The 288,358-nt window shown below is 39.2% G+C and overlaps 1 protein-coding gene and 1 non-coding gene across 2 annotated transcripts; both read left to right on the top strand.

Annotated features, from left to right (window-relative positions):
- The first annotated feature begins 94,929 nt into the window (after nt 1-94,929).
- On the top strand, nt 94,930-210,037 carry NEBL (nebulette). Its single transcript, XM_052651053.1, has 28 exons — nt 94,930-95,010; nt 95,100-95,171; nt 103,750-103,854; nt 106,035-106,145; nt 112,425-112,535; nt 124,739-124,840; nt 125,761-125,862; nt 138,340-138,453; nt 140,162-140,263; nt 144,047-144,151; nt 146,022-146,129; nt 148,731-148,841; nt 151,507-151,617; nt 155,744-155,854; nt 162,176-162,286; nt 162,454-162,564; nt 167,534-167,638; nt 169,539-169,631; nt 172,660-172,752; nt 175,804-175,896; nt 177,601-177,693; nt 179,363-179,455; nt 180,659-180,763; nt 181,739-181,910; nt 183,285-183,377; nt 184,597-184,746; nt 208,118-208,224; nt 209,861-210,037. Exons 1-28 carry the CDS (start codon nt 94,930-94,932, stop codon nt 210,035-210,037), a joined length of 3,042 nt encoding a protein of 1,013 aa, XP_052507013.1.
- TRNAC-ACA (transfer RNA cysteine (anticodon ACA)) lies at nt 205,126-205,197 on the top strand. The gene has a single exon. It is a non-coding gene; the product is annotated as a tRNA-Cys (tRNA).
- Nucleotides 210,038-288,358: the final 78,321 nt, after the last annotated feature.

Raw genomic sequence — 288,358 nt, 5'->3', positions numbered from 1 at the left:
ACTTATATGAAGAGTACATCATGTGAAATGCCAGGCTGGATGAATCACAAGCTGGAATCAGGACTATGGGGAGAAATATCAATAACCTCAGATATGAGGTTACCCTAATGACAGAAAGCGAAGAGGAACTAAAGAGCCTCTTGATGAAGGTGAAAGAGGAGGGTGAAAAAGCTGGCTTAAAACTCAACATTCAAAAAACAAAGATCATGGCATCCAGTCCCATCACTTCATGGCAGATAGATGGGGAAACAGTGGAAACAGTTAAGGATTTTATTTTCTTGGGCTCCAAAATCACTGCAGACAGAGACTGCTGCCGTGAAATTAAAAGGTGCTTGCTCCTTGGGAGAAAAGGTATGACAGACCTAGACATCATATTCAAAAGCAGAGACATCACTTGGCTGACAAATGTCTGTATAGTCAAGGCTATGGTTTTTCCAGTAGTCATGTACAGATGTGAGAGTTGGACCATAATCAAACCAGTCCATCCTAAAGTAAATCAATCCTGAATATTCATTGAAGGACTGATGCTGAAGTTAAAGCTCTAGTACTTTGGCCATCTGATGGGAACAGCCAACTCATTGGAAAAGACCCTGATGCTGGGAAGGATTGAGGGCAGGGGGGAAAAGGGAGAAAGGAGGATGAGATGGTAGGATCGCTTCACAGAATCAATGGACATGAGTTTGAGCAAACTCTGGGAGATAGTGAAGGACAGGGAAGCCTGGCATGCTGTAGTCCATGGAATTACAAAGAGTCAGATACAACTTAACAACTGAACAACAACAGACTTCTATAGGAAGGAAATACCTTAATCGTGTCCGACTCTTTGCGACCCCGTGGACTGTAGCCCACCAGGCTCCTTCGTCCATGGGATTCTCCAGGCTAGAGTAAGGAGTGGGTTGCCATTTCCTTCTCCAAAATGGCTTGGTATTACCTAATAATTCTAAAGCTCTGGGCCCTGATGATGCAGTTCAGTGGTACATGAACTGATTTTGCATTGTTCCATGGAAGAGTCCTCTAAAAATCTCAAACTCCCAAGGCTCATGATAACTGTGAATGGCCCATGGATGCCATGTTAGACTTGGCTGGGTTACGAGCCAGAGGGAGCTGTGGTTCCTGCTGGCAGGGATTAATGGTGTAGAGGAAGCTGGCCATGGAAAGGGCAGTGCTTCCTTCTTAAGAATAAAAATGGAAGAGTGTGTGTGTGTGTGTGTGTTTGATATACTGTAAAGGAAAAAGAATTAGTACCACAAAGAGTAAGTGGGTTGAGACAGCAGGAAGAATTGCTGCGCACAGCATCTAGCTCATAGCTAGCCTTATCTACTCAGAGATAATTATTTTCAAACCGAGCAGCATTTGCGGAGATAGCTCCCGAACAGCTGTGTCAGCTTTAGGATGTGTGAAAACGGCTCAAGAATAAACCATAAAAGTAGGTTGTGGAAATTAAAAAAGAATTCAAGGATGTTTTGATAGGTAGAGGTTATTAGCAACAGTTTACAAAAATATAGAACAGGAAACTTGGGAATTCATTTCGTCTCCCCGGCATCTTCCTATTTATCTTCCTGATAGATTTGTCTTCCTCGGTTACCATAGCGCTGCTCATTGGTATTCCTCAGCAATGCGGTGCTGCTGCGAGTCCCTTCGTAATTGCACTGAACTCGAGAATCTTCACTTTTTAGGCCTTGCCTGAGCTGAGGGTCCCTTTTGCTTCTGTGTGGCAGCTTTAACCTTGCACCGAAACGACAGTGACTGTCCTGCTCCTTTTGTCTCGCTGGCAGGATGGTCAAGCAGCCACCTTCACTCTGATGCAATTACTAATACATTTCCTTCTCAAGAAGGCGGTGCTCATTTTCCCCACCCCTGGGGACTATAAACATCATCTCTTCTGATATCTGTGCTGCAGGCTGGTCAGCCCAGGGCTCCTCTTTCGTTACTGAGCATTTTTTGGGAGGGAATAAGCATTTCTTTTCAGGAATGTTTTCCTTTTGCATTTCCCTGACTTTCAGCCTTTGTTTCAAAGGTGAGGGTTTTCCAGCACCCTCAAGTTTTTCCAACCCAAGATGTGTGGGTGCTTGGCTTTAGGAGAGGTGTTTGTAATAAAGCACCACTTGCTAATTACTACTACGAGTTTGGCTTCTTAGATTATGAGCAGTGAAACTGATTATCTTGTAGTCTGAATTTTGAAGGCAAAAAGCCACTGAATTAGGGACTTCTTGGTGGTCCAGTAGCTCGGATTCCTCGCTCCTAATTCAGAGGCTGCAGGTTTTATCCCTGGTCAGTGAACTAGATCCCACATGCTGCAACTAAGAGTTCACATGCTGCAATGAAAGATCCTGAGTGCCATAAAGATCAGGATCCTACGTACCTCAACTAAGACCTGGCACAGACGAAATAAATAAATAAATATTTAAAAAAGACCCTGAATTAGTTATGCTTGATCATCTTCCTATTAATTGCCACAGTGATTGTCAGCACTTTAATTAATGTATATTATAGATGCAATTACTCTTTTTGGATCTTATGGATTAAGTTCAATGAAAGATCCTTCGGGAGATGTGTTAGCCATACCTTGCCTCTAGCTCCTCTTGCATGGAGTCAGTTTCAAGTTCAAATACATTTTGTCTGATAAATTGACTGCACGTGGAAGAACTAAAGAGAGCAATTAGGTATGACATCAAATAAATGACTCAGTGACAAAGTATATTCCATTTAGGTCAGCACAGTTCAAAATGTGAGAAAACATGATTTAACTGGCTGGGCTGAAAGACAGTTTAAATTACCGTACAAGAAGAATCACTTTGCCTTCTGAGGTTTGGTAATTGGAGATATGTAATATTTATTGTGTTTGCTGGGAGACGATTCTGTTGTGAGATGGGTGCAGTTGTTTCTGTGGGTATTGTTTAATATGACAATGTGCTGGCCCAATCTTTATGCATAATGTGTGTTGCTTTTGGCCACAGTGAGGGCAGTGAGTGAGTGATGTGACGCTGAAGCCTGGTAAACCATGATAAGCGAGTATAGTTTGCTCCTTAGAGAGCTAATGAGGGTGGCAGTGCCCTGAGTAGGGAGGGGATGACTTCAGCAGTTAACTGCAGTGTTTTCCTCCATCCTTCACCTCTCCCTTTCAGAACTGTATGCGCACACCTTTCCATGTGATGTTGTAGGGGCTTCCATTCGAGGAGGCACCATTGCCCCGTTGATGTTGGGCATGACCGTGTACTTAGCAGACATGATGCCTGCAGAGATCTCAGATGTGCTTCTGTGGTTGGTTTGGCCTCTGGTGCTCTTGCCTCCACTATGAGAAGAATGTGTTCTGGATGGCTGCCGGCCTAAGGGGATCATGGGGGCACGTGGAACAGAAGCAGCACCCCTTGGAGCCAAACGGATTGAGACATGAAGACCTGTGAGCAAGAAAAATAAATGCTTAGGATTGTAAGCCACTGACTTTCGGGCGAGTTCATTATGAACCATAATTTTGGAGACAGCTAGAAAATAAATCCCTGCCTTTATAAGAATTTCATTTGGGTTAACAAGCTCCTTTTACGTTAAGATCCTCATTTTCACACCCTTCATAGGGTGTGGGTTAACATCATTCGTGATTTAGTGGTGTCCTTTGGCTACCATGCAGTGATGTCCTTTGCTGGTTAGATTTCGTGACCAGAGGTTACATGAGTATAAACTGTTAGCTGGTCAATTGTGTCCAACTCTTTGTGACCCCATGAGCTGTAGCCTGCTGGCCATTCTGTCCATGGGATTTCCCAGGCAAGAATACTGGAGTGGGTAGCCATTCCCTTCTCCAGGACATCTTCATGACCCAGGGATCAAACCTGGGTCTCCTGCATTGCAGGCAGATTCTTTACCATCTGAGCCACCAGGGAAGCTTATATATTAATCTAATTAGACACACCTAGTTAATTATGTTTTGGGGGACTTTACGTATTTTAGAGCTTTATGTTGGCTTTTTGACGGCTTTAAAGAGGAAATTTAAAAAACCAAAAAATTTTGCTGTAAAAGACTTTTTAGTTACATATAATTAGTTTCACTATAGTTCGGGAGACAATAAGTTTAGTAGACCATATTAGGTGGTTCAAAGATGGTGAGGACAGGGGAGAGAGGCCCGGAGACTAAGCTGACAGGGTCAGTGCTCCCAGAGTGAACCATGACTGTGTCAGCAGGGACCCGGGTATGTCTGGTGATGCGAACTCACAGCTTCTGCTGCCTTCATGGGCTACTGGACCCTCAAACCTCTGCTACTAATGTCCCTGCTGCCCTGAGCCTGGGAACCTTTGTCATCACCCTTTTCAGAAAGAAGATTCTGCTTCCTCAAGTTCTTTTCTTCATCAAAGGCTCTTATGTGTACATCTGGTTGGTGGTGCCTAGATTGTAAGCCTGTATCCTAGCTGCACGGGAGCCTGAGGAAGTGAGTTTATAGCTTCTTCCTTAGGAAAGCAAGACTTACAATGTGGAAAAATACCGAAACTTAGGTGGGTTGTTCAGAAGATACCACACAGTCATAAAGCTTGAAAAAAGTCTATATAAATCTGTGCTGTTTTAAAACAAACCTTTATTACTAGTAATTAGTATAGTAATTTTTAAAAGGTGAAAATAAATGTAGTTTATCCAGGTTTTTTATAAAGTGATCATTAATATAAAGTAAAACTTCAAAGAACCTCTGACCTTATAGATATATATTTCTCAACTGGGTACTTTCTACAAAATATCCCAGGAAGTCAGATATCAAGTAAAAAAAGTTTTACATCAAAATCTCATTGATTTAAATTCTACTTACTCAAAATTTGTGATAATCAATTTGACTAAATTGGTTTATTAGTTTCACAACATGGCAGTGTTTGTAACACTAAGTTAAAAATATTCTCAAAACTTTGGAAACATCTATTTATGTACAATTCTACTTACTTTAACATTCTTCTTTTTCACTAAGCTAGGTAGCATTGTTTGATTTCCATTAGGGCTTGGCAGTCTTGAATCTACCTTTAAAAATCTGCTATCTAAACTCTTCATTAAGTCAGAGATTCAATTCCCCATTTAGTAATGGGAATGAATTCTAGAACATTTCATTGGCTTCAGAGAAAATTGTTAGATGAACCTGTGAGGAAATATCCACATCTCTCTATATGCCTTGGATGTTAATTTATAGCCCTGTGTCCCTCTTGGGAAAAGCTGTCACATGTAAGACTGTGTTAGGATGCTAATTTGTTCTATGGAGCAGTGTGTATTTGCTGGACAGGATGCTTCGGATGTGCCAACTATAGCACCCAGGTGTGTGGCAGGGAGCGTGGAATGGGGGAAGAAGAGAAAGCTGTTTGAAGAAGTCCAGCAGAATGTGAAGAGGATGGAGCAGTCAGACTGGCAATTAGAACACCAGAGAGGAGATGAGTAACCTGCGGGAGGATTAGGCACTAACAGAGTAAAACGAGCCAGAGATTAGTGAGCAAATCACACAGGGAGTGAGACAGGAAGAAGACTGTCATTCTCTGGGCTGGCTGAGCTCCATTTGGTGAGTCATTTTGATTTGTATAAATTCTTTATCTACCTAGACTCAGTACTCTGAGTTTTCTTTGGCTTGAAGACCAGTATCTTATCGTTTGGGCTGCTATAACTGATAGCACAGGATGGGTGGCTTACATAGCACATGTTGGTTTCTTGCAGTTATGGAGGCCAGGATGGCTCAGACCAAGGTGCTGGCAGATAGTGTGTCTGGAGAGCACATGCTTCCTGGTTCATAGAGGGTCGTCTTCTCAATCTGTCTTCACATGATGGACAGAGAGCTGGCTCTCCACTCCCTTTTTTATAAAAAAATAAGGAAACATAAGCTTTAAATGACACAATAGAACAGATAGGTAATACTTATAGGACATTCTATCTGAAAGCAGCAGAATACTTTCTTCTCAAGTGCACATGGAACATTCTCCAGGATAGACCACATCTTGGGTCACAAATCAAGCCTTGGAAAACTTAAGAAAATTGATATTGTATCAAGCATCTTTTCTGACCACAGTGTTATAGGATCAGAAATCAGTTACAGGAAGAAAACTGTAAAAGACACAAATACAATGTGGCTAAACAGTGCTCTGCTAAATAACTAAGTGATCATTGCAGAAATTAAAGAGGACATAAGAGGATGAGATGGCTGGATGGCATCACCGACTCGGTGGACATGAGTTTGAGTGAAATCCAGGAGTTGGTGATGGACAGGGAGGCCTGGAGTGCTGCAGTTCATGGGGTCACAAAGAGTCGGACACGACTGAGTGACTGAACTGAACTGAAGAGTCTCGATGGTGTGGTGGAAGGAAAGTTTGTGTAGAATGGGATCATGACTGAGTAAGAGGAGAGAAATAGGAGTTGTGAGCTTCTACTGAGCGACTTCACTTCACTTCACGACTATTTGAGGATTGCTGCTATAAAAGGAGCAGAAACCCAGGGTTCTAAGGTATACAGTGTATTTGTAGGCCGTGGTTCAATAGAAAGAAAATTTGATGATGGAGGGGCAAAGAGCAAAGTTCCTGACTGAGCAAGAAGGGATGAGTGCATGAGTTGGGGGGGGTTGCCTTATCTAGGAGTCAGCACAGTTAATCCTGCTGTATGAGAGAGAAGGCAGAGTCCTGTGAGCACAGATACAGAAAAGTTAATAAGATTTTTGTTGGGAAATAGAGAAAATGAAGTTTTCTTCTGATTAGTTCCATTTCCGCAGTGAAATAAAAGTAATCAACAGAGAATAACTGGCCCAGGGACCAAGAAATCGTCAATGGAATAAAACAAGGCTCCCAGTGGGCAGGGGGCGGGTATAGAATATTGTAGAAGAGTTCAGAAATAGTTTTTCTGAATAGTGAAAAAGTGATGAACTTGGGACAGCTTGTAAGGTCGCCAGACAGAGCTGAGGGTCCAGTCGAAATGATCAGATATTAAACTGCATGCAGACAGCACAGTTGTGTGTTTTCCTCTACCACACTGGGCCTTTTGTATGCAACACGGAGTAGCCAAAGAGTTGGGTTTTTACCAGGGATGGGTTTTGCCAGAAGAGTACATCAAAGGACGAGAGGGGAAAGATACTTGAGGGTAATTGCTGGGAAGAGATTGTAATGATGAGCTATAGAATCTGAGATTTATGTAGAAGGTATGAAGACATGGAGAGTGATGGACAGTAAGCAGTAGGTAGGGTCAGAAGATTGGAAGTCCTGATGAGGTTAGAGAATTGTTGGAGTTAAAGTAATGAGAAGAGTGACTTCAAAAGTAAATGGTGCTGTGATTGATTGGCAGGCTTGAAACAGACTTTGGAGGTGGCACAGCTCTTGGCATCATGCTCCAGGCTTTGGTTATGGGAGTGGGAGGATGAGATGAGTGGAGGACAGAGAAGAGTTGGTCAAAGAGAGAGGAGCCAGGATGTTGAATGCATTGCATGGGTGATGCTGAGGCCCCTTAAGAATGTTGACAGAGTGGATGTAGAGGGTGGCATAGTGAGTCAGTGGTTAAATGAGGTGATATGTTGGTGTGATGGCTGTAGAAAGGGTGGCGTGGGGTGTCATCCAGCACCATGTACCCTAAAAGAGCTGAGAAGGAGAGAGGAGTAAAAGCCGGGAAGCAGCGATGAGCAGTAATAGGGCCACTCACCCCAGCTTTGTGGGGCCTGGGAGAAAGTATTGCCATCACTTGAGGAGCTTCATGGAAAACCACATCCAAAGGAAATAGCCAGGGATTGGCTAGAATTAATCCTACAGCTATCATGAGGAAGTCGTGATCTTCTGTATGGCCACACTAATACCAATCCTGTGGATAGTATATGTATAATTGCAGCAGCACAGTATAGTATACCTTAGAAAAAGTAGATTGGGGGGCTTCTCTGGTGGTGCAATGGTTAAGATTCTGTGCTTCTAATGCAAGGAATGTAGGTTCGATCCCTGGTTGGGGAACTAAGATTCCATGTGCTGTGGGGCGTGGCCAAAAAGAAAAAAGTGGATTGATTTTTATCCATTTAATCAATGTTTAGTCCAACCAATCCTTTAAAAATGTAGTACCAGGAATAAACTTTTAAATTAAAAATGAATACTGTTGCTTTGGGCTGGCTAACATAGGACTCCAAGATAGTAAGTTGATAGTGTCTTTTGCTTGGGCGGGGGGTGGGGGTGGGTTGTTAATAACTCCCCATAATCAAATGAGCTAAAAAGAAGTTCTTTTAAATACAAAGCAGATGCTTGGATTTATTCTCCTGCTTTCTTCATTTTAATGTTTGGAAAAAGTATTATTTCCCCTTTTCATTCTCATGCCTTTCATTTTTAAATTTTCAAATAAGTTTTGACTCAGATATATCATAGAAATTAATACTCAAGAGAAAACAAGGTTCTAGGTCATTGATCTAAACATATGTAATGAAATTATGAAACTTTGACTTACTCATTATGATTCAATGCTAGTTTACTTCAAAACTTAGAGATCATGTATGTGTGTATCTGTGTTTTGCTATATTAATTAGAGAACCACAGAATTTATTTTTGAAGGAGATTTTATATATCATTTAATTTAATCTTTCTTAAGCCATCGTTTAGGCTAATTAAACTATTGCAATGCCAGCGCACTTGGAAAGATGACTGGTCTTGGGCTGCCTCTAATCCTTATATTGAGTTGCCTCTGTTAGGATCTAAATCAAAAGTACTTTGGAAATTGTGAAAAGAGAATAGTTATTGAATCATGTTCAGCTTAATTATTTTGCTCAGGTCAATGTAATATGTGAATTTCCATTACTGTTAGCCCTATTTTAAAGTTTTTATTTGTTTTTGAGTAGGCTCATCTGGTTATTATAACAACTGAATTAAGTGAACTGTTGGGTTGCTTTGCATTAGTTATATATATGATATGTGAGTCAGTAGATATGCTATTGGCTGTTGTTGTTTAGTTGCTAAGTCATGTCTGACTCTTTGTGACCCCATGGACTGTAGCCTGCCGGGCTCCTCCTATCCATGGGATTTCCCAGGCAAGAATACTGGAGATGGTTGCCATTTCCTCCTCCAGGGAATCTTCCCAACCCAGGGATCAAACCTGTGTCTCCTGCATTGCAGGCAGATTCTGTACCACTGAGCCACCTGGGAAGCTCTTAGGATATATTATGCATATATATATATGTATGTATGTATGTATGTATGTGTATTATATGTATTATATAGATAACCCATATTTATATATGTGGATTGCTTTGCATAAATAACATATGTGATTATCTGGTTATATTTTACTTATTTGGAGAAAGCACCTATACATAACTACATATATATTGGAGCTTTGCAGGAGTACAGTCAATTTCAATGTATGATTTCTCCGATTCCTTTTAGCCTTTCACTTGCTTTGTAGAGCAAGGTCAGCTCTCCTTGCTTGGAGTGCCACTGGGTCCAGAATATACCATTACCCTCTACCTGAAGGGATGTGCATTTGTACTTTTAATATATTGTACAAGTAATTTTATAGCAGTAATAATGGAAAAAATTCTGAAACCACCCAGAGGTAATCTGATCTATCAACATTTTTATTTCCCCTCTAGTCTTTTTGTATATGGATGCATGCTTTAAAAAATCCCCACAGTTTAGTCATAGCTTACATGTATCTCTACTCAGCACTGATCTCCACCCTGAATATTGTATGTTTAGCAGAGATGAGTGCTTGTAATTATGGAAAATGGTTTTTGGTTTTGTGTTTTGTCAAATATAACAGTTTTTCCCGTACTATGGGTATTCCTGACTAACCGAAATAGCAGCAGGGCTCAAGGAGAAATTTTGAAGTTCATCTGATGTTTAATTGGCACTTTAGTTTGAGACTTCATTGTAATAGAGTTGATCCATGTCCTGGTATTTTATGTGGGGATAATCTGCGAGCTGCAGTCCATGGGTTAGCAAAGAGCTGGACACGAGTTAACTACTGAGCCACAGCAATCTTATTTGAATGTCACAGAGCCCAATTAAAAAAAAATCTTTTGAGCACAATTTTCACTGGGTGAAGGCACCATCCTTCCTTGATCACCTTGCCCATGGGGATGCCAAGATCTAGGGGAGATTGATGACATTATAGAAATGGGGGGCATTTTCCTTAGAGCATAAAATCAGGGTAAGAAAGGCTGCATTGGACCAGAGCTCAGCAATGCACGGGAGGAGATTTTCCAGGGCTTCTTGTAAACTTTAGATGACAGGAGTGAGCCTGGCTAATAGAGCCCTCAGTTCTCTTTTCTTCTTCAAGAAAAGTTGCATTTAAAGTTTGACAGGGTAAAAATTTTTGATTGTCAAAACCTAATGAAACAAAAGATGTCCTTCTTGGTCAAGTTGAAAATTTTTAACAGTTTGCCACTTCCCTAGAAGTAATAGTTTTAGTTCAAAATTTTATTTTGTTCTATATGAAAAACACAAATAACATTCCATTCCACTAGATTATTTAGTTTTGTCTTTTGGACCCTGTCAAACAAAATGACAACTACATTGTTCAGATAGCTTGCAAACAAATAATTTTGTTATTAAGTTGAAATAACATCACGATAATTTGATTTAAAATGATGGTGGAAGTCACTGTAGCTTTCACAAGTTTGCTATTAGATTTTTACTATGTGTTCTTTGTGTACCTGTTTTTAATATAACCTTTACTTATTTTTTGTTTTTTTTAGAAGTTTGTGGAGCTTTTTTTAAACTTCTGGTTGTATTTTTAAATGTTTGCCTGGAAAGCGTCAATAGAAGGTGCTTTTTTTCTTCTTTATCGGTTTTGACTAAAATTTAATTGGGTGAACTGTTTAATATTTTTAGTTTTTGATAAATGACATAGATTTACAAAATAAATAAATAAAGGTAAATTACTTTCTCTTTAAGAAAGTAATTGCTGTAAAAGAATTTTAAATACCAGCTCCCTGAGGCATTTAAAACAGGACTTGATTAACTAAAGTATAACTTACAGTTAACCATAAGAAAACACTATTTCTTAGCATTTGCTATGTTTAGGCAATTTTTCCTTGGCTGTGTGTATCATGTGTTGCATTTTTCTGGAGCCTCTCATAGCAGAGGTAAGTGCATATGTCTCATTAGTTTGTGGTGGGGCTGCCCAGTTGGCCCGTTCAGTTTATTAATGGGGCCAAGTTTCGGGTTCTATCCCTGGACAAGCCAATTACTGTAATTTCTCTCTACCCTGTACACATTAGATTGCACTAGTTATCACTGGATGCCTGTGAAGACTTAGGAACAGATATTTTGGGCACAACTCTTTGCAATTTGAGAACAACTGTTATGTTTATTGCTATAGAGAACTGGAGTGATTAAGGAAAGAGGTATTTTTCCAAGTTCAGTGTTCTGGTTAGCCAAAGGTTAATCAGAAAACTCCCTTTACTTCACTGATGAGTTTTGAAAAGAATCCTAAAATATATTGAAATGAAGCATGGTTGACGTTTGGTGCACACTTTTGCATTAAAATGGAAGCATATTCATTTTATTTTTGTTTGGTGCTTATTATAAGCTGTCTCAGGATAACCATTCTCACCATCTTTCATGGTTAATTCTCTAGATGGTTTTATAGAATGGAGGCACAAATGCTTACTTGCTACAAGACCTACTGGGATCATCTATTTAATTTTCTCACCTTACAAGTGAAGAGAGACAATTCTCAGGGAACCTGCTAGGGTCACAAAGCTTGTTAGGCCCCACTCCAAGTTTAGAATCCAGGTACCTTCACCAGCTTGACCCACTCCCCACTGCACTGTTCCCAGGGTGTGGGGCTTCCTACTACCCAGGTATCAGCTTCCAGCCTTAGCATTTTCCTTGTTCTTTACTTAGGTTATGGTTGGCCCTCTGTATCTGTGGGTTTGCATTTGTGGATAGAGGGCTGACTGTAAAGGACTTGAGCATCTGTGAATTTGGGAATCTGCAAGGGGTCCTGGAGCCAATCCCCCTCGGATACCCAGGTATGACTGTATAGGTAGAAACATTCTAGTGAGTACTCTGAGTTCCTAAACTGTGAACCTTCCAAAGTTTATTGTTAGTCTGCTTAGATCCATGTAAAGCTTGATATTCTTATTCACTTAAGACATAATTGACCCAGTATGAGAATTTATCTGTTATTCTTTTTAATTAATTAAATTTTTGCCACACTGCAAGGCATGCAGGACCTTAGTTTCCTAACCAGGGATCAAACCTGTGTCCCCTGCAATGGAAGTGTGGAATCTTAACCACCTGACTACCAGGGAAATCCCAAGAATTTAGTTTATCTTTATTTGGAGATTTCTAAACAAAACTGTGATTGAAAAAAGAAAATATCAAAATGGCTAAAAAGAAGAAAAGATAGGAAAGATTTTGGGGAGGAGGAGATAGTGAGAACTTTCGAATACTGATTATGTGCTGAGTAATTCAAAAGGTTATAAGTGAAATGCTTGCCACTTCCTGTTCTTAGGTTTTTAAGAATTCTGCATAATGGAGAAAACACCTTTCAACAGACACAGTGGGTGTACACAGCTAAATGACAATTACACTGTTTTCAATCATTTTGTGGAATTACCTCCTCTTCAGAAAATTGTTTTAAAAAACATTTTAGTTACATATTGTTTGCTCTGAAGTATGGTTTTTGCCAGCATCTCAAATGGTGACATCCCCCCAGCCAGTTCTGGAGTACAGAATTCTTGCTCAAGTTAACTGTACTGTACTAACTGCAGTCACTTGGGGGAAAGGGCCTCCCATCTCAGGAGTTGTTAAAAAATATTAGACAGTGTTTTATGACTTTTTTGTTTCTTTAGCTTTGGATTCCCAAACCACATGCAGGTGATTTGCAGGTATCTGCTGTTTAGGATTACCAGAACCACTTTTCTGTTGGTGTGTATAATTGAGCTTTAATCACAAACAGCTGTGTTAAGTCAGCTCAACCAATGAAAGATAGTGAGAGGAAAGTAATCTGGAAGGCTCTAAACCCTCTTAGAAATTTTATCTACTAGCAAAATGTATATGAGCATATTAATTAGGACTTTTTTTCCTTGCAAGTGCCAGAAAACTCAGTCCAACCTGGCATTATTATTTTTGGCTCAGATGCTGCAAGAGCCCAGGGGTGAAACTGGCTTTAGGGCAGGGCTTCCTAGAGGGGCTCAGAGGGTTTCACTGGGGCCCAGTTTCTCTCCATCTCTCAGTCCGGTGTCTTCTGTGACAGCTCCATTTTCAGACTGGCTCATATGTGGCTGAAAGACAGCTGCCATGCCTTTAACCTACCTCTCTGTAGGTACAAGTTCAATGACAGAAAGGTCCCTACCAACGAGCTCACTCTCTCTCTGGTCCTGGTTGGATATTGTATCCATGGTTGAAAAATCACTGAGATGGGGGGTGCACTACACTGTCTGGCCATTTCCAAGTTACATAATCCACCTCTGGAGAGAGCTGGAGAAAACTGGGTTCTCAAAAGAAAGGAAAGGTGTTATACCAAAAGAAGGGGTGATGGGTGGTGGGTGGTCAGGGAATAACAAAGAGTGACCACAATATAGGTGTTCATTTGTGTTTTCCACTCCATAAGGTAATCATTATGTGATTCTGCGTTTATTATGGTATGTCATAGAACCTTTCATTTCATAATACTAGGAAAGGAGTGAAAGAAACCAATTTTCTCTATCTGTGAAGCCAGTATTAAAATGCCTTTTGTGGAGGGGGCTGGTATTAGTATTCGAAGCCACTTTGGGCAGACTGTCCCGCTGATAGGACCTGTCCCTGAACTGATAAGTTTGTTTTTGAGTGTCGTGTGTTCTCTAGCCCATTTTTCTCCCAACACATGAGGTCTCAGGTTGTACCCATGTGGTAAGACAGTAAATGGAATCACCTGTGTGTTAAAGTTAGGGGATCCACAGGATTTCAGAGAGTTAGGGGACTTCAGTGGATTGTACGAACAGTTCTGACCAGACTTGGGGAAATAGGACATTCTTGCCTGTTGGAAGGGAGAAATGATAAATCTAAAATACGCTCCATCTGTTAAGATGAAGGCGGGAGGAGAAGGGGACAACAGAGGATGAGATGGTTGGATGGCATCACTGACTCAATGGACATGAGTTTGAGCAAACTCCAGGAGATGATAAAGGACAGGGAAGCCTGGTGTGCTGCAGTCCAGGGGGTTCCAAAGAGTTGGACATGACTGAGTGAGTGGACAACAACCTAAGATTATTAAAAAAAAAAAGTGGTCCTTAAATAGATGCCAGCTCTTGCTGACAAAAGCAGCCAGAATAGTTGTTTCCTGCAGCAGGACTTGCTAAGCCTCTGACCAAAGCCATTTCTAGGTTTCAGGGTGTTGTTAGCAGTGCATAGATCCTTGTCCTCAAGGTGGGCGACGCTCTCTGCTGACAGTGGGCCTCGCTGATGGATTGCTGAGTTTACCAGTGAGGGCCCTGGTTAATGGTGCTCACCTCCCTGCTGCCCGCAATGGCCATGCCATCCATGCTACGTACCTATAGCCTTGACGAATGTGCTGTAGATCTTAGTGCATCTGCCTGTTTCCGTTTCTGCTTTCTTCTTCAGTTTTTTCCCCTGCTTTCTCAAGCCCTCAATTTTTTCCTTCTTTTTCCTGGTTCTCTCTTTTCTGGGCTTAGTGATCACTAGAGCTGGACAGAGATAACACTAAGCCTGTTCACAGATGACCTTTAGCTCTTATGGCCATTACCAGTCCCAACACTGTACATTGCTGTATTTTTTGTTAATGCCGTAGGTTTTATCACTTGTAAACAAAGCAAGTCTATCTTGGCTCATAATCCTAACATCACACATACATCTCCAATACTCCCTTTATCACAGAGATTTCCCATGTGAAATCAAGCCTGAGTTTTTGTTATAGTAATTGATTGAGAGTATTTATTGGTGACAGATTATGAGATAAATATGCAAAGTATGGACCCTTCTTATCAATAATAGAAATAGTGACATCATATCTCCCTTTATCGTTGCCATGATGACTTTATTTCTCAGTGAAAGAGAAATTACTATAAGGCCAGATTTGAAAAGATAGCTCAAGCAGTGCAGTAAAGAAATTTGCTTCTTTCTCCTTTAAAATTGTTTTGACTGGCATCTGTATTTTATTTTAATTTTTTGTCAGAGTTTCAAAGTATATAATTTTTGATGATAGTAAAATATAGCAGTCCCCTCTGTATATCTTTATACTTCTAATTCCTTCTCTTCAGAGACAGCCACTTGTAAGCCTTTGTTTTCCTTTGTAGCATCTGTCTATTTTATGCATATATTGCTATTTGTAAGCTTAATTTTTTTTTTTAGACATTATCTATTGATTTTTCAGTATGGAAGAAGATTTATTCTTTAAACTACCCCCTCCCATGCACCCAATATAGTTATGTCACATTTTTTGGATATTCAGAAACCTTTGTTTGCAGGCATACCTCAGAGATACTGTGGGTTGGGTGCCATGATAATATGGCAACAAAGTGAGCCACATGAATTTTTGGTTTCCTAGTGCATGTAAAAGTTATGTTAACACTATGCTGAAGTGTGCAGTAGCATCGTGGCTAAAAATATGTAGATACCTTAATTAAGAAATACTTTTTTGCTAAAGAGTGCTAACCGTCACTGAGCCTTCAGTGAGCTGTAATAGTAACATCAAGGATCATTGATCACAGATCACCCTAATAAATGTGAAAATGATGAAAAAGTTTGAAATGTTGCAAGAATTAGCAAAATGTGCCACAGAGATACAAAATGAACAAATACTGTTGGAAAAGTGGTGCTCATAGTCTTGTTGAAGTAGGGTTGCTACAAATCTCCAATTTGTAAAAAAAAAAAAAGAGAATAGTGATGTCTGTGAAGTGCAGTAAAGCAAAGGACAATAATATGAGTGTAATTAGATTATTTATTGTTCCTGGCTGAGCCAGTGAATGTACTATGATTATACTTTCTTGAAAACCATTTTTCTTTTTTCCTAGAGTAGCTAATTTCTTTTATATGTCCACAGTCTGATAGTTTTAAAAGTTCTTTCACTAGATCTGCATGCATTCAGTAATCCATCGATTCTGTAATCTATTTCTTGAGACATTCCTCCTGGAGCTTTTTGTCCCCGACTCTAATCTGAACTGCTTTTTCTCTGGGTTCATTGAATAGCTCTGCCCTGGGATTCTCCTTCACCGTTACTCTTGGCTTTCCCTTTGCCTTTAAAAAAAACCCTTGGATCCCATGTCATATTTCTCAGTTTACTCCCTCATTTTGGTAGAACACATCCTTCAGTAGCTTTTTGAGAAAAGGTATGTGGTTGATAAGTTTTGAGTCCTTATATGTCTAGAATCAGACTTCCCTGGTGGCTCAGACGGTAAAGCGTCTGTCTACAATGTGGGAGACCTGGGTTCGATCCCTGGGTTGGGAAGATCTGCTGGAGAAGGAAATGGCAATCCACTCCAGTACTATTGCCTGGAAAATCCCATGGACAGAGGAGCCTTGTAGGCCCCAGTCCATGGGGTCACAAAGAGTCAGACACGACTGAGTGACTTCACTTTCACATGTCTAGAAGCACCCTACCCTCACACTTGGTCGATAGTTTGGCTGCTGCTGCTGCTGCTGCTGCTGCTGCTGCTAAGTTGCTTCAGTCGTGTCCGACTCTGTGCGACCCCATAGACAGCAGCCCACCAGGCTCCCCCGTCCCTGGGATTCTCCAGGCAAGAACGCTGGAGTGGGTTGCCTTTTCCTTCTCCGATGCTGAAAGTGAAAAGTGAAAGTGAAGTCACTCAGTTGTGTCCGACTCTTCGCGACCCTGTGGACTGCAGTCTACCAGGCTCCTCCATCCATGGGATTTTCCAGGCAAGAGTACTGGAGTGGGGTGCCATTGCCTTCTCCGATAGTTTGGCTGAGACTACTTCAATACTTTTCTCTTTTTATTATTTTTTTATTTTTATTTTTTTTACTTTACAATACTCTATTGGTTTTGCCATAATTGACATGAATCCACCAGGTGTACACGTGTTCCCAATCCTGAACCCCCCTCCCACCACCCTCCCCTGTCATCTCTCTGGGTCATCCCAGTGCACCAGCCCCAAGCATCCTGTATCCTGTATCGAACCTAGACTAGTGATTCGTTTCTTACATGATAGTATACATGTTTCAATGCCATTCTCCCAAATCATCCCACCCTCTCCCTCTCCCACAGAGTCCAAAAGTCTGTTCTATACATCTGTGTCTCTTTTGCTGTCTTGCATACAGGGTTATCATTACCATCTTTCTAAATTCCATATATATGTGTTAGTATACTGTATTGGTGTTTTTCTTTCTGGCTTACTTCACTCTGTATAATCGGCTCCGGTTTCATCCACCTCATTAGAACTGATTCAAATGTATTCTTTTTAATGGCTGAGTAATACTCCATTGTGTATATGTACCACAGCTTTCTTATCCATTTGTCTGCTGATGGACATCTAGATTGCTTCCATGTCCTGACTATTATAAACAGTGCTGCGATGAACATTGGGGTACATGTGTCTCTTTCAATTCTGGTTTCCTCAGTGTGTATGCCCAGCAGTAGGATCTGGTGAGTTGTGTGTGTGTGTGTGTGTGTGTGTGTGTGTGTATGAAATCATTTTTGTTAAGAGTTTTAAAGGCATTTCTCTATTAATTTCTATATTAAAAAAGAAATTTACATAATATCTAAAGCACAGATTTTCTTTTTATCTGTTTTGCCTTTATGATGATATGAAATAGGCTGGAATGAATGTTCTAGCAGTTTTGTATTTACTTACTTGAATTTGTTGTTGAATTTAGTTGGACACGACTTAGTGACTGAGGCTTCCCTGGTGGCTTCCCTGGTGGCTCAGATGGTAAAGCAGCTGCCTACAGTGTGGGAGACCCGGGTTTGATCCCTGGGTTGGGAAGTTACCCTGGAGAAGGAAATGGCAACCCACTCCAGTACTCTTGCCTGGAAAATTCCATGGACTGAGAGGCTCCTCAGAACCTGGTAGGCTACAGTCCATGGGGTCGCAAAGAGTCGGACACAACTGAGCGACTTCACTTCACTTTAGTGACTGAACAACAACAAACCTGATGTTAATAAGCTGAATATTCTTCATTTAGAAAAGTAAAAGGATTTGGTGTCCTGGTTATTTAATCCTGGATGAGCCTTTTCTGGGACAGGGATTAAAAGGCTTCAGACCAAGGCCATGGTTAGGAGGGTGGGGTATTAATGGTTGAATGAATTTAAATCTAATCCCAGCTAAAATTTTAATTTTCTCTTTTCAGGTAAAAAATAATCCTGTTGATTTTCCTTCAGTATTTGGTTTTCAAATGTCACTAAAGGAATGATAGTTTCATAGCTTGACTTCAGGTTTTCTTAAATAAGAAACACCAAGATTTAGTCTCATTTGCATCTCCATAAGAATCATATTTTAAATAAACACCCGAGTGCATCCTATATGTTTTAGATTGACTGTTACTGCTTACTGAATATTCACATATCCATCATATTTTTGTCAAGTTTATCCTGTGACATTCTGTGGATAATACCAGGCATGTAATGATCCATAGAAATTTCAGTTGTGCAGAATTTGTCTAAATATTTTATGGATTTTTATTGCTTTCATGCTTATCTTCCCCATTTCTTTTTTAAAAAATAAATAGTAGTGGTGAAAGTATGGAGAGAAGTGGGTTGCATTTGAGATACTGATGAGGGAAAATCACTAGCATTTGAGACTGGGAGTTGGGTAGGATGAGATGAAGGGAAAGAAATGAGAGGAAACTGGAGACCTGGAAAGCAGCTTGTTAATTTCACCTAGAAATGTCCAGAGTGACTCACAGATAGACTCACAGATCAAGTAATCCGATATTGATAAGATGTATATTCTTCCTTTAGAAAAGTAAAAGGATTTGGTGTTCTGATTAGAGTATTTAATCCTGCATGAGCCTTTCCTGGGCCTGGGATTTCAGTCGAGGGAGTTGTTTAGGAAGCTGGAATATTTATGATCAGGTGAATTTAAATCTGATTTCAGTGTGTGTCCTTTACCTGGGGAATTGTCTCTCTAATTACATATATACTTTTTCATATTTACATCCTTAATTTCTTCTGCAGTGTTTTCCAGAAGTATTAGGAGCCTAGAACATTTAAGTGAAGAAAACAGAGTTTTTTTAAAGGCTTTTTTTGTTTCAGGGCCATGATTTAAAATTAATTTTTTAAGGTGAAACATTACCTCAAAATATTTTATCCTTTTTTGGCAACAATTATTTTCCCTGTGTGTTCCTGAGCAAATACTAGAGATGAGCATTTGGCTTGAGTTACAGACAAAACCAGGGATGTATCTATTGGTGCTTGCATTGTCTCCTGAATTAAGACATAGTACCTAACAACCTGACAATGTATTAGAGAAATGGTGGTTGGCAGGGGACTTTCAAAAGTACCGTTCTATGCTTTTGTTCCAATTGCCTTTTAAGTTAAATGCTAGTTGGAGCGGACAGACACCACTCTTTTCACAATTTCTTTTCACCCCCAGTGAGAGGCCTTTTGGTTGTTTCAGTCTCGGCAGAAGAATGAGAGCTGCAACTGGGTTTGGTGGAGTCAAACCCACCACCACTCTTTGTCTGGGTCTGGCTTCTCCTCCCCTTTCTGTGGGCTCCTGGGCCAGGATGTCTGTAGGGACTCCCTCCTCTCCTGCAATCACAGCTTTGCAGTTCTTTGTGTGAGCTGTTATCAGTTTCAGTGGATATGGTTTGTTACCTCTATTTGTACTATAACTAGAAATTTGATAAGGTTATGTGCCTGTCAAATGATTTAGATGTCAGGTGCAGATGCAGCAAAGCAATTTTGACAAGTCAAACATTGTTGCAAAGAAGGGGGTTGAGGATGACCTGCTGATAGAAGAAAGTAAAACCTCTCCTGGCCTCAGTTTCTTTCTCTTTTAACTCTAGGTCAGTACTCTAACCTCTTTAATTTGTCCCTTCTTAAGTGAATGTGACATGGTGACTTCCAGCTTCTATCTAAAGGGCAGTGAAACGGAGGCCTGCCTTTGGAAGGTGGATGCTGGCATTTAGGGAGATTTGACTTTGGGTATTCCGATAAAAACATCTGGGTCTGGAAACTTTATCTTTAACTGAAGCTGAGATTAAGGTCTTAGAAGACAAGGTTTATTAATGCCAGTGTCTGTTCACATATACGTATTACAGAGAGCCTGGTATTTTTAGTATGCAGTGACCCTTTCTTTTTGGTGGAGGTAAGGGCCCTGTGCTTTGCAGTACGTTTATCGTCCTGTGTTCTGCAGTTCAGGCCATGATTTGATGGGTTTGCTCACTGATTTGTCATACTGTCTTTTTGGCCACTTGATGCAGAGAGCCGACTCATTGGAAAAGACCCTGTTGCTGGGAAAGATTGAAGGAGAAAGGAGAAAGGGGCAGCAGAGGATGAGATGTTAGATAGCATCACCAGCTCAGTGGATGTGAATTTGAGCAAACTCCGGGAGATAGTGCAGGACAGGGGCGGGAGCTTGGCATGCTGCAGTCCTGGGGTCGCAGGGAATCGGACATGACTTAGTGACTGAACAGCAACGACTGTTGGATGAAGAGTCGACTGAGCCTAGGATTAATAGGTTTAAGTTACTTAGGCCTTTCTGTGTTTTACTTCTTTTGATTAAATAACTGTCTCTGAGTGATCCCAATATCTAAATCTCTTTACTGCCTGCATTGTAGCTTTGCCTTGGTATCTACCTCAGCAGAAAAAAATTCTCCATTTTGCCAGAGGCATGTGGACAATAGTTATCCCCTTAAAGGTGAATATGATCAAGAGAGGCTGCTGGAGTTATAGGCATACTTCCAGTATTTTGCCACTTGGTTTTGTGAAGTTGTGGAATGAATGTAAGCATTCAAGTGTAACTCGTCTTGACAAGGGTTTCATTATGCTCTGCAAGCACAATTCAAAGAAATAATGAATTTATATTCAGAGTAGTTTTGTTTGAGTTTATTTAAAGAAATGAAACACACACAATCCCTATAATAGCTCTTGCTACTGAAGTATTGATGGTGCTGACAAAGAGAAAACTCAGACCAGATGGTTTCCAAACAGTGGAACCACCTGGCTCCCTGGCAATGCCAACTTATTCCTGTTTCTCAGATAGCTGCACTCTCCCGGACTGTGAAATAAGTGAGACGTTCATGGGCTCAGGCAGAACAACATTCCAAAATTAGAATTATTAAGAGATGTTAAAACACTTATCCATATCAACTCAAACAGGCTGTTCTCTTCCATTTATATTTTTTTCCCTTTCTCACTGTAACTTGAAAACCCACATTACAAAGGAAAAATGCTATTTCTTCTTGAGATGTTCGTTCTGGAGGGACAAGAAAGACTCTTTGTCCTTCTTTTAAAAAGATAGTACTTATTTACCGGTGGTGTGGCATGCCGGCTCTTAGGTCCTTGAATAGGGATTGAACACATGCCCCTTGCAGTTGAAGCATGGAATCTTAACCACTGGACCACAAGGGAAGTTCTCCTTTGTCCTTCTGAGAAATGGACTCAGCCAAACTCCAGTAGTGTTTTTTGACCAAAGAGGAGACTTTTAGATCAGCAAGGGAAGAATAGGATTATACCTATAGCATCATAAAATGATACTTAGTCATGAAACTTCATAGGAATATAACCAAGATAATATATTAATTGATGTGCAGACATGCAGTAACTTTTTAAATGATCACCTTTAAGTTAAATTTTGGAATTTTCTTCAGTTACTTAGTATCTGATTTTTTGTATTGGGAATTAGAGTGAATTTAAAAGTGAAAGTATTGAATCATCTACACACGTTTCTAAGTTGATGCTTAATAAGGTCATCATGTTAAAGTTTCATCTTGAAGTGGTTACCTTAGTTTTTTACTCACTCATTTGATGAATACTTACCAAACATCTAACTGATGGTGTTTGTAACCATTAAAGATTCAGATTCCCTGGAGAAGGCTATGGCAACCCACTCCAGTATTCTTGCCTGGAGGATTCCATGGACAGAGGAACCTGGTGGGCTACAGTCCATAGGGTCACAGAGGGGGACATGTCTGAGTGACTAACACAGACATACAGACACACACACACACTGCCTATTGTATGTAACATGCAAGATAATTTAAAAATTAAGATATTTACACTGTTGTTTAAAATCTAGTCTTTTTAAAGAAATAATGATTATTTTCATCAAAATTGTTTCAATCTAAGTGAAGATCTTTAAAGTTTTCAAAGTATTCGAATTACTATCTTGTGGTGTGATAGGGAAAGAAGAGCAAAGGCTTCCGAGACAACAGATGTGGGTTTGGATCCTGACTGCAGCTCACCAGAATGTGATGTTAGGCTTGTGTCTTTTTTTATAATTGGAGAAGAATTGTTTTACAATGTTGCATTGGTTTCTGCCATACAGTGATGCGAATCAGTCATAATTATATATATATATATATCCTCCTCCTGAGCCCCTCTCCCCTCTCCCATCCCACTCTTCTAGGTCATCACAAAGCTCCAGGCTGGGGTCCCTGTGTTATATAGCAGCTTCCCACTAGCTGTCTGTTTTACACATGATAGTATATATATGTGGTTTGTGTCTTCGTCTCTAACTTAGTTTCTTGTGTTAGGTTGGGTTCTGGGCTTCACGAAACGGAAAACGCAACTCTCATTCACTTGAACAAAGTGATGATTTCTTTTGAAGATGTTAGAGTATACAGATCCATGGGCAAGAATGTGCCTGTTTGAGCTTTAGGAACAGTGTGGATCAGGACTCAAATGCCACCAGGCTGGGATTCTCTTTTGGCAGATGGGATATATCTGCCCCTCTGGGTTCTGGTGGTGGCAAACGTGGCTGTTGATAGTTCCAAGGCTTATGTACCTTAGAGTTTTACTTGCCAGAGGGAGAGACTGATTCTACACTTTGGGTCCCAAGACTGCAAACCTCTGAAACATATGGACTTGGACTAGCTTGGGCCAGATGATGGGCTGCCTTTGGGACGATCCTCGGTTGGTTAAGGAAGTGTGTCCTATAGGGAAATGACAGTTCTTGAGAAGAACTGCATGGGTGGATGAGGCCTGGGACTATTACCCAGAAGAAGGAGGTTGTGGGTAGACCCAAGCAATAATGTCCTCTACATCTCTCATACGTACAGAATGGTACAAAGATATCTCTTTGCAGAGTGCTTTTGAAGATGAAGCAGGATGGTCTGTCAGACGCCTAATATAATGTCTGATACCTTATACAATAGCTCTTTAATAAGTCATAGCTGCTATTCCATAGCAGGGAGGCAGGAAGCCAGCATTTCTCAAAACTGATGCCTGTAATCAGTGTGAAGCTCTCACTCTTAACTAAGAAGCATAAGAAGCCATAATTCTTCACTTCGTTCTTCAGCACCACTCGGCTGTTTATTTCTCATAGCTTCTTCCCTGTGGAAGACTTGAATTAGGACTATATTTCTAGTTGTATTATCAGTATGTTAATAACCTGCAAACATTTCTAGGAAATTTATGTTTTAAATAAAATTCTGTATTAAGGATTTAATCTGATAATTATTATTTGTTTATTCAGACTGCTGATGGAGATGAGTGGAGGTAGGGATTCAACCAGTGACGGTCAGGACTTGTATATTGGCCTGAGTGTCCTGAACCTCACCTATGAGATATAAGTTTGTTTTCATACAGAAATGTAGTTACCGAGCAAGTGACATTTGCAGAAATAATTGGTGTCCCCCCCCACCCCAGTAAACCTCTACCATACCACACACAAAGAAAAAGCCTCGCTGAGATCCATGGGTTTTTCTGGGTAGCAAAAACGGTCTATCTTTGAAGCTATTCTCAGTGTCATTTGTGTGCATAGTAAGTATATGATGTATTTAGATTTATTCTTCTTTTGCATTCTTTTTTCCTTTGTTTTTGCTGTGTTATAGTTTATATTTTCCTTTTCTCCCCAGTTTTGTAGAAGTGGAAGAAGCATGTTTTCTTTTAGAAAAACAGTTAATGTTGCCTGGTGGATAATGCCACTGCAGGTGTGGGAGGGTTGTTAAGGCCAATTTTAATGACATTATCAATCTGTTAGGAAGCAGGAACATGTAAGAAAGTGGGGGGGGGGGGGGATCATCTGTCACTTTCGTCAGCTGTGACTCTGAGATTAAGAACAGGTTATTTTCACTTTCAGAACTGTTTTGTGTTAGTTTCAGCTGTCTTTGTTTACATTTTCTTGGTTCCTGTTTTTATCCTTATTTCATTACTTTACTGTAGTTTGAAGGTAGCTTTCTTTTCTGAATGACCAATTTGCTAATTACCTTTATCCTAACTGGAAATTGCCCCAGCTTCTAATATTTTATAAATCAGAATATGCACACAGGAATGTTCCCTATTGTAACTTATTATTCTTTCCTTAATTTAACCTTGCATGATATTGTCTGGTTCAAAATAATTTGAATAAAATTCTACTCTGTGTGTGAATTAGACTGTTTATATTAAAAAAAATCATAATCATGTAATGGGATGAGACTAGCTCTCTCTAAAGGATTAATAGTTAAGAGAACACGTGTCCAGAAATCAAAATTCAAAAATTGTCTGTATTATTATATGTTATTTAAAACGTAACAGGGAAACATAAATCAGCAAGAGTCAGACTCTGTGAGTCAATTACTCTTCAGGACTAAATCAGGTATTAGAATATTAATTGTTTTTTGCTTCTTTAGTACCTGAATAGTTAATTGGATGGTACTTTAGTTTCCTGGAAAAGTTAATCATCATCGCCAAATACTTAATGTCCTCCCCAGAGTAATCCACAACTCATAGACAGAGTTTGGTAGATTAGTTACATTTCTCTATTGTGAGATTCTTGCTGAAACATGCATTTTGTGTATATATTTTGCACACTAGTTTTCTCTGTCAATGTAGATATGATTTTTTGGTTTGAACCAATAGTCCCATCACTACAGGCATACCTCTTTTTATTGTGCCTTTTTTTTTTCTACTGCATTTTGCAGATACTGAGTTTTTTACAGATTGAAGGTTTGTGGCAACCCCATGTCAAGCAAGTGTGTTGACACCATTTTTTTTCTGAGAGAATTTGCTCAGCTTCATGTCTCCATGTCACACTTTGGTAACTCTCACAATATTTCAGACATTTCCATTATTGTATTTGTTATGATGATAAGTAATTAGTAATGTTTGATGTTACTATTGCAACTCACTGAAGGCTCAGAGGATGGGTTAGCAATTTTTGTACCAATAAAGTACTGCTCAGCTGGTAGAGAATCTGCCAGTAGTGCGAGAGACCAGGGTTCTATCCCTGGGTCGGGAAGATCTCCTGGAGAAGGAAATGGCAACCCACTCTGGTATCCTTGCCTGGAAAATCCCATAGACAGAGCCTGGTGGGCTGCAGTCCATGGAGTCACAAAGAATCGGGCATGACTGAGCGACTAACACACACTATTTTAAATTAAAGTATGAATATCGTTTTTGTAGACATAATGCTACTGCATGTTTACTAGACTACAGTGGAGTGTAAACATGACTTCTGTGTTCATGGGGCTCGCCTTATGGTGGTACTTGCTTTATAGCAGCAATCTGGAACGGACCCACAGTGTCCCCAAGGTCCGCCTGCACCACAGCTCTGGCAACAGCCTTCCTCCCTGGCCTGGCCCTCAGTAATGGAACATTCAGATAATTGTTTCCTTCAAAAGAAATTCCTGAAAACACATTTTGGGTGAAAAACAGGAACTGTAAAAAACTTTACTTGGGGTGATAATTTTTGTCCCTTTTATGGCACCGCAGGTTCCAGTACAGATAATGAATTGGCTAAAATTTTAATTTATGCAAATATTCTGGCACCCTAAGAAATATTCAATGACTTCCACTTTCCTCTTTGCTTGTTTATAGGACATCGTTTGTATTAATATGTATCTTCAGCTGGATTTTTTCATTTTGGCATATTTTTCATTGTCTGATGAATTGAAAGACAATGTCGGGAGATGCCAGAGAGAGACTTCTGCCTCCTGTTAGCTCTGTTACCTCCTCAAACTCCCTTCCTTCAGCAATAAAAATGAGCACTAAATTGTGTCCCGGCTAGGATTTATCTGAAGATGATATAGACAGATAAAGCATATTTTCATTTCTATTTATTTATTCACATTCTATTTTGATCTTCAAAAGACTGAAGCAGCCCTCAGGTACAGGTGACATGGTGCCGGGCCCATGCAGTAGGAAGCGTTCTCTAGATACTAAGGTGCTGTGAGTTAACATGAACTTATGGGAATTGAGTGCTGCGCTCTCCTTACACATGACCTGCCAGCCTTCCCACCCTGGCTTTGCTCATGTGACGTATAAACACTTAGTGCAGTGCCTGGATGTAATGGAGAGTTAGTAGATGGCACGCATTATTATGATCATCTTAGTTAATTCTCACAAACGTGTTGTCAGTGTTGTACTACAATTATGCTTATTTTTGCACTTGGGGAAACTGAGGCTTAGAGAGGTTAAGTAACCTGTTTAAGGTCACACAACTATTAAGAAGTGGAGTTTGTAAAAATTCTAACCTGGGCTATTAACCTCTAAGCTACCCGTTAGTGTCTTAGGGGTGATTTTAAATTTTTTTAGCTTACTGAGAAATTAATTAAGATGTGCTTTTATTATGTATTCAGAGTATTTATTTAGAATAAACTTTAGACTTTAGTGATTTTAAGGTACATGAACGTGAACGTGAAGTCAGTCAGTCGTGTCCGACTCTTTGCGACCCCATAGACTGTAGCCTACCAGGCTCAAAACTGATGAAGTTGGGTTGTGAATATACTTAGAATACTGACAAATCTGTAATTATTTAGTAAGTACCTCTGCACATAGAGTGGAAAGCTAATTGAAGGCTTAGAGATCTATGAAAATTATTTTTAATGCCTTTTAATTATGTTTAAAAAGGTAATTAAAATTTTAATTCTATTTAATTAACCATAAATTTACAAATTATGAGATTAATTTATAAGAAAGCAAATTCACTTTTGAGCTTATTTGACTTAACATTTGTTAAAATTAACTTCACCATAAAAAAAAGGCCTTAATCAGATTTTCCTTTGTAGTTGTTTTATTCCCAACTAGCATTGCAAGATTAGCCAATTTTCTGCATTTTAAACATTAAAAATACAAAACTGGATAGTAATCAATCATGAAATAGTTATTAAGCTTTTAATATATGCTTAGCACCAAGCAGAATGTGATGAGATAGAAAGAAGCATATGGTACACATTCTCCAGTACTTTGAAATCTACTGAACTATACAAGATGGTACATAATTGAGTGAATTTTGCAGATCAAACTAAGAATTTTGCATGTAGTTGGAAAATGACATGATCCTCCCCAGCCTCCCCTGGAAGAAAAGTAAAGTAGCCATCATGGCATGAAAGATCATAAAACTGGTCATTGATTTTATTGTATCAGATGGAGACTTTAGAATGTGTGAGATTAAGAGCAGAATAATATGAATCAGTCATATATATGCCTGTAGATTTTAGTCTTCTGTTAAACCTTTTTGGACAAGGTAAGCTGCTTTAAAGGTAAATAATATTCTCCCTTTGCTTCCTCTTCTGCCCCTGGATTTTTCTTAGCCCTCTGGTCTGTTGTGATTCAGCAAGAATCCTCTTGTACTGCTACCATTGCTCATTAATCCACATTTGGAATCCTGTTAATCCTCTCTCAAGTTCTCTTTTCCTGCCTTTTTGCTTCATTTAAGTATTTGCCAACATAGTAAAACAACTTCATTAAGATGAAGAAACTTAGAAAGACTAACTTTCTGCCTATAATGGCCACTGACTAGGTCACTGGCCACTTAACGGAAAACCCAAGCCTTGTCTGTAAGCTAACTTTAAGTATCAGCTGATTCCTGGCTCTGAGATTCTTTTTCTGTTTTCTTGCTCATGATTTTTCTTTATCCTCTGGTAAATTCAGCTTCCCCATCCATCCGAGGCTTTAAAACTCTATCCCTGCGTTCTTTGAAAATACTTTTATTGTAAAATGTTTGATCAGTACAAAAGAATATATGGAGCATCCATGTAAGTTTTACATCTTGATAATAAAAGGATTGCACATGGATCTACCTTCCAACTGAAGAACTTGAATGTCACGTGAACAGTGAAGCTCCCAGGGCATCCTTCCATGATCAGGTCTCTTCACAGCTCTTCTGGATGTTATACATATTGAATCTCTTCCCCCATTTACTTACCACCATATGTGTGTATTCCTGGCTTGTTTTCTCCTTCACCAAAATGTTTCTGAGATTCAGCCATACGGATCCATGTATCTGTAGCTCATTTATTTTTACTCCTGGATAATATTATATTTTATGAATATACGATAATTTATTCATCTTCTGTGGATGGATATTTAGGTTGTTTGCATATTTTTTTTTTGGATAATACAAATGTTATATTGAACATGTTGGTCTATATTCCTAGCTGCTCTTGGGCAAGGGTTCCTTTAGAGAGAAACATACTTGTGGGTAGACCTGTTGAACTGTAGGACGTGCCCATCTTTAAGATCTCACTTAATCTCCTTTTGGTTTGTCATTCAACATTTTACCAGTCTCTGGTTCACTGGGCTTTTTTTCCATCAGAAATGACTGTCTGCTTCAGAATGACCTTTTTCCTTAGTCATTTTCATTTTCTTCATTTATTTACATTTGTTATAAGATTAATAATTATGGCATTGGGGGAGAGAACTTATATCTCAGAATTAGCAAATAATTCAGTTGACAGCTCTGTTCATTGTTTTGATTTTTACGTTTTCCTTTTCAGTCATTGTGAACCTTTTTCTTAAGCTTTGCCAAACCGCCCTGGTTTCCAGGCTCTCTGTGTCTGAACTTGTGAGTGTTACTTACTGATGACTCCAAACACAAAATATCACTGAGCATGCACATGTTGGCAGAAACCATCATACATAAGCAATAAAGGTCATTTTTGAAATTTATTAAGAAGGAGTAAACTAATATTTGCTAATGACCTAGTAATGGCATGTCCCTGCTTGATGTTTCCATGTTATTTATGTTAACCCTCCAAACACTATGTAGCATGTTACTTTTTTTCCCCTTTTCTTTTTCCATTTTATAGCAGAAGTTGAAGAGTGTTAGAGAAACTGAACAAATTATAAAAGATCACAGGACAGAATTAGGGTTTAAATTTAGGTCTTTTGGGTCTTGATTTAGGGTTCTGATCTATAATACAGGAAGAGAAATGTGTGTGTATATGTGTGTGTACATATTCATTTACATGTGTATGTAACATGTCAATTGTAGTAGCATTCAGTATTTGAAATAGATTTTAAAGATACTTCTGAAGAAAAATATGGCAATTCACATTGCCCACTGGGTATATTTCTTGAATTTGATTTTTAAAAATGTAATATAATTAGTTTATTTTAAAAAATTGGAGTGTAGTTGCTCCACAATGTTGTGTTAGTTTCTGCTGCACAACAACATGGATCATTTGAGTTTAAGAATGCATTTTCAACATGTGTTTATTTAGTCTTGAAGGGATCAGCATATGGGAAACAAACTGCATCGCCTCCCAGGCACTGTGTGTCCTTTCGCTGAACTCAGCAGTGTCTGGACTCTGTACTCCCTCTTCCTGGGTCCTTCCTGCTATTTCTGACAAGAGATGCATTTCACCTGGCTAGGTCTCCCAAGGAGGCCAGCTTCTCAGGCTGGGTCCCAGGAAGTCTCCCTGACATCTGTGGTCCTGGAACATTTCTCTAATAGTGGACAACTGGGGAGGGAGGGGGGTGGTTCCCAGGTGGCTCAGTGGTAAAGAATCTGCCTGCCAAGCAGGAGATGTGGGTTCAGCCCCTGGGTTGGAAAGACCCCTTGGAGGAGGAAATGACAACCCACTCCAGTATTCTTGCCTGGAAGATCCCATGGACAGAGGAGCCTGGTGGGCTACAATCCATGGGGTCACAAAGAGTAGGACATGAACATGCATGTATGAGGAGAGAGGACCAAAATTTCCTGCCTTCCTGCTGGTCTCCTGCCTCTGTTTTGCTCACTTCAGTGGGCTAACGCGGCGGCCAGAAAGAGCCTGGTAAAGCATCAGCCCAGCGTGTTGCTGGTCACATACAGCCTTCACCTCCTTCTGATCTTACTTCAGCGTCACCTTCTCACTGAGGGCTTCCCTGACTGCTCTCTTTAAAAGGGCAGCATTCCTGACCCTTCTCACCTCACTTCCTGCTTTCTCTCTCTCTCAGCACTTGCCACTCATGTACCATCTATTCAAATTATAGAAGTCTCATGTCTTTTCTTTCTCTTCCACTGTAACGTAAGCTCCACAAGGCAGAGGTCAGTTACTGTTTTCTTTGCTGTGTTGTTCGCACCCCTGGAACTGTACGTGGCTCATAGTAGCTGCTCAGTAAGTATTTGTTGAATGAACAAAAGATTAAATATGTAAATATTTGAGGAGGACATTCCAGAGAATGACATTCCTAGAATAATTCACCATTGTTTCTTATAGAATCGTTATAAAATACTTTTTAACAGGATCGAGGATGAGCGACCAGAGATGATAATTTTTAATCCAATGCTGAAGGAAAGAAAAGGGACAGGGCAGGAGTTTGTAATAGCAACTGATATGAGGTTCACTGAATACTTGCTGAGTTCATGTTGAGTGAGTTAATTTATAGGAGTGCTGGGATGGACTGAATGTTTTTATTCTCCCAAAGTTCATGTTTAAACCTAATCCCCAGTGTGATGCTGTTAGGAAGTGGAGCCTTTGGGAGATGATTAGGTCATGAAGGTGAAGCCTCGTAAATGAGTTTGGTGTCCTTATGGAAGAGACCCCAGAGAGCTCCTTCGTCCCCCACTCTGTGTGAGACCGCAGTGGAAAGATGGCCATCTGTGAACAAAGATGCAGCCTTTCTTCAGACACTGAGTCTATTTGTACCTTGATTTTGGATTTTTCAGCCTCCAGAACTATGAGAAATAAATTTTTGCTGTTGATAAGCAACCCAGTCAATGGCAGTTTTTGTTATAGCAGCCCAGATGGACTAAGATAAGCACTATGAATAGCAGTTTCTTTCCAAATCAGATCTAGATCTGTGTTTCTTAGCTCCATCTCCCAGCTCTCCCTGTTTCTTCAGCCAGTTGGAACCAAGTTCAGTGCCCAAATAGGAGCTTCGTCTTGTACCTCTAGGCTTCCCAGATGGCTCAGTGGGATGAATCTACCTGCAATGCAGGAGATGCAAGTTCAGTCTCCGGGTCTGGAAGATCCCCTGGAGGAGGGAATGGCACCCCACTCCAGTGCTCTTGCCTAAAGAATCCCATGGACAGAGAACCCTGGTGGGCTACAGACCAAGGGGTTGCAAAGAGTTGGACACGGCGACTGAACACAGCACTTGGATCTCTAGATCTGGGCCACCTTCCCTTGTCTGTGTCTACTCCCTTGCTTTCTTTCTCCTCTGCTCCCTCCCTTCTTCCGTTTCTTTATTATTTATTAATCAACTTGCACAGGTCAGGTGCTATGCCATGACTTTGGATCACAAAGCTCAATAAAAGCTTGCCCTTGTCCCTGAGTTCTACATGTTCTACAGCAGGGACTGTGACTCCATTGTTACTGCAGTTCAGGGTGATAACTGCTCTAATAGGAGGTGAAAAACCATGGCATTCAGGACTGGGGAAGACCCATCCAGCACACAGAGCATCACCACTGGTGCTGAGCTTTAGTGAATAAATGCATTACGTTTCCCAGGGGCTGAAGGTTAGAATCACTCTGTCAGTGACAAGGAATTCTGAGTGATCTTATGAGAGCCCTCTTCACATAGTTCTTACAGGTTTGCAGAGCCTGCGGCATGCCTCTTGGCAGAGACAGATTGTCACCCAGCACCTGCACAGATGGGGTTCAGGATTCATCTTCACCAGTGTGGTCACCAGATGACACATCCAAGGTGTTTTTTAGGAGTCTGATCTTTCACACAAATCCCACAAAAAAACAAGTATCTATCCTAGAATAATAGTAAAATTTGCAAATGTAAACTAATAGCAGATTCTTTTTTAAAAAAAAATTATTTATTTTAATTGGAGGCTAATTGCTTTACAGTATTGTGGTGGTTTTTTGCCATAGATTGACATGAATCATTTGGCTTTATTAACCATGATCTATCTGATTGTTATAGAACTGTTCTTTCTGATGTCTCATGACACATATTAGGTAATCCTCTCAAGCCAGGCAAAACCAGTATTTTGATGATAATACTGGACATTTGCGCACACAAAACGCCTCATACCTTCTAAAATTCCTCCCTGTGGTTTACCTCATTCAGTCCCTACAGCCTTATTAAGAAATTACCAGACTCTTTAATTAAAAATGAGGAAATTTGGGCTTACAGAAGCTAGAAGACCTGTGAGGTGGCTGGTAAGTGGCAGGGATGGGATGTTAAGTCTAGGCTCTTTCTCTGATACGATCCTCTATTTTTATAAACTCTTAAGTCATGTGTCATAAATAGAACCAAAGCATAGAAGTAAACAAGGAGAAATTCACATGTCAGTATTTCTGCGAACCTTGTTGTTCATGTGTATACCTTGTAGGCATGGTGGTGGTGGCATATTAATCAGAATTCTTTGGGTTATTGAAGAGAGAGATATTAGCTCACTCATCCGGTAAGCCTGGTGATTCTGGCTTTAGGAAGAGTTAGATACAAGTGCTTGAATGATGTCAGGAATCACTCTTGGAGTTTTGCTCACCTCTGTGTTGGCCTCATCATCATTGCGTAGTGGCCAAATGAGGGCCAGCAACTTCAGTTTTACAGCCCACTAAACAGAGTGCTACTGGTGGTTGGGTGATGATAGGTCTTGTATTCAAGTGGTTTCCTTTGTGTGAGTTCTCACTGTTTGATACTCCCTAGCATTAATTCTAGGTAGTCTAGGGTCTTGGAGTTGGTGCTCCCACTCCAAAGGTTCAGGGCTTGATCTCTGGTCAGGAACTAAGATTTCACAAGTGGTTTGTTATGGCGTTAAGTGAGATTAAAACAAATACCCAAAAATGAGAAACCAAAGATGAACCCCAGACAAATGGCAGTTACAAAATCTGGCAAAAAATAAATAATGGAATATTGGTGATGGACAGGGAGGCCTGGCGTGCTGCAATTCATGGGGTCGCAAAGAGTTAGACACGACTGAGCGACTGAACTGAACTGAACTGAAACAGAGTACATCATGTGAAATGCCGGACTGGATGAAGCACAAGCTGGAATCAGGATTGCCAGGAGAAATATCAATAACCTCAGATATGCAGATGACACCAGCCCTATGGCAGAAAGCAAAGAGGAACTAAAGAGCCTCCTGATGAAAGTGAAAGAAGAGAGTGAAAAAGCTGGCTTAAAACTCAACATTCAAAAAGTGAAGATCATGACATCCTGTCCCATCACTTCATGGCAAATAGATGGGGAAAAAGTGGAAACAGTTAAAGATTTTATTTTCTTGGGCTCCAAAATCACTGCAGACAGACACTGCTGCCGTGAAATTAAAAGATGCTTGCTCCTTGGAAGAAAAGGTATGACAGACCTAGACATCATATTCAAAAGCAGAGACATCACTTTGCTGACAAGTGTCTGTATAGTCAAGGCTATGGTTTTTCCAGTAGTCATGTACGGATGTGAGAGTTGGACCATAAAGAAGGCTGAGTGCTGAAAAATCGATGCTTTTGAACTGTGGTGTTGGAGAAGACTCTTGAGAGTCCCTTGGACTGTAAGGAGATCAAACCAGTCCATCCTAAAGGATCAATCCTGAATATTTATTGGAAGGACCAATGCTGAAGCTGGAGCTCCAGTACTTGGTCCACCTGATGTGAAGAGCTGACTCATTAGAAAAGACCTTGATGCCGGGAAAGACTGAAGGCAGGAGGAGAAGGGGACAACAGAGGATGAGATGGTTGGATGGCATCACTGACTCAATGGACATGAGTTTGAGCAAGCTTCAGGAGATGGTGAAGGACAGAGAAACCTGGTGTGCTGTAATCTGTGGGGTTGAACAATAATCCTGAACAACAATGAAATGAGCCAGAACATGGAGAAAGAGTAGCCCTTCCCCATGAGTTTCTACCACAGTCCCAGGTCTGGGATTCTTGGACACACACTGGATTATGTGTATGGTTTGATTCCTGAGTGCAGAGTGCAGGCGCTCACTGGTTGGATGGGGTCATGTGAGGGCAAAGGAGAGATCTACAACCGAAAAGAGGAATCTTCTCCCTCTCTCTGTTCTCTGAGCTCTTTTTATTTTTTTAAATTAAACATTTTTTACTGTGGTGAATGTCACATAAAACATATTATTTTCACCATATTTAACTGTACGGCTCAGTGGCACTAAGTACATTCACACTGTTGAACAACTCTCGCCATCATCCATCTGCTGAACTTTTTACTTTCCTAAACTGAAAGTCTGTCCCCGTTAAACACTAACTCTCCATTCCCCACTCCCTACCCTGCAACCCCTGCCCCCGGCCCCTGGCATCTACTATTTTTGTATCCAGCTGTCTCTCAGAATCAGACTATGCATCCTTGGCAGACCATCGGACATAATATTTAAAATTAGGCCTAAGTAGAGAGATAGGATATAAGTGGCTGGAAGTATGGAAAAGAGAGGGACTGATGAAGGGCTCAGAAGCTCCCTGTGAGCTGTCAAGATTTACTGCAGGGACTGGTGCTTGTGTTGGTGCTGAACATGGTTGTGGGTCACTCCATTAAAAAAGGATTAAACATCTAAAAACTCTGCAAATCAATTACGGAGATAATTGTATATTCTTTAAAACTAATCACTTAACGAGGCAAGCCCTAATCAGATGAATCTTATGTGTCTTGTGAATGTGGAAAGGACTCTTAAATGGTAATTAACTTGAAAGCTATGATTCTGGAATTAAACAGTTTTTCTTTTCAGTTCTTCCTTTGGAAATTGCCATTAAAAAACAAACAAAATTCCAAGCTCATCACAAAAAGAATATGTGACTGTGCCTTCTCTGGAATGGCTGTTAAGGATGTTAGAACTTGGCTTCTAGATTTTTATTCTTACTTCTTCATTCCCCTTGCTCTTACTGTAACGTTGCCATCTTTCTTACTTTTATTATTTTACTGCTCTGCGCCCTAGCGTTTACTTCAAGCAAAGCTAAATGGCTTCCCTGCTTAGTTAGGCACAAAACCCTGAGAATGTGCCCCTGTGCATCTTCATACATGCTGGGAGATTGAGGGTTAGAAGGCTAATCTCACTCAGCATTTTCTGTAGCAGAAAAATAATGCAGTTTATTTGACCTTTTACTTATGGAAATAAAGTAAGGATTTTAGTACTTTTAGACATTTAAATGAAAATGTGGAGGGAAAATTAGATATTCTTAGGCTAAAAGTGATGAGAGTATGTGTATCTTTTTATTTATTGTCATCTGGGATTTTTTTTTTTCTTTTAAGCTCTTCAGATAAAGGAAAACTTTCAGTAGCCTCAAGGACAGTAATGCCTGGGAGAACTGAGTATTTAAAAACAAACATGACTCAACAAAAACAGTCTTTCCATGCTCAGCTAAGGAGACTTCAAATTTATACAGAAAGTAACACTTGCAGAAACATTTTTTTAATTAGCTACCCTAAACATTAATTATTCAGTTCAGTTGAGTTCAGTCGCTTGGTCGTGTCCGAGCCTCCCTGTCCATCACCAACTCCCAGAGTCCACCCAAACCCATGTCCATTGTGTCGGTGATGCCATCCAACCATCTCATCCTCTGTTGTCTCCTTCTCCTCCTGCCCTCAATCTTTCCCAGCATCAGGGTCTTTTCAAATGAGTCAGCTCTCCGCATCAGGTGGCTAAAGTATTAGAGTTTCAGCTTCAACATCAGTCCCTCCAATGAACACCCTGGACTGATCTTTAGGATGGACTGGTTTGATCTCCTTGCAGTCCAAGGGACTCTCAAGAATCTTCTCCAGCACCACAGTTCAAAAGCATCAATTCTTCAGCGCTCAGCCTTCTTCACAGTCCAACTCTCACATCCATACATGACCACTGGAAAAACCATAGCCTTGACTAGACGGACCTTTGTTGGCAAAGTAATGTCTCTGCTTTTTAATATACTATCTAGGTTGGTATTTTAATTTCATGGCTGCAGTCACCATCTGCAGTGATTTTGGAGCCCAGAAAAATAAAGTCAGCCACTGTTTCCATTGTTTCCCCACCTATTTGCCATAAAGTGATGAGACCAGATGCCATGATCTTCGTTTTCTGAATGTTGAGCTTTAAGCCAACTTTTTCACTCTCTTCTTTCACTTTCATCAAGAGGCTCTTTAGTTCTTCACTTTCTGCCATAAGGGTGGTGTCATCTGCATATCTGAGGTTATTGATATTTCTCCTGGCAATCTTGATTCCAGCTTGTGCTTCTTCCAGCCCAGCGTTTCTCATGATGTACTCTGCATAGAAGTTAAATAAGCAGGGTGACAATATACAGCCTTGACGTACTCCTTTTCCTATTTGGAACCAGTCTGTTGTTCCCTGTCCAGTTCTAACTGTTGTTTCTTGACCTGCGTATAGGTTTCTCAAGGGGCAGGTCAGGTGGTCTGGTATTCTCATCTCTTTCAGAATTGTCCACGGTTTATTGTGATCCACACAGTCAAAGGCTTTGGCATAGTCAATAAAGCAGGAATAGATGTTTTTCTGGAACTCTCTTGTTTTTTCAATGATCCAGCGGATGTTGGTGATTTGATATCTGGTTCCTCTGCCTTTTCTAAAACCAGCTTGAACATCTGTAAGTTCATGGTTCACGTATTGCTGAAGCCTAGCTTGGAGAATTTTGAGCATTACTTTACTAGTGTGTGAGATGAGTGCAATTGTGCGGTAGTTTGAGCATTCTTTGGCATTACCTTTCTTTGGGATTGGAATGAAAACTGGCCTTTTCCAGTCCTGTGGCCACTGCTGAGTTTTCCAAATTTGCTGACATACTGAGTTCAGCACTTTCACAGCATCATCTTTTAGGTCCTAAAATTAGGTGCATTAGTTATTAATATGTTTTAATTTGAAGCTGGTAATTATGAAAGTGAAAATGCAAATTATATGAATTATCAAAAATATGTTTCCATATTTCTTTATAGTTAGGCTTTTAAAGAAATAAAAACAGTTGAAGTGATGTAACTGTCTCAGTCATTAACAAGCAGAATATTTAACTGATGTCACAGTTATTGTCACTATGCTAGTAATAGGATATGGGACCCTAGTAAGATTAAGCACTGGCTGTTCTAGTTCCCTGAGGGAATTGTAAAATTCAGCCTCACTGGGTTGTAATTAGAAAGAAATATATTTAAAGACTGAAAAAAAACTTTGGTACCTCAGTACACAGTATGCCAAGGGCATGTGCTTAAAGCCTTTTAATCCCTAGGTGTGGCCTGTTTTATAAATATTTCCATAAGCATTTACATATTCAACATTTGGCAGTTAAACACTGTATAATCATACCCATATGCTTTGCCTTATGAAATAAAATGAAAACTTTGTTAGGACAGGGCTGCTGCTGATAATGTTGTATGTCTCCGTCATCCATAGTGCAGTCCAGGCTCAAAATGATACTTTGTCATTGACAAAACAAGCCATGGGACCAGAAGATTTAGCTTTCTCTTTCCACATTTATTTTTCAGTTTTATTACAACTGCTAATGATGATAATAATTACTATTATGGAGCACTTGTTTGTTTCCTATGGGCTCAGTGTGTGAACTAAGACATTTGATATTATCTTTCAACCTATTAAAAAGCGTTATTTAAATACTAGGGCTTCCAGGCAGCTCAGAAGTAAACAATCATCCTGCCAAGCAGGAGACACAGGTTTGATCCCTGAATCAGGAAGATCCCCTGGAAAAGGAAATGGCAACCCACTCGGTTATTCTTGCCTGGAGAATCCCATAGACAGAGGAGCCTGGTGTGGGCTACAGTCCAAGGGGTTGCAAAAGAGTTGGACATGACTTAGCAACTAAACAACAACAAATTTAAATACTGCTATTTTTGCCATTATCATCATTTTATGAATTAGACCACTGAAGCACAGAGTGGTTGAGCAACTTGCCTAAGGCCACAAAGTGGTTGCTGGGACACAAACCAAGCAGTCTCGCTGTTCACTGTATCACCTGCTAATAGAGCTGTTCCTGGAGATGCTGCTTCTGACTTTAGCAGCTTATATGGCCTCTGACTATCCTGAGTGGAATTTATGATTCTTTTGTTTACTTTTCTTTTTCTTTCTTTCACTCCTAATTTTGTTAGGTCAAGTACAAAAGAGATTTTGAAGAAAGCAAAGGGAGGGGCTTCAGCATCGTTACAGACACTCCTGAACTACAGAGGCTGAAGAGGACTCAGGAACAAATCAGTAACGTAGGTGACCATTTGTTAAGTGACGTAATAACCCTGACTTGTATTTCTGGTGAGAAAGTGAAATTGGACAACTTGGAAGTGTTCTTATTGCTGTAAGTTGCAAGCAGTACTCAGTGTCCTCAGAAAATATGCCAGGTTCATCTATTGAATTGCTTCCCTTTGATTTCATCACAGTTATCAAAAGCTTGACATTAATAGCAGTGACTACAGGCATACCTATTTTTACTGGGCTTTACTTTTTTTACACTTCACAGATAATTTTTTTTTTTTACAAATAGAAGATTTGTGACAACCCTGTATTGTCAGATGATGTTTAGCATTTTTTAGCAATGAAGTATTTTTTTAATTAAGGTAGATACACTTTGGCCACCTGATGTGAAGAGCCAACTCATTGGAAAAGACCCTGATGCTGGAAAAGATTGAGGGCAGCAGGAGAAGGGGGTGGCAGAGAATGAGGTGGTTGGATGGCATCACCGACTCAATGGACGTGATTTGAGCAAGCTCCGGGAGATAGTGAAGGACAGGGAAGTCTGGCATGCTGCAGTCCATGGGGTCTCAAAGAGTCAAACATGACTTAGTGACTAAATAACAACATGTTTTTAGACGTGTTGCACTATTGCACACTTAGTAGATGACAGTATAGTGTACATATAACTTTTAGATGCACTGGGAAACCAAAAAATTCGACTCTCTTTGTTGTGATATTTGCATTATTGAACTGGTCTGGAACCGAACATGCAATATTTCTGAGTTATGCCTGTGTTATTTCTGAATACACTTTTAATTTATTTAATTGGTTTATCAAGTAAATTGGCTTATCTAGCAAATCAATTTAATTAAATTAATTGTGTATTTAGAAATAATAGTCATTGCTATTAAGAGATGTTATTGTAACAGCATCTTATTTCACTTTAAATGATTCTCAATTAAAAAATTTTTCCAGAATAGAACTTGTATAGGTAAATGTTAAAGCCTATCAATTGGTTTTTTGTGGTGAGTAAGCATACAGAATATACATACAAGGTTAGGTATCTGGAGAAATCTCATGTTTGCTCAATGTGTGTATTCAAGATTTCATATTTTAAATTAGATATTTGTTGAAATGGTATATTGCATCTAATTTCTGAAATAAACATTTACATATGAAGTTGCTTTGAATTTGAAAGCTGCGTCTTGTTCACTAGCATTTTCTTGTTTCTGCGTCTTGTTAATAGCATTTTCTTGGAAAAGAAAATTGAAACTAGCAGAAGTTCAAAACATATTAGGGACCAAAAAGTGTTGAGTACTTATTAAAGTGGTAATTATGTTTCTTTATTATATGAAGTGTGTCAAAATGCATTTTTTTCTAGAAATAAGTTAATTCAATGTTAAGTACTCCAGAGGAAGTATGAATGAAAGTCAGCAACCATTTATATTATATAAAAGTATGGACAAATATGCGAGACATATACTTTTTCACAAGAAGTCTACTTTGTGTGTTTCATGTACAGTCACCAAAATTTATGTGTCTAAATGGTTTAAGTTATGCAGCATTGATTTCTGGGAAATGTTTAGTTAGCAGGTTGTTTTAAACTCACTGGTATTTGGCTGTCTTCGTTATGTACCTACATATAGCCACAATTTGCAGAAAAAAATCATAGCATACGATCTGAGAATGAATTTTGTCAAAAGTTCAAAAACAGAATTATCTGATATTTAAAAAATTTGTTTAGGGAGTAAGAAGAGACAGAGACACTTTGTTTTGTCATATTCCCTAAGGTTTATCCATTGTTTGCTTTTTAAATGGGCGTTTTATTTCAGCAAGGACTTTTTCCTTTGAAGAGAAAGAGTTGAATTTTAAGGATTCAAGGCTTCTGTCCCTTAGTTTTTTCCACCCCATCCTTACAACCCACCGATCACGAATACTGAAGATTGCCTCCATTGTCTTTCTTCCCCTTCATTCTTTCCTTAAATCAAAACCCTATTTTTGTTTTCTAAAATGCAAATTAGAGATATGTTTCACTGGCAGTTACATTCAGTAATGTTTCTGATTTTGGATTATTTTTGGAGAACCTTTTTTTAAAAAATAAAAAGTTGCATAAAACAAAGTTACATCATAAATCTTCAACTATCACAAATTTATTTCAAAAAGAACTAAGCAGTTCTACTTAAGACATTCCTGTGACAGCTCACATAAGGATTGCAGTTGATTCAAAGGTAAGCCTTTTAATTTGTATTCAAATTAAGTCATTATTCATATTTAATAAGAAAAGAACTGATCATTTCACCAACCTTTATCCTTAGCAGGAATATACATTTTATTCAATACCAGAGGCTGTTTGCAGATCCATTCTTAATTACGCAAAAACCCTTATAACACAGGTATGTATAAATTTATGTTTATTATATACATAGCAGTATATACAAAATACTGTTTACATTAAGGTATCTTAATCTAATCTTAACCTATAAGGTAGACGGTGGTGATTTTAAAAAGCATGTAATTTAGATAACATCTTTTGAAACAAATTTATACAACAGTCTTGGAGAAGGAAATGGCAACCCACTCCAGTAATCTTGCCTGGAGAATCCCATGGACAGAGTAGTCTGGTGGGATACAATCCATGAGGTTGCAAAGAGTCGGACGTGACTGAGCAACTAACACTCACGTGCAACAGTCTTGATGTTATCTACCATAGCAGTCTTATAAGTAGTTCTTTTAGCCATGATGAGGCATATTGCTATTTAGATAGCAGGAAGAAAACATAAATTTCACAATATTACTGTTAGGGATTTATCATTTTTTCTTTAGTTTTATTGGGAAATAATTAACATATATCACTGTATAAGTTTAAGCTGTACAGCATGATGGTTTGACTTACCTGTATTGTAAGATGATTACCACAGTAGGTTTAGTTAACATCATCATCACAAATAGATACAATAAAAAGAAAGGGAAAAAAGAATTCTCCTTGTGATGAGAATCCTTAGGATCTACTCTCTTAACAACTTTCTTGTATAATATACAGCTATGTCAACTACAATCATCATGTTGTACATTACATATCTAATACTGATTTATCTTATAACTGGAGGATTGTACCTTTTGACCACATTCTTTCAGTTTGCCCTCTCTCCACCCATCTGGTAACCACAAAGCTGATCTTTTTTCCTGTAAGTTTGGTGCAGGTTTTTTGTTTCTTCTTTTTTTTGGGGGGGGGTGGTAACACATATAAGTGAGATCATATAGTATTTGTCAGTAAGTCTATTTGACTTATTTCACTTAGCATAATGCCTTCTAGGTCCATCAGTGTTGTTGAAAATGGTAGGATTTTCTCCTTTTTTATGATTGAATAATATATTTCTTTGTGTGTGTGCGTGTGTGCGTGTGTGCATACATACTTGCATACATCTTGAAATTTCTTTATCCATTTATCCGTTGATGGATACTTCGCTTGTTTCCATGTCTTGGCTATTGTGAATAAAGCTGCAATGAATATGAGAATGCAGATATCTTTTTGAGTAAGTGTTTTTGTTTCCTTTGGATACATTCCCAGAAGTGGATTTGTTGGATAATATGGTAGTTCTATTTTTAATTTTTTGAGGAACTGCTATGCTGTTTTTCATAGTGGCTGCACCAAATTACAATCCCACCAACAGTGCACAAGAAGTTAGGGATTTACTGTTGGAGAAAAGAAGCTGTTAAATATTTTGAGGTCTAGTGAGTTTATTATTCATTTATAAGGCTACAACTTCATGAACTTTTCCTGTGACCTCCCAGGTTTTCCATATTACTCAAGGATCTTTTTTTTCTGTAAGAAACATGGGCTAATCTGAAAGGTTGGTATTTTGACTAGTCCAGTTTTCTGCATTACTTTCAGATAAACCCAAACCATCGAAATATATTGGCCAAATCCAGACAGATGTTTTTGACTGTGGCCTAGATTGTGTCTGTTTTGGGAGGAAAAAGTTCAGATAGAGACACCAGAGTCTCCTCCTGATGCTGGGATGGAGTTAGTTTATCCTGAAAATCAGAAGGGATATGAGATTTGAGCTCTGGGTTTAAAATAGGTTGATGTAGGTATGTTAACTAAATCAGGGTCTTCGTAATCTTTATTTTTCCATTTGCTTCATTTCCTTGCTTGTATTTAGTTTATCTTTGAATATTGTCCAGATCTTTCTGAACTGCCTTTAATCCCTTTTGGACTAAGGAAAGTATAAAGACATAATACAGTGGATTTAATGACAACTCCTAGGTGTTTGGGATAATATGTTATGGATGAGTGGGCATTTTTGATTGCTTGTTACTGTGTTAGTATTATGAAATTTTTTTTCAGACATTCTCATATTCATTTGTCAAAGGCTTGAAATCATTTGGAAATGCCTACTTAGTCTGTGTGTGTTACCAAGGTGTGGGATGAAATACAACTGTAAATTTGAAATTGTGTGTAATGAAAAGGGTGAGAGCAGGTTTAGCCTTAACTTCTTTCTTTTGGAGTCTATAATGCCAACATATTGAATCTGGGAGATTTATTAAATGCTGCAATTTAAAATTCTTTCATTATATTTCTCTCTTAGTATAGCTGCAGAAAGAATACGAAGAGAGGCAAGATTTCACAATTTATGGAGTGGTTGGAATGAAAAAAAGAACTAGTTCCTCAAATAAAAGAGTTTTCCCATGAAATTCCAGAGGATGTCTGATTGCCTACCCCACATCCCCAGTTCTAGAGTATAAAGTCAGGAATGGCAGAAATGTCTCAGTACATGTTCACGTTTTCTTGACTTAGTGGTATTTCAGAAAAGTGTTCTTAAATGACAACTTATAAACATGAATTGAGGAATTCCTGTGACTTCGAACGTTAAAAAAAAAGTCTTTCTTCTGTTGTCCTCATAGTTCTGGCATAATTGTAAAGGCAGTTTCTAATTCACGTGGTTACCACCTTCAAGTTGATAAGCAGTGCATTCAGGAAATCTGCAGCAGGATAGTAAGGCAGAATCACCCGCAGACATCTAAGGGACTCAGTCCAGCCTGGAGAAGCGTATTGATGTGCTTTTCTGTTTACACACTAGTATAAACTGCATTTTCAATTAGCTGAGACAGTCTGGGGATAAATTGTGAATTAAAATGATGATGTTCAATCCCTAGAGACTGTGACAATCTTAGTGCTGTAGATAAAATTGAGATGTTTATTTTCTAATTTATTTCAGGTGGTGGAGAAATATTGTATGAAGGGGAAGGAAAAAAAAGACCCAGATGACAAATCTTGCATTTTACAGAGTGACTAAAATGGTAAGTATACCATTATGTAATTTGTCAAGATTTGTGCCTTGACTCACAGAAGAAATATTCAAATATGTATGTGTGTGAGTGTGTGCACATGTGTGCACATGTAAGTGTACTTATGTATGTTGGCTTCAGTGGGAATCTTTAGAACTCGCTTTCCTTAGATCACTGGCCCATAGACAATAGAATTTTCACCTGTTCTATATTTAGCCCCTTACCTGTAGCATCTATCATTATGGTTATCTGTCCTGTTTCCCAAATATCCCCTTTCATTACTATTTTCACATTTAGCATACCGAGAAATGCTTACTTGCTTTACAAGTAAAGTTCAGGTTGAAGCCCCTCTTTTTTTTTTTTTTTAACATTATAGAAAAGGGTCTGTCCGTAATTTGATATTGAAATATAATTGTTTTTAGTTTTTTAATTTTTCATTGACTTCTTAGAATGCAAAATAAATTATATGCCCATTAATAAGCTCACATGGATACTGCTGATTTAGTTCCCTAAGATTTTGTGAGCTGGCTTCAAAAATATTAGATTATTGGAGATAAACATGGCCTAATAATTGAATAGCAGTGTCTGTGGACTATTAAAAGATTTGATTCAAAGGTACACTGAGTATAAAGGGTGAGCATGAGGGTAGAGCTGATTGTCTGGGGATCTGGTCTCTGTAATTTAAATAAATCACTTTGACAGAGACTGACTGTGGCCATGTTCAAGCTGCTGATGGTGTGAAATTGAGTTGTATGGTGGACAGAAGACAAGCAGTCAAGAGAAATCCCCAAAGGCAAAATTTGTTATGTAATTGGGTCAACTCATGCATGAGAAATGCATGCTAATTGTAAACCAGTAGCAAAATTATAGTGTATGAGGCAATTAGGTCTTATATGAACCTGAACAACTGACATAGAATTTTTCTTTCTTTTTTATATTGAGCAAACATAAAATGGGATTTTTTTAAAGGCTAGGAAGGTAAACACCATACAGTGTTGAAATGGATTGTTACTCTTATTGCTCATACAAGAAGCATAACTGTTTTGTAACTAATGAAAACTTAATGGAATCTTCTGATTTTAAGTAGTGGAATCCTCTGATTTTGAGTAGTGAAATCTAGTACACCAGGTAGTTTGAAAGGAGAATCCAGTAGTATTTTTGTTGTAACTCCTAACTGGGCTGATTAACATAGATGATTAGTGATGAGGTCAGTGGTTTGGATTTAAGTCCTTGAAATCTAGTATTTTCTCAGAGTGAATCTGTGTGTTACTTTAATGATCCGTGCTTTATCTTCAGCTTATCTCAACCAATAACTTCCATGAATTCCTGTGTAACGGTAGGTCAGTAGCATTGTCTTTAAAGCAAAGATTGAGTATGTAGAAAGCAATACTGCAATCACATATATTTTCCTTATAATACCTACCACATGTAGGAATGGTTTATTTGTTTCAATACACTTTGACATACCCAATCTAATTAGATCCTCTGAACAACCTCTCCTTAGGGAAAGTATTTCTATGAGGAATACTTATACTTTCATGAGAAAAATGTACGGAAAATTATGTCTTGGTTCTTTCTCATCTAAATCCGTGGTTTCCCTTACACCTGGTTTTGTTTTATTTTTCCACCTATGGCAGAACTTCAAAGGTTAATCTCTTCTTTTTATCCTCAATTTTTTACCCACAGTCACTTAAAAAAACAAATACATCCCAGACCAGTAATTACTTGTGCATGGCAAGTACAAGAGTTTTCCTTGTAAAATGGCATTGTCTAAAGAGAAGGTTTGGGAAGAACCCCCATAATAAAAGAATTAACACATATTACTCCTTTTTGGAAACAAAGATTAAGGACTCAGCAAACAGTTTCCGAAGATCTTTCTTTTGTGAAATCCCTTCCCCCCAACATTCCTCTCTTTTCAATCCTGCTGTGTTCAGGCCTTATCCTGCCTAAGTTATTACAGAGGTCTCCTAATTGGTCTTATCTCCTTTCAGGCTCTTGTGGTCCTTCCGTTGTATCTTAAACACTGTCACCAGATGACTCCTTCTAAAATACCTCTTTCATCATGACCCTAATTATGACCCACTAAAAAACTTTCCCTGGACCTCCACTTTCAGTAGGATAAAGTCTAATCTTCTAAACTCCTTAATTTCTGACTCTAAGGCCCCCCCTCAGTCTGCTCCTAAATTATTTTTCACCTTGTCTTTCACTGTCCTTCAACACTGTTCTTCCATTTCTTTTAGGCCTGGCTCCTTACTCTCTTCTGGGCTTTTCACGGGTCTTTCCTCTGATTTGGAACAGTTTCGCACCATTCACCGCATTTCCACCCCTTGTTCTCAGACATACTTTCAGACCCCAAAGAACAGTGATTTTTTTCTTTTAATTGGAGGATAATTGCTTTACAATGTTGTGTTAGTTTCTGCTGTACAACAAAGTGAATCATCTGTGTGTATACATCTATCCCCTCCCTCTTGAGCCTCCCTCCCACTACCCCACTTTCCCACCTTCTCTGGGCAACACAGGGCACCGGGCTGAGCTCCAAGTATGTTACACGGCAGCTTCCCTCTAGCTATCTAGAGATCTTATCTCTGAGTCATGACAGTGCTTTGACAATAGCCCTTTTACCTGTACCACCGAACTTGCACATTGCATTCTACTTTTTGGCTTTAGTTAACATTTCATGTGATATGTGTTTTACCTCTCTAACTGTGAAGATGAAGATTAGCCATGACTTTCTTAATTTATGTGTTGTGTCTCCAAGATGGTGCTTTGCATGTTACCTTTCTTGTCACTTTCTTTTTCTTGAAACCTCTGTTTGAAAGAGAGTTCTTAGCTTTTAAGATTGCTTTGAGTCTGTTTTTTTTTTTCCTTTTGTGCTGCCTGATAAACACTTATTTTTTACTTTCTCCTATTTTTACTTCAGTATTCAGTGATTTATGTAGTTTTATCCAAAGATTATAGTAGTGTTCTCTAAGTAAAGCAGAACCATTTGGTTTCTAATGTGGCACTGAAGAATCTTATTATATTAGAAATGCAAGGACTTCCCCTGTTTTAAAAGGTTGTAGTCAAGGAACTCTTTTTGATGAATAAGTACCTGAAAAAAATAAGACTTGAAGTAGTCTATTATTTGGGCCACCATAACAAAATATATTATAGGCTGTGTGGCTTAAATGGCAGGCATTTATTTACTCATAGTTCTAGAGGCTGATCTGGCCCCATTACTTCATGGGAAATAGATGGGGAAACAGTGGAAACAGTGTCAGACTTTATTTTTTGGGGCTCCAAAATCACTGCAGAAGGTGACTGCAGCCATGAAATTAAAAGACGCTTACTCCTTGGAAGAAAAGTTATGACCAACCTAGATAGCATATTGAAGAGCAGAGACATTACTTTGCCAACAAAGGTCCGTCTAGTCAAGGCTATGGTTTTTCCAGTGGTCATGTATGGATGTGAGAGTTGGACTGTGAAGAAAGCTGAGTGCCGAAGAATTGATGCTTTTGAACTGTGGTGTTGGAGAAGACTCTTGAGAGTCCCTTGGACTGCAAGGAGATCCAACCAGTCCATTCTGAAGGAGATCAGCCCTGGGATTTCTTTGGAAGGAATGATGCTGAAGCTGAAACTCCAGTACTTTGGCCACCTCATGCGAGAGTTGACTTATTGGAAAAGACTCTGATGCTGGGAGGGACTGGGGTCAGGAGGAAGAGGGGATGACCGAGGATGAGATGGCTGGATGGCATCATTGACTCAGTGGATGTGAGAACTCTGGGAGCTGGTGATGGACAGGGAGGCCTGGCGTGCTGCGATTCCTGGGGTCACAAAGAGTCGGACACGGCTGAGCGACTGAACTGAACTAGAGGCTGAAAGTTTCAGGTCGCAGTTAGTCTGGGCTAGGTTCTGGTGAGAGCTCTCCCTGGCTTGCTGAAGGAACCTTTCTTGCAGTGGCCTTTCCTCAGCGCATGTGCATGAGAGAGAGAGGCTTCTGGTGTGGTTTCCTCTTCATGTAAGGGTACCAGTTGAATTGCATCAGGGCTCCACCGGTATGACCTCACAAGTCGCTTCAGTCGTGTCCAATTCTTTGTGACCCTATGGACAGTAGCTTGCCCGGCTCTTCATGCAGGCATGAATACTGGAGTGAGTTGCTATGCCCTCCTCCAGGGAATATTCCCCACCCAGGGAGGGAACCCATGTCTCTTATGTCTCCTGCATTGGCAGGTGGATTCTTTACCACTAGAGCCACCTGGAAAGCCTCATTTAACCTTAATTGCTCTCTTAAAGGCCCCCATCTCAAATAGTCACATTGACGATTAGGGCTTTAAGATATGAGTTGGGTTTGGGGCAAGATTCAGTCCCTAGCAGGGCATAATGAAAAATGATCTACATAAAATCACAGAATGATTTTGAGATAGGTCATATACATTTTAGATATGTTTAGATATGCAAGCTTCTATCATAAACCACTGTCTTTAGTGGAGGTAGATGATACTGCCTGTTGCTATTCTAGGAAAACTTGTACATTCAGTTTTTAGGTTTTTTCCTATTTTGAAACAGAACAATCTTAACTTAAAAAAAAATTCCGTCTAGTCCTATTTCTAATCCTTAATTTGAGCCTTTCAAGCCTCTTTTCATTTGTGATTTTATGCCATAGTCATTTATGGAAACAAAGATAAATCATAGTAGTAGTTATATTTTTAAGTTTTCTAGGCCTCAGTTGAATTACATAGCTCAAAATATAGATTTCACATGTCCTGTGCCGGCAGTTTGACCTGGGTGGATGTGAAGAAAAAGGAGGCCAGAGGTGTGACAATAGAGAAGAAATATTCCATGCCACAGGGAAAATCTAATAAAGACTAGCTTTATTTTTTTTTAATAAAAGTCTCAATTTCCAGTGCATTATATAGATTTAAAACTTAAAAAGTATCTGAATTTTCTTCCAGATATCCTTATACCTCTTGGGACATATCTACAGTGAGCACATACTGATTACTGAGGAAAACCCAGACATCTTACCAGATACATTTGTGGAATCCCCAGATGTGACTGTCATTAATAATTATGCCACATAATTATCATTTCAATGGATTTTTGGAGGTAGGTTTAAAACCTGTTGTATTTTTCAGTTAATAAGTGTAATAGTCAAACGTCATTTTAACTTATTGGGAGGTCATGAGTCAAGGGAAACATTATACAGAGATTTAATTTAAACCCATCAGTAACCTAAGCCAGGTTTAGACAATTAAAGAAAATTGCATGATTGGAAGTTAGAAGCAGTGATTTTTTTCAAATATATGCAGATACATCCTCTAATTTGCATTTTATTTTTTCCTAGAAGAATTATTTCATGAAAATTACTTTTTTTTTTTTGCTTATGCTTCCTACCATAGCTTTCTTTTCTTTTACTGTTGTCAGAGTGGCTTTGTAGGCTTTTCTTCTTCTGTACAGAATCCTGTGCAATGATGCTCGTAGAAGGATTGCTTGTAAAAGGATCTGTTGCCTTTGGAACATACCCCTAGGCTTTTCCAAAGACAAGAAGCAAGAAGTTATAATCATTTTTTTTGTTTGCTCATATTTATGATTTAGCTTTCCTCTTGTGGCTATATTAACTGTAACAAGGCCAACTTTTAATTTGTTTGAATTAAGCCTTTTGATCATTTCACTTTTGGAATTATGAAAGAGTTGGGATTTGCCAGTGTTTTGTAAACTGTGAAAAAGGATACAGATTTAGAAGGAAGAATAAAAGAAAAAACTTAAAATATCATTCTGTACTTAACACTTGTTATTTTTGATAGAATTTATTTCCCCCCCAAAAGTGATTTAAATATTTTCTTTTGATCTGTAGTTATTATAGGTCTTTTGAGGGCAAGCAGCATTTCCTGTTCATGTTTGAATCCTCCAGAACACAATACCTTGATTATGAAGAATAAGATAGAAGTAGAAGCTACCTTCACTGTTCCCTTACCTGTACATGTGTTTGTTAAACATTAAACATTTGCTGTGGACATCATATTGCACCAGGCCCTGTAGCTTGCAGAAAATATGAGAAACTACTTTTTGCATGCATTTATGCTCCATGCTGGAATGTGTGAAGTGTTTGGGAAACGCTTTCATGAAGGAGAGCCTTAATGCAATGTAAAGTCCTAAATGAGGGAGAAGATGAGCAAAAGGAGAAAGGAATGAATCTAAGGTTACAAACACCCAGAATCTACTTGTGAGGGTGCAGAAAGAGACACTATCACTGAAATGTAGATTGGTGAAAGAGTAGTATTGTATTTTCAAATGTGCAGATTTCAAATGTGTATATATAGATCCCTTCACCCTCCAGATTCTACAAAGGAAACCACTCTCAAACAATTGCTGACTTAACATACATTTTGAGTGTTTACTCTTAATATGTGCCAGGTACTTTTGCCAGGAGGTGGGAATATATGAGGAATAAAACAGATATGACCCTTGACCTCATGGAGCTTGTCCATCCTCCCTATAAAAGGTGACCACATGTTTGCAGCACAGTGATAAAGTACGTGATAGTATGTTAATGCAGATAGTGTGTCTGAATGCAGAGTTCCAAAGAATAGCAAGGAGAGATAAGAAAGCCTTCTTCAGAGATCAATGCAAAGACATAGAGGAAAAGAACAGAATGGGAGAGACTAGAGATCTCTTCAAGAAAATTAGAAATACCAAGGGAACATTTCATGCAAAGATGGGCTCAATAAAGGACAGAAATGGTCTGGACCTAACAGAAGCAGAAGATATTAAGAAGAAGTGGCAAGAATACACAGAAGAACTGTACAAAAAAGATCTTCACGACCCAGATAATCACGATGGTGTGATCACTCATCTAGAGCCAGACATCCTGGAATGTGAAGTCAAGTGGGCCTTAGAAAGCATCACTATGAACAAAGCTAGTGCAGGTGATGGAATTCCAGTTGAGCTGTTTCAAATCCTGAAAGATGATGCTGTGAAAGTGCTGCACTCAATATGCCAGCAAATTTGGAAAACTCAGCAGTGGCCACAGGACTGGAAAAGTTCACTTTTCATTCCAATCCCTAAGAGAGCCAATGCCAAAGAATGCTCAAACTACCGCACAATTGCACTCATCTCACACGCTAGTAAAGTAATGCTCAAAATTCTCCAAGCTAGGCTTCAGCAATACGTGAACCGTGAACTTCCTGATGTTCAAGCTGGTTTTAGAAAAGGCAGAGGAACCAGAGATCAAATCGCCAACATCCGCTGGATCATGGAAAAAGCAAGAGAGTTCCAGAAAAACATCTATTTCTGCTTAATTGAGTATGCCAAAGCCTTTGACTGTGTGGATCACAAGAAACTGTGGAAAATTCTGAAAGAGATGGGAATACCAGACCACCTGACCTGCCTCTTGAGAAATCCGTATGCAGGTCAGGAAGCAACAGTTAGAAGTGGACATGGAACAACAGACTGGTTCCAAATCGGGAAAGGAGTACATCAAGGGTGTATATTGTCACCCTGCGTATTTAACTTGTATGCAGAATGCATCATGAGAAACGCTGGACTGGAAGAAATACAAGCTGGAATGAAGATTGCTGGTAGAAGTATCAGTAACATCAGATATGCAGATGACACCACCCTTATGGCAGAAAGTGAAGAGGAACTAAAAAGCCTCTTGATGAAAGTGAAAGTAGAGAGTGAAAAAGTTGGCTTAAAGCTCACCATTCAGAAAATGAAGATCATGGCATCCGGTCCCATCACTTCATGGCAAATAGATGGGGAAACAGTAGAAACAGTGTCAGACTTAATTTTGGGGGGCTCCAAAATCACTGCAGATGGTGACTGCAGCCATGAAATTAAAAGACGCTTACTCCTTGGAAGAAAAGTTATGACCAACCTAGATAGTATATTCAAAAGCAGAGACATTACTTTGCTGACTAAGGTCCATCTTGTCAAGGCTATGGTTTTTCCAGTGGTCATGTATGGATGTGAGAGTTGGACTGTGAAGAAGGCTGAGCACAGAAGAATTGATGCTTTTGAACTGTGGTGTTGGAGAAGACTCTTGAGAGTCCCTTGGACTGCAAGGAGATCCAACCAGTCCATTCTGAAGGAGATCAGCCCTGGGATTTCTTTGGAAGCAATGATGCTAAAGCTGAAACTCCAGTACTTTGGCCACCTCATGCAAAGAGCTGACTCATTGGAAAAGACTCTGATGCTAGGAGGGATTGGGGGCAGGAGGAGAAGGGAACGACAGAGGATAAGATGGCTGGATGGCATCACTGACTCGATGGACGTGAGTCTGAGTGAACTCCGGGAGTTGGTGATGGGCAGGGAGGCCTGGCGTGCTGTGATTCATGGGGTCGCAAAGAGTCGGACACAACTGAGCGATTGAACTGAACTGAAATGAGTTAATATCAGAGGGATAACTAACCAGGTTTTGGAGGTAAAGTAATTGAACCCTTACCATCACTATTGAAAATAGTTTTTGAAGAATTTTATGGAATCATTTTCTTGAACAGTGATTCATACAGGTCATTTGTAAAGTAGGTGGTATCAGTCTTGTTTCTAAGTTTTATGTCTCCTGTGTTTGTTTTTCCTGTCAACTGTTTGGCTGTCAGTATGGGCTTCTAGAAAGTATCAATCAAAATCAATCAAACCATAGTATTATATATAAAATGTAAAAAAATGCTCATTTATAGAAGAGTATTGATCAACTTTTTAATTTCAGGATGGCTTAAGAGATGAACACATAAATATTTGCATACATCTGAAAGTTCAGATATATGCTCTGTTTTGGTTTTCAGTGCTCAAGAAGTTGAAGGCTTTGTGTGTGTGTGTGTGTGTGTGTGTGTGTATGTGTGTGAATGGATATTTATTTATTTGTTCTTTTGTAATTTTTCTGACCATCAAAGTTGTTTTCATTTTTAATTCAATTTATTTAAACAAAAACAGTCCAAGAATACTTTGGAATATTATTAAATAGAAAATACTCTTTCCAAATATGAAGTCAAAATACTGTAATTAGAAGGTGTCACACTTCAGTGTTGGCCTTTAAAGAGAGTGTAACAGACACTTATTAGATAATAAAAAATAGGGGAAATATGCTTGTTATGAACAATTGAACAATATTATGAACAAACAATATTGTAATGAACAATCTCTATTCATTAAAAATAGAATCTATATTCATTAGAATTCATTGATTATTTTAATTTTTATTGCAAAATGTAACTTTATACATTGTATCATTTTAGAGGTTATAAATGTAGTTTGCCATACATTGGTAAGTAAACACCAGAGGATGGTTTTCATCTTCTGGTTGAAGGGTTTTGAAAGTAACACTATAGCCGTTTTTTTCACCTCTTTCCTACTCCCAACCTCTGTAGCTACAATTTTGATTTAGAAAATCTTCACACTCAAGTCCAAAATATTGAGAAAACATTTTGATTTTAAAAACATACATGGATCTGAAAGACCCATATATACACATGTAATGTGTCAGTTAGCACACATATGTAGAGTGCACGTATTGGTGTGATAGAGAGCTGCTGAGAGGAATGGCTCAACATCGGTTGATGCTATTTGGTTTCCACCTTTGGTGTTCTTGGCCCAGTCTGTGCTGACAACGAACCTCTGGGACGTCCCCTCAGTGCTGTGGGGTCTTTTCCTGCCAAATATTGTTCTCTTGCAAGATTAAATAGCTGAATCAGTGTGGCCTGAATCTTGATCCTGCTGAGAATATTAAGACTCCTGCAGGTTGTAATACAGATTAGCTGGTGAGAGCTCTGTTGGAAAAATAAAGTGAATTTCTCTAAATGAATTTAACAACTGCTGTGAACCTTTTTGTGTCTTCCAGCATGAATGTGTATCCTGGCAGTTAACCATTTATTTCCCTCATTTTCTCCCAAAGTTGCTCCAATCCACCCCTGGGCATTTACTGTAAATGTTTTCATAACTTTATTTCACATTTATGTTTCACCAGATAAGGCATTTGATGTGTTAAATTGCTAAGTACTGTGAAGGGTAGGTCATTATTTATTAAGAAGGAAAACCATTTTTTATACTTACAAAAATAATTTAATGTCACTTATATAATTAGATGAGCCATACCACTGAGTTATTTAGAGTAAACTGACTAACCTATTGCATTCTGATCATAGGTTTTATATTACCGGTCAGAAAACTATGAAGTATTTAGTACAAGGCAGGGCAGATGGCTAAAATTATTTGCACTGCTTCCAACCTCTATTCCATCACTATTTCTGCTTCTAGGCCTAGATGATGATAAACTTTGAAATGTCTAAATTCTATAAAGATTATGGTGCATACATGCATGCATGCTAAGTTGCTTCAGTCATGTCCAACTCTTTGCAACCCCATGGACTGTAGCCTGCCAGGCTCCCCTGTTCATGGGATTCTCCAGGAGAATACTGAAGTGGGTTGCCATTTCCTCCCCTACGCGATCTTCCTGACCGATTGAATCCACGTCTCTTACGTCTCCTGCATTAGCAGGAGGGTTCTTTACATGGTGCTTTCCCTTAAATGAGATATATTAAAAAGTCAACACTAACAATGCTAACTCTAAAGCACAGAACATACAGATAACGTGAACATGATGAGTGGTTTGTTAGGTTTTTCTGATTGCAGACTTCTGGATAACTTCATCAAACTCTTTTCTGTTTTTTGAGGGGGCCCTCACCTCACTTATGTTTATGAAGCATGTACTCTGTCTGCTCATGAGACAGTCCTTCCATCTGCTTCCTGCATTAGTACCCATTTGTCTCCTGACACCTCCTGTGTGTGCATGTGTGTGTGTGTGATTTCTCAGTACAAATGTCTGTGACTATGATTTGTAAATACCAAAGCATGACAAAGCTGTAAGACACTTCACCTGGTGAGTGCTGTGTTTACTTTTAAAGATTGCTCCTTAGATCATCACTGCAATTATTACAGTAACATCTTTGAAATTAAATAGCTAGTTATTATTTTATAATTTGCCACCATAAGCACACCAGAAACTAACTGGGGGGCTAAAAAATGTCCTGAGAGGCGCTTCACTGGCAGTCCAGTGGTTGACTCGAGGCTTCCACTGTGGGGACCATGGGTTCAATCCCTGGTTGGGGAACTAAGATCCCTCATGCCCTGTGACACAGCCTAAAAGAAAAAAAATTTTCCAGAGAAAAGGCACAAGAGGGGAGCAGTATCAGTTTGGCACCTTTTAGCCTGTCTTCACAAAGTAGCCAATACTTTGCACTTACTTCAGATGAGGGTGTCAGAGTACCACCGCACCTTGAGTTTGTGTTTTCTAAATGCTTTGAAAGTTAAGTTGCAGTCCTCTCACACTGTCAGAAAAATAACTGAGGCTCGAACCAAGGTCTCTTGACCTCTAGTCTATTTTGCCCTTTACTTAGGATGCATGACTCTGAGTTACATTGGTGAGCATGGTTGAAATTTGCAGTCATTTAGAAATAGACTTTTGAAGTGCATTTTAAAAAGGACTCCTAATTATTAAACTGTAATTCCTCTAAAATATCATCAGTAGCTCAGATAAAATCCATCAGTTCAAGTTCACAAAATATTAATGTGTTATCCTTAGTAAATACCATCAGGATTTCCATGCCTAGGACACAGATTCCAGTCTCCAAGTATTAGGTTGACACTCACTTTTAAATTGTAAAATCTATTACATAAAGAAAACTGTCTATGGACACTTATGTACAGTTTAAATAATTACTATAATAAAATGGGCATTCATATACTTAGTACCCCAGCTTATGGAAGAGAGCGTTTTGGAACCCTTTGAAGGCCCCTTTGTTCCCTTAGGTTTATGCTCATCCCCCCTGACTAGCTACCAGCGACACAAGGCCCACCACATCTTGAAAACACAGATTTTTCACATCAAAATGATGAGAAGATGGTATGAAAGCACAATTCCTGTGCATGGGAGCAGAGTACAGGTTTCAGAGAAAAACCTGATTGGCTTTTTGCACCATTAAAGCACACGCAGTCTGCAGGTTTATTCTCACTCAGCTGTTCAGAACTCACGTATGAGAGTTTCATTCACTGTGACTCTGTGCACCCCTGCACCCCTCTTTGTAGGCAGATGATGCCTCCTCCCTGAACACAGGATGGACGTGGGGACAGATGCTCACGAAGGGCTCACTCGGTGCCAGGCACAGTCTTCCATACTTGTTATTTTGTTTGTTTTTTTGCAACAATCCCTGGAAATAACTGTCATTATCATGTCATGGATGAAACAATCCCAGAGAGCATAAATAAATTTCCTAAATGCATACAACCAGTAAAGAACAGGGTGGATATTTGATTCCAGGATTTATTTGTGTGTGTGTGTGTGTGTATGACTTCAAAAATACAGAATTTTCCCTCTACAACACAATTTTGAGTTTGTTGATTGTGCGTTCTATCTGGAGAGCAGATGTGAAAGATGTGAGCCTTTTTTTTTATCACACCATGTGACTTTCGGGACCTTAGTTCTTTGACCCGGGATTGAACCCGGGCCCCAGCAGTGAAAGCACCAAGTCTTTACCACTGGACTGCCAGGGAATTCCCAGGAGATTCTTTTTGTTAATTCAGCAGCCAACTCATCCTGAAACGGCATTTTGGAGGCCACGTGTTGATATTAGGACCTCATAGAGAAGTTCCAACTTTGTTAGCACTGGATACAGAGCTTTATCCCAATGAGTGGCATCTCCCATTCAAACATTCCTTTCTGCACTGGGGTACAGGAAGCCTATGCATTATCCCAGACAGCATGAGCGTGATATCATTCATGTGACACTTGATTAAGACCTCTTCTGTTTCAGGATGTGCTTACCTTTCTTGTTCTCCCTACCTCTGAAGGTGCCTGCTCTGTGCTTGACACTGTGCTGTAAGCTGGGAACATACTATCTAAGCATATATCCCTCACAGCCCAGATCATACAACACAGCCAGGTCAGCATGTTAGGAAAGAGAGGAGGTTTCAGGGTTTGGGTATTAGAGAGTCAGGTACCCAGCCCTAGTGGGATATGGTGGTGGTCAGAGGTGGTCACAGAAGAAGTTGGAATGAGGTGTGTTTGAAAGAATGCATAAGGATAGAGACAAGCAAGGAAGAGATGATAGTGTGTGGTGAGTGGTCAAAACTCCCCCCATAAGGGACCAAATATACAAGGAGTCAAGAATGAAATTGCATGGTGTGTGTGTGTGAGGAACTGTAAACACTCATTTTATCCTGATGATTTAGGGGAGTAACTAAAAGATATTTTTTAGTAAGGAAGTGGCACTAGACTTTCGAGTCATTATTTGTCCAAATGTTGGCAGTGGTTTATCTGATCCTGTTGTCAACCTGGACCTTTTATGCATGGGGTTGCACTGCAGGTGTCACCATAGGATCCTGAAGTCCATTACGTCTGGTTGTTAGGCCTGGGGTGATTTATTTGTAGTATTTGTAGGGCTTGGCTTTTGCAGGACAAAAACTTTTGATTTCTTGTATCTCTGTATTTTTAAAAACTATGCCAATTAGAAAAGGAAAAGAACATAAGCAGTTTTGTAGCTTGGATTTAGAACTGAATGACAAACATTGAGCACAGGTGTCTGTATGGTATGTAAATAGGGTGGCGGTGTGTTCACGCCCCAACTGTGATACAAGCCTGGATGGCTAGTCTCAGACACAATGTCAGGTTGGCAGGTCTGAAAGTGTAAACCCATAATAAATATGTATGCCTTTAGCATTGCCTGCAGATGCTACATTAGTTCCATACAAACAGAGTGCGAAAATTTGTTTCTAAATGTCTGCAATTAGGGTAGACTTATTATGTTTGAACAAAGGTTAAGTTTAAACTTTTTTTGCTCTGTTTCCAAAAGCTAGATGACAAACCAGAGTGCACTCACTTTAGCTCAAAAACGTAACTGCCTCTTGCTCATTGAATAGGCCAGAGCTCATAGATATCAGTCATCACAGATGACTGTGTTCTACACGTAGATGGTCCAAGAGATGACCTGGGGTTCCTGTTGTCCTCAAGACACTGTCTGGAAATAATCTTTCCTGGGAGCTTATGAAGGATATCTGTCTGAGATTGTTCACCATTGGCTCCTCTGGTCAGAACGCAAAGGAACAAAATACTTGTAGTTGAATAGTTTTGAATGACTTAGTTTTTATGTGTGTAAGAAATGGAGAACTTTATCCTAGTTAAAAGCAAAGGAAGAAGGAAGTTAGTTTTGAACTGTAGCAAGATATGTGGATAAGAAACAAAAAATAACTTCCTACGATATGTGGTTTATAGGATAAAGTCTTAAGGCTCCTTCAGCTTTTAAAATGACCTGTTTCGGCAGAGCATTACATCTCAATCATTATACTTCTTTTCTCGTACATCGCAAATGGAGATGATAACCCTTGAGCCTGATGGACGCCTGATGGAAAAGCCCTTTGTATGACACAGAAGAAAGGCACTGTTGAATACAAATGTGAAACCAGGTTCGTGGGGAGGGGTACATGGAGGGACGGTTGGCTTTCCTTTTTGGGTTTTTCATAATTTTATTAAAATGTCATTGAGAAACCCAAGGAAAGCAATGTCGTCTGGCTTGGGAGAGTCAGAGGGAGATGTGTGTGTGTAAAGGAGGGGACGCTGGGCATACATCAGTGGGCTGCTCTGCGCTTGCCAGATGCTCTCTGAAATCCCTGCAGATCACACATTGAAAACCAAGTGGCGGTGATTATCCCTGAGGATCCCAAAATGTTATATTTTGAAATGGGGATTAATACTGGGCAAAACATCCTCTGTTTTATGAAAGATCCCATTTTCTTCTTCCTTATGGTTTTGTTAAGAGGAATATTTGAAATGAACTGATGTTTCTGGCCCTGAAAAAGAGGCAACTTAACCTTATTCAAAAGGTGGGAGGATGTTCAAGTCTGTTGAACAATGTTGGATGACAAGGTCATTTTGAAGGACAGAATAGTCAATAATTAGAACAGACAGAAATTAAACGATAATGAACAGTAATCCTAAAGAAGATTAAAACACGGAAAACACTGCATTATTTATTTGGATTCAGTGCGACCGTGCCAAGGGAGAGGCAGCTGGCTTTCTGCTTTTTGGAATGTTTGTAGACTAGAGAAGAAGCTGTCAATCAAATTTAAGCTCTCACTTGATTCTTGCTCTCAGGTCAGATCTAACTGTAAAGTGAAGTGGGGAACAGACATGATTAACGATGTGACTCAGGCCAGGAAAGACATGAACCATAGAGACAAGCCGACCTGGGCTTGGAGTCTTCCTATAAGTATTTCCTTATCACTACCTGCTATTTCCTAGGCTCTGTCCTCAGCAGAACTTTGGGCCTGAGTTGGTTTTAGAGGCAGAGAAGACGGGGGTTCGAATGACAACATCTCCTTTTATCACCTCTTTTTCTCGAGCAAATAGAGTCATGAAGTGTCTTTGCTTCATTTATTTCACTGTATCTAAGTTTCCATATCTGTAAAGTGGAAATTAAAAAATACTTTAACTTGCACGATTATTATGAGAATTAAATATTAGGTCTTGTAATTAAAACACTTGGCATAGTGCTCAGTGACTGATAGTTTTGTTATTATTGTGAAATAAACTGAAAATTGAGAAAAGATTTTGGCATGAAAATGTTTAAAGAGTCACTTCATTTTGTTTTTTGTGGAAACAGTATCTCCAGTCTTCAAATTTGTTACCATGTATGACCACTTTTTATTTTGTTTGGACATCCTCAAAATATTATTTTGGTTATGGTCACTCATAGTTTTGTATAAAACGTCTTCATCAAACAACATGGCAAAATTTTCCTGGGAACTAATGTCTATTGTAGAATTTTCATGGATGGCGGTAGAAGTTGGTCCTTTCAGTGACAGTGTGCATACTGATTTAATGATTCTCATATATTGAGGTGAAAAAAAAAAAGATCTTCTCATTAATGCAGCTCGGCACAGCACATGTTAGAAGTTTGCAAATGAATTGTTTCCCAGTTTAGACTGAGAAATCTAAGATTTTTAGACAAATCCCTAGTGATGTTTGGCTTCCCCTCACAAGCATTATGATAAACATCAGGGTTATTTAAATGCCTGCTTTTAAAAAGGATAGAAGAGGTGGGTGGAGGATGGAGAAAACCCATCTTTCTGCTGGAATTCTGTATTTTAACTTAAAAGGGTTGAAACTAACACTTCAGTCCTGTTTCTGCTTCATCAGAAGGCACAGATTCCAGATTCGGTATTTGATCTGCAGGAGGAGACCTGTCAATGTGCCTGGCTTTGTCCAGGTGATATGGATATTTTAGGGCAGGTTGCTGTGGAGGGCTTGCTCGTGGGGGGGTTGGAGAGGGTGGAGAGGGTGGAGATGGTGGAGGGAGGGTGCCGCCTGCAGTTCTGTTATTTCTGTTCTTCCCCTGCGGTGCTTAGCGACTTCGATAAAGACATGAGGAATCATCGGCAGCGTTAGTTAATATCAGCAGTACTTGTATGCTCACGGTTGATGTTTGTCATACTTAACATAGTCGTGGCAGAGTCAAAATTTCTGTTATTTTTCATCCAGAAATGGATTTGTTTCATGACCTGTGTTATGGATACCCATGTTGTGTATTACACAAAATCCACATCTGAGAGGGGATTGTCGCGCCTTCCTCAGGTGACTTTTATAGCATTTATCACACTTTGGGGAAGAACTGATTTAATTTTCTTTCTCCCCAGTCAGCTAGACTGCAGTTCCTGAGCCCAGGGCATGTGGCCTGTCATATATTTAACCTCAGCACCAGACATTGTGCCTGGCATGTGTTAGCATCCAATAAATGTTTTAATGAATAAATAAAGCTGTGTGACACTTTACTTTGCCAATGCACAGCATGTAAGTTTATTTTTCTACACTCCTTGATCTCCTCTCCTTCCATTTGGCTCCTAGAAGAGATATGTTGCAATGTCTTAAAGATTTACCTATTAAGGAAATGGTAGCTATATTGTATGTGCTATGGTAGCATATTATGTGAATTGGAGTAGATGAACTGTTGAAACAGACAGTCCTCAAATCTGAGCATAATAAAGTTTATTCCTGCAGTGCAGTGGTGGTGGGGGGGTGGGGCGGTGTGGTGTTTAAGGACTCTGCTCCATGGAGTCATTCAGTGATCCAGCCCCCTTCTATCTAGTGTTTCTGCTCTTGCCTGGACCTTGGACTTCCCCACTATAGATGAGCTACATCTGGCATGCAGTCAATCAGAGAGGAACCACGGTGGATCATGGAAGGTGTTAGGGGCTTGGTCTGGCAGTTGTGTATATCACACTCATCTATATTTCACAGGCCAGAATTCAGTCCTGTGAACTCATTTAACTTCAGGAGGCTGGAAATATGGAGTAGTGGTATGTCAAGGAGAGAGGCAAAAAATGGGTATTAGTGGCTGTGGTCGGTTTCAGCCCTACAACCTTTTATCAAAAATCTGTTCTGGTTCAGTTCAGTTCATGCGCTCAATCATGTCTGACTCTTTGTGACCCCATGGACTATAGCACACTAGGCCTCTCTGTCCATCACCAACTCCCAGAGTTTGCTCAAAATCGTGTCCATTGAGTCGGTGATGCCATCAACTATCTCATCCTCTGTTGTCCCCTTCTTCTTCTGCCTTCAATCCTTCCCAGCATCAGGGTCTTTTCCAGTGAGTCAGTTCTTTGTATCAGGTGGCCAAAGTATTGGAATTTCAGCTTCAGCATCGTCCTTCCAATGAATATTCAAGGCTGATCTCCTTTAGGATGGACTGGTTGGATCTCCTTGCAGTCCAAGGGACTCTCAAGAGTCTTCTCCAACACCACAGTTTGAAAGCATCAATTCTTTGGCACTCAGCTTTCTTTATATTCCAACTCTCACATCCACACACGACTACTGGAAAAACCAAAGCTTTGACTAGATGGACCTTTGCTGGCAAAGTTCCTAGTAGAGACAGAAAAAGTGTCAAATGCTTTGTGTGTCCTCTCAGGCTCTAAGGTGCTCATCATGTCCTCATAGAGTTTCAGGGAGAATTAAGCACTCTCCATAGAAGAAGTGATACTTTGGCTTGAAAACTCTCTCTCTTGCCTTTGTGAGAACCGTGGACCTGTCTCTTAGGTCTGGCTTAGTCATGGATGAGATTAATGTCCAATCTGAAGTGGTTCGTGAGATCTTGCAGTAATATGATAAAGAGGATCTAAGAAGTTCAAGTATGAAACACAGACTTGATTTTTTCCAAAGTTAATGAAAAAATAGTCTAAAGTCAATCTGTGTTTTCCCAAAAGTACAAATATAAAATGAAATCCATAGTATACCCAACTGACCATTTATTGAACTGAGAAGTCCAGAATGGTCACAAGGAAGTTAATTCCTAGTCACCCATCTCCCCCAGATAAGAATTTTAGCCTGTCCCCATTTGAAATTGGAAGCTGGATGGAGGACAGTAGCCTACTGCCAATGGTGCTGTATCCAGATTTACTAAACTGTGGGGCATAGTGTATTGGGGGGGGTACTTTTTAAAGTTTACATTTACCTGACACCTCTAAGGATGAATCAGATATATAAAGTAATGGTATACAGCTAAGCTTTTAGGGTGGTGTTTTGTGAAAATTACTTTTGAGATATCTTCTTTATGAAAGAGTTTCTGAGTCCGTTTGGTGACCTTAAAAATTGACAGTTCATTTGAGGTCATGGGTAACAGTTTATAAATTTACTCTGAGAGAACTTTAGCTTTCAGACCAGAAGAGATGCATGCAAATAGTGAATTATACGTAACCTAAAGGCTTCAATTAGTTTGTGTAAGTTCCTAGTTTACAGCTATGAAACAGCAAACACATTGAAAGAATATAGCCTCTTCCAATGGATTGTGCCTTTTTTTTTGGTCATTCAAACTTGTGCATGTATTTTATGAAGTGTTAATACAGTTAGTATCTAATGTTCCTAATTTATGCAATTGGGTATTTCATAAATGGGTTTTCTACATGCAAGCATTTGTACACATTAATATTTATGCAAGTATTCAAATCAATGCAAGGGCATCTGTCTGAGTATGTGATAAAAATATGCATATGCATGAACATTTGCACCAGGGGATAAGGCCCCAAAGTTAGTGATTGCTGAGGTTACAGTTTTCAACTTTTGTCCTTTTAACAAAATTTCCTTTACTGGAAAAGGCATGCACAGAGATAGCACAAGCACTAATACTGACAAATGAAATGGTTTTATTTAATGGTATTTAATAGATGTGTGTAACAGGTCTAAAGGCTTGTTAACAATGTGATATTTTAGGGAATAGAATATGTATTTTAGAATATGTAGCAGTTTTCACAAAGGGCTTTTATTCTCATACATTGCCAGTACAAAAAAATGCTATGAGTAATGAACTAATTTTTGTAAGAAATATTCTATTGCTTAGTTATTTATTTCTTCATTTTAGCTTGAAATTGACTCCAAGAAATACTTGGCTTAGAACAGGGCTTCCTTTACTTTTTTTAAGGGTGCATGTGAGAATGTAAAAGATTGAAGAATGGATGGGGGGTTGGGTGGAGAGGAAGGGTTCCAATTTCACGTTCAACATGGTCATTGTTGATATGCTTGTCCATGTTATCTCAGGTGAGTCTGACTTCTAGAATCTTTCTCACACTGGAAAGCCTGGTGTCTGGGGTTCAACCTCATCAGGCAAACTAAGAAGTCTCCCCAAGGAGACCTGAACATTTCCAGGAGACTGCCATGAAGCACAAGGGTTAACAGACCTTACTGCCTGGTAATCTACAGACCCCCTTCCCTGTATCTTTGCTAATCTAGAGGAAGAATCTCTTTGGTCTCTTTATAGTTCTAATTCTGCTCTTTCTCATTATTAGGGTCAACTGGCAAAATGTTTTTCTTGGTTTATAAACTTATTTGTTGGTAAACTTCCAGCTCCCGATGTGAGCAGTTCATGGTAGGACAAGAATAAACAGAGTTGGTTCTGAAATATCAGTTTTGTAGTTTAAAGATGTGTGAGAGATTTCTTTTTTTGCATCTCATTGGCTAGGAATTTAAAAGCTACCAGCTGTTTGGAAGAGATTGAGAATGATGGTGTGTCTTTGTCATGCTTAAGCAACATCTTCCCAGTGAAATTTTACTTAGCTTATTTTAAGCTGAAATGCCAGGGGATGAATTTTTTTTCCTATGGGAAAAAAGGGGTTGAGAGAACTATGAGTGACTTAGATGTGAATTTGAAAGGAATTGCTTACTCAGAGTTAGACTGTCCTTTCTTGAAACCCAGAGAGTCTTTTTTTCCATGATTAACTGGGTGAAGGTGAGGATTTTTGTTTCTGTGCTTCATATGTGGAGTTCAAGGCTATCATTATTCGAATAGCAGAAATGGCTAGTTAAAATGTTCCAGATCTCTGACAGGCATATAGTATTACCTCTTTGAACATTTTCTAGTTAAATCATTCTAGGAAAGTCCTATAGTATAGCATCTGGGGACTAAATCACATATTCTTCTCTGTGTTGGAGGAGGCTTGGAACCATTTACAAGGAAGATTTTGCCTTCCTTGTGAGTATTTGCTTGGTCAGCCTCTAAGGAGAGGCCGTCTATTTAGGCTTAAGGCAGGAGTAGCTAGTGTAAAAATTTTGCAGTAGGAAGGAGTTTGGTATGTTGCAGGCATGAAGAGAAGGCTAGAGAGAACAAAGAGGGAAGTGGCATAGGATTAAGGAAGAGTGTCTAGGCAGGGCCATGATAAAGAGTTGGGACTTTACTGTGACTATAGTGGCAGCTGTTGAAAGTTTTAAAGTAGGAGTGTGACCCAACTTGATTTACATCTTCAAGAAGATTACTTTGGCTTACGGATGGAAAACATGGATTGTGTGTGGCCAAGGATGAACACAGGGAATAATTATGGGGCATAGGTAAGATATAGTAGTTTGGACTAAGCTGGTGACAACAGAAATCAAGTGAAGTGAACTGAAAGTCACTCATGTCCATCTCTTTGTAACCTCATGGTGTACACGGTCCGTGGAATTCTCCAGGCCAGAATACTGGAGTGGGTAGCCTTTCCTTTCTCCAGGGGATCTTCCCAACCCAGGGATGGAACCCAGGTCTCCCTCATTGAAGGCAGATTCTTTACCAGCTGAGCCACAAGGGAAGCCCAAGAATACTGGAGTGGGTAGCCTATCCCTTCTCCAGTGGATCTTCCCGACCCAGGAATCAAACCAGGGTCACCTGCATTCTGGGTCACCTGGATTCTTTACCAACTGAGCTGTCAGGGAAGCTGGTGGCAATAGACATGAAGAGAAGAGGACAGTTTCATGTTTTGCTTTGCAAGTAAGGCTCCTACAGCCACATGCTGAAGATTAGATGTTGAGAATGAAGGAGCAGAGAAGAAAACAAAGATGTCTCCAGAATTTCAATTCTAACAAATGATTGAATGGTGTGGCCATTTAACTTAAATGAGGAAGACTAGGGAAGGAACAAGTGGAAGGCAGAAATTCTATTTGGATATGCGCATCCAAGTGGAGGCAGCCATTAAGTTCTTCTCTCTACATCATGACACTCAGGGGACAGGGCAGGAAGGAGGTATACATTGAGAGAGTCATCAAACCTTGGATGGTACGTATGGTATTTCAAACCTTGGAAAATGGCTGAAGTCACCCAGAAGGAAAGTGTAGAGATGAGAAGCGGAGCCAGAACCAAGCACCAAGCTCTCCACCCTTTAGAAGTCTGGTAGGAGAGGGAGAACAAGGCAGGATGGGTCTCATGAGATGACAGAAAATTAGGTAAGTGAGAAACAGAGGCCAGGAGAAGAGAGTTTTTTAAAAGGTCGGAGGTCAACTGGCAAATCCTGTTAAGATGGCCAAATAAGGGGAGAATGTTGAAATGCTCATTAAATTTGGCACCATCAAGGGAGTTGCTGACCTTGGCAAGGGTAGTTCAGTGGAATGGAGGTGATGAATTGGAAATAGTGAATAGAGGCCAGTTGTTCAAGAAGTTTTGCTGGGAGGGACTGGAGGTGGAGGTTAATTTAAGGTGAAAAGATTTGTGTTGTATGTATCACTTTTGTTTTTGTTTGTTTTTTGCCTGTATGTCTGTGCCAAGTTGCTTCAGTCATGTTGGACTCTTTGTGACCACATGGACGGCAACCCACCGGGCTCCTCTGCCCATGGGAATTCTCCAGGCAAGAATACTGGCGTGGGTTTCCTCGCCCTCCTCCAGGGGATCTTCCCGACCCAGGGATTGAACCTGCATCTCCTGTGGCTCCTGCATTGTGGGTGGATTCTTTACCACTGAGCCAGCTGGGAAGCCCTTTTTCGCCTGAGGGAACTACCAAGCTTTGCTAACAGCAAAGTATATTCCTTACATATTGAAAGGATGATAATTTGGATATGTAGAGGTAAACCATATTGTTAAATTAATTTCAGTTGATTTTTTAAAATTTTCTTTTAAAAAGTAGTTATTAGAAAAATTAAAGTAAGACTCGCATCATGTTTCTGTTGGGTGGCACTGTTTTGGGGCTGTGCCTGTAAGAAAGGCTTATTTCTTAGGTGTATGCTTGGTCATGCCTAAGAGCAGTTCATATCTCATCACAGCTCAAGAAATGTGGCCTCAGAGGGTTGATGCTACTTGCTAAAGATCTCAGGGCTGTAGAACTGGGATTTGAACCCCGGCTCTCTGGCTGCCTGCAGGCTGTGCCCGGGACTGTTCGTCACATGGAAGTCATTTTGTGCATTCTTTCTCTTGAGTTATTTCATGTTTATACTAGCAAAGGATATTTACATGGACACTTAAAGGACAGAATTTGGTTTTGAACTCAAGCAGTTGAAATTATGAATCTCCGGGTATGGTTTTAATGTACTGTTAGCTGACTTTGTTTTGATTTAACTGAGGATATACAGTTTACAGTGAGGCCTCTCCCTGGCCTTGAACTCAAGGACTACCAGTCAGCTCTTTCGTGTTTCTTATTTACTACTAATGATGGCCACTGTTTGCTCTGTGCACTCGATCTGCTCTCACCAGGTGCTGGCGTGCCCTTAGTCCATTTTCCCACATTTGATGATGCACTCCTTTTGTCCTGAAAATTGTTAGGCTTTCATTAGGGATCCTCATGAAGAAAAGAGTTATTTATTTTTTATAGGACTAATTTAAAGTTAATATAAATTTAAAGTTATGATCTACCACAGTGATCTATGGGCATCCAAAGGTCAGTGCATCTCAGACTGAGCTCATTATCCATTCCTCCTCTTCTTTTTTATTCCCTGCCTTGTTTAATGTCATTGTTGCACATCTAGACACTGAAGTCAGAAACCTCAGTCATCTTCAACTCCGATTCTCTTCCATCACCCCCTGTGAGCCATCCTCAATCGTGGTGAAGTGATTCTCCACGTCCTTCCTGTCTCTCTCATCCCTTCTTTCAACCCACTGCCACTGCCAAGTTCAGATCTTCAACATCTTTAACTTTTCTTCCTGCTCCCATTCACTCATAATTGTTTACGTATTTATCTTTCCCATTCATCAGTCTTGGGAGAGGGGCCTTTGTCTCTTTTATCTTTGAGTTTTTAGGTCTTAGCTGAGAGCCTGTGCTGTTGCAGGAATGTTCACAGGTTGTGATCCTCTCTTCATGTGCATCCTTCTCTCCCTCCCTCCTGAGTGCTGTTAGCAAAGCTTACTCAGTGTAACTCCCAGCTGGATGCACAGTCAGCAGCACTGTAGCAAGCCCTTCCTGAATGTAAGATTGCACGCTGTACCCACGTTCCTACTTGGCTCACGGGGATCCAACGAAAATCTCCCTGGCTACTTCAGCTAACGAGAGACAGATTGCTTTCTTGAAGCCTGAGTAATGTCTCTAGGGAATGGAATTGGATAGAAATCCCTAGAATATGATATCTGATACTCCATAACCTTGGGACAACCTATGGATGATTTCCATGGAGGTATATAGGCAGAGCATTTGGCTCACTGTTATGAGCCAAAGCTTGCAATAGAAAACTAAGAAAAAGTAAAAGGAGACTCTTAAGGAAGTAGAATTCCATATAATCAAATCACAAGTTTAAGTCCTCTGAAAAATTAGTCAAATTTCATAAGGACAGCAAAAGAATGCTCTTAATATAAACAATGCTTGGAGTTCCATGTTACCAAATTACTTCAGCATCTACTTTGGGTCTTTCTCCAAAAGGGGTATAATTTCAGAAATGAGTCTGCATCCCTTCTGCCCCTGGTGAAAAAGGAGCAGTTATTTCTGTCTATTATGTAGCAGCAAGATGAGAGTAGCCACTCGGGCAGGTTGCTGTGCATCTGATGAAGAGATACTGGTATTTGTATATGGCCTATAGGATTTCATAAGAAGTATAATAGTTTAGCTAAACAATGTGTTCTTTTTCTGCTCTTTCTCAATTTTCTGGTGGCAAGTCTCAGAAAGGTGGGTCCCTATGTTATAAATACCCGTTTTTACCCAGGTGTGAGTGATCACACCTGCCTACTGAATAGGCAGTACTGCCTACTGATCACAGACAGCCTACTGAATAAGAGTATTCTAAAAAAGCTTAGAACTTTGGAATAATAATTAGATATTTAGCCAGAGAGAAAGAAGAAACTGGCCAAACTAGGATCAGTTAGAGGAAACTCTGTCAAGATTCTTTGATATGAGTCAGCAGTCAGTATGGTAACCCCCAGCTCAAAATTGTGTGCCCTTGATAGCTTCTGTTCTAGCTTCTTAAAAAAAATTTTTTTTGTTGTTATTGTCCTCCCTGGAATTATAGTAATTGTGTTGAAGTTAGTTAGCAAACATCTCCCTTTCTAAATGTGAGAGTTAAGGATTTGTCAGTAATACATGTAATAATTAGTATGAATCAGGTTGCTTTCTTCACGATAAAGTTGGAGAGCGAGGCCAACCACTCTGAAAGGAGGGAGGTGTGTTTGGTGGAGAGAGGTACCTGCTTAGGAGGCTGGAGGCGGCTCTGCCCTGAGGACAGGAAAACCCTGGGATCTGGGGTTCTGGATTGTAAGAGGGGAAGGGTAAACAATTGCTTTTTCAAAATGTTCCCAGGAGCCATCCTAATGCTGACACAATGTGGAATATTCTGTAGCCATTAAAGAAATGAGGTAGAAAATTTATGGTTAAAAAGAAAATGAAGAACAGACTGTGTAGTATGCTTCCATTTCTGTATATAAATTTGAAAGATTATATAGGCACATAAGGGGCTTCCCTGGTGGGTCACACAGTAAAGAATCTGCCTGCAATGTGGGAAGATCCCCTGAAGGAGGGAATGGTTACTCACTCTGGTATTCTTGCCTATGCATGTATCTGTGTGTGTGAGTATATGCCGAGAGTGTTTCTGGAAGATTTGTATCAACAGTAACTTGGCTCTGGAAAAGGAGGCTGGGGACCTGGGTTTGAGAGAGGATTTTTTGTGTGTGTGTGTACAATTTTTTGAGTACAGTTTGAATTTCTATGCTCTTTACCTTTAAAATAAGAAAAGAGAACTAGTTAAATTTCTAGCGTTACTCTCTTACCCTTAGGAAAATTGGTGGGGGAGGGGGCGGGGGGAGGGGTAATTAGGGAAGTGGGGGATAGATAATCCCTGTGTCCTTCTCACTTCTGAGTCACAAAACTCAGGGCTCTTGTACCCCAGGACTCCTCTGGTTTTATTACCTCAGCTGGATTATGGTTAAATAAGCTTTTCTGGACTGACCTGGAACTGAACTACTCTTTATAATCTCTTTCTATGGGGAAAACTCTACAGTGTTCCAGAGAACATGCTAAACTAAATTATTTCCCTCTTTCTTTCTCAATTTCATGTCTATTACCTTTATATAAAAAAAGAGGACTTTAGACTTATTCCAGGAGACCTTATCTGACCACATTCTCACTCAGTACATCAGAAATGACAGCAACACTATATGCAGTTATGTGCTTGAATACTTACTAGTTTTTCTGTTTGCTAGTTTGTTTCCAACAAAAAACCTTATGTTTTGCATTTTCTTCTCCAGCTGTCTTGTACTGTTTTTCAGAGGAAGGGTAATGCTTTTTTTACTTGTTTGCGTACCTGGTAGAGAGCGACAGGCAGGCAAACAAGTAAAAAGCAAATATCTGTTGGGTCAGTAAGTTAAAGGGTGGATGCAAGCTGGTCACTGTAAACTCATAGATAAAACTTTCATGGCCTCAGAGACACGGCAGAAAAAGCTCTAGTCTAGCACTGGCCTTCTTGACATGAGTACTGTAGACATCTTGGGTGGGATAATTCTTTTTGTGGCTCCACTGTCCTGTGCATCACACAGAATTAGCAACATCCCTCCCCCAAACCACTGAATGCTAATATGAACCCCCATCATCAGAACAATGAAAAAATGTGGACATTTCCAGATGTCCCCTGGGGGCCACAGCGCCCTCGCTGACAGTCATTGATTTGGACTGATGTTAGATTTGGTCTTCAGTCTCCAAGGATTGTTCTTTATTGAAAGAGAAGTCTGCAGATCTCGGAGACCTAGAGGTGGGGCAAAGCAAATCTTTCTGAAAGTGTATGAAGTGCTTCTGTGCAGAATTAGAAGAGGCATCTCTCTATGCAGATGAATTAAAGAGGGCCAGTGGGCTTCCCTGATGGCTCAGATAGTAAAGAATCTGCCTGCGGTGCGGGGGACCCAGGCTCAATCCCTGGGTAGGGAAGATCCCCTGGAAAAGGTAATGGAAACCCACTCCAGTATTCTTGCTGGAGAATTCCATGGACAGTGGAGCCTGGCTGGCTAGTGTCCATGGGGTCACAGAGTCGGACAAGACTGAGTGACTAACACTAGGGGCTGGGGTGGATCCTCCCATTTGTCCCTCTTGTTATTCCCACTGGCTTTTTGGCTGCAAGGACGTCCTGTGTCCTGGGGCTATGTCTGGCTGCCTATATGAGTTGGTAAACAACAGATTTCGAGAGCAGCTAGGAACCCTGTGGAAAGATAGGGATGGAGTGACAGCTTTAATCGACTCTTTAGCATTCAGTCAGCTGTATTGTGGTCACTTCCAAACAGCTATCCAGAAAACACTTCCTCATGAATATGAATGAGAGGCAGCTTACACTTCTTTGCTGTGGTCACCTAACCCATGTTTACTGAGGAGCTACCATGTGCCAGAAGGGAAAACAGTCTTCTCCACCCCACCCTTATTTCTGTGTGAGGTGTTCTATTTCGGCATGTTTGGTAGGATCATTTTATTGTATACAATTCAGAATCTTTCTTATCAACACAAAGCCTTCTCTTTTTTTTCCCTTGTACTTAATTTACTTGCTTGCTGAAGGACCAATTATAATTCAAAAGAAGAGGAAGAGCAATCAGAGGATGGCTACAGTTTTCAGCATCCGCCTTAGCTGTGTGTGAGTGCTCAGTACACACACACTGGGCTGCATGCTGGGGACCCTTCTCAGCTGTCCTCGTATTTATGTTATCTTACAGTGCATTGGCGAGTCAGCTACTAAGGCAGTTTGTGGACTCTCCTTCCCTGGAGGTCTTTAAAAATAGAACTAAATACCCATCTGTCCAGAATGGTTTTGATGTGGTCCCGCTGATTAGGAGGAATAGGCTAGATTGTTCTGTCAAGGTTTGTTTCTGGCTTGAGTGCTCTTAAGTGAATCACTTTGCTTTTTGGTGGGGGGAAGGTGGGATGTAAAGTGACACTCTATGAATTTATTGATGCATCACGGTATACACATCCTGGTGAAACAAAATACATTATATCCCTCTGGTGCTTTTAGTGTCTCTGAAGCACTTGGTGCATTTGGAGCCTCCCAGCAACCCTGTGAGGTGGGTGGGGCCCTTCTCTGGGTGCCTGTGTCACAGAGGAGTTGGCAAGGCATCCAGATGTTGGCTTGCTGGCCCAGAGTCACAGTCTGCCTGATGCAGAGCAGGGATGCCATTCCTGGCTGTCGGCTCTTCAGGTTCACGACCTTATCTCTTGACCCTTGTACTTCTTTGTGTTTTTGGTGTATACTTTGTCATAAGGTGTCCAGACATTTGATTTGGAGCCAATTTTTCTTTCTTTTTTTAAAAAAATCTTGGTAATTACTTAGGATCAATACTTACTCTGTTTTTCCTTCCAAAAAAGTGCATTTTCAGATGAAATTGTGGTAAGGATTATTGCCTACTTCACCCAGACACATATGTTCATATTTATGTATTTTATATGTATGTATATATGTGGTTATGTGTGGATATAAGAATATAGGAGAGTATGTATGTATGTTTAGATGTGGATATATAGGTATAACTCTGTGTGTGTGGGTGTGGGTGTGGGTGTGGGTCAGGATACAGAAAAAAACAGTAAACCCTCTTGATAGTAAATACATTTACTGGGCTGTTGAGGTTGTTAACAGAATGGGTGCCCAGAGACTCAGAGAGTCATGACCGCATGTTGGACTAAAGCCTGTGGAGAACTGGAATCGTGGTATCATAGCTGCGAGGATGAAGCTTGTACCAGAGACAGGCCACTGCAGGAACGAGGGGTCGGGCAGGAAATACCCCCACCACTCCCTTCCTCTACCTCTGACCTCCTTTCCCTGCCTTCTGCAAGTAGAGAGCCTGCCAGCAAGTCCAGGAGATGGAGTGCTCAGGGTTTTCCTCCTAAGGCAAATGGAGAATAACAGGTGTGTGTGTGTATGTGTGTAAAAGAGAGAGAAAGAATTTGTTCTTATTTTTCTAATTTTACCTTAAACCTGAAAAATTTGCCACAGATCAGCACTATTCTGGATTCTCTTAACAGTTTAGGTAAAATCTCAACATTTGTTCCCTGAATTAGAAAAAGGCATAAATTCACTCTCTCGATGATTATCTCAGTCTGTTCATGATGACAGATTGAAAATAGTCTTTTAATATCTTGATACCCATACTCGCAAGAGTCGGGCATCCATTTTTACTGGGTTGTCATTACTTCTGGGCTTTCCAGGTGGCGCAGTGCTAGAATCAGCCTGCCAGTGCAGGAGACACAGGAGATGTGGGTTTGATTCTTGGGTGGGGAAAATCCCCTGGAGAAGGAAATGGCAACCCACTCCAGTATTCTTGCCTGGAGAATCCCACAGACAGAGGAGCCTGGCCTGCTACAGTCTGTAGGGTTGCAAAGAATCAGACATGACTGAGCAAGCATGCATAGCATTACTTCTAAACATTTTCAATGGACAGGGCTAATAAACATGTATTTATAAGAAAGAAAATGTAGTATTGGCAAAATAACAATATTAGCGATACCAAGTATACTGAATGAAGCATGTCAGAATACTAGAAAGGATTCTTTTCTGTGTGGTTAGGCTAGTTAATTTGGCACATAGTTAGGTCCTATTTTTTTTTTTTTTTTTCTGTTTGGTTTTAAATTTTGGAGGTTGCTTTTTGTAAGTTTTGGTTGTATTTTCAGTTATATAACATGTTTACATGATTTTCCAAAATCAGTTCAGTTCAGTTCAGTTCAGTTGCTCAGTTATGTCCTGACTCTTTGCAACCTCATGAACTAGAGCACGCCAGACCTCCCTGTCCATCACCAACTCCTGGAGTTTGCTCAAACTCATGTCCGTTGAGTAGGTGACGCCATCCAGCCATCTCATCCTCTGTTTTCCCCTTTTCCTCCCGCCTTCAATCTTTCCCAGCATCAAGGTCTTTTCCAATGAGTCAGTTCTTTGCATCAGGTGCCCAAAGTACAGGAGTTTCAACTTCAACATCAGTCCTTCTAATGAATATTCAGGACTGATTTGCTTTAGGATGGACTGGTTGGATCTCCTTGCAGTCCAAGGGACTCTCAAGAGTCTTCTCCAACACCATAGTTCAAAAGCATCAAATCTTTGGCGCTTAACTTTCTTTATAGTCCAACTCTAATATCCATACATAACTACTGGAAAAACCATAGCCTTGACTAGATGGACCTTTGATTGTCCAAAATCAAAACTATGAAATGATGTATTTTGGGAGAGATCTCACTTTTTCCTCCATTTCTTCCTTTTTGGTTGGTCCCTTTCTTGATAAATATTTTATTTTTTTCTTCTGATCAGTTTTGGTTCCTCTTTTCCTTGTTTCTTCTCAAATATGTAAGTTATTGTTGAGGCACGAAGTCATGTCCGACTCTTTTGTGACCCCATGGACTGTAGCTCGCCAGATTCCTCTTTTCATAGGATTTCTCAGGCAAGAATACTGCAGTGGGTTGCCATTTCCTTCTCCAGGGGATCTTCCTAACCCCATGGGATCAAACCTATGGCATCGAGCCTGCCTCTCCTGCATTGGCAGGAGATTCTTTACCATTGAGCTACCTTAGACACCCCTGATATGTAAGTAGCTATGTTTTTATAGCACATAATATTCCCTGTATGACATTCAGTACACAGTCTTCTGTACTGTGTTTTTTCTGTATTCATGTATCCTGGAAAGCAGTCCATAGCAGTATATGGGGATCTGCTTTATGTATCTGACAGCTCCCTTGTGTGGCTGTAGTTTATTTAACCAGTCCCTTGTTGTTGGACATTTGAGTTATTTCCAGTCCTTTGCTGTTGGTCTTGCTGCTACTTTGGGGGGTTGATTTTTATAAGAGGAATTAATGGGTCAAAGAGTAAATCATATGTGATTTTGATAGAAACTGCCCCATCCACCTCCACTGGTGTGTTCCCAACAGTAATATATAAGAGCTAGTTTTTCCCATCAACAGAGTATGTTGTAAGCTTTTGGAGCTTTTGCTAATCTGAAAGGTGAAAAATGGGATCTCATGTTGTTTTAACTTGTACTTCTCATATCATTAATGAAGTTAAACATTTTTATTATGCTGAGGACCATTTGCATTTCTTTTTCTATGAAGTGTGTGTTCATGTTTTGTCTGAATTGGGCTATTGATCTTTTCCTTCTCAGTTTTTAGAAGTTCCTTATAAGTTGAGGCTATTATTCCTGCATGATATATTACAGTTTTTTCCCTATTGCCATTTGCTTACAATATTTTATTAAGTATAAGTTTTAATTATTACTTATTTTTATGCAGTCAAATTTATCTTTATGTGGTTATTCTTTTCCCCATTGGATCTGGATTTTGAGATAGGAATAACTTACCGCTTCCAGGTTATAAAGTAAGCCGCAGCTGTTTTCTTCCATGTTTTCATTTTGTACGTTTAGATCTCATTTGGAATTTACCTTGGTGTGAGGTATGAGGAGTGGATCCAATTAAATATTTTCCCATGTTGTTCTGACATTATTCACCGAGGCGTCTTCCTTTTTCCCAATTGCTGGGACACCCTTTATCGTATGCACTTGTGTCTGCCTCTGGGTAATTTACCTTATTCTATGTATTAATGCTCCAGGAGCATAGAGTTCTAATAACAGAAGCTTTATGTGTCAAAAATATTTTTAAACAAAAGTCATGATGCCTTGATTCCTGTGGTTATAGAAACATGAAATTTGAAACAGAAGCATTTTAAAAAATACACTCGAATGAGCTACTTTATTATTTCATTTTGCAAAGATGGGAATTAGGACTTCCAGAGGTCACATAGGCTCATCCAAAATTACCAAAATGATTACCAGATAGCCAGCAGTGAGACTAGAACCCATAGTCTCAGCTAATACACTGCATGATTTTCTCATAAAAATTTGATTTTCTCTGATAATATAGGAAACTAGTCTCCTAGCAATGACCTAGACCCAGGTTGGATACCTTCTCTTGTTACAAAATATTTTCTTAGTTTTGAATATTTAAAATAACTTAAGATTTAGTTTATTTTACTTATAATATGTTCATTTTAGAACATTTAGAAAAGAACCCTACTACTGATTCCCAGAAATATATTAATATTTTGGTCAGTTTCTTTCTGGAATTTTTTTAAATGCCAGAATCTTTTGTTTATTATGAGAGTGTTAAGTGAAAACAATTTTGAGAGGATGACAATAACGTTAAGCATTTATTAAGCACTTACTTAAGTGCACTGATTGAAGTGTTCTAAGTACATTCTCTTATTTAATTTTCACAGAACCCATCTAGGGAGGCAGTCTTTTATTATTTCAATATTTTTATGAGGAATGCTTGGCTCTGAGATGTTAAATAATTTGGACAGTCTCACAGAGCTGGTAATAATGTGTTCTTCCAGCCCCTATATTTTAACCACTATGCCACTATGTCCCATATATACAGTTTTGGACCCTATTATTTTATTAATATTTTAATGGGAATGTTTGTTCTTGCTTCCTCAATGGTCATGTTAAACTTCAGTTGTAATACCACCTTGCTCTTAATGCCGTTAAATTGGTTATATCAGATTATAAGAAGATGGAGTTAAAAATATTTTTTCTTATTTTTTTTCTTCAGACATTATTCATAAGATCTTGGCATCTACACAAAGATGTATCTTGAAAATAAAATAGAATTATTATGGCAGAGGCCAGTGTGAGACAGAAAAACATATTGATTTCTATAGACATGGTTGCTGCTCAACATTTTACATAAGGTGCAGAGGGAGTTTACTTTCCTATGTTGACCGAGCAGTCTCCCTGCAAAATTTGTTTATATTAAATTTGCATAGCTACTTTTTTTTTTTTTTCCCAGTCTTTCCCAGATCCAAGTTGTCTCAAATTCTGAGTTGGAGATGAGGTACACTTCGCATAGTGATGTGTGGCTAGAGTGGGTAGTCTGGAGCTTTATGTGCAGCCAGAAGTAAATAAAATAGAAATTTCTTGAACCTGCCTCAAATTGCAACCTACCTCAACACTGTTTGATTCAGAGTTGCTTAAAAAAGATTTCATAATAAGACCACAGATATTCCTATATTTAATGTTTTTATACCTTAAATGTGATAATTTGCTACTCTTTCTACCCTTCCTTCTTTTGTATTTGTTCCAGTATAGTTCTGTTTCAGAGTTGTATAGACTAAAAATTGGGAACTCCATAAACAAAATTGTGGTGTGTAGTTCTAGAATTCTGACATTTAGCAATCTGTACTCATCAAACATCTAGTCAAATTAGATGACTGATTAGTCACCTTATAATTCATAATGTTTCACTTCTCCCTAGAAAATAAAAAGCTAGTTACTTCTGAAATTAGGGATCACTTAGTTAATAAGGATTATAATATAAAGATAATCTTTTATGTCTTACTGGGCTTCCCAGGTGGCACAGTGGTAAAGAATCTGTCTGCCAATGCAGGAGATGTGGGTTCAGTCTCTGAGCTGGGAATATACCCTGGAGTAGGAAATAGCAACCCACTCCAGTACGCGCCTGGAAAATTCCGTGGACAGAAGAACCTGATGGGCTACAATCTGTGGGGTTGCAAAATATCGGACATGACTGAGCACACATATACACATATGCTATGTAACTGATAAGGTTATTATAACATTTGAAAATGAGTTTTAATAATTATGTTTTTATTAGAGTGTTCACTTACTCTTTAGACCCAAATATATCCTATTAGCTGCAGGTCTAATTTAAAACATCAACCTTGAAATTTTTAAAGCCTAGTGCCTTATACAGGGCTTCCCTGATAACTCAGTTGGTAAAGAATCCGCCTGCAATGTGGACGACCCTGGTTTGATTCCTGGGCCAGGAAGATCCCCTGGAGAAGAGATAAGCTACCCACTCCAGTGTTCTTGGGCTTCCTCTGTGGCTCAGCTGGTAAAGAATCTGCCTGCAGTGTGAGAGACCTGGCTTTGATCCCTGGATTGAGAACATCCCCTGGAGAAGGGAAAGGCTGCCCACTCCAGTATTCTTGCCTGGAGAATTCCATGGACAGTCCACGGGGTTGCAAAGAGTCAGACATGACTGAGTGACTTTCATTTTCAAGTGCCTTTTATAGTTAAATGTCTAAAAAAGTATTTGTTGGTGAAATATTAGTATAATGATAAGTTCACTTATTTTTATTCATATTTCATTAATAGATCCCAGCTCTATACTATAAAGTTTTATTAGGAAAATATATAAAAAATAAATCTTGAGAGCTAGTTTAATCAGTGTATGCTTACTTGGCTATTAAAGTTGTTCTGAAAATTTGAAATCATTTCCATTATTTTTACTCTCACACATTTGTTTTAAGGTTTGAACATCTGTTTGGATGTGTAGTTACCTCTGGTTCAGAGTGATTAGCTTATCAATCAATTAACAACCCATAGTAGGCCCTTAAGTTAATAAATCTGGAAAATAAATAAAATAGATTTTTAAAAGAAACATGTAGATTACTGAAATTGATACTAGGGGAATTAGAAAAGCTGAGCAAAGTAATAACTAAGGAAAACATTGAAAAATATCATGAAATAATTATAAAAGGCTCCTGTCCCTGATCTTTTCTTAGGGATGTTTGATCCTAAGAAATGGCTAAAGGAAAAAAATGGATTTTTAGGCAGGATCTAGGATACTCTCATAGAAAGCAGTTGTAAGTAAGTAAGTAAGTAAGTTGTAAGTAAGGCTGAACTTCAGGGGAACTGTGAAGTTCTTAGAAAGCAAATCTCCTTCATCATGTGTTCTAGGGTTTGTACGGTTCTTTGTCTATTTTTCTGAACACAAGATTTCTTAGCTTGCTTATTAGCATATGGATGAAAAATAGCCACCCACCTGTATCTACCTGACCTTATAGCTCTAGCTCTCATCACCATCTGATTATCTGCAGCTTAATGTCTTTTGGTTCAGTCTCATAAACCCTGTCTTATTGCTCATTGAATGGCCAACGCACTTCTCCCCGAGTGAGGTATTTCTGAGCTATAGCTGAATAGTCAGGTCATGTGAGTCATAGTCTCATAAGAGCCTGGGACCTGAGAGTGGTTCACATAGGTAAATTTATTGATATCTTTGTTATAGCTTATTGATGAGTCCATCCTATTTTCAACGAACAGCTATTTCAAAGATACATAAACTGGCAGAGAGCACACAAAGAGGTAATAGCCTCAAAAGAAACTCCAGTTTGTAAACATAAATGACTCTAGTCATGAACACATTTACACGTGTTTGTCTATGTATTATTATATAAACAAATGCTATAAAATTGTATTTTTTCAAAGAATAATCTATAAAAAGCAGTATGTAATCTGAGAATGCAAGGATGGTTCAATATTAGGACACCTGTTAATATAATATAATAAAACCAATATGCTGTCTGTACTAAAAAAAATCGAATAAGAAATGCTATCTGATGCTGAAAAAGTATTTGGTATTATTCAACAATTCCTGACACAGTATTTCAAAAACTTGGCTTTTATGATTTTTGCTATTTGCAGAACACTATGAACATTTATTATTTTTTTAATTTTTTTGGTTTTATTTATTTACTTTACAATATTCTATTGGTTTTGCCATACATTGACATGAATCTACCATGGGTGTACATGTGTTCCCCATCCTGAAACCCCCTTCCACCTCCCTCCCCAGCCCATCCCTCTGGGTCATCCCAGTGCACCAGCCCCAAGCACCCTGTATCATGCATCAAACCTGGACTGGCGATTCGTTTCACATGTGATAATTTACATGTTTCAATGCCATTCTCCCATATCATCCCACCCTCGCCCTCTCCCACAGAGTCCAAAAGACTGTTCTATACATCTGTGTCTCTTTTGCTGTCATTAATTATTTTTATAACCAGACAAAAATATGTAAAAGTTTTTAAAAGCCCTTTAGGGCAGATAATTTTTTTTTTTGTATTCCAAATTTCTTATTTATCCAATAGTGTCTCAATAAATATTTTAAATGACACGTCCCATCAAAACAAAGTAATCTAGGTTTTGAGAATTGTTAAGAAAATGAAATAGAATTTTTCTTTTTTCTCAGAACACCTTGTTTCAGAAGTGTACCTTTTCCTGTGTACAGCATAAACGACCAATGGTGTCCTTTGAGGGTGAATTGCTTTTCTTTTAGAAGATGCCTTTGAAAATTGTTCTCTTTTTCTCCACGATTCACTTCTGTGGACTCTGACCTCTTTTCCTGAACTGAATCGGTGCCCTAATCTGACAGCTATGCATATCGATAACTGATGCTCCATGTGAACAATTCCATCTTAGATTCAATATACTTGTGTGTGAGCCCGTTTCCCTTTTTATCCAGACCTTAGAACAACCTCTCACTCATTTTCACATCTTGTCTGTTGCTCAGGCTGCATTTTCAGTGTCTTCTGAATCTTTATCTCCATTAGCTTTCATGACCCTAGGTATAGGTTTTGATTTCTTGCCTAGACTATTTTTCAGAAGTCTTCTAATATCCTCTTTCCTTCCACTTCAGGGTATTTTACCCACATTACAATTAGAGTACTCTTTAAATATTGGATTTCTATGTCACCCCCCCTGCTTAAAACTTTGTGAAGCAACATTTCTGATTGGATTATGTTTAAAATGATTGGCTTGGCATTTGAAGCTGCCTTCAATACTGCCTTTCATGTATTCCTTACTCCTGCATCTTCCCCATGGACGCTGAATTCATTTCTCATTGGGGCCATAGTGTGGTCATTCTGTTGTCTTTTCTCATACTTGGCCTTCCAGCCTCCCTTTTCTCACTTATGAAAAACTAATTCATCCTCAGATCGCGCAGATCCAAGACAATGTGCATGAAACTTTAGAGACTCCCTGATACTTGTGATTTCCTTCATTCTCTGAGCTGTCACAGTGCTCTGTAATTCTCTGGGGACTTCAGTGTATTTTCTAATTGTTTTATCTCTGCTGCTAAGTCGCGTCAGTCGTGTCCAACTCTGTGCGACCCCATAGACAGCAGCCCACCAGGCTCCCCTGTCCCTGGGATTCTCCAGGCAAGAACACTGGAGTGGGTTGCCATTTCCTTCTCCAATGCATGAAAGTGAAAAGTGAAAGTGAAGTCACTCAGTTGTGTCCGACTCTTCGTGACCCCATGGACTGCAGGCTCCTCCATCCATGGGATTTTCCAGGCAAGAGTACTGGAGTGGGGTGCCATTGTCTTCTCTGGAGGAGGTCATTAGGCATTCATTTTAAAATACTACAATTTGATACTTTATAGAGGCTAGAAACATAATTCAAAATATCATAAAGGTATTTAAATAAACCACTTTAGACAGTTCAAGATCTCATTGACAAAGTTCATTCAAGATGATAGTTTTGCTGTTGTGTTACTGTTCCCACATAATATCATCTCGTCTCAATTTCATCTGAAAATGAAATTTTTATCTCATGGATTAAAAGCTCCTTGAGTATGAAAACTAGATTTTATTGCTTTGTATTCTCATAATGCCGAACATTTATATGTAATAGTTCAAACATTAATATTTTGAATCAAATACTGAATTACTTGAAAATAATGTATTTATGAGCAGTATACATTTGTATTTCAAACTTATCAGTGCCATTGACTCCGAAGCATTCCTTTGGGAGATAGTAATACAACTGAAAATATAAAACAAAACTAATAAAGTTGATCATCTATTTTGCGTTGGTCATCTAGTGTCATTTTTTCACACATTTACATTCATATTTGTAGGAAACAAATATTATTAGTGTAAAGAATAATAAAAGTCATTATTATAACCTCGAGAGAGTATATTAATTAAATTAAAGGGTAAGGAGAGGTAGTACTTAAGATAACAACTTCTTTCCCCATTTGTGATAACATGAAAACTTTATTTCTTTATACTGACTCAAACTGCCAAGAAATTCTTGCAACAGATTGAATGCTATGATAAATATCTGCTTTTTAGAGCTTTGGACAGTGTCATTGCTTGAAAAGCTAGCTTGAACTCCCCATGAGATCATTGGAGAGATAAATGTTTAAAAGCTTTTCAAAGCAATACTCTTGGCTCTATCAGAATTTAATTTCCCACTGATTATGTTTATATCAGTTTTGGAACACATGGCTAGGAATATACTCACCATAGTTACACCACCAGTGACTCCCATGCCTTGGGACTACATCACTGTTTTATGTGCATATGAAATCCACTTATATTTTCTTATATATAAGTACCTTGGGTTAAATACTCTGTTTTTAGACTAGACTATGAAAATGTTCTTGTACTGGTTTAAAAGCTGTGTCTTTTTAATGTTTGAAAGCATTTTGATGTGTGTAGGAATGGGCTTTATAAATATCCTGTACTTTGTCAGCTGCTCAGTCATACCTGGTTCGGTTCTGACCTGTAGTCAAAATACACAGGGTGCTTTTAAAAGTAGATTCCAGCTGTGTGACTTCACAGGGTTGAATTCACACAATGGATCTCAATGGTGTGGCAGTGCAAAAATATGTACAAGCTGTTGGTCCTGATGATACTTTAAGCAAATACTGCGTCCTTCTGAGCTTCAGTTTAGGGGTCCTGAAAGTATTTACTTTCCAGAGAGTTGGTGAGTATGCCAGGAAATGAAACATGTTCAACATAGGTGCCTTCTGTTTCATTTGACCAAAAAAAGCAAAACGAAACAACTGATTTGATCAAAGAATTTGTTGATAATAATGTGGTCATCTTTGAATGTTTTGTACCATGGTGATTAGTAGATAAGGTAAATTTGGTAATCAGATAATCATACAATCTCAGAACTAGAACGGCTAGCCTATTTTTTTACAGTTGAAAATATAAAGGACCAAGGATGTAAGTTGAGCCCCCCAGCCACCACACAGCAGGTGAATAGCAGAGTGGGGTTTTGAACCCAGATCTTGGGACTGCTCCTTCTGAGGCACATTTTCCACTCTACGTGTCAGAACACTTCCTTCCCAAGTGATGCCTCTGTGACTGCAGTTCATTCAGTGAGCAGTTAGTGGGCTTTGAATCTCTTCTGTCCTTAGTCATTCTTGCCTGGTCACTTGTAGTGTTTTTGCCAACTTAAAAAAAAAGTAGAATAAGTTCTGCTATCATTTTGGTGTGGAATATGATCTGATGCATGTGTTCTTTTTTTTTAGTATAACATAGACTGAGCGACTGAACTGAACTGAACTGAACTGAAACTTAAGCAGAGAAGACCCATTACAACTTTTTTCATGAGTCAGTTATGATCTTCATCAAATCATGGCCCAAATACAACCCTGGTCCTGTCTCTGAGATACAAACATTATAAAAACCTGTAATTTACTTTAAAAGATACTTTTTTGATGATATTTTGAAAACTATTTAGTCCTTATAAACATTTGAATAATTAATCAAAGATAGTGCTGTTTTTCCGAGAAGGCAATGGCACCCCACTCCAGTACTCTTGCTTGGAAAATCCCATGGATGGAGGAGCCTGGTAGGCTGCAGTCCATGGGGTCACTAAGAGTCGGACATGACTGAGCGACTTCACTTTCACTTTTCACTTTCATGCATTGGAGAAGGAAATGGCAACCCACTCCAGCGTTCTTGCCTGGAGAATCCCAGGGATGGGGGAGCCTGGTGGGCTGCTGTCCATGGGGTCGCACAGAGTCGGACGCAACTGAAGCGACTTAGCAGCAGCAGCAGCAGTGTTGTTTTTGGACAAGTAAAAGAAAATGCTGAACTTAAGATATAATAAAAAGATAAATGAAGTATAGAACTAGTTAAAGCATAATCTTCTTTACAACAAAGTCTTGGCAGCTCCATCCCAGTAGATTTCATAATGCAGGTAATTTACCCTGTACAGGAATTTGCATTTTGAGTTGGCCACATTTAATTGGCAATCAGGTAGTCTCTAAAATAATCTTATGAAGTTTATTTAGATAAACTAAAGGTATTATAAAATTTATTATTATATTTAAAAACCCATACAGATGAATAAGAAATTATACAATCTAGCTATTTAATCATTAAGTTAAAATATGTGGTTACCTTATTCATGACTATTTGTACAAGGGAATAATATAAATACCATAAATAATTGTCAAAGGAAATAACATATCCAGTGATTTTAAATCATAACATAAGAAACCGAGTACAACCTTGATCAAATGCACATATAGTAATATTTCTATAAGAAAAAATATTTCATAGGATTATGACAACAGTGATGTAGTATCAAAGCTTAGTTAAAAATCTTGAAACAAGATGTCCTTGTAACTTTATTAAAGTATGTCAGCAAAATAACCTGCTTTTCAGCAGACTTTACACCTAAGTAAAATTTTGACATAAAAAAGAAATCCTTCAAAGTGGGAATACTCTTTTTAAAAAAAAGTTCACTTTTTTGGATAGTTTATAATAGAAAAGCTTAAAAGTAGCTACTTCATCCTCTTAAAATGTAGCTTTACAAGAAATGGCTAGAGAACATGCATTTAAAAAATTATCCATATTGATAAATGAAGTTCTTGTTTTCAGCTCAGAAGTGCATATAAGGCCAGTATTTCTTTTATACAATTATGATTGCTCTTAAATTTGGGGATGAACTATTCCTAATATTCTAGTCTAAATCTAGAGAATTTTTTAGTTTTTTTTTGTAAGTTATCTTCATCAGTTTTGTGTAAATCAGAAAACTCTTATCATGAAAGTCATTGCTATCACACTATTTTCAATGACTACCTACTATATTCTTCTGAACTGTTAAGTATTAAATCGCATTAAAAGAAAATACACCAGATCTTTCTGGGTGTCAAGGCTGCTATGCAGAAAGGGCGGGCTCTATTTGGATGCAATAAAATCTGCCTGTTAGATTGTTTGCCATTCTGCTTCCTTCATTTTATGTTGCTATCCCTTATATGCATCTGAATCATCATTAAGAGGACCACAAACGCAAACTTTATGATCTCAGTATATGATGATCAGAAGAGAAAAGGCACGGCTCAAGTAAATTTTAAATCTTATTGTTTAGAATGATTTCAACATGCAGGTAAGGAACAGAATTGGAGAAGGCAATGGCAACCCACTCCAGCGTTCTTGCCTGGAGAATCCCAGGGACGGCAGAGCCTAGTAGGCTGCCATCTATGGGGTTGCACAGAGTCGGACACGACTGAAGTGACTTAGCAGCAGCAGCAGCAGCAGCAGCAAGGAACAGAATAGCACTAGGGCATAATGGTTTATCTTGAAATGACTATTTTGAAATTTGTAAGGTTAGTCTCAGGTTGCCTGGCTGCCCATGGTTCATTTACTATAGGCTTTTGTTGTGGTTACTCATGGTGCTTCGTGTGTGGTGCTCGTAACAGCTCATCCCATACAGCTGGGCTCCACCCTCCCTCCTTCCTACACTTCCTTCTTTTCTTCCATTCTTTCCCTGGGAGAGATGGTTGTTAAATATTTGCTGGATCACTATTGCTTATAAGTGTACCATTAATGAATGAAAAGTAGGAAAGCTTCTCAAATTAGGTTCCTGTCAAGTCAAGGATGCTCATCATGCTTTTACTGTTACCTGCTTCTACTTTTGCTTTTAACTCAATTGTCTCCAAACCACAAGTACTCTTCTTTTCAAGAACCATCAGTAATGACCATCCCTCTGAAGGTGGAAATTGAAAAAGGAAATAGAAAATACTATTGCTAAAAGAAATCAGTTAGTATTGCTCTATGTTCTAATAGGTTTTATACTCTCTGAGTAATAATGCAGACGTGGGTTTGAATCTCTTACTGTGAGAACTGAAGTGGGTTCATTCTTCATCTCAGTGTCTCATCTGTGAAATGGACGTTGGGAGGATTAAGTAGTATTCTATATGTAACGCAGTGCTTTGCTTGTGGCTATTACCCTTTCATGTCCTATCAGAGTTCCTGGTAGGAACCAGTAGAGGGGGCTTCTAAGAGTTCCATTTTTATGTGAAGTTCATTTTTCTCCAAAATTTTCAGCAGAGTTTATACGAGGGATACACAAATGAAATTTTAGGCTTTGGATAGCATTTTATGTAGCAGCATTTTTGATTCAAAGTGCTTCATGGCATTTTGATATTATTGAAGACTCAACAGTTTAAAAATACCCATTTTGCTGGCTCCATTAAGGAAAGAAGCTGGGTCCTCTGTGGAACAGAAATAAGAGATGTGGTGTTTCCCCTCATTGCTCCAGATCTTTTTTGTTGAGTATTTGAGAAATTCATGTTTTTAATATAAAGTCTAATTTCAGTAAAATACTTAGGTTGTTTAAGTGATCTATCAGCTTCTTTATTGAAATCTCATGCTTCACTATGACACTGCTTTACAGCATGGTTTAAAAAGAACTTACCTGGACAAGTTGATGAGCAAATTGGTGGCCTGAATTGCATGATGTGAGTTAAAAATGTGAGTTTAAAAAAAAAGTGAGAGTATTGATGGAGATATTTCACCATTTGGGCTTTTGTTGTTTAGACAGAGAAAGAGAGAGTGAATATCTATTATTCATTCACATAATTATCTATTTATTCAATATTAAGGAGTGAATATTTATCCCCAAAACCGCTGGAACTTTTAAGTGTGTCGTTCTCATTAATGAAACAAGATAGTATTTTGAAAATACACCTTTGGTGAAGTTAATTAAAAGATAATTTAAAGAGTTAATTCTTTATTTATAATAACAATTTAAACTTCTAATAAAATACATTCCCATGTAAAGAACTCTGATTTGGATAGTTCTGGAAACTAAAATAGATTGCAGTTTTTATTGCTTGCTTATTAGGATTCTGAAATTGTCATCTTAAGAAGTTTAATTTTAAATGTACTTTTTTTCACATCTAAGGTATAGATGTGGAGAAGGAAATGGAAACCCACTCCAGTATTGTTGCCTGGAGAATCCCATGGATAGAGGAGCCTGGTGGGCTACAGTCCATTGGGTCACAAAGAGCCAGACACGACTGAGTGACTAAACAGCAAGATATAGATGATCAAAAATGAAAAAAAAAATAGCTAGTGATTTCCAGTCTTATAGCATCATGGCACAGCTCTCTTGTCCACTTTGGAGCCACTATCCAGTAGGGCTCGTCTGAAGTGAGATGTGCTGGATTGAAACACACTGAATTTCAGAATATAAATAGGGTAAAATATCACAATACTTTTTACACTGATTATATGTTGAAAGATAAAATTCTGGGTACATCAAGTTATAGAAAATATGTCATTTGTCAATTTAATCTGCTTCTTTTGTGGCAACTAAAATACTTAAAATTACATATGTGGCTCCCATTACAATTCTGGACAGAGATACTCCAGAGAATGATTTTGGAAAGAGTTAAAACAACATAAATAAACTTTGCCTGGGAAAAGTCACTTTATGAGCAAATCAAAAGTAGGCCAGGCATGCTGGGGTTATGAAGAAAAATCTTGCATACACAATTCAAGAAAAAAAAGGTAGATGGAGAAAACCACTTGTAGATGTAACTAGTGTACAAAATGATAAAAAATTGATAGCTACAAAATTATTTGAACATTGATAAAAAGCTTTTAAAAGCTGCTGCATTTTAAAATGAAGTTTTATTGTTTAATAATTTAAGTATAGTTGATTTACAATATTGTTAGAAAATGCAGCTTTTTAAAATCCAACAAATTTATCATAGTATTAAAAAGATATATTTTAAATTGAATATACTAATGAATATTGATTTTCACATGTATATTCAGTATCTGAAATATACTGGAGATATATACAAAAGCTAGTACAGTGCATTGTAAAGTATATAGATGCTCATTACATACATGTTGAGCAAATATGTAATTGAAATAGGAAGTGGTAGAGATTTTTGTTGATGTTATTCACCAACATTATCTGAGGATGTTAAAATAGTGCCAGACCCATAGAATGCACAGAAGAAATATTTGTGAAATGAATGAAGTTGGACACACACACACACTAAATCATAGAGAATATAAAGTCCTCAGAGAGAAATTAACACCAATATATGTTAAACTAGTTTTAACTAAAAGGTACCAGTTGTTTTAAACATCACTAACTTTATAGCAAGGAGATCCAACCAGTCCATTCTGAAGGAGATCAGCCCTGGGATTTCTTTGGAAGCAATGATGCTAAAGCTGAAACTCCAGTACTTTGGCCACCTCATGCGAAGAGTTGACTCACTGGAAAAGAGTCTGACGCTGGGAGGGATTGGGGGCAGGAGGAGAAGGGGACGACAGAGGATGAGATGGCTGGATGGCATCACTGACTCGATGGATGTGAGTCTGAGTGAACTCCGGGAGTTGGTGACGGACAGGGAGGCCTGGCATGCTGTGATTCATGGGGTCGCAGAGAGTCGGACACAACTGAGCGACTGAACTGAACTGAACTTTATAGCTGTCTTAATGATCCATTTACTTTAATTATGGTCTTATTTTGATAGTGTCTTACATTTTGAGTTACACATGAAGAAAAATCCATGAAAACAGTTGGAACAAAACTCAAGAGTTAGTGCTTCAAAAGTTACAAACTTGTAAGGGTCAGTTGTATTGTTTTCCTGGTCTTAACCAATAATGAAATCATGACTTCAGGATAGAAATACTTAGCCAGCTTAGGTACAGTAATTGGATGCTTAAGGTTCAAGTAGAAGTATCAATAACGCTTGTATAGTGAAAATAGGAAAAAAAGTGCATTTTAATGATAGAATTGTAATTATAGCAATGTAGAAGTGTGAAACTTATAAACAACATTTAACATAATTTCCATTTAATTGGGGGGATATATAATACAAATGTATTTCCCTTGCGTATTTTTCTTCATTAGGTACAATTGGGGATAATTTTTTCAGTATGAGTCTTCATAAAGTCCAGGTAAGAGGAATATTTCGGTTGGCCAGTGATAAAATGAAGGGGTAAAAATTAAATTCAAGGCACCTGAAGGTGTAAAGTAGGTGTAAAGATGTTTCTGCGATTAGTTGACCAGGAAACGTGTTATTTTAAAAGTTTGTGACTCAGACCTACTTACGATCACGGTGTTAGGTAAGTGATTCCCACACACATACTACATGGAGTTTCCCTGATGCCCTCATCTCTCCTCATTTTATGCTCCAGTGACATTGAAATCTTGGTTCCTCCGACTTTATCTCTGGGTCTCTGCAAATGTTCTTTGGATGTCTTCCATATACCCCATTTCTTTGCCTAATTCTGGCTTAAGTATTCTCTCTAGGGGGAGATCTGCCCATTACTTGGTTTCTGCTTGATCTTCTTGCTCTGAGCTCATGTAACTCCCTACTTGCGTTTTAGAGACACTGTTATACTTTCTCCAAAAAGGGCTGAATTGTTTCACATGTGTTTACACAAGTTATTGTTCCATTGACTGTTTTCAATATGGCTTCAACTCCAAAGCCTTTCCCTTTTTCCTTGACTATAAAGACTTCCTCATTATTTCCACGTTTTAATATATGATTCTTCCCGTCTGGAAACATGACAGAAACAGCTTTTCTCCATAAATGACTAGGAAATTATTTACTGTGTTTTCATAAAATGCATAAATCATGTAAGCAGGACATGCTATGAATTAATTGGGAGGACATCTACCTCTGAAGGGTTAAAGAATTGCCAACACTGATCAAGCCCACACTCTGGCTCTTGATACGGTGTTGACAGCCAAGCAAAGAGCTTCTTCAATAAATCCACTCTCATATTCAAGTTTTTCCAGATGTGAGAAGTAATTAAGTCTTTGCATTTATTGAAGCCTTGTATGCTTTTCAAGAGGAAACTGGCAGCTGTGAGGAATTAACTCTGCTTGAGTGCATGTGTGTGTTATGTGTGTGTGTTTTGCGTGTGAATGTACATATATACAAGCACACATGTGGCATTTGCCAATAGTCAAATGAGATCAGACCTTTTTAAAAAAGCAAAACAAAACAAAAACGTAATTTTCATATACACCAAAAAATTTTACAGCTATAGCTCACAATTTAGAGAATATGGCTTTATCTAATATGACTTTATTAATTTTTACTTTTACTGTATGTCAAAGGGAAGAAATAAAATTATTTGCATCTGTTAAAGGGTTTTCTTAAGGAGAGGTGAAACCATGATTCTCATAAAACATAAAATGAACACATTTCAAAGATTTTAACTCATTAATTGAGGACACCAGAAAGATATTACAATAGGTTAAAAGGTGAATTTGAAGAACCAAACATAAATGAGTAATGGGGAATGATGAATTGAGTTTACAGATAGCTATAAAAGGATCTATCAAGAAGCCAATAATCAATTACTCTTCCCCAGGACACAATTCATTTGCATTTGTATGGCTAAAACATCATTAGCATTGTTATCAGTTTTCAATAATTTATGGTGTGGGTAAGTAGTTTAAAAATGGTGAAAGGCCAGATTAACCAGAAGGTAATGCTAGATAAGACAAGATGTAATTTTTTTTTCCCACCATTTTCAGAGTCTTTCACAGTTTTTCCCTGACACCTCTCACACAAAACTCCAGGAAAGGCATACTTTTTCAGAATAGTCAAGATGTTTTTTTTCGTGCTTGACACTTTGGTTCTGATTACAAGCTACACAGAAGCCATTCAAACCTTGGGCTTCTCTTGGTGGAAAGGATTTCAGAAGTGCTTATGGTTTTGGCTTTGTTGTTATTAAATTGGAACAAATAACTCAAGTAAATAGCAAACTGAACCAAAGTCTTCTTTCAGTTCACTGGGTACTTATGTTAATGTAGACTCTGAATAAGAGAACTCTTTTTTTTCCCCTCTTGTCAATATGCTTAGAAGAATAGATATTATAATTTTGGCATCCCAACCATCCCCAACCTGCAAATTGTTGTGCCGAAGATTATTTGTGGTTTCTTATTCTTCTCTTCCTCCAACACAAGTGTAGATGTGTGGCTTTCATTTGTGAGTAGGATCTATATTTGTAAAAATAGGAAGTTCAATACAGAAAAACTATTAAATCTTTTTTTTAAAATTAAATCTTATTTTAGCAGAGTTCCCTGTGGTATCCAGTAGGTCCTTATTGGTTATCTATTTTAAACATAGAAGTGTGCACATGTCGATCTCAATTATGTGGCAGCATGGATAGGATGTGGCCAAGTCGCTCTGCTGTGCACCTGAAACCATCACAGCATTGTTTATCGGCTGTGTTACTGTTGTTGCTGTTTAGTTGCTAAGTTATGTCCGACTCTTTGTGACCCCATGGACTGTAGCCCACCAGGCTCCTCTGTCCATGGGTTTTCCAGGCAAGAATACTGGAGTGGATTGTCATTTCCTCCTCTAAGGCATCTTCCCAATTCAGGGATTGAACATGCGTCTCCTGCATTGGCAGAAGGATTCTTTATCACTGAGCCACCAGAGAAGCCCCATTAATCAGTTATACTCCATTATAAAATAAAGGTTTTTAAAAAATCTTATTTTAATGGCAAAATTGGTGATGGTGACAATTATTCAGTTGCTTCTCATCCTTTAGATTTCTCATTAACAAACAGTAATGAAATAGCCATTAAAAAGGAGAGGATAGACTTAATGAGTGTTAACTGTAAAAACAGATTGGGCTACTAATAAGCAGGACTCTTCTCTTTTATAAAGAAGACGAATTGCCCTAGAGAGCTTATATTTCTTGTTTTAAGAAACGATTTCTCCCCCTCATCTCTTAGTAAAGTTCTCTTTTAGATAGATGCCAAACGGTGAAGAAACACATAAGGCAAAAGTAAAATAATCAGGGATTCAACTGAGAAGCAAGAACCTTCTGGGGATAGTCATTAAAAAAAAAAAAAAAAAGGCAAAATGAGTACTTGAAAAGACTGCCAAGGCAGGCAGGCTTCTCTCTCATTTACCATGTAGGGGGAATATGTTATAATAAGATATGTTGAATTAATTTTTAAACTGGAAATATTCAGTTTATCTCTAAATATCCCTCAACACAGAGCTGAATCTCAATCTATTTCAGTTGTTTATTATGGAATTTCATTTGCAAGTCACTCATCACCATGTTAGGGAAGAACCACATGTTCCATCACTGCAGAGAACAGAAAGGAAAAAAAAGTGAAATAAATATGAAACACTTCTCAAAATTCAAGAGATTCTTATTGTATGTGACCTTAAAGAACAAGAAGACAGACACTGCATGACTCGTGATGATGGTGTAGACTTGCTTCCTTGGTCAGGGTCTGTGTCTCCAGAGACTTGAATTACCCCTGGGACCTGTCAGTTGTTATAGAAATAGATTTGCTTATACATAAACATCAAACCATAAAAATATGGAAGATTTCTGTACTACAAATGCACAAGTTAGCTCTTATCTTTGGGTTGCTATGCTGCATGAAGACTTCCTGGCCTTTAAAAACATATTGAAGGTTTAGAATTTACTCTTTCAAATGAGATGATCTTTCGATATCAAGTTCTTTCCCTGGAACTGTGTACCTTTATTTGATAGTTGAAAACTCTTGTGTTTGTAAGGGGCTTTCCTATTTTTAGGTACTTTCCTTTTATTAACTTTGGGCAATTCAGTTTTTCTGCTTGATGATGGAGACTTTGAGCCAGAGAGGGATTAAATAATTTTCCCTAGAGGATGTGGGAGAGCCGGACCTGGACCTCAGGGGGTGTTTGGTAGTAGATAATGTGATCCCATCCTTGGTATCACCCTCAATCAGGGAATGGGTAGAGTAGGAAAGTAAAAGGTAGATGACAGAAATGAAATGTTCGGTAAGTAAAAGGGCTTAACAGCTATACAGATATTCCCTTTTGGCTCAGCCTAAGGTGAAAATATGTATTAAAATATAGCATTTAACATGGTTTAAAAAAAAAAGAAAATTGGGGAATTTTGAAACATGATAGCTACCCATGAAGAACACTTCCTTCATATCCCCAAAGTCCCATTTTGGAGCTATTAAGAGACCTTTACTGTGATGAAGTTCAAGGCTTAAAATGTTTAACAGAAAATTTTACATGAATTCTATATTATACCTACAGGTAAATGGAAAAAAATGTATTCAGTCAAAAGTAGTAATGTATCTAGCTTGCCAAACATTCCATTAAGGAGTTCCTACAACAAGTCTTAAATGATTTTTAAAAAATATTTCCCACCTCATTTTAGCACAAATTAAATTTTACTCACCATTACACATCTAACATCAAATTCAGTGCCTGGAATAACCACATTTCTTTGAATGAATGAACATAGGGCTCTAGTTAAATTTTGGTCCTAATGCTCCACTAGATAACTTTGTGAATAAGACAAATAATTTCTGTTGACATCAATTTTGTTCTATATGAAAGAAAGGGCTTTAGCAGGATAGACTTCTTAAGGACTCCTATAGTTTTAAAATTCTGGTTTTAAAACCTTACATGGAAAATTTGTGTTCACGTTGTGTATGGCATTTGTTTTTGATTTCCAAACTTTTGTGCATAATCTCAACAGATTATTTTCTTCCAGCACAGTGGAGAGACAATAAGAATTTGTTGTATGATGGAAAATGAGAAAATAGCAGCCACTGAAGTCTGACCAGGTAACTCACCATAGAGAGGAGGTGTCACCATGAGCTTTGCAAGTACTGTCGCCTCAAACACTAGCCAGGCAATGCATCTTAGGCAGCCTTGGCAAGATTTTCTTCCTATGCTTCTAGAAGTTTGCAAGATTCCTATTTCCAAGTAAAGATAATTAATATAGTTTCTATAGAATACTGTAATAGTCTTTTGGCAGGGGCTTGAGGGAAACAAGTAGAGTCCACACATTCTTCTCTTTTATGGAACAAATATGACATACAGAGAATTTCCTCATAGAATTCTCTACACTGGCATGACATGGCTATGATTTTATCTTTATTTATTTGTTTATATTTTCTTGACCACGCCGTACAACAGTTGGGATCTTAGTTCCCTAACCAGGGATTGAACCCTCACCCCTTACATTGGAAGCATGGAGTCTTAACCACTGGACCACCAGGGAAGTCCCCATTACTATGATTTTAAAGTTAAAGTTTCCAGTTTCAGAACCCTTGAGGCATTTCTTTTTGTCATTTTGCTGGTACGCAGGTTATATAATGCCACTAAGTTCACATTAAAAGTCACTTCATAAAACGATCAACTCTTAATAGAACACAACCATTTTTTTCAGAATAAAACAATGTTTCCCTAAGTAATATTTCACAGAAGAATGTTAGTTTTCTGCAATATCAGATGTCAATAAAAGAACAGATAGGTAGGTAGGTAGATATGTAAGTAGGCAGTAGATAGGTTAGATTAGATTAGATGAATAGGCTTTTGTTTTGGGGAATTGCTGGGTTAAGCAAACTTAAATAGTTTTCTTGGTTGTGGGTCTTCTAAGGTGTGGTGTGGGAGCTTCTAAAGTGTCATTATGCCTTGTGGATCTCTAAGTGGCAGGGGTATAGATTAGTATACAGGTTTCCCCAGACATGTTTGTTAAAGAAACCCCCTTTTTCCCTTCAGAGTATTCTGCAGAATTTTAGCCTCATACAACACAATTTGACATCTGTACATGATGATTGTATAGAATTTTTTTCTTTTCAGAATTTTTAGGCAAGGCCAAGGCAATTTACAAAATTTAAAATGAAATATGATACTAACACAACATTGTAAAGCAATTATACTCCAAAAACGGAAAAAAAAAACCAACAACTAGATATGCTATTAAGAAAAAACATTATTATACTTTTCTGCTTGGAATGTATTTTTTGATTAAAGTTATGTTTTATACCATTTGTTTCATTATTCACCATAAGGTACTTTTATTGTGTCCCACACTGATATGCTATGGCTTTATAAACATTAATTTATGCTAGGATTTAAAAAAACAAATTGATAAATTGAGCTGTTTAGTCTTAGAACTACCCCAGTTGACATTAAAGGATTTGTTTTGAGAAATACATTTTAAATTATATAACTGGTGATACATACTGCATTGTAAATATTGTTATAGTTTATTTTTCTAAATCTTTCCAAGCATGTATTACACATTGAGAAATACACAGATATCTAGTGAAATCTGTAAAAATTGACCCTATGGGCAGAATTGAAAGAGGGTACTTATTATTTTTTGAAATAATGATGTTTCTAGAATTGTTAAATAATAAATCAGCCTATGTTAACTATAGCTTCTCATGTTTAATGATGTTTACAATTAAAACAATACAATAGCAATGTATGATTAACAACCATAATTAACTCAGAATAGATTCTTCGAAGTGGTTCAAAGGGCTTTCCATGATAAATTACTAGCCTTTAATCAGCTAATATAAAGTACTTTTTTAGACTGAAAAAGTATATATATGTCTCATAAAAATTTTAATTTAACTTAATGAAATGAGTTTAATGATCCAGCTTCACCATACCAGCTCTGGGGTATGTCTGACATTCCAGTGAAAGCTTTATTTAGATGGAGTTGAGGAATCTTTGAGATAGTAGGCTTTCCACTGTGTTATCTTGAGTGTTATAGCTGAGTGGTTTTCCCAGAATCTCCAAGTCTTGTTCAAACTATTTTATGAATGAATTGAATTCGTGAAATGCTAATAAACCTGTCTCAGTTTAGAGATTGTTGACTTGAAAAGTTCACAAAATTGAGTTTTGCTTATTAAAATATTCTTTGCTCTTATGAGGCTAGCCCTTGGCAGCCTCAGTGATCTGGTTCTGTCCGCTCACACGCAGCGGTGATAAGGAGAGTGAAGAGTGAGCTAAGTAGGGGGGAGGCCTGGGCAAGGTCATTTTTGCCAGAACACAGAGATGCCAAGATCTCAAGGGTGCCGCAGGATATAAAAAGGTGCTGCACTTGCGAATTTTATGTATATATATAAAGAGTAAAAATGAGGGTTCCTGTATTTGAGGATGTGAAAGATGAAACTGAAGAAGAAAAAACAGGGGAAGAAGAAAATGAAGAAGACAAGGTGGGTGAGAAGGGGCTTGCTGAGGCGTGGTGTTCATTCCTTAAAGTTGATGATGAGAAAAATGTTTCCTTTCCTTTTTCCCTGGACAGGTATTCTTTAAGCCTGTTATTGAAGACCTGAGTATGGAGTTGGCCAGAAGGTGCACTGAACTCATTAGTGATGTAAGTGGCTTAAGAATTTTTATCTGTTTTGCCTTGCGTGTGTGGCACGATTATATCATAGAATCAGAGAGCTGAAGAGAAAACCCTGAAATCATTTATTTAAAACCCAGGGATTTTCCAAATCATGGAACGAAGTCCAGAAATGTTAGATGGTTTTCCCAAGGTCACCTAGACAGAGAATTTCTGTGGGGACATGTCTCCATGTTCTTAAGCCAGAATCTTGTCCCTTCTTGAACTTCACTGTCACTCTGGCATGAAATCATAAAGCATCAAATTTCTGAACATATTCCACTGAGAATACAGAGCCTTTTACAATTTGTGTAATGATGTAATTTGTTTTGAGAGGATCTCTATCTAAATGAATGGTTTTTAGCGTTTTGAGTAGCTTTTATGGAATCTGATGAATCCAGTAGTTTTCCAGACCAGAAACACGAATGTTTCTATGTGCATCTAACATTTATTAGCAATTTAGGATTCACAGTTTACTGAACTGCATATTGAGACCTCTGAACTGGATGTGGATGATACTATTAGTGAAAGAAGCATTGTTGTTGTGACTTTTTTTGTTAACTGGGATCAGTTTATGTTGTATATCGAGGGAGTCCTAGAATTACAGAATTAATTGGGCTTCCCTGGTGGCTCAGACGGTAAAGCGTCTGCCTGCAGTGCGGGAGACCCGGGTTCCATCCCTGGGTTGGGAAGATCCCCTGGAGAAGGAAATGGCAACCCACTCCAGTACATTAATTAATATGGGTAAACTCTGGGAGATAGTGGAGGACAGAGGAGGCTGGTGTGCTGCAGTCTATTGGGTCACAAAAAGTCAGACACAATTTGGTGACTGAACAACAACAATCTATATATTTCTGTCTACCTATTTATCTATAGTAAATATGTAAACTAGGATGGCAGAAGCAAGGGAAATGTGTTCTTCTCTTGGGATGAGAATTTAGATGTTCCTCACTAGAACAGTTAGAAGAGAATTGCTGGTACACAGGGAAGATGGCTCATGAAGCGTGAGCAGGTGCCTGTCTTATCTAGAAAGGGGAGCAGAGAACTGCTTGTTTCTGCTGTTGTTCTTAAGCAAGATGATCAGAATAGTTTACAGACTTTTATTTGCAGAGGAAATCAGTCCTGGGCCATATAGTCAGTGTTCTCTGAAATCAGCCTGCCTGAGTAGTTTAACAGTAACCCTGGGCAGGCTGGCACGACACAGTTCCTCAAGGGAAGCATTTAAAATACTAAGATTAAGAAATAATAACACATTTGAAGTGTTTAGTAAATTGTCTGGAACATTGTGAGCAATGAGATGCTAGCTGTTATTAAAAATTGTCTCTATAAATTAATTTTGTATCCATCCAATCACATTTTATATATGATTCTGTGCTCCCTTCTGGTTTGTTAGAAGAGCTGGGATGGTGGAAATCAGACGCCTTCTTGTATACTTGACATGTAATGTAATTACATTTTAAATTGAGTGTTTCTCTGTGCCATTTCTTAATATTTGTCACAAGCTACTATATGTAAAAGTTCTTTGTAAGCTATAATAATAATGAGATGATAACGGCAACAACAGTGATAGTAAAAGCAGCAACAGCTAATATTTATTGAGGACTAAGTGCCAGGTAATGCAGCTTGTGAGGTAGGCTCTCTTGTGTTCCTGTTTTAGAGGTGAAGGACAAGAAGGCTCCGTCCGAGAGGTTAGGTAATTTGCCTGGATCACACAGTTAAGTAGTGGGGAGTAGGACTTGGACATGAAGCCCTGTCTCTTAGCCAGTCTGCTATGTTATCTGTCCTATAGCTTTCATGCAGAGTTTACCTTCGATTTATTATTATGTATTACACAAAAATTACTAATGTGACCATTTAAAACTTCAAGTTCCGTAGCTCTGGAGATAGTACCTCTTTCAGTGTTGTTTTGTTTGAGGTGTATTTGTGGCTGAGTCAAGTTATATAAACTATTAAAGTGACAACTTCAGTTAGTAATTGATAAGAACATTTCTCAGTGACTTCAAAACCAATCTTGTAGTGAGGGGCGATGGCCTTTACTGTTTTGACAAAGCAAAAGCCATGTTATTTCTCTCTCATGTAGGTGAAGTCAAATATGTGAGAGTAATTTCTGTTTATTATAGGTTTATATTGCATAGCCTGTTCTACTTAAATATTTAGATCATATTACTGTGGCCTAGTTTATATCTGTGTACATGTTTACATTTTGTTTCCAAAGAGAATTTCATACTTTTTAAAATACTGGTTCAATTTTTGAAATTTTTATATTTACCAATGAACAGTCTGAACAATTACTTTCTTTGTTTCTTAAAAAAAAAAGAATTAAGAGTTTGTACAGTCATTTTTAAATCAGATTTTAATTTACCCTTTCTGGAAGAGTTTCAGGGATTGGACTGAATCAAATTTCTGTTGTTTTTAGAAATGTAATTAAATAGTATTATTAAGTAATAATTTGTTCATTCACACTTGGTGTCATCAGTGTTTTTATATGGAGCAGATTAACTTAAATTTGAAATTCTTTTCTTTGTTGTGTTGTCTGCATGACTAGATGGTGGTCTAAAATGTATATTTGAAATTGCATCAATACGGAGATAAAAGCAAATATAGAAAGGACAAATTGAGTTAGATTGGAGTTCCAGTCAAGTCTTTATTATGTCTCTGATAGTGTCCATCTGTTCATGCTCACATTTAATTTAGTCCACCAGTCTTTGCCCCAGTCTCAATCTTAAAGACAAACCTTTAAGGACTTTAGTTTTGTTTTATAATCCTTTATATCCCAAGGGGGAAATCCACGTGTTTACCTGAGCCTTTTTGTTTGTTTGAAGGCAGTCTGTTTGCAGCTTGTCACCAGGTGAATTTGGTTTTCTGTTTGCCTGCTTTATAGAGTCCTACATCTTGAAGCTTTAAGAAGCTGGCTCACATTTTCTTATTTATATTTGTTTAGCTGCATCATGTCTTTGTTGCAGCATGTGGTATTTTTCATTGCAGCATATGGACTCTCTGGTTGCAGCCCGCAGTCTTAGCTTCTCCATAGCATGTGGGGTCTTAGTTCCCTGTCCAGGGATTGAACCTGCATCCCTTGTGTTGCAAGGCTGATTCTTAACCACTGGACCATGAGGGAAGTCCCAGGCTCACATTTTCTTGATCAAATCACACAGCTAGTGAGACACTGACCTGGGATTTGGAACAAGGTCTATCTGACTCCTAAACTATGGCCACCACGATGTCCTTTCTCTGCTGTTGTGTGCCAGGCACTCCACATGCAATACTGTATTTCATGCCACAGTGAGCTAGTGCCATAGGCCCCATGAGCCCGAGTTCAGAGGTGGTGAAATCCGGCAGTGAGTAGCTTGTGCGTGGCCACCTGACTAGTCAGGGATGGGGATAAGAATCAGGTTTAGATCTGGCCAAGTCCAGTGCCTGGCTGGTAGCCCCTCATGACTCTGCTCCATTTTCCAGATGAGAAGGTTGGTTTCATGGATTTCTCTTCATGGCACAGTCTCTCTGCATCCCCTTCATTATCATTCTGATCATTCCTCTCTGGACCTCTTTGAGGTTTCATGTGTCTTTATCAGGATGTAATAACGAGAACTGTGCTCAGAGGTCCAGATGTGGATGGCTGTGATTATGAGTAGGGAAGCATGCTGTTTCCTGCCTGTTTTGTGATGATATTTACAGTTTCTTGGACTAAGGGCGGGGGCGGGGGGGGGGGGTTGCTGCAGAAAGCCGTTAGCTCAGCCTCAGTAAGGACAGCATCCTCAGCCATTTCTAGTCCTAATTTCTGACTTGTAGCTGATCATGTAGGGCCCATCCTCTTTTAATAGTCCGAGTGATTTTTCCCTTGCTAGGGATGATCTAATCTGTGGTGGCCCACCCTCTTGCACAGCCCTTTGAGAGCTTCTGCAGTTCGTCTCTTGCAGTTTACCATCTCCCTCTCCATAAGAGTGCGGGCTCATCAGCAGACCTGCAGACTTGGCTGCATCATGCCCCTGCCAGATAATTCATTAAGAATGGCCTGGTGATAAATCCTGGAAGGCTTGCACTGTTTAGAATTCTCCATAGAAAGAAATGTCTGTTTTTCAGATCAGATGGCTTCATTTTGGGGATCAGGATAAGGCATTAAAAAAAAATTTTTTTTTTTTCTTTTGCCTTGCCTAGTTTCTGCTTTGCACATGCTCTGCCCATACTGTGGGGTTTTCCCTCTGCATAGCTCACTTCCCAATCTTGAAAGACACCTGGTTCTCTGAGACAGCCTTTTAAATTTTCTCTTAGCCATGTAATGCTTTTTATTTTCCCAGATATCCTCTCTTTGGTATTTTGTCCTGTTACTCAGCTATCTAATCAATTCCTTGAATAAATCAAACCCACTGACTACACTGAGCAGTCAGCATCATGGATCTGGGAGCCTTTTGTAGGGTGGTCATAAAAAATAGTAGGTTTAAAGGGACCCTTTGTATGTTTCTTGTAAATTAGGATAAAGAGTCTCTGCAGAGCAAGTGAGCCCGCATCTGCCAGAAGCCTCTGACTCAGTGTTTTGATTCAAACCTTTTTAGGGTGTTCATTTGTGTGGCAGCAGGAAGAACATTTTCCAGGCAAGTGAACATTGTTTATTGTGGGTAACCCTTCCCGATGCTGAAAACATGGGATTCCATGGTTACCCCTCCAGAGAAAGCTCCAATGGTGTTCAGAAACCTGGGAGAGCAGCCTTGGCTCTGAGCGCCTCAGTTAACACACAGTGCTGGAGCTGCAGTTCTGTCTTCCAGGGTTCATTGCACTTAGCCAATGTGGTTCTATCTGTGAAAAGACTTCCTAACTCCTTCTGGTTAAGAATGCTTGTAAAAGGAAATACCCTCTAACATTTCTACATCTGTCTTCCGCTTTTGGCCATTAGCTGGTCTCATACTAAAGTGAAAGAAACTAGACTAAGAAGAGGAAGCACACTCAACTAATTTAAGTCGAACTGTAGTTGAGACATGGTGGGATTAATGGGTGAGGTCAGCAGAAAGTAAATTATTTAGGCATCTTATTAACATTAAGTCATCAACTTTGGATTGTGTGTTGGTTGTGAGTGCAGATGGCTGCGCAGAACCTGGAAATCCTAGCACAGGGGCTTAGCAGATAGATGACTATTTTTTTGAGATGAATCCTGGATGGAGGGGCTGCAGCCTTGATGTTATCAGTCTCTCAGGCTCCTTTCCTTCTGCTCTGCCATCATTGATATGGTGGTTTATTGTCTTGTGATGGCCTGGTTCCTGCTGTTTTCCTGTGGTTGGGGAAGACAAAAGGTGGACGGGCGAGGTGTCAATAGACTGTGTCAGCAAGTCTCTCCCCTTGTATTTGCTTCACCAGTAATAATGCTGGGGAGACTTCCAAGAATATCTCATGGCCAGAGCTGGGCACCTGTCCTCCCCGACTGATCGCTGGCCAAAGGGAATGAGAAAGCTATGCCTGTCTCAGAGCAATTTGTCCTTTGTGGCTACGGTAGGGGCGTATCTCCTCCCGTAAATACACTTGAGTTCTATTGTTAGGAAAGAAAGGGATTGGAGAGACAATCTATCCAATAGATGGGGCATCTGTTAGATTTGGAATTGACTGTCTACTCAGTGATTTTCATTTTACCTAAGTTTTAGTATTAATCATCGACATAGTTCCCTTTCATCTATTTTTTCCAATTCTCCTAGTATATGAAAGCTACTAATTCATGGTATTCTTTATATAAAAATTTAAGATCATATGCTTACTGTCTCTAATATTGTAAAATTCATTAGAAATACAATATGAGTGACAATAAGCATCTAGTAGGTGTATGTGTGTGTGTGTTTATCTTTTAAATAAAGACCAAAGAAAGGAATGGAGAGCACACTTAAAACTGAACTATTTGCCTGCATAGCAGAGGAAATAAATACTTCACCTTTATCCTTAGCTCCTGCCCTGAACATTCAGCTCAAGTCAGAGCTTATCAGAGGCTGTAGCCACAGCACATACCGCTGCTGTGAAGAATGTGAATGGGAGAGGGAAGAGATGGTGGCGAAAGATAAAAATAATGAGCCAAACTTAAGCCTAATGATAGCTTATTTTCTCTCATGCTTAATTATATAACGGAGATACTTTTTTTTCTCCTTATGATCAAAATAGCCTACTATTTATCATAGTGCCATTAACGGTTTAATTACTAGTGACTGAGGACGGTGATTTGCAGAGACCTAAAATTATGGCTAATCTCTGAGAAGAAAAAAAAAGCAATTTAGTGCTCAGATAAGATAAATATGTTCTAATGTTGATTTCATGAATAAAGCAAATGTTTAATGTGGTCAGCATCTAATATCTGAGTCATCGCCGTGAAATACGGCATTTAAAATAATGTTACTCAGTATGTTTGTGGCTGGTTATACCTCAGGTCAAATAATGCCCCTTAGGTCTGTTCAAATATGGTAAAATCTCCATGTCATGTTAAAGTGTAACATCAACATTAGTCATGTTCTTTAAGAACCAGGTAGTGTATACCGTTAAACTTCACTTTTAGGCTGTAATTAGGGAGGCCATGTAATTTATCATCTGAACTATGACATTTTTTTCAATCTAAGTATTTACAGTCTTGGGCAGATAAACATGACTTTATTACAGGGTGATACAACTTGCAGCAAATTACCTTCATCCTCTCAAACAGTCATAAGTTTTGCCTGCCCAGTTTTCGGAGAAGGCAATAGCAGCCCACTCCAGTACTCTTGCTTGGAAAATCCCATGGACAGGGGAGCCTGGTAGGCTGCAGTCCATGGGGTCACTAGGAGTCGGACACGACGGAGCGACTTCACTTTCACTTTTCACTTTCATGCATTGGAGAAGGAAATGGCAACCCACTCCAGTGTTCTTGCCTGGAGGATCCCAGGGACGGGGGAGCCTGGTGGGCTGCTGTCTATGGGGTCACGCAGAGTTGAACACAACTGAAGCGACTTAGCAGCAGCAGCAGTCCAGTTTTCAGATTGGATGGCAATTAGTGTGACAGCGGGATTACATTTCAGGTCCCTCTCCATAGTTCCTGACTTCTTTTTGACTTATCTGCCCATGTGGGATCTTCTCACAGAATAATCCTGCCTCTCCTGAGAGGAGAAAGAGTGATTCCTCTCACTAGTGAATTGGAAAGAGGAAATGAGGATTGCTCAGCTAAGCCTTTCTGGACTTTTTCCCATTTGTCTGCCTGCCACCACACGGGGGCATTCTGCAGTGATCTCCACAGGTGACAGGCTGTCTGGGTGGGTTCTACGTTTGGGGGAGGGGAGGAGGTTGGGGAGGCCTATGGGTTCTCATAAATTGCATATTCAACCTTTGATTTGAGCATAATTAATTAGCAACCAGAATCCCACTGTGGCCACAATTGATGTCCCCTCCTCTAATCCAGCATGTCTAGGTAATGATGCTAACAGTAATCTCCATTTGTTTAATTTTGTCCTCTTCTTAACTGGTCACATCTGTCCTGATAACTCCTAACTTTAAATCCAGAGGTAGGCAACTGTGTTTCTGTTTGACCATAAGGCTTACCTGTTAGGGTCTGTGGCTTACAGTAACAATAAATTAGGACAATTGTATGAGTGAAATGGAGCATTTTTTTTTTTAAGATGTGAGTTAAAGTTTGTGTGTGTGGTATGACATAGCTACACCGAAAATGTGTAAATTGGATATACCTATTTTATATACACCTGCTATACTTATTCCCTCAAACTTGTGTGTTAGTTCTCAGTATTCAAGTTATTTTGAGAAAGGCCATGCTTAGCACAGAACCGGATTTATTTATTGAGAAATTTTAGCATGGTTTGAAGAAATCAAGTGGTAAAGGGGTGTGCTGAGTATGCATGCAATGCTTTGTTGTTGTTGTTTAGTTGCTAAGTTGTGTCCAGCTCTTTACAGCTCTGTGGACTGTAGCCCGCCAGGCTCCTTTGTCCATGGGATTTCCCACTGGATTGGAAAATCTGGAGAAGGAAGTGGCTACCGACTCCAATATTCTTACCTTACCACTGAGCCACCTGGGAAGCCTATGCAATGGTTCTTTTTAAAATAAAAAAATTATTTTAAAATTAATTTTTGTTGATGTATAGTTGCTTTACAATGTTGTGTTAGTCTCTACTGTACAGCAAAATGAATCAGCTGTATGTATACATATATGCCCTCTTTTTTGGATTTCCTTCCCATTTAGGCTCCCACAGGCACTGAGCAGAGTTTTCTGTGTTATACAGTAGATTCTCATGAGTTCGCTCTTTTAGACGTGGTACCAGTGTTTCTTAATTATGCTGAAGAAGCTGGACAAATAGGACCCACAGTCAGTGTGGGTGTGACACGCAAGATCCTTGATGGTAACTGTGCCCTTGCTTATCTAAAGGGCAACCTTTTTCTTACCCTGCCTCATCCCCTTTGTTGTTCTGAGCTGGATATCAGTTTATTTGATTTGGCTTGTTTTGAGTATCATTCCACATTGGAGTATTTATTTCAGAAGATAGACTTGCGCAGTTAATTCTTCTGTTCAAAAAGGGAGCATTAAAGTTGTTTTTTTTTCTCTTATGTAAAATGTTCTCTCTTTTAGATCCATTATAAAGAAGAGTATAAAAAGTCTAAAGGCAAGTGTACGTTTGTGACTGACACGCCTATGCTAAACCATGTAAAACACATTGGTGCTTTTATTTCTGAGGTAAGGTATCAAGACTTTTTAAATGGCTTGGATTATTTTCTATTTATATAGATAAAAGTTTCTGTATTAAAATTAGAGAATAATGTTTCTGATAATACCACTGAATGTTGATATTAATAATATCTGTATATGTAATTCTATGCATTATGTCAATTAACTTATGTAAACTGGTAGCTTATTATCCATTGTTAATATGTTTTGTGATATATATCTATATTGACTCTAACCTTTTTTTTTTACATCAAATTAAAAGGAGATATTTTTATTCAATAGAAAGTATTGGCAAAATAGTCTCAGAAGTTCCATTATTTTATTTCTTAACAGACTTATTAGATGTAAATGATCCAATCTCATTTTAAAAATAAGTCAGACTTATCAGCAGATTCCATAAAACGTGGTATCTTTGGTAAGTAACTTCAGATCAATTTGAACTATTTTTGGTTAGGATCAGTTCAACAGAGATACCTGCTATGAAACCATAGAGTAAGAAATGCACTACGTTTGTTTTCCAGCTGAAAAATCATGTAATCTTTTTCTGAGTGAATGTAGAACTGCAGCTTATGTTGTCTTATAAAGCACAATGTTAACAGTGATTTCTGTGATGAGGCAATGCCAGTGTCTGTGAATGGATCATTTTGAAGAGATAAACTCGAAAAGATGATTAGATAGTGTTGTAGATGACTGACCTCTAGTGTTTTTGTAAGTTATTGGAAAAAGATCAACATGATATTCTTGGGATTATTTCTGCCAACATGAAAGCATTTTGAAGAAAACTGGTACATTTTAAGTATGAAAATCTGAAGAGTTATGGGAACACAAGGCTTACACAAGCTATATGCTCAATGAATCAACACTCAAATCTGGCTCCAAGTAGGAGTAATATCAGGGACTTGTGGATAGAATGGGGAAAGCCACAGTTTTGTTTACTTATGTAAGCTATTAAATATTATTTCTCCTTCACAGAGAAATGCTTGGTGTTCTTAATTATTAATTGAGTCTTTTTCCTGAAGGAGTTAACTACAGAGGAAAAATAAAAAAAAGGAAGAGGGCAATCTGCTACATTCCTTTGAACCTAATCTTCCCAAGAGGAAATAGTGAATGAGCCTCTCTCTTTATGAGTAATGACTGAGCTCATTTAGAGGCAGTGCAGATTGTATGTGGGAAAGTGCAAAAACAGCAAAAAAGCTCCACCACCTCAGCAGCCTGCCATTGTGGTGGAAGAAGTTAAGAAGACTTGAATAAAGGAAGGCTGTCCTTTGTGTTCAGGTTCTAATGACTTGTGTTTTCTGGAACAGCTCAAATATCTCATGCTCATATATTTTTTGATGATCAAATATATGAAATTGTTGATACACAAGTAGAATTACTTAGAAATGTGCATGGGTTTAAGGAGAAAAATAGCCATTATTTAATTAGACTGATTTAATTAAAATTTTCATTTGAGGTATAATTGACATGGAATATTAGTTTCAGGACTCCATATTTGTATGCGCTGTGGAAGGACCACCACAACAGGTCTGTCATCGTATGGAGTCACACATCTTACTTCTTTTTTTCCCCTTATGATGATTGCTTTTTGAGATTTTCTCTCTTGGTGACTTTCAAATATGTGATACAGTTTTATTAACTACAGCCACCATGCTAGATTTTATGTCCCCATGTATTGATTTTATGACTGGAAGCTTGTGCCTTTTGACCGCTTTGCACCCATTTCTCCCATCCCTCAACCCCTCTCTTCCAGTTTTTATTTTCTTGCATGTTTGATTTAAAGGTTTTGCCATGATAAATTGGATTTATTTCTTCAAATATGACCATCGGGTTCAGTATCTGAGATTAAAGTTGACTTTACATATTTAAAAATATTTTAGTGGGGGATAGTTGCTTTACAGTATTGTGTTATTTTCTGCCATACAACAAAATGAATCAGCTATTTGTATACATATATCCCCTCTTTTTTGGATTTCCTTCCCATTTGGGTCATCACAGAGCCTGAAGTAGAGTTCCTGAGCTATACAGTAGGTTCTCAGTAGTTACCTAGTTTATATATAGCAGTGTATATATGTCAATCCCAGCTAATTTGTTTCCTAAGAAAGTAATTTTCTTTATTCTCTTTCAATATTCACAGTAAAAGAAAAAACTAAGACATATTTCTTTTTCTTTTCTTTCTCCCCTCCCCCCAGGCAAAATACAAAGGTACCATTAAGGCGGACCTTTCCAATTCTCTTTATAAGCAGATGCCAGCCACAATTGACAGTGTCTTTGCCAGAGAAGTTTCACAACTACAGAGTGAGGTATGGTTCTCCTAAATTATTATATAATTACGTCAATCAAATATATACCTAATACACATTGTTTAGCATTTTATAAAGAATTGTTTATCTTAGGTATTAAATATGGAGTGAAACATTGGAAGCAACTGATTCATGTTCTGTCAGCAGTCACTGATAGTGACGGTCACTGATAGTCACAGACAGTGACAAGGACCTGCCAGTGTGTTGGTTACATGATACAGTCTTTCCTAGTCCCAGTCACCACTACCAACAGAGCAAATATGAATCTTACTTAGATTATAATCTTATAGCAAATATTAAACTAGTCTTTGATTTAACTTGTGGAGAACATACCCATAGCTTATTAAAAGTCACATGAAGAATTAATGGTTAAAGTCAGGATCCACAGATCTGTGCTCCCTCAATTAGACAAGTGGTTCCTGACTTTTTTTTTCTCATGGATGGTATTTTCACTTAGACTATATCAGGCTCCCAAAAAAGCCTCCACCAGGTGGAAATGGCTATTTTAATGATTGCAAGTGGCAGACAGACTTAAGAACTATCATTATGTAAACTCATTTTGAATCCATGAGAGTTTAGGAGTAATTTTCCTTTTAGAGTACATTAACACAGAAGGAATCCTTAATGCATTTAATCTATTGTGTTCCTTAAAACAGAAGTTCAAAATAGAATATTTCGCCTCTTTCTCACTCATATGATTGCTATGTTTTCTTCATAGTACACTCTGATTTTTTATTTTTTGGTTACTTTATTTGTCCATAAGCCAGCAGGAGCCTCATCTGTCTTGTTCCCTGCCCCATCTCTGTGCTTAGGAGTCTAGGGACTCCTAGCACACAAGGGGTGTTCAATAAATACTTGTAAAATGGATTTTTGTTCAGTTGATGGATTTTTTTAAAAGGAAATGTTCCCTTTTACATAGTTTTATATTTTTCATGCTACATTTTTGGTTAATAATAATAAATACATAAAAATGCTCACTATGTGTCAGGTACTGTTCTGTTTATGTCACATATATTTATATCATTTAATGCTCACAACTCCATGAGATAACCTCATTTTGGAGATGTGGAAACTGAAGCAGAGAAGTTAGGTGACTTGCCCAAGTCATACAGCTAACAAATAGCAGAGCCAGCATATGAACATGAGTAAATTCGCTCTAGAGTCTGGGTTCTCAGCTATATCCATTACCACCTCTTTCTTACTATTTCTGCCCCTCTTTTTTTTTTTTTTTAATTAAACAAGTTCACTTCTTTCTCCAGAATCCTTTTATTTTCAAGTAGAGGATATGTAGATAATTTTAAAATAGTCTGAAAATAGATTATTCTTGAACAACACCAAGTATAGTTATTCTTTGCAGAATATCTTTAAGTACTTCATTATCACAGACTTAAATGTCCACTGTGTACCCAGCTTGGCAGTAAGCTAATCTCAGCTGTGCAACATGAGGCTAAAAATATATGTCGGGGCTCTGCATGGCTGACCATGACTAATATGCCCACCCTTTTTTTTTCCCACCCAACATCTGATAACCCAGCCACTTGCCAGTCATACAGAGTACTTTATAAAGCAAATAATTATAACATTTGATATTTGACAAGACCTTTGAGATAATAATAATAATAAGCAACAGTTATACAATAAAGAAAAGAAAAATCTTCTCTTGGTTTTGTACTTACTTGGGAAGGTAACATTTTCAGATATTTACATTCTTAATTGCTTTGGAAGTGCACAACTTTTCTCAAATTTTTATGGGATAAGCATGTCTATAGTACCCAACTATGTGTACATAGAACTTAACATAAAAAGTAATCCATATTGGACATTTTGGAATCTGTTCCTATTTTTTCCCAGAATAGATTGTCACTTAATTGGTGACAGGTATTATTCCAGAGGAGAATATGCACCCTAAGAAAGAAATATATGTGCTCTCAAGAAGCATCACTGCCCAGGGTCATAATTAGTCTTTGAACTCGTTAGAAAGGAAATACCTGGATTCTGAAGAAGGTGTCTACTTCAAAGATTTATATAATTGTAATAACATTTCTTTAAATACACATAAATCTATTTTATTATTGTTAAAATTGGAATTCTCAGAGCTTACCTGATAATGACAGGCAAGAAATAGAACAATTTAATAGTATTTGTGATAATTAAAGAACTCACCTTTTACTGTGTCCAAATAGTATCAGATTTGGCAACCTGAATTAGAATATGAGGCAAATTCTAAAATGTAAGCATGTTCCAGTTTCTAGTGAAAAGTATCCTAAACTTTTGATATTGGGACAAATTATTATCTTCAAATCAATTTGCTGCTGCTGCTGCTGCTGCTAAGTCGCTTCAGTTGTATTCGACTCTGTGCGACTCCAGAGACGGCAGCCCACCAGGCTCCCCCATCCGTGGGATTCTCCAAGCAAGAATAGTGGAGTGGGTTGCCATTTCCTTCTCCAATGCATGAAAGTGAAAAGTGAAAGTGAAGTTGCTCAGTTGTGGCCGACTCCTAGCAACCCCATGGACTGCAGCCTACCTGGCTCCTCTGTCCATGGGATTTTCCAGGTGAGAGTCCTGGAGTGGGGTGCCATTGCCTTGCACACGTTCTCAAATGCTTATATTCAGATTAAAGTGACAAGATTAATGCTCCTTATAGAAAATGACAGATACATAGAAATCCCTAAAAAAAAGAGAGACAGATGTGGAGATTTTAGGAGGACATATTGTTAGATAACTCTCACTAAAAATTTTACAAAGATCACAAAGAAAGGTTCTGGAAATGGATGGACTGTGCCATGAAGTGGTGAGACCCTTCTCACAGGGGCTGTCTCACGCTGAGGCTAAATAATCCCTTATCATAGAGGTGATACAGGCTGCTCAGGCATCTGAACGGCGAAGATTTATGAGAGCTTATGTTTGTATCTTCAGTGGCCATGAGGTCCTGTTTCTGGAGCTTCAGGGTTGCCTGTGTTATGGGATTGGCTTCCCTGATAGCTCAGTTGGAAAAGAACCCGGTTAGATTCCTGCGTCAGGAAGATCTGCTGGAGAAGGGATAGGCTACCCACTCCAGTATTCTTGGGTTTCCCTTGTGGCTCAGCTGGTAAGAATCCGCCTTCAATGGGGGATACCTGGGTTCGATCCCTGGGTTGGGAGGATCCCCTGGAGAAGGGAAAGGTGACCCACTCCAGTATTCTGGCCTGGAGAATTCCATGGACTATATAGTCGCAAAAAACTGTACATGACTGAGCCACTTTCACTTCAGTACCTGTATAGTAGTTATGAAATATACTGCAAATCAGAAATATAATACATCATTTATATGTAGAGATGAGATATAAACATATAAGATGAAATATATAAGATAAATGTATATATTCCTTGTGTAAACATATTTACATATAGTTTATATAAGACTACTGTAAATATCTTCCCCTAGTTAGGTGTCTAGGGCCATAGCAACCTTAACTCACAAGGTATGAAGAACACAGTGTTAACCTGGGGAAATGCTACACAATAATGACACATCCTAAGAAATCAAATTTATTAGAAAATTGATTAGCTCAACATACGTTTCCATTAGCTATTTTAAGGATGAAAATTAATATGATAAATGAAAGTTCAGCTGCTTCCAATTTGATGTAATCTTAATTCTGAAGTGGTGCTTAGTAGCAGCTATAAATGAAATGACTATTTTAATGCAGCAAGTAGAAAATTACATAGCCTTTTAAAGAAAGAGTGCTCTTTAAAATTGTGCTTGATGACTCACTACTTCTATGATAACCCACAAAACGATCAGCTGCATTGGTTATGTTTATAATGTCACAAATACCACAGTTAAAAACACAGAATCAGCCCGGTATCCAGCAGAAAGGAGACAGGCATATGCTAGTTCTTTTTACTTATAGCAGATCTCAAAAAAGTTGTTCCTTGGCTTAAGAGACTTGGCCACCCATTAAACTCCTCCCCCCACCAAGTTATAGAATGTAATGGAACTGAGATGATGTGCTTTCTCAGCCTGAATGGAGGTTCTTAATGGGTTTCTGTTTAACGTAATTAATTGGTGAAAATTTTAAAGATATGTTCATCAAAATTAGATTTCCTGATGGATTAAATCAGTGAACAGACTCTAGCAAGATGAATTATCCCTGGAATAACATGAGGTGCTATATGGGAGGCTTAATAATCAGATATAGGAACAGAGCTAAGCAGGAGTGAACAAGACTTAGGGGAATTCATTGACAGAAATCTCAACATAGTAATCAAAAGGAAATTGGCATGATCTAAATGGCACCCCACTCCAGTACTCTTGCCTGGAAAATCCCATGGATGGAGGAGCCTGGTGGGCTACAGTCCATGGGGTCGCTAAGGGTCGGATAGGACTGAGCGACTTCACTTGCACTTTTCACTTTCATGTTGGAGAAGGAAATGGCAACCTACTCCAGTGTTCTTGCCTGGAGAATCCCAGGGACGGGGGAGCCTGGTGGGCTGCCATCTGTGGGGTCGCACAGAATCAGACACGACTGAAGCGACTTAGCAGCAGCAGCAGCATGGATGTATTAACAGCATATAGCACATTAGAGATGATAACCTAGATTAAACTGAAGAATTCTAATTAGGACCAATCAGGCCATATCTGGTATATTGTGGACACCTTAACAAAGAGGTGGAAGAGTTGGAATTTGTGCTTTTGAGAGTGTGTAGAGTATACAGTGGAGAAGGCACTGGCCCCCCCTCCAGTACTCTTGCCTGGAAAATCCCATGGATGGAGGAGCTGGGTGGGCTGCAGTCCATGGGGTCGCTAAGAGTCAGACACGACTAAGTGACTTCCCTTTCACTTTTCACTTTCATGCCTTGGAGAAGGAAATGGCAACCCACTCCAGCGTTCTTGCCTGGAGAATCCCAGGGACGGGGGAGCCTGGTGGGCTGCCGTTTCCGCACAGAGTCGGACACGACTGAAGTGAGTTAGCAGCAGCAGCAGTGTATACAGGGGTTTAGTGCCTTAATCTGCACAGATAGTCTGGGAGTGGAAATCACTGAGAGCTGGGTTCCCACATTAGAGTTCTGTCCTGTGAACTAGAATCCTCCTGTATGGCCAAATGGTTGCATTGCTGGGGAGGTAGATTTGAGTTTCATTAAAGGAGGAACTTTGTGTCAGAACCTTCAAACTTTAGAAACTGTGATGCCCGGGTTGAGTTCTCTTTCACTGGAAGTTAAAAAAAATAAAAAACCTGGGTGGGGAAGTCAGAAAAGAGATTTGAACTTGGATAGTTGTACTAAGCACTAAGCACACACATTTTGTACCAAGTAATTCCAATTCCATTTAACATCTTATCATTAAACTTTTAACATATATTTTAATTTATAAGTAATTCATTAATTTATTCTTGTTTTATTCTCATTCATTTATTCACTTATTTATTAATTTATTCACTTACTGAGCAAATGTTTATTGCAGTTTATGTCAAGCACTATTCTGGGTTATAAGGATTTAGTGAATTAGTTGCATTCTAGTAAGAGAAGACAGAAAATAAGTAATTTTATAAAAATGAAAACTTGTAATTTAAACTTATGAAGGAAATAAACAGAATAATATAGGAATAGACTACCTGGAAGGGGATAATTTGCTGTCTTAGGGATCTTCTTTAATTTTTAACTCTGTTTTTGAGTTTGGTTATTTCTACTTCTGAAGTACTTCTGATTAGTCTCACATCTTCTCTCCAACCAGGGGTGGGACAGATTTAATGTGGTAGTGATGGGTGGCATTGCGAAGGTGTTTATTTTGCTAACAGAGAACAAGGCTTGACATATATGAGACTTGCATTATATTTTCTCCCAAAAGTTAGGGCTTTTAATAAGGTTTATTTAATATTATAGTTGTGCCTCCATAAAATTATAAGTCAATTAAAAAATGACCAATTCACTTTTAAATATCCAATTGTTTCCCCAGTTTTGTCATTTACTTTCCCAGGATTTAAACCTTGAACATATATTACCCTAAAACCTCTTGGTTGTGGAAAGATTTGCCAAAACTGTAGATGAGATTTAAGCTAGAGGAACAGAAGTAGGGATTTTAGCGTGTGGACAAAAACTTTTGAAATAAGTGACACAGAGTTGGAATTAGTCTAAACAGAAGCACAAAGATTAAAGTATTGTGTATATTATTTTGTTATAAAGGCTTAGGCAGATTTGACCAAATACTATGTAAAATCCTAGCAAAACACTGAAATTTAACGGGTAAGAAATTTCATACACCTCCAAATGAAACTAACAGTTATTTGTTTGTTTCTTCAGATTGCCTACAGGCAGAAGCATGATGCTGCCAAAGGAGTCTCGGATTATGCCCACATGAAGGAGCCGCCTGAGATCCAACATGCCATGGAGGTCACTAAGCACCAGAGTAATGTAAGCAGGCTATTCCTCATGATTTTCTGGAAAACTGTAGTTGACTCGCGTCAGGGCTACTGGATAAGTTGTTCAAGTTTAAATGTTACAACACTCCTGTTCAAAAAGGACTTTACATCTTTTTTTTTAATCTTTATCTCTGCATGTCCATTCAGAAGCACATCTGAATTATTCTCTCAATAGTTATTAGAACCTTGTAGAATGCCTTTAAAATGTGTTCTTGCAGACCTGGAAATCGGGTTTCCAACAGTCTTTCCTATAGCTCCCTTGTCATGATGGCAGTGCTCCTGTGGTTTCCAGTCTAGAACTGCAGAAGAACTGGGATGCCAGGGAGACTAAACCCCACTACGATTTCTTTTGGAATGTGTGTGGGGGCAGACGGTCACAAGACCCAAGAGGAGCAGGAAGACAATAGATGCCTGATGGCCAGCTTAGAAGCAGAAGCCCAGAGAGAGGAAACAAGCCTGTATCAAGCACATTTCTTCTTTGGCTATAAGGTAGCTAGTACATCAACACTTTCATGTGTTTAATTAGCTATCACTACTGTCTTGGGGGCCTAGGAGAATATTTTTTCCTGAAATTGCAGTGGAAGCTTATTTGTCTCCTTAATCCACTCCAGTACTAAGTAAATCCTGGAAAATCCTATGGACAGAGGAGCCTGGTAGGCTACAGTCCATGGGGTCGCAAAGAGTCGGACACGACTGAGTGACTTCACTTTTCACTTTCACTTATCATGAATTCTTTGCTTTCTAGAAGGAATGTAGGAACTGTTTGTTAGGTTCTCTATGGGTTAGAATCAGTTAAGAAAGTGTTTGCCTTTATTGGGTCAGGAAGCTCCCTGTTCTTTGCAAAGAACCTGAAGCATCTTTGTCATCTCACACAGGCTCTGCCCCATCACTTAGTTCTTTTACTGAATTGTGCCTCCAGAGCCCCTGCTGTGCAGCATCTCTTTGTAGGATAGCAACAGTCATCTGATATTAAATTGCAGGTCAATGCTTAAGTAAGAACTGAGTGAGGTTTTACATTTTAATTCAAATGTATAAACATATGCCAGTACCAAAAGTGCTTTTCTAAGATGGTTTAAGATTGATAAGAGATGAAGAAGCTACATGTCTGTAATTACGAGCAAGGCCATTTTATCAGGAGGCTTTATAAGAACTTCTGCTTACACAATGACTATCACAGCCGTAATAACAACCACTTAGTGAGCACTGCCATGCATGAGGAACTGTGCCAAGTCTTTGATCATTTCCAGTTCTCACAGAATCCATGTACGGATTCCCATTTTGTAGATGAAGAAAATGAGACTGAAGAATCAAACTCCCCAGTCCAGTCTTTCTGTTACAATCTGCTGAGTCCCTCTTAAAGGTCACTCTCTCGTTATTGTGTCAAGATTTTAAATGAAATTTTTAAAATATAGGTCAAAATAGGTTATCATTAGATTTCAGATCAATGGATCCAGTGCTCTTGTGGGAGAGAAAAGCTGAGACCCTGAGCCTCCACTGTTTTGAGCTGAAGAAACTTTGAATTTCTGTAAATGCTGTGGGTTAGAGGGTGGTCATGGTGGTCTGGGGAGGTGGCTGCCATTTTATAGACCCTCAGGAGACACTATCTAACTCTATAATTCAAGGAAATTCAAATACAGAAGTTCCTTATCATGGAGCTGAGGTTATTATTTTAACTCTGCCTTTTCTTTTAAAAGGTCTTTGATTGAGGGATTGAGGGAATAGAGTAGAAAGTCCCTTTCTCCTCCATTCAATACTGTGCACTTATGGGAGAAGGATGTGTCCACTTACAGTCCTCTGCCTGCTCGGCTCAACCTTTACATGCAAAGTTTGTACGTATAATAGGATTTAGAAAGTGTTTAAGACTGTTTACTCAGATTTAAAGTGAGAATGCTATTGGTGTTCTACCTGTGAAGTAGTTGATATTCCCCTAGAGTCAAATCACTTAGAATAATACATTTGTTGTCTCTATGATATGAAATTTACCTGTGGGTCTTAAAAAACACAGGAAAGCAAGAATGTCTCTTGGTTCAGTAGGTGAGGCCACAGCATCTCCATGAAATATAAAACTATGTCTCCCATAAAACTTCAGTAAAATGGAATTCATTTGTAGAGAGTTTAACTAACAGAATTACCTTTTCATAATGTGAAATGTCTCTTTGCACTATATTAATGACTTACTAATTTAAAACAAAATGTGTTGTCACATGTGTATCTGATTTCCCTAGAAACAATACATGTCAGCATCTTGGCTTTTCATGTTTCCACCAAAATCAAGTCAACTTTCTGATGTCTGTTAGAGAACCAAGAAACTGGCACAATTACAGTTCAAAGCTTTTAATTTCTACCTCCTTTCTGGTCAGACTTTTTATTAGAACCTTGATCAATGGGCCAGATGGAATCATTTTTCTTTCAGAAGCTGACTGTCCTTTATACCTTTGGAGATGTGAATAGGCAGGCTGGGAAGAGATTCTTTGTGACTAGCCGACTAAATTTCCACCTCGGAATAACTGAGAGTTCCAAGGTGAAGAGTATTCTGGGGGCAGTGGTCTTTTCTTTCTCCCCCAAGTTCAATGATCATGAAACAGGAAAAAATAATTCCTCATAATATCCTCCACTGTCACATAGGTCAGAAAAGGAGTTGGGAGTTGGGCCAGGGATAAAAGGCTTCTTTTGCCACATGTTGCCTGGATAACCTTGGACAAGTTACACGTATCTCCAAATCTGTTTTTTTTTTTTTTCTATGTAAAATTGGGGTAATGAAATCTACCTCAGAGAGCTCTTGCAAGTGATAAATTAGATATGATATGTAAAGGGCTCTGTTGAAGAGCCAGTTCAGAAAATACTAGTTCTGTTTGGTCCTCCTTCAGTTTTAAAGAGTGATTTAAGAGTTTAGGGTGATATCATTGTTAATTCAAAACAATGAAACAAGGTTAGATTTCTAAGAAGGCCAAATCAATATGAAATTTATGTTAAGAAGCATTTAGGTCAGAAGGGTATAATCACAAGGTTCCTGAACCCATCTAACCACCTATCTTATTGATACTGTTATCAAAAAATGATTAAAAACAGCTCATCTGACTTATTTTTTTTTATTTTTTGTATCTTCAAGGATGTACCCCTGCCAAATGTTTCTAATGTAATTAAAGAAACTGGAGATATTCTATCCTGTTACTTTCCCCTTAAGATGGGTTTGAAATGAAAACCTCAGTAACATTATTAGTTTTCATCAATCTTATCAGAGGCATGAAGAGCAGTAGTTCTAAAGTTAAGTTAAACAAATTTTAGCTGCCATTTTAAGTTTAATAAATAATGTGATTTGTGTAGATCTGTGATGAAATTAGAGTGGTAAGCTTTCCCAAAATACCATATTGGTAGTCAATTCAATGTGTATAAGAAAGAGGTATTCATCAGGGGAAACCAAAGACATAATGCTCTTTTCAAGAATGATATATGTACTTTCTTAACATTAATAAAAACTTATCAGTAGACAAAATTTCTATTCCATCAGAAAGAGAAAAATCTTAAGGATAAATAAATCACTAAAAAAATATTGGAAAAATATTTATTATCCTGTAATTCCCTGATGTGACTTACAGAAGCAATGCTTTTAGAATTTAGTATTAAAGTAGGTATATTAGGTTTTGTTCATTTCTAAGTACAAAAAAGATCTTCACGACCCAGATAATCACAATGGTGTGATCACTCACCTAGAGCCAGACATCCTAGAATGTGAAGTCAAGTGGGCCTTAGGAAGCATCACTATGAACAAAGCTAGTGCAGGTGATGGAATTCCAGTTGAGCTATTTCAAATCCTGAAAGATGATGCTGTGAAAGTGCTGCACTCAATATGCCAGCAAATTTGGAAAACTCAGCAGTGGCCACAGGACTGGAAAAGGTCAATTTTCATTCCAATCCCAAAGAAAGGCAATGCCAAAGAATGCTCAAACTACCGCACAATTGCACTCATCTCACATGCTAGTAAAGTAATGCTCAAAATTCTCCAAGCAAGGCTTCAGCAATATATGAACCGCGAACTTCCTGATATTCAAGCTGGTTTTAGAAAAGGCAGAGGAACCAGAGATCAAATTGCCAACATCCGCTGGATCATCGAAAAAGCAAGAGAGTTCCAGAAAAAAACATCTATTTCTGCTTTATTGAGTATGCCAAAGCCTTTGACTGTGTGGATCACAAGAAACTGTGGAAAATTCTGAAAGAGATGGGAATACCAGAACACCTGACCTGCCTCCTGAGAAATCTGTATGCAGGTCAGGAAGCAACAGTTAGAACTGGACATGGAACAACAGACTGGTTCCAAATAGGAAAAGGAGTACGTCAAGGCTGTATATTGTCACCCTGCTTATTTAACTTATATGCAGAGAACATCATGAGAAATGCTGACTGGAAGAAACACAAGCTGGAATCAAGATTGCCGGGAGAAATATCAATCACCTCAGATATGAAGATGACACCACCCTTATGGCAGAAAGTGAAGAGGAGCTAAAGAGCCTCTTGATGAAAGTGAAAGAGGAGAGTCAAAAAGTTGGCTTAAAGCTCAACATTCAGAAAACGAAGATTATGGCATCTGGTCCCTTCACTTCATGGGAAATAGATGAGGAAACAGTGGAAACACTGTCAGACTTTATTTTTTTGGGCTCCAAAACCACTGCAGATGGTGATTGCAGTCATGAAATTAAAAGACACTTACTCCTTGGAAGGAAAGTTATGACCAACCTAGACAGCATATTCAAAAGCAGAGACATTACTATGCCAACAAAGGTCCATCTGGTCAAGGCTGTGGTTTTTCCAGTAGTCACTTATGGATGTGAGAGTTGGACTATAAAGAAGGCTGAGCGCCGAAGAATCGATGCTTTTGAACTGTGGTGTTGGAGAAGACTCTTGAGAGTCCCTTGGACTGAAGGAGATCCAACCAGTCCATCCTAAAGGAGATCATTCCTGGGTGTTCATTGGAGGGACTGATGTTGAAGCTGAAACTCCAATACTTTGGCCACCTGATGGGGAGAGCTGACTCATTTGAAAAGACCCTGATGCTGGGAAAGATAGAGGGCAGGAGGAGAAGGCAACGACAGAGGATGAGATGGCTGGATGACATCACCAACTCGATGGACATGGGTTTGGGCGGACTCTGGGAGTTGATGATGGACAGGGAGGCCTGGCGTGCCATGGTTCATGGGGTTGCAAAGAGTCAGACACGACTGAGTGACTGAACTGAACTGAAGGCAGAATAGTTAATAATATCTATTCTGCTTTCTTCATAAGATTGTGGTGATGATAAAATAAATCACAAATATGAAAACTTTTATCAACTCTAAAATGCTTTTATCAACAATGATAATACTGCCGATAATGATAAAGCTCCATCATTTAGAAAATTGAAAAAAATGTGTTTTCTGATGAACATCTGATCCTCTGTGTACCTATATTTAGAGATTTATATTTTCTTTTAAAAATAATGCTTAAGACTTAATTATTTAATAGCTTTTTACATGCGACATACCTAAACAGAAATAAGCCTTATTGAGGTGGAATTTCCAGTCCATGTGCCTGCTTAATGACACTTGGAGTGCTTCTCTAATGTGAAAGTTTACTACAAAAGAATTTCTTGAGGATGACTAAACTGGTGTTTTGAGATTATGACTAAATACAGATCATACTATTCACTTCTGTCCTACAAACTATCCTATCCAGCAGTTTCTTCTCACCAAGAATTGTTTTAACTTTCACCAGAGTAGTAAAAGGAATGAATAAGTTTGGGGTCAGTTGGATTTGATTTCTTTTACTCTATCTGCTCACATTGCCCTTGGCTCCACAGGTGTCTGTCTGTGGTTTCCATGCTGCCTGCCATCCCTCAGTTCTCAGTCTTCACATCTCTAAGTAATTGCATTTCACTAAGGACCATCATGGTGGAGGGTTGGCTTTTTTCTAGTTTGTTAACTCACCTATTGAAGAATCTCAGATCACTGTTGTCAAAACATGAAAAGCTCGCTGCAGAGTCACTGGGAGTCCTTTGCTCAGTGCTCAGTCTGGCTGTACATGGATAATAAAGGCATCCATTTTGCTTCATTTTCAATATCTAATTGAAAGTTTCTCTTATTGGCCAAGTCCAACCAAGAATGATACAAAAAGAAGATTTTTCTGGATAACTAGTTCCAGCTTTGGGCAGGAGTGTTGACGGAGCTGAGTTGAGTACAGGCTGGCACAACAATGGTGGGGTGAAGATTTACTAAATTCATGTGTTTAAAGTGTGCAGAACTACAGTACCTGGCACATACCCTGCGTGAATGTAAGGAACATGCAAAAGAGCTGGCCTTACGAAATAAAAGTAGAAAGACTATTGGGGGGAATAAACCGAGATTAAAGGACAGTAAAATGAGATGAAAATGCAAGCTGAGAGGGAAAGTGAACATGGTAATATAAGGAAGAAATTCCAGGACAGATTTCGATAGAATTAAAAATTTTTTAAATTTAACTATAATTGATTGATCAATATTGTATTAGCTTCAGGTGATAGAATTAAAATCTCTATTGGAGGCAATAAAGAATAGATTTGACATTGCAGAAAAACATATGAAATGGAGGCTACATTTAGAGTTTGTAGATTCAGTAACAGAAATCCATCTCACATTAGCTCAAGTGAAAAATGAGAATTTATTGGTTTGCATAAAGCTACCTTCAGGCATAACTGGCTCCTAGGCTCTACAGTGTCACGAGGACCCCCTTTCTCTATCTTTTGGTTCTTCTTCCTTCCCATGACTTCATTTGCAGATCAAATCTGTCTAGCTGGTCTCAAGGCTGATAATTCCAAAACTAAATCATCTTCACTGTGGCCAATCCCAGAAGAAAGGACAGCAGTTGTTTGTCCCCCAGCCTCAGATCCATCAGTGACTCTGACCTTGCTTGTTTATGTGTCTGCCCTCTGTTTAATCATAGTTTCCAAAGGGTTGGGGTATCTGGTTGGATAGCCTGTCACATGGCCACTCCTGTCACCAGAAAGGAAGGCTGCTTCTGATAGCCTCACCAAATAACATGGAGGGAAGAAGGCAGGGACAGTTTCCAAATAAAAAGTACCTGGAAGATTTTTGGGTTTCCCAGTGGTAATGAATTCACCTGCAATGCAGGAGATGAGGGTTCGATTCCTTGGGCAGGAAGATCCTCTGGAGAAGGAACTGGTAACCCACTCCAGCATTCTTGCCTGGAGAAATTCCATGGACTGAGGAGACCAGTGGGCTACGGCCCATGCGGTCGCAAAGAGTTGGAGATGACTTAGTGATTAAAACAACAACAAAAGGTGGGTTAAAAGAAAAATAAAGAACACATGTCCACTACAAAGGAACAAAGGAGTAATTTAGGAAAATGATACAGATTCATAGAAATGGGCAAAGAAGTGAATTCACTGGGGGAAAAAAAAGGCAAGAGAAAGAGATCAAGCATGTAAAGTAATAATTCTAGGTGCTCCTGAGGAAGAAACCATAGTTGGTCTTTTTGAAAGTATTACATACTGCCAAAATATACAGCAGTTTATCTTGAGTACAAACTAAATGTATAAATGTGATATTAATGTCATAATTGTTGTGTTTTAACCTATATAGGACCTATAGAAGATAAGGATGAAACTTCACTGAAAGTTATAATAAGAGATTTAAAGAAATGGAGAAATATACATTTTCCTCCTGGGAACAGACTAAAGTATTATTGAGATATAATTTTCCCTAAAATCATTTGGTTGGTTTAGTGCAGTGTTCATTAAAAGTCCATTTGTTTCCTTTGTGGAACTTATTAGAATTAGTCTAATGTTCATTAGTGAGAATAACTAGCTTAAATTAAGAAAAAAATTTGAAATAGAGTAATAAAGGCAACTTGGGTTTAATGAATATAAATCCTTATGAGTCATTCATTTAAGAAATGTGTGAGTGAGGCAGTGAATGTGAAGTCCTTAATATGTACCTGGTACATAATAAACAGGGCTTCCCTGTGGCTCAGTGGGTAAAGAATCTGCCTGCAATGCGGGAGACCTGGGTTCGATCCCCAGGTTGGGAAGATCCCTTGGAGAAGGGAAAGGCTATCCACTCGACGATTCTGGCCTGGAGAATTCTATGGACTGTGTAGACCATGGGGTCGCAAAGAGTCAGTGACTTTCACTCACTCACATCATAAACTGCCTAAAATGACTTCTTATTTCTCCTCCTTTTCCCATCTTCTTCCTTCCCTCTTTGCCCCCTCCCCTTTCATTGCTCCTCCCTCTGCCATGTTTTTCATTCTCTCTTGTCCTCTGAGGACACGATAGGGAACAAAACATTAAGTAAAACAAGGTAAAATAAATCATAGGCCCTCAGGCCTGCACCTGTCCTGGGTTGATGACTTTTAGGAACCCCTATCTTTCTTCTTATTCAAAGCAGTTTTATATAGAACACCATTTTGCCATGAGAAGACTGCTGGAGAACAGGAGCGCATCCATTGTTCCAATTCATGAGCATTTAAGGTTTGATTATTCAGAAAACACTGCATTTAGGGTTTAGATTCTTCAGAATATATATATATATATATACACACACACACACACACATATGTATATATATACATATATATTATATATAAAATATATGTATATACATATATATTTCATATAAAACTGAATATATATATATTCTGATACACACACACACACACACACACACACACATATTCTTCTGCATAACATTTTTATTCTTTCCTGGTTCGGATGGGCTGAAGAAGGGAGAAAATGCATAGTGCAGACATTTGAGAAATGTCAGATGAGTTTCCCTCAGCCCTAAGTCACAGGTGAGGTGGAGGAAGGCGAGTAGTCTGCTCAGGGCACATTGTCTCTGCACCACCCCTGTTCAGACATCCTTGCAGGGAGCACAGAGCAGGAGCCTGTGGCTCTGTGCGCCTCAGCATCAGCCGCTGTTCCCCAAGCCTTGGTATCCTGGGAGATCTGTAGTGACCAGGCCCCTGGGCTTTTCTCCTGTGTGGCTTCATGGTGTCCGCTTGTTTGAATGTACAGCTCATGTCAATCTTAATATTTGTTTTGAGTCACATATGCCGGCCTCTAATTTGCAATTTACATGGATGGTGGGGCCCCATTCATTGTCCCAGTCCTGCCGCCTCTGTGCTGTTCACCTCACTCCACGCAGTCATTAGGCTGAACAGCATATAATTAGGAAACCCGTGTAAAGCATAGATTTCTGAGAGGTTGCAGCTCTTTTCAAAAAGTAAGGGTTTCCATTTTTACACTCATTCTTTTGTAGACAAAAAGACATTCCCCCCTATGGCTTTCATCTGAATGTAGTAACTTAGAAACAGTCTTGTAGGTGGGTAGTAATTTTGGTTTGTTTTCACCTGAGAGTCCGTTTTTGTTTACACAGCTTGTGTTTAACTCTGGGCAGCCTGAGGTTGATTGGCCATCATTTGTAAATGAGTGTGTTGCTTTTTGAAACCAATCAAAATTGGCTTATTTTAAATCCCTGAAGATTTTAAATTTACCCAACCAAATAACTCAGTTTTCAGCTTATATCTTTTGCTACCTGTGCACACAAAACTGACTTAAAATTGCTTGCTAAGCCTATGAAAATAGAAGCAGTGAAGAAAACAGCTGTTCTTGCCAAAATTATGCTGATTATATTTAAGCTCTGTTCACTTGTCAGACAGGTTCATGATTATAAACATAGTTTAGTCAATGGTGAAGCCAATGCAAGATCTTAAATAGAAGTGTATAGACATGCTTCATTGAAATAAAATAATATAATGCATTAGGGAGCCTATGGAAGTATTAACACATTATCATTCCTTATACTTGATATTATTTTTTAAAGAAGTAAAAAAGTACATTTTTTTTTTAACACTGTAGGGTTATAACAAGATACATTACTATTATCTAGAACACTGATTTTTAGTGGTCAACTGGGGAATTCATTAAAATGCAGATTTTTGGGCCCCATTTAGCAAAATTATATTACAGAGAATTGAGGATGGACCTCAGGAATCTAAATTTTTAATAAGTACTCTAAATGATGCTATTGCAGAAAGTTTGTAGGCAACATTAGAAGTACTTGTTTTGAAGAATTTCCTAGAGGTCCAGTGGTTAAGACTCCATGCTTCCACTGTAGGAGGGTTCAATCCCTGGTCAGGGAGCTAAGATCCAGCAAACTGTGTGATGCAGCCAAAAATTAAAAAGGGAACCCTCCTACACTGTTGGTGGGAATGCAAACTAGTACAGCCACTATGGAGAACAGTGTGGAGATTCCTTAAAAAATTGCAAATAGAACTACCTTATGACCCAGCAATCCCACTGCTGGGCATACACACCGAGGAAACCAGAATTGAAAGAGACACATGTACCCCAATGTTCATCGCAGCACTGTTTATAATAGCCAGGACATGGAAACAACCTAGATGTCCATCAGCAGACGAATGGATAAGAAAGCTGTGGTACATATACACAATGGAGTATTACTCAGCCGTTAAAAAGAATTCATTTGAATCAGTTCTGATGAGATGGATGAAACTGGAGCCGATTATACAGAGTGAAGTAAGCCAGAAAGAAAAACACCAATACAGTATACTAACACATATATATGGAATTTAGAAAGATGGCAGTGACGACCCTGTATGCAAGACAGGAAAAAAGACACAGCTGTGTATAACGGACTTTTGGACTCAGAGGGAGAGGGAGAGGGTGGGATGATTTGGGAGAATGGCATTCTATCATGTATACTATCATGTAAGAATTGAATTGCCAGTCTATGTCTGACGCAAGATACAGCATGCTTGGGGCTGGTGCATGGGGATGACCCACAGAGATGTTATAGGGAGGGAGGTGGGAGGGGGGTTCATGTTTGGGAACACATGTAAGAATTAAAGATTTTAAAATTAAAAACATAAAAAAATAAAAAGGATTATGTTTTGGGAAATTTGTGGGAATTCCTTAGGACTCCAAGCTTTCACTTCAAAGGAGCGGGTTCAATCCCTGGTCTGGGGACTAAGATCCCAAGATCCCACAAGCTGCACAGTACAGCCAAAAGAAAAGAGAAAAGAAAAAGAAACACCTATTTTGTATAAATGCAATTAATTGTGCATTCTTTATAAATGTTCAGTTGTACATTTCTGTGTTCTATCTTTTATGTCTTGAAAAAGTGAAGACAGGTTTTGAAAATGACCATTACTACATGCTTTGCATTATAAATGTAATAAAATCTAATGTAATGGACAAGTTGACCAGCCCACCCACTGGTGAATTTGCCAAATAGAGCTTCATCTTTTCAGTTCATGACTGGTCTCAGGAAATAGAGAAGCAGGTAGACAGTGAGATGTTGCCCATTAGGGGTTATGAGTTGGCTTCTGGTCTCTCCTCCCATTTGTCAGTCAAGTTATTCTGAATGACAACTGTCACCTGAAGCATATTTGCAAAATATATATATATATTTCTCTTTAAATCTCTGTTCTCTATACTTTGGTTTGATTGTGTCTAATGTGCATTCAGAGGACAGCTATTTCTTTTCTTTTTTTTGACGGCTATTTCTTAATGTGAATCCTTTTGTTATTGGAGGATCAAGTCATTGCAATGATATTTACTGGAATAAAATTATTAGCACCCATCACTAGGCCTCCCAGATAGGGGCATTTGAAAAGTCCAATCAGGAAAGGAGGGGAAAGGTGTGGCTGGGAGTGTTCAAGGTAGAGATCCGGAGTTTCACACACCCTCACCCCAGGAAATGACTTTCTATATTTGTGTACTGGAGCTTATCCTGTAATCATTGGGACTCAAGACTGTGTGATTGACAAGTTAATGACCTTGATTGAGGATACTCTGTATGTGAATATGCCTATATACATTTATCCATAATGACATGCTTTTAAGGGTAGTGTACGTAAAATCCTACAAGCTTGGTTTTGTGCCATGGTATTGGAATTATATTTTTTATGTTGTATGAATTCAGTTCATATGCAGTAATGTCAATGAGTCATTGGTATAGTAAAAAGAGAATATAGTTATCCAAATAAATGTTGCACATAATAAAAATTTTTTTAAAGTTATGATCAGTGACTTTCTTAGATGATTATGGTGAGGATAAATTACATTAGGGACATTAAAACTAGCAGCTGTATGACATTACTCATTTCCTTTTTCTTTTTTTCAATCAAAACTGTCTCTTCCATCAGATTTTTTATAGAAAAGATGTACAGGACACCCACATGTATAAAGCAGAGCTTGACAGACCAGACATCAAGATGGCAACACAGATCTCCAAGATCATAAGCGATGTAATCTCTCTTTCTTATTTTGAGCAGAATTGATTTCTTATTTTGGTGGAAGACAAAGCATGGCTTTGGTAGTTGGGTGATTAATTTAATTAGTGAAATCTATCAATCTGAATTAATGACGTCTCAATTTTTTATCAGAATTATCTCTTTGTGTAAATTATTTAGATATGTGCATAAATTGATCAAACTTGACTATGGCTTGTGTTGTAATACTTAAAAAAAAATACTGCTCAGGCCTAAGATAACATTCACGTGTTTCAGCCTGAGAGTCAAGTTTGTCATTCATCTGGTCCCATAATTACCTCTCATCTTGTCCCAGAGAACTTCACTTTGGCCCGTTTTCCATCTTGTTGCTGTTAATTGTGCGGTTCTTGTTAGTCCGCATTTACCCATGCACATTTCTTGTGCACCATGGCTCTTTTTCTCTTCCCTAAGACATCCGTCTTGGCAAATACCATTTTACTTAAACGTATCTTACATTCTGGTTAAAAAATGATGACTTAACTTGAACCAAATGATTAAGTAGCATAGGCTGTACTCATCTTAAAAAAGCAATAATTATTTACTAAATTCAGCTGCATGTTAACCAGATGGGTTTAGATCAGTTACTAAGACTAAACATAAAAGACATATGTATGCAGAATGTGGGGTCTTAATTATCTAGAAATTCCTCCTGGATATAATAAACACAATGATGATGGTGACTAGATTCACAGACTCAAACTTAGTGATTATTTTACTACAAAAAACCATTGTTTTTATAAAATCAGTTTCTCCTTAGCAGTCAGCATTTTAGAATTTGGTGAGTTGTCAGGAATATTTTTTTATGGGCTGACGGTCTATTAATTTTATTTTGGCTATTGTCAGTGTAATTTTTCACTGGAAAATAAAAATATCTGACATTTTCTTATTCATTTTAGGCTGAATACAAGAAAGGGCAAGGAGTAATGAATAAAGAGCCTGCTGTAATTGGAAGACCAGATTTTGAACATGCTGTGGAAGCTTCTAAACTTTCTAGTCAAGTAAGAATCTAGCGATATTTCACAATGATTTTATTCAGAGATTTTGTTTCTAGCAGCACTGAAAAATATTTTACTTTAGATAATGTCTTTAATGGCAAGAATATACGAAGATAATGTTCCTGTAACCATATCAGATAGGATTACAATAATTGTAAATTTCACTAAGGGATAAAATATGTCGTTTTGAGCATGAAACTAAGTGTTCTTTTCTTCTGGCTCAAATTCTAGCTTTTTCCAATGAGTTCAGCCATTTTGTCACATTTCCTAGAATTTCTGAAACTTAGCAATAGTCATATCAATTAGATTAGCTTAGATAAATAATTAAATTTCTATCTATATGTTCATAAACAGAATTTTTAACTTAGTAAGAAAAATGACAATTTTCTCAATGTTTAAGTCTTTAATCACACATTTGAAACTAAGTAATGACAATAAAGAAAACATTGAAATCATTAAAAGGATCTGAAGAAGTGTACAGACATTTGGCTGAACATGTCAATAGATAAAAATTACAACTTTCCCCAAATTAATACTTAAATATCATGCAATTTCAATTAGAATCCAGTAATTTTTTTGAAGTATGGATAAATGATCTTAGAGTTTGAATGGCAAGGAAATGCCTGAAAGTAGCCTTCAAAAGTATTAAAGACCAGTGAAGGGGAACTTACATTGTGAGTTACTATAACATAGTATAAAACCACTGAAATTAAATCAATATGGAATTGATATATAAGAGATAAAATAATCAGTAGGTTAGACTAGGGAATCCTGAAATAGACTCTAACGTGTATAAGAATTTAATATATGATAAAAGTTTTGACTTAAGTCAGTGGGAAAAAGTTATATTAGTTAATAAATGGTGCTGACATAACTGGCCATCCTTCAGGGTAAAAATAAAATTGGACCTGAATCTTAAACCATCTACAAAATAAATTCCAGATGGATTAAAGATATGAATGTAAACAAAAAAATAATTTTAAAATCTTAAAAGAAAATCCAGGACACTGTATATACCACATAGGGATATATGTGGTCTATACAGAGGGATAACCTGAGTTATTCTTAAAATTGGAGATCCAGAAGCTCCAAAAGAATAATTAGACAGGCTTGACTATATAAAAATTAACACTTCTTTTAATGGAAAAAGGTAACATTTGTAAAGTCAACAATGACAGCAAACAGTAGTTTTTATGCATGTATATAGTGTTTTCAACTTTGAAAATGTCCTTTCTTCAAGTTGCAAATGTCTTTATTGGGTTACATTTCAAAACGGAGAAACGTAAATGAGGAGAGCTATAAAATCTAACTGAAGAACATAAAATAGTATCTGGACAATTGAGAAGACCTGCTGTGTTCTTAGCTCTGGAGGGCCTGAGAAGGGCTGTGATTCTGAGCTTTTCTCAGTCCAGACAACGCTTGCTGAAGTGGGTGTTGACACATACCTGGTAGGTAGGTCTTCTGGTATCGCTTTAGATTGTCTGACAGGATTTCAGCCTTTTCTGGGGGCACCAAGGTCTATTGGTGATATAGAAAAGCTGTGCAGCTTGGCTGGGTAATTAATAAAAGGGCTGTGGAGCTGGACCCCTGAGCTCCTGGTTTTGCTGCTGGCTCATCAAGTGACTTTGGACAGGTGGCTTAATTTCTCCATCTGCAGTTTCCTGACCTGTAAAATGACATGGAGCAGTACTGCTTCTTAGGGTTGTGGTGAGGATTAAATGAACTACTGTGAGCAAGTTAAAATACTGCCTGATCCATAGAAACACTGCATCATTTCCTGGGAATAATTTTACCATAGTTATCCAGAAGAATTTCCCACTCTGCTTTTTTTTTTTTTTTAAATGAATTCATGCACAAAATGAAGTGTAGTAAGACTGGCCCTTAGATTTCAGTCTTAAATTTTTTTCTTCACAGTCTTATTTGAGAGTCCTTAGAAAAAGTTTTAGCGGCATCCCAGGTGGGTCAGTTCAGTTCAGTCGCTCAGTCGTGTCCGACTCTTTGCAACCCCATGAATTGCAGCACACCAGGCCTCCCTGTCCATCACCAACACCTGGAGTTCACTCAAACTCACATCCATCGAGTCGGTGATGCCATCCAGCCAGCTCATCCTCTGTCGTCACCTTTTCCTCCTGCCCCCAATCCCTCCCAACATCAGAGTCTTTTGCAATGAGTCAACTCGTCACAGGAGGTGGCCAAAGTACTGGAGTTTCAGCTTTAGCATCAGTCCTTCCAAAGAACACCCAGGACTGATCTCCTTTAGGATGGACTGGTTGGATCTCCTTGCAGTCCAAGGGACTCTCAGGAGTCTTCTCCAACACCAAAGTTCAAAAGCATCAATTCTTCAGAGCTCAGCTTTCTTCACAGTCCAACTCTCACATCCATACATGACCACTGGAAAAACCATAGCCTTGACTAGACGGACCTTAGTTGGCAAAGGAATGTCTCTGCTTTTGAATATGCTGTCTAGGTTGGTCATAACTTTTCTTCCAAGGAGTGAGCATCTTTTTATTTCATGGCTGCAGTCACCATCTGCAGTGATTTCAGAGCCCCCCAAAATAAAGTCTGACACTGTTTCCACTGTTTCCCCATCTATTTCCCATGAAGTGATGGGACCAGTGATGGGATCTTCATTTTCTGAATGTTGAGCTTTAAGCCAACTTTTTCACTCTCCTCTTTCACTTTCATCAAGAGGCTTTTTAGTTCTTCTTCACTTTCTGCCAAAAGGGTGGTGTCATCTGCATATCTGATGTTACTGATACTTCTCCCGGCAATCTTGATTCCAGCTTGTGCTTCTTCCAGCCCAACGTTTCTCATGATGTACTCTGCATACAAGTTAAATAAGCAGGGTGACAATATACAGCCTTGACATACTCCTTTTCCTATTTGGAACCAGTCTGTTGTTCCATGTCCAGTTCTGACTGTTGCTTCCTGACCTGCATATAGGTTTCTCAGGAGGCAGGTCAGGTGGTCTGGTATTCCCATCTCTTTCAGAATTTTCCACAGTTTCTTGTGATCCACACAGTCAAAGGCTTTGGCATAGTCAATAAAGCACAATAGATGTTTTTCTGGAACTCTCTTGCTTTTTCGATGATCCAGCGGATGTTGGCAATTGGATCTCTGGTTCCTCTGCCTTTTCTAAAACCAGCTTGAACATCTGGAAGTTCACGGTTCATGTACTGCTGAAACCTGGCTTGGAGAATTTTGAGCATTACTTTACTAGCATGTGAGATGAGTGCAATTGTGTGGTAGTTTGAGCATTCTTTGGCATTGTCTCTCTTAGGAATTGGAATGAAAATTGACCTTTTCCAGTCCTGTGGCCACTGCTGAGTTTTCCAAATTTTCTGGCATATTGAGTGCAGCACTTTCATAGCATCATCTTTCAGGATTTGAAATAGCTCAACTGGAATTCCATCACCTGCACTAGCTTTGTTCATAGTGATGCTTTCTAAGGCCCACTTGACTTCACATTCCAGGATGTCTGGTTCTAGGTGAGTGATCACACCATCGTGATTATCTGGGTCGTGAATATCTTTTTTGTGCAGTTGTTCTGTGAATTCTTGCCACCTCTTCCTAATATCTTCTGCTTCTGTTAGGTCCATACCATTTTTGTCCTTTATCGAGCCCACCTTTGCATGAAATGTTCCCTTGGTATCTCTAATTTTCTTGCAGAAATCTCTAGTCTTTTCCACTCTGTTCTTTTCCTCTATTTCTTTGCATTGATCGCTGAGGAAGCGATCCTTGCTATTCCTTGGAACTCTGCATTCAGATGCTTTTATCTTTCCTTTTCTCCTTTGTTTTTCACCTCTCTTTTCACAGCTATTTGTAAGACCTCCCCAGACAGCCATTTTGCTTTTTGCATTTCTTTTCCATGGGGATGGTCTTGATCCCTGTCTCCTGTACAGTGTCACGAACCTCCGTCCATAGTTCATCAGGCACTCCATCTGTCAGATCTAGTCCCTTAAATCTATTTCTCACTTCCACTGTATAATCATAAGGGATTTGATTTAGGTCATACTTGAATGGTCTAGTGGTTTTCCCTACTTTCTTCAATTTCAGTCTGAATTTGGCAATAAGGAGTTCATGATCTGAGCCACAGTCAGCTCCTGGTCTTGTTTTTGTTGACTGTATAGAGCTTCTCCATCTTTGGCTGCAAAGAATATAATCAATCTGATTTCAGTGTTGACCATCTGGTGATGTCCATGTGTAGAGTCTTCTCTTGTGTTGTTGGAAGAGGGTGTTTGCTACAACCAGTGCATTTCTTGACAAAACTCTATTAGTCTTTGCCCTGCTTCATTCTGTATTCCAAGGCCAAATTTGCCTGTTACTCCAGGTGTTTCTTGACTTCCTACTTTTGCATTCCAGTCCCTTATAATGAAAAGGACATCTTTTTTGGGTGTTAGTTCTACAAGGTCTTGTAGGTCTTCATAGAACTGTTCAACTCCAGCTTCTTCAGTGTTACTGGTTGGGGCATAGACTTGGATAACCGTGATATTGAATGGTTTGCCTTGGAGACCAACAGAGATCATTCTGTCATTTTTGAGATTGCATCCAAGTAGTGCATTTTGGACTCTTTTGTTGACCATGATGGCTACTCCATTTCTTCTGAGGGATTCCTTTATAATGGTCATCTGAGTTAAATTCACCCATTCCAGTCCATTTTAGTTCGCTGATGCCTAGAATGTTGACGTTCACTCTTGCCATCTCCTGTTTGACCACTTCCAATTTGCCTTGATTCATGGACCTGAATGCGATATTGCTCTTTACAGCATCGGACCTTGCTTCTATCACCAGTCACATCCACAACTGGTTATTGTTTTTGCTTTGGCTCCATCCCTTCATTCTTTCTGGAGTTATTTCTCCACTGATCTCCAGTAGCATATTGGGCACCTACTGACCTGGGGAGTTCCTCTTTCAGTATCCTATCATTTTGCCTTTTCATACTGTTCATAGGGTTCTCAAGGCAAGAATACGGAAGTGGTTTGCCATTCCCTTCTCCGGTGGACCAAATTCTGTCAGACCTCTCCACCAGGACCCGTCCATCCTGGGTGGCCTCACACGGCATGGCTTAGTTTCCTTGAGTTAGACAAGGCTGTGGTCCTAGTGTGATCAGATTGACTAGTTTTCTGTGAGTATGGTTTCAGTGTGTCTGCCCTCTGATGCCCTCTTGCAACATCTACTGTCTTACTTGGGTTTCTCTTACCTTGGATGTGGGGTATGTCTTCACAGCTGCTCCAGCACAGTGCAGCTGCTGCTCCTTACCTTGGATGAGGGGTGTCTCCTCACCGCCGCCCCTCCTGACCTTCGACGTGGCGTAGATCCTCTAGCCCCTCCTGCGCCCGCGCAGCCACCGCTCCTTGGACATGGAGTAGCTCCTCCCGGCCGTCGTCCCTGGCCTAAGGCGATGGGTACCTCCTCCTGGGCGCCGCCCCTGACCTCAGACGAAGGGTAGCTCAGGTGGCTTAGTGGTAAAGAATTTGCCTGCCAATGCAGGAGATTTGGGTTTGATCCCTGGGTTGGGACAGTTCCCTGGAGAAGGAAATGGCAACCCACTCCAGTATTCTTGCCTGGGAAATTCCATGGACAGAGGAGCCTGGTGGGCTAAGGTCCGTGTGGTCACACAGTCAGACACGACTGAACTGACTGAGCATGCTCACACTTTTTTTATAGGCAGACTTAAAAAAAAAAATCTCAAATTATTTAACAGCTGAATGATCAGATATTTAAGCAGATTTTAATTTGCAAGTTACATTGTATCTGTCATCTTCGTTTTTTAGTGAACTTTTTGCTGATCTCATGGTGTATAAACTCATCAGAAAAGGGAGAAACTGGGCAGATGAATATTCAGAACTTCTGGAATGAACTCAGTATGATCTTTTGTATTTTCAGGTGTGTTGATGAAAAGCAGTGGCAGAAAGTGTAGCTTCTTATTTTCATTGACAACTTTGAAGATCATGTATTCTCTTGCTCCTAAACTAATGACAGATAATGAATACAGGCGCACACAAAGGCAAGCAAATATGCAGAAGGGAAATACTTTAGGAATGTAGTAAGCTGGGAAGCTAGGGGCAGAATGCAGGATGCCAGGGGGAAAGGGCGAGACAGGATTGTGAGAGAGTAGGCGATGATGGACAGTGCCTGTGGTGTGGAGAGATAAGACACCCTGATGACAAGACACAAGGAGAAAGCGAGAGGGCACAATTCTCCCATTTATCTGGAAACTGAGCTCTGTGGGACTGAATCCAGAAAAGGTAATGAATGGAAACAAAACTCACTGCTCTGTTAACTTGTTCAATAGCTTTGCTTCCGTAGTTGTAAACTTTCCCTTTTTAAAGTCTAGGGGGAACATAAAAGAATGGCCAAGTAATGAAAAGAAAATCAGTAAACAGTAAAAGTGAAATCTCATCTGCCAAGATAAAGAGATATATTTACAAGTATCTTAAGTATTAGGGCAGTATTTATTGAAGTAATCATCTTAAAAAAAATTCTTCTGAGTGGTTGTTTTGTTAACATATTCATTTATCATCTTAATTTATGAATTGAAATATGTTTTTGTGGTGAATGAAATACCTTTAGTTTTATAATATCAGAGAAAATTTTATATTTATAATAATTAGTACTTGTTCTAAAATTGCATGTGATGTATTTAAAAGAGTGGGTTTTAAACCTAAACATTACTTCTTAGATTGCTGTTAAAGCTGAATAATAAGTATTGTCCTTCAATTGTAAAGGGTATTAATTGGCTTGAAGGATCTCCCATTCTGGGCAAGCACACACCCTTCCAACCTCCTTCCCCCAAACTTTTGGTTTAAATGTCACATCCTTAACTTGCTGATTTAAATTATATTGCTCTATTCCTCTTTATTCTGCTTTTCTTTATAGTTCTTAACAGTGTGTATTAGTCATATTTGTGTGTATTTAATATCTGCTTCACTACCACTCAACAGGCTCTGTGGGGACAGAGTTTAATGGCATTAATGGCACAGATTAGGCTTTCAAGAAATATGTAGAGACTGATTAAACACATTTCTCTAGATCATTCACATTTGATACAAAGTCAGTAAAATATTATTTTGTCATGAAAATTAGGTCAGGGTATATTTTGTGTAAAATTCAAACTTGGACACACTGATTTTATGATGATTATTTTTTCTATGTGAAAATATGTTTTTACTCTCCTTCTCAGCAGCCTTTAGTTCAGTTTCATCCAAAATTGGAGGCAGTTGCTCCCATGGATGTGTGGCATTGTGTTATTGTTTACTTTTCATTTTCGCTGGTAATTAAGTGATCCAGGTTCCCATTTCTTTCCTATCGTTTGCTTCTGTGGCTCTGATGAAATGCTTTCATTCAGGGGCTGCTCTCTTTCTGCTCTGCTGGCCCTTTGTGAATCTGAGCCATAGGTGATGCCATGAAGCCCAGTACGCCTTGGTGCTGAAAGCTTTGAACTACTGAGTTGGGAAATCAGACTTTAGCCATTTAAACACAGCCCTGCCTGGATGCAGTTAGGTGGGCTGCCGTCTGTGGGGTCGCACAGAGTCGGACACGACTGAAGTGACTTAGCAGCAGCAGGTTAAATTCAGTCATTGCGGTTGAGCAATTCTAGTGTTTTCTCCTAGTTTGAACCTCTGAAAGTTCTGCTAAGTCTGTGAAACTTCCTTACTAAAGTTTTAAGTTTCATCCCATTTGCCTACCCTGCAGTTTTCAAAAAGTTGGTAGATCAGGACCATTGGACATGATATTTATAATATGAGTAAAATCAGTCATAGGTGGAACTTTTTGTTTGTTTCCAAAGTGATTGATTTATATGTAAGGGGTAACATTGTGCCTAAAACCATAGTTCTAGGCAAGAGTACTGGAGTGGGTTGCCATTTCCTTCTCCAGAGGATGTTGCTGACCCAGGGATTGAACCTGGGTCTCCCGCACTGTAGGCAGATGCTTTACTGTCTGAGCCACCAGGGAAGTCATAGCAAAGGCACCCAACACCTGTTTCCTCTTGTCTCAAGTGGTCTTGAAACCAGAAGGAAAAATACCATGTTCCATGGTTGAGTCAGCCGTTATAATGAAAGGAAAGCATCCTGATCTCTTAGGAGATGTGAGTGTATGTAAACAGGTGGACACTTAGATGTGTGAACCGTGGATTGATAGTAAGATAGAATGTTCTGTGTATGTGTAGTGAGTGGGTGGACCAGTCAGAAGGTGAGTGGATAGGACCTGTTTGAACTATTTGGCTATTTTGTTAGTTCATTTATATGCAAACCTTATAGCATGATAAGAAACAGTTGAGTGTCAGTGTCTGGTAAATGTATTTTTTATGGAATTCAGTTATTTTACTTTTTGGTTAATTAATGAGGGAAACTCTTGCGTTCTTGTTCTTTAGTTACCTTTTGAATCAGATAACGCAGAGTTCTGAAGTTTAGGGTAAGATACATTTCACAATACTTTGCTGATTATTAAACTCATTAGAAGTACATGGAGGACATGGTACACTTTAAATAATTAATCTTTAAATAACCTGAAGGTTATTTCCATTTTAAAATTCAAATTTTAAGGCCTATAGCCCCAGGCATAACTTTAAGAATAAAATTTTCATAAAAATCTATTACAAGGCTATTAAAAAATTTGGAGACACTATGGAAGTTACCTGGTCCTGATTTTCAATGAAATAATCTTTTCTCAATATAATCCATCCATTTATTCATTCAAGCAAAACAGTTACTGAAGAGATATTACGTCCTTGGGGTTGGATTTTCAAGGGTGAACAGGAAAGATATAGCCCATGCCTTCACTGAACTTAGAGTCTAAGGGGAAGACCAACAGCCAGAGACAGTTTTACAAATAATTGCAGCAATGCATGGTGAGGGACCACATAATGTGGAGTGATTCAAAAATGTATCAGCTGTAAGTATTCTAGATTGGAAGGTCAGAGAGGGCTTTCAGAAAGAAGTTACATTTGGGCAGCTGCAAGACGTGTAGAAATTATTCAGGTGAACATTGGGAGGAGGTAGGGAGCCGTAATTGAGCAGGAAAGAAGAAGATAGTTCTACTGGCGGACAGAGCAGCTGATAGAAAATTTCTGTTATAATTGGCAGAAATCTTGTTGGCTACAGCTTCTACCTGTCAACACTAACTTTACCGTTGGTTGCAGAACAAATGCTGTTTTTCTGTTTTTGCAAATATTTGAAGACAGTTTCCCACCGATTCCCAAATCTCTTCCAGTATAGCCCTCTTTAAGGGCAGTAAGTGCCGCAGAGTGTGCACTAGATAGGTAATTCCTAAATGAATTAGTTGATGAGGAAAAGTGTGGCAGGAACTACCACACTTTTTAAACACATATTTATATGTATTTAGTATAATATAGATGCAATATATTATTTTTATATCTTGTTTTTCATGTCCTTTTACCTTTTTTTCTCTTCCCAATAGATTGTTGTTCAAGTCAGTTTAGCAATGACTATGGGGATTGTGTGTTGGGGGAACAGATTTGGGAAATTAGAGTATTATAGTTCCAACACCTACCTGCGGGTGTGAGTGTGAAAAGATGGTTGATTGCTTATCACTTTCATCATTAATCTATACATTTCTTTAAAGAACATATATTAAGTGCCAGATCCATTCAAAGTACTGTGTTGGGTACTAGGGATACAAAAATGAATAGAAATCTATTTCCTGCTCACTGTTTAATGAGAGAGCAGATAATTCAACTATGTCCAAAACTTAGAAAATAGTCTAATCTCGTATTTCCAGGGAAAATTCACCTTTAACAATAGGTTACTATTCACAACAATATGCTTGTAAAAATATACTTCAGATTTATCTTCTATATCTTTCAGAAATCAATGAAAATATTCTACTTAAAGAAGAGGTTACTAAAGTTTGTCCTGTAAAACATCAGGTGAAAAAATGCAGGGTTCTGTTTGTATTGAAGTATTTAAATCTAATCAGTTAATTCAGCTGAGCAGTGCTGGCTTGCATCAACTTTTCTTTCAGTTATTCATATTCTTAAACCTCAGGTATACCATGAGTGTCTCTGTTATAAATTAGCTAAATGGCAAGAATAGGTTACACTGTGCTTGAGCACAGAGGGTGCATCATTCTACCTTTGTACTACCCCTGGTAGTTCTCAGCACCGTTACACTAGGAGCAGATACAACACAGAGTGGGAGTGTTAACTTCGGAATTCATCTGACACATTCTCAACTGTTGTTAAACCTGGCATTTGCTTTTTCCGAGTAAATGTATATTTCTGAAAAAACTGTAACTAGTTCACTGATGACGATTCTTTCCTTCCTGTATTCATTAAACATTGAGCCTGCGTTGGATACCTATTTTGAGTTAGGATGCGTTTCCTGCCTGAGTTTGGGAATGCTGATGTGAGCCCAGACACACTCCCATTAGGCCTGGAGCTGGTAATCTCTTCCAAAAGCAAATCTAATGGAGTCACATACATGCTTGAACCTACTTCTGCTTGGGCTTAGCATAAAAGACCAGGATCCATGACATAGCAGCGGGGTTCAGTGGAACCTGACATTCCCAAGTAATGCTTCCTTCCATGTTGCCTCTGGGCTTAGTGTAACGGTGCTGAGAACTACAGGGGGTACAAAGGCAAAATGATGCACTCTCTGTGCTCAAGGATCATGGAACCTATTCTTGCCATTTAGCTAATACATAACTAAGACACTCGTGGTACCTGAGGTTGGGGACTTATGAGTGACTGAAAGGATACTTGATGCGAGCCCATGTTACACAGCAGGATCAGTTGATTAGATGGAAAGAACTACCAGCTGAGAGTGTTCCTGGCACCATCAGCATTCGGCATAATGTTTTCCGTGATCGCTGGACAGTGTTGGTGGATCTGGCTGAGTCCGGAGTGCCATTCTAGAGGAAGTCAGTTCAGAGAGTCTATGACCATAGTCAAGTGAATACCTGTCAGGTACCTAGAAGAGACAAAAACACAGATTAGAATGTTGTGAAAAGCGCCACAGCAGCAGGGTGTTGAGGAGTGGAATTGCGTGTTTAGCAGAGGACCAGGTAGGGAGGATCTTGGCTTTGGTGCCAGTTACTGTGGACTGTAGTGAAGGAGATCTAAATTGACTGCATTGGTGGTGGTGTCCCTCATTTCAAGATAAAATAATCTAAAACTTGAAGCTTTTTTTGTTTTAGGGAGGCCTCGCCTATTATAATAAGTGAGATTTTGCTTGAAATTATAAGCTAATATGATGATCAAAAAGTATTATTAGCAAATGAAACTGCAACAGAAACTGTTGCATGTCAACCATCTTGAAATGTTTTCCAAACGTATCCCCACCAGGATTTTTTACCAGCTCCCTCCTGGAGGCACCAGCGTGTATCCCTGATGGAGACCATCACCCAGTACACACTAGATTCAAAGAGTAACATGAGCCGTTCCCAAACTACCTTTTTTTCTAAAGGTTTCTGCAAGGCAGAGTCTTAGGATGTATGGATAAATGTGCATTCTGAAGAAAGAAATGATAGTGTAAGAATCATAATATAATAAGATATGAAAGGACAAAACAGCTTACTTTTGCTTTTGCCTGCCTGCATCCTTTCCTGGCTACAGGAATTAAAGCAGTTAAACAATTAAATAAATGAGACTAGCTATTTTTGTTTTATTTTAGTAAAGAATTGTTTAGTTGTGTTTGACTCTTCGCAGCCCATGGACTGTAGCCCACCAGGCTCCTCTGTCCATGGAATTCTCTAGGCAAGAACACTGGAGTGAGTTGCCATGCTCTCCTCCAGGAGATCTTCCTGATCCAAGGATTGAACCCCAGTCTCCTGCTTTGCAGGCAGAATTCTTTACCATCTGAGCCACAAGGGAAGACGTTTGGTTGCCTTAAGACTAGTTAAAAAAATAAAATCCACAGTGAAAGTTGGAGATGGTTCTGCCACTGAACACAGCTGTGGAGTGAAAGCAGAGAAATAATAAATGACATTAAATAGGCCCAGGATGTTTCAGAATATGTAATCCCTAACAATGAGTTTTTTAATAAGCGGGAAATGATGAGAAAAACCATGGTAGGAGCTCTGTCTTGCATTTGCAGTCATTCTTTTAGGAAAATTCGTATTCAAATTCTGATATTTGGGACCTGTTTTCTAAATGTGATAGATGTTAAGACATTTGTGGTCTTGATTTCTAATTGATCATAGATGTTAGGAATGCAGAACTGGAAACTGACATTTTTAAATCCTGAGATTCTATGTAATTCTTGTTAATAGGATTTGAGTTCATGCCTAATTGCATTTATGATCCATGTTCAAGTAGAGGTGTTTTTTTAATTAAAAAAAAAACCCTTTATGCCTAATTAAGCTTTATATGGGGGGGAAATACCAGGTATTTAAACTCTGCTGCCATACATTTTTAAGGTAGCTTTTATCTGATCTAATTAGAAATCAAATGTGTTGCTTTGAAAGGTTGAAGGTAAATGTGCTATGTAATTTTTCCTGTTTTTTTTTCTTTTATGGCAGATTAAATACAAAGAAAAATTTGATAATGAAATGAAGGATAAGAAACATCTTTACAATCCTCTTGAAAGTGCTACTTTTAGGCAAAGTCAGCTGGCCACTGCCCTGGCGAGCGACGTAAGTTGCTTTCTGCCTCGTGATTGGTAATTTGCAGGATATTATTTTCAGTATGTTTTGATTCTTATTTTGATAGACTTGGCTGTGTGGGAATTATGATACTTAATCAAGATCATGTAATTTCCAAATAATTTTAGAAAACACTGAAGCCTATTTTCTTGAAGCTTTTCTGGGGGGGGAAATAAGTGTTACTGATTACTAATTAATAAGTAGGAATAGTTTTATTAGCAAAACTATTAGTATTATAGCTGATCAAGAGTAGAAATAGATTATAGAGTTTTTCAGAAAAATATTGTATAGTATCATAAATTAATGATTATGGCAATAGTTAGCAAATGTAATTATGCTCATGAAATTGTGCATATTGTAAAATGTACCTGAAACATAGTAGTATATCACAAGGAAATTTCCAGAAATTGTACTTGAGATGGCTTACAAATTCTTTCTTATCTCTTATGTAAATTCTGTGAAATACCTCTTCGTGAGATTTGTTTTCATTTCATATCTTTAAAAATGAAGTTTCAATTTATAAGAAAAGATACCTTAATTTTTTATTAGAATTAGGAAGAGTATAAAAACAGAAACATAGAAAAAATTAATTACTTTACTATAGTTGAATGATGCATAGAGTACCTTTTTAAATATTAAGTTTGAGTGTTGTTGAACTTCCTTTGTTAGAGCATTTAAACCTTTCAACTCCTGTTGCATCTGGGGAACTTAGTATATTTTACTTTTGTTCCTGTTTAGAAGGTACTATAATTTGTGTTCATTAACCAGATATTGTTATCAGCAATTTAAATGGGTGTTTCTGTCTTTTGGAGAAGGAAATGGCAACCCACTCCAGTATTCTTGCCTGGAGAATCCCATGGATGGAGGAGCCTGGTGGGCTACAGTCCACGGGGTCACAAAGAGTCGGAAATGACTTCGCTTTCACCTTCTGTCTTTTAGGACCTTTGGGAATATTCTAATAATTCATTTTTTCTTATTTGATTATTTTTGTGTGTGTACAAGCATAAAGCAAATAGGGCAGGAATATACTTAAAAGAACCTCCAGCATGGTATTCAAAGCTCAAGGTTTAGAATCGGTTGTCTGGATTTGAATCTTGCTCCACCACCTAATATTACACTTTCGTCTTTTTGTGTCTCAGTTTCCTCCTCTGTAAAATGGGCATACTTAAAGTGTTTACTTGCTAAGATTGTGGAGTGTACTTAATACATATAAAATGTTTAAACAGAAAAGTGTTTGAGTCGCAGTAAGTGCTTGATGTTTTCTGTTATTAACATTTTATATTTCCAAAGCAATTGATTGAAAAGAAAAGGTCTACATTGTAATAGAATGAAAACTAACAAAGGTTCTAAAATTGACACAAAATATAATTGGAAGACAATGGTAATTTCTAAAGAGTAAAGCTTCTATTTTCTTTATTTTCTGAAAGCAGAGTTTCAGTTAAAGTTACTTCTTTCTGTTAACATCACCCTTTCTGAGCACATAAACAATAAAAGGAGTTATCAAAATACTTTCAAGTCCCTGGGAAGAACTTTTTTTCATTCAGTAGTAAATGAGCACCATCTAGTGGCTACTTGTGAATTCATTTAATTTAATACCATTAAATAATACTTGGTTGTGTTTAAAATAATAATGGCCATAATGCAAAAGCATAGTGTTTTCTTCTCCTAGATGGTGTTTTGTTCCATGTTATTTTCGTAGGTGAAGTACAAGAAAGACTTTGAGAATATGCATGACCCAGTTTCAGGTCTCCCAGACTTGTTCTTAGACCACGCTTTGAAAGTCAGCAAAATGCTAAGTGGAGTAAGTGGCCTTGGCTAGTGTAGACCTGTGACTCCGTGGCGCCCGCGTGTCTGAAGCGCTTATGAGTGCACCTGCTTCCTAAGGCGAGCCTGGCCTTCACTGCCGCCTCAGTAACTAACTTCATGGAAACTGGTGTCTGTTGCTTAAATCCCACCCAGGCTGTTGCTTTACAAAGCTGGCTCTTTAATATCTCTTGAATACAAACTTTCTTGTGGAATAGCTACTCTTCCAAGTGTTTATGTGAGCATCCTTTCTGTCTTTCTCCTTCCCCTTTCTTTGTAGTAGATTGAAGTCACTTGGAGGTCAGGCTCTTAAGTCAGCGATCTTTTATGCAGGCCAGAACAGAGTGTCTGGTACTCAGAAGGTCTCAGTGGCATAACAGTTGTCTTAGTCTGAATTATGTCTTCTCTAAAAATAAATCTCAAGAGTGTTTGCACTGCTGCTGTACTTTTAGTCTTGTGAAGGTTTCCGTGTTTTCTTCAACACAACAAGGAGGGGAGGGTGTCCTAATTAAAATGTCTGTGTCCGCTGCCCAGTGGCCCATCGCGTCAGAACTTGGCTCTTAGACGCTCTTTCCAACACACAGAGCATCTGAACCCTGATGTCACTGGCTCTCATTACTGATGACCCTGGCTCACCTGTGCCTCTGTTTCCTACACCTCAGAAGGCCCCACATCCGGATGATGAACTCTAATTTGACCTCAAGTTATTTCTATGCCTATTGTAATAATGACTCACTCAAAAATTATCTGCATTTATTATATATCTATCTTGGATCAGGCACAGATTTGATGGCAAAGTATATCGTCAAAGAATGTTAAAAAGTGAAAACAGTCTTCTTCAGGAGATGTGACCACTGTCATGAATGAGAAAACTCTATAGTCATAAGCTGCTTCCCAAACCATTAAATAGTGAGATAACAACTTCAGTTCAGGTTTAAAAATGTCTACGTTTGGCTTTGATATGTTGAAGCTTCTGTTCATTATTTTGTAATCCTCTTCTTGAAATGTTATCTGGGTGAATTCATATTTATGGAGGAAATTAATTAATTATCACTGGCCTTTGGAGGCAAAGCAGCCCATTATTCTTTCCCACCTGTTGAGCAGGGATGAAGGTTGGGAGACTGTCAGGTGCAGAATTAGACTCGGTCCCTGGACACTTAATTCCTGCTGTCCTGCCATTTCAATGCTCATCCTCCTCTGTACAGACGCTCCTGTTTCTTGAGCGACTCTGCTTCAGTTGCACATTTTTAACCATGACTCAGAGATGTGCTTCTAAAAATCAGTATGTTTCTGAGATCTGAGCCTCTGCTTTCTTCATAGGTAGTCTTTGCTCATCCAGCTTGATCATTGCATTTGCGTTTGACCTTGACTCTTACTTATCCCTGTGTGGGTTAATTTCCTTCGAATGTGAGGATTCATGTATAAATAAGTCAGTAAAAATGTCATGGTCGTAATTCAAAAATTTGGATTACCATGAAGAATGTAGGCCACTCATAGGCAATATTTCTTTTTGAAAATATTGACCTTTATTTTATAATAGTGGTGAAAAACAATAATAGTAATTGTTTTTATTTTCTCTTAGAGAAAACTCATCAAATTCATGTCTTACACTTGTTTTATATACCACTTGTAAAGTTTAAGCCTTCATCTTTTCTAGATCATATTTATTCTCCATAGAAAAATTGTAGCTGACCGGTTGCTTCATGAAGAGAAAATTTGAGTCAAGAAAGTTGTTACTCTGAAGTCTCTACTTATTAAAGTTGCACGATATTACATTGGTTCAAATTTATTATATGTCAGAATTGCCTTCTTTTAAATTTTAATGTAAAGAGAATTAGAATTTTGTTGATTTATAAAGGCAACTTAATTTTAGTAAAAGATTGAGTAAGAGAATGCTTAAACAGGCATTCTACCAGAATTAGTTGTCAGTTTGTTATAAATGGCTGGTTTTTAAAGACCTCTAAATGTCTTTGATATAAATCGTAATTTGAAAAATTTTACTGTGCAGAGTAAAATTAGTGCCTTATTAGTTTGTACAACCATACTGATTAAATTGGAGGGGATATTTTTCTTTGAGAAATAGAACACTGTTAGCTTTCAGGTTGTTTTTTTTTTTTTTTAACTTTGCATAAATTAAAAAAGTGTATATTGTGTTACTCTGTGTAACTCCCACTAGGAGGCAACAGAGACTCTTATATAAGAAAAAGCAAGTATTGATCATTCTTTTGCAGATCTTAGTTCAAATAGGGTGATTTTCTTTGGTTTTAAAACAGGAGTTTCTGAAGTTCTCTGTAACTAAAATAGATCATTGAGTGACGGGCAGTATTTTTTGACCTTTTCTCAATCTATAACCATTATTCCAGATACAGTTCTAGACTATTAGTTCTGGATTTTAACTTAGTAATGGAATGTATCCTAGCTTGTTACATACCTTTCATATCTATTTTATAAATATATTTTATAAAATTACTTCTAATTAAATCATGACATCTCTAAGTATATTGTTATTTTTTGAAATTATCTTTTAAAAAAATTAGCAGAGAAGCTAAAATTCAGAACTTGTTCTCTTTGGTCAAGATGTGCTATGTGAACATTTTCATGAGCTTCCTGGGGGTGCTATTCTCCCTTAAAGTATTCTGGTTAGAGTTTGGGCGATACATGTCTTAGTTCCCTAATTGACTGAAAATGCCTCTGGGGACCTTGCTGTGTCCCCAGGGAAAGCAGTTTTCCTGTGTAGGCCACTTGGAGCTTCCATCCTTCCCATCCTTGGCACTGAGGCCTCCTCTTGTTTCACTCTGGATCACTGGAGCATATCCTAGGCCTCAGTGTCCTAGCTTGTTCCTGCTCCCGTTCTAATGCTGCTTGCCTCTCCCTCCACTCTACACTAAATTGCCATTTTCATTGAAATCCTCATTGTCGAAGAAGCAACCAACTCTAGCTTAAGTCTCTGTATACCTGAGTGTTTGAGAGTTACCATTTACCTCTAAAAGTTTTCCAAATAAGGCAAAATTACTAAGTGTCCAATCTCCAGTGGTAAAAATCATAAAGCAGTGTTTGTCTTTTTGCTGCCTGCTATGTTTAGAGTCCTACACTTGCCAAATTTGGCATTCTTATCCATTCTGTTCTCTTCCAAATCCACCTTTTTGTCTGTATATAAAAAGTGTCTTAATCCTTAAAAATTTTCTTCACCTTAAAAATTCGACCAATCATACCCAGATGCCTTGGTTTCTCTTTCAGCCACCTCCTGCCTTCTCCTTTTAGGAAAGTTAGTTGAATTCTTTCTCTCCCTCTCATTTTCCTTATGATCCATTACATACAACTTTTTTTTCCTTTCCTGACTCCAGCTTTCCTTTCATCTGTTCCTCTCTTTCCTTCTCTTCTTGTAGATGCAGTTATTAATAAATGCATTTCTGTTCTAGGATAAGGGCAAGGCCAAGTGCCTTTATTTTGCCCACTCTGCCTGCTCACACAAGTTACGGGCTTTTCCACCGTCACTTCCCAGTGCTGCAAAGAGTATTGATGTTGTGTTTAGAGCCAGTAGTCCTCTGCTTCTCTCGAGTGTTTTAGATGCTGTTCACATGGACCGCCTAGAGCTGGTCCATCTCTCATTGTCGCTTTAGCTCAGGGTCAGCAATCTACATGACCAGCTGACAGCAGATGGGAACTTAGGAGCGGCTTTGCAACTCTTGTTCGCTTGCGTTTTTCAGTGTGCCCTCCTACCTATTAGTTGCTTTTAACAGACCCTTCTATTCTTACTTTATTTTTGTGTTCTTATTTTTAGCGAGAATATAGAAAGGTTTTTGAGGAAAACAAAGGCCTGTATCATTTTGATGTGGATGCTGCGGAACACCTGCACCATAAAGGCAATGCCATGCTCCAGAGTCAGGTACGAGGCCTCCCCTGCCTGGACTCAGTAACACTCACTGCCGGCACCTCCACCGCTGGAAAGGATGTGCATCGTGAGAAAAATCTCAAACTCTGTTCTCTCTATATTTATTAGGTTAGGGAAGCTTGAACCGTGTTTCGACAGGCAGGCATTTCATAATATTATAGTTACTATACACAGTTAAAAACTTACAAGATAAGAGTTAATTAATTAATTAATGGTCAAATCTCATAATAATGAAAACTTTTATAGTGTGCTGGTCATTTTGAGCTGCACAAGTATAATTTTCCAGGCATAAAGTTTATTATAATTTTTCAGCTTTGTTGTAAGTGTATTAAAAATGGGAAATTATCTTACCAGTGTATTTTGCCTTAATGTTTCTTTCAACTATGAAAGTCTATGTACTCTCTGAAAGAAGCTTTTAAAAATATCTTTTTCCTTGAATACATTAAGTTGATAACTTTTTAAATTCTGAATTTCAGTAATTGAAAAAAGATATTATTTCCAGCATCTATTAAGATAAAACTTAAATCACTCTTTCAAATATACCCCAGTGGAACATAAATTCCATAATGATTTGATATCTGCCTTCATTTATTTAAAAAATATACAAACCAGCTCTGCTTTAAGGTATGGAAGTATACATTTTTTAATCTTTGGATTTTTATTTTTATTTTGTTTCCCCACAAAATTTTACCCTAACATAGTGTTCACTTTCATTGATCATTCTAGTATACTTCTCTAAAACAAAAATATTCCTAAAAACAGGAATTAAAAAATTCGTTATATGTCCTGCTACCACAAAGTTCTGTTTTGAAAAGATTCTTTTGGATTTAAATACCATTACAATTATTTTTAATTTTAAAAATAATCCCCTTCTTCAGGGGATCTTCCTGAGCTGGGAATCGATCCGGGGTCTCCCGCATTGCAGGCAGACACTTTACCGTCTGAGCCACCAGGGAAGCCCCTAAAATTATTTTTATTATAATGCAACTTAAGAACCAATTTCATTAAGTAATTTTTATATATAAGGATTTTAGTGAAAATACATATCTCAATAAAATGAATCATGATGAAAACTATGAATTTAATTTAAAAAGGTGTATTGTTAAAAAAGCCAACCACTCTTGCAGCTTGCAGAATATAATTCTAGTTTTTGTTTTTAGGAGATAGAGAATATTGATCATTTGATAAACCGAAATAGATAAAGGTTGATTATGATGAATAAATAATTCATGATATGATATAATTAAATAATGCTTAGCAAAACTGAAGGAAGTCACCTAAAAGCTCTGTGTGTGTGTTTCACTCAGTGTCTGTGGGAAAATTTAGCAGCCCCAAAGAACACTGTCCTTCCTTTGTCAGAAGAACAGACAGTCGCAGTTCGGGTTTTCTTTTTGTTCATGATTTACTGATAGGCATCAAAGTTTTCACAGTGATCTCTCTTTGTCTCTTATATCCTCTGTCTCAGCCTCTCTGTGTCTTATCTCTGTTTATATATATATGTACCTATGTACATATGTATATATATACCTATACATGTGTGTATATTAATGGCATGTGTGTATACATATATAACTCCACGTGTGATATATATCTATCTGTCCCAGCTGTTTACATATACATGTCCTAGAACTACATTATTTAATTCTAAACCATTCATATCCCTTAAGAACTTTAATATGTTACCTGTTTCCTTTCTTTGTATATCATTAACCACAGGGATCAACCTAGTGATCAACCTAAATGGCCAGAATATTGTGATTTTTAGAAAACAGGGTGATCGATTTTGCACATATATTTTACTTTGCTCTGTTTATATAAGGGCTTGTGAGCTTTATGTGCCATTTATACTTTTTTTTCAATGAAGGTGAAATACAAAGAAGAGTATGAGAAAAATAAGGGGAAATCGATGCTTGAATTTGTTGAGACACCGTCGTATCAAGTTTCAAAGGAGGCTCAGAAGATGCAGAGTGAGGTGAGTCTTTTTGTTTTGCTGTCAACTGTTTAGTGCGAATTTGATGTTTTGTCAATGAAAGGAACCATTACAGTGGTTCAGAAGGCTTAGTGCGTCCGGAAGGAAGTATACTGCACTGGCCAGACCAAGGAATCTGCACTGTAGACCCAGGCATCTAGTCCAGGTCATTGATTTTCTTTTTCCTGGCCCTCCGTTTCCCAGTTTTCCCATTTGGCAAATATGAATACTAGGCCAGGTGAGCTCTTGCATTCCGTGATGATAAAATTGACACTTTCAGGCTGCGTCCATGTGAAATTACGACGAGCAGGTAAAAACTAAAAGGGCTGGTTCCTTTACTTACCTTTTTTTTTTGTAATGAGAATAGAGCTAACATTTGTTAAGTACTTACTCTGTGCTAGGTGACAGGCTGAATGTTTTATATATGTTGGCTCGTTTAATCCTCTCAAGGTAATGATGCTAGGTAAGTATATTCCTAGACTGATAATGCATCCACTAAAATTGTCTTACCTAAAATTACATATTTAATAAGTGGTAATGGGTAAAAGTCATAAATGATTCCCTTTTTCCTGTTAATTTATTTAACTGATTCTCCCCCTACCCCTGGCTAATAATCAGTGATATCAGAAAGTTTCAAGGAAGTTTCAAGACATCAAGAGATCAATTATAAGTTGCTTAGTTTTTTCTACGTGTCCATTTAATTCTCTACTTAAGATAATGCTAGGTCACATCCACGTAGTCTCCTGACACTGGTTCCTGTCTACCCCAATGAGATTTCTTCTGCTGTTTTTTTTTGAGGGGGGCACTGGGGGTGAATGTGGGCAGAGGGGCATAAGACACCAGACACAGATGGTTTTGTCTACAGACACATCCAGTTTTTGTGGGTACAACCAAGTTTTTACTTCAAAGGGACAGAAGTAGTGGGCAGTTACTATCAGCTGGTTACAACCACTGTGCTAGACTCCAGACATGCTCAACGGGCAAATCTTTTCTAGTTTTTAAAAACAACATCAAAACAGGGCAAAATGATAATTTATTTTTTCTTTTTATTTGGCTGCACTGAGTGGCTTGTGGGATCTTTGTTCTCTGACCAGGAATTGAACTCTGGCCTTGGCAGTGAAAGCACCGAGCCCTAACCACTGGACCTCCAGGAAATTCCCAAGAAATGATCATTTCTAGATAGCAAAACCCTCCTAGGAATTTAGTAAACGTTACATGTGCTTTGTTGAAATGTTTTGATTCATCTTCTCAGACAAAGGGCATGTAGAATACTGTGGCTTGTTGAATTTCAGAGTTGTTTAATTTCTTCTTCAGGGGAGAGAGGAGAAAATAATTACCTGTATTTTTCACAGCTCGTGTTTTCTTGAGCCAATAAAGGGGAATTTGAGCAAGAACCATTCAGTGACTGTTTTACCCGAGTCAGTCATTTCTTTTTAAGTGAACTGACAGAGCAGGTGAACTTGATCAAAATTCAAAAGCCCTTCAAAGCCACATTTAATGGGATGGCTCACTGGAATATCTTTTGTTCCAGTCTGTTTGGGCTGCCCTAACAAAGTGCCACAGAGTGGGTAGCTAGAGCAGTAGAAACTTGTTTCTCATAGTTGTGGAGGCCGGAGGCCTGAGGTCAGGCTGCCAGCATGCTGAATTCTGGGGTGCAGACTGCCGCCTTCTTGTATCCTCACAGGATGGAGAGCAGGGAGAGGAAGGAAGCAGGCTTGTTAGTGACTCTTTGAAGGACATGAATCCCATGCATAGTCTCTCGTGTATGATGGCCTCATCTAATCCTCATCACGTCCTGAAGGCCCCACCTCCTAATGTTATCATGTTGTGGGTGGGATAGGGGTTCAACATATGGGCTTTGGAGGCACATATTCAGTCCATAGCACCTTGTCTGCATTTCGAGAACAGTATATAAAGTGTTGTATGTATCCTTCACATCACCTTCTTCTCTTTCACTGCTAGTTGCTGTTAGTGCTCATTAGTGTCCGTCATTGCTAGGGCCAGATTTCAAATTAATTTCCCTCTGCCTTGTTGTCAGTGATCCACAGCCCAGATAAAGGTTTCTCCTTTCATGAGCCATTTGCCTTCTCTGGAAGTTTAAGACTATATGAAATTGTCAGGTAAATGTACCTGAGAGACACAGGTCTCGAAAATCATGTTGCTTTTGTCCAACATGAAGAAGGAGGTACTGGTGTCTCAGGCTTACCCTCATTCTCTCCCGGCCCTGCTGCACTCCACTTGCCTGTACCTCTTCCTCAGTCACAGGAACACCCCCGCTGGGGACCCTTGTACCATTCTGGTCTCATGGTTCCTTGATTTTTCTCCTGTACTGGTTCACTTACTTTCCTCTCACCAAGAAATCCTGGAATGTAAATGCATGCTTAATATATCCTCCTGTTGCATTTCTGTATTAGGAATGATGGTAGCTTGTGATCTGAGAGATTATGTTAAGGTTGGAGTTTTTTTCCTGTTAGTAAGAAGACTCAGAGGTAGTATAATTATATAAGAAAAACATCAATTTTGTTCCAGGAACTCTTGTTCTGTTATCTTTTCAACTGTCACTGGTATTTTCTAAATTTAAAATTATGTGGTCTTATTTTACAGAAAGTTTACAGAGAGGATTTTGAGAAGGATATTAAAGGAAGGTCATCAATGGATTTAGACAAGACTCCAGAGTTTTTACATGTAAAGTACATCACCAACCTTCTGAAGGAGGTATGATCGTACAATTTACTCTATAGTTCTGCAAGAGAAATAGCCCAGAAAATATGCGCTAATCAATTCTCTACTAATTCTCTTATTCAGTGTTTTGAGTTATTCATCCATTACTCTTTCCTTCACTTTGACCTTTACTAATAGAGTTTTATGTTTTCATTAAAAACAGGAAAGTGTTAATATTTCCATTTAATGCTGAAGGAAGAAATGACCCAGATTTCCTTGAAAAACTTGAAAAATACTTTGATTTTATGTTTGGCTTGTAGCTTAGAATCTCTATAAGTAGCTTTATAGCAGTTAGTTTTTTAAAAAAATATTTTCAGTGTGGATGAGGTTAGCTTGATTCTCTCAAATTTAGTTATTATAAACCACATATTAGAACCAGGTTTTTCTGTAACTTCTCGGCAGCGTTCTCATGACATTTGATATCAGAAATGAGGTGATGTGTGAAGGTCTGGATAAATGGTACATTTATAAGTGGCTTGTGTTCTAAGTAGGGAAAAAATAATATATTTAGCATATACAGCATAAGAATTCATTTCCATTTTTCATTTTATACTTAGCAGCATTTCCCCCCAGTCCCTAAACTTAGTGGTACATTTTGGCTCACAATGTTATTAAATTTGTTGAACATTAAGGCCCTCAAATCTAACAATTAAAAATATCATGTTCACAGTTTTAAAAGTTTTGTTTTTGTTTCTGCTTTTTTTAAAAAAAATAGTTTCTAAGTAACTTGAAACTCTTTCAGTTCTTTGTTTAAATAGTTTCTCTTTAAGTTAAGAGAAAGCATCAGAGAACCCATTTCATCCTAAATTTTGAACTGAAGAAACTATCCCTGAAAGAAGTGTCTTAAACCAGTGGAACAGAGTACAATTACCTGCATAGATGTTAATCATTGTGAACTTCTTTAATAACGAAATACCAACTGGCTTTAGCATTTAACTACTCGTAGAAATTTAATATGATTCACTGTTGTAATGTATGCTGGGCTGAAGTAGGCATATCATGGAAGAGAATTCTTGCTACCCTATCTCTTCTCACTTCTAGTTCCTATAAAATTTTTTGAAGTTAAAGGCTGACCGTGTGACAACTTCCTGCTATTATTGTCTTCTATTTAAATAATATGCACTATTTACATGCATTTTTTAAAAGAGAGTCTTTTTATTATTTACATACAAATGAAAATATGAGATCTATTTTGAGAATTGTAAGTGACTTTAATATACATGCTATTGCCATTTTCTTTTATTTTTCTCTGTGAATGAATCTTATTTTAGGCTTATTGATTTAGAATGTTGCACCAGTATAAGAAAAAAGCCCAGAGACTATGATTAAAAATCTTTTAATTAAGTTACTGATACTGATATCTAATTTTAAAAAGAGACTTATGACTTAATGAAATTGTGAGTTCGCTTTAAATGTGTAAACATTTAGCTTCAAATTGTCTTTGCATTCTTTATGGTTTTTGCATTTCTGTTGTGATATAATGTATCTTTTTATACTTAATTTGATTCCCTCAACTGTCCTCGATACTGGTATAGCAAGTATTTTTATTTTCATTTTGTCCATGTGAAAATCAAGGCTCAGTTACTTAAAGTCCTCTTGAAGGTCACAAGACCAACAAGTGAAAGAATCCAGGTCATTTAACTCCAGAGCTCTTTCCAAAATTACATGCGGGTCATTACAATGTCTTGTAGGCTATTAGTTAAGCAGAGGACCAGCTAATTTAATTAAACTGGACAAAGAGAAAATAACATCAAATGAACCCTAGAATTAACCAGAACGTGATTTCTTATCCTTAAAGGAAGTTTCATCTTTCATCTGACAAGTTAATCATAAAGGCAACTTAGCTGAATTAGATTAAGATAGACATTGTTTTCATAATTCAGTTAGTAAGAAGACAGAAATTCATTAGCACAAACCAAAAAAACCATATTATATGTACAGATTAAAGACATTTGGATCTACTTAAAATATTATGTTAAAATGGCTGAAATTCAGACTATATATTATCAATCTGTAGGAAATTATTTGGTTTTACAAATCTTTGAATAAAATGGAAACAAAAAATTGGCTACATCAGTCGTTTTGATTTTGTAATTTTTCATTCCTTTCCAATTATGTTCTTTTAATGATTCATATTTTATAGACAGCTTTCAAAGAAATACTTCAAGTAATTAGTAAGAAGCATGCATTCTTAAGACCTTCCTTACCATTTAAAGGGAAGAGGGGTGGGATGGTTAGGGAGATGGATGGGGTGGGGAAAGGTTCAAAAGAGAGGGGATATATGTATACCTATGGCTGATTCATGTTGAGGTTTGACAGAAAACAGCAAAATTCTGTAAAGCAATTATCCTTCAATAAAAAAATCAATAAATTTTGAAAAAGGAAGATATCTTTTAAAAATATGGCTCCAATATGGTACCAAAACATGTGGGAAGACAGGATAAAAGAAAAAAGATTGATAGTATTGGCAACCACACAACCATGACTAAAAAAGAAAATGAAGTATCTGTAGGAAATAAAGAGCAGGAATGCTCAGAAATCTGGTTCATTCCTTTCTAGAAATATTTTCTTTCTGTGGTCTGTGGAAACACATGTAAAACAGTGTATAAATTAAAGAGTTTCCCAGTAAATTTCAAACAGTAATATTCTTGTTTCATAGAAAGAATATAAAAAGGATTTGGAAAATGAAATAAAAGGGAAAGGAATGGAGCTTAATTCCGAAGTACTTGATATTCAAAGAGCAAAACGAGCATCTGAAATGACTAGTGAGGTGAGTTCATTTATTTAACGATTGAGAATCTATGAATTTTCAGCTGATTTCCTTGTCTGTAAGTCTTTCTCAGAGATTATACAGTTGGCCTTTGGACAAAATGGACGTAAACTGTGCAGGTCCACTTATAGATACTTTTCAATTGTAAATTCTGCAATCCTCCACGGTCCATGATTGGTTGAATCTGTGAATGCTAAGGAACCTTGGATGTGGAGGAACCTCTCATGTGGAGGGCTGACGATAGTAATAGGGGAATTAACCTTCTTGTTTGAGATCAGTTCGGTTCAGTTCAGTCGCTCAGTTGTGTCTGACTCTTTGCGACTCCATGAATTGCATCACTCGAGGCCTCCCTGTCCGTCACCAACTCTTGGAGGTCACTTAAACTCATGTCCATCGAGTCGGTGATGCCATCCAGCCATCTCATCCTCTGTCATCCCCTTCTTCTCCTGCCCCCAATCCCTCCCAGCATCAGGGTCTTTACAAATGAGTCAACTCTTCGCATGAGGTGGCCAAAGTTAACTGTATATAAATGTTCCACAGCTTTTATGTGTAAGATGGTAAAAAGCAGTTATGTCCTAGTAATCTTTTTGCAGTCAATGCATTTTTTAAAAAAACGATGCTCACCATCTCCTGTCTATGTGGTATGAGAAAAATGAACATTTCCTTATTTCAGAAAAAATTCTATATACTTAGCCAAAATAATTGAATAAAATTTAATGTCATCTTTTAAACTGGTGAAAGGCAGATTAGGAAGGTGGTCTGTTAGTAACTACAGTTTAAAAGTTCACATGCTCACTGGCTGTCCCAGTCCTTGGCTAGCTACTGAGTCCACTTGAACCTCTTTATAAAATGAGAGTGGCCGTTACTCACTTTACATGAAATTTTTAAGAATGAAGTGCCTCTGAAGTGCTGTAAGTCCTTTAATCCTTGTGTTATCTCATTACTTTGATAGCAAATAATGACACTGTCTTTGGGGAGAGTCTCACTGACTTTAACAGTGAAGAAATTTAAGACTTTATCCACATATGTCAATAAACCACGGTAACAATAATGATGATCACAATGGTGATGTTGATGTGATTGTATTAGTCAGGGTGCAAATAATAGAAACCCAAGCCAAACCTGATAAGAAACTGTTTTGCTTTAAGAACAGAGAAATCTGAGGATCACATTCAGATTTGATCCTGAATTTGAATGCTGTCCCTTTTCCTTCATCTCTCTCTTCTGTTATCTTCACTCTTGCTTTGCTCTTGAGAGGCTGTTTCTATGTGATGGCACCTCTTCACAACAGTCATGTCCGACTCTTTGTGACCCCATGGACTATATAGTCTATGGAATTCTTCAGGCCAGAATACTGGAGTGGGTTCAGTTCAGTTCAGTCGCTCAATTATGTCCGACTCTTTGTGACTCCATGAATTGCAGCACGCCAGGCCTCCCTGTTCATCACCATCTCCCGGAGTTCACTCAAACTCACGTCCATCGAGTCAGTGATGCCATCCAGCCATCTCATCCTCGGTCATCCCCTTCTCCTCCTGCCCCCAATCCCTCCCAGCATCAGAGTCTTTTCCAATGGTCAACTCTTCGCATGAGGTGGCCAAAGTACTGGAGTTTCAGCTTTAGCATCATTCCTTCCAAATAACACTCAGGACTGATCTCCTTTGAATGGACTGGTTGGATCTCCATGGAGTCCAAGGGACTCTCAAGAATCATCTCCAGCACCATAGTTCAAAAGCATCGATTCTTCGGCGCTCAGCTTTCTTCACAGTCCAACTCTCACATCCATACATGACCACTGGAAAAACCATAGCCTTGACTAGACGGACCTTTGTTGGCAAAGTAATGTCTCTGCTTTTGAATATGCTATCTAGGTTGGTCATAACTTTCCTTGCAAGGAGTAAGCGTCTTTTAATTTCATGGCTGCAGTCACCATCTGCAGTGATTTTGGAGCCCCCCAAAATAAAGTCTGACACTGTTTCCACTGTTTCCCCATCTGTTTCCCATAAAGTGATGGGACCAGATGCCATGATCTTAGTTTTCTGAATGTTGAGCTTTAAGCCAACTTTTTCACTCTCCTCTTTCACTTTCATCAAGAGGCTTTTTAGTTCCTCTTCACTTTCTGCCATAAGGATGGTGTCATCTGCATATCTGAGGTTATTGATATTTCTCCCAGCAATCTTGATTCCAGCTTGTGCTTCTTTCAGCCCGACATTTCTCTTTATGTACTCTGCATAGAAGTTAAATAAACAGGGTGACAATATACACCCTTGATGTACTCCTTTCCCGATTTGGAACCAGTCTGTTGTTCCATGTCCAGTTCTAACTGTTGCTTCCTGACTTGCATATAGGTTTCTCAGGAGGCAGGTCAGGTGGTCTGGTATTCCCATCTCGTTCAGAATTTTCCACAGTTTCTTGTGATCCACACAGTCAAAGGCTTTGGCATAGTCAATAAAGCAGAAATAGATGTTTTTCTGGAACTCTCTTGCTTTTTCGGTGATCCAGCAGATGTTGGCAATTTGATCTCTGGTTCCTCTGCCTTTTCTAAAACCAGCTTGAACATTAGGAAGTTCACGATTCACGTATTGCTGAAGCCTGGCTTGGAGAATTTGGAGCATTGCTTTACTAGCGTGTGAGATGAATGCAATTGTGCGGTAGTTTGAGCATTCTTTGGCATTGCCTTTCTTTGGGATTGGAATGAAAACTGACCTTTTCCAGTCCTGTGGCCACTGCTGAGTTTTCCAAATTTGCTGGCATATTGAGTGCAGCACTTTCATAGCATCATCTTTTAGGATTTGAAATAGCTCAACTGGAATTCCATCACCTCCACTAGCTTTGTTCATAGTGATACTTTCTAAGGCCCACTTGACTTCACATTCCAAGATGTCTAGTTCTACATGTGTGATCACACCATTGTGATTATCCGGGTCGTGAAGATCCTTTTTGTACAGTTCTTCTGTGTGTTCCTGCCACCTCTTCTTAATATCTTCTGCTTCTGTTAGGTCCAGACCATTTCCGTCCTTCATCTTTGCATGAAATGTTCCCTTGGTATTTCTAATTTTCTTGAAGAGATCTCTAGTCTTTCCCATTCTGTTGTTTTCCTCTATTTCTTTGCATTGATCACTGAGGAAGGCTTTCTTATCTCTTCTTGCTATTCTTTCAACTCTGCATTCAGATGCTTATATCTTTCCTTTTCTCCTTGCTTTTCACGTCTCTCATTTTAGTGGAATTAAAAATATATGTAAGAAAATTGACACTCACCCCAAAACAACCCACCCAGAGTTGATGGATTGAGAGAGATTAGAGGTAATTCCTTAAGGGAAAATTGTGGAACTTTTTGCCAGAAGAGGCAGAAACAACACTATCCACCGTGATGTCTTTGACTGACGTTGTCACCACACTTATCTATAGCAGTAATTTTCTATAAATTTTTTTTCTGTTATGGGTGATATATCTAGTGACATCAGTTCAATTTTTTAAATTACTTATTAATAATACTTGGGAAATGTTTTTTAAACTCTCAGTGGCAGAGTTCATCCAAAGAAAGTTGACGGCAAGACAGTGGCAGGAACACCAATAAACCAGGCCTTAGGATGTGGATATAGGAGTAAAAAACTAGAAAAAAAGCTATCAATTACTGAAAACCCACTCTGTTCTCGGCAGTAGGCTATATGCAGTCTCAGTGATCCTCACAGTGATCCTGCACAGAGGAACTATAATCCTCATTTTGCAGATGAGTAAACCAGAAATGGGAAGGAACAGTCCCAGTATCACACAAGTGGTCTCAAGTGCCCTAACCTCAAAGTTGGTCTTCTTTCTAAAGAACTCAATCAAACTTGCCTTCCAATTCTTCTGGCCCCAAGACAATAGTCAGTGAAGATTGTTACCTGGCAATTGCCTTATATAGCAAAAATCTTGAGAGTGTATAAATTCTTCTTCAGTGAGGATAGTGAATATAGTTCTAAGCAGCTCAGAAAATTTAGGTCTAGGTGATCATTCATAGTACAAAGTAAGCTCTTTTTTCTTCTTTAAAAAAAAAGAAAACATGTTCAGCCATTTTTGGTATCATTGAATTCAGATATGTCTTTGTCCCCTCAGTGTCTGAGTATTGGAAAATATTGCTTTTTTATAGAAAGAATACAAGAAAGACCTGGAATCAGAAATTAAAGGGAAGGGAATGCAAGTTGGCACTGACACCCTTGGAATTCAGCATGCCAAAAGAGCTTCCGAGATAGCCAGTGAGGTGAGTATTGAGAGTGAGTGATGTAGGCCTTGAGGCTCCTATTTTGGAACTTGACAAATCATAATAACAAACTGACTAATACATGGACTTTTTCAAAGCTTTCTGTGACTACTTTAACAGTTTGGAGTGGAAACCATTCGCAATCATCATGCTTACTGGAAAAATTTACGGTTTCTGCTTTGCTCATTAACTTCAAGTATGTCAAAGAAAACTTGGAGAAAGGCATTTTAATAGAACACACAGACACAGACACGGATACACTTTTTTACTTTATCCCATAATACAAGTTTCATGTTACTTTTACTCTATGGTTAATATTTTCATACCATCTTTTTTGAGGATGGATCATGTGCTACTTGGCACATTTCGTTTCCAGCTATGTGAGCAGAACTTGAAAATCACACATTGAGATTGTAACATGACAATGATGCTATTTTTGTTTGTTTGGTAGTGTGTTCTCAAAATATGCTCTGTGGACCTCAACAGTGTGTCTGAAATTTCTGTAGAATCAGCATTTTGTGTTGACGTTCATTCATCTAAAACCATTTCTTCTTCATGTAATACATGAACGACAGGATATTGAAGTTTTGTCTTAGATGCTATGATGTGATAGATATAAAATAATAAAGTTGTAGGAGTCAGATCTTATATGTATTTTTCGAATGAAAGAACCCAGAATCAGTTCTACATCTCTTGAATTCCCCCAGAAATTTTGAAAATATAGAAGGGCCACTGGAGCAGAGAGTGTTTGGGAAGAGATGATTTAGAAGAAACGCGTGTAAAGCGAAAGTTGGGGTGCAGGCTAAGGGGTACAGCTCCCGTACCTTAAGGCTGGCTGGGGATGAGGCTCCAGTAGCGCTACTCTGAGAGCTACAATGTGACATTTGCAGTTAGGCAGAGCTGGCTTAGGACTGACTCCCACCCAGGGCATCTGGAGGCTGAGAAGTAGCTGAATAACTACCAGGGGAGTTACTGCTGTGCTGAGATCTGCCTCCATCCCCAGGGTTAGATACTGGCCAGGGGAATGGAATGGTGATAACCTTGTTTCAGACACAGAAACTAGGCATGGCATAGAATTCTTGACCGAAAGGGATTCCATCTGGAAATGGTGGGAGTGGGGTGGGAGGGTGCATGCTGAACAGAGATTCGAAAACCTTCTGCCTCTAATTCTACCCCTAATTCTGTCATCCTCCTGAGAGATAGCCATTGTTAGGAATTTTCTGTAGAGCCTTGCAGATCTATTTTTCTGTATATATAGATAACTATACATTTGTGCACAAGGAACTAGAAAAAACCTTAAATAAATACAATGTACTTTGTGCTTGCTGTTCTCACTGAATATCGTGGACCCCTTTCCATGTTCAGTTCAGTTCAGTTCAGATCAGTCGCTCAGTCATGTCTGACTCTTTGCAACCCCATGGACTGCAGCATGCTAGGCCTCCCTGCCTATCACCAACTCCCGGAGTTTACTTAACTTTTGTGTGTTTAGTCAGTGATACCATCTAACCATCTCATCCTCTGTTGTCCCCTTCTCCTCCTGCCTTCAATCTTTCCCAGCATCAGGGTCTTTTCCAATGAGTCAGTTCTTTGCATCAGGTGGCCAAAGTATTGGAGTTTCAGCTTCAGCATCAGCCCTTGCAAAGAATATTCAGGACTGATTTCCTTTAGAATGGACGGGTTGGATCTCCTTGCAGTCCAAGGGACTCTCAAGAGTCTTCTCCAACACCACAGTTCAAAAGGATCAATTCTTCAGTGCTCAGTTTTCTTCATAGTCCAACTCTCACATCCATACATGACCACTGGAAGAACCATAGTTTTGACTAGACAGACCTTTGTTGGCAAAGTAGTGTCTCTGCTTTTTAATATACTGTCTAGGTTGGTCATGACTTTCCTTCCAAGGAGCAAGTGTCTTCTAATTTCATGGCTGCAGTCACCATCTGCAGTGATTTTGGAGCCCAGAAAAATAAAATCTGTCACTGATTCCCCATCTATTTGCCATGACCAGATGCCATGATCTTAGTTTTCTGAAATGTTGAGTTTTAAGGCAACTTTTTCACTCTCCTCTTTCTCTTTCATCAAGAGGCTTTTTAGTCCTTCTTCACTTTCTGCCATAAAGGTGGTGTCATCTGCATATCTGAGGTTATTGGTATTTCTCCTGGCAATCTTGATTCCAGCTTGTGCTTCATCCAGCCCGACATTTCTCCTGATGTACTCTGCATAGAAGTTAAATAAGCAGGGTGACAATATACAGCCTTGACGTACTCCTTTTCCAATTTGGAGCCAGCCTGTTGTTCCATGTCCAGTTTTAACTGTTGCTTTAACCTGCATACAGATTTCTCAGGAGGCAGGTCAGGTGGTCTGATATTCCCATCTCTTTCAGAATTTTCCACAGTTTGTTGTAATCCACATAGTCAAACGCTTTGGCATAGTCAATAAAGCAGAAATAGATGTTTTTCTGGAACTCTCTTGTTTTTTCGATGATCTAACAGATGTTGGCAATTTGATCTCTGGTTCCTCTACCTTTTCTAAATCTAGCTTGAGCATCTGGAAGTTCACGGTTCATGTACTGTTGAAGCCTGGCTTGGAGAATTTTGAGCATTACTTTACTAGCGTGTGAGATGAGTGCAATTGTGCAGTAGTTTGAGCATTCTTTGGCATTGTCTCTCTTAGGGTTTAGAATGAAAACTGACCTTTTCCAGTCCTGTGGCCACTGCTGAGTTTTCCAAATTTGCTGGCATATTGAGTGCAGCACTGTCACAGCATCATCTTTTAGGATTTGAAATAGTTCGACTGGAATTCCATTACCTCCACTAGCTTTTTTCGTAGGGATACTTCCTAAGGCCCCCTTGACTTTGCATTCCCGGATGTCTGGCTCTAGGTGAGTGAGTACACTGTCGTGATTATCTGGGTTTTGAAGATCTTTTTGATATAGTTCTTCTGTGTGTTCTTGCCACCTCTTCTTAATATCTTCTGCTTCTTAACATCTTCTTTTCCATGTCACTTCATATAATTCTACCTCACTGTTTTAGAAAAATTGCGTTCTGTAACATGGATATAAATATGCAACCATTTGCCTTAATGTCCTGTAGGGCTTCTCTGCTGGCTCAGAGGGTAAAGCATCTGCCTGTGATGCAGAAGACCCAGGTTTGATCACTGAGTCGGGAAGATCCCCTGGAGAAGGAAATGGCAACCCACTTCAGTATTCTTGCCTGGAGACTCCCATGGACAGAGGAGCCTGATGGGCTACAGCCCACGGGGTCGCAAAGAGTCGGACACGATGGAGCGACTGCACTTTCACTTACACTTAGGCATTACCACATGTCAATGACACTTAAATGTATTATAAGAGGGACTCTACATAACCTGGACTTCCCTGGTGGCTCAGATGGTAAAGCATCTGTCTACAATGCAGGAGACCCGGGTTTGATCCCTGGGTCGGGAAGATCCCCTGGAGAAGGAAATGGCAATCCACTCCAGTACTTGCCTGGAAAATCCCATGGACAGAGGAGCCGGTAGGAGTGACATCACTTCTACCTAACCTACTGAAAATCCTCATTTTTTCCTTAGATCTGCTTCCTTCTTTCACCCCTTCCTTTGCAGGTGGTATCAGTGAAATCCCAGAAGTTACTTTGATTCCTACTGTCAGCAAGTTTTATTGACTCCACAACCATAATGATTTCCTAGATCCATCTACCTCTCCCCACTTTTGTCCAAGCCAGCATCTCTATCTCCTGGATCACTGCAGTAGCTTCCTAAACAAGATTCTGCTTCCAACATTAACCTCATTATCTACCCAGATGCCAGAACAATCCGTGAAGAGCTAAGTTTTCTGATTTCTCCCACTGAAAACTCTCCAGTGGTTTCCAGTCATGTGCAGTATGGGCACCATACTCCTTGCTCTAGTATGATGCCATACTCCCCCTCCTGCTCATTCTCAACCCCTGTACCCTTCTTCCCTTGCTCATCATATTCTAGTCTTAAAGGCTCCAGGCTGGCTGCACCTCCACAAGTTTTACGGTCTCTGTACAGCTCTGTTTCTTCCTGAAAGTCCTTCCCCTTGTCTTTGCATGGCTGGCTCTTTCTTGTCCTTCTTTTCTTAGATTTATTAGTATTTCCTTATGGTTGCCTCCTTGGTCTTCTGAGTAACTGACTATCTAGCAACTATCAAATCACTACTTATATTTTCTGTTATTTTTGTAATTATGAAGAGAGTGCAAAATCCAGTATTCGTTCAAGGTGACTTTCATTAAGAAATCTGACTCAGGCTCTTGGAACATAGATGTCATCATGTTTTTCTTTTAAGGTTTTCTAAGTTGTAAGATATTTTATTATGCATCAATATTAGCTGATGTGACTAGAGTCCATGTAGTCTATTTATGTGCTTTTGAATGCTTTTAGATTTGAAAATTCATATTGGAAACATTAAATGACATATTTCTACCATGGAATTTTGGTGGTAATCTATGATCAATACCTCAGTTTCTACATATATTGTCTTTCAAATGAAGTGTTGCTTTTGGGCCTTAGCTAAAAACAGAGCTTTTTACAGGCATAGTGATAATTTAATATTATTAGTAGGAAAGTTAAACATTTTTACTTGAATGTTTAACTTTATTATTATTTCACTTCAGTAAAGTGAAACTGAGACTGTAAGTCGGTGGAAATAGGCAGATTTATGGGTAGATAGTAAATAGCATTTCTCTAGATTGAAATTTTTGTTTACGACTTCTCTAAATTTACAGCATCACAAATAAGCAAAGCAAAATTTACTTATATAGCATGAAATCACAAATCTTGGGTATGTCAGCATAATAGGAAATAATTGTTTTTGAAGAAATTTAATAGGATATAGTCAGTAGTTTCCTTTTAATATAATTTTCATTGAAGAATAACATACATACAGACAAATGTTCAATTATAGGAATAAGAATAATCAGTAGCTTTAAAATGTGACAAGAGTATCTTAAGACAGTTGTGTCTGTGTAATCATGACATTTTATAGATAACAGATAATCCAGCTCAAAAAAGCAGATAATTTTTATTGTTTTTGTGACCCAACAGTAGAGGAATTCTTGGGCATGGCTTAATCTAGGACTTACACAGTGTGATTCTGTTTTAGTTTCCGACTTTATCTTCTCAGGCAGGCTTTCTTCTCCCATGTGCAAGGAGGCACATGGCAGCTCCCAGAGCTGCAAACTTCTCCATTCATGTCCAGAAGGAAAGAAAAGTCTCTTGATACATTGTGTGGAAAGAGAAAGGTTCCTTTCCTTAAATGTACCAATCATGAAGGGCCAGGGGTGGGGTGTAACAATTTTCTTCAGCCCAGTAGGGTCCTTGCACTGGGGCCAGTCTCAGCCAAGTTGGTGGCTTAGAATAGGAAGCAGCTAGTTGCCCAGTGACAAATCAAGGCGCGAATGAAGGAAAAACAGGAGTGAGGTTCCAGGAAGCAGCCAGCAATTATTCACTACAGAATGAGATATGACAATTTTTAAAAATCAATACATATTTAATTAAATGTTTTCAAAGTATAACATTTTGTCAACTAGTCAATAGCAATGTAACACATGTATTATCAAGTTACATATATAGTATCTTCCATAAGAGATATAATTATACTTTAATATAGTCTATTTACTATGGATTGGGGCTTTTGCCAGTAAAGACGAGAATATACCAATGGCCAATAAGCACACGAAAGGATGCTCAGCATCATTACCATCAGTGAAATGCAAAAGAAACCCACAGTGATGTATTACTTCACACCCACTAAAAGGCTAGGATAAAAAAACACAGATTATAACAAGTGTTAGTGAAGTTGTAGAGAAATTGGAACCCTTCTTGTGTATTGCTGCTAGGATTGTAAGACGGAATACCCACTTTGGAAAGCAGTTTAGCAGTTCCTCGAAAGGCTAAACAGTTACCATATGACCCAGCAATTTCATTTCTAGGTTATTTACTCAAGAGAAATGAAAACTTATGAGATGTGACATTTTTACACTCACATTTTATTGATATTCATTGAGTTATATATTAACCAATATTTTATCACTTTATTGAAATATAAAATATTTTCCTTCACCTCTCTCTGTTTTATTTCTTTAGTCAGGTTAGTAGAAAAAAAGCTGCCTGAGTCCTTGTGGTCACTCCAAGTTGTGTTCTGCCACAAATTAAGTCTTTGTCGTTTCCTAGAAAAAAAGAAGTGAATTTAGGTCCAGTTTATTTCTAAAAGCCATGATCTTGACATCAAAAATGACATCAAGTTTTTCAACGCAGATTTTTGAATTATTGTAAGGTCCTAATTTCAGGTTTTATTTTCTGCAGAAAGATTATAAAAGAGATCTGGAGACTGAAATTAGAGGGAAAGGCATGCAGGTGAGCACAGATACTCTCGATATCCAGAGAGCCAAGAAAGCATCTGAAATGGCCAGCCAGGTAAGAAACTAATGGGATACAAAGTTTAAAACAAACATATCAAATTGGATGCAGAAGAAATATAAATGGTGTTTCCACATGTGTGACATTGAGATTCAAACATGTAAATATCTGCATTGCTATGGAAAGCCATGCAGAGCTCTGAAGATTGTTTTCTGTTCTTTTAGAAAGAATATAAGAAAGACTTAGAAAATGAAATTAAAGGGAAAGGAATGCAAGTGAGCATGGATATCCCGGATATGCTTCGAGCCAAGAGGGCATCTGAAATCTATAGCCAGGTTGGTAGAGAATGAAGATGCTCAGGATAATATATTCTAATATCTCAGCACCTTCTGCTCTGTGTGTCTCTATGATTTGCGTCTTTTTGAGGGCTTTCTATTCAAAGTCAATGCACTCTATTATAAAGTAACCACTGACCAAACTTGATTATCCCAATAATGAAAGGGACAACTGCTGTAGATTCAGCTCAACAAAACTTATTGAGCATCAGAGCATCCCTATTAGGTCCCTCTGTTTTGAGTCCAAGGACATTTTGACCTTTTTATTTCCATTTTTTTAATTCCATTGTGAACTTGGCTCTAATGCTTATCCTGCAAAAAATACAAAGAATTTTCTTTTATCTACTTCATCATGCATATTTTAGTTTAAATAAACAACTTAGAATAAGTTAAACTGTACAAGGTATAAGGTGAAATTGAAGATTAACCAAAATTTAATGTAAGATCTAAGTTTTGTTGATAAAATTTAATTTGCCAAGTATATCTGTGACAGATCTGCCAGAAAACTGGATATAAGAGAAATAATGACCATGCGAGAAAGTATATCATGGAAGAAAAAAGTTATTGATAAAATCTGATTTGGGCAAAGTTATTCATTAGTGAATAATTTATTTGCTATAATATTTGTTATAAAAAGAATGAATCCCAATGGAAAAGTAGTATGCTGCTGCTGTTATATCACTTCAGTCGTGTCCGACTCTGTGCAACCCCATAGACGGCAGCCCACCAGGCTCCCCTGTCCCTGGGATTCTCCAGGCAAGAACACTGGAGTGGGTTGCCATTTCCTTCTCCAGTGCATGAAAGTGAGATGTGAAAGTGAAGTCGCTCAGTCGTGTCTGACCCTCAGTGACCCCATGGACTGCAGCCTTCCAGGCTCCTCTGTCCATGGGATTTTCCAGGCAAGAGTACTGGAGTGGGGTGCCATTGCCTTCTCCAGGAAAAGTAATATCGGGGAATGAAAAAAAATAAGGTAATGAAGAAATTGGATTTGGCGAATGGGGTTTATGTTGAAATAATTTTTAACAAAATTTGACCAAGTTTGTCAAAATTCTGACTAACAAGCAAGGAATTGAAACATCCACTGGTTCAAAATTAGAGTGTCACAGAACTCAGGTTCAGGGGCTAGTCACACAAGGATTCAATATTGAGAGACAAATGTGAGTAAAAGGAAAGATAGCTTTGCTGAGGAGGCCAGCAATCCTGGGGAGAAAGTGGACTCATGTTCCAAAGAACCAACTATCCCTTGCTATCAGGGGCAGGAGTTTTTGAAGGGGAATTTTAGGGGCGTATAGGCAAAGGGAGCTGGAGATGGACAGGGAAGCCTGGTGTGCTGCAGTCCACGGGGTTGCAAAGAGTCGGACACGACTGAGCAACTGAACTGAGGCAAAGGGAGGGGAGCTGTGAGCAGAGAAGTGTCGGTTCTGACAGTCGTCTTGAAATTGATCATGTGATGGTCTAATCAGTGTCCTCTTGATTGTTTTAAGTGCAATTAATCTTCAGTTCCAAGACTGGTTTGTTCCCCTTTCCTTGAGTCCAGTTCTCAAAACTGTGGCAGCTTATGTCACAGCGATAGTCTATTTCACCATGCAGTTAACTTATTCCACCTGGTGGAGGTTTCAGCATTTACAAAGCAGCTCAAAGGATACGGCTGAAAATATTCTCTATAGCTCTTCAGGAAGAACCAAAGTCCTTGACTTTGTTTAATGACTAAATTTTATTTGGTCTTGTTTGATTGCTTTCCTTTGTTTCCATATTTCCACATTCTCTGATGAAATTTATTCTCTGACTAAGGTGTTTCTATAGACAAGAAATAGGTGGAGGTATGGGGGAGTGGAGTCTCTCCTGGGAAGTCCCCATGGGGTCCTGCTCTATTTCAAGGGTATCATGATGCCAGAATTAAGTATTTATCAAAGGAACTGCCTGCTTCTCAGCCTTCTTCAGTGACAGCAGATGGGATGGTCCTGAAGTGTGTTCGTCTGTCCTCAGTGTCTCATGGTGGCACACAAACTTGGAGAGGTTGACACTAGTTGGATCAGCTAAACTAAAAATCATAAATTCTTAAAACGGGAATATTGCCATTTGATTCAGTGGAGAAAAGTTGGCAAACTCATTCATACATTCAGTAGATACTTCTTGAACACCCATTTACATGCAAAATTAGACCTGGATTTTTGCCTTTGGGGAACTACTAGGTAATCTAATTATCAAATAATCATGCAAATATAGTATGACAAATTATGATATGTCCTACCAGAAAGTAAAGATAACAAAAGTAAACCCTTCCCATAGGAAGTGATGCCTGAGTTGTTAGAATTCCTGCTTTAATTTAACAGTGTTGATTTTTTGAGTGTGATATGAGGGTACATCTGATTTTAAAGAACTTTAGTTATTTGAGATACAAGGGAATGTTTAAAAGGGTTTAATGATGCTGTGGTGCATTTCAATGTGAACAATATTCTCCTTCCTTAACAAGCAGCAGTATGCCATGCAGTTACCTTCACTGACTTTGGAACCAGAGTGGCTGGGTTTAAATCCTGGTTCTGACACTTAGCTAGTGCCTCAGTTTCCCCAAGAGTAGATAATAATACCTGCTTGTGGGGTTGCCTTTCTCTGATCCTCTAGGAGGTATCTATCATTCAGCGGGTAGCCATTCTGGACTCCAAACTTGTTGTCTTGCCTTCCCTGTCATGCTGTCCAAAGGCTGGGGCTGGAAGCTTCTCCTGTGACTCGCTAGGGCCTTCGTTAGCACCGCTTCCTTTTTACTGCACTGCTGGAGTTGTTTTCCTGTTTCTCCACTGCTGGAAAGCCTTCCTTGCCCTGCCCTCAGGTCTTGGGCAACGCCAAGCCTCCTAGGAGCTCTAGGATTGTATTTCACAAAGGAAAAAGCTGGAGGCTTAGGTGTGGGGTCAAGAGCTACAAAGAGTGCCCCCTTGCAGACCAGAGGCCTGTCCCTCCGCTTTGGCCTCTGGACGCTCTGTTCCTCATCCCAACCCTAGGACCCCACAACACTGCCTGCCCTCGGCCCACCATGACTTCCTCGCACCCTTGCCTCTCCTTGTTATTGACAACCTTCCCCAAGTTTTGGAACCCAAAACCCCTGAGACCCTGTACCCCGCCACCCCTCGCCTCTGGTGTGAGCTGAAGCTGGAATACCAGACCATCTGACCTGCCTCCGGAGAAATCTGTATGCAGGTCAAGAAGCAACAGTTAGAACTGGACATGGAACAACAGGCTGGTTCCAAATTGGGAAAGGAGTATGTCACAGCTGTATATTGTCACCCTGCTTACTTAACTTCTATGCAGAGTACATCAGGAGAAATGTTGGGCTGGATGAAGCACAAGGTGGAATCAAGTTTGCTGGGAGAAATATCAATAACCTCAAATATGCAGATGACACCACCCTTATGGCAGAAAGTGAAGAACTAAAGAGCCTCTTGATGAAAATGAAAGAGGAGAGTGAAAAAGTTGCCTTAAAACTCAACATTCAGAAAACTAAGATCATGGCATCTGGTCCCATCATTTCATGGCAAATAGATGGGGAAACAGTGGAAACAGTGCCAGACTTTATTTTGGGGCTCCAAAATCACTGCAGATGGTGACTGCAGCCATGAACTTAAAAGATGCTTCCTTCTTGGAAGGAAAGTTATGACCAACCCAGACAGCATTTTGAAAAACAGAGACATTACTTTGCCAACAAAGGTCCGTCTAGTCAAGGCTATGGTTTTTCCAGTGGTCATGTATGGATGTGAGAGTTGGACTGTGAAGAAAGCTGAGCACTGAAGAATTGATGCTTTTGAACTGTGGTGTTGGAGAAGACTCTTGAGAGTCCCTTGGACTGCAAGGAGATCAAACCAGTCCATCCTAAAGGAAATCAGTCCTGAATATTCATTGTAAGGACTGATGCTGAAAGTGAAACTCCAGTGCTTTGGCCACCTGATATGAAGAGTTCACTCATTTGAAAACACCCTGATGCTGGGAAAGATTGAAGGTGGGAGGAGAAGGGGACAACAGAGAATGAGATGATTGGATGGCATCACCAACTCAATAGATACGAGTTTGAGTAAACTCTGGGAGTTGGTGATAGACGGAGGCCTGGCGTGCTACAGTCCATGGGGTTGCAAAGAGTCAGACACAACTGAGCGACTGAACTGAACTGAACTACTATGTAAAATGCTGGCACTAGTAGAAGGCATTGCCTAGGATATATCTGAGCTCATAATAGTACATTTAGTAGCAAAAGGAAAATTGAGATTTTTATCTCTAGTATAAAATACTAGTACCTTTTCCTTAGTCAAATGTATCTTTATCTGAAGTAGGAAGCAAAGTATAAATCTAGAAGCATGAAGACAAGTAAGCAAAGAGAGTCAGGTTACTGGTAGGAGTTGTAAGGGCTATTTTGAACAGGAACTGGAACTGCTCCTAAGAGAGTAGGTTCTAGGCTTAGGACTTCCATAGAGGTCAGGCCGTCCCAGGGTGTTTGAATAGTCTTGAGTGGGAACCATTGCCTGAGAGAAGGTGAATGTGTTTTCCTAGACTGTTTGCTTACTCTGTTTGCGTATGCTGTTTATTTTTACTGTTGCATAAATACATCATAGAGTTGGATAAGACTGAGCAACTGAGCTCACACACACAAACACATCAACAACTGATTTGAATCCTAAGGTATAATTTAGAGCATGTGGGCTTCCCTGGTGGCTCAACTGGTAAAGAATCCACCTGCAATGTGGGAGACCTGGGTTCGATCCCCGGGTTGGGAAGATGCCCCGGAGAAGGGTAAGGCGACCCACTCCAGTATTCTGGCCTGGAGAATTCTATGGACTGTATAGCTGCAAAGAGTCAGATACAACTGAGGGACTTTCACTTTCAGATATAGCAGAGTTGGAAAAAGTAGTACCATTTTCTCTTTGTCTCTGTCTCTCTTGAATATGGCACACAGAGTTTGAGATTCACATTCACTTTATATTTTTAGAAAAAGTATAAAGATGAGGCAGAGAAGATGCTTTCTAGCTACTCTACTGTGGCAGATACTCCTGAAATTCAGAGAATTAAGACAACTCAACAAAACATTAGTGCGGTGAGTAGCCATTGTCTCTTTCCAGTTGTCACCTTGAAATGATGTTTTGAAAGGGGGCCTTTGTTCCTCAGTCTGCTTTTTTTGCTGCCTTGCTTGAATTTTCTGTCAAATGCATATCTTTCCTTCTTTAAAATCATAAGAACACCAAATGTTCTTACAACTTATAATTTATCATGATTATTTTAGAATTACAGATTCATATTTCCTTTTTAGGTACAAGCGACAGCTACTTTTAACCAAATTTTAAAATTTCACTCAGGAAAGAGATCTTAATTTTACACACATATTTTACTTTGAAGATAAAAATAGTCATATGAAGTGATTGCCTTCCTGGTCATTGATTAATTGCATTGATAATATATCTAGGGATTTACTAGTTTGTAACCAATTCCTAAGGGCTTCCCTGGTGGCTCAGTGGTAAAGAACCAGCCTGCCGATTCAGGAGATGTGAGTTCAATCCATGGGTCAGGAAAACCCCATGAAGAAGGAAATGGCAACCCACTCCAGTGTTTTTGCCTAGGAAATCCCATGGACAGAGGAAACTGGTAGGCTACAGTCTACGGGGTCGCAAAAGAGTCAGAAACCACTTAGTGACTAAACAACAACAATTACTTCCTAAACGGTCATATTTTTGTTTTGAGGAATAGGAATTTTATTAGCATCATTGATTAAGATAGTGGGCTTATATATAATGGGTATATGAACTTGAATTCTAAAATAAAAATTGATGGTACAGCCAATATTTTAACATAGAATTAACTTAGTGGTTAAGCAAATGTTATTAAAAATATAAATTCCATGATTTTTTAAAATTTCTGGAACGTTTTCTACTTTCTAATAAGTGGGAAGCCTCTTAACTCTGCAGGTATGCTGTTCAGGTACCTCTAGGGTCTTCATAGGCAGGCTGTGCCAAGAGATGTAGCAATCTTGCTGGAAGAGAGGCTGAAGGAGAAGAGTTGTGTGGCCCTTACCGCCTGTGATTCCAGATTTCTAGCTTTGGCAGGGGAACATCTCATATGTCCTGCCCTCCTGACCCCCGCTGGGACCTGCTGGTTAACAAACATCAGGAGAGTGAACCCAAAGGCGGTGTCTGTGACAACCTAGAGGGCTAGTGTAGGGAGGGAAGCAGGAGGGGGGTTCAAGAGGGAGGGGTCACGTGTATACCTATGGCCAGCTCATGTTGATGTGTGGCAGAAACCATCACAATACTGTAAAGAAATTATCCTCCAATTTAAAAAATAATTAAAGAAGAGAGGGAGTAGTTCTGGCCTCGAATGACTTCCTTATACTTAGTCTGTTTTTCTGTAGGACACTTTGTTTTTTCTTTCGCTTTGTGGTCAAAAGGGGTAGGTGTTGGTAGGGATGGAGAGACGTGGGAAGGTTTAAGGAATAAGTGGAAGATAAGGAAAACAGGCTGACTTAGTGTTGATGCTGATGGTAAAACTAATATTTTCTTTGAAGAGAACAAGACTGTCTTTGCTTTCACTTGAAGAAGAGCAGTTGCTTGAAACTTCATGCTATTTTTGAATTAAATGGTAACTGCTTAGTGAGCTTTTGTAATATGTCCTTTAATTTTTCTCAGCTGCACATGTGACATATATTTGTATTTGAAGAAGAAAACTTATATTCTTAGAGCAAGTAATCTGAAGCCATGTAAGGTTCCAGGCATACCCTAGAACAGGTAGTAGAGGTTTGCTTGCAAGACTGTGGAATACAAAACCAAAGTTCTGCATTTATTCCCATGATGGATTATTTAATTGATTAATGTAACATTGGTTCTCATAAATAGAAGCTGTATTCACGTTACTTTAAAACCTGAGAAATTTTCCTTTACAAGAATCTAATCTAGGACTTGAATTCTAATAAGCTTAGTTATTCTTTTCCTTCTCTTATAACAAAGGTATTTTATAAGAAAGAAGTGGGAGCTGGCACAGCAGTAAAAGATACTCCTGAGATTGAACGAGTGAAGAAAAATCAGCAGAACATTAGTTCAGTAAGTTCTCTATGGCATTAATTATCCTTTGCAAAAGCAAACACAAGCTAGATAAATGTTTTTAGTTCTTTACAAAACTAGCTGCCTTTTTCTTTTTTTCCTTCACTTTGTTGAAACACTGTTTCATCAAATATCAAAGACCTAACTTTCAGAAGGAAACTGTAGCCTTCTTCCCCTTGAACCTAAAGCAGTATTTCATCTTGATATATATATATCATAGTGCATAAGAGATAGATCACTTTAATAGTACAGTAATGAAATCTAGGATTAGTTTTCATCCTTCTGAACATAATTTTAGCTGTATTACATTTTTCAGAGAAAGGATACTTTTCAATACCTCCCCTCAACTTGGACGGAAGAAATTTTATCCTGATAGAATGATTAAAGGCACTAGAACATTTATTTGGTGGCTCAAGAGAAGGTTTCAAAGGCCCCATTTACCTTCTACTTCTTTGAGCTTCCAGCAAAGAAAAGCACACACCTTCATTATCATTTGTAAAATAAATTACCCACCCCCCTCCCCAGTGTCCTTTGAACTTGGGGGAAGGGTAGAGGAGGTGTTTAATGTTATGGATTAAAAACTTCTTCACTCAGTGCTGGACATTTAGAATGGACCATTGCTACCCTTACCAATAGGTGTATTTGGTAATAGTTATACAGTCATCCCTCGGTGTCCACAGGGAGTGGTTGCAGGACTCCCCCCCCCACCCACCCACACGCACACCCACCCCACCGCCCCCCCCCCCCACACACACAGAGTCATTCACACACACTCACGCCAACATCTGCAGATGCCCACGTCCCTCACTGTTGGGCCTCCACATCCTTAGGTTCCACATCGAGGATGTGAGGAGCTTGCTATTTAGTTTCTTGTTGAGGGTTCTTTCCTTACATCTTCCCTGATGTTTCTCTTCACCTTCACCCTTGGAGGCAGAGTTTCTTTAAGTCAGCCAAGTCGAACTGCCTGGATTAAACGCCTTTGTCAGGAACTCCGATGGTTACCTGGCATCCTAGAGTATGTGTGCACTGGCATTTGTGGAGACAGAGTAGGGAAAGTAAGGGAGCGCTGTAGTCAACAGGCTTACAGGAAACGAACTTGCAGAAAACCTGCAGAATGTGAGTGCACTAAAGCCCTGTGCGGTGAAGGAATCTGGTTTCCTGAAGAAAGCATAGGGAACAGGACCTGGCGGCGAGAGTGCCGATCCACCGTGGCAGGAGTCTGTGTCAGGCAACGCTCCAGTCTGGCAGAGAAATTAGTTCAGCTGAGACATGTAAAGTGGTCATTTCCTTCACTTCCAAATGACAACATTTGAAATGTACCCATCCACGTACTGGGGTATAATGTTATAAATGTTCCATACTGCACAATTCTATTGCCTACAGCGAAATTACTGTGCCATTTTGATTAATTTGGAGTCGTATGAAAAACAAACATGTTTATCTTTAATCGTGTTTAGCGTCTCACCCTAGGAAAATCACACAGTCTATCATTTCTTCTCCCGACGTCCCCCTGCCTCCTCTAGCAAACAATAAACGCATAGGTCTGTATCTCTGTGAGCCTGGGCTATAAACTCCTGCTTAGTATTCAAATGGAAAGTTGCCCTTTCAAGATTAGCAAGATCTGTCAAACCAAGGTAGGATTCTCTAACATTTAAAGATCTCGACATTTTCCACCTCCAGAGTACAAGCCTTTTGAGTATTACTTTTCTCTCTTAAGAATGTTTTGGAATCCTACTTGGAGACAGTCTGTCTCAGTGTACTCTTAATTTAACTGTTTTGGATCTGGCCTAATATTGGTGGTGTTACTCATATCACATATGAAATGTACAGATGCTAAAACATAGATGATAGTGAAGATATTTAGGTATTGAGGACTTCCCTGGTGACTCAGATGGTAAAAGCGTCTGCCTAGAGTGCAGGAGACCCGGGTTCGATCCCTGGGTCAGGAAGATTTCCTGGAGAAGGAAATGGCAACCCACTCCAGTACTCTTGCTTGGAAAACCCCGTGGACGTAGGATCCCGGTGGGCTACACTCCATGGGGTCGCAAAGAGTCGGACACAACTGAGCAAATTCACTTTCACTCTCTTCATGACTCTCAGCCTTAGTCATTACCAAGTGATTTCTAAAACGTCTTTTGTATAGATCTAAGTCTTTGCTAAATTTCAACATATGGCACTTAAGTCTAGCTGATGTGTCCATATTTATATGTATATATGTGTCCTTTATCTCAATTCCAACCTTCTGTGCATTTTAGACATATTAAAATACCATGTAATATGATAGCATCACTAATCATTTTATAAATTTAAAGGGCTTGTCCTGGGCATAACTGTGTGCTGGTGTTATCATTTATCTGGTTGCTCTTCCTCTAAGTAGACTTGACTGAGGAGCTTTTGACTGTTGTGAATGCCAGGATATAGGCGGGCTTTACATAACATGATTGTGTGGTAGAAGACACTTCTTGACTTTCTGGTACTGGACCTTCTATAGTGATCAGCACTCAATGGCCTCTGCTTGTACATATTTCCTCCCACTTTCCTCTTGCTCGTCTTTTATTTTTTTTCTTATTTTAGATTATTTGTGTACTCTCAGTCAGGTAAGCAGTGTTTTCAAGACTTCGTAGTTAACTCAGTTTGACTCTTGCATTTAAAGACATGGTGAGTACACAAATAATAAATAGAAATCGCTTTTATTATAGAAAAATAATGAATCATTAAGATAATTTCCAAAATTTTTGGTGCATCTGCCTGATGATAAAATTTATTTTTATAAGCAGTATATGCTTATGTTAGTTAAAAAACCTCTCCAATGATGGATAGGTGAATAGGTATGGGTTTGTTTGTACCTTAAGATAAAGGAATCCTGAAAGCACCAGATGAAATAAAAATGTGTGTTGTCACTGAAGGAAAATTAATATTGGAATTAAAAAATAGGCTATGTAATAGTTAAAAATGAAGAATTCCTAACTATTTTTTTAAAACATGTTGAATAAGACTCACTTTTTTTTAAAAAAAATAAATCATGCAGGTAAAATACAAAGAAGAGGTGAAACAAGCAACAGCCCTTTCAGATCCACCAGAACTCAAGAGAGTTAAAGAAAACCAGAAGAACATCAGCAATGTGTGATCACATTTCTTTAAGTATTGTTTTTTGCGGGCATGACACTTGCACAGTAGAATGAATTGGAATGAATACCAGTAGGAAGGCCAGTTCCTGAAAGATGGAGATGAGATTTCACACATCTTTGTGTTGGGCTAGCATTACACCAAGCATGTGCGTTTGCTTATCAAAGAACATGGTGTTGAATGCCTACTCTGTTCTTGTTCTTGGGGGCCTTCCAGGATGAGTGAGATACACCTTAAGGTTAGAGGCTGTGTGCATTCTCAAGGTCTCTCGGAGAAACAGTTGTGGGGATAAAGACTGTGCATTAAGTGCCCTAAAATAATTAATATCTGCGAGTGCTTACTACCTTTTGGGGGTTCTTTACATGCAATATCTCATTTAATGGTAAATAATAACTCTTATTTTCAAAGTGCTGGGGAAATGCAGAGAAGGAAGGCTATGTCAGTGAGAGAGAGGAAAACCTTTGGAAAAAGAGTAACATTTGAGCTAGCTCTTAAAGAATTAATAAAAGTTGGGGATGGATTTCATGAGGAAGGGCCCTCCTGGCAGTGCAAACTGAATGTGTTCATGATCTGAGATCTGTTCAAAGAGGGGAAAGCTTAGTGTGATGAGTCCTTGGGGTGGAAGATGGCAGGAGAGAGATGGTGGGGAGAGAAAGCATAATTCAGGCCATGAGGAGGCTGCCGGAAGTGCCCGTGTCCCTGGTTCAGATGGCCTGCCTATGCTCAGGCCTTGACTTACGAGTTAAATTGCTTCAATGCGTTCTTTTTTAAAAAATATTAATGTTTATAGGAGTAAAGTTGATTTACAATGTTGTGTTACTTTCTGCTTCACAACAAAGTCTATCAGTTACACATATATCCACTCTTTTTCAGATTCTTTCCACATATAGGTCCTTACAGAGCATGGAGTAGAGTTCCCTGTGCTGTGCAATAGGTGCTTATTAGTTATCTATTTTATGTATAGTAGTATGTGTATGTCACTCACAATCTCTCAATTTATGCCTCTCCCCACCTTTGGTAACTATGTTTGTCTTCTACATCTGTGATTCTATTTCTTTTTTGTAAATAGGTTCATTTGTGCCATTTTTTAGATTCCACTTATAAGTGATATCATATGATATTTGTCTTTCTCCAACTGGCTTCACTCAGTGTGACCTAGAGATTGTCATAATATGTCCCTTTTTGTGAAAGAAGAGTTACACAGGAAGCTCAGCTCAGTGATGAGCTAGAAGTGTGGGATGAGGGTTGGGAGGGAGGCTCCAGAGGAAGGGGATATATTTTACATATAGATGATACATATTGTTGCACAGCAGAAACCAACACAACCTTGTAAAGCAATTATCCTCCAAAAATCAAATAAGAGTTTACTAGTTTTCAATTTATCATAGATGCATAACACTCCCTTAAAATAACTATTTGAAAATAAGGAGTTAATTTAATTAAAAAATACTAGAAATCACAGCTCAGGTGATACCTTGCATAGCATATGGTAAGTGGTATATACATGATTGAAATTTGAATAACTCTGGAGTGGAGAACAATGTGGGCTCTGGACTGTTGGTTTGATCCTAGCTCCAGACCTTACTTGCTGTATATCCTTCATAAGCCACCAACCTCTCCAAGCCTCATTCACCTCATCTTTAAAACAGGGACTGGAATATTAAGTGAGATATTGCCTGTAAAGCACTCAGCATGTTTGTGAGTGGATGAATGCAATACAGGAAGCGTCTCCATATCAAATTTATGTCCCCAAACTGACATCCACTAGAAATCGTCTGCAACAATTTCTGTACATTAGTGATGCTGTTCCACAAATGTTTCTCCTCTGAACTCTACCCAGAGTCATCTTTCTTTGTATCCTGCCATCAACAAAGATTACTTTGGACCTTTCCTCATTTTAGGCAATTATCCGACACAGAATCTGCCTAAACTCTCAAACTGCATACCATGGTACAGAGAAAGAAGTCGCACTGGCAAGAGCCTGACCCTTTCTCATATATTTTCCAGGCTTATCAGATATCTATTCACTTGCACGTGCACTGCTGAGGGTGTACATCTCAAGTCCATTTCATCTGCAGGCCTTGTGATGTCTTGCAAAAAAAGAAAAAAATTCCCTCACGCTAAGTTTAAGCTCCAAAAAGTCATGAAGACTGTCCCTGTGGAGTTCTTCGTAATGGAATTTTAACCTCTAGTTTTCCTTTTACCTGTCAGAAATTCATTTGGTGGACATGCTTTCTATCTCCCTGTGTTGGATCCTCATTTATTTCCTGGAATGTTGTGGAATTACTGGGAAAGCTGACCACAAATGTTGGACTCTGATCCCCTGCTCTAGCAGTAGGTCAGAAGTATCTCCATGATGGGACATCCCTGCTGGTCCAGTGGCTAAGGCTCCACTTTCCCACTGCAAGGGGCCAGGGTTCCATCTCTGGTCAGAAAACTAAATTCATACTTGATGAAACTAAAGATTCCATTTACAACAACTAAGACCTGGTGCAGTCAAAATAAATAAATAAATGTTTTTTAAAAAAGAAATATCTCCACGATGCTGGTCAGAGCATGGTCTTCCACTGTTGGAGCTTGGTGGAGAAGGAGGTTCAGGGTTTCTTTTTATAGTGACAACCGATCACTGAGGTGAAGGCATAGGACTGGCATAACCCTTCTTTCTGGTGATGAATCCAGAATTTTTATTTTTAAATGTAAATATAAAATGATCATTTGGTAATGTCATTTTAGTACTGTGAAGAAATGAACTCACGGAAGTGGCCATTTATCGTTACTGATAGGATCAAACTCAAAGAGGCCACCAAGAAATAATACAGTTTGAAGAAAAACAACCCCAGGTATAATTCAAAACATTTGGGCAAGGAAAAGCTGAGTTCCAGGATCACTGTGATGATGACATCTATTAGCAAAGCATCTTTCGTTGTAAAATCCTAGCAAAGATGTCAGCTAATGAGTGCTGTGTGACGTTTCTTTTCACCAGCTGCTGTGTGTTAGCTCACTCTTCCTTCCGGTAACCCCACACCATCTTGTGTTTGTCTCCCAGCTCAGGTACAAAGAGCCGTGTGACAGAGCAACTCCGGTGAGCATGACGCCCGAGATAGAGAGAGTGAGGAGAAACCAGGAGCAGTTGAGCACGGCAAGTTGTTTCTGTTTTGCTCTTATATTGCCAAACATGAGCTGTTTTTAGTCTTTACAATGCTTTCTGAAAACCATTAGACACTACATCTTAGCCACTCCTTTTCTACTATCCCGTACTGAGGCGTGTGGACTGTGGCACCCTTGTGGCAGTCTGGGAAGTTGGAAACTGCTTTGCTACTATTCGGCCATACTTATTTATTCAAGAAATCTTTAAAAAAAATTTTTTTTATGTGGGCCGTTTTTCAAAGTCTTTATTGAATTTGTTAACAATATTGCTTCTGTTTTATGTTCTGGTTGCTTGGCTATGAGGCATATGGGATCCTAGCTCCCTGACTAGGGATCGAACCTGTACCCCCTGCATTGGAAAGCAGAGTTCCAACCATTCAACCACCAGGGAAGTCCCTATTTGAAGAACTCTTCATTAAGCAACGTGGCAGGCATTATCCTGGTCACTGGTACACAGAGATAGATAAGACCCTTCCTATCTTCATGGGCCTCATAGTTTAGATGGTAAATCTCTAAAACTACATCCAAATCTAAAGACCTGGAGAGCAGCATAGTGGGTATGTTGTCAGTCTGACAAAGAGAAAGTTGTCTATTGGCAGAAAACAAAAGAAGACCTGATTTGACTGGGGTTCTGAGACATAATGTCCTGGCAGGGAACCTTATAAATAAAACAGAAAGCATCAATCATTCAGTGATCTGTTGCTAGTAAAGCAGGGGTAGTTAATAATCATGAGGTTCCTCTGCTGTGGACCCTGTTTTAAATGTGTTATGTGATTCAGTGGGGTAGGCATGATTTATTGCTCTGGTTTGTAGGTGTGGGAAACTGAGTCTTGAGAAGTCAGAGGACATGCAAGAACCTATGGTTTGTGACAGCAGGGCTGGGATTTGAACCCAGGCCTCCCTGAATTCAGAAATCTCTTTCAGATGTGTCCCCTAATGGTTATTTTCCCCATTTTGGGGACCGTTTTATGGAGTTTTTACCATTATAAACAATAATATTCTTCTTCTGAAACAGATAGTTTTGAAACACTTTAAAATTTAAGAGTGACTTCTCTCAGATGGAGGAGGAAATCAGACTGAATACTGCTTTATCCTTATAGTATCCCTGATAGTGGTATGAGTGAGGGGTCTTAGGCGTCTTTTGAAGGTAGAGGCTCCAGGGTCAGAATAGGAGTAAATAGCCTTCCCAGGCTGCCATGACTACTTCACTATAGTTCTCTTTTAATGATTTTTTTTTTAGTTTTAATATTTTTTTTTCCTATTTTTTGTCCACGCACAGCATGCAGGATCTTAGTTCCCTGGCCAGGGATCTAACATGTGGCCACCGCTAGTGGAAGTTTAGACACCATGGTGTCTTTAACTACTGAACTGGCAAGGAAATCCCTTGTAATGATTTCATTACAGTGTCTTCCCGTTGTATTTCTATTACATTTAGTCGTGGTCTTTGCAATTAGTTTTGGTACTGAACACAGAAATATTTATTAAAAATCATTTTTAAGAAGCACAACCAGCACTTGGTGCTTGCCAAGTCAGAAGAATCAGAAGCCAGACGTAGATTTGAACTGAAAGGCTAATAATACACACCTACTGTGGGAAAAATTATGTAAAAAATAGGGTTAATTTTAAGGCTTATCCTCTTGGTATTTGGTTGGAGACCATTCTGCTATTCATTAAAATTCATATTACTCCTCCACAGGTAAAATACAGAGGAGAGATTAAACAGGCAACTGCGATTTCTGACCCACCAGAGCTGAAGAGAGTGAAAGAAAACCAGAAGAACCTCAGCAACGTGTGATCTTAGTCACTTTTTCCTTATGAAAGCAAACATATTGTCAACATGTCAATGAAGGGATTGTGTTTACACAGTTTTCACGACTTTGAGTTGATTGCCTCTGCTCTCAATTGACTGTCAATTTACTGGATAGTTTTCAGGGTGTGAGGTATTGTGGGTCCAGTCAGGCACGCCCTGCTCAGAGTTCCCAGTGACTGCAATGCGATTTTTGTCTCCAGGTTATTGTATATCCCTCTTATCTGCTTTTCATGCTTGCAGTTCCTGGGATTCTCCAAAGGGATGCCATGGCAGTTTTTGGCATCTTGGCTCTACAAATAAGCTTTCCCAGTCCCTTTCCTCCATATGTGTTAATAAATGTATTCTTGTTCTATAGCCTGTCCAGTCCCATTTCCCACTCATAGCTATCATCACTTTATTTTTGGATGATGCTGGGAAAAAATTATGAAGTGTGCCTGGCTGAATAGGTCATATGAAACAGGTCCGTTTTCAGGTCACTTGTTCAGGGCTGTCCAGTTTTACTCAGACACCAATTCTTGGCCTGTTCCAACTCCTTTCTGTTATGTCATCCAAGGATGCAGTTTGCTGAGAGAGTCCTTTTTTATTTTCTTTTTAAATTTTTTTAAAAATTTACTTTTATTTTTCAGTTACATTATGCAGCATGTGGGATCTTAGCTCACCAAACAGGGATCAAACCCATGCCCCCTGCATTGGAAGCATGGAGTCTTAAGCACTGGCCCACCAGGGAAGTCCCTGAGAGAATCCTTTTTCTGAAGTCATTAATAATAAATTGTGTTCTTTGGAAGAGGAAGTTTGAAAATCTGTTAGATGCAAAGAAATCTTTTATTCTTTAAACCTTCAAAGTCCTTTGGCCAGATTATAAAGGAAAGGCAGTTTATTGTTTGGCATTGTCCCTGACAACTGTATTTTGGAGAAGTAGATACTCACCTTCTGCTGATGTATTCAGAGTCACAGTGATGTAACTCCATTACTCTCTAAAGGGAACATGGTTCTGGAGAGGGAGGGATGGAGCACTGGGGAGCGTGCTGGCCTTATGGATCACCATGGTTACCACTTAGGCATCATGGCCAAAGTTCTGCCACAGTTAATTACTAAGAAACCATAATGGTCCAGCAGCCTTCTGTATGGGTAAGAGTACCTTAAAGTAACATCCATGAAGATATTTCTTACCTTACTCCTTTGTGATGAAATGCTTATTACCCCTTTACTGATGGTACACCCATATAATGAGTACATTCACAGTGATTCTCTGCCATAGGATGAATTAAAATAGAATGATTTAAGATACAAGCATTTTTAGACCTCTGATGGGTCAGTGGTAAAGAATCTGCCTCCCAATGCAAGAAACACCGTTTCAATCCATGGTCTGGAAAGGTCCCCTGGAGAAGGAAATGGCATCCCACTCCAGTATTCTTGCCTGGAAAAAAAACCCATGGACAGAAGAGCCTGGTGGGCTACAGTCCATGGGGTCGCAAAGTGTCAGTCATGACTTAGTGACTAACCAACAACAAAGACCTCTGCCAGCCTCCTTTTTTTTCCACCCCCGCAGCTTCCTATCCTTGCTTAGCTCTTTAAAATAAGTACTCTGAGACTCTTGGTTAGTTGAATTGATTCACAGTGCTCTGTTTTTTGTTTTCCAAAATGATAGGTTTATTATAAATCTCAGATGGGAAGAGCTACAGCCCTAAGTGTAACTCCTGAAATGGAAAGAGTAAAGAAGAATCAAGAAAATATTAGTTCGGCAAGTTGTTTTATTCACTTGGGGCTATCATGAAGGACCTGTACTTTATTATCTATTTGCAGACCAAGAAGCTTTTGTAAGATATGCAGAAAGTACATGTGTTATTTCAGATGACATCTGAAAGCCGCCACTGTCTAACTTTACATTGTCCTGAACCCTACTGATGTTTCCAGATGTGACCAACACTTATATTTAAAGTTTCATTTTAAACTGAATTTATGTTCATTTAAACAATGAATCATGTTATTTTAGCCCATGTCTTTGAAAGTGGTAGTCTTTGATGTATAAGTTAAACAATTATCATTTTACAGATGTATTCCATTGAATGTTGATTATTAAGTCCTCTCTGCAAAACAAAATAAGAAATGAATCATTACTCCAAAGTAAGGACTTAGGGAAAAAACAGTCCTTAAATATATTTAACACAGAAATCGGTTACTCATTGAAGTTCCGTGTTGCATGTCAGTGTCTTATTTGGGGAATGCGCCTTCTCTCAGGAAATATCAGGGCTTCCGTTCTGAGTGCATGTATGCACACATGTCTGCAATAATCCATATCCTGACCTTACACAGAATCAGCCTCACAAAAAGCAGTGTTCTGATAGTCAGATGTCAGAAAGAGCTTTATGCCTGGGAATCAGCATTTAGATTTTAAACTGTGCAGCTCTCTAGTGGCATTTCTGCCCAGAGATGCACAACACAAATTACCTTTAAGCTGTGGCTGTTTAGAGGGAACCTAAGATGGATACTTAATGAGTCTTACCATCTGCTCTGGTCAAATAAAAGGAAATATTGATAGAGGTATGTTTGTTATGCATGCTTCCACAGTATTATGGCGGAAAATGGAGAAATAGAGAAACAGAAGAAGAAATTTAGGTTCCATTTAGTTTTGGATTTTCCCTATGGATAAAGTATTTCCCACTTTTACAGACTCATGGTTAGTGGATGTTGGTCACTTACACATTTGTATTCAGTTGGTAGAGAGATTTAGGTCATCTTTGCTGTAGCCTTTAAAGGAGACCATCAAGGGTAAATTTTTAGCTCATTGTTCTAGAAGGAAATGCAATTCACTAAATAAGTTACCTGGGAAGTAATTCAGAATATGTTGTATATGCCTCCCTCATTTGGAAAGCTTGAAAAACTTATGTAATTTTTAAATTATAGTTGTCTTTTTGTGAAGTATGTTCTGTTATTTACTTTGCAGGTAAAATATACCCAGGACCAGAAACAGATGAAAGGTAGACCAAGTCTGATTTTAGATACACCTGGTCTCAGACATGTCAAAGAAGCTCAAAATCATATTTCAATGGTAGGGTCCAACAGGTCCTCCATCCGTGACTAATAAGGAGTGGCACCACCCCACGCACTGATGGCATTGTTCACCATTAATCTGGATAACTAACAAAGCATGGAAAGGCCCATGGGCCCACCCTTTGGGGGGAGCTTTCTAATCTTACTGAAATGTACAGGAAATATTCAGTCTAATAAAATAATTTTTCTCACTGATTTTTTCGGGTGTGTTTTTATTTCTAACATGACTGCTACTATAAATGCTTTTTATGGAAGATACTTGCTTCGACTTTTTTTTTTTCCAGTTAATATTAAGATGGAGTTTGGTGTGTTTACATGTTTAAAGAATATGAAAATATGTATTTTTTAAAAAACAATCTCACGAGATATATTTTATATACCATAAAGCTCACCCATTTAAAGTATACAAAGTGGTTTCTAGTATAATTTACAGAGTTAAACAACCATCATCCTAACCTAATTTCAGAATGCAAAAAACACGTGTTTTGAAGTATATGTTTTTGTAACTATATACAAAGATTGTATATATAGTTATTTGTAACTTGCTCTCTTAATCTAATTTTAAATAATATTGCTTTCTTAAATAATTGTATAGAAATAGCTTATCATTTTATTGCATACTAAAGTTTAAGAGATAGGAAATTAACTTATACCTAAGTGAGTACATTTTAGAAAGTAACTAGGATTTGAAAAATGAATCTTTCAACACTTCTTACTTGTATACAAGCTTATATATTAAAAGAGCTGCTAACTGTAATGATGGAAAGCATTGTGAAAATGTCAGCACTTGATTTCTGATGCTTGGAAACTGAAATTTCATAGATTATTTTTAGAATAATTGGAAAAAATACGTTTATGTAGAAAATAATCTAGATGCAGCTGATATAGTAACTGTCTTTATACTCAAATTTTGTGAGCTGTGTAGCATTCAGGAAATTTCAGTTTGAGTTACTATGGTTTTTCCCCCTTTCAGGTGAAATATCATGAAGATTTTGAAAAGACAAAGGGAAGGGGCTTTACTCCTGTTGTGGATGACCCTGTGACAGAGCGAGTGAGAAGGAACACCCAGGTCGTCAGCGATGCCGCCTATAAAGGTGTCCATCCTCACATCGTGGAGATGGACAGGAGACCTGGAATCATTGTTGGTAAGCTGACTGGCCTGCTTGGCAGGTCTGCACAGTCAAAATGATCGTGCATTCCCTGTTTTTATTAATGGAATTCGCTTCCTTATTCATCAGACCCCTCCTCAAATGCGTGACGTGGTGCCCAGGTGAAAGTGGATCAAAGGCAAAGTGTTGTTTGCACTACGTTGGAGGGAATTATTCATGGCCTTTGCCAGGTGTTATTGCAAAGTCATTCTGTAGTTGGACATTCTCTGTTTTTAATAACCTTCTGGTCTTGAGTGTTCCTACTTGCTACGCAAAGAAGCAGCCCAAAAATCAGACATAGGTGATAATGAAGATTAAGCAATTATTTTGTTTCCCTTTAGCTTACGTGGGCTTCCCTGGTAGCTCAGATGATAAAGAATCTGCCTGCAATGCAGGATACCTGATTTCAATGCCTGGGTTGGGAAGATCCCTGGAGAAGGGAACAGTTACCCATTCCAGTATTCTTGCCTGGAGAAGTCCGTGGACGGACCATGGGGTTGCAAAGAGTCGGACACAGCTGAGCATCTTTCACTTTCACTTTTAGCTTATGTACTGATCAATAATTGTACTGCAGACATCGTCTGCATGGGTAACAGAACAGAAGTAACCCCATATAGGTCCTTTGACATCAAATAGACATGCCTGAAAGATTCTGATGGTTTCCACAATGTGAGTAGCTTATTTTTTTTTGAATATTATTTCTGAACTGGGAGAGTAGAGCTGTCTGAAAGTCTCACAAATCAGAGAGAAAGGAGCCTCAACCTGCTGTTCTTTTTGTCATCCAGGGAAAATCTTAGGAACATAGTGTTGAATGGTGACAGAGTGAGCAAGGTTTGTACTAAAAGCTAAGAAAGGAAAGGAAAGATACTGATTTTTTTCAGTTTGTTCAACATTTGTTTCTGTTGTAGGAAGATAAGTTTTTTAATTTTTGTTTTGTTTTCTTAGACAAAAACCCTGTAGTTGCCTCTTATAAATTACTCGCATGTCCTTACTCAGGAGTTTTAACCCAACATTTTCCCTGTTTCAGTGTGTGGAGAGCATGAGTGATGAGGGTTTGGGGATGTGGGAGTGGTGTGGTGTGCATGTGTGAGAAGTCACAGGCTCCCTGTGGAAGGTCAACAAAGAATAAACCATGCAACTTATATTTGATCGCAAGGTTTTTTAGCAAATCCTGTGAGTGTGAATCACACTGTGAGTGTGAATATCCCTCCGTTCTTCTCTGAAGTCTGCTGCACAGTGGGTTTGCCTATATTACATGCTTGCTTTTTGCACATGCCCCTTTTCAGACTTTTGTTTGACTCTCTTGGGTGCTGACTTTTTTTAAATTTTTTAATTCATTCTTGATTTGTTGATTTCTTCCTTTGGTAAAAGACCTCAAAGTTTGGCGCACAGATCCTGGCTCCATCTTCGACATTGATCCCCTGGAAGACAATATTCAGTCTAGAAGTCTACATATGCTTTCTGGTACTGCTTACGTTTTGAGTTCCTCCCCATTTACATGGCTTTTGTCCTTAAAGTGAAACTGCTGTGAGCTGTGCAGGTTCATTGTGCCTTCTGTGTAATGTGAATTTTTAAGTTTGGGCTTCAAAAACCCAGGAGAGTTGCTGTGCTATTTAATATGCCACTAACCATTTATGAAAGCAAAACTTACAAAAGAGCTTTTTCGTATATCCTAGATTAGTTCTAGGTTTATTTTAAAGGTGTCTAGAGCTTACTTACACTTCCTTTTTATTAGTGAATATGATTTTAGAAATTCTCTGGGCTTTGAAATGCAGCTGTTTGGACTGCACTAAACTGCTAACATAAATATTTGTTTTATGAAAAGCACAACATTTTAAAGATATAGTTCTTTAATTTAAGGAATTCTTTGAAGACTTTTATATAAAACAGAGGAGAGATTTTCTACATAGCACTGTGAATGTCTTAAAATAGGTTTTCAACTATCCTTAAAATTTATCTCTGAGTTTTTATAAAATGCAAAATTTGTAGTTTACATAGGAAGTTTATATGACTTTTAACTTCAACTGTATGTTTATAATTAAAAGTAAAACCCAAATGGTTTGGATATTTGGATATAGCAATAGCAAGGGTTGATCTTTGTAGGCTTTCAGACCACATTTAGCAAACTGAAGATTTGACAGTTATGTGACTTTTTTAAACATATAAATAGATCTATCATTTAGGTCCTTCTCTGTCCCCTATTGTGACTCCAAGATTAAGTGTTAACATTAACAAAATTGAAAGCCCAAGGCAAAGTAGAAATTCTAATATTTATATAGTAATTTGATCCACATAATCAGCCAAATTGTCATCCAAATTTTCTAAAAATAAAGAAAAGGCAACAAATGCTGTATCATTAGTGATATTTGAAAAGAACTATTTATAACCAAACTTTTGATAGAAATTTACTAATTTGCCAGTGTCTTCTTAGTTCTTGTCAACTTCTCTCTCCTTTAACATTTAGACCAAATTGAGTGTGAATGATGATTAAGTTATTTGTGTTGTTGATAATATGTACTGAAGTTTGGGAATAGATGGCTAGAGTTTATAATACCTGAGCTTTGGGGTTGCAATTTAATGAGGGATTATTTTTCTTCCTTGTTAAATTTTTAAGTAATTTTTTTGGTTTCTTTGTTCTTCAAGTCACTTAATCACAAATATGAATATTTTCCCTCCAATATAGAAAAGGCAAATCTTTATAGGAGACAACGGTCTCGGTCTTACTCGAGCAGTACTTTTGGTACAGGTCTGGGAGATGACAAATCAGAAATATCCGAGATTTACCGTAGCTTTTCATGCTGCAGTGAGGTAACAAGACCATCTGATGAAGGAGGTATCAAACATTAACCACTCTCAGAAGTCTCTTTTAATGTATCACAAGTGTGTCTATAACAAATTCTTCACTTTTGCACAAACATATGGCATGGATATATTTTAACATTTAAAATTATGTTTAGAAAGTTGAGTCTTTTTAAAAAACTAATAATATGCATTTTTGCATGCTTGTTTTTCCTATCTTTCCTCACTGTTTTCACTGAAAACGGATCTTTAATGACAACAGGGTCTTGGGATCTGCTACGTGAATCTGTTTCACAGGAGTTGTAAGTGATGGATATACACAGCCAGAGTGGAAACTTGAGTTCTGTGGAGTTCATATCTGATTTCCATTAAGGAAAATCAATCTTATGGTTATAGTTAAGTGGCTAAGAGAGTGCTATGAATTTGTGTGTTTAAATATTCATATACAGTTGCAGACAGAGTTAGATCTTGCCAAAAAGAAATGGGGTATGTACTTGGGATGTGAGATTTTTAAAAAATGGAAAATACTGTTGATTGTTAATAATCTTTGTATCTTATATTACTATCCTTGTCCTCTACATTCTTCTGTTTTCTGGATCCAAGCTGATGGCTTAGGTCTAGAAATCGGTCGTTGAAATTGTTTTGGATGTTGAACTTCTCTAGCTGTTATTAAAGGTTAAGCCTAAGGTACAGCCACATTTTAGTGCCGTGGGGAGGGGAGAGGAATGAACACAGAACAAAAGGAAAACTGAATTTCCATTACAACCAAAGGCCATAGCACTGAAATCCCTAAGGCTGGAGATTTTGAAGTGGAGGAGTTTAACATCTTGGGAAAAGTAATGTGACTATGGACCCAATGAAGCTATGAAATCTCTTGCAATTGAGTAATTGTTTTTTTTTTTTTTTGCACTGATAGGAAAAACCCCTTTGAGAAGAAAATCAATTACAGTCAATAATCTTAAATTGTACATTCAGACTTGCCTTAGCTTGGTAGAAAGATGTTTCTTTTTAAAATTTCAGATAAAGTGAGGTATAATTGACATATAAAATTGTAAGATATTTAAAGTGTACATCATGATGATTTGATATATGATACGTTGTGAATGGATTCTCCCCAATTAGTTAATTAACATATCCATTACCTCACAAATATATCTTCTTTTTTCCCTTTGGCAAGAGCACTGAAATTCTACTCTGTTAACAAATTTCAGACAGCACAGTGTTATCAACTATAGTCACTGTGTTATTCTTTAGCTTCTTGTACCCTATTCATTGTGTAGCAAAAATTTGTACACTTTTACCAATTTCTACCTATTTCCTCCAGCCTCTGGCAACTACTGTTCTGCTATCTGTTTCTATGAGTTTGACTTTTCTTTTTTTTTGGCTTGATCTTTGTAGAAAGTTTTTAAGAGTCTCCTTCCTCTATGCTTCTAATGTTTATGAACTAGTGCTTTTTTCTTGTAGGTAAGATAAAGGTGTGAGAGCTCCTCTTTCAGTGTCTGCTTATCTAACAAAGGATTCAGTAACTTTAATTTTTGGCTTGGGGCTATTGATTTCTCTCTTCCATGTCCTCTGTGACTCTACAGAAGTACAGAATAATATTGATGCCTGGTAAGATAAATAAAACCCAAAGCAAATACAAGAATAAATTTCCATCAACCTTATTTAACTTTCTCAGTTCAACGTGGTAGAACTGATGTCTCTCACAAAAGCGATGCACCACCTTAGAGTCTTTGCTTCATCAGGGACCCTTTAACTTCATGTCTGAACACACAAACACAGCATTCATTCATTTAATCACCAAATGTTTGAGTGCTTTTTGTGCATCAGCCAAGAGCTCAGATCTGGCAGTGTACATAGCAGTGAGCAGCAGAGATATGCATCTGCTCTAAGGGGTTTGGAGTCTGGTGAAGACCCTGACATTGAGCAGATACTTACCCAAGTAATCTGTAATTATGAACAGAGTAAGTGCTGGGAGGGGAGCACGTGGGGGCCACAAGGGGGTACTCCATCTGGCCTTGATGTCATGGGAGCCTTCCTCAGGGAAGGAAGATTTGAGCTGAGATGTGAATGCTAAATGGAAGTGAACTATGCCAGTGGGCTTTGGGAAAATAATGTTTCTCAGAGACAGAACAGAACACAGAAGTGGTGCATCAGTGAGACATTCAAATGGAGGCATTGAACAGGCAGTTAGAGTCCAGAGGAAGAGGCTGCACTGGAGATAAATGGGAAGTCATCACCTGTGTCCGTGATCAGGTCTTGGATTCATCTGTGTGGAGAAGGAGAGTTTGAGCCCCCTCCTGCAGGTTTCTCAGCTCCGTCTGTGCCAGGGAGGAGTTTGGCACTTGTCTCCGATTCTGTTGGCTCATCTAAAAACCCACTGTTGTTGGTTTATCTTCTCTTCCTCCTCTCAAGCCCCCACTACTTTCTAATTATTTCTAGCAAGAAGACCCTACACTCTGCCAAAATGAATAAGACATGTCTCCATTGAAAGAAAGTATACATAAATGTTATTATATTTATAATGGAATTTGAGTAAGAGTAACAAAGGGACGGGGGAGTCTGGTGGGCTGCTGTCTGTGACTGAAGTGACTTAGCAGCAGCAGCAGCACATGGTTAAGAGAGAATAATTACATTTTTTTAAAGTGGAGGGACATCAGACTCCGTGAAAGGTGGCAGAAGGAAGATTTTTGGCAGGAGAGAGTGTCTCCATAACTTAAATAATGCCTTGTAAGAAAAGCTGACTCCTTGGAGGTGTTTATAACCTGTCATTCTTAGTCACCTGTTAAAAGGCTTGTGTTTGGTGACATTTCCAATTTTGGAAAGTTGATATTGAGGTATATATAAAGCAAAAGTGTAGATGTACCAGTAAGTTTTGATAACATTAACACAGTGGCATACCCACAGTATATCTAGGTTAATTCAAAAAGATTTGGGGATACCTAAGAATATGCTTCTAATTTTAAGTGAAGCAAATCATATTCTACTCATTGGTACCTTATGTCTGTATTCAAACAGTCAGTGACATATCTAACCTAATAAGTCCAAAAGTGCCTCCTCACCTTCTCCACAACATTCTGCTACTTTTCCAGGCCCCCGGGTTGCTAAGTAGCGACTGCGGCTTTCCAGATACTAACTTCACATCCTTAGGGATCATCCTCCACCCTTGTGTTTTACTTACATCCACATCCAGATCATTAACAGATCTTGTCAGCTTGCCTGGGACGAACACATCCAGAATTTGACTGCATGGCCCACCTCTACCCCTGGCCCCCGCCGTTCCCCCATTTCAGCTGCTGCCCTCTTTGCCTCCAGTCATCACAGAAGTTTCCAGATGAGTTTCCAGCTTCTGTTCTTGCCACCCCAAGCCACCAGCCCTCTCTGCCTTGGTCTCTTCTCCACCTGGTAGCCAGAGGCTCTTTGCTGCTAAGTCAACTTCAGTCATGTCTGACTCTGTGTGACCCCATAGACGGCAGCCCACCAGGCTCCCCTGTCCCTGGGATTCTCCAGACAAGAACACTGGAGTGGGTTGCCATTTCCTTCTCCAATGCATGAAAGTGAAAAGTGGAAATGGAGTTGCTCAGTCGAGTCTGACTCTTAGCAACCCCATGGACTGCAGCCTACCAGGCTCCTCCGTCCATGGGATTTTCCAGGCAAGAGTACAGGAGTGGGGTGCCATCGCCTTCTCCGATGAATGAGTCTACCTATTTGTAAAAATGTGACTGATGAAAACAGTGCAATCACTAGGTTATCACACTGTACGAGTTCAGTTGTCAAGAGGGAGTAACTCAAAGGACATCACACAATCTATAAACCAGCTGGAAGGAGCCATCCAGACTTTGCCCTGCTGAACCCTTTCTGGGCGATGATTAGACAAGTCCTCATAGATGGTATACTGTGTGCAGACGCGCTGATCAGAATCAGGTTTGGCACGGTACGCAACTCTATTGATGGTTTGAGTCACATCACTGTCTGGCTTGGGCTTTCTAATGAGGATCTGGCCCCCACCGGCAGCGACAAGCTTAATAAGGTTGTCCTTTGGATGGTGTTTGAAGGTTCCCCCAAAATAGATGTAACATCCATCAAACAGCTTTGACAACAGCTGTTCTCTGTTGAGCCTGCTTTTCTGTGGTCCTTCAGGAATTTCATACTTTTCTTCCTGTTCACATTCTTTGCTTTGCAGACATGCTTTCACCCATTCAAATTTTAGGATCCAGCATCCACTGAGAATTCCAAGCATACATTTCAGGGTGCTTTGAACTGTATCACCAGGACATGAGTTACTGTACTGACATGAGTTACATGTACTGACATGAACTACTGTACTGTCAAACTCAGCAGTTTTTAGCCTTTAAGAATCGTTGCAAGCTCACTGAGCATTCCTAAAGATGATTCCTAAGGATGAGGCTCTTTAGGAAACACCTAAATCTAATACCAGTTAGATCACATCATTCTTCTGCTACCATTTCATGCTGAATAAAACACAAATCCTTGCTGTTGCCTACAGGGCCCTCTTCGGACCTGGGCCCTGACTGCCGCCCTGAACCATTTCCTGCTTTTCTTGGTTCACTCATCCTCTCTCCCCATCCCAGTCTCCCTGCTTTTTACCCACCTTTGCACCTGCGTGTGCCCCCAGCTTGAAACACTCTCCCTCCCACTGCACCTGAGCTGTTTGCTTGTCTAGACCTATTTTTCTTCATATCTTTGCTCAGGATCGCTTGATCAGAGAGACCCTGTCTAACTACCAGATATAAAACAGGACTGCTTCCCATTCTGTCTGGCCCTTTACTCTTTGCTCTTTATTCATAGCACTCGACATCACCTGAGATATATATTTATTTGTTTATGTGCTTGTCTGTCTCTCCTAACTAGGATAGATGCCCATAGTGAAAGTGAAAGTCGCTCAGTTGTGTCTGACTCTTTGCAGCCCCATGGACTATACAGTCCATGAAATTCTCCAGGCCAGAACACTAGGTAGCTTTTCCTTCTCCAGGGGATCTTCCCAACCCAGGGATCGAACCCAGGGCTGGGATATTGGCTGGTTTGTTTACTATGACTACTCTGTCTCTAGATCTTAGAATAAGCACTCGGCAAATATTTGGTGAATAAATGAAATGGTCAAATGAATTTTTTCCCACTTATTCCACTCCATTTTTTAAACCAATTGAGATATAATTGACATATAAAGTTGTATTAATTTTAGGTGTACAAAATATTAATATCTGAAAATTAGAACTGCATATATAAATATATGTATGTTTTTTTAAAAAATATGAAATTTTGTTATGCAAGGCCTTCAAGAAAAGCCTTCCATTTTTGTTTTGATATGTTTCAATGACATTAAAGCATAGCTGAAAGAGAGAAAAAAAGACCTGAAAGTGGAAACATTCCCAGGATAGTTTCTTTTCTGATGGGGAGGCAAAGAAGTAGTACCCATGAGGTCCTGGTTGCTTTGAAATTTGGGGTCCCCTTTGAAATGCATGCTGTGCTGGGCCCTGGTCAGGAGGTGCTGAGTGAGTCTGTAGAAGGAGGTAACTTTCATGGTGATGACAGCGGTTTGATGAAAACCTTTAGTGTCCTCAGTTAAAACACATACATTTGTTTAAATACTATTCTGAAAATTGGAAGGGACTTTAGAACAATGCTTATTATTGGTAAGATGGAGAAAAAAGAGAATGTTTCTATTTAGAGATGCCATCTTTTTCTTTATTTCAGATTTTACTGATTTCTTTCCATTTAGATTAGAATTTCATATGATAAAAAGTTTGATGTCCCAGAGATGTGACCTTTCATGTTGGGCTGACTCCCTGCTGTCGAGATGGCGTGTATGGTAGCAGCTTATCCTGTGGTGGACAGAACGGTGTGCAGAGGCAGGAGGCTTCATCCCACTCTCGCACTCCTCGGTCTGGGGTCTCAGGAGGTCACCTGATCTTACCCGGCTCAGATTCCACTTCTGTAACAAGTAGCTTTTCTAAGATGTTTTACATTTCCTAAGCCAAGTGCCATAATTGAAATAAACTCTTGTTTTCTTCTTTGTCTTCTTTTCTATGTATGAGAATGTGTTTATGTCCTGAAGGTGACCTGCTTTACTTTGTGTATTGAATGACTGGACAGTTATGAGAATTATAGTTTTGGGGTCCTTTTTCTGAGTTACAGGAAATTTAGGTTGTTAGGACAAAGGGTTAAACAATCAGCTCATTTCCTTGAGGCAGAAGTACAATGTTTTCATCACTCACATTTGGTTTTCATGAGCATTAACATAGCAACCTTCTCCTTTGCGTTTTTATCATTGTTGTAGTTATGCACTTCTCATGATATTTTCCCATCTTGCTTTGATTGCTGAATATTTTCATTTTCTTATGGGATTATTTTAGGCTTTCTTTAGTTTTAGGTCTACTTTCTAAGATATTACGTTACCAAAGGGCTTGCATTTTCCATCTCTACTCTGTTGCCTTGCTTCAATAAAGGAGGCTTTTATTTAAATGTCATCTAATTTTGTTTTGATTCTTGAATGGTATTATTTGAAATTATCTTTATTGCCTTTTGGTACTAGATTAGGTTAACTTATTTTCATTTGACACACATTTCCTTGAGTGGGAATAATCCTGATGATTTCTGCTTATTTCACTGCAAGGTTTTCTTTGATCTTTGTGTTTGTCTTTAGGTCACTTGCCGGCAACATGTATTTGCCTTCTGGTACTGCTTTGTATTTCTTTGGTTTCTTTTAATTCACAGTGTTTTGTATTACTTATATTTTTATGTGTTTGCCATCTCACCCAGTGTTTACTCTTCTAGTTCAGTTTTGCTTCAGGCATTTTGTGTGTTTCTGTTTTCCTCTGGAGCATAAAGGGGATGGGCGTGTGATGGGGAGGAAAAGCAGATGCACTTTTCAAAGCCGACCTTCTCAATGTCTCAGCCTTGTGAACTTTTCCGTTTTGCTCTGGAAGGATCTTATTGGACGAGAATCCTCATTCTGCCTTAAGTGATGGAAAACAAGTTTCTGAATTCTGGGACAGTCCCAGCTAGGCTGTGCTTTATAGCATTCCATTCCATATAATATATCCTCAAAAGAGGTTAGGTTGCAAGAGATGCTTCAATACCTTCTGGAATTCTCAGTATATGGTCTGTAGATGTGCCAAGACGGCAGTGCACCAACTAGATAGCCAGCAGCCCTGGTTAAACACCCATAATTCCATTTGTCCATTAACCAAACATTTATCCAGTATCTCCCATATTTGTGAGATTCTGGAAACACAAATATAAAAGATAAGGTTATTGTCATCAGTGAACTTGCTTTTTGGTGGGTGAACCAGATGCGTGAACCCATTGTGCTCATGAAGGCATTGTAATGGAGAGTTAGAATCAGCCAGGCTGACTGATGGGAAAGAAGTGTTTTAGGCAGAGAAGGAGCATGTGAGAGAGAATATAGCACATTGGAAACTTAATGTATTTGGCATACATTAAGCCCGGGGACTGTGCATCTAAGAGATGAGCCAGAGCTGGAGAGTGGGTGCTGCTGAGCCACTGTCTCTTCAGAGGCAGAGTTCTGCTGAATATAATTGAATATGGTTTCTTTGCATGTTTCCTTGGACTTCATTGTGCAGGAAACGTAGAGGCAATTTAGAGGACCAGTTACGTAGCCTGGTAAGCCACCGAGTCTCTGCCTTGGAAGTTTAATGCGCTTAAGCATCCATTTTGCTTTGAATAATCTAGATTTTACCAAGAGTCTTGACTCTTTGGGCATCAAATGACCACAAGGTCTTAGTCTTCGGGAGGGATTAATGGTGTAGAGACAGCCTGGTGGATTTTTATTTCAAATATCACAGCTACTCTTAGTGTTAACATTTGTCATTTGTGTAGAAGAGCAGAAACATCAAAACCTAAGCACCTTCGTTCCTACTCTAAGACTCCTAGACTCCAGACAAAATAGTCAACAGCTGGATATTTACTAGGCATCTTAAATCTTATGTCTAGAACCAAAATCTTACTTCCTATCTTCCCCACAAAACAAACATCTGCTCTTGCCTTTGTTCACCAGCTCAGCTGATGACACAACACTTCACCTCAGTACTGAGGCAAAAACCCTGGCCTCGCCCATTACCTTTTTTCCTCTCACTTCACATCTAATCCATCTGTAAGCCTGTTGACTCTGTCTTCAAAATGTATTTATGTCTCATCCAGCCATGTCTCACCACGTCCACTGCACCCCAAGAGGATCACCATTCTGTCTCCTAGAGATTGCAGATACTGGCTCCTGGTCTTTGTAATTCCATTCTTACTTTTTCAGGCTGGCCACCACTCAGCTGCCAGTGACCTTTAAAAACTTGTACCTGATCTCATTACATCTTTTTTCAAAATAATATAATGGCTTCAATCACACTGTGTCTAAAAACTGAGATCCAGTCTGCAGCGTGTCAAATCGTCTGGCCCTTGGTCTTGTCCCCTGTTCATCTTCTCCTGGACTACCTGCTCCAGCCACACAGACCTCTGAGCTATTGATGTTAGGTGTTCTCACATGTGGGCCTTTGCAATCTCTGATGCCTTTGTCTGGAGCAGTCTATCCCAGATATTTCTGTGGTTTGCTCACTTCTTTCAGGTCTTTGATTAAATGTCAACTAATCAGAAAGTGGGTGACAGAGGATGAGATGGTTGGATGGTATCACCAACTCAATGGACATGAGTCTGAGCAAGCTCCAGGAGATAGTGAAGGGCAGGGAATCCTGGCATGCTGCAGTCCATGGGGTCACAGAGTTGGATATGACTTATACAACTATACAACAGCAACAACAAATCAGAAAGGGTTTCCTTGATCGCTCTGCCTTGAAATCTCTCAACCCACACACACTCATAACTATCCCTTTGCTTTGCTTTAGTTTTCTCTCTATATTTTTTTAAGCTCTGCTGCTGCTGCTAAGTCGCTTCAGTCGTGTCCGACTCCGTGCGACCTCATAGATGGCAGCCCACCAGGCTGCCCCGTCCCTGGGATTCTCCAGGCAAGAACACTGGGGTGGGTTGCCATTTCCTTCTCCAATGCATGAAAGTGAAAAGTGAAATTGAAGTCACTCAGTCGTGTCCGACTCTTTGCAACCCCATGGACTGCAACCTACCAGGCTCCTCTGTCCATGGGATTTGCCAGGCAAGAGTACTGGAGTGGGTTGCCATTGCCTTCTCTGTATTGAGGCATAATTGACATATAAATTTTGCACCTATATAATCTATAAATTTTGATGAGTTCAGACATGCACATATGTCTGTGATACTGTCACTACATTAAGGTGATGAACATGTATACCACCTCTAAAAATTTCCTTGTGTTCTTTTGTGTGTACATTTGTGTGTTGTGATAAGAACACTTAACATGAGAACTACCCTTTTAAAATATTTTAAAGTGCGTAATACAGTACTGTAAACTGTAGGTGCAGTTTAGACCTCATATTAGACATTCATGTATATTGTAGAGTATATAAATATATTCTACTTAAATTTGATCTGAAATTTAAACAGCTTTGCTGCATGTGTTAAATCTCTAAAACTTGGCATTAGTCTTTAATTTATTAGTGTTAATTAAAGTTAATTTGACTTGAATGTAGCCTATTATATTTTTTAAAAAAGAAGTCATGTAGAATGTATCACCAGAATGTAACATTGAGACCTATGTTTATTACAATACCTGAATCAGCTAATGACCTTTCATAATGAAGACATCAGTAAATTATTCCTACATTAACACTTCCATTCTCATATAAATAATTTTCTCTCAGTGTTTTGTTTATTGAGGACATCTCTTCTCAGTAGGGACTCAATAGAGTAGAAGTGCCCATCAGAATTCTGAAATTCATGCCTTTTATGGCCCCTCTCTTGGTGTACTCTAGCTTCTTGTTTAATTATGAAATACGTGGAGTCAGAGAATTGAATGGACCATGTGGCTTTCCTTCCGGTGCCTGGAACAGGACCAGGAGCGCTTGGTTGGTGAAGAGCTTGAACAAGTCATCGCTTTCCTAGGCTCAGTGAAGACCACTAGGATCTGCTTTAAGTTCCTAAAGAACAATAGACATCATGGAGAGCTTAATTTGCTATGAAACAGGAAACAGAAATGTTAAACGCAGGCACAATAATAAACTGCTAATGTATTTTAAAGGGATGGGTATGTATCCAGTCAGCAGTGTTTCTAAATATCTGTTAATATGAATAGTGTCCATAAAGTCACAATACTTTGCCCAGTATTCACATTAATTTTTTCTGTTGATTCTGTTTTTCCACTGAAGATTTCTGGTTTATGATTTATAGATGGTTTTCTGTCCCAAGTTCATGTTATTGGTTTTCAGTGATGAGCATTTTTAAAATTAGATAACCAGAACAGCCTACAAGGAAATACACTCTGGATTTTAAACTCTTTGCCTTCATTTAAAATAAGCTTTCCAGGATTTCTATTTTTGCCACTAATTCAGTTTTGTGATTACTGATTGACAACCCTTAATCCCCTGAAAAAAAAATCCAATCCTTCCCAGCCTGACTTCTGTAAATAAAGTACATTCAATAAGAGAATCCCAGTTATATTATTTCCCTTCTGTGTATTTGAGTGTTGTTTCCCATCCAGTTTTGAGATGTCTACTAGAATCTGTCAAAATCTGTTTAATATCTTCATTTAAGTTTAAGGCTTCTCTGGTGGCTCAGATGGTAAAGAATCTGCCTGAGTGCGGGAGACCAGTGTTTGATCCTTGGGTTGGGACGATCCCTGGAGAAAGGAATAGTTACCCACTTGCCTGGAGAATTCTATGGACAGAGAAACCTGGCAGGCTACAGTCTGTGGGGTCACAAAGAGCCTGGTGGGCTACAGTCTGTGGGGTCACAAAGAGTTGGACGTGACTGAGCAGCTAACACTTTCACTTTAAGTTTAGGAAGGTTTAAGGAGTTGATTGAAATACTGAATTTCTGTGGTGAAACGAATCTATAGGAAAACAAATGATTCCTTTATAATATAAAATCCAGTTAGTAGAATATTACATAATTATATTTAGCCATTTAGTCAGTACATCTAGCCTGGGGGGGAAAAACACGCAATGTAGATTGTTACAAACTTTTCTTTAGTTCTGTTGCTCCCCCAAGAAAAAGGTTCAGGGCTCTGACTGAATTTGAATTCCTTAGAGAGACTCATATTCCTAGTATCAATAGACTTGGAATGAAAGAAACGTCATAAGTTTCCTTTTCTGAGTGTGAAGTTGGGGAAAGGATCAAATACTAATGAATAGCACTTGTTCCAAGATACACATGTGTCTTTCATTGATTTGCCAAAATTAAATCAAAGGATTCCATATGTGTCTGAAGGAGAACCATCTGACACTTGAAGTAGCAAACAATAAAACTTTAAAAATATATTTCCTGTGAAGCTAAGTTGATTGGGAAGAAGAAGGTTTGATCATCAAGAAGGATATAAATGTGGCTATAGCATCTGTGTCAAATGAGTAAGCTTTGAAAGAGCTTTATAAATCGTAAATGGCTACATGTAAAGGAGAGACTGGGCATTCTTGCTTTCTGTTTAGTATTTTATTATTATCTATTATTAAGTATTGTTGAACATTAGCAATGAAGATGGGAAGTGGTAGTTTTGGTTTTTATATAAATCAAAATTGAGGTCCAAGTTGGGTAATAGATTGAGTGTACATATATATTTACATTTCTGTCTTACACATAAAACAATCAAGATGTAATCTTATCTTTGTAGTCACAAATTTCCCTGTTCTCCCCCAACTTCCTATTTCATCCAGGTGCCCACATCCTCCCGCCCCAAGCCCCAGGCTAGTAGGTCATAGGGGTTGGATTGGGACTTTACAGAAACTACTTAAAATGTCCACAGGCTGATACAGCTGGGCAATGGATCGAGTTTCTGGCCTTCATTTTTCTCATTAGCTCCTGCCATCCAGGCTCCTTGTTATGCGCTGCTTCTCTTGTGACCAATGTCCTATTTCTTATTGTCTGATCTCTGCCCTCCTCCCAAACGCTCTGTTTATGCTGCATTTCTCAGACATTCTGGTTCTTGATCTTTATCTTACACCATATACCTGACCTTTGTACACCGAATTTATTTACTGTTCTGTCAGGCACTTTCCTAGAGCCTGTCTCAGTGTGCTTATAAACGTGTGCCTTGATCACAATGACCCCTTATTCACCTTCCTACCTGACTGGGACTTTTCATACCTGTCTATTTCTCTGGCCCCCACCACTTACCTTGAACTTAGAGCTTGGAAGCCAGACAATCCTTGACATTCAGTTTTCCACATCTCTCTATCTTCAAATCATATCAGAGGCACATTGCATCAGTTGCATAAATGTTTTTTCATTGGTTGAAAAACATGCCTGCTTATTCGCAAGTGTAATCAATACTGAGCGGTATCTAGATGTGATATTTAATGTAGCTTGTTACTAAGGCAGTCTAACGTAAAACTATTCAGGAAGTCCTCGTGGACTGATGATGTTCCTTAAGAGTTAGCATCTTATTGGCACTAGAATAAATGCATAGTCCAGTTTTATATCTTTAAGAATATATTACATATATTGATCCAATAAGTATTTACAGAATTGCTTCTTCAATAGCGTAATGAGATTTTCTTTCATTGTACTTGAATAATGGTGAATCTTGCTATGTAAGATTGACTTACACAATGTCAGCAGTAGTGGTCACTGAGAAAAATTGGGATTTGCTGTGAGATGACTTTTCAGTCATGGCATAATTTGCGTGCAATAGCTAGTCTTGGTGGTATGGCTTGCCTAAATGGAAACAGTGTCCCTATCTACCTGCTGTCCTTAAATTCTTTATTGCTTTCATCTTATGAGAGAACTGCCCCAAATTGTATAGTTCTTGTCAGGAAACCACATACATATCCACAGTGTGCATTCCTTCTTCTTTTTTTTTCTTTTGTCTTATTTTGGAGGACTGTGTGCATGTGGCTGTAGATACAGATATGTGCAATGTGGATTTTGTGCCTTGAGAATATTATTAAAGACTCTTTAATTTGGGGCAGAAATTATTTCCTTTTCCATCAGTGACAGCCCTGCTTGTATTTGTGGTTTGGGTTATGGTTATAGTTGGGGAGATTATTCTGGCTTTGATAGCTAAAATTTAGAAATACATCTCAGAAAAAAAACTATGCAAGTTGAAATTCAAATGTAAATGTAGGAATGAGTTGACTAGATTATTCTGAAGCAAAATACCAGATATTCTTCATCCAAAGCATTCTATTTCTATTTGAACCACATTATGTCACAGCTCAGTTCTGTCAGTTCAGTCATTCACAGACTGAAGTTTTCCAGAGAAAAAACAGTTAGCTTTGAAATCAAAACGTATTGCTTTTCTGGTTTTTTGAGACTAATTACGTTTAGCTGGAAGATAATTTAACATATAACTAATTTTGTGTCTTTTTCAACATTTAGGAATTGCAGAGTCCCAAAACAATATTTCAGAAGTTCTTACTTGAGAAAACTAAGCCAAATATATAAATAAAATGGCCAAATGTATGTATGTATGCTTCTGAAAAGTACATAATTCATATCTATTTTTCCTTTTGTGGTGAACAAGTAATTAGGAATATTTAACTAGCCAACATATTTGATTGAAGCAACATTTTAAGTCTGTCATTTAAGTTTAGGGAAGAAAATGTTTAGGTCGTCCTGGGCTTAATTGTATTTTCGGCTAGATTCTTGATACATCTGTGGGAATCGATTTGTCACTATGTTGATGATGACTTGAGGCAGTCACATTTTTCAGGCTGTTTCTACAGGATGATTTTGAAAATTGTTAGGTGGCATCATGATGGGGGGTTTTTGCTGCTTGCTGGAAAAGCAGTTCAAGTCATGTTAAGAGATGTGACTTGAACATAGACTTGAAATTATTCAAACGGGGAAAGGTGACTGAATGTAGTCACCCTGGGTAACGTAGGATAGTACTGGCCACAGGAAGAAGATTAAACACACATCCGCATGCACACTTCAGAGACTTATCAGAGGCCAGGATGACCCTTAAAGACATCTCAAAGCTGTTGCTTCAGAAGTGATGGTACTGTCAGTGATTTCAGCTTGCTTTTCCAAAAGTGAATGAATTACTCTCACTATGATTTGTTCCAGGGATGTTCAGACACACCTCATCAGCCACAGACATGGGAACTTCTTGTGGAGCTTGTACCCTACGTTTACCACAAAAAGTCAGTGACAACTGGAGCTGCCTCTGTGATCATACGAAGCCTGCCTCGTGCTTCTCCCCATTAGACCTCGTTCTGTTTTCTTCCCCTTCCTCTCACTCCCGTCTGCCCCGCTGGTGGGAGTGTGTGGTTGATGCTGACTCTTCTGACTTAAGGTCATGCCGTCTCCATGTCTAGAAGCTCCTCTCCACACCGTAGAGCTCTTCCACGTTTCTGAATTCATAATGCATATTTGTAGATTCATCTTTTGCTATCTTGTCATTTTGCCCATGATCATGTTGATGTGGTACAGCCCAGAGTTTAGTTTCTGGAGTCAGATTGTTAGCATTTAAATACTAGCTCCTATGTGGCTCTGATATTTTTGACCAAGTTACTGAGTCTTGCTAACCTTTGGACTTCCTGTCTGTAAAGTGGGCATTTACTATCTGTAAAGTGGTGATGATTCCACCAGTTTGTGTACGTGAAACACTAGGCACAGGGCCATGCATGGTGTAAGGAGAGGAACCAACTGTGCCAGTTTACCCAAGACCAAGGGGGCTCCTGGGAAGCAGAACCATCAGTGCAAACCTGAAAAGCAAGCTGAGTTAGTCTCCCTAGTTGTAAGCATTTCCTTTATATTATTCAAATTTATTGTATTTATATTTTGTATTCCTGTGTTACATCTTTCCCCTGTTAGGTTTCACAGAGGCTTGTATCTAGGTGCTTGAACATCTTCATGTGTACTGCATTTTCCTAAAAGAGAGTTACATTACCTTATGGTAATAAAATTCACATACAACTAGAAAATTAAAGATGACATGGAGGAGAAATTGTTAGGAATGTAGCATTGGCTTGAGAGATAATTTTTGATTTTGCACAGATAGTTTTTAAAAATGTATTCCAAATGCTTAGAACAGTGTGAATAATAAAAGAGGTTAACTGTTACCTCCAGGAAAAAATTATATGCAAAAGAAAATATAATCACAGATTGCTACTGTTTAATCAAGTGATCAAGCAATCCCAAAGCACAGTGTGGCTGCAGGGCTGTCTTGTCACACTTCTATAAATCCAGCTGGTAAGAAAACAAAGAAGCCTTTATACCCACAACACAGCAGGCAGCATGGGCTTCATGTGGCAAGGATGCCGATTCCTTGTGCCCCTCCACCCTCTGAGTTCCAAGGAAGATATGGCAACGGGTCGTGGGTGCAAGCCCAGGTAGATGCTGAGCACACAGAGGTTGTGTGTCGCAGCTGAGAAGGGCTAAGCTTATGTAAGTCATGTTAGATGATCACAGATTATCTAGCAAACCTGTCCAACTTTTGCCCCACAGGGAGGCACTATCTATATGAACCCAATTAGGAAACAAGTCTTCTCTGGGGAGGAAAGGGAAATTGTATTATCGGAAAGACATTTTTTGCCTGCAGTCTACATTTCCTCTCAGATGGCCCTGCCCTGCTCAAGACCCCCAAAAGTGGGGACTTTGTCTACCCCTCTGTCATTGGTGCCACCTGGTGCTTGCCTCACGGGAGTGTCACATGTTAGCCCCTCAGTTATCCTGCAGCAAGCTTCTTCCCACAATCCCCAGTTGTTCCTTGAGTCCTGGGTTAAATATTTGCCCGCACAAATAAGGACACTTATCCAATTCATGAGGGCTCCATTCTCATGACCTAATCACCCCAAAGTCCCCATCTCCAAATACCACCACATTTTGGGATTAGGATTCAACACATGAATAATTTGTGGGGATACAGACATTTGGTCCATTGCAGGGGGAGAGAGGGAATTTGGGAGTAGCATAAATAGGGCCACATGTGCCCCTAAATTTGTTTCAGGTGGAGAAGAAGGAATCCGGGGGTAGCTTAATTGCTCTTCATTGTGGCTGCCCATTTGAATTGCCTGGAAGATTTAAAAAATAAAACACCAGTGTCCACTCCTTCCCACTCCCACCCCAGAGACTCTGATTTAATTAATCGGGCTGGTAGGGAGACATGGACAACAGCCTGGTTTTAAAATACTCCAGGTGAATTTAATATGCAGCCAGGGTTGAAACTCACTGCAAGTAACTGAATCCTGTCTGTCTCTTCCTTTTATTCCCATAGTGACCTCATGGACTGTAGCCCGCCAGGCTCCTCTGTCCATGGGATTCTCTAGGCAAAAATACTGGAGTGGGTTGCCATACCCTCCTCCAGGGGATCTTCCCAACCCAGGAATCAAATCCAGGTCTCCAGCATTACAGGCAGATTCTTTACCATCTGAGCCACCAGGGAAGCCCCAGATAGGATCAAGCTTATTGTTTAATATTTACTTCAAAACTAACAGCATCTGCATTCTTTCTCTTTAAAATTCATGTCTTCATTCAGTTTAGCAATTTTCCTGTGCTTGTCTAGATAGAGATCTTTTTTTGTCCTTGTTGTTGATTAGCCACTAAGTTGTGTCTGACTCTTCGCAATCCCATGGACTATAGGCCCACCAGGCTCCTCTGTCCATGGAATTTCCCAGGCAAGAACACTGGAGTGGATTACCATTCCCTTCTCCAGGGGATCTTCCTGAGCCAGGGATCCAACCCAGGTCTTCTACACTGACAGGCAGATTCTTTACCACTAAGCCACCAGGGGAAGATAAAACCTAATTACATTCTTTGACATGTATTAGCTGATAAAACCATAGTCAGGTGTTAGAAAATATGATGATTTCATTGCATCTTGTATTCTTTACTGGAAAACTCCTGAGGGCTGATTTTCTCCTTATTCTAGATTTTAAAAAATGCCTTTAAGTAAACCCCCAATTTATTTTCTGTGTGCATGTTGTTTATAGTAGCTATAGACTTAATGCTTGTGTCCCCCCAAATTCATATATTGAAATCCTTACTGCCAATATGATGGTAATGTGGCCTTTGGGAGGTGATTAGTTTGTGAGGGTGGAGTTCTCATGAATGGGATTAGTGCCCTTATATAAAAGAGACTCCCACCCCCATATAGATAAATAAATAATAAAAACAAAAGAGACCCCACACAGTTCCATCACCCTCTCCCCCTCCTGCCATGTAAAGGACTCAGTGAAAAGACAGCCTTCTGTGAATCAGGAAGCAGATCCTCACCAGACACCGAATCTGCTGATGCTTTGCTTTGGACTTCCCAGCTTCCAGAACTGTGAGAAAGAAACGATGTTGGTTAAGCCACCTAGTCCGGTGTTTTTAAACCAGCCCAGATGGTTTTATACCTGGCCAAGACATCGGTACAGCATATTTATTTTTATGTTCTGCATTTGAAATTTGGTGATTTGCTATTATTCTGTAGTCATTGTGAGGCTGTCAAAACCTCCTCTCTGTCTGTAATGACCTGAGGCTTTTATTGTGGTCACTGTGCAGAGATGGTTATTCTGATGCCTTCCTGGTTAACCTCCCAGCCTCTGGATTTTTATTCTATAGAGTGGAAATTCAGTGACACCTGTATTAGAGGGTTGTTCTGTTTTGCTAGGGGGAAATATTTAAATCCCCAGGCACATGGAGGATACCTCCATAATACTCCTTTTCTTCTGCTGCTTACTCTGGGTACTTCCCCAAGATGGGTCATTTTGGGGTGTGCTTTTTCTAGTGCTAATTGAGGTAATTCTACTTTTTCTTCATTAAATTTTTTTGGTTCATTTATTCTAATCTTCGTGTGTTTGCATGTATTTCCTTATTTTTCTAGTTTCAGATTTCTGAAGGCTCCTAAAGATTTTTCTTCATACATTTTCACCTTCTGTTTTATGGTCTTCCTGTCTACTTCTTTACCTTGATTTTCTTTCCTTCCATTGTAAGACTAGACCTTAAATTGAAAATATTAGTGTTGGCTGTTTATGGAAGAATGTATTGGGCACTAGAAGAGAGATTTTGGTTTTATAAATACTATGCATGCATTCATGCTAAGTTGCTTCAGTCTTGTCTGACTCTTTGCAACCCCATGGACTGTAGTCCTCCAGTCTCCTCTGTTCATGGAATTTCCCAAGCAAGAATCCTGGATTGTCATGCCCTCCTTAGGGGACCCTCCCAATCTCTCTTATGTCTCTTGATTGGCAGGCGTGTTCTTTACCACTGGTGCCACCTGGGAAACCCTTATAAATATTACAGGACATTCAAATAGAGCCCCGAATCTGCAGAGCTTTAGTCAGCCTCCAGATCTCCAGTCAGTCTCTGGTTTGTCAATGTGAAATGGAAGTTGAGTCACAGATTCATGTTTTCTGGTTGCCTTAGTATCATGAAAGCTATTGTTTTTTGGCCTTTGTTGTTTTGAAATAGAAACTGCTTAACCTCAAGACTCTTGGGATGGAAGGCCATCATACCTTTGCCATCATCGGTACCAGTGTGCATGAGGACTGACCACTAGTGCAATAAGGAAGGCACTGTGTGTTCTTCTCTTTCTTAAGAAATTCTTGTTCATTGCAAAATTAGCCTAATATCTTGCTTTTGCAAAACCGATTGAATTCCATATTTTCATGAACAATATCTCATACTCATCTTTTACTCAAATTTTATTAAGGAGTAAACCCAATTTCCAGAGCTATTGCTTGAAATTTCCTTTTGCTTGTTCCACCTATGTTTCATTAAAAAAACATTCATGTAGCAAAACAATAAAAAAGCAATGTTTGTGCCTGCTTTTAAATAGGCATTTGCTTTTAGTAAGTTGATTCCTCTGCGCTCTCAGTTGTATTTTTATAGTCCGAATAGGAGCTTCCTAAAAAATCTTTTATTGTACCAAGTATAAGGTAGATAACAGGTTTGATAACCCCAAAAGTACTTGTGTTAAATACTATAGCCAGAGAGGGAGATAAAAATAATCAATAAAGGTGTGAGGAGAGACCATAAGGACAAGGTAGTTTGTATTTACTCTAGAATGAGATTTCTCATTCTAAACTCTTCTGTTCTTTCAAACCCATGCATGTTTAGGATAAATACTTTCTTCTCCCTCTGTATTTCACAGTAGCTACAGATTCCTTTTGGAGGTCAGATTTGAACAATTGAGTAGGCATAAATTTAATTCCGGAGAAGGCAATGGCACCCCACTCCAGTACTCTTGCCTGGAGAATCCCATGGACGGAGGAGCCTGGTGGGCTGCAGTCCACGGGGTCGCTAAGAGTTGGACACGACTGAAGCAACTTAGCAGCAGCAGCAGCAGCAATTTTACTTCATTTTTAAATGCCAAAATTAGAGAACACTTTTTAAAACAATTTTTATTGGAGTATAGTTGATTTACAATGTTGTGTTAGTTTTAGGTGTATAACAAAGTAAATCAGTTATACATATATTCATTCTTTTTAGATTTTAGACCTTTTCTCATATAGGTTATTAAAGGATACTGAGTAGAGTTCCCTGATATACACAGTTCAGTTCAGTCACTCAGTCATGTCCGACTCTTTGCGACCCCATGAATCTCAGCACACCAGGCCTCCCTGTCCATCACCAACTCCTGGAGTTCACTCAGACTCACGTCCATTGAGTCAGTGATGCCATCCAGCCATTTCATCCTCTGTCATCCCCTTCTCCTCCTGCCCCCAATCCCTCCCAGCATCAGAGTCTTTTCCAATGAGTCAATTCTTCGCATGAGGTGGCCAAAGTACTGGAGTTTCAGCTTTAGCATCATTCCTTCCAAAGAAATCCCAGGGCTGATCTCCTTCAGAATGGACTGGTTGGATCTCCTTGCAGTCCAAGGGACTCTCAAGAGTCTTCTCCAACACCACAGTTCAAAAGCATCAATTCTTCGGCGCTTAGCCTTCTTCACAGTCCAACTCTCACATCCATACGTGACCCCTGGAAAAACCATAGCCTTGACTAGACGGACCTGTGTTGGCAAAGTAATGTCTCTGCTTTTGAATATGCTATCTAGGTTGGTCATAACTTTTCTTCCAAGGAGTAAGCGTCTTTTAATTTCATGGCTGCAGTCACCATCTGCAGTGATTTTGGAGCCCCCCAAAATAAAGTCTGACACTGTTTCCACTGTTTCCCCATCTATTTCCCATGAAGTGATGGGACCGGATGCCATGATCTTAGTTTTCTGAATGTTGAGCTTTAAGCCAACTTTTTCACTTTCCTTTTTCACTTTCATCAAGAGACTTTTTAGTTCCTCTTCACTTTCTGCCATAAGGGTGGTGTCATCTGCATATCTGAGGTTATTGATATTTCTCCTGGCAATATTGATTCCAGCTTGTGTTTCTTCCAGCCCAGCATTTCTCATGATGTACTCTGCATATAAGGCTGCATATAGGCTTCCCTGGTGGCTCAGATGGTAAAGCATCTGCCTACAATGCGGGAGACCCGGGTTCGATCCCTGGGTAGGGAAGATCCTCTGGAGAAGGAAATGGCAACCCACTCCAGTACTCTTGCCTGGAAAATCCCATGGACGGAGGAGCCTGGTAGGCTACAGTCTATGGGGTCGCAAAGAGTTGGAGATGACTGAGCAACTTCACTTTCACTGATCTACACAGTAGGTCTTTATTATCAATTTTATATATGATAGTGTGTATATGTTAATCCCAATTGCCTAATTTAGTCTTCTCTCCTTTTGCCTTTGGCAACCATAAGTTTCTTTTCTACATCTGTGACTCTATTTCTCTTTTGTAAATAAATCCATCTGTACCACCTTTCTAAATTCCTCATAGGTGTATTAATATATGATATTTGTTTTTCTGTTTATGACTTAACATCACTCCTTATGACAGTCTCTAAATCCGTCTACACCTCTGAACGTGGCACAATTCCTTTTTACGGCTGAGTAATATTCCGCTTACATACGTGCCCCATCTTTGTCCATCCCTCTGTTGATCGGCCTTTAGGCGGCTTCCATACCTTGGCTGTTGTAAATGGTGCTGCAGTGAACACTAGAGTACATGTCTCTTTTCAACTTATGGTTCTTAGAGAATACTTGTAAATGACATTTCTTGAGTTTTCACTACTGATGGGTGCTAAACCTGTGTAAATTTAAATGTGTTACAGACTATGAGATAGCATATTTAAGAGTTTTTTCATCACTGTCCTTTCTTGATTTTTTCTCCAAGATATTTTAGGATGATTGTGCTTGACTCTGTACATCAAAATTTAAAGATCATAGTTAAATAGTGTGACAAAGGATTGAGAGTTTAATTTGTAGTTTTAATTAATTTTAAAGGGTTACTTATTTAAACTTAAGTATTCACATATAGATCAAGATAATAATGAAGAAATGACTTGTTTAAGTGGATAAAAGCCCAGTCCAGAAGTGCTAGCCTGGGGATGCAGTTGGAGTCACTGATTAATATGTATTTAAGGAAATGCCTGAAGTATCCTGAGCCATTTCTTTAGCTGGGCAAAGGATAAATGTCCAAGACCATCACAGCTATAGGAAGACAACTGGTTTTGTCCCTTCTCTAATGCCTGCATGCTTTGAATGTAGTGGACAGTGAAAATTGTTCACATCCAGGCAGGCTTACCAAGTGACAGGAAGGGTAGTAAGCTCTCTGCACACATGAAGTCTTTTAAATATTTCCTGATAGTCAAGGGAGAAAATAAATGAGTGGTCAGTTCTTTCTGCTTCCAACACAAGGAAAAGCTTTTTTACTTAGCTAATTAATTAGGTCTAGATAGTTATGGAAATTATTTTTTATCATGAGTGAATTTTGACAACATCCTTGGCATCTATTAACATTAAACATTTAAATTGAGTTGATAATGTTAAAACGTGCTATTTTCTGAAGTATTTGATGTTTGCTAACTTTAAAATATACTACAATCCAAGTTAAGTGCTTTCTCTAGAAAGACATTAAGTAAACACCATTACAACATTATAATATACATTAATTCAAGAACTACTTTTAAAATCTCAATTTAACCTAATATCACTATTATATGGAGAATACATTAATGATTTGTAACTTTCTGATTAAACTTCTTTAAAGTTTGATGTTCTCATATATCACTAGAATGAGTGTGCCACTTATAAAATAGTAATTATTCATAATACCCAAGAATTACATCTGCTTTATTCTTTTATTAGAATGTCCTGAGTAAATCAACCATTGTAATTACTTTATATACTCAACCGGATTGAACAAACAGGACAATCTATTGTGGGTTTTTATAGGACTTGTATCATACAAGTTTTACTATGGTGAAGGGAATGCCTACTAAAATACCTTCATGTATAGCCTGTGATTCTGATTACAAATACACACTACTGATTTCTGTGGGGTTTTATCTAGCTTCTGTATTAGTTTCTCTAGAATTCTGTTTTCTTCAAAGCAGGAACTATGTCTTTTGAATGTCATTAATTAGTGTGAGACTAGCACAGACTAAGTGAATACTCTCTTTTTTTTAATGTAGAAGTTTAATGTTTATGAAATTATTTAAGTGGTTTGGTATCTAAGGTTTTGTAACGTTATTCAACTGCTTTATAGCCAAAATAAAATTCTTATATGATTCATATATATGATCCATATATTCTGAATAAAATTTTCTTTAAAGGGTACAGACATTATTAACTGCTTAACAAACGTTTGTTTCTAAACATATACTATGTTTACCATCTTTGTAAAGGTAACATTCAGCAGTATGTCTCAAAATACTGAAAGCATCTATTGTTAAGTATTCAGTATTTTGTGAAAACACTTATATCCTGTCACTGGTTTGAAAATCCAATTAAATTCCTTTAAATTTCTTTTTTTTAAATTGACATATAGCTGGTTTACAATGTTGGGTTAGTTTCAAATTTACATCACAGTGATTCAGTTATACATATACATGTAAATCTGTTCTTTTTCAGATGCTTTTCCTTTCTAGGTTATTATAAAATATTGAGTATAGTTCCCTATGCTATACAGTAAGTCTTTGCTATACATTCCTTTAAATTTCTTATTTTTATTTTGGAAAATGCCTACAAGGATCATACAGCCAAGTGAAAACATGATTTTTTTGAGAGATTATGGGAATTTTTGTTATTTGTGTTGTTTTAATATATAGCATCTGCAATATAGCATTACAAGCATTTCTAACATATATTTGATTGCATGTTACACTGATTACCTATATATATGCCCTTAATGACTGAAATTTATAGTACCCTAGAGATCACTTATAACATCACCGCTCAAATTTCACATGACACTGAAAATGGCGTTTTGTTCCAGAATTGTCTAGCTGAGCATGGGGTTACTTGAGGGCTTGGGATGGGTACTTTGAGGCTCATTTTAAGGATTCTGTGTGTGTGTGTGTGTCTGTTTAACGTCCAGCACCTGTTCTTCCTGGAGCCTACCAGCAAAGCCATTCTCAAGGGTATGGGTACATGCATCAGACCAGCCTGTCATCTGTGAGGTCAATGCAGCATTCACCAAATCTAGTAAGTGCCCATTTGAAGTGCTCCTCCTTCCCTGGTCTTCATAGTTTATCTCCAGAATATAAAAGCACATGGAAATACAGTTGGATTGAATATGGTTCATTTTTTACATAAAATATAAATGATGATGTGTTGCCATTTGTATAGCTTCTTCTAAGGAAGTAGAAGGAAGTAGAGGATAGAGGTAAACCACTGAGAAGGGAAAGCATGATGTGAAAACATGTAAACAATGAAACATAGTAAGACTCTGCCAGTATTCTGTCCTCATTGTTACCTCATGATTGGAAATAGTCAACCATGGTCTTCATTCAATAAAAAAGCACAAATATTTGGTCATGTTAAATAGTTAATCAAAATGGCCATGGAAACCTAAATGACACGGTCCACATATGTCTTTGAGTTCTCCTCTTGGAAATCTTGGAGTGCTGACTCATTCATTGAATGGAAGACGTGGAAGCAGACTTCTAGACCAGTTAGTCCAGTCTGGCATCTTGTGATGAAACTGCTTCTCAAGCTCCTGACACAGTCTCTTGGCCTTTGTCTGTGTCCTTAGAAATAGGTGGCCCTTCTAAACAGCTTGTAAGATACCTTTTAAAAATATATTTATAAAAGTATAGTTGACTTTAATATTATGTTAGTTTCAGGTATACAACATAGTGATTTGGTATTCTTATAGATTGTGTACCATACAGAATTATTATAATATTATTGACTATTTCCCTGTGCTATACATCACATGTCTATGACTTATTTCCTTTAATGGGTGGTAAGGAATCTCTAATCACTCTAAAATTCTTGGATCTCAGCCAATTTCCTCAGTCTACTAATGAACTTGATTTTGAGGTTGTCTGATATTATTAGCTAAATCCTTGGCCTCAAATGAAAACAAATATAGTAAAACTCAACTCATTATAACAAGAATTTAATTATATGTACCTCAATATTCATGACATTTATATGTTAAATGTCTCCTATTATGTGATACAAAATCCTATTGAGTATATTATGGATTTATTTTTCTTTTTATTTTTTTAAAAAATATTTTAAAGTAGAAAGAAAATTTTCAAGTAAAGTTCATCACCTCTGCCAGGGGACCAATGGTTGTAATGACCTGGCAGTGACTTGGGCCTGTCTGCCACTATGGTGGGTTTTGTTCTCTGAAGAATGTGGACTAGGGGAGAATCTACATAATCTAAGGTCTCTGGGCTTATCTGAAGCTGGGAGAGTGGCTTTACTGCTTCAAAGCTTACTTTTAAAAAAAGATTTTTATTTTGTATTGGGGTATAGCCGATTAACAATGTTGTGATAATTTCCCGTGAACAGCGGAAGTATTCAGCCATACATACCCCCCAAACTGTATGCCCTTCATCCAGGCTCTCACATAACACGGAGCAGAGTTCCAAGTGCTCAAAGCTTACTTTCTGACAGCTAGCTGTTGTATTTAGTGGCTTGCTCTGGTCCACGATATTACCCCTTTTGCCAGACTAGTAACCTTGAAATGAACACAATCAAGACAGACAGTAGGCTCCAGAAATAGATGTGCTTCGAAAGGTTCCTGGTAGTTCCTTTTGTCGCGGTTGTCATTTGTAGCCTTGACTGTCTTGGTGTCCATTGTGTGACCCCATCTCTCCTTTCTCAGAGGACCTACCGAGCCATGTACGATTACAGTGCCCAGGATGAAGATGAAGTCTCCTTCAGAGATGGTGACTACATCGTCAATGTGCAGCCCATTGACGACGGCTGGATGTACGGCACGGTGCAGAGAACTGGAAAAACCGGAATGCTTCCAGCGAATTACATTGAGTTTGTTAATTAATCATTTCTCCTTGCCCTTTGAGCTTTGTTCTAATGTATACTAAACCCAATCTTTTTAAAAGATAGAAGATACTTTTAAGACAACTTGGCAATTATTTTACAATAATCTATCCTTCCTTTGACAATTAGATACGCAGGAAGAAGGAATGACTTCCGGGCTGAAAAACAGCAGCATTTTTGGTAATTGGTATAAACAAATAATTAGGTCTGGAGACCTGGTGCTGCTAGTTGTGTTAATGGTTCCCTTTGATTGGCTATTGAACCCTTCTGGGAAAACATATTTTTGTAAACTTTAATAGAGATGTTGATTGTCCCTTAAATGTCACAAATATATGAAACTTCTTAGCTGTCACTTTGGAATCACCAGAAGCCAGTCCTCTTAATTCAATAATACAGCTGATAATTTAAAAACCATTTAGCTTTTGAGTCACAAGGCAATTTCCAATTCAAGTGAAAATTGCCTAAATATAATAAATGTAAGCAGTGGAAGAATGACAGTTCTGTTAAAATTATATTGACTGGTGGCCTTAGGGATCTAGAAACTTTCAGTGAACAAAGAAATTTCCTTGTTCCTTGGGCCGACTTGGGTCTATTTATTTCTCATTTGTACCGAGGCATATCCTATTCTCCATTTACATTCTATGAACCTAAGTACACGCTTGGCTCCATAGAATGTCAGGACCAAATAACTTCACAGCTGCTCTGCAAAGGGCAAAATTTAAGGTCATCTATGTTATTTCCCTAATACTAATAGCCTTTACCCTGTTGCATGTCATGTAGGTTCAAGCTTCTGTAACATAGGCAGCTGCACTGCCCTGTTCCTGTTACTCAAACAAAAAGTGTGGCCGATACCTAAAAGCCCTACCCTCTAGATGCCAGCTCAGCAGAAAAGCATAACTTGAAAAGTTGCTTGAGATTCTCCTGCCGCATTGCACTCTAGTTTTGAAGGATTTACACCTTAGAACATAGATGTATACGCTAGCAAATAAGTGATTTAGGCATTTATTGAACAGCTTCCATTAACTTAATGCCACTGTTGACTTAAAAGTTAAGAAAACTTCCTGGAAGCCAGTGACAAAGCTGGAATATGAAGTGTGCTGGGAGAAACCAATGAACAAAAGATTACCAGCTGCACACACAGAGAGACAGGTGATCTGGTTTCTTCTCTGGGAAAACAGTATTCAGATTCTGGGATGGAAATCTAGCTACTGAAATTGCTTAATGGAAAGACTTCCTTTCCACTTTCTGGTTTTTATTTTCTAAATCACATTTGGAAGTGAGAGGGGGATGTCACCAGAGATTTGACAAATTGTTCATTAAAAAAGAAATCGTTGTCACATTTTAATTTTCAAATGAGTGACTTTGCAGGCTCTTGTTGGATTCACAGGCATGACCATCACATCATGAAGTTTTTACCTGGAGTCCACAGTCAAGATCACTGGAGAGATTCATGCCCATCAGCAACTCTGGGTTTTTCTGATTGTGCCATTAGTGAGACTTGCAACAGGGTAGCAGTCATGTAGGGTCTGACTCTACAGCTGTGATGAAACTGAAAAAGCAAAATGTAATTATAAACATGTATCAAATATATGGGCCTTGGGGATATCTGCTTTAATGATATATTCAAAGAAATTAACAAAATAAGCTGTAAAACATCTTTTCTTGAAATGTTTATTAGTCCAAAGGCAAAAATTAATTCATTTACACCTTTGAAAAGTAAGCACATAGTTTTGAAATCTGTAGTCTCATTTTTATCATGCTAAAAGGTTAATTAGATAAGCTTTATTACACTCAAGCAACATACTATATGACACTGATGTAAAACTGAGAGGAGAAAAATTCAGGCAAATAACTAGAGGTTATTTGAGGGGGTTTTACAGATCACCACATAATCAGCTTGCCTGATTTTCTGTCATTGAAATGATCAGTTGCTATTCAATTGATTAAATCCCATACTGGTTTTGGTGTCTTATACACAAACCTATGAAAACAAGCAGAACTTGGAATATTCTTGCAAAAATTCCTTTGCATTAAAACTGAGGGCAACAAGCTTGCTTAGTTTTATTATACCATTAAATAAATATTTATTATTTCACCCAGACAGACTACTTTTTGTGATTATAAGAGAGTAGTTGCTGATTAAATCTGCAGACTAAATGTGGGATGGGTACACTTTTTGATAAGTACCACATTTATAGGAAGCTCAAAGGAATCCAATTTCAAATGATGATTATAATGGGGAAGTAGTCATAAAGTAACAGCTTGATGTTTCATTGTTTTTCTCTTCCACTTATTTTAAAATCAGATTCACTGAATGTAAAAGTCAATACTTATTTGGGGAGTAATTTACCCCAAATTTTAAGCTCCACATAATGTTTGCATAGCAAGATACTTCTGCTTCCAGCCTTTAGGAATTAAGAACTAATCAGAATTTAACTAGAGGGGAGTTATTTTACAATAAAGACCGAGGGACAACAAGTTGCACACATTCCTGATGCTATAATTTGATGGTATTGTCACTGTTATTAAAGTCTGTCAGGATATTAAGCATCTCAGCAGAAATACAGAAAACAATATATGTATAAAACCAAAGTGCTATTTTTACAGCATCATTTTCAAGACTACATTCTCAAACACCTTTTCCCCTTTCCACACACCGCCCCTCTTGTTTTCAATTTGGCAACAGTTATATCCTACATAATGTGACAGCTCAAGAAGGGTTTTAAAAAAACAAGTCTTTTAAAAATCAAGTTAAAGAGGGCTGTAAATGCCCAAGCACAGAGAGCATGCACCTGATTTTCTAATTGTGATGTGTTCTCAAACCTGATTAAAGCACAAGGGCAGTTTGATACGCTTTTAAAAGGTTCCGAAAACAGAACTTACATGGATCATCTCTCTCTTGAGCAGAGCATAGCAACCGAATATATCGCTTGTGGTGTAAGTTTTTGTAGTGAGCGTTTTTACTAATTCTTGTTCTCTGGGAAAGCTTTCTATTTCTAACCTGTGACAAGGCACGTCTTCATGTCTCCTTTTTATTGTTTACACATCCACAGTGCAGCCCACTTGGAAATAATTATCCAGTTGTCAGTTCCCCACACTGTCCCTGCATCTTCTCAGGCTTCCCCCACCTCAGAGACCACACAGGAATTTGCAAGCACACTTCCCAGGAGCACCTTTCATGAATGTGGATGCGATTAGACCAGCCCCTCTCTTGCTGCCAGGCTCATTATTGAGGATGGCGAACATACAGTTTTGCCAGTCACGCTACAGTCTTTCTTTCCTTATCTTGTCTGTGTTGAGCTCAACAACACTCTGGGATTTGGGAGGAAAATCTCCCTAAACACACGGTGGAAGCTTAAGAGGCACATCTTTTCTTCAGGTTTGCCCATCTCCAGTGAATGTTTTTTAATGAAAAGATTAAAGAAATTGTGTGTGATCCTTTAATAACACCCTCTATATAAAGTAAATATAGTTTATACCAAAATTATGTAGAGATTAAAAAATATTGGTGCCTTTTTGATTACCCTTGTTTATTCATTATGGTCTTGGAAAGAAAACCAAGCAAGCAAGCAAGCTTCTGCAAGCAAGCAAGCATCTGCCTATTCTATAATAATATTTTATTATTTGATTATTGGTGTTTTTATGGTGGAGAAGTGAGATGCTCCTGATGGTTAGGAAAGGTGATGACTGTATTTTACCTCTAGAGGTTGAGAACTTTAGAAAATACTGACTTCTTTCATCTATTTCTGAAAGTTTCTTTGTGGATTTATATATAGTTGAGATGCATAAACATAAACTTTAGGTTTGAGATTTAAAATACCTATTGTAAATTAGAAGAATTATGTTATAAGGCTGAATTCAAAAATGAAATTCACTTCATAAATCCATTATACCTTAGCTATTTGCTTCTGATAATCTGAAAGTGGCTAGCGTATGGTTGGTTGGGGTAACTTGACATGGAGGTGAGAAAGCTTTAGTTAATAAGAAGCTCTTGTAAACCAAGTGAAGAATGCTAAAATGAAAGTCTCTTTTTGAAGTATTCCACACCCATTAAAGGTTCTTTCCAGGCAATTGTCCACTAGCACTGATTCAAGAAAATCAAGACATTGTATGATGCTTCTCTGGGCATCATTCCCTGATGCTTAGACTACTGGATCCACAAGCCTGGAAGGACCCCTGGGGCAAATCTACAAGTTGTCCTTGTTACTTTCGTATCTTCATGGGAATTTCATATGCTTTTTGTGTTTGATATATGGTATTCAATTTGCATAGTGTATACACTTCTTTGTAATCCAGTTGCTGTTAAGAATGATTTACTTTAAAGGAAAAGAGAAAACTACATCGTAGTTCCCTTCTTTAGTGTTCACACAATGAACGGCTGAGCATTTATAAGCAGCACCAAGTGTATTACAGGCAGGGTGTGGAATCTTTGCTCTTTGACCTGTGATTAAAACATGAACTTGAATCCTTGTGCAGATTGGTTTCTCTTTGCTTCAAAATATGTAGAATTGTGGTTGATGATTAATTTGCAAGATTGTACTAACTTTGAGAGCCTCCAGTTTTATAGAAAACACTTCATGTTTTAAAATGAAGGAGCTTACAGAATGATACGTTATTAATATAATTTGGCTTTTGTTATGCAAATTGTTAACACCAGCTATTAAAATATATTTTAGTAGAAATGCTTTAATTCATATTTTTTCCTCTACACTGTGAATCTTTAAGCCTTGGTGGACTAGAGCAACATCGTGCTGCCCAAAGGACTAACCTATGCAAACTAGTTCACATTTTAGTGGATGTCACAGTAATTGTGTAATATGCCGTTATTTCCCCCGCGTAATGTACAGCAGCACTGAAATAACACATTCAGCCGAGCATCGTGTATGTACAGACAGTTACTCACAATCCCTTCAAGGCTACCATGATCATTAGTATTACCATTTGTGTAAGAGCAGATTGCTGACTTATCTATTGAAACCATTTGAACGATGTCAGAGCAAGAATGACAGATGGATGCATCAGCCATGGCTCCCAAGTGGTCCCTGCAAGTGTTCTCCTGTGATGAAGCCTCGTGCTCAGATGCACTGTCTCCAGGGTATTATTATTCTGTGTCTTCTTTCTGTATTTGTAAAACATTATAACGCTTTAATTTCCTATCTCTACACATTTGGTTTGCTTAAATAAATGCAGGATGTAACAAAATGGTTCCACTTGTCAGTCTCACCTTGGTTTCTTAGAGCAGTGCTCATTGATAATACCCTGGGTGTGGGTTTATCGTGACAACTCACGTCAAATCGCCTCAAAGGTCTGTGCCGGCCTCAGACTGCTTACCTTGGTGAGCTGTTCAGAATGTGTCTTCCTCCTACACATAAACCTAGCTTTAAATGAAAACAATAGTATACTTTTTCAAGCTGAGTCTCTTTCTGATTTTATATCAGAGTGCTACAGTAATATATCATCGTAGTTCACTGCTTCCAAGACTGACTTCCTCATATATCCTCAATAGTACAACTTTAATTTTCTTGTGTTTGAAAGATGAAAGAAACAGCTTGCAGCAAAGAGTAGAAAATGCTCAAACTGGATACATGAAACAGGGAGATGCTCTGATTTCCCATCTCAGAATGGCTCATTTATCATAGAGGATAATTGCTTTTCCCCCTAATTTTGGAAAAAGTGAGTTTGTTCCTTTTTTTGCCCTCTTGTAAATCTACTGAGACTAGGGTCTTAGCTTTATTGTGTTATTTTGTAACAGTTCTTTGATGGTGCCTAAATTCTCCTAATTATAAACCGATAAACTCTGCTGATGACACATTTAGTGCTCTTGCGCAAAGAATACCCTTCCTAATCTTGAATTTTCTGTTTTTCATATTCCAAAAGTATGAAATATTTGTATGCTATTAATCATTAAACATACTTATAATATTTCAAATGGTAAATCAGCTTATTTATTTATTTGAAGAATTTACTTTTTTTTCTCTCAAAGTTTCTTTTCTCCCACTATGCTCATAGATTTTACTCTTTGGAACTCAAGCCACAGAGACCTGACCAACTTAGCAAGGTTTTTTTCTGAACTAAAATGATTCAGATTTAGAAGAAGACAATCTTATATTTGTATTAACTTAAAACCTTGCGAAGCCAATTTTACAAATAATTGAGACATACATGACCACTAGAAATCTAGCAAAGTAACTTTTTACAAAAATACTCATACATAGTAAAGTGAAAAGTAGATAAAAGGAAAGTTTTGTTCTTTTCTGTATGTAATCTGCTTCTATGCAGAGAGATTGAATAGAGTTTTGTGATGGCAGAAAACTGGATATGGTCCAAATGTGAACTTCAACTACTTTCTGCAGTTCTCAGCACAATTCTCAGGCCTTTGTCCATTTATATTTGTACTTGGGAGCAGCAGAGTTCTGATGAAAAATAGAATGAGAAAATGGGTTTAAAGGGTGAAAAGTCAATATTAGAACAAAGGACCCAGTTACTGATTTTGTATTTATACCATGGCACTTTGATCTTTGCTTTCACTATTTTTTTTTAAAGTTGCAAACATAAAAGAGACTAGTAGCCTAAAATAGAGAAATGAGCAAAATCTGAACACCTGTTATTCCATGTGAGAAAATAAGGAACTTTTCTGCATCCCAAATTTAGCGGTTAGATTGCTTTTAAAATGAACTAGTTTTTGGTTCTTGAGTTGAGATAGCCTGCTTTTTCCAAAGGGTTGCTATCCAAGGCCACGTGGCCCTAATTAGCTTTCATTATCTTGTCACTCTGGGGACAGACGACTAAGATGGCTGTGACCTGACCGATCTATAGGCTGCCCAGGAGCCCTTGACAGGAGCCACACAAGAACTTTACCCAACACGGAGGATGGTCACTGAACCTGCCCACATCTCCCTGGGGAATCCGAGTTCACAGTATAGAGCTGGTTGGTTAACTGGTGTGATTACTGAAAACTAAGAGCCATAGAGAAAGAAGGAGGAAGTCAGGAGTAAGTGTCTCTGTGAGTGAGTAGAAAGCATGAGATGGAGAAAAGAGATGGAGCAAAAAGTGAAGGGTATGATTGTTGGCAGCATGAGCCCTGAAGATGGGAAGACGCTGATTCTTGTTTAAGGCAGTCCCTGAGATTCGGCAGCCCCGTCCCCCGTGGCAGAGGGAGTGGCCACTCTCCATACCAGAGGCACACGGTTCCGTTCTAGTCTTGCTGCCTGTGGGATGCCACCTCCTCTTATCTTGCTAAACAACAGATTGCATGAATGTTAGGAACATTTGTGGGGTGTCCCCAGATGAGACAGCACAAGTGGCCAATGTGATTGAAATGCCAATTACATTTTTGCAGTTGCCATGTTGCAACATTGTCTTAAATCATTTTGTTTTATGATGTGGCATATTTCACTGTGTATATCCTACTGAAAATCACTTTAGTTAGAAGTTGTTTCCCTGGGCTCTGTGAAAGGTATCAATAATTAATAACAAAAGAATTTAACTTCAACCACTGGGTTTGTACAAAGAAAGGATTGGGCATTTGGAAAAATATTCTTATCAATGTCTGAGTGTTGGGTAAAGAACATGAGAATGACTGGGCTCCCTTAGAGAATGATACAGGCACTGATGTCCCAGGGACAAAAGCTGAATTGTTTCTGTAGAGCTTTCAGAAATACCTAATTCTCCTGGGTTTCCTCGGTGATAGTTTTTGACTAAGGTGGATGAATCAGTGACTGTAACTTATTCATTCAACATATATTTATTCAGTGTTTATGTGATTCAAGGAATAGAACACAGAGACTTTCCTACTATACTGGTAGGGGAAACAACCAACCAAGGATATACATTTATCCACATGTGTATTGTTGTGTATACTTATACAGCTAATTGCTTCATTGCGGTTTGAAAGGTATTGTGAAAGGGAAGCCTAGTCCTACCCGAGTTCTTGTAACTGGGCAGGGGTGATCTGTGGTGGGGAGGGCATGGAAGAACCCGAGAAGCTGCTATTTGAACTTCGAGCTCGGTCCATCTAAGCCTTAGATGTGGGAAAATTTAGTCACTGGCAGCTAATGGAAGAAATATTCCAGTCTCCTGCCCAATTTTAATTTAAGTAGCAATGCAGATTTTTGTAGTTTTCATACAATTAAATTTTCATGAACAAAAGTTGGGTTACAGATGTGCATGAATAGGTGTGTATGCACTACCCATTGATTATTCTAATTATGATTTAATTCCACTTAGAAAGTCAGCAGGTTGCAAAGAGTGAATTATATACACAAAGTTTTATAGATCTGCAGTGCTTCACTTCGTTTTTTGGATAATTGGTTATTATGTAGAGTTTCTTGTGTCCTTATTTCCTCCCTGAATATTTTTAGGAAGCATGTGCTTACTGGAGTTTACAGTTGTACAGTGAGCAGCAGAACCATTGATTAAAATGCAGTTCTCCCCTGTTTTAGACTCCACAGATTTGGGAAACTGTCATTCCATCTAATATGTGATACAAGTTAGATTTGCAACATTAACTGGGCAACACAGGGAAAAATCACTCACAAAGCAAGTCAATTGTTGATGATTACTTATAATAGATCCTTGCTCAGAGGTAAGTCATAGCTTTGTTTATAGAATTCTGGCAAGATTGTTGACCATCTGCCTCTTTCGAAGTCTGACGATATGTTTGCATATCTTATCTTGGGTACCCTTGCCCCGGTTAAATTCATGATCGATAATATTTTGGATGTGTTGTCTTCCTTCACCAATGCCTAATATAATGCTTGCTGCGGGAACACTTTTTGATATTTATAAACACTTCCTGGCTGCATGTGCACTTTCTTTTAGAAAGAAACGTTTTGGCTTTCAAGACGGTGTCCTGCAAAGTGATTTCTGAACTTCTCCGTCTCTTCATTGTGCTGCTTTTCTTCCGAAAGAGTAGTTCTGATGATCCGACTACAGTATCCTAATTGGTATTGTAATACAAAGTTTCTTTTGTTCACAAACCATATGCCCACTATTTTACATTCATTTTAGTGGGGTCGGGAGAAGAGGTGCTTGAAAACCCGGAGGAGCAAACTTGTTTCGTGTGATGCATCCCACAGTCTAGGTGAACACGGCTTCTCTCTGCCTGCAGTCATCCTTCACCCAGAAAAACAAGGAGCTGGCGCAGGAAGGTTTTTCCGTCTTCTATGACTTAAGTCTTGAAAAAGCTATGACAATAGAGGAGAGGATGGCTCCTGTGAGGATTTATTTTTCAAAACAGGCGAATGAAATAATACTTAGAACATGAGAACTTCATTATAGTGTGTCACCTCTGAGTATTATTGAAAGATTTCCTGTTTGAAGAATACCGAAACAGTTTCAGAGCTTCAAATGGGCCTTCTGGTCTTGATAGGCTACTTGTTCATGACAGAGACCCTCAAATGGTATTTTCACAATGTAGACTCCTTAAGCATTTGACAGAGTCAATTTATTATTATATTTCTGCACAGATCCAAGATCTACATGTGATTGATTGGGGTGGAGGGGAGTTATCAGCCAAAAGAAGTCCTATGCCAGACATGACCATGTCAGGTGAGTGAGAGAGTACCTGTGGAAGAATAGCATCACAGGAAAGAGAAGGAAGGACGTAGCCAGGGCAAGGGCAGGTGAAGAGCCCAAGGCCTCACTTGGATGAAAACCCGAAGTGTTAGCTTCAAGTGGAATTAAGTCTTTCAAAATCATTCCAGTATCAGGACGTAGAGTCTCTCTGTATTGGCCTTCTTTATCTTCCCACTTCCCATGCAGTCTCATGTCCACAAAATAATGCCAGGCTCAGCTATATCACTGAACTTTTCTGGCAGAAAGATAGATTCCAGAAAGCACCTGAAAATGCTGAAAATTCACTTTGCATGAGTGCAAGTTGGGATATAGTTTTTGAATTTCAGATTGTCTGATACCCCAGACTTAATGATTTTGATTTTTTGTTTTTTCTTTTCTTTTAAGTCTGAGAAAGCTGTGTTCATTGGAGGAGAGCTTAGTAGGTCCTGCGTTCTGTTGAATCTGGGTGTCTCACGTCTCTGGGTGGGATGCTTTTTCACAGGCAGCACATGTGCCCTTCCAGGCACATGGCGTTTGGACTCACAGATTTTCAGGGGGAGCAGAGACCATCAGTCCAATGCCCACCTTCGGGAAGACCTGGCATGACTGTCTCACTGTATCAATTAGAAGCCCAGGGTGACTCTGTCATAATCAAGTGGCTGGACTTTGAAGGGCAGATAAAAAGCCAGCTCCTCTATCTTCCATCACCGCACCCCTCCCCTCACACGCTGTGGCTCTTGATATCCGCTCAATCTGTTCACATGGGGAGGAGCAGAGTGAGTGCTTATCTGAAGCTGCCCTTGTTGTTCCTTTAATGTCCCAACACCAGTTCTGCTGCACAGCTGTGGGCTGAGGAAAGCGATCCCAGGCGGTGCCTGACTTTGATCACCCGAACTAGGGCAAGGACCCTTTGGAGGAGCAGAAGAAGTGATGGTGTCCAGACTCTCCTATCACAGGTTGGGAAGGCAGTATCTCATTTCCTTTAAGACTCTGCAACTGCAAATTAAGATGAAAGGAGAACAAGGTCTTCAGAGCACTGATCTGAAGTCAGAATGCGTTCTGTTCCATGTCCAGCCCTTTCTTCTCCCAGGGGGACTTTAGTAGGGTGAGGGAAGCTGCCATCTGGTCCAAACTCAAACCTCTTGTTGTTCAAGTAGTTAGAATGCCTCAGGACTACTAACCAGCCTGTGTGTCATTTCCACAAGCACTTTTTAAACACCGAAATGTTTGTCCACTTGTGATGCCAGCAGGCATTGGATTTGGATTCTTGTGACAAGTCACCTTCTTCCCAATTATGAGTCATCCTGTTTTTCCCTTCCTTGTCTTTCTTTTCTCTTCCATCCCTTCTGGTTCCTGCTTTTAAAAGAATGCGTTGGTTCCCTAATTTAAAAAGTAATCCATTTCAAGAGGGAGGGGATCTATGTATACTTATGGCTGATTCATGTTGTACCGCACAAACCAACACATTGTAAAGCAATTATTCTGCAGATAAAAATAAATTTAAAAAAAGTAATCCATCCTCACTGTAAAACATTCAGAAGAGTAAAGGAAAAAATGACTTCTAAGTCTACTATCAGAAACTGTGGTGTTGATGTGTATCTTGTAGAATATTTATGATACATATGCATACATTTTAAACAGTAATTGTCTTATAAACAATTTTGTGAACCTTTTCCTCGTCTGACATTGTATAATGAAAATTTTTTTATCATTGAATAATTTTTGAAAAATATTCCATCATATGTATAAATTATTTAGCCCTCTTACTGGACATTTACACTGTTTCCCTTTAAAACTAATGCAGTGAATATTTTCATATTATTATTTCCATTATATCCTTTAGGGTAAATCCCATCAAAATGGAGTTGCTGGGACAAAAGGATTGTATGATTTGAAGGCTTTTAATAAATACTGTTATTAACTTGTCATTTAGCACAATTTACAATGTGGATACCTAGTATCAATAGATTGTTCCTCTTTTATATCTTATTTCCATGATTGCTAGTGAGGTTGAACATTTTCTTCACATGCTTACTGGCTGTTTGCAGTTCATTCCCTGCTGTTGTTTTGGGTTTTTTTAAATTTTCAATTTGGTATATGTGGCCAAATTGCCACCCAGAAATTTCTTCTAATTTATACTGCCATCGATAATTTGTGGGTTTGTTGCATCAAGTCCTTTCTGACATTGAATGCTATTGTTTTAATTTTTGTGAGTATCCCTTTTAGTTACAGAAACTGTTTATATCTGGTGCGTGTTTATGCCATTATTTTTACTTATGCAATTGCTGCATGTTAAACCTCACAGTACAGAGCAGAGAGACAGACAAGATTTTGCAGGAGTGGAAATAAGAAAATGCACAGAAGAAGCTGGGAATAAAGGAGAATGGCTGACTAGGAAAAGAGTATAGAGTCACATTAGTCTGCTAAGGCTGCCATAACAAAGCAGTTGCTGTTGTTCAGTCTCTAAGTCATGTCCAACTCTTTGTGACCCAATGGACTGCAGCTTATCAGGCTTCCCTGTCCTTCACTATCTCCCAGAGTTTGCTCATATTCATGTCCATTGAGTCAGTGATGCTATCTAACTATCTCATCCTCTGCTGCCCTCTTCTCCTCCTGCCCTCAATCTTTCCCAGCATCAGGATCTTTTCCAATGAGGTGGCTCTTTGCATCAGATGGCCAAAGTACCTGGAGCTTCAGTTTCAGCATCAGTCCTTCCAGTGAATATTCAGGGTTGATTTCTTTTAGCATTGACTGGTTTGATCTCCTTGAAGTTCAAGAGGCTCTCAAGAGCCTTCTCCAGCACCACAGTTCGAAAGCATCAATTCTTTGGGGACTGGGTCACTTAAACATCAAAAAATTTATTTTCTGGGGACTGGAAGTCCAAGATCCAGGTCTGAGCAGAACTGATTTCTTCGGAGGCTTCTCTCCTTGGCCTGCAGATGGCCCTCTTCCCCCTGTGTCCTCACATGCTCGTCCCTCTGGGTCTTTGTCCAAATTCCCTCTTCTTGTAAGGATGCCAGTCATACTGGGTTAGAGCCCATCCTCATCACTTCATTTTAAATTACTCTTTAAAGACCTTGTATCTAAATACAGTCATATTTTGAGTTACCAGGGGGTTAGGAATTCAACATATAAATTTTGAGGAGACCCAAGTTCAACCCATAATAAGAATGAAAAAAATCCATACTTGTGGGCAGCCAGACACAAACAGGTGGATCTTGGAAGGGACTGAATTTAGAAAACTTCAAAAGTAGAAGGACTGTGCCCAAGGAAGACATTTGAAAGATAAAGAAACTAGGAAGGAGAAAGGTGAGCCTACTGACCCAAAGTCACAGCAAGTTAGCTATAGACTAGGACAGGAGCCCAGGACTCGCGATTTCAACTCTCCTGATCTTCCTGTTGCCCCACACTCCCTCAGGAAGCTTAGCTCTGCAGTGTGTCTGTGCCCTTGGGCCCCTCCTGCTCTGACTCCAACCCCTGGCAGTGATCTTGAGCCAAGAAATTCACTGCAATAGGCTCCAAATCCCTGTTGCTAAATTACACTCTGCAGAAGGATGATTTCCCACTTCTCCCTTCTCTCTTGGGTACAGTCAATGTAGCAAGATCAATTTCACTTGAAGCCCTCTCTGGAAGAAGCCCGCCTCCCTGCTCCACTGCTCCACAGGAGGAGCTAGGTTTCTATACTGATCCAATGTGGAGGTGCAGGCTCCTCCGTGCCCTACATCCCACTTCCCTCACCCTTTCCTCGCCTCCAAGTCTTATCCAGAATTTCCCCTTCCCACCTCCTTGCATACCTGGTTATAGTCACAGAACGCTAGACCTCAGTTTATGTTTGCTTAACTGCATCTCACTTCTGTCTCTCTTCCGTAAGTTCCAGATGCTCCATCTCCCAGGAGGTTAAGGACTGAGACCTCCCAGCTGGTCCGTCCTCTCGCATCACCGCTGGATCCTCTCTCTACCTGGTTATTGTGTGTAGCCACCAATTCAGTGTTGACCTGTGCAAAAGCCCACTTCCTAACTGTCCTGTAACAACATGGCTTGTCTTCCATCTTTTATCTTCATTCTAGCTTAATATAGTAAACATTATTCAGAGCTAGAAGTACATAGTACTTAGTAAGAAACACAACTTGATAAACAGAGCATCCATTTTTGTCAACACTGATGATAAACATGTCTTCATTGTCTAAGCTCCCTCTCACTTTAATCAGGTTGTTTTCAGGATGCTGTATGGCTGGCAGACCATGAACTCATGGAGATGGCTTATTATGATGGAGGGATGCCAAAGCAAAGAGCAGTCATCTGGGTTGACAGTGTTACAGGCTGAAGAATGACACCACCTTAAGCTTCTTGGAAGGCACTGCCTGACACCTGCACCTGAGTTTCCTGATCTGTTCAACAGAGATAAGGTTTCCCTTTCATGCAGGTTCTTCACATCCCAGTTGTAAAGAACTTAGCACAGACTTAGCTCTTACTAGATGCTTAGTGAATGGCAACAGAGACCATAGTGGTCTTCTCGGGGAGATGCCCTTGTCAGTTGTTATAAAATAGGACTTGTTTCCATCTCATCTTCTAGGTGGCCATTGAGTGGCCAGTAGCAAAACATTAGTGCAAATCCATGCACTCAGTGAGAGCAGATTAAATATTAATCGAGCACTAACTAAGTATAATGAGAAAATACAAATGCAGGTAAAGACTTCCAGTATGGGGTTACAAGAGAACCTGGACACAGTAATTATATTACTTTTAAAATATTTAGATGTTTATGCCAATAAGTTGTTTAGTTGATAGAAATATCTGGCATATTTTACATACTGTACCTTGTAAATTAACATTTAGGGTGTTAATTTCAGAAGCAGAAAAGTAGTGGTACGTGGTGACCTTTAAAAATGCATAGCTAATTGAATCCTGGCATTTAGACACTAATAGACTTAATTATATGAAAGTGACACAAGAGGGCAGCTGTGTGCTGTTTCTGAATACCTTTTGCTACAATAGATTAGGCTAAAATTGAATATGTGTATAATCAGTATCATAGGAAATTATCTTTCATAAACTTACTACATAAATGTCATAAAATTATTTTATTTAGAAATAATTTAATTTTTCATACCACTCGAATCCTTATTGGCAAGTAAAGACTGACAAGTAATGATGGAACTAGCATCCTCCTGATGATCGGTAGTTACTACATTGACACACAACTTGCTAGTGATGCTTAAAGATCATTTGGCTGATCTGAGGATGAGGTGGGAAGACGGAGGCAGGGGCTTATAAGCCAAGGCATAACCTGGTCCCCACAGGAAGCCTGTGTGTTGGAACGAAATGTGTGTCTGGTACACCAGAGTTTAGCAGTCCTGTGGGGCTGGACAGGAATATCTCAGCCTCCATGTTTTCTCATGGATCTCAGAGGTTGGCTTGCTTCTGGTACTTTTGTTTGTCATCTTTGAACCCACAATGTGTAAATATCCTGCATGATACCTGGAGAGCAGTGGTGTGACCTCTGTCTGGGTGTCCCTTCCTTGGGCTCAGAGAGGTCCTGGGCATGAGGATAATGTGCCTGAGCCAAAGGGCCCTGAGGATGCCTAGGATGTTCCAGGCCTGAATTACATCCAGATTAAGGGGGTTGGGTAGTTGCCTGAGGACAGCAGAGGACAGGGCTGTGTCTCACTATAGATCAGGGATAGATGTGGGATGGATCTCTTGTGCTTCCATTGTGGTTTTGGAAGGATCAACCTGGTTTGTGAAAATGGGCAGCTGTAAAACTTTAAGAGTTTTTTGCAAAGTGAATGTAAATGGATCATTGTTACTTAAATCACTTCAGTAAGCATTTATTAACTTTCTACCTGTGTCCAGGTCCAGTTCATGCGGGTGCAAAGAAGCTACCCAGGCTTTTCTGACAAGAACTGATCAGGAAAGGGGTAGTAGTAAGGAAATAGGATGCTCATGGGGTCAATAGTTTGTGCTGCAGTGCATTCTGGTTGGACAAATTCGTAACAATACTAATGGAGCCTGGGGAAAGATATCCAAGACCCTGGTGCACAGTGTGTATGAATTCATGGGGAGAAAATACAGTGAACCGGCACTAGTCATAAGGGAAGGCAGGTCAGAGCGGGCGTGGCACGGAGACTCAGGAACTGACTGTTCACCTAGAAATAGCAGGGCAGGACTGTGTGGCCTAAGGTCCTCCTGCAGGTCCAATTCAGGCAGGACCAAATACAAATGAGCCAGACATTCAAAATATCCAAATGCACATCGTGCACGGGGCTTCCAATGAGAGGGGGTAAGGAGGTAACAAAGCTCAGAAACTGAGAAACCAGGAACAGCAAACAGACGGGGAAACAATGGAAACAGTGGCGGACTTTCTTTTCTTGGGCTCCAAAATCACTGCAGATGGTGACTGCAGTCACGAAATGAAAAGATGCTTGCTCCTTGGAAGAAAAGCTATGACAAAGCTGACAGTATTAAAAAGCAGAGCCATTACTTTGCTGACAAAGGTCCATCTAGTCGAAACTATGGTTTTTCAAGTAGTCATGTGAGAGCTGGACCATAAAGAAGACTGAGTGCCGAAGAATTGATGCTTTTGAACTGTGGTGTTGGAGAAGACTCTTGAGAGTCACTTGGACCGCAAGGAGATCCAACCAGTCGATTCTGAAGGAAATCAGTCCTGAATATTCATTGGAAGGACTGATGCTGAAGCTAAAGCTCCAATACTTTGGCCATCTGATGTGAAGAGCTGACCCATTAGAAAAGACCCTGATGCTGGGAAAGATTGCAGGCAGGAAAAGGGATGACAGAGGATGAGATGGTTGGATGGCATCACAGACTCTATGGACATGAGTTTGAGCGAGCTCCAGGAGCTGGTGATGGACAGGGAAGCCTGACGTGCTGCAGTCCATGGGGACACAAAGAGTCGGACACGACTGAGCGACTGCACAACAGCACGAAGATCAGAGAGTAAACCATGCCACCACGAGTCTGGATGGGACTGATCACAAGTCAGGAAACACTTTGTTTTTTGTGCTGGTTTAAGACAATTTTCCTGGTAAGGACAAGAACATCCCCACAGCTGCTTGTTCTCTGGACAGTCCCCGATTTCTAGCAGAGTAGAACAACCTATATAATAAAGGGATAGCAGTCCCAAATGGCTGGAAATAGAGAGCAAGCCTTGATTCATGTCATAAGTTCATGTCTTCAGGTACAGCCAAGTTTCCTCCCAGAGTGCTGGAGGAATTCAAATATGCAATCAGGGAGTCACCAGTGGTAATCTTTTAAAAATCATGTACAACAAGAGAAGAATCAGAAAGCTAATGACAAGTAAATGTCATAAGTTATGAAAAGGGGTGGACCCCCAGAATTACAGACTATTAACTTTGGTCAATGTTTGGTCAAATTATAGAACGAATTTAAAGCAGATGTCTTATGAACACTTTGAAAGGAATGTGTTGACTGCTAGAAAACATGGAGTCACCAGGAACAAATCATGCCAAACTAACCTCATCTTTTATGAAAGTATTTTTTACTGAGCCGAGAGATCAGGGGAGTAACATAGACCTAGTTCTTCTTAGTTTTAGGGAAATGTTTGACGAAAATCGGTCACGATATCACTGTGGATAATATGGCAAAATACACAGAGTAATTAAAAGTACTCTGGATGGCTGGGGCTTGTTTGAAAACTGTGCTCACAACGTAAGAACAAAAAATTTGCTACACAGTGATATTTGGACTGACTCTTGCAAATTCTTGCATTCCCACTGACTCTTGCAAATTCTTTCTGAAGGACTTATGAACACTGAAAAAGAAAACTGAAACTAGGACTGCCTACCACATTAGATGCCAGGATCAAGGTGCTCATTTTACTAAATTCAAGGCTGATGAAGATGACAATCAATAATCTATAAAAAATTGCCTACATGTAGGTAGAAAGACCTGTTCTTTTCTCCTCCTCTCCTTAGTCTCTGCTTTAGGAACATGGATTCTATAAAACTAGGAAACTGGATATCTCCTCCTTCTGCATGGGAAGAAAGCCTCCAGACACAGAGCACAACAAATTCTAAGAATAATTCTACAAGAAATGAATGGATTTATAAGAAGAAAATGATAGAATTTGGCTAAGTGATATAAAAGTATGAATAAATGGAGAACCCTATTCCTGAATTTCTTCCTGAATGAAACAATCAGACATCATAAATGTGTTATTTCTTCTATAATTAATTACAAGTTTAATAGATCTTAACAATTCGTGAGGAATTTCTTATTTTGGACTTGACAAAGATACAGGGGGAAGAGACTGAGGACATGGGGAATGGCCTGTGTAAGGCCCCAAGGTAGGAGGACCCACGGAGTGTCCACAGAAGCCCAGGGTAGCCTGGAGAGGAAAGCAGGAGAGTCATGAGCGAATCAACCGGGAAGGTAGGCGGCTGGAGCACACAGGGCCTTAGAACCTCATGGATGGCACTGGTCTTTATCCAAAGAGCTATGAGAAGTTATTAATGGTTTTTAAGCAGTGAAATAAAATGATTACATTTGAGATTTTAAAAGCCCACCGTTCTGCTGTGTGGAGAATAAATTGGAGGGGTGGCAGAGAAGAAGAGAAAATCTGATTAGGAGGCAGTGGCAATAATCGGGCAATGTGATTGTACTAGGCTGGTGGCAGGGGCAAAAGAAATAGAAGAGAAAGTTGACTTACTTGAGTTCACCAGAGCATCCTGAAAACCAAGGCTGTGATACTACTGCTCAAGTTTTTATATAAATGCCATTCTACTCTTATTATGGGAGTGTAGAAGGGAAATACAACAGTCTTGTTAAAAAATCTTCTAATTTAGGTAGTGGATGTAGCATGTTCTGGATGGTTGACTGCAGGCAAGTTATTTGACCATCATGAACTCTGGTTTCCCCATATCCTCCATGAGTTTACTAATACCTGTGTGTGGAGCCGTTGGACTGTGTGGTAGGCACTGCTCAGTTCAGTTCAGTTTAGTTCAGTCGCTCAGTCATGTCCAACTCTTTGTGATCCCAAGAATCGCAGCACACCAGGCCTCCCTGTCCATCACCAACTCCTGGAGTTCACTCAGACTCATGTCCATCGAGTCAGTGATGCCATCCAGCCATCTCATCCTCTGTCGTCCCCTTCTCCTCCTGCCCCCAATCCCTCTCAGCATCAGAGTCTTACCTGACATTCCAGGTTCCTATGCAATATTGCTCTTTACAGCATCGGACCTTGCTTCTATCACCAGTCACATCCACAACTGGGTATTGTTTTTGCTTTGGCTCCATCCCTTCATTCTTTCTGGAGTTACTTCTCCACTGATCTCCAGTAGCATATTGGGCACCGTTCATCTCCAAATATCTATTTTCCCCTTCCTCCAGAATAAAATAAATTTTGGCTGAGCCGAAGGCCATCAAACGAAAGAATTCATTTCCTGGGCTGTTGGTACTCAGATATGGTCATGTAGCAAGGTTCTAACCAATGGGACCCAGTAGAAGAACTGAGTTCTGGTGTCCACAAACCTTCCTTAAGACCTGGCACCTGCTGGCCACCTCTCTTTTTCCTTCTCTCTTTCAATATCGCCACCTGGAAGGAAACGCTTCCTTGAATCATGAAGGCGAGGGCTACCTCTTAGAAATGATGGAATTGTGAGTGAGAAGGTGTTTGATCCCTGAGGAATCCAAGAAGATCCCCAGGCCCGAAGCTTGTTTTTCTGTTTTGTTGCTGTTTTTTGGCTTTGCTATAAGACAGAAAAATCACCAAAGAGATTTTCTGTCTTACTAGTGACCTAACTCTCTTCTAGCTGTTACCTAAAGACTAGAAGATGTAACATATGTGAAATGCCCAGACACTGTAAGCCACCTCTAATATTTTTGTCTTCATGTGTCTTTCCCACAAAAAGAAAAAAAAACCATACAAAAACTTTATAGTTCTGCTCTCCAGTTCTGGAGAGTTTAATTGTCCTCTTAAATTTCTGTTTTTCTTAGACTCTGGAAAACTGGATTCTATCCAGAAGAAAGTTCTCAAGGTAGTGAGCAGGCCTGGAAACTGCATGATACAGGGAACAGTTAATTACAGAAGTTGTGTTGCATTTGCTGTTTTTAAGGGAAGTGTGTCTTTGACTGGATCTTGGGAATCTCAGATGAGTGGGATCCTGTCGTTTCATTTGGAACTGGCTTATCCACAGCAGGCCTGGAGGCCAGAGCTAGTGTTCTTAACCAGGAAACTTGGAGGTTTAGGAGGGAGTTGAGGTGGCCGGCACACCCACAGCCTGGGTGAAGAGTGAGGCCCTGAGAGGACCGTTACGTACAGGGGCCCTGCCCCTGCCCCTAACCCTCATCTCTGCCCAGATCAGACCACTCAGAGATCAGCAGTTTTCACCAAGGGGATGTGAGGGTCTGTGAAGGTGTCTCGGGTGCTGCTACGGGGGTGAGGCAGGACAGGAATCAGCTTCTTCTGTGAAGTTCTGGGCAGTATAAATTTTGGAAAAGGATTAGAGGCTTAAACTTTTGGAAAATCTACATCCTGAAAGTCATTTTGAGGACTTGAAATCCCAAGTGGAGACTAAGAATGAAGCAACATGGATTCCCATTCAACCTGTTCAGCTGGCTGCTCACAAACGTGCCAAGTTGATTTGAATTTACTCCCAGCTTACAGCCGGCCTCCTTCAGGAAGGAGCCAGAGCTATGAACAAAGTGTGAATGAAAACGCTGAGCGCAAATGGAGTCCATCTGAGGAAGCACATAAGCTACGTTGCTAAGTGCGCATCGGCATCTGCCTAAAAGAAGCTGTTCAGTGGGGAATCAGTCATCCCAATGGCTCTGTTTTGACGTCGGCAGTAGCACTTTACCGCAGGAGCAGGAGTAGTGGAAAGGAGGTTCAGAAGAATAATGTTCAAATGGGTGCTTCTAGGTTTATTCTTATTGTGACAGATGACCTTTGATGACCTCAGACCTTGATGGGCCCTTCCCGCTTGGCCTGAATAGATGCGCATCAATCTGTGTGTGTCCTAGGAAATTTCTGTCCCTGCCATCCCTCCCCTGCATCGTGTGATCCTGTCACTCTAAGTGACTTGCAGTGATCAGAAGGAGACACGCGCTCCCACCCCTGCTTGCTTTCTGCTCCAAAAGCCTGTCCCCTCTGCCCCCCAGTTTAGTGCATAGCTGCTGTTGCACTGGCCACAGTGGGGTCTGTCTTCTTCCCTGCCTTCCCTACCAGGCTCAGGCAACTTTCCTCTATTAGGAGTATGTTTGTTTGTTTGCTGTAACCACTTTATCCCACTAATAGTCTGGCACCCAGAAGGTGACTGAAACTGTTTGTTGACCAGTTAATTCTCCAACTCACCAGCCATTGTCACGAAGTATCCTGTCCTGAGTATCCTGTACCCTCAGAGACTTTTGTTAACTGCAAGGGCAGCCATCTAAATCCAGCAAAATCTTGCCAGCTCTTCCAGTGCTCCAGGAGGTCTCTAGCTGGGTGGTGTACAGTTGCTTTGTCAGACAGGCAGCCAAGAGCAGATGGTAACTGCAAGAGACACTTAGTCAACTATTCAATACCCATTCACTCTTTTTTTCTTTAGTAAGAAAGCCCAGTTTTTATTGGTTAAGAACAAGAAGAAAGAAACTTGGCTTCCCTTGAAGATAGGAAGCTTTGTGTAAGTCTGAGAAGGCTTTGTAAGGAGGCAACAGACAGCTCTTAGGTCCTCTTTTGCCCTGCTTCCTTCCTCCTGCTTCCTTGGAATGTAGAAACACTAGCTGGAGCCCCAGTAGCTAGCAAGGACCAAGAAATCATGTTGATAGTAGAAGCTACTGGAATGGTTGATAGAAAGATAGAAGGACCTTGCGCTGTTGATGACATGGTAGAACTGCCACACAAGCCCTAAACTGCCTGCCTCCAGGTTTCTTTTATGAAAATAAAGAAATCACTGTCTTTCTGATCTTTGTTGCCAGGAGTTAAATGAAATTCTAAGTAATACAACTCATTGGGCTTTTTCTCATAAATGATAAATCCTTCAACAGGATGGAGAGTCTAAATCTGCAAAACAGTATCATCCACTTAGCACATCTTAGAACAGAAAGGTTTAATCTGCTTCCCAAAATCTATGTCTTGAATGATGAGAGAAAATTAAATTCTTCTTTGCTTTTGGTTGCCAATGACATGATAGAGCTAGAGATTCTCAGTTTCAGTCAACTCCGGCCATTAGTTAAATATTTCAACCAGCCTGATCTGAGCATTTCTTCAGACATCTCTAATAGTTAACAACTGTGGATCCAAATAAAACCTGTTGGCCAAAAATTCTTTCAGGCTGACAGAATGTACTAATCTCTGCCAAATATGAAATAACTCTTAGTCATTTTAGATGAACACTATAAAGCATTGCAGTCGGGACTTCAGTGTTTTGCACCCTTATGAGGTAAGTAGTGACAGGAAAATAGATATTCAGCTAAATCAAGCAAGTGACATTCCTTTTTAAGCATCTCAAGATACTTCTACAAAGCTCCCAGATGTAGTAAAGGTAAGGCTTTCCGTGAAGAGTGCTGTGAATGTTTCTTCCACGTGACTCTGATGGCAAGTGTGGCATTGTAGGCAGCCATCTGGATGGGAATTGGGATTCCTGGACTTGAACATCACTTTTTCCAAGTAGCAGCATGACTCTGGACAAGACATTTAGCATCCCTGAGCCTCTGTTTCCTTAACTGTAGAAATGGGGTAATACTCTTTATCTTATAAGGCTACTTGTAAGGATGAAGTATCCAATACAGGTGAAATATCTGCCACAGGACTCAGTGGAGAGAAGGATGCTATTTAATAAGCATTATGGGATGTTGAATCTGCCTTGGTGAATAAGCATTATGTTGAATGAAGTTAGAAGATGCTTGCTTCTTGAAAGGAAAGCTATGACAAACATAGACAGTGCTTTCAAATTGTGGTGCTGGAGAACTCTTGAGGGTCCCTTGGACTGCAAGGAGATCAAACCAGTCAATCCTAAAGCAAATCAACCCTGAATATGCATTGGAAGGACTGATGCTGAAGCTGAAATTCCAATACTTTGGCCACCTGATGCAAAGAATTGACTCATTGGAAAAGACCCTGATGCTGGGAAAGATTGAAGGCAAGAGGAAAACGGGGCAACAGAGGACGGGATGGTTGAATAGCATCACCGACTCAATGGATATGAACTTGGGTGAACTCCAGAAGATGGTGAGGGACAGGGAGGCCTGGTGTGCTGCAAACATACCAGGGTCACAAACAGTTGGACATGACTTAACAACTGAACAACAGCAAATGTTGAATCTGAGTCTTACGTCCCCAGATTGGTTATCTGGAATCCCGAATCTCATTCTACAGCATTTCAAGTATGGATTAGACACGTTAAAGTGCGGTCAGACTTCTCCAGGACATCCGATGTTCAAATAAATTAACTTCCCTTGCTCTTGCTAGCTGAAGGAAGTAACTGATGGTGTTTAGGCGACTGTGACGCAGGGGGGCTCTGGAGAGGACCCGCTGATGGCTCCAGTGGGGGCGAGTGTGGCTAATAGTGTGAAGGAAGGGCAGTGTTGAAGTTAAAGTTTGACGAGTATCATGAGCAGGAGAGCATAACGCATTTTGGGAGGGAAAGTTGTCTGATATGGGAGGGCTGCCTTGTTTGCACAGAGAGGTAGTTGCTGATAGTGGTAGCCCAGCAGGCACGCGTTAGTCAGTGTACCAGCTGCCTCTGAATCCTGCGTGGGAATTTTTATGGAAGAAGTTCCAGGCAGAAACAGAAGCTCCACAGGAGCAGTGAGCTTTTACGTGATGAACTGCTCCCTCCCACGGGGTGTTCTCATCTGATACTTATTACAACCTTGGTTTGCAGCCAAGGCAGGTAGTCTGGTCAGGAAAAGAGAAGTTAAATGGCTGAGCTTTTGAAGCAGAGAGTAGAACTCAGCGGGAACTTGGGTCTATTATGAAATTAGGAGACAACAGCATCGCGCTTCACACATAGCTGGTGGCAGTAAATGGTCTTATTGATGTTACTGACAAGGGGATTAGGCCTGGGGTTCTTTAGCCTGAAAATGATGCTTAAACTCAGCCTCTGTGCACCGGTGCCAATTGGAATCCTGGAGATAGAGGTTTGAGTGAAATAGAGAAGAATAGCTTCATCGCTTCACTGGGCAAAAGGGGCTAATGCCTCAAAACTCTGTTCCAACCCAGAGGGATTTGGTGAGGAGTTTTTACAGCAATGGTTCAAGGGTGGGGCTGCTGATAAGGATCAGGGTTTGTGCAGGGTCTGCATTCCTCTAATCTGGCCTCAGGTGGTCTACTGATGAGTTTCTGTGGCTCAGGAGGTTATCAAACTGTAACCTTCTCTCTGGAATGAAGAATGCTCCATCAAGTAGTTGACATCTTCCATTTGTTATGGATTCTAGTTCTGCAGAAGAGCTCAAGATATTGCTATGTCTTGAGGCAGAACCAGGCTCCTGTCCCAAGAAGCAGCACTATTGTTTCTTGGCTTCTCTTCCTTTATCTCCGCATCCCTTCCCTTCCCTGATTAGCTACTATTTGAGCCTGTCCTTTGAAACTCAGGGAAGGTCATGGAGGCTGAAGCCTATTCCCTATAAACAGGGAGGGTGGAGGGTGGGGGGGTTGGGGAAGGGTTGGGGGGGGGGGGTGGGCACAGAAAGGTGTCCATGCCCAGAAACCCCACAGAGTCCTACTGGGTTTCAGAAGTAAGGGAATTCTTAGGAGTCAGTTGTGCTCTTTAAGGACATGTGGAAGAAGCCTGCCAGCTGCTTTCCTTCTTTTCTGAGAACAAATAAAGAGGAAATTGGTTTCAGCCACGTATGCAATCTGTACATTCATCTTCAAGTGAGCTTTCTCTTAGAAAAAGAAAACCCTCAGGATGCAAAGCTCTGCAAAACCAGTTAATAAAATAATCAAATTAATGGCAGCAATAATATGTTCAAATAGGAGCTAACACAATCTCTACCGTGGAAATAGCATGTTTGCATTATGTTCAACTCAGGTGAGAAAGAGTATAAACTGGGCATTCTTGTCTATACTCACATCACTCCCAGCCCACATCCCCCAGCTTCTAATAAAGACCAAGGGACTGGACATCTTCTGTGTACATTACCTGCCTCCAGGGAAGGACACGGTTAACAAGGATGCAGGGGAGGATTTATAGCCGGGCCTCTGAGCACTTTGTGGCCATAATTCACCCCTGCAGTCCTGAGGGCTGACCGTCAGCTTGCAGTAACAGTCAGCAGGCTCTGGGCTCGTGATTCAGTGGCCTGGTTTGTTCATAGCCCTTTTGCTTTTTTCGGACCTCTGAGCTCTGGACTCTGAGCTCTGGACTCTGAGCTCTGGACTCGGGCAGCCCTGTGTGATCCTTCCTTCCTTTTTCTTCCACCTTTGCCAGTTTACTCAACATCTCCCCCTTCCTCTCCCAGTTCCACAATGTCCTCAAGATCAATGTCCTGGGGGCTGGTTCAGATTCTGAATTGGCAGGTGTAGGTAGGGCCTGAGTCTCCTCTTTCCTAACAAGCATCCAGGTGTGGCTGCTGCTGCTGCTGGTCTATGAGCTACATTTTTGTGGCAAGGCTCTAAATCCCCCTGTTTGACAAGAGAGCCTGGTACCCTGCCCTGCATCCTCCCAGCTAGTTCAGAGGGCCTGACCCAAGGCTTTTGTGTGGCAGGAATAGAGGAACTGACCGAGGCCAAGTCAGAGCAAAAAAATACCTGCCTTCTGAGATGGGCTGAGCGCTGAAGGAAGGGAAGAAGTATCTTATCTTGAGAAACTCAAAATTTGCCTCTGTCTCCTGCAGTCAAGGTAAGTGTTTAACTTTGGACTCGCTTAGAGACCAAACGTTGACTTTGGACTCACCTAGAGATGAGTACAGGGAGGGAAATTAGACCTGGAAGGTTCTTGAGCCTTTACATTGCAGGACCCAGGAAAGGATGGAGGAAAGAACCAAAGCCCAGGTGTTTGGTACCATTGTTTTGTACTCCCAGGTTTTAATTAATTTATTTAGCCAAATGTCCCAAATTCTAAATCACAGTAACATTTTGAACATTTTCAAAGCAAAGCTCCAGCAGGGGTACTTCCATGTACACATAGACTTCATCACTGTAACGATTTTCCTGTTCTATGTGCAATGAGCCAAGAGAGAGTCTTCAAAACCTTTTTTTTTTTTCTTTTTACACAAAAATGCACTTTCTCCCTGAAATATTCATTTAAGTAATTCAGCTACCTATCCCAGGCTCATGATAAATTATTTAAATAATTGCTTTATTTCTCTGCTTCATTTTGCTAATGTAGATCTGGCTTTTGCTTATAGATTTATTGCCAGCTTTATGTTTTTCAGGGAATTAGAAATAAAGTGTTGGTTGTTTCATTGGGGTTTACTGCTGAGGCATTAGGAATAACTCTATGTCCTCATGTCCTACAATTACAAGTGTGTGTGTGTGTGTGTGTGTGTGTGTGTGTGTGTGTGTCTGATTATCAGATGCATTAGAGACAACTTTCATGGAGGTGGGTAATAAGGGAGAGAAATCTCTAAGAGCATTGGTTGAAAGTTCCTGTATGAAGCTGTAAATATTTCTATTAAATATTGCATTTCAATTAGGTTGTCACACTTAGTTTTCCAAAACACAATGCAATATATAAGTCCACTTTCCCATAACTTTGCTAGCCATGATACAGAAGGAACGTTTCCTTCAATATGACGTGATGTCTGGTTAATGCTCGGTAAATACATCCAGCGTCTCCACTGAAGGGGTTCTGACCTGGGATTGACTTGACTTTGTTCTGTTAACTTGTGTGATGTGATGTGACTTTAGGTGGAGGGCATTTGGTTGGCAGATTCGGAAAGGAGGAAAGCACACAGAACCAGTTTGGGAGTGATGCTCCAGTGGCTTGATGATAAGGAAAGGCAAGAAAAGGAGCCCACTGGTTTAAAACATCCTGATGGCATCTTAGGTCCCTGAGTGAGAGAAACAAGAAACATAACAGAACCTCAAGGAATCGAAAGTCAAAACATACAGTAGACGTATGGGCAAAGGGAAAGAAAGAAATAATACATTTGAAAAATTGTTTAGGGCTTCTGAATAAGACTACAACACGTCTATCTAGCCTGATTCCATTTTGTCCCAAAACAGTCACAGTGGGAGGAATTGAGCCAGCCTTCTTTCTTTCTAACTTTCCATGGGCGGGGCTCCCTCCCTGAAACACACAGCCCAGGATTTCTGCATAGGAGGGGCAAAGGCTGTTAAACACAGCACTGTTTAAATAGCCACTTACAGATCTTAAGTGCAGGCTTTAAGAAATCATTTTTTGTTAAAACCAATAGCATTCTGTAGAAACTGTAGTCACTGCCAGTTCCACCACAGTGTGCTATTTTGAAGGTCTCAGTGTCCTTCACTGGACTATCTATTGCTAAACCTAACAATCACTGCCTGAAATTTTCTTTTACCTTCAGTGACTTCCACTTTGTGGGTCTTGCCTGTGAAGCTGAACTTTTCCAGGCTCATCGAATTTCTTGTGTGAAGGCAAAGCAGACAGCTGACTTTTAAAATATCCTGTAACACCTCAAATATTTTCTACATGCCTGGCCTGGTCAGAGTCTTTTAGAAGAATTCCAGACTTACCCCATTATCCAAGTGATTTCGTGCAGCACTGTTGGTGAGCAGTCCAGGTTCGATGCAGGATACAGGATGCTCGGGGCTGGTGCACTGGGATGACCCAGAGGGATGGGATGGAGAGGGAGATGGGAGGGGTGTTCTGGATGGGGAACATGTGTACCCCCGTGGTAGATTCATGTTGATGCATGGCAAAACCAATACAATATTATAAAGTAAAAAAAAAAAAAAGAAAGAAAAGTCATTGATGAGCTGCCGATGTGTTCATCAAGCTGCAAAAGACATGATTTTTTTTGGTCATTCTTTCTGTGGCTACTGCCATGGGCAGCTGCTGCTTTGGAATCTGAGAGCTGTGTTGGACTTTGATCACAACTTTGCTTCCTGGATTCTTTTTTTTTTTTTTCCTTCTGTCTTCCTGTCTTTGCTTCATCCACCCAACTGCCTAATCCAGAAAACCAGACACCATTCTGGATTTGTGGTGCCCCCTTGTCCCCTGCGTTGAATTTTCTCATGGAGAAGCTAGTCCTTTCTTTCCCTAATCACATCTTACTTGTATCATTTCTCTCTGCTGACATCTATTGTCTTTTGGATGAAGTCCAGTCTTCATCGACCCTGATCTCTCCTCCTGCTGTGCGGGTATGAATCTTTCAGGCCTTGCTCCTTAGGCAACCCTTGCCCTATAGGTCCTGCCCTTACACACAAGCATGCTGTCATCACCCAGCTGGACCACATGACAGAACCCTCCTCTTCCCAGCTCTGTGTGAACCTGATGTCCTTGTTTCATCCAGCGTGTCCTTCTGTCTCTCCAAAGAAGTCTGGCCTTGGGCTTCATCCAGTACAGAGCTTGCCCAAGGAGGACAGAACGTTTTACTTGTCTCAATCCGGGCAGAGTCTTTTCTTTGGTTGCCTTCTACAACAATGGCCATGGAAATACAACTTCATGCGATCCTAGTCGGTCATCTGCTCAGTCTTACTCACGGTGACCCCAGTTCCTTATGCATCTGGAATGTTGGCATTCACAGGATCCCTCATGTGCTCTACAAACTGAAGGATCAGTAGGCTGGCCCTTGAAGTTGTGATGGCTGAGCACTTCAAGGCCCAATGTTGCTTCAGTTCAGTTCAGTCACTCAGTCATGTCTCACTCTTTGTGGCCCCATGAACTGTAGCACATCAGGCTTCTCTGTCCTTCACTATCTCCCAGAGTGTGCTCAAACTCATGTCCATTGAGTCAGTGATGCCATCCAACCATCTCATCCTCTTGTCCCCTGCTCCTCCTGCCCTCAATCTTTCCCAGTGTCACCATCTTGCTTAGTGAATACTAATATCATGACTTATGTGTATCCCATGTTTGTGGCATCTGGGTAGGTGGTTGTTTCCCAAACCAGTATCCTAAGATCATGGCCTCTGGTCCTATCACTTCATGGCAAATAGATGGGGAAACAATGGCAACAGTGAGAGGCTTTATTTTCTTGGGCTCCAAAATCACTACAGATGGTGACTGCAGCCATGAAATGAAAAGATGCTTGCTCCTTGGAAGAAAGCTATGACAAACCTAGATAGTATATTGAAAAGAAGAGACATTACTTTGCTGACAAAGGTCCATCTTGTCAAAGCTATGGTTTTTCCAGAAGTCATGTATGGATGTGAAAGTTGGACTGTGGAGAAAGCTGAGTGCTGAAGAACTGATGCTTTCGAACTGTGGTGTTGGAGAATACTCTTGAGAGTCCCCTGGACTCCAAGAAGATCAAACCAGTCAATCCTGAAGGAAATCAGTCCTGAATATTCATTGGAAGGACTGATGCTGAAGCTGAAGCTCAAATACTTTGGCCGCCTGATGTGAAGAACTGACTAACTGGAAAAAGCCCTGATACTAAGAAAGACTGAAGGCAGGAGGAGAAGGGGATGACAGAGGATGAGATGGTTGGATGTCATCACCGACTAGATGGACATGAATTTGAGCAAGCCCTGGGAGCTGGTGATGGACAGGGAAGCCTGGCGTGCTGCAGTCCATGGGGTCACAAAGAGTCGGACATGCCTGAGTGACTGAACTGAACTGAACTGAAACCAGTATCCTAAGGAATTGGTATCATCTCAGGCAAAATTACATGAGAAGCCATCTCTGATCAAATATATCTGGCAAGAATAGTACACTGTAAACACCACTATACCTCTCTAGAAGGTGTTTATAGTATGAGAATTCCTCTAGAAAGGAAATCCATTTAATAGAAAGTTTAAATGTTTGTCCCAAGGTGAGACATCTGGTTAGTGAGGAGGCTGATAGGAGAATCAGATGTTCTATAATTTTTACTACAGTTGTTCACACAGATTAGGCCATGGTAGCTCCGAATCTTCCTGGCTGGAGATTACAGACATTTGGAAGATGCAGCCACCACTAGACCACAGGAGTCTACAGCAGGCAAGACAGACACATATTAAGTCAGTCACTTGAAGTATCATAATCTAGTGGACAGAGAAAGGTCATTTGGGAAACCAGTCTCTGGATAATGACTCTTGATACAAAATCAAGTTACCTAAGACTCTGTTTCAAAACAGAATTACTTTGAGTTTTCTTCAGCTGTGTTCTCAAAGTAATCACACTTCAAAGAAGACACAATAAGCCAGATGCCCATCTCATAGGATGGCACATTGAGATCTGAGAATCTGTTTCTAGTCTGTGTATCCCATTCCTGCCATCTCACACTTGGCAGACAGATGCTGTGCATTATGCAGCGATTTCCTGGAGGGTGGTTTGCATTACCAGTATCCTGCTCCCTTGTTGAGGTTCAGGACTGCACAGAACTTTGAAGCACTGTGAACTCCAACGAATTTGATTATCTAGTGCTGAAAGCTCATAAATCAAAAGGCAGGTGCTTATGACCATAATAAAATATTGACTTACCTCTGTATGTCACAAGCAAACATTAGACTATATTAAAATTTATGAAAAATGTAGTTTTACAAATGTGGTTTTGCCAGAAGTGGCAATTTCATTAAACGTCTTTGATGTAGGCTCTGTAGTCTATTCAAAAAGAGATTTTGAGATTTGAAGAGAAGCGATTCATGTGTCTTTGCTGTCAGGTTAGGTTGTCTCATACTGAGAATGTGGGACTTGTAATGACATGGAAACTGTTGACTTGATACAACACAAGAGTGAGTGAATTGTGCCCAAATGTAGGACTATGTACTGGATGCTGAGAGACACATAGGTAAACTTGATGGAGGTTTTTCTCCCTTAAAAGAATTTAGTATTTCCAATAATGGTGAAACCACATGTACACAGTAAAAGGTAGGGAGTGAGAAGTGTAAGAGTTACTTCCTCTTGAGGACTGTAGGGGAGCCTTCATAAAGAAGGAGGGATAAGGACTTCCTTGATGGTCCAGTGAGTAAGACTTCACCTTCCAATGCAGGGGATACAGGTTCAAGCCCTGGTTCCAGAGCTAAGATCTCATATGCCTCAGGGCCAAAAAAAACAAAACATAAAGCACACATGGTACTGTGACAAATTCAATAAAGATTTTAAAAATGATCCACATCAAAAAAAAAAATCTTAAAAAACAAAAAATTTTTCCTTGAAAACAAGGAAGGCTAGCCGGAGAGTGGATGGGTTTGAATATGGAGCTGGGGAGACATGCAGATGGGGAAACGCTGGATGTGAAGTGTGTAATCACCGACATGCAAGGCGGCAAAGTTTCTACTTCTGTGTCATCATTGTGTCTGTCTCATTCGAGTCTTACTTTTGGAGCCTCAAGATTTCTCCTCCATTTCTATTTTCTTAGTTGGAATCATATTAGTGTCTTTATTCTCACATTTGTACAGTCTGCACTGGTTCTCAATTGTGTGTTCGACTTCACAATTTCGATTAGATGCTGTTTTGAATCTATAGTTTTCTCTGTCTTGTTATAAGCACGTTGAGGGCGAAGAATTTGCCTAATTTGCTTTTGAATCCCAGATCCTGCCACACAGTCGTTATTCATAACAGTTTACTGAGTAAAACATGGTCGTTCCTTGTGCAATCGTGCAGCTGACCTGGTCATGCCATTTTGCATATTAAACCTCTCTTGGTGCTTATCTTATAGAAACTGAGCATTTTCTAGCTCTGTTATTCTCAGCACTGCCTTATCAAAACTTGTTTGAGTTGAAGGAGACTGATCATCTAAGGAGGACATCAAGAAATTAAAATTACAGGCTACTATTTCTTATGGATACAAATACAAAAATCTTTAACAAAATATTAGTGAGTAGAATTTGGCAACATGCAAAAGGATAATGCATCATGTCTAGGAGCTGGCTATGTCTCCCTGCCAAAATCATACATTGTAGTTCTAAAATTCTAATACCCAGGACCTCAGGGTATAACTCTGTTTGGAAGTAAGGTCTTTAAAGAAGGAATTAAATTACAATGCAGTCATTAGGGGGACCCTAATCCAGTACGACTGGGGTCCTGGTAAGAAGATAAAATTCGGACACAGACGGAAGGCCTTGTCATGACACAGGAAGAAGATGACCATCTATAAGCCAAGAAGAGAATCCTGGAGCAAATCCTTACCTCGCGAACTTCAGAAGAAACCACACCTACTGGGCTGACACCTTGATCTGGGCCTTGAAGTCTCCAGAGCTTGAGGAAGTAAATTTCTGTTGCTTAAGCCAGCTAGTCGATGGCACTTTGTTATGTCCACTCTGGAAAAACCACTACACATCAAAACCAAAAATTAGTAGAATAAAGAAAAAGGTCATATGATTTCAAATAGGTTTAGAAAAGGCATTTGAAAGAATCAGGACCTATTTAAAATTAAAAACTTTCAGCAAAGTAGAAATACGAAGAAGTGTTCTCAATCTGGAAAAGGGCATCCACCAAAAACTTAAAAGGGAAACTCGAATACTTTCTCCTAAGATCTAAAATGGGACAAGGATGCTTGCTGTCACCACTTCTATTTTATGTTGTTTTGAAGATTATAGTCCAAGAAAGTAAGAAAAAAAAATAAAAGGCATAAATATTAGAAAAGAAGAAATGAAACTACCTTTATTTGCAGATGATGTTTGCAGATGACAAAAACCCTCAGGAAGATGCAAAAGAACAACTAGAATGAACAAGTTCTTAGAAAACAAGGTCAATATACAAAAATCGAACATATTTCTATAAATAATAACAAATACATGGAAAGAAATTTAATCATTTGCAATAGCATGAATCTTAAAATTCTTAGGGATAAATTTAACAAAAGACGTGCAAGTTTACTTTACTGAAAACCATGAAATATTGCTGTTCATGAGTTGGAAAACTCAACATATGTTGAGGCATTAATCCTCCCCAATTTCATCTAGACATGCCACTTATTCAAAATATAGCATTTGATGGGCAAAATTGTCAACCTGATTCTAAATTTGCATGGAAATGCAAAGGACCTAGAATAGTCAAAACAATATTGCAAAATAATAAAGCTGGAAGACTTACACTGCCTATTTCAAGACTTAAAATTATGGCAGCAAAGACATAATAATGGCATCCTATAGACAATGGAATAGAATAAAGTTTAGAAATTAGCCGTACACTTATATGGTCAATAGATTTGGATAAATGTGCTGCAGTACTTCAACAGGAACCAACCAATGCTGGACCTATTGGATAAACTGGATGAACTGTTGAGAAAACTGGCAAAAGGTGGCAGAGAAGTTAAATAAATTACTCAGTATGATGCAGATGGGTCATGACTCCTAATTCGATGGCTTGGGGTAGTTTCTATTGCCTACAACAGATATTTTAAAAATAGATTGGTACATTTTAGTTTGTATAAAATATAGCCTGAGTTTATGTGGCTAGATAATATTTCCAGTATGTTTTCTGTTATCTAGTTCATTACTTAGGATTATTGAGACTTAGCAATAGGTGTCCTCCCAGGATGGTACATACCCAGCTGGCTACTTTACATATAGTCTGATTTAATAAAAAATCCTAACAGTGAGAATCTTGTCTCTCAAGGGTTGTTTTTACCCAGCACTATCTTAATGCCATTGAAGAGTATCTGTTTTCATTTTCTTTTTTTTTGAGTTCTTGGCTTCTTGTATGAAACTCTTCAGGTAAGCAATTAAAAAGAATGAGCGCTAGTTTCTCCTATTGTCAGTTTCTCCTATTTTGATAATTAGTGAATTACAGTAGGACAAAGGTAAAATTGGATGAAGGCAGAGGGAAATGGACTGATGGACAGTTTCAAGTCAGAAAATCCTGGGGTCTGAGCACTGCAGTTTTCTGTTTTCTGACAGCCTGAAGCCACAGGAGATTTTTATTCTCTGAACCCAGTAGGATAGTTTTTAAACATGCTTTTAAAAAAGAATATCATGTAGAAAGCTATGTAAATATGGCAGAGCGTGGGCAAAGAGCATACTGATGATTAAAGATGTTCATGAAGGCGAGGCAGAATGGGGTAGGTAGATAGGTTTCAGAAAACAACAAGAAATCTGGATTCCAGTGGCTTACATTCACCTGGACAAGGGTTCTGACATGCTAGAGATACAGATACTCTGTGGAAATCTCTTGTATGTGTTGGAAATTTTCCGATATGTGGGGGCTGTATAGTATTTGCAGCAGCAATTCCATAGGAAGGTAGTATACTCGAGATGGGAAAGGACTTTGAGATCTCCTTATCCAACCAACAGAATATAGAGGAAGCAATGGAGGCCAAGATAAGATAATTATTCTGACTTGGTCACGCTGATACAGCCACTGACTCTTCTGGAGAAGGAGCCCAGGTGTTCTGATGCCAAGGGAAAGGCTGCTGTCTTTGCATCCTGTCACCTGGCAACTTCCATACCTTCCCCCTACCCTCATCATCCAGGCAGTTTTAAAGAAATAAAAGAATATTAAATGAGACTTTTCTGGTCTTGGAGTTTTAGCTGAGAAGAACACATTTAAAGACCAGTGTTGGCATCTCCATGGGCAAGGCTTCCTAATAGGTGGCTGAGACATAGTCATAGCCCCACAGCCACCTGCAGCCATGTGGGTGAAGAGTTGCCACTTGAGCATCTTACACACAGAGAACACAAACATCTACCACTCCAGGACCATTCTGCAAAGACCTTTTGTCCCCTTAATTTTTTTGGATTCCTCTCACCCCAACCTTAGAGAAACCACTAGCAGCTCTTGATTGGGGAGGGCATTGAGGGAGGAGGAAAAATACTCCTACTCTAGGTTTTTGAATGTGGATAAGCTCTGAGCTATGGGGAATGGAAGGAGCTATAGGTGGGATGACAAATGGAAAATTTTAATGCGTGGTTATAGACTATTTGTTAACATTCATTTGTTTATTAGGACCTAGGACACCTAGAAGAAATGATAGATTCTTCCCACATCATGGTGGGGAAGGGAGAGCCATCAGAGCATCTTAGAGTGAAGAAGAGAAATTAAGTTGTTTCCTGTTTGTGAGTTAAGTGAGCCCTGCTATTCTATGACATTGACTAAACTCTTCTGGTTCTTTTCACACTCATGAACCATCTGTAGTCTTACCTGAGTCACACTTTACTGGAGGGGGACTTCCTGATTCAGCTGAGTTCGGGGTTGGGAGAATAGTCTGATCTATCTTCTTGGAGATCACATGGGGCTATACCTGCAGTCATGAAATTAAAAGATGCTTGCTTCTTGGAAGAAAGCTATGACAAACCTAGCTGCTGCTAAGTCGCTTCAGTTGTGTCTGACTCTGTGCGAACCCATAGACGGCAGCCCACCAGGCTCTGCCGTCCCTGGGTTTCTCCAGGCAAGAGCCCTGGAGTGGGTTGCCATTACCTTCTCCAATGCATGAAAGTGAAAAAAGAAAGTGAAGTTGCTCAGTCATGTCCGACTCTTAGCGACCTCATGGACCACAAACTATCAGGCTCCTCCGTCCACGGGACTTTCCAAGGCAACAGTACCGGAGTGGGTTGCCGTTGCCTTCTCCGTGACAAACCTAGGCAGAGTATTAAAAAGCAGAGACATTACTTTGCTGACAAAGGTCCATCTAGTCAAAGCTATGGTTTCTCCAGTAGTCATGTATAAATGTGAGAGTTGGACCACAAAGAAAGCTGAGTGCCAAAGAGTTGATGCTTTTGAACTGTGGTGTTGGAGAAGACTCTTGAGAATCTCTTGGACTGCAAGGAGTTCCAACCAGTCAATCCTAAAGGAAATCAGTCCTGAATATTCAATGGAAGGACTGATGCTGAAGTGGAAGCTCTAATACTTTAGACACCTGATGCAAAGAACTGACTCCTTGGAAAAGACCCTGATGCTGGGAAAGATTGAAGGCAGGAGGAGAAGGGATGATGGCGGATGAGATGGTTGGATGGTGTCACCAACTTGATGGACATGAGTCTGAGCAAGCTCTGGGAGTTGGTGATGGAGATGGAAGCCTGGTGTGATGAGTCGGACACGACTGAGTTACTGAACTGAACTGAACTGATACCTGTTGCAGCATGACTGATCAGGCTTCTGTGAAAGAAAATGAATTTCTGACTCTATCTTCTGAGACATAAGTGAAGTTTCCTTCCTAGGCAACTGAGCTCCCACAATAGTATTGGTCACTGATTAGGCGGTGTGGCCATAAATAGGAAGAGATGCTATCTGTTGTCTAAGAATTACGCTTCTCAAATTCTGTAAATGCAGAACTCTAGTAGTTTCTTAAATCATCAAAATTTCTACAAGGACATTAATATGGAAAAAAATTTAAAATAACAATCAAGAAGACCCTTCAAGAGTGAAACATTATGTAAGAGCTTCAGATTGCATATAAAACTGAATGATCCTAATTAATTCCCTGAAACTGTAAAATCTTTAAATCTGACATCATCTGAAACTGGTACAATCTCTAAAGTCTGATTCTTTGCTTTAAGTTTTTACTCAATTATTATTTTTGTTTCTGGGGAAAGTATATTTTTAGCTTTGACAAAATGTAATGATTGCACAAATTCTTTTCAGCTCTGTAATTCGGTTGGCAGTTATTCTGTCTATGTGTATGTAGATGGTGGGAACATAACTTTCTGATGAATTGTTCTTTTTTTCCATTTGATAAAGGACTTTAAAATATATTCTTGTTCTGTCTCCAACTACAAGTGGGTCATTATTTCCACTTCACTGTAGCCTCAAAAAGATGAAGTCTTGTTCATGAGCTGTGCAGATAAGATGGTTGGCTTCAAGCGTACTGTCAAAAGTGCCATATCTTGGCTCATTGTGTTTTCAATCAACATGTTGCTCTCAACAGCTTCAACCTAGGGTTAGGGCCAAACTTTGCTACCTAAGGCTCTGCCCTATTTCCTCTTTATACAGGATGTAGACAAATTATGTTCCCATTCCCCTTCCTGAATACTTTCTTTTGTTTAAATTTTATTTTGACTTTTATTGAAATATAGTTGATTTACAGTATTATGTAAAATTTGGGTGTTCAACATATAAATTCAGTATCCAACTCCTTGTGATCCCATGGACTGTAGCCTGCCAGGCTCCTCTATCCATGGGATCAGTCTGGCAAAAATACTGGAGTGGGTTGCCATTTTCTCCTCCAGAGGATATCTTCCGGACCCAAGGATTGAACCCACGTCTCTCATGTCCCTTGCATTGCAGATAGAGTCATTGCAGACGGTTTCATTACTGCTGAGCCATCTATCGCTATTATTATTTTAATGGGCATCAGTGTATCATATCAATGAGTTGATAAGATCAATCAGTGGTGGAATTTTGGGCTCCAGAAATAAGCTTCTTGGTGAGATATACTGAAGGGAGGATGTGATATTGAAGTCAATACCAGTTTCAGTATTTTCCAATGTCCTTCTGCACTGAAGGTAGAAAATGAACTCTCTGGCCAGAGACACCTACGCTGAGGTCCCAGTTCTGCCAGTCATGACTCAAATGACTGTGGGGAAATGACCTCTGTCCCACAGAATTATTTTGAACACTTGCTGTAACTTTTTTCTCTCCAAAAACAGATTAGGTGCTCAACAAGTGTTATTCATTTGGTAAATATTAGCTTATTTCCTCTTCTATTCTTTCAAACACAATCATAAAAGCCAAGAAATGTGACCCAAATCGATGAAGAATCGCAGAGACAAAAGGGCCAGGGTCTCAGTAGTCAAGCAGTAAAGCTAAAGCTAGTTCTGGGTGTTTGATTAGCCCTCTAATGCAGTGTCCATGATTCCCCAAAGCTCCAGCTTCTCTGGAGCTGGAAAGTCTAAAAGCACATTTGTTTAGCCCAGATATTCTATTACTTGGATGAGGAATTAAAGTTCTGGGACTCGGATTCTCCTAACAAAAATCTCAACCGTAAGTTGATATTTTCTAATATTTGTTAAAACTTAGGCAATGGCTCGTTTATTGAGCCAAAGTGGCACCATTAAGTATGTTAGAATCATGGATTCACAACAAAAACGAGGAAGAGGTGGACTTCTCTTCAGTCTTAGAGCTCGTTAGTGACTCAGCCAGATGTTAACTGTCTCGTTAAAGTGTTCTTTTTAGCACATGGCTATATATATATTTTTTTTTTTTGCCAGAAAAAAAATGATATTGAAAAATTCATTTATGCTTCTTGGCATAGACAGTTTTAAGAACTGTGATGCACTTCATGTTAGCTTGGGAGAGCTGCATAAATGAAAATGAAACTATTCATCTTATGGCGTGATGGGTATGGAGAGTAATGAATTTCTGTAATTTCAACATAGCCAGTCAGATCAATCAGTGCAGGGAAACACTGTTAGGCTGTCTGTGGTCAAGTGAACATGGCTGGAGAAAATGGAGCCATTCCACTGATGTCTTCTGGTGGGCACTCAATAAATTTATGTTGAACTAAGCTGGAGAATTGTGGCTTCATTTTCTGAAGGTGTGATTTTCTTGCTGAGCTGGAAAACCAAAGTGACATCCATATGCTTTCAACCAAGCTGTGGCTCTGCTGGTGAAAGTATTATTATTTTGAAATTGAAATGAAATATAAAAGAATATACTTTAAGCAAAATAAACTTAAATTTGCTATAAAATGTTATGTGAAAGCCGCTCAGTCATGTCCAGAGACCCTATGGACTACATAGTCCATGGAATTCTCCAGGCCAGAATACTGGAATGGGTAGCCATTCCCTTCTCCAGGGGATCTTCCCAACCCAGGGATCAAACCCAGGTCTCCCACCTTGCAGGCAGATTCTTTACTAGCTGAGCCACCAGAGAAGCAGAAGAATACTGGGGTGGGTAGCCTATCCCTTTTCCAGTAGATCTTCCTGACCGAGAAATCAAATCAGGGTCTCCTGCATTGCAGGTGGATTCTTTACTAGCTGAGCTACCAGGAAGCCCCATAAAATGTTATACTTGACCAAAGCTAAGAATGTTGATATTTTGTTTCCTCTGTTTCTAATTCTGTGGTAATTAATAAAATAAGGATACTGATAAAAAATGTTCACATGGGTCCACAAATATTAGCTTCACTAATTAATTCACTTTAGGGATTCCTCATTAAAAGGTTGCGTGGTTTTGAATTTGTAATGGAAAGCATCCAGTTTGTTTTTTGTTATTCATTGTCATAGCATCAATATACTAAAGTCACGCTCTTGTCAATAGATTTCATGGTCATGACCTCTTCAGAAACTTGCTGTAGAATGTGTTGTTTTGAGTTTTCCCCCTAATGAAAGTATCCTCACAGTAATCTTGAGAATAACAGCAATAATTACAGATTCCTGTGGATGGAAATCACTGAAGAAAATGATGGCCTGGCCTCCTGTCTAGTTACTATTGCTAAGTAGCTTCAGTCGTGTCTGACTCTTTGGAGCTCCATGGGCTGTAGTCCGCCAGGCTCCTCTGTCCATAGGATTCTCCAGGCAGGAATATTGGAGTGGGTTGCCATGCCCTCCGCTAGAGGATCTTCCAGACCTGGGGATCAAACACATGTCTGTTACATCTCCTGCACTGGCAGGTGGAGTCTTTACCACTAGAGCCACCTGGGAAGCCCCTAGTTACTATTGTACTGTAACAAATTATTGGAAACTTAAAGACAGAAAGCCACCATTTTATTAAGCTAATATATTGTTGGCTTGATATTTGGAAAGAGCCTCTGGGAATAGGTTGTCTCTGTTGTATGATATCTGAGGCTTCAGTTGGGAAGACTTGATGACTGGGGAACTGGCATTATCTGAAGGCTGATTTGCTAACATGACTGGCAGCTAGTGCTGGTTTCAGCTGGGATCTCACCTGGGGCCAGTGAGTAGAACACCTAGATATTGATTCTCCATGTGACTGTTTGAGCATCCTCACAGCATGGGGCCTGGGTCCAACAGTGAGTACCCTGTGGGAGCCAGGCAGTAGATGGATCATGTTTCATGATCTGGCCTCAGAGGTCACATTGGGTCATGGGAGCCCTTGTCACAAGCCTGCCCAAATTAAGTGGAGGCAGCATAGACCAATCTCTCGAGGGGAAGAGTGTCAAAATGTCACTGAAAGAGGGCCAAATGTATGGAAGATACCGTGGGCATCTTTGGAAAATGCAGCCTGCTTCATCTCTGCTCTGCGGGAATGAGGGATGCATGCCAAGACCCTGTGGCACGGTTTTGCCATGGCCTCCTGCTGTGGTTTGGTTCAGTTCAGTTCAGTTCAGTTCAGTCGCTCAGTCATGTCCGACTCTTTGCGACCCCATGAATCGCAGCACACTTCCCCATATTTTACAGAATGTGGGGTTAGCTCTCAGTTGAGTCTAGTTTACAGCTGAGATTATAAACCAAGGTATAATGATTAATTTTGTGTGTCAACTTGACTGGGCCATAGGGTGCCTAGATATTTGGTCAAATGTTATACAGAGTGTGTCTGTGAGAGATTTTTGGATGAGGTTAACATTTGAACCTCATCAAATGGGTTTTATTGACTATGCCAAAGCCTTTGACTGTGTGGATCACAATAAACTGGAAAATTCTGAAAGAGATGAGAATACAAGACCACCTGACCTGCCTCTTGAGAAACCTGTATGCAGGTCAGGAAGCAACAATTAGAACTGGACATAGAACAGACTGGTTGCAAATAGGAAAAGGAGTACATCAAGGCTGTATATTGTCACCCTGCTTATTTAACTTCTATGCAGAGTACATCATGGGAAACGCTGGGCTGGAAGAAGCACAGCTGGAATCAAGATTGCCAGGAGAAATATCAATGACCTCAGATATGCAGATGACACCACCCTTATGGCAGAAAGTGAAGAGGAACTAAAAAGCCTCTTGATGAAAGTGAAAGAGGAGAGTGAAAAAGTTGGCTTAAAGCTCAGCATTCAGAAAACGAAGATCATGGCATCCGGTCCCATCACTTCAAGGGAAATAGATGGGGAAACAGTGGAAACAGTGTCAGACTTTACTTTTTGGGCTCCAAAATCACTGCAGATGGTGACTGCAGCCATGAAATTAAATGATGCTTACTTCTTGGAACAAAAGTTATGACCAACCTAGATAGCATATTCAAAAGCAGAGACATTACTTTGCCAACAAAGGTCTGTCTAGTCAAGGCTATAGTTTTTCCAGTGGTCGTGTATGGATGTGAGAGTTGGACTGTGAAGAAAGCTGAGTACCGAAGAATTGATGCTTTTGAACTGTGGTGTTGGAGAAGACTCTTGAGAGTCCCTTGGACTTCAAGAAGATCCAACCAGTCCATCCTAAAGGAGATCAGTCCTGGGTGTTCATTGGAAGGACTGATGCTAAAGCTGAAACTCCAATACTTTGGCCACCTGATGCGAAGAGTTGACTCATTGGAAAAGACTCTGATGCTGGGAGGGATTGGGGGCAGGAGGAAAAGGGGACGACAGAGGATGAGATGGCTGGATGGCATCACTGACTCAATGGACATGAGTTTGAGTGAACTCTAGGAGTTGGTGATGGATAGGGAAGCCTGGCGTGCTGTGATTCATGGGGTTGCAAAGAGTTGGACACGACTGAGTGACTGAACTGAACTGAATATTTGAACAGGGTGGGTAAATTAAGTGAAACAGATTGCCCTCCCTACTGCGGGTGGCCCTCATTGATTCATTTGAACAAACAGCCTGACACCGTCCCTCAAAAACGAGGAGACTCCTCCTGCTTGGATGCTTTAGCTGGGACATCAATATTTTTCCTGCCTTCATATTTGAATGGAAATGTCAGCTCCTCTCACGTCTTCAGCCTGCTGTCTCTCAGACTGAAATCAACACCATTGGTTCTCCTGGGTCTTTGGCCTACTAACCCCCAGTCTTGGAAATTTTCAACCTCTATTGCATAAGTAAGTTTCATAAGTAAATTCTCTATCTATCTATGTATCTATCTAACTATCTATCTATCATCTATCTATCTACACATCCTATTGATTCTATGGAGAACTCTCACTCAAACACAATGATTTAGGGTCTAGCTTGTTCTTCTTTTTTTTTTAAAGTTTTTTTTTTTTTTTTTAATGTGGACTATTTTTAAAGTCTTTATTGAATTTGTTACAATTGCTTTTGTCTTATGCTGTGGTTTTTGGCTGTGAGTATTGTGGGAGTTTAGCTCCCTGACCAGGGATCAAACTTGTGTCCTCTCATTGGAAGGTGAAGTTCCAACCACTGGACAGCCAGGGAAGTTCCATGGGGGTCTAGCTTCTTGCCAGCTCCAACCCTGAGGTACCATTCAGGATAGATTTCAGGCCCTCCAAAGTAATGAGGGATTATCTTCCTGGCCTCTCAGTTTTCCACCTTGATCCTGAATATGGGGAATGGCATGGAAGAATGTGGGCTCCTGAGGGGGGGATAACAGACAATGAGAGACTGGCTGCTCAGTCTCCATCACTGTGATGATGAGTGACAGGAGAAGTCATGGCGTAGGAGGTACTGGGGGACACGAATGTACCTGATAATGAAAGCACACCTCACATTAATCTGGATGTGGCGTATGTTCATTGGCATCAGGATGCAAGATAACTGGCTTGAAAAACGTTGAGTGATTGAATGAGTTAATTCTTCGAAAACATCCCCTTCAGCAGAGGTCCTGTGATATTTGAGAGGCTGTAGTGATGGATAGATGTATGCTGAAAGACCATAAAGAACTCTCAAGATTGAAATGAAGGCATCTGAGCAGAGAATGAAAGGGAAATCAGGCTGAGCATAAATAATGTGAAATCAAATGTGTCTCTGGAAATGGGATGCTTTGCCATTTGTGGGGGAGAACTAGCTGCAAAATCCACATAGTCAGCACGTGGCTGTTACCCAGTTACTGTTGGGAGAGGCATGAACTGTGGTGTGGAAATTAGTTCGGCTCATTCCTTGCTTATGCTGGAAAGACGATTGACCTGTGCCCAGCATGTATTTTTATTCTCAGACAGGGAGTGATTTGGTAGTGTTTGTCAGAGACAGTGTTCATAAACCATTTGTCATCTTCTGATGAGAGAGTTTGCATTATTTAAACTGAAAATGGAAATTACTTCTTTTGTTTTTTTCCAGATGATTGAACAAATGCAGCATTTGAAAGGTTTGGCACACTCTGCCTCATGCACTGAACACACACACACACACACACACACATATGAGCTCTTTCTATGATGATTAACTGCTTATTTATTTATGATGATTAACTGTATGGGAGAGGTAGGCAGGGAGAACGACATCACTGAAAACAAACCACTTCATATTTTGGATGCCAAACCTGCTGAAAACCACAATGTTTTCTCAGCATGCAATGAGACAGCTGATTCTGGATTAACTCAGTTTTCCAGTCCAGGGGTCCAAATAGTGTGAAGAAGCTTTCTGAAGGTCACATGAGGTTGAGAGAATTTGTCTTTCTACCGTCAGAACAGAAAATTCTTCCCCAAGCTATCAATATTTCACAACATTCTGAAAATATTCTTAGGTTATTGATCATGCTTAAGCTACTGCTTATGGTCATCTTTTTATCCTTTGATATTTTTCTTAAATGTTTCACTTCTAGCAGGTACATTTATACATTAGATTAGAAACTCAAGGGTAAATTAACTTATTTGCAAAAGTCTTATTGGATTATTAATTTATTTGAATAATTTCTAGAGTGAATTTTAAAATTAGAAACTCTCATTTGGTATTACTTTTGCTTCCCAAATCTTCCTTTGGCATTAAAATATTTTTGGTATAAAATATACAGCAATCATTAGGTCTCCATCTGTGATACATGGTATGATTCATGAAAAACTCGTCATTGATTGGAAAGTTAACTAGCCAGCAGTTAGTGACTTGGGTTATTTTGCTCCTAAGCAGGGTATTTGTTGATGTAACAGGAGATCAAAAGCATTGGTGCTTAATGGACTAAGGGCACCAACCCTCTGTGCAGTTGAGAATTTTCGTGTAACTTTACAGAAGTTTACAGTTTTATAGCTGTAACTTTACAGCTGATCCTCTCAACCAATCGCAATCCACCACTATCGTGTGGTACCATAATAAGTGTTTAGCAAAAAAAATCCACCTGTAAATGGACTCATACAGTTCAAATCTGTTATCCAAGGCTCCATTTTGTTTATATTTATTTATTTAAAATGTATTATTGGTTAAATTGTTTTAATTTTAATTTTTTTATTTATAGCATGCTTGATTCTTAGTTCCCCAACCAGGGATTGAACCCATGGCCCCTGAAGTGGAAGCAGAAAATCTTAACCACTGGACAGCCAGGGAAGTCCCAAAGGGTCCACTGTATTGAGAAAAAACACAAAAAATAATTAGACCAAGGGTGTTTTTTTAAGGTGACTATAAACTAGGAAAAAGGAAAAACATTGTAATCATGGATTTACACTTAGTGTTTCAGGAAAAAATATTACATATATGTTTATTCACATAAATCAATACCAAATAATGATTTACCTAACTTAGTGTTATAATGGAAAGATGAGTGAGGGATGGTATTGTTAGAATATTGTAAGAAAGATAAATCTTTATCATAATGTCTAACATTTAGAAAATTAAGATGCAAAAATAATAAAGCATGATAATTTAGAAAAACAGAGGTTACCAACAGAAGTCAGAGCTTAGTGAATTAAAAAAAAAAAAAATCAGGACTGGGAACCAGGCCTAGAGGTGATAAGAGATATACAGAAGTCATTTTGAGACATCTGATACTTTTTATTCTTTTCCCCTTTGATTAATTAAATTATGTAAATGCAAAATAAATTTATTTATGTAAATTGAAAAAGAATGATAGGGTATCCTTCAGATGAACAAGGCTACCTAGAGCTGTTATCTGATTGGCTTTTGAATAGCATTTTAAGTTAGGAGTAAATATAATCCAAAAGAGAGATCAGGGAATAATTCAATGATTTAATAGTAATCAATTTCACTTGCTACTGAAGTTTCATCTCTTTGAAGGCAGTGGCAATTTGTTTTAGGAATAAACTAGACTTGTTTGGGTACAAGTCAGTAAATGGCTTGTCTTTCACTGGTCTTTCTCCTGCCCGACTGATGTCTGAGCTGATGTCTCATAAAAACCAGTTTCCTCTGGCTTTTAAAGGAAAGACAATCTCTTTCTTTTCCATCCTCCCTCCCTCTCTCTCCTTCCTCCCTTCTTTCCTTTCTTCTCTCCTCCTCAACCTCTTCCTCTTCCTATTTTACCTCCTCATTCTTCTATTACTACTTCTCTTCCTTTTTCTTTGTTAGATGAGTCCAGTACAGTGCACATCAATATTTCTCACTGGTTCTTGAAACCTCCTATACAATAAGCTCATGAAAAACAGTTTAATGAACAACCTGGACCTAATAGAAGTGAAGTTATAGAGCACATTGATTTTTTTCCTCAGTGACATTCCTAGGATGGTATCTTTGATGACCTGATAGATTTTTCCTTCACTTCTGTGTGTTCATGTAGTCTTAGCTTCAGATTTTTAATGTTTATTTAGCCATAACAGAAAAAAAAAAAAGAAATGTAGCCTTATTGATCATGACTTTCCCCCCATCCTCTCAGCTCCCAGTCTGACATAGGATTAGAAGTCTACAATGAGGAAGGGACTATGGCTTGACATTTAAACTATTATCCTGGGTTTTTCATTTCCTGTCCTTGGTGCTGCTGGTCCTGACTCCTCCAGAACTGGATGAATGGGGAGAAAGAGGGGAGAGCTAAAATCTTAGTTGGCTGCTCTTGTCTGCGTCTCTCCCTTGGATCCCAAATGCCCTTGGTCCCCAAATGCCCTCCGTCGTGGTAAACATTCAAGACTGACTCTTTCTCTCATAACAAACATTTCTTTTTTTGTGTGAGAAAACACTCTTTCCCCTATTGGCTTTGAAACTGGTTGCTGTGTCGTGAGCTGCCTGTGAAGAAGGCCATGTAGCAATGAGCCGAGGGCAGCTCCCAGTTAATAGTAAGCAAGATACTGAAGCCCTCAACATGACTCTCATGAGGAACTTGAAGCTGCCCGCCTCCACGTGAGATTGGAGGTGGATCCTCCCCGAGTCAAGTCCCAGATGAGACCACAGTCCCAACCAGCTTCTCAATTGCAGCCTTGCAGAACACACAGTTCAGTCATGTCTGGACTTGTGACCCGTGGAAATTGTGCTTTGTTTCCAAAGTTTACGTTCTTGTTTTTTTACAACCACAGGTAACTAATAACTCAAACAGATTTCTTCACACAGCCTCCCTCCTGAGGTTTCCTGTCATACTCTGACTAATATCTTATTACTTACCCTTCTGAGGCTCATCGCTCACAGCCTCTTTAGGTTGGGCTCACCTAATTCCTTGGCACACGTCTTGGGCAGTGTGTCTTTCAAGAAAAATCAAGTCCAGCTAAATTCTGTGAGGCCTGCTCTTTTCCACGGGTAAATTCATCACTGGAAAGGCATTTTGCTTTCACGACAGCTTCTCTACTTACCCTGCTACAGGACAATCCAGCCAGGACAACTTCTGATCTTTAGAATTTCTCCAAGTAAGTGTCAGGCAGAAGTCTCTGTGTTGCTTGAACTCAAAGGGACACGTATTAGGTTCTTTCAAGATATCTGTCTCCACACTCTTCTAGGTCCCTTAGTAGAGAGGGGCCCATGTATTTACATAGCTTGGCAAGCATACAGTCAGAAGACGTTTCTGTTCTAGAAAACATTCCCACGTTCTTTGAGCAGTTCTCTGGAAGCCTTTTTTCCTTGGCTTGAGGTTGCGGTAGGGGAGCTGAGGTCACCTCTCTGTTTTTTATTCTATTGTATTTATTTATTTGGCTGCTCTGGGTCTTAGTTGTGGCATATGGGATCTAGTTCGCAATCAGGGATTGAACCTGGACCCGCTACCTTGGGAGCATGGAGTCTTAGCCATTGGACCACCAGCAAAGTCCCTTGTTTGTATTTTTTAATCATCTGTTACCATATTTTATATTGATCATCCCCTTTCTTGAGAATATGTGAACACCAAATACTTTATATTCTAAGCTCTGAAGCTTCAGCCAAAATTCTGTGATGACAAGACAAACTTAACACCTTGATAGAGTTTTCATTTTCTAAATTTTATATATGTTATAAATATTCATCTTTCCCTTGCATCATTGTAGTATGAGCAGGGGACCCGGAAGTGTTATTTTTAAAAAGGAAAAGAATGTAAACAAGTAACCTATTATTGCCAAGGGAGTAGTCTTCCTTTTAATCTCTTTCACAGAAGCTATTAACTTCACTTTGAAAACACAGAGAAACGAGAAACAGCCTATCCAAATTGCCGAGCATCGGGTCTTGAGAGATAATTGGACAAAAGGATTAGAGAAATCCCAAAATAGTCACTGGGATCTGGAGGTCAGAAAAGATGAGAGGAATCCCTGAGAGTTAAGATTAAGAACAAGCAGGAGGAAAAATGACAAATATTCTACTTCTTCACTTCCACAGCATGGGAGGTTGGATTGATTATATGGGCATATATGGATATCCTTAAACTAAATGAAAGTTAATTGTATGATTTCTTATGTTCCATAAGCTCTTCTCAATTAGACCCTCTTACTTGATTGTTCAAGTTTAAGTAGCATTCCCATGACCCAGGTGGGCACAGAGTCATCTGGAATTCCCAAGAATTGTTTCTGGACAGGAATGTAGAAAATGGGACCTGGTGATAGGAACCCATAGGCAAGTGATGCTCAAACAGTAACCATCCGTAAGTTTAGGTGAGTCAATTGTTATTGATCTAGTGACTTAAAAGGATTCATTCTTGGTCTAAGGCTGCAATGGGGGATTTGAACTGCAGCTATAGTTGATTGGGTGACCTAGTCATTATCATCTCCCCAGTTTTCCACGTATCCATATCCTGGGGTTTGCTGAAGTGCTGTCTGGCAACCAGTGTGTCCAAAGCAAAGTAGGGTAGAAACCATTCTAGAAACAGGCATTTTGGTGGACATAGCTGGCACTTCTGCATCAATAGTGCAGAGCATTTTTAGGTCTTTCTCTTGAGTTATTTGCTTGAATGTTGCATACTGGCCTTTCCTACACTTTTGTCCTACAGGCTTCAATAATACTGGCTTTCAGCTCTTACAGGATGGGAAATGCCTATAGGAATCTTTTAAGAAAGCTCTGCCTAACAAGTCTGACTTTTACCATAAGGGGTGTCTTATTAAAGGTGCCAGAAGATCTCTTTATAAACTTTGGTTTTATTATATTTTTAAACTTAGAATATAGAAGTCAAGCTTAGTATTATAGGATGTTTCTGGTGTATTCTTTGTATCTTTTTTTTACTGCTCTGCTGAAACTGTACCTTCCTTTTGGTTATTATTATCACAGAGGAACCAGAAGTTGAAGAGAAGCCAAGTGACTTTTCTATTTTTAAAAACGTCCTGCAAAAGTTCTTTCTGGCTTCTCTTCATTTTTGTGTTTCTTACTCCTGGAGTTTTTCATTGTGTGCTGTTGATGAATGCAGTTGACTGTTCATCAATATTAGCAGCCAGAGTAGTAAAGATATTACTGAATTATAAATGATCTTTAAAGATACATTTCAAGAAGCAATCAGTTTTAGAGCTGCATTTGTTATCACATTGTTGACAACCTTGATATCAGGATTTTAATATCCTGTAGGATAATGAAATTTCTACCCGATGCAGATTTTCTCTGTCTTTGTATTATAATAACTGGATATTACTTCAGGTGGGTGAATGGTAATATTTTCTTGAGCTCTTTTCATATTAAGGTTCTTAAGAGGGTTTCTTTTTTTTTTTTCCAAGCCAGAGGAGTTCATAGACCTAAGGATAAAGTAACAAAGGAGAAGTGCTTATCCGAGAAGAAAAAATCCTGTTCTCTTCGCTTCCAGCTGGTCCTGTGCTCCTGGCAGATAGCCTACAGGTTATGTTGGGGCTGTTGATCTCTCACCAGCAGTTGACGGGAACAATGACAAGAATCTAGGGAAAGAAAGTGCCTTTATAGAGGTGAACATTGAAGGGAAGCTTGCTGATAAGCTTGATTCATGGAAACATAAAGTCGGAGCATCACAGGATCTCAAACAGAATCTCAAATAGGCATGAATTACAGCAACTGTGAGGGCCCGGGAGGGGAAATGACCCTCACCCCACTCAAGCTGCTCCTGCTCTCTAGGCCGCTCTCTTGTGCAATGTGTCTGAAACTTTTCTGTTTCTTTATTTTGTTTTATTTATTAAGATAAAAACAAATGACCAAAAAAGATAAAAAGAGGAAGTCAACATTTATAGCCTCTGTTGGTATTAGTGGCCAGGACAACATATTTTTATGTGCTGAAAATCATGATCTTGGAATGCCAGACATACATTTTCTAATGAGATTGGCTATAAATTATTACTGGTATTGGTTAATGAGCTTTGCTTGAATATCAGCTTGTCTTTAGAGCACTCAACCAGGCCCTCTTAATTTTCAGCTCAAACCTGCCGGCATTTAATTACATTCTATTGTATATAGATACCATTCACGTGCATGAGTCTGGTTTCCTGAATCACCTTGTAATGTCTGTTAGTCAGAGACTGGTTATCTCTTCTCTTGATTTTTCCGAAGGGTGTAGCATGTACTGCCCACAATAACTATTGATAGAATTGAGGGAAAACAGCTGTTGGTTGTTGTTCCGTCACTAAGTTGTGTCCAGCTCTTTGTGACCCCATGACTGCAGTACACCAGGCTCCTCTGTCCTTCACTATTTCCTGGAGTTTGCTCAAATTCGTAGCCCTCGAGTCAGTGATGCTATCTAACCATCTCATCGTCTGCTGCCCCTATCTCCTTTTGCCTTCAATCTTTCCCAGCATCAGAGTCTTTTCCAATGAGTCGGTACTTCACTCATACAACTTAATATTTAAAAAACATTAAAAATGGGCAGAAGGGCCAAATAGATATTTTTCCAAAAAGGATATACAGATGGCCAACAAGCACACAAAAAATGCTCAACATCACTAATCATCAGAGAAATGCAAATCAATACCACAGTGAGATATCACCTTACACTTGTCAGAATGACTGTCATCAAAAAAAATCTACAAATAACAAATGTTGGCGAGGGTGTGGAGAAAGGGAACCCCAACACACTGTTGTAAATAAATGTAGCCACTATAGGAACCAGTATGGAGGTTCCTCAAAATACTAAAATAGACAGACCTTCCATATGCTCTAGCAATTCCACTCTTGGGTACCTATCTAAAGAAAATAAAAACACTAATTTGAAAAGATACTTGCACCACAGTTTTCATAGCAAAATTTTTATAATAGCCAAGATATGGAAGCAACCTAAGGGTCCATATATATCTCCACAATGGAATATTACTCAACCATAAAAAAGAATGAAATCCTACCATTCACAACAAGATGGATGGACCGAGAGGGTATGATGCTTAGTGACATACATCAGATAGAGATAGACAAATACTGTATATTGTCACTAGTATGTGGACTCTTAAATATGAAACAAACAAATGAATATAATGACACAGCTTACAGTTACAGAGAACAAGCTAGTGGTTCCCAGTGGTGAGAGGGAAGAGAGGAGGGGCAAAATTGCAGTGAGGGATTAAGAAACACAAACTACTATGTATAAAATAAATAAGCTACAAGGATTGAGTGTACAGCAGAGGGAATCTAGTCAATATTTTGTAATAACTTTAAATGAAATATATCTATAAAATATTGAATCACTATGCTGTACACCCTAAGCTAATATAATTTTGTATATCAACTATACTTCAATTTAAGAGAAGATTAGATTTGAGGTATGAAATCAAAATAGAGTTGTTATAGTTAGTAGTAGTTCTTTTGGAAGTGAATTTAGAAACTGGGTCATCTTGGTGCACTAGAAAGAAGAGTTAAAACTCACGAGTGCAGTAGAAACTTGGGGGCATAATCAAACACAGCAGACTTCCTTGCTTTAAGCAAAAAAGGAAGCTGGATTGGCCTGTATCACTTAAGCCTGACTTCTGAAAATCTTGGTGAGGCCTAAGAGATTAGAGAGTAGTCCGACTGAAAAGATCCCTTAGTTAGGGAGCAACTGAAGTAAAAAGTGCTCATGAACTGAGAAGCAAGCAGTGGAACTGAAAGGAAATAAAAAGAAATTTTTATGAAATGACACTAGAAAATTTAAGGAATATGATATAGAAGCTGAAATTAGATGTGCCATCAAAGGGATAATGACTACAGAGAGACATCAGAGAAAAATATATGCTTCCCTATTAGCAGGGATTTTAATGAATGAGAAAAGTGTGGAACATATGAAAACCCTGCCTAACTAAGGATATCTTTCCTACCAATGGCAAAGGCCAGGGTCATAGATAGGGCTATGTCTTATAAAATCATTGCTATAATGAGATCCTATGACAGGAAGGAGCGGTTGTCTGTGGGGGTAAAAGCTCTGGAGCCTTTTAGCCCATGACAAGTGATTGACACTGCATTCCTAAGGTATAAATAGCCTAAATTAATTACTGGGTTTTTAAAATCTAGCCATTCCAGACCACTGGCCCCTGCACCAACTCAGTCTCTTCCTTCTACATAATAGGAGCACTGGCAGCCACATTATGGAGAAAGAAAAAAGAAATTGAGAATGTTCCAAGTCTCACACATATTATGCATCATGCCACCTAATTTTTTAAGCTATAGTGGAAATTTTGTTGCTGATGGAAAGCTAGATAGTGTGAGCAATTTGGGCTTCCACACTAGAATATGATTTCTAGGTTTGTGAAATAATTTAGTACATACTCCAACCCCTGTGATTAACCATATAGAAGAATATGTTTTGCGTGCTTAATGAAATTGAATTTATCAGCGTAGCTTACTTAACTGCACTTGAATTCCTTAGTGGATCGACCTTAAAATGAATTTTGAGCTTTTAAAGCCTGTGATCCTACACACGTCTTCCAAGTCTTGTCATTTTGGGGTGAATGGCCAGTTAGTCTCAGGAAGTCATTTCTTATTTCCATGGGCTTTATGTTCACCCATGGGGGACCCTGAAGGCCCATGTAGACTATAGTTCTCTGTGGATTTTGAATTTGTTGATTCCTCTGGGCAATTAGGGACATTAACGTAAGTAGAACAGAATGGAATAAAGAGAATGAAAGAAGAGAAGACTGGGGTTCCAAGGTTACCTTCTCTCTGGCAAGCAAGCCATATACCTTACAGTCTCTCTCCTCCACTGTGAAACCATGTGTAGTTCACGTGAACTCTACTTGTAACTTTTCTTTACCAAAATGATCTTTGTAAAATCCAGACCGGCATTTCATCCTATTTATTGGTGATTATCCCTATCCAAAATGTTTACATCTTTTATAACCAGATACTAGGGTCTAGGCCTGTATCTGAGAAGCCATAAATTCAGGATGCCGGATTTTGAAATTAGAAATCAAAACCCACACAAGTACTCATTTTATTTTATTTTATGGCTTCTTTGTCCAACATAACATCCTGTGCTGAATTTATATGCCTTCCTCCTTGAGAAACACGAGCCTACTGATACTGACCACTTTACAGAGTTTCTCATTTTAAAATATGCTGTAGTCTTCAGTAAAAAATAAGGTGATTTTTATAACTACTAATTTCAAAGTGTTTCCACTGCAACTGATATTCTTTTATTTGTTCTTGCTTATTTTGTGATATGTGATTTTTTTGTAACATACAGGAGAAAGAAATAAAATGAAACATAACCTGGACTACTTTTCAGCTATGGCAATCGCTTTTTACCATTTTGAAACTTCTCAGTCCCAAACCTTAAAAGTGCTATTTTAAAGATAAGGGCATATATCAAAAGGCAGGAAAAGGGTCAAGTTATTAAAAAAAAAGTTTAAAAGAAATCCTTAATAGCTTAAAAACTTAGAGTTCAATAGTAAAATCAGCAACTTGGGAATTGGTGATCATTGTAGAAAAATGAAGACATCCAAAGGAGTGGATAGGAATTATACAGAGCTATTTCTCTGTTTAGTCGCCAAGTCTTGTCTGACTCTTGCGATCCCATGGACTGTAGCCTGCCAGGCTCCTCTGTCCATGGGATTCTCTAGGCAAGAATACTGGAATGGGTTGCCTTTTCCTTCTCCAGGGGATCTTCCCAACCCAGGAATTGAACCTGGGTCTCCTGCATTGCAGGCAGATTCTTTACCAACTGAGCTATACAGAGTTACTACCTACTAAATGCAGGAATCACTATTTCTACAGCTCATCCAAGTGACCAGCCGACTATTTTTTCGATGGAAACCCATGTCCCCATGAGTTTGGAGAGACTTGGTGTTTCATTACGGAAAAGGAATTGTTCTCCCGTTGGCTAAGCTTATATTTGTCCTTTATGATGTATAATTTTCACCCTTAGTTCTCCTCCTTCCTATAGCCTAGGTACTCATTCTTTTCACCTGGGCCTTCAAATAAATTCTTTCTTAGTAAATATCCTGAGTTAACCAAGGAGGTGGTATTCCTCCTACTTGTTTTGATTCATACTCAAAGTAGAAAAAATTATATTTTACATCATAACCCATCATATACACATACACATGTATATATACACACATGTATATGTGTGTGCATGATTACAATTTTGTTCATCCTCTTTTTCTTGATGGTTTATCACAGGATATTGAATATATTTCCCTGTGCTACAGAGTAGGACCTTGTTCTTTATCTATACATACCAGTTTGCATCTGCTAATTCCAAACTCCCGCTCCCACCCTCTCCTAACCAACCCTCTTGGCAACCAGCAGTCTATTCTCTATGTCCCTGATTTTGCTTTGACTTCATAGTTGTTTCACCTGTGCCGTATTTTAGATTCCACATATAATGATATCATACGGTATTTGTCTTTTCCTTTCTTACTTACTTCCCTTGGTATGATCATCTTGAGCTGCCTCCATGTTGCTAAGAATGGTATAATTTCATTCTTTTATATGGCTGAGTAGCATTTCATTGTATTTATGTACCGTATCTTTATCCATTCATCTGCTGATGGACATGTAGGTTGTTTATGTGTCTTGGCTATTGTGAATAGTGCTGCTATTAACATAGGGGTGAATGTATCTTTTTGAATTATGATTTTTGTCTGGATATATGTCCAGGAGTGGGAATGCTGGATTGTCTGGTAATTCTACTTTTAGTTTTCTGAGGAACTTCCATACTGTTTTCCACAGTGCCTGTACCAACTTACAACAGTGTAGGAGGGTTCTCTTGTCTCTACCCCTTCTCCAGCATTTTTTATTTGTAGAATTTTTAATGATAGCCTTTCCAATTAGCATGAAGTGATGCCTCATTGTAGTTTTGATTTGTATTTCTCAAATAATTAGTGACATTGAGCACATTTTCATGTCTGTTGGCTATCTATCTTTCTTCTTCAGAGAAATGTCCCTTTAGATCTTCTGCCCATTTTTTGATTGGTTTATTTGTTTTCATGTTGAGTTGTATGAGCTGTTTGTATATTTTATATTTTACTGATATCTTAAAGGGCTTGATGAAAAAGGGTCCATTCAAACACATAAGAATACCAACAGCAGAGTTGAACCAAACAGATGCTACCCAGAAACAGAAGGGGAACTCAAAGTAGCAGCTCAGACTTTTGAACTTGTGCTCAAGGGTGGTAGTTATAGTCTGAGAAACCCACAGTTTAAGAATCACACATCTCTTCTCATAAGCACCATTCTCACACTTCCAATTCCAAGGGTATAAGGATTGCCCTTCAGTTAGGAGCCAGGCTGAGGGCAGAGATACCACATGGTCCGGTTCAATGACCAGTCTTCAGTGTGGAGCCAAGGGTGATCATTGTCAGCTGGAACTTCACAGATCCGGCTGTTGTTTCTGGTGGATGCATTACAGCCAAACAGAAGAAATTGCTTGACGATCTTCTTAGCACTCAACCGCTGCCTCCAATCAGTGCACATTTAATGAAGGACACATAAATTAATTAGTGTAGGTAATAAATGCTGAATAAGTGAAAGTAAAAGAGAAGAGGTGAAGACGGTGACTTCTGTGTTTTTTTCAGGATCAGGAGAGTTTTCTTTCATTAGAAATAGCTTTGGGAGTGACAAGTAATATGTGAAGAAAAAAGAAATATTGCTTCTCACACATGGAATAATTAAGTTTAAAATTCACAGTTGAAAATAAAACCTAAGTTATTTGTGAATATTGTTACATGGCAGTGGAATTACGCAACATTTCCACCTATTGTATGTGATGAACTATCAACATAAAAATAGAATGACGATGAAAAATATTAAATTAGCTTTGAACCCCTGTTGTCAAGCACAGAAACGTTTCTGATTTTTTTAAAAAATATGTTAGGCTTAAAAGGCTGGAACGAGACCACAATATGTGAAAGCCAGAGGGATTTTATATAATATTTCTTCCTCCCTTTTGGCAGTTAAGTAAGCACAAATCATTTTTGGAAACGGATAGGAAGAAACAACACCACAAGGCTACAGCCTAAACCAGAACAAAAACAGTGTGTTTCAGTGTCAAAAAACAGCCTCACTTTTCCAAGTTGACTTGGAAATATCATTTCTTCCTCATATAGTCATAGTCTCCCCCTCCATTATACCCTCCTCCTCCTTCTTCCTCTTCATTTTTTTAAGAATTTCACTGTTCTTTAAATAGCTTATCTAGCAGGATGATCACACAACCTAGTTTGCCAGGCACAATCAATCCTGAATTGTATCAGTTGCCCTGGGATTCATCCAAGTTGTGTCCAAATTTATTCAAATATATTTTAAAAATTAATAGTTTCATTGATATGGTTTTTAACTATGATTAATCTTACTATTAATAGCTGCATTTACAGTAAGGGTGGAGGTTGATAGACCTTCATTTTATCCTTTTATCTTCTGCTATGGTCTCATCCCACGTTATGTTAAAGGCATGAGTGAATAGTTTTCCTGTTAATAGCCTGACAGCATGGTTAAATATGAAAGACCACGAACAGTAACCAATCTCTCTTTTTATATGAGTCTTTCCAGACTCAAGATAACTAATAATATCCTTTAAAGGACATTAATTTTTCAGGACATCCAGTGATAAAGCCAGGTGCTCTTGGACACACAAAGGGTAAATAATTCAGTTCCTTCTTGTTTCAGATAATGATAGAAGTATTTGCTGCCTGTTACCTGTTGTTACTTGGTGTATCAGCTGGTTGTCCTTTAGCTTTGCTATAACCTTCAAGGTATATGAAATCATCAGGCTGTTGGTCAATGAAATCAGTGGAAAATGGGAAATTATATTTGTGTGAGAGCTACAGGCTAAACATTTCCACCACAGAGAATTTAGACAGTGGTCGCGTGTTCTTACTCCAGTAACTCATTCATTCTATAGGATAAATCTACCACTATTTATTTCTTTCATTATTTGGCAATTAATTTTCTATTTTTTTACAACAAACCATCCAGTACTGACTTAAAATGACTTAAAAAAGAGAAAGAATCCTGTGGTAAACTGTAATGGAAAAAAATATTTAAAGAATAATGTCAGAAAAAGATATACATATTTTCTGAGAAATTAAATACTGATTTTTAATTTTCTCTGACAAGTTGACGTTGAATGTGTAACTTAAATATTTCTCATCTGTGAGGCAGATGATAGTAATATTATTGACCATATGAAGACCAAAAGACACAAGTCTATCAAGGAAGCATCTTTATCTTTTAAAAAATCAGTTGTTTTAAGCTAACAAGTTATCACAAGGACTGCAGAAGGTCTGTTTAGATGTCTCTCTGAGAAGCACAGCTTTCCATTTAGAGCAAATGGATGTCTTGGTCATGCCTTCAGAGTAAGGGATCTTCATTGTCTAGATCATACTGCTTGGTACGTGAAAACTGAATTTATCTTTGTAATAGAAAGGAAATGTGCTGCAGTGAGAACTAGCTTTCGTTAAGAAACTTGTCTCCGATTTAGGATTATCATAATCCAAAAGGGTTTACCCTAGAGCATGGTCATGATGCTGTTCAGTTGATGCTGGTAATTCTCTAGTCATTTTCTCACCTAATCCTTGCAGTAATTCTGAGGTGGCCCTGTTGGGTCTCAACACCAAATTTTCTAATTCCTAGTTTAGTACTGTTCCTTTGGTCTTTTGCATTCATTACCTTATTCCTAAACTTTCTGGCTTCTCCACGCCACAGGCTCTATGGTCTTGGCTTCAGATCTCTGAAGATTCTCTTTTATTTCAAGTGTAATCCATAAAGGCAGTATCTGGGTCGTATGAAAGATAGCAAGAGCCGTGCAGTGGGCCCCTGGGTTTCTTCCAGAGCAAAGTGGAATAGTAACAGGACTCAACTTAAGAACTATTGGGAGGATTAAAGAGTTAATCAGTGAAAAGTGGTGGCAGACAAAAGACACCAGAGATGGCAACCATTACGATCAGACGTCACAGCACAATTCAGTAGATACTGAATGAACACCACCAGTGAACCAGACAACACTCTGGGAAATGTACAGCTAAACCCATGTTCTCCTTCTCTGTGAGAGCTTTCTGCCAGTGGTGGAGCCAGAGAAAGAACTATGCATAGAAGAGAGACACTCGAGAGGTTTTGTTCCATTTTTATTCCTTTAAAAATATTTTTATTTTATATTGAGGTATAGTTGATTTACAATGTTATGTCAGTTTCAAGCGTATAGCAAAGTGAGTCAGTTATACATCTACATATATCTATTCTTTTTCAAATTCTTTCCCCATATAGGTTGTCAGAATATTGAGTAGAGTTCCCTTTCCTCTACAGTAGGTCTTTGTTGATTATATATTTTATATATGGTAGTGTATATATGTTAATCCCAAACTCTGAATCTATCCCTTCCACCCCCCACAACATTTCCCCTTTGGTAACCATAAGTTTGTTTTCCAAGTCTCTGAGTCTGTTTCCATTTTGTAAATATGTTCATTTGTATCTTTCTTTTTCTTTAGATTCCATATACAGTGATACCATATGGTATTTGTTTTTCTCTATCCGACTCAACTTAGTATGATGATCTCCAAGTGTATCCATGCTGCAAATGGCATTATTATATTCTTTTTTTATGGCTGAGTAATAGTCCATAATCCTCTCCAGCATCATGTTTATTTTTGAACAGTTTCCCTGCAGTATAATTGACATACAATAAGCTGCATATATTTAAAGAGCATGATGTGGTACATTTTGGCATATACCTGTGAAACCATCACCACAATCAAGATAAGGAACCTACCCATAATTCCCCCAAATTTTCTTCTGCTCCTTCAAAGTCCCTCCCATCCCTCCCAACCCCTATTCTCAGGAATTTCTTCCATTAGAGATTTTTTCCTTTGGATTAAGAAGCATTTTCTATTAAGAGAAAATCCTCAGAGAGATAAGATAGTCATTTATCTGAACCTTTCCAAATGGACAGCTGGGGGTGGAGGTGGATGAAGTAGGAGATAAGAGTAGAACAAGAAACCAGTACATGATGGAAAGTGAAAAGGTGATGGAAAAAAATCAAAAAAAGAAATAGGAAAGGAAGCAACCATTTGAAGTCAGAATTTCATTTTGATTGATTGATTTTGCTTTTTTGGGGGGGGGGGATATCTTCACAAAATAAGAATTAAGTTGAATAAAAATGGCGACTACTGCCTCTTTGCTGAGCTACCCAGAAAGCTTTGATGACTGAAGCAGAGAAATGGAATAAAAATAAAGTAAAAGGTCCCAAGTTAAAGCCATGCAGTTGTGTAGAAATCATTGACTTATCCTTCATTTTCTGCAGTCCTGAAGCTGACATGGTATTGGCTGAAGTGAGGACAGGCATGACGTAGATTGCAAGAGAGAGAAAATCCTCTTTATGTGCTAAGAAAAAGTAGGTGCCAGGTACCATGGGAAACTGTGAATACACACCCAACTCAAACTCAGAGAAGAAATGTGCCTGAAAGCAATGTGAAAAAGAGACAGTTTGGGGGAGGGAGACTCTCCACCCCAGACAAATCAACAGAACAAAACCATTCTAATGTGAAGGAAAAACTAGCCATCAGAAAAAGTACCCAGTGCTGGGAACAATGATTCAGAAAGCAAAAAAAAAAAAAAAAAAAGGAAAGGTGAACAGCTGAGGTGTTGATTTTGAATACTTGGCAGTTGCACCCCACTTCCTGTCAAAACTCTTGCTGATGGCAAAATTCTTTAAGATTTCAAGTTCTTGCAAACATGTTACCCCTTTCAGATGCAAGTCTGTCATCCCATGGCTTGGTCAATTTAAGCAAATGATTACGTCAACCTGTGCTTGATTGAAAGTTCATTTTTGTAGCCACGGGGAGAAGTCAGTTAGGCAGTTCTCAACTCTAGGCGACAGGTTAGAGAAGGCAAAATGAACAGTAGTGGATTTTCTGAAGCTTCCTGAGAAGTTTTCTTCTTCGTACTGAATCCTGATCTCAAGTTGGGGGCATTTCCTTTTAAAGCCAAGCTGTAAACATTCCAGGTACGAAAATTCAACTGCAAAACATCCAGAGTATAAACATATGTTCAGTACTGCATTGTCTATGGAAGAGGGCTTGCGGGATGGCTCAATTGTAGCACCCCTGTGTGGAAGCCTGAAAGGATTACTTTAAAGCGCTTCATGAATATTTATTCAAGTGGTAACTAAGGATGGCTGATAGGTCTCTATCTCCCGTATCACAATATCCTGGGAGAAGGAAAATCTTAGAAGTGGTGAGGTTCTTATTGAATGTGTGTCAGTATCATATTACACGCAAATGGCACACCCATACCGAATTGTAGCTTTTCTCCCCCAAATTGCCGCTGTATTTTACTACCCACTCTATTCTCTTTTAGTTGCTGCTTTTTACTTTCATTGCCTATGGAGCGGCTCAGTTTTCCTTCCTAGACTCACAGGTGGGGATATATTATCGCATGCTAGCTGAGCTCTGGGAAACATGCCTCTGGTCTCCAAAGAGCCTAGGATCCATTTGGTGGAAAGTTAGTTATTTGCGGCTTTTCATTCTGCTGTTGAACATCTTTCCTCTTACTTCCAAGCTCTCTCTTCTTTCTTTTCCTGCTGCTTGAGGCCTCATTTGGTCCATCCACCCTGCTTTGTACCCTGTTCCCTCTGAAAAGCTTATTTTATCACCTGCCAATGAGACACTGTGATGTTAGTGAACATAAAGTTATGAATGATTCTCCCAGATAAAATTTTTACCTTTAACCAGGAAATCTTAATATTTAGAGACAAGTGCTCTGTCATGTCCAACTCTTTGCGACCCCTTGGACTGTAGCCTGCCAGGCTCTTCTGTCCATGGAATTCTCCATTCTCTAGGCAAGAATACTAGAGTGGGTAGCCATTCTTTTCTCCAGGGGATCTTCCTGATCCAGGGGATCAAACCCAGGTCTGCATTGCAGGCAGATTCTTTGCTGTCTGAGCCACCACAGAGTCTATATGTTCTATATGCTGTCTAAGATTTTGGCTACTTGGGAATTATTCTTGGTAGCAGAATCTTATCACAGTCTCAATGTATAAGAATTTGTAAGTTGCAAAAATTTCTTACATATTTGTTGGTTATACTTAAAGTGCTTTTCTTAATTAAAAAAGTCATAGTTTTAAATCACTTTAACTTGGACTTTTTGTTTAGCCTCCTATACCAGGAGGCCACTGAAGATCATCAAAATTCTCCTGCAGATAGATCCTAAGGTTTCATCTTGAGGTTAGGTTTATCCTTACTTTCCCAGATCAAAGCTAAGATTAGCAAATGTTTCTAAATCTAATTCACAAGTTGACACTTCCTGACTGGATTCTTTTTTAGTCCATTTCAAATGTATGTTTTAAAGCCCAAAGATGGCAATACTTTTTTTTCAAAAGGAGAGAGGTAAAAAGGGAGGAAGTCCTCGCATTTTGTGCCACAGCTCAGTGAAGAATCTCTGATAACTGCTACACTAACTCACTCATCATACTAAATGTTCACTGGATTAAACTGGGTTGAACTGAGGTCTGTATTTGAGAAATTATAATATGACTTTTATGCCCACTCTGTTTTTGTGATTTTTGAAATTATAGAGTTTTCCCAGTCACATCTCTACCAAGTAACGTGACAGTCAAGGTTCTGGGATCATGTTCCTGTCCTTGAACCTTTTAAGTTTATTCTTCTCATCAGGTCATATCTCTCAATCTATAGGTTCACGTCTGGTCTTCAATTGTTTCCAGAAGGTATGTCCCTGGCACCTTCTCCCACTTCACGGAAGTTCTTTGAACCCAGATTTGTACATCAAATAACTCGGCTTTGAAATCTCCAGGCTGCAATCGGGGTCCCTCCAAAGCCACAGCTGTAACTTGTTTCCACAGCATCTTGGGGAGACATGGTTGGTAAACACTGTTTACACAGCCTCCTCCATGTCCTTGTGTTTATTTGGCTGGACTGTATGTTAGGCAAGCACCACAGAAGTTTCAACAGTTTATGTCATTTTGCATTTCACATGCTTAAGTTTTCTCCACCTTGAGAGGCAGGATCTGTTACACTATGGTTTTCCTTTGTGTCACTGATCTTTGTTCATGAAGATAGTATTATCTCAGGATTTCTGGCCCATCTTTAGGATTTTCAGGGGAACATTAACAGCAGTGCTTGTGTTGGGGAGGAAGAAATTTTCCTCTACCCTTGTAGGTTTCTGAGTGGTCTAAAAATTAAATTGACTTGAGCCAGATGAACAGGAGAAAGTCAAACAAAAGTTTAATAATGTACACATGAGAGAGACCCAGGTAAACTGTGTAACTTGCCAAAAGCCCTCCCTTAAATACCATCTTCAGTTAAAGACGAAAGAGGATGTTGAGGGTAGTGGTTTGGGACTTCAAGGAGGAAGAAGGAAATGGAGCCTGCGTGCATGTGTGCTAAGTTGCTTCAGTTGTGTCCGCTTCTTTGTGACCCTATGGACTGTAGCCCGCCAGGTTCCTCTGTCCATGGGACTGTCCAGGCAAGAATGCTGGAGTGGGTTGCCATGCCCACCTCCAGGGAATCTTCCTGACCCAGGGATCAAACCCATGTCTTCTGCGTCTCTTGCATTGGCAAGTGGGTTCTTTTTCACCGTGGAGATAGAAAAGCAGATGTTTGGTAAACAAATGTTTGTGGAGTCTGCAGAGACAATGGGACACAGAGAGGACCTTGATTTCTAGGCCCTGCCAAGTTTCCCCCACCACACTCAGCCCAGAATCTTTGCAGACATGTCTGGTGATAGCTGTATTCTAGGAACAGGTTCTCAATCTAAATTCTTTTAGGCAGTTAGGGGTAAGGTCAAAATTTCTTCCTGAGTCTTTTGGGTCTGGATTGTTTTCAGCTTGAAATAATCCACATGCCACAGAGACGTTCCGGGGGGCAAACTTGCTTCCCTGCATTGGCTGGTTCTCACACGTGCTGTCTTGTGCTTCTCTTCATGACCCAGTGAGCACACAGTGAGACAGGAGACACATCAAGTTTCTGGTAGATGATGGAATTTTTTCCTATGCTCTTTTTAGTGGCACACAGCTACTTGGTTTACCACTAAGATCAAAGTTAACACTTCATTTTCACAATATACTGACATTTCAATGTACCTGTAGTGTACCATTTAGAATTCTTCTTACAAATTCATACCAGTGATTTTTGCACTGTGTCCTGGTTGAAGGCAAGCTGTATACTATCTGCTTTGAGTGCAGAGTCTAATAAGGAAAGACTCCTATTTGAAGCTTAAGAACAACTGTAATTCTGGAAAGACTGGAGAACATGTATCTTCCTGTTTTGATCTCTACTTTCCATTAGTCTGAGAAAAAACCTGTTCTTGTTGCAGGGTTGACTGAATGGGGAAGGGAGCAGAGATCGGAGGAAGATGGATAACCATTTCGTTCCTCCAGGCCCTACAACAGCTTTTAGTGATGTGAATTCCTAGAGCATCAGAGTGCACTAGTGTTCAAATACAGACACCCTAACTTACCTCAAAGCTAAACACATATTTAAAAACATTATGCCTGTGTGGTTAAGAAGTGGCATCACTGTTCCCTTTCAACATGTTGAAATTTGGGAATTGAATGAATGTTTCTGCTTAACAATTTTCCTTATATTTTAAAGTTTTTTTTTTTTAATGTGGACCATTTTTAAAGTCTTTATTGAATTTTTTACAATACTGCTTCTGTTTTATGTTTTGGTTTCTTGGCCACAAGGCATATGGGATCTTAGCTTCTTGATCAGGGGTCAAACCCACACCCCCTGCATTAGAAGGCGAAGTCTTAACCACTGGACCACCGGGAAAGTCCCTCAACAGAGGACAAGATGGCTGGATGGCATTGCTGACTCAATGGGCATGAGTTTGAGCAAACTCATCTGGAAGACGGTGAGGGACAGAGAAGCCTGGTGTGCTGCAGTCCCTGGAGTCACAAAGAGTCAGACATGACTTAGTGACCGAACAACAACAGCACTTCCAGACAGAGGTAGAACTCTTCAAAAATACACAAAAAAGGAAATCTGACTTCTTAGCTGCAGCAGTTCACATCCATAATCTTCTCCTGTTCACCTTCACTCCAGTCATTAGCACCTGATATTTTGCAGATGACTGAGCCAGCTGTTGTTCCCGGGATTTGTGTGGGGATAGAGTGACATTTCAATTTTTCTATCAGAGTGCTTTTGTAAGCCCAGGTAAGTAAATATGTAGCAGCAGGTGATGCAAAAAACTAAGGAAAAGAGTTGAAAACAGACAGAATCTCATCATTCAGGCAGACATAAAATGCAAATTCTAGACTGCAGAGTGAAACTCTGGAACACAGTCCATCCATTGTCTTTCCCTCAGGTGGGGTGTTTTATATCTGCAGAGTGCAGATAGGTGAGGTTGTCCTAGCTCAGAGTGTCTTTGTAAATGGGCCATCAGGGCTACTCAGAGATGTAAATTTGTCTACCAAGATGGTCAGATTACTAAATTATCCCCCTGATTCCCATGTTCAGCCCCATTTTCTGAGTCCTAAGTTAGGAGAGCACAGCTATTACTTTTGAACTCTCCACTGTTAAGCGTCCGAACAACAGGAAGTTTGGAGACCTTAGGTACTCAGAACTGTATCTCCTTCCAAAATCTCCTTTCTAAAATCTCCTTTAGAAACACTGCTCAGGCCCTGTGCTTCTCATATGAGAGGCCCTGGGATGGTAATACGTTTTGTACTTAAAGGCTAATAACTATCTCTCCCGAAGGGCCTCTTGGGACCAATGGTAGGATTAAACCATCATTGTTGTGACACCTCTGGATAGGGGTTTGACTTCTAAGATTTGTTTAGTGATACATTCTTTTTGAAAAGTTGCTCATTTGAAGTCTCTTCCAAAAACTATAAAAAATATTTCCCTTTCAATCTCAACTCAGAATCAAACATTTTCTTTTTCCAAAACCAAGCTTAAATCTCTCTGAAAAGCTTGCGTAGGCTCCAGAACTATTCCTGGGGGGTTTCAGTTTGTTTGTGCAGCACATCTGGGACAGGAGGAATATCATGGTGCAGATTTCCAAGTGAACTCTTGTCCAGGAGGCTTTGATCTCCACCTACACTTGAGAAGGAGAAGTGAGCAATTCTGTTTTCCTGGTCAGTCCTCCTTGGGTTTCCTCTGGGATGTGACCAGAGCTTCACAGGGAGGTACAAGTGGTCAAAGTCTTATTTTCAGAATTTTTGCACTGCTAGAAGGCCTTCAGCCACTCCCCCTTAGCTCCCAGATAATGTTCCAACTCCTTAGTCTGGCTTATAAGATCTCTGAGCTTGTTCCATTGGTCCATAGTGACATTTCAGCAAGACCATCCTTCTTTGGGAGGGGTGCCCTATGCATCACAGGATGTTCAGCATGCATGGTCTTCCTGTTACTCTGACAACCAGACAGGTCCACATGCCCCCCCAGGAGTTGGTAATATTCCTGTTCAGAACCACTTTTTCAGAGTATGGCCCTGGTCTACCTTTCCCACTTATTTCCCATTATTCCAATAGGTGAATACTATGCCCTAGACATAATGTTTGCTACTTGCCAAAGTAAAGATGAAATGAGATTAATAAAGCAACTTGTATCCTCTTTGCACCTAGTGAAGGCTCTGGAAAGGCAGGATGGCTTCCACACTTGCATGCGTCTCATGCACAAGTTTTATCTTCATCGCATCATTCTGGGTGTAATATACATTTCTGACCTATGCATATCTGAAACCTGCCTTCTTTTAGGTACAACTGATGTGATATAGAAAATCTCTCTTAATCTTATCTTCTAAGTTCTCTCACTGCTCAGGGTCTGCATTTGGCACTCCAGGACTTAGCTGGAGAGACAAATAGCGTGTTTACTGTGTTGTAGGGGTGAGTACAGTAAGGGAAGCATAGACCTCGGGGGTCATGAAGAAGAGTCTTCATGAAAGATTTTCTGCCAGATGATGCTTGCATTGAATTGTGAAGGCAAAGTGTTGATTAGATGAAAAGGGAAGTGGCAAGCATATTCCAGCTAGAGACAAAAGTCATGTGTGAAAGCCTGGTGCTAGCAGTTCATTCTCAGAGAAGGCGATGGCACCCCACTCCAGTACTCTTGCCTGGAAAATCCCATGGATGGAGGAGCCTGGTAGGCTGCAGTCCATGGGGTTGTGAAGAGTCAGACACGACCAAGCGACTTCCCTTTCACTTTTCACTTTCATGCATTGGAGAAGGGAATGGCAACCCACTCCAGTGTTCTTGCCTGGAGAATCCCAGGGACGGGGGAGTCTGGTGGGCTGCCATCTATGGGGTCACACAGAGTCAGACACGACTGAAGTGACTTAGCAGCAGTAGCAGCAACAGTTCATTCTGGTGGAAGTAACCATAGCATATAGAGAACCATCAGGAAAAGAGGCAAGAAATGTATCCGGAAGCCAAACCATAGAGTGTTTGGTTTGATGAACAGTGGAGTTTGGACTTCATTCTGCAAGGTCTGAAAGTAGTTGAAAGATTTTGTCTAACTTTTCATCTTTCTCCACCTTACTTTATAATTAGGGCTTCCCTGGTGACTCAGAGGTTAAAGCGTCTGCCTGCAATGCGGGAGACATGGGTTTGATCCCTGGGTCGGGAAGATCCCCTGGAGAAGGAAATGGCAACCCGTTCCAGTATTCTTGCCTGGAGAATCCCATGGATGGAGGAGCCTGGACTGGATTATATCTTCCTGATGGACAGAGCCTACTTTGTTTCATCTTTGTGTTCACTACAGTCTACAAAAACATTTTGCAGAGAGTAAATTTCCTAAGATTGTTTTAAATTAATCAGTGAATGAAATTGTACCATTTTTTTCCTCACCTATAGAATGCTTAGTCATTTGTTTCAGTTTAATAGACTGACAGAGGCAGTTTGGATTTACCTTTAAACTCATTTATCAAGTAACTTTTTTTCTTTGTGTAAGCGGTTGGCTTCCAGTTATTTTGGGCAGTTGTCATAGAGTTGAATCATCAATTCTTTGTTCTATTATTCATGTTTATATTCATAAAACACATAAAGTGTATCCTATAGTCAGTGATCATCTTGGCATGATAAATCAGATATTAAAAAACAGAGTGATTAAAAATTTGGGTCTAAGACCCATAAAACCCTTCTTTTTTCTTTGGAAATACAGTAAGTCCCTTTCATACAAATGAGTTCCATTCCAAGAGTGTGTCCATGAGTCCAATTTATTCAACAAGGTTAGCCCAGGGACCCAATTATATAGAACTGTACTGTAAAAATTCACAGAAATAAAGCATAAAACAAACACAAAAAATAAAGAAACCGTTTTTAATCTTACACTAAGTAATCTTATAGACACATGAACCAACAAGGGATTGGACAGACAAATGGACGTTCCTATCTTTGAAGGTTTGCATGTAGGGGATTTCCTGTAACCTGAACCTCAGATAATCCTGTCTCTCTCTGTCGTGAAGGCTAGCAGACTCCAGCCTAATGGCTTCTAGAGGGGAAGGGAGACTAAGGAGAGTAGTTCCTTCATGGAAAAAGGCTTTGTCTTCATTCTCCAAACTGTCAGCATTCACACTCGGGCTTATCTCAGTTGACAAAAAATTGGAGGAGAAATATTTTCACATCCTCCTGGGCCCTGAGACTGGAAAGGAGACAGATCGCTTCATTCCCAAGGAGCTGAAACTGTGAGTGATGGATTATCTTTGTCAAACATATCACAGTACAAGTTTCTGTCACCTGTCTATTTATACCCACACATTATCTGCAGTGCTCATTGTTCTGCTCATTATTAGGAAAGAGGAAATAGCTAGAAAGTCTCAGGGTTCTGGACCAGGAGAAAGGTAGTTAGTTAAATTAACCTTGCATATCCCCCAGGGCTTATGGGAACTCCTGCTGGGAATAATTTTTATAGTTCTCATGGTCAAGATTAATTAAGCTGATTTCATGTTTATATGAAGCCCTTATAAGGAGGTGAAACTTTCAAAACAGTGCTGAACTTTGAGCAGGCCATAAACTTGTTTTACCAGCTTCTTCATTTGCTAATTTAAATGAATGGAGAAAAAGATCAGACTTCTGTGTGCTCAGGGCAAATTAGTCTGCCCAACTAGAGGATCTCTGTAGGTCTGTGAGAAGGTGACACTGTCGTGTCTGTGTAGTTTCTCACTGATTTGCAGTCTGTGATATGGATGGAAATAATGTGAGGACGAAATGTATATGTGTGTTCTGAAATGCCCTGTGGCCATTGCTTTTTCATGCACAAGTTTTGAAAATACTGGTAAGAGTTTACAAAAGTTCTGCCTCAATCTGGTCTCATTACAGAAAATTATTATACTGAATTGACTCATGTGATCCTGGAACATAGATAGTCTCCTATTAATTTCATGGCCATTATATGTCCATGTTACTTTAAGGCAGAGTGTCTCAACTTGGGAGCTACTGACATATTGGGCTGGATAATTGTTATAAGGCAGAGTGTCTCAACTTGGGAGCTACTGACATATTGGACTGTCCTGTGCATTATGGGATATTAAGCAGCATCTCTAGCCTCTAGCACTAAACAGAATAGGAACTCTCATCTCCACCCCTGGTCAAGACTTGACAATCAAATATGTCTCTGGACACTGGCAAATATCATGGGTGGAAGGTAAGCAACATCCACAGCTTTAAAACATACTGCCCTAAACAAACATTCACTAAATAAAATTACAGCCTTAAAGACATTAAGAAATTTACTTCCACAGGTTACATAGCTGTGCAATTAACCATCATCCGCCATCTTTCTTTACATAGCAAACATTTATCTAGAAGCTAATTGAAAACAACAAATAATACTGAACAATCATGGTTTTGAAGGCTCCCTGCTTCCCTGGCAGCTCAGTTGGTAAAGAATCTGTCTGCAAAGCAGGAGAGGCGAATTCAGTCCGTGTGTCAGGAAGATCCTCTGGAGAAGGAAATAGCAATCCACTCCAGTATTCTTGCCTGAGAAATCCCATGGACGGAGGAACCTGATGGGTTACAGACCATGGGATTGCAGAGTTGGACACCACTGAGTGACTAAACCACCACTAGTGGGGATACTGACCAATAGCTAAATGAATAAAATATTATATTAAAATTAGACTATAGGTTTGTATTCAGATTTGTCACTTGGAGAGGTCATTTGCCGTGAACTGAACAGTGCATTTTAGCAAGTAGTCGGACAAAGCTCATGGCCAGGCAGGGACTGGACACCCCAAGCCTTGGTTTTGTATGCCGCTGTCACTCACATTTTATCCCAAGTTTTAAAATAAATTGTGAAGAATTCACATATACTTTGAAAGAGTTCAGCTTCCCCAAAAGATAAGGGAAGCCTCATGCTTGCTGACTTGTTTGTTATGGCCACTTTCAAAAAAGACTTAGCATTTTTATAATAAAAGCATAATTCATAACTTGTTCTTCTCCTACTCTTCCCGGGAAAACTCATTCATACCCATGACTTCAACAATCACTTATATGTTATGATGGATACTTTTTTTCCCTATGTCCAAAATTTTTTTATTGAAGTATATTCACACAGTATAAATTGTATATAAGTTCACAAACACACTTTAAACAAGTATCATTCAGTAGTTTCTAGTATATTTTATTTACAAGGTTGTATAACTGTTGTTTTTGTTTGTTCTAAGTCTCCGAGTTGTCTCTGGACTCATTCGAGATCTCAGGAATGTAGCCCTCCAGGCTCCCTGTCCATGGGATTTCTCAGACAAGAATGTTGGAGTGGGTTGCCATTTCCTTCTCCAGGAGATCTTCCCCGCCCAGGGACTGAACCCACGTTTCCTGCACTGGCAGGCGGATTCTTTATCAATTAGCTACCTGGGAAGCCCTGTATAACCATTGTGCTCAGTCACTCAGTTATGTCTAATCTTTGGGACCCCAGGGACTATAGCCCACCAGGCTCCTCTGTCCATGGAAGATTCCAGGCAAGAATACTGAAGTGGGTTGCCATTTTACCACTATTGAATTTCAAAACATTTTTCTCACCCCTAAAAGAAATCCTGTACATATTAACAATCAAGCTCTTCTCCCCAAATCCTTGGCAGTCACTAACTACTTTGTATCTTGGTAGATTTGCCTGTTCTGGAAATTTCATAAAAAGGGAATAATACAATGTGACTGCTATGGTCTGAGTGTTTGTATCCCTTCAGAATTCACATGTTGAAATCCTAATGTGATGATATTTGGAGGTGGAGCCTTTGGGAGTGATTAGGTCACAAGAGTGGAGCCCTCAGAAATGCCACAGAGCTCGCACATTCCTGCTGCCACGTGAGGTTATAGTCACGAGGCTACCATCTAGGAAGTGGGCTCTCACCACACACTGAATCTGCTGGTGTCTTGATCTTGGACTTCCCAGAACTCTGAGAAGTAAATGTGTATTTCTTATAAGCTGCCAAGTTTATGGTATTTCTGTAATAGCAGCCTGAGTGGCCTAAGTGGTCTTTTTTTGCATCTGGCTTAGCACTTAGCCCAGTCTTTTCAAGGTATGTTCTCAACTCAAGACCTACTTCTCCAACCATCTGCTCCATTGCCTAACCTATGCCTTCCCCTGCTTGGTCTGGATAACTGACCCTTACCTCCCAGACTATTCCTGTTCGGTCAACGGTGCCCCATCACCCAAGCCATAAACCTGGAGACTGTCTCTGATGACCTTCAACTGGTGGAGGCATCTTGTCCATTTAGAGGACAGATCTTCATTATTCTGCGCCCAGATTTGGTGAACTACCCTTTAGCAGATTGTTTTGTCTTCAGGATCACTTCTGTATGATCCATTGTCTTGCCTGTTTCAGTTTCTCAGTGGCTCCCCTCTGCTCTCGCAAGGTTAACCCCCTCAGCAAGGCAACCATGCCTCTTCTGATCTGACCCTTTCCTACGTCTCCAGTCTCTTCCATTACTTTCCTCACCCATTTTCTACCCACCTTTTAGTGTAACAAAGTGTTCATTTTCTCAAACTTCCTCTGTGTTATAACTCTGTCACTGTCTTAGCACATGCTGTTCCTTTGTTCTAGAATGCCTGGTAGCTCCTTTTCTCCTCCTCCAAGAAGCCTTCTCTGATGTCCCCCACCTTCAATATGGGCACCACTTTTTTCTCTCATGCTTCCTGGCATCACAGCAATTACCACGCTGCAATTTGCTGTTTCTTACCTGTCTCTCTCTCCAAATCATGAGCTCACTGATGTAGGAATTGTGCCTTTGTATTAGCCTGTTACAACTGATGTCACAAAATACCACAGACTGGGTGACTTAAACACAGAAACTTATTTTCCTCACGGTTGTGGTGGCTAGAAGTCCAAGATCAAAGTGTCGGCAGATTTGGTTTCTTCTAGGTCTCTTGTAGACAGCCATCTTCTCTGTATCTTTATCTCTTCTTGTAAGGGCACCAGTTGTATTGGATCAGGACCCAGCTGAATGGTGCTGTTTTACCTTAACGACCACTGGAGAGTCTCTGTCTCCAAATGGGGTCACATTCTGAGGCCCTGGCGGTTAGGACTTGCATATGTGAATTGGGGAAGGCACAGTTCAGCCAATAACAGCTTTCCATTTCACTTCACCAACATCTCGTCCTTAAGTAGACTCTCAATTAATATTTGAATAAATGAAACAGTACAAGACCAAAGGTCATGGAGAATAAGGTGATCAGAAAGAAGGAGGGAAAGAGAAGAAATGTATGTGTAACAAATCAGACCAGAAACCCAGGGTCATGATGTTGCTAAACCTTTGTGTCGCATTTAGTGCTGGGCTCAATTCTGACTTCCTGAGGCTGGGGAAAAAAGGCAAGCACTAAGAATTACCTTACAGTTTAAAAATGATTATTTTAAAAATAGAGTTAATACAATAGATATATTTTATAATTTTTAGTTTTCTCCTTTTCTATAAGGGTATTCATTCTGACTATTTCCTCTGGATTTTTGGAATGTGTCTAAATTTTGAAAATCAGAAGAACTCTGTGCTAGGACTTGTAAAGCTAGTTATAAAACTTAATTTCATTTATTTACTTGGCCAGGTCGGGGAGTAAAAATCAGTGGCATTTCAATAGAATTCACTTATAAAAATGACTTTATTATGCTTAATAGAAGCAGGATTATTGCCACATTCTCTGTTTCCACCCTCAATGTGATTAAACCCTCCTACTGAGGATTTAACTTTGACATTTGAAGGGATTGATGGAAAACTAGAATCAGATAGGAAACCATTCATTAGCTTGTGCTTTGTTTTCAGGAAAGAGGACTTCTATAAAGTTGTATCTAATTTAAGAGTTCAGCTAAGCTCTTTGATTTTGAGTGCCATTGACAATGAGAAACACAGACACTTCAAGGTGGTCTTCCATGACACCCAGTCCATCAAGCACTCAACTTCTCCCTCCAACAGATGAGGAAGTTGGGCAAGGATCTTTATGGAACGATCTGCATTATCATTTTGAAATTTTTGGATTCTGGGGTATTCCAAAAATTAGTGTTTCTGATATTCTCCCAACAATTATAGTCTAGTAACTGACATCACTATCAATCATCATGATAATTGCCAACAATAATTGAATAATTAGGGTGTGCTCAGGCTGTGCAGAATGAGCACTTTGTATGCATTTTTACTTCATATAATCTTTACCACAAATGAGGTAAATGCTATTATACCCTTATTTTATATATAATATTACTGGGGTTTAGAAAGAATCTCTAACTTCCAGCTAATAGACAGGGGTGCTGCCAACTGAATGCTGGTTATGTGGTTTTGTGGTTTGGTTATACACTCTGGCCATTATGTTATGCCATTAGCATAAGTATTTGGATAGGACTGCACGTAGACTGGACTTGTTGCAGCAAAGCTGGATTTTTGTCTCATGGGTTCATGTGTAAGTGTTAAAGAATTTATACATGCAAACCCTTCCATGTTTTTATGCCAAGATAGTAGGATGGATAACAAGAATAGAAAAAATTACAAATGATTCAACTTGCGACAACAAGAATTAATTAGGTTCAAATAGTTAATTTTGTTTACATATGTAGAACACAAAAATCTTACTTCTTTTACTAGCTTTTTCTTTTACTTTGTTATAAATTTGTGATTTACTTAAGCTAAAAAGATCCCTGTCTTGGGTAAGAAACTTTATATTAGGCTAAAATTTATTTATGTAAAATAAGCTGTGTTAAGCTAGATAAATTACCAGTTTGTTTTGTGACTCAGTGATGCATTTCTTTTTAATTATGAATCCCTTGGAAGGATCAAAAGATTCTTTTTGTTCTTTATACTTTAATGTGAAGCCATTTTATGAAGTCTTTTCTCTCCTAAAACCCAGCTGGTGGAGCTGGCAAGGAGGGCAGACCTGAGCATGGTCCCTCTATCTCTTGAAGACAATAGTTACCTGAGACAAGGGGCAAGGAGACTGGGGAAAGAAATATGGAAACAGTAGCAGGCCAGAGACTCAAGTCATCGATTTTGAAAGTTGGTCTAGGTAGCACTGGCCCTGCAGCAAGGAAGGAATGAGTTGATCCAGATCTACCATCTCCTTTTGCACATGCCTCTTGGCCACTTATTTCCATATTCTGACTAGCATATAGAATGAAGAATGGAACCAAGAGTTCCATTATTCATCTACTTTGTAGGTAGGCAAAGTTCGAAGGCCTGCCCCTAGAAACTTGCCTTCTAGTTGTCACACTGTATGCCACCATACCTTCCATTTACAACAGGTTTTGGAAGGGGTCTCTGGAGCAATTCATGTTTAGGTCTACCTGCCCCTATACAAGTCCTATCTTAAGAAGACAAGCCATGAGCAGCTGCTGATGGGGAGCAAACATTGAAGGATGCATATAATTCACATATAGTAAAATCTCATCCTTCGACAATTGCATACAGTGTATAATCAACATAATCAAAGAATAGCTCTATTATCCCTTAAATTCCCCCATGTTCCTTTGTTTCTTTGTATTCAACCCTTTTCCAGCCTCTAGCAATCACTGATTTTGTTTTCTGTGCATGTGATTTTGCATTTTCAGAGGAAATTGAATCATACACTATATAGCCTTTTGAGTCTGATTTGTTTCACATAGCATAATGCATAGTAGGCTTATCCATGTTTTCACAGGGTTCAGTAGTGATAAAAAGGTTCCTGCTGAGTAGGACTCCATTGTATGTATGTGTTTATCCACTCAGCAGGTGAAAGACCTTTGTGATAGTCCTAAGTTTTAGCAATTATGAATGAAACTTCTCTAAATATTCATGTGCAGATTTTTGTGTGAATGTAAGTATTCATGTTATTTCCTTACTTTTAATGTGAAATGCACTTACGTCAATGAAAAGCTGCAGAGAATCTCTAACTTATTGAAGAATCTATAATGACTCCTTTTAGGAAATTGAGAAACAGATAAACACTCAACTCGGGGAGCAGGGAAACAGGAAAACCTCATTAATTCAGCCTGTATTTCTTAGCTGACAACTGACCTTATAAGCATTTATTTTGGCAAAACATATATTTAGAAGTAGATTCAAGTCAAAGAAAAGAAAGATGTTTGGCCAACATCTTTAAAGGAGGTCCTAGAACGAGATACCTTGTGTAAAGAAAGCAATCACACAGTTTGGTAAAATACATTTAAAAAAAAAAGATTTCTCACCAGTCAGTGATGAGGATTAGTCAAAGCAGCTTCAGCTTCTCCTCTATCAATATCTATCACTGCATAACTCAGAAAAGTTAGTTGATTGGTTTGAAGAGCTAGAAGTGTGGACCCCAAGAAGACAGGTGGAAATGGTTCTATCCAGCTGGTACCCAGGTGAGTTGTTTAATGATGTTACTGAAAGTGTCATGGAAGCCACTTTTCTAATGAATAAACCCACTGTGAGCCCTACTGGTTTTGTACAGTCATGATTCTCATGCCCAGAGTAAGGAAACCCAGTGAACAAGATTCCCTACAGAGTAACACATAATAAGACTCTTTAAGATTTTCTGTCACTTTCTTCTCAGGTTTCCATGCAGCCTTCCTCAGCTTCTTTTCATAGCTCAATTCCTAGGTAGGTGTTTGTGAGTCATTGAAAGCAGCAGTAAACATTATCTGAAACATTTCCTTGGAGGCCAAAGACAAAGGAAAAGTTACCCCTGATCCACGTAGATTGTCTTATCCTTTTGTTTTTATATCAACTGCAATGTATAGATTTGAGAAATTGTCCTGGGTTCAAACCATTTGTGGTGGTTACACATTTACTAGGTACCAACACCATACATTTACTTCTTTTCTCAATGAGTGTTTTTGTTCCTAAGGGGGAAACATGTGTTTTGCTATTAATTGAATCTTGTCTTTGAGTTGATATATCCTTCAGCCTGCAATTTGCTTTCTTTGCCTTACCTCTAGGCTTTTGTTTGTCCTTTCTGTTTGTCTCTAAGGAAGCTGAAATGGATGCAGGCTGCCTTGCCATGTCAGGATCTTTTTGAACATCTGTCTGGTCGTCTGATAATCCATTTCCTCCTCCCACTCACAAAATCCCACAGAGATGAAACTTGCCCAGGTTTGCACATATGGCTGATGTTCACAGCTTGAAATTGTCTAAGCCATTTAAGTTAGATTTCTGTTTTAATGAATGCTTATCATTTTGCCCAGAGATGAAAGCAAGGTGTTAGAAAACTCTAGATTTCCGGGTCATTAGATCATTTAAACATTAGTTCAATCACGGCTGCTCTGTTTTAAGTGGAGGAGTGTGCGTTAGTGAGTACGATTCAAAAATATCCACCTGAAAATTTCAGAAGATCCAAAATGTACTTGAAGTATCTGATTTCAAAAGTTCCTTTGAACTTTTAAAATTCCATTTTAGTGGGTTGTATGGTTACCACAAACAGCCAGAAAAGTAGTTCATAGAAATATTCAATCAGGAATAAAGCAAATGCATTTTTGACATTTAGTACCCCAACTTGGATAAAAGATTCAAGGCAGAATTCTTTAGCTGGGATGATGACCTACTTTATACACCCTCTCTGCCCACTGGAGTTGTGACTGGCCTTTTGGGCTCCATCTGGCTTGTTATGACAATATTTGGAGGAGGATTTAACTAGGAATTGTACAAAGATAAAAGGATTTTGAGAATGATTGGACTCAGGCTTTTCATATCTCCAAGGCCTACCTAACACACTTAATGGTCCATAAAAAGTTTCCAATAAACTTATTTGAAACAGAATTAACTATGGAATGAGAATAATAGTTCACCATACAGTTAACTGAAGTACAATTATGCTGTGAACCAGATGTAATACACATTGGTGTTCTGATAAAATCTTCTAAGCTTTCCATTCTTCCTCAATAGAAATTGATGGCATCATCAGCCAAGTAGATCTGGGGAATTCTCTTATTTCAACTTATATGATTCATGTTCTGCTGATTCTGTTTGGAAAGTCCTGCGCCAGACTCGACTTGTGTCATTCTGAATTGAAACTGACTAATGGACATATGCAGAGAGATATAACTAACTATATTTAAGCTTTAAAAAATTCAGAAGCTTTAGTCTGAACTTACGCCAAAAATCTCAAAGTTCACCCAAAATAGAGAGATTTGACCATTGCTTTCCAGATGGTTTTTTCTCCATCCAGCATTCTGCAAAAACACCTACTGCTGTTACTTATCACCCCAGCAATGGTGTGGCCCCTGATGTCCTGGTATCGCAGCTCTTCTCTGTTTATCTTGGTCTCTTGCTCCGTGGCATCTTTGATCAGGCACTTAACAGAGATGGGAACCGTGTTCGTGGTTTTTCTTCTTCTCTTGGGAAGAGTAACTTGAACTTTGGGACTGAGCTGAAAACATTCTCTGTGATGCAGGAAATCATTTTGCATTCCCCACCTCCCATGCAACATGGCACTTGGTGAAGGTGCTTCCTGGTTTCTCTCATTTCATACCTACGCTAAGTGAGCAACATCACACCCCAGAAATGCCTGCTCTTTTCTTCTCTAAATACGAGAGTGAGAATCCCAACAGAGAAGAATACACTGGCATGGAGGAGGAGGTGGTATTCATAGTGGATTTTTTTATATGCTTATGTTTAATAATACCCACTACAGAAAGTGAAATGTGACGCAAAGCTTCTAGGCTGATAAAGAGAAGATACATAGTAAGGGCTCTTTTTTTCTTTTCTTTTCTTTCCTCTTCTTTTCTTGCTCCTTCCCCTCTTCCTTCTTTACTTCTTTCTTCCTTCCTTCTTTTCCCCCTTCCTTTCTTTCTTGTTTAAGTAAGACAGAATGGTTAGTTTGTCACACATTCCTTCTCTGCATCCCATCTCCTGGACTGATGTTCTGATTGGTCGGCGTAGGTTTGACCCTAATGTAATCCTCAGGGTTCTGTTCACCCTCCATATGCATGGTTTCAAGTGTCCTGTGCTTTCCTGACCAGCATTTCCCCTTCCACCTGCACCTCACATGGAACTGGGAACATCCCCATACTTGCTCCAGGTGGCATTCCTTCCCCTGCCCACTTTTGCTCGTGGCCAGCCGGGGTCCTACACCCTCAGCAGCTTTGAAAGTATGGTTAGACCTGGTGGCCAGCGTTTCCTCACAGGGAAGCTGTGTCCAAACCCAGTGGGTCAGAAGTGAGACACACACACCCATTTTTCAGTCAGAAGACCTTAAGCCAACAGTTCAGCATTTAGCCTCATAAGTAGGGCATCTGTGACTGATAGTGACAGAATTTATGATGGGTAATGTGAGGGAAAATTCGAAGTCCTTGGGGCGAAGGAAGGAAGATTCCTTCACATAGGAGGGAGGGCTATTTGATGCTCTTATCATGCTTTTAGAGCATTTTTATGGTTCGGGGTTGGGGGGAGCATTGCAAACAAAATCAAAGGCTTAGTGTTTTGACAAGAGTGAGGGACTAGATGGAATTTCAGATTTTTTGCATCTTTTTATGGTTTTTTAAAATAATTTATTTGATCTTGTGCAACTTCCTTTGAGAGTCAATTTTCCCGGAATCATAGCTGGAGCACTTCTTAATAAAAAGGGAAATTGCTCTCTTTGTTAGAGAAGTTGGAAGTCTTTCGTGTGGCTTTTAGACATTTTTTTAAAGTTTTTTTTTTCTTTTAACTGGTTTTACTGGTTAGGTCTATTGGTCTTGATGGCATCTCACCATCCTTCCTCTCAGAACTACCTGTAACTTTCTTTCCATTTCTTTCCAGTTGCATCTCTCCTCTTCTGTGCTATTCTTTCCTGCAATAATTTGAACTGAAGCATATCAATCATATATTCATATCTTTTCTACCTTGATTAGGTAAGAGTGTTAGCAAATAGGCACTCATTCATGAAACTGATTTTTAAATAATAATGGTGTGAACTCACGAGGTATAGTGTCCCAGATCATCAGAGCTCTCACAAGTCCTCCCAGTTCGATTTGGGTTCATTGTGACTGACACGTACTCAGATCTGCCTCTGCATTAATGTCAGCAGTGATGAAAAAGAAAGCTGTAGCCCTTTCCTGGGAATAAAATCAGGACCACAGGAAGAATCACAACTACATGTATTTTTTCCGGTTCCTCCCCTATAGCCCTGCCCTGCCCATAGCCCCTCCTTAAGTTCCTCCAGAGAAGCTGAGTTAGTTCCTAAATGATGTTTCAGATGTGTCATGAACACGTTTCCTCTTGCTTTGTGGCACTACAGTCTGCCTTTCATTGTGGGATCCCCTGATGATTCCTGGGGGTGTAGCTGACTGGTTGCTGCACATACAGCTTCTAGAAGACCTCAGAATACTCTCTGTGTCCAGTGTCAGGATGTTGTCTGCTCCAGGGAGTGTCGGATCTCATGCCTGACTGCTGGGCACTGATGCTTTTGGGACTTGAACTTTTGGTGCCATCGATGTTTTGATTTGTATTCCTGTGTTTTATACTTTTGCCCATGAATCCATGGGTGAGAGGCTGGAAGGCTCATACATTAGAGAACTTTACTGTGCTTGGGATGGTCCTTTTCAATGAGAGGCCACTCTTCTGCTGTTGTTTAGTTGCTTAGTTGTGTGTGACTGTTTCTGACCCCATGGACTGTAGCCCACCAGGCTCCTCTGTGCATGGGATTTCCTAGGCCAGAATACTGGAGTGGGTAGCCATTCTCTTCTCCCAAGGGAATCTTCCCAACCCAGGGATCGAACCCACGTGTCCTGTATTGCAGGAAGATTCTTTACTGCTGAGCTACCAGGGAAGCCTGACTCTTCTATTACCAAACATATATAACTTAACTCTCCTGATATGATTCTCCCTTCTCCCCATTAACCTCAGGATAATTTTTGCTTCATCTGATAAATGATCTTCTGAGGATTTTATCCCAACCATTCTCCTGTCATTCTGAAATCTTAAAGTGAACATAGTTTAGGTTAATCTAGAAATCCTGCTTGAGCAGCTCCACCCAGATTACCCCATGAGTTCCACCCCTTTTTCTCTCCTGGAACCCTGGGCTCCACCACGTGTCAGTGGCTTTGCTCAGGCCATTTCCTACCT

The sequence above is a fragment of the Budorcas taxicolor genome, chromosome 13 (assembly GCF_023091745.1).
Source record: "Budorcas taxicolor isolate Tak-1 chromosome 13, Takin1.1, whole genome shotgun sequence".
Taxonomy (NCBI): Eukaryota; Metazoa; Chordata; class Mammalia; order Artiodactyla; family Bovidae; genus Budorcas; species Budorcas taxicolor.
Note: the sequence above shows the minus strand (reverse complement) of the source record. Positions and strands in the feature narration are given on the sequence as shown.

What these genes read in the sequence shown, in the direction of transcription:
- NEBL (XM_052651053.1), top strand. Translation starts at nt 94,930, where the DNA reads ATGAGGGTTCCTGTATTTGAGGATGTGAAAGATGAAACTGAAGAAGAA. An exon ending in ACCAGAAGAACATCAGCAAT is followed by an intron (nt 172,753 to 175,803) that starts GTGTGATCACAT and finishes TTTGTCTCCCAG; the next exon opens with CTCAGGTACAAAGAGCCGTG. An exon ending in ACCAGAAGAACCTCAGCAAC is followed by an intron (nt 177,694 to 179,362) that starts GTGTGATCTTAG and finishes CCAAAATGATAG; the next exon opens with GTTTATTATAAATCTCAGAT.